This window comes from Mastigoproctus giganteus, chromosome 1 (genome assembly GCF_048544385.1).
Source record: "Mastigoproctus giganteus isolate SK-2022 chromosome 1, ASM4854438v1, whole genome shotgun sequence".
In the NCBI taxonomy this organism is placed as follows: Eukaryota; Metazoa; Arthropoda; class Arachnida; order Uropygi; family Thelyphonidae; genus Mastigoproctus; species Mastigoproctus giganteus.
Window position 1 is genome coordinate 81163769 of NC_143575.1, and position 266498 is coordinate 81430266.

A 266498-nucleotide genomic window follows, 5' to 3' on the forward strand; every position below is an offset into this window, starting at 1 on the left:
CAGGCCCCTAATGGGACCAGACGTTGTCCATACCTCGCCACGTGGAGGCTAGCCGGGTGTTACCATTGAGTCAATTGTACTCTGGCTGGTCCTGCCACTTACTTTCCTGGGATTTTAGTGGCTAGGACCTAAAATAAAATTGGAACGACCGCAGTTGATTTTAAATCACTTACATTAAAGCACTAATATGGGGTTGACGCTGAAAGCCTGTTTCTGAAGTGCCTAAAAGGTTGGGCGAAATTTTTTGGTGTATTTAAATTTGGACGTGTAGGGCTATACGCTGTGCAAGAAAAAGTGCTGGGAGGGGAGAATGAAGGCTGGTGGGTGAAATAGGAAGAAGAGTGTCGATAGGGTAGGTGACCCCCAATTTTTCAGTGAGGCATGCCCATGCCCCACCAGAGGGAAGAAATGATGTGGCAGGGAAGAGAGGCGACAGCAAGCCGTCACCTCCCACCCCTGCCGGGTGTGGGAGTAAAAGAATTGCACTGCACAAGAGAGTGCAGAGAATAGAGCCAATATGGCTCCGTTGAGGCAGCAACCTGGAGTTCTCTATCTTCGTTGGTCTTCTCTGTCATTGGTAGCCATATTTTTCCTCAGCTATGAACACTGGTCAGGTCCATTGTTGGTCTGTTAGCTATGGCTGTGGTTCTCTTCATCATGGGAAGATCCGCAGCTCCATGGGGTTATTCTTGCGATCCCTGGTTTTAGATGATTAGTAGTAAGCAGGTTCCTGGGCGAGGTTCTCCTTCCCTCTCCACGCATGTTCTGTGTTTTTTTTTTTTTTTTTTTTTTTTTACCTTCTGTAGATGGCTATCAATGTTTTACGCCTACCAAATAGTTTTTGGGCATATTCCTTTAGCTCCCTGTATTCCTCAAGTGAGTCCAATAGATGTGATTCCAAGTTCTTGGGGAGGTAGTGTATTGCAGTGATCAGTCTGCACCTGAGGTCCTCATAATGGGTGCAATCATACATAATGTGCTCCCAGCACTCAAGCTCCCCACAGGCACATCTCGGATCCACCTCAATCCCCAGCGCTGCCAGCTTGGCTGTAAAGGCCCCGTGACCAGTCAATAAATAGGTGGTGTATAAGCCAGGTTGAAACCAAGTTGGGGGACTGGGGTACATCCTGTCGATGTTCGGAATGAATTTCCTGGTGATATTTCCCTTATTTGAGTTGGCCCAGCGCTCCTGCCAAACTTGCATCAGGTGTTTTTGTAGCCTTGTCTTTTCATTTTTTTGTGGTGCATTAACGTCCACAGTATAGCCATGGTATGTACAAGGTATTCCTTTCTCTATGTGGTAGTTAATTCCCCTACGCATGATCTCTAAGTCAAGGGGAAGAAGTCCGGCTAAGACCTGCAGCGCGTGGGTACTGGTTGTCCTACAAGCACGTGTAACTGTCTGTAGGATTGTTCTCTGCGTTGCATCAAGGATGCGTCGGTTTACTACAGTTCCTGTTTTGGAAAACCATATTGCTGAGGCGTAAGTGAGGATCGGTAGGAAGGTTTTTTTATAAAACAATGACAGGGTGCCTTGGTTTAACCCCCAGTCCCGCCTGACGATCCTAGCCACCAATCCAGAGTATCTTTTGATTTTGGCTCTGATATAAGTTAGATGGTGTTTAAAAGTAAGATTACCATCCAGTATAACTCCTAAATATTTTAACTGGGTCACTAATTTTATTGTGGTAGGTCCCACCTTTATTTGTGGCGGTCTACGTATATCAAGCTTGCCTTTTAGCAGGACGGAGGACGTCTTTGTTGTTGATATCGTCAGGCAGTGTGTTCTGGTCCAGTTTTGCAATATCAGCATTGCCTGATTGGCCTTTTCCTCTAGCTGGGCCCGGCTATCTGCAGCAATGGTGAGGACCAAATCATAGCAAAGGCCTGGGAGCGCACATCACCAAGGTGCAAAGCCAAGAACCCATCCAAAACCATATTCCACAGGAGCGGCCCCAGAACAGAACCCTGGGGACAGCCCCTGTGGACATCACGATTCACTCTACCATAAGGTGCTTCCACGATGATGCGTCTCTCGGAGAGATAAGACCTAATTATGGAATATACGTTGATCGGCACATGTGCCAGCCTTAGTCTTGCCAGTACGCTCGGCCACCAAATGGTGTCGAACGCCCCAGCGAAGTCAACAGAGATGGCTAGAAGATATTTATTATTGCAGTTTGCTGCTGATTCCGATAGGCTACGCAAGGCTTCCACAGTAGACGAACCCTTCTTGAATCCGTATTGCGATGTCTCTGTGAGTTTCGCTGCCTGGTAATGCTGATTTATCCTTGTACAGAGTAGTCTTTCAAGCAGTTTGCTTGCAACCGGCAGCAGGGCTATTGGCCGATAGGAGTTTGGCAGGTGGGGTGGTTTGTTCGAATTTTTGGCGATTAATTTTACCTTTGCTGTCTTCCATTTTTTGGGGAAGATGCCCTTAGCCAAGCAGCTGTTATATAGGTGTAAGAGGAGGTCTGGAACGATCTCCACGGTCTTCTTAATAATTTCGGGTTCTAAGTAGTCCAGGCCTGGACATTTATTATTTCTTATCGTGGTTGCCATTTGTTGTAGTTCATCCCGTGTGAAGGGTGGCTCCTGAGTGTCTGCTGAGTAAACTTCATTATCTTGACAGATGATAAGTTGCTCTGGCAGTGATGGCTCTATTGGTTTCGGGAAGATGGCATCCAATATATTGCTTATAGATTGTTGCCACGTGGTGGTATAATCACCTTGTGGTGTCTGGGTGGTTGAAATGACTTCCTCCCTGGGAAGTTTATTTGTCACTATCTTGTATACCACACCCCAGGGTTCGGTGTTCCCTGTTGTGCTTACAAAGGTCTCCCAGGCCTTGCGTTTGCTCTTGACGATCGCATTTGTGTAGCTGTTTCTGGCTTCTCTATATCTTTCCCTTAAAGCTTCAACCTCATGGGCCGGCCATGTACGCCTTGCCCGTTGTAATTGTTTTCTTCTTGTAATTGTTTCCCGTCTGAGCTGTTGAATTTCCAGGGTCCACCACGGGACAGCCCCCCGGATCGGGCTTCTTCTTTTTATTGCTGCGTTGCTGGCTTCTGTTATTATCTTGGTTACTTTAGTTTGGGTTTTATTGGGTTCCTCGAGCTGATTTGTCTCAGTTAGATGTTGGGCCGTTGCTGGTATTAGAATTTCCTTATCCAACTTCATGTAGAGTGGTTGCTGCTTCGGATGCCCCTCCCAAGTCTGCGATAGTGGTATTCAATCAGGATATTGTGTTGACCGCCGTTACTGGGGAGTGTTCCGCGAACGTTGTTTGTGTTTCAGTGTCATTGATGGAATTTTTTCCTTTTGCCTGGTTTCTGCATACTGCTCTCCTGCAGAAGATTTTCAAGTTTTCATTACATCATATTGATAAAATTTGCTCGAGGTTCGCGGAGCGTGGATTGATTCTGGCTGCTGATTTGAATGCTAAATCTGGTTTTGGCACAGCGGTGTGGTAGATTCTCGGGTTTCTCTCTTGGAGGATATGATTTTTCTACATAATCTCAGTGTTCAGAATCTACCTGGTAAATCTTATACATTTTCTACATGCAATGGAGAGTCAAACATTGATGTAACTCTTGTTTCCTCTGGGTATGATGGGAGGATTCTGAGTTGGGATGTAAATCCGGACATGGTAAACAGCGATCATAACGCTATTTCGTTTTATGTTGTCCCTGAGCCGGTACGAAGGAATTTTAGTACTGGAAATTTAAAATGATTTTCTATGGACAAGATAAACTGGGAAAAATTTGGAAATTACTTGAAATCTATTTACAATGATGACAATGCAATATCTTTGAACGATTTTAACGCTGACGAATTGGTAGCTCATGTTAAATTTCATCTTTATCAGGCAGCGCTACAGACTACAATTAGAAAACAATTTAGAGTGGCCCCGGTTCCTTGGTGGTCTCCGGTTTTGAAGATCTCAGGTAAACAGAGCCAGGAGAGTGCTGCAGCGAAGTAGACATTTGTCAGTGGAGGATGTACATTTGCTCTGTGAAAATTATAAATCATTGCGTAGAGAGTACCATAGGGAAATCGTCCGTGCTAAGATTGAGAGTTGGCAGAGTCTGGTCAAAGAGGTGGGTAATTCAGATCCTTGGGGACTGATTTATAGAATATCTCGTGATAAACTTCAACAAGGAGAAATTTATAACACTGTTGTGGCCAATGGGGAGGAAACTGACAACTGGTATGATACCGTTGAGCACATCGTCAGGGAACTTTTTCCCGAGGACAGGTCAGAGTTGGACACAGAAGATCAATCTACAATCCGGCTGGATAATGCTGAGAATGTCGGTTCGTCGGAAAATTGATTTTTTTTTTCCCTCCTGGAACTTGGAGTAGCCATTGCTAAATTGAATGTTAAGAAATGCCCAGGTCTTGACTTGATAGGAAACAAAGTTTTGATAAAACGTTTTGACCTTTGTCCGCATATATTGTTAAAAATGTATAACAAATGTTTGATAGAGAGAAAGTTTCCGAGATCTTGGAAGATTGCTCTGCTTAAGATCCTGCATAAGCCTGGTAAGCCTAAGGGGGATCCTCGATCATACAGACCTATTTCTCTTTTGGCTAATCTTGGCAAGTTGTTTGAAAGGTTGCTGGCTCCTCGAATTGTTGATATGCTGAATGAAGGTCATGTTACCTCGGATTGTAAATTTGGTTTTAAACGGGGTCACTCAACTGAGGAAGCTATTTTGACATTAATCAATTACATAAAATCCTCTCCTGAGAAGTATGTCTTGGTTGTGTTTGTGGACTTTGAGGGTGCTTTTGATTCTGTGTGGTGGGAGAGTGTGTTAACATCCTTAAGAATGTCTCGATGTGACAGATACATATATGGAGTAATTCGTTCTTACTTCTGTGATAGGCAGGTGTGGGTCTGTGCAAAACATCTGAAGTTTGGAAAATATATCAGTCGAAGGTGCCTGCAGGGATCTGTTTTGGGTCCTATATTTTGGAACACAGTTTTGGATCAGTGACTGAATAGGCCTAGTGCCTCACGATGCCTGCAGGTAGCGTACGAGGATGATCTGGTTGTTGGAGTTCCTGGTGGGTCTAGATTGATGCTGGAGCAGAGAATACGAGATGTTCTGGAGGACCTTTCTGAGTGGGCCTCCTTAAACAAATTAAAAATTTCATCTAAGAAAACTAACTTCATGGTGTTTAAAAAGCATTTTGATTATAACCGTCCCGCCCAGAGTATTGTTAAATGGAAGACAAATTCCTTTTGTGTCTAGCACTAAATACCTAGGAGTTATTCTGGATGATAGGTTGGCATTCCATTTGCACGTATCACACCTCAATGATAAAATCAAGAAATTCACGTCTTCGGTGATTAGAATCTCCAAAAAAGAATGGGGACTTAACAAACGAACGATGTCACTGTATTACAAAACTATCTTCCTGCCAATTGTTGCTTATGCGGCTGGTGTGTGGTCGGGATCAGTGATTAAAGTAAAAATAAAAAAAAAAAACTCGTGTCATTACAAAGATCTATGTTGTTGGCCCTATTGCATGCTCCGAGGACGGTATCTACGGCTGCGCTACAGGTAATTGCTGGATCTATTCCTCTTGATCTTTACATTGCATATCGTGGAATGTTATATGCTATGAGAAAGGAAATCCCTGCTAATTATTTGGACATTTCCATCAACCTGGATGCCAGTGTTATGGAGGAGAAACTTAGAATCTGGAATGAACTAATAGAGATTTGGAGGAATCGGTGGATTTCGTCGGAGGTGGGAGTAATAACTAGGAATATTATTCCTGCTGCGGAATAATATTCCTAGTTACTACTTCTAAAACAGTTTCGTCATGGTTTTGTCCTTCAATGTTCACCAACTACGTGCTGACAGGACATGGGTCCTTTCGAGACAAATTATGTTCATGGGGTCTGGAGCCAGATCCGTGGTGTTCTTGTGGTGAGGCGGAAACTTGGCTGCATACACTGTTTCATTGCCCATTTTATAATGTTGAGAGGCGTCGTCTTTTCGAACTGATTCCCGATCTAGCTGAAAACAACGTGCAGGAGTTTGTGAACGGAGTGTCTAATTTTCAGGCATTGCAGGTTTTTGCTGCTGCAGTGTTCTCTAAGAGATCAATTATAAGGAACCTATCAGAAAATGAACTGGCAGTGTATGTTGGGAGTTTTGCTTGATTGCATCTGGGCTTGAGAGCCTCAGACCTGGAAGCTTTATGTCAATAGTATTGCACTTTCTCTTTTGGGTGTAGAAACAGGTTAATGTTTCTAAGTGTTATTGTTAAGTTAATGTCATTCTAACTGTATGTATTTGCTATTTACATGTAAATATTTGTATAATGTTGCTTTTGTCTCAACAAGTATACGTTGTTCTTAGTTGGAAATTTTTTTTTTCCCTGGCCTCGAAGTTTGGGCAGCCTTTGGGGCAGGATTGTTGGCACCTACCAGTATAGCACTACTTCCGGTAGGTGCGGGTTTTGTGCATTACAGCACACTCCGAGAATGGTTGATTTCAGGTGTTGGTTAATCGCTGGTGGCGAAATGGCCTGAAATAACAGTCTTTTTCAGGCCTGTTTTGCAGACGTTCTGAGATTTCACAGGAGTAAAAGGTGGAGATGGGCTTATGTCTAGGAGCCATCCTTCTTATCAGGACACACACAATCAAACGTACAGAAAGACTACAGTATATATAAGAGTATGTATATGAAATCTGTATATAAATATTGTATATAAATTGATTAATGTATATTAGAGAATGTATATACAGTTGTGTGTTAATAAAAAAAAAAAAAAAAAAAGTAAAAGTTTCCTGAGAGAACTCCGCTCCTAGTCAGTTTCACAGTTTACAGGTTTCACTGCCTCAGTGACACTATCGCTATGGAGACCACGTGGGTTTCCATATTGAAGATACAACGATATATTCACTTGCTTGTAAAATGGCCTTCCCACTCAAATAAAATGATAAAATTTTACCTGCAGGTAGAGTAAGCTATGCTGCATCCACTGAAATGGTTGTCACAGTCCAGGGAATTGATAATCCAAAGTAGAAACCGTATTTTATGGGAACACTCTAAACATCGTTGCAACACAGGGAATGAACAGTAGTGCCACTTCCCATTCGTTCCAAATGTTGTCGTCATCGACAGCATTCGAACCGGACCTTAGAGGTTGCCAGAAGTGGCATACTGTATAAGCTATCCAAGGGTTCAGCCTGGACCCTGCCGGACTTTAACGCTGATCCCAACAGTGGCTCAGCAGAGAAAAGGCATCTACAGGCTCCCTTGCTGTGCGTGTGGCAAAATAGATGGAACAACACCGCTAACGGTGACCTTACGAAGAAATTCTTTCCAAAGGGTGACAGATTTTACCCTAAACTACCAGGCTTGGTACTCACTGGGACTTTATACAACTTTCCTACTGACCGGATTAATTTTCCAAATTAATAGCACTTGGCATTATAGATGACCCTGAATACAGATGTGGCGAGCGGGAAAGCTGGCAGCATCTTATGCAAGACTGCCTGAACTGCGATCATCTTCGCTTCTAGATAATTACAAGGATCCGATTTTTTTCCCTAGAACAGTCTGCACGAGTAGCACAGTGGTATTGTCACCATCCTCCCGACTCCGGGTGGAAAAGTTCTAGGTGAATTTAAATATTCGTGTGGCCTTATATAATAGTTTGTTTGTTTTTTCCCTAGGGCAATGAGCAGTACCTCCTTGAAAGTAGAGAGGAATATGTAGCCTTCTCAAAATATGCACAGGAACTTTACTCTAGGCGATGACAATTGCATGCACAACAACCCAATAGTGTAAATTAACGTTAGAGACCTGGAAGAAACGGACTGGATATCACGAAATTGATGAAACATCAACTAAACACACCTAACCTGATTTTCAAACGCCACGATCAAGACCAAAGCCCATCAAGGAATCTGTAATGCATCACGGACTGACATATTGCCTGATCTGAACAAACTCGTAGGATATAAATTCAAATTGAGGAAAGACAGTTGTAGAATAGATGTGCGGAAATTTTCCATTAGCCAGCGAGTAGTTGAATGCCTGAACAAACTTCCATCTGTCGTTGTGGAAGTTGATAACTGAAATAAATTCAAGGAGGCACTAGACAAACTTTTAGAGGAAATGGATGTGTGAAATTACTATTTATTTATTAATTTAATATTATTATTATTTTTTTGGCCGATGCTACCTAAGCTCATATACTTGCTTTCTTGCGTCACATGCCTCTTCTACTACTACTACATGGCAACCCAAAAGAAAAATTCATACCGACATAACATGATTTGAAATTTCACCTGTTGAACAAACTACATTACCTAAAGTAACTGGACAGCGATAACCAAAGATCATCACTAGTGCACAGGTAGTAGAACCTCCTTGTCTTAGAGGACCCTTTCGGATAGGACATCTGGTCCAAAAAGTGGGCAGATACTGGACATAGAAAAACAGCAAAACTGACAAACCTCCTACCAAGGGCGGCCTGATAATGATTACGACCATGGAAGAACCTTGCTGGACAGACTGGGTCCCACCAATACGCATGGGATACGACGTGCAGCTTGGTGCTATAAGGCGGTCTGAATTGAGAATATGACCACGTATGTGGACCGGACTTGCCTCATGAATCATCTAACCACTAGGCTTGACCTTTACCTGAATTAGACCATGATAACTGAAATGGAACCATGATGACCATGATTTCATGATTACATGAAACTCTGCTGCCTACGTGCTTTTTGGAGACCTAAACTGTTACTCTAACCTGGTTCACTTTTAATCCCCTTTCCCTTGGCAGGGAGAGGATGGAGAAGGGTTCCTGTCTCTGCCCCTTCCAGTTCCCCCCTCTTTCTTCTGGTGGTGCTTGCCTCCCATTGGCTATTTTGGGGTTGCCTTCCCTTTTCTCCCCATACCCCCCTTTCTTCATCAGTCTTCAACCGTACGCTAATCTATCCCGTTTTTTTTTTTTTTTTAACAATAGGCCCTTGCCACTGAAATCTTCGAAAACTAAGTGACAGGGCCTGCCAGTGTATAAATGCTGTCCCTCTACTGCCTGACCTACCTCCTCGGAGCTAAGTGTGAGCAATGGGCTTTCCATTAGGGGCCCAATGGCTAATGGGTCAGAGGAACAACACAAACTTTACACTTTTTGAAAAAAAAATCAAATTACTATATTAGGGTTACCCGTAAATGATTACATTAACCCGTATTCGTGTCTGTAAATTGCGTGTGTTCTCTGGTCGATTTGCCTGTTTTGCTGGACGAAAAAAACCTCAGTTTCTGAGGGAAAAAACCTTGCTATCTACGCCTGAGACCGACTAACTCAGCCACGGAGTGAAAAAAGCCCACTAAAGTTCTTCGCGTCATCGACGGGATTCAAACCCGGGCCTTTTCCACCTGGTGTGGGGTGGACGGTGACGATACCACTGTGCTACCCACGGAGACACACTTTTTGAAAAGTGTAAAGTGTAAAGTGTGTTTAGGGTCAAGCGGCACCAGGGGTTTCCCCCATCTCCGCGTAGTTTACATTGTGGGTGAACCAGTTGACTGGAAAAGCCAGAGATTTAAAAGTGTATGGACTTTGTATATATTTGATGCCTTGTACCGTTGTTCATCTGGTCATTTAGCCGCCAGACCCCTACTGAGGCCCGACGTTGTCCCACTTTAGCCCCGTGGAGGCAGACCAGGTACTCACTAGTATATAGTTCACTCTGGCAGGTCCTGCCACCTAATTTCCTAAGATTTCAGTGGCTAGGACCTTAAAAAAAAAAAAAAAAAATCGCGTACGCGTCGCGGGCAGCGCTAGAAGTCCAAAATGTTGGGCAAAATTAATTTAGATTGGTGATTTTAGATTGTGTGGGACGTATTCACGTTGCTATCAGATAGAGTGGGGTGAAGGCTGAAGACTGGGGGGCAAATAGACAGAAATATGGAGCCGAAAGGGAAGGCAACTCCAGTTTACCTGTGGGGTGTAGTGTAAACTCTGGTCTTCACAGAGTTCTGTGGTACACAACGCAGAGATGGGGGAATTCTCTGGCGCCGATAGACATCGAATACTTTACGCTTTTTACACTTTATCTTAAGACAAATCTCACCACGCGTCGCCGTAGCGACAATTTATTGGAGGCGGCTGTATTTTTTGTTAGCTCACCAAGGCCACAGCTGTTCAGTTTGACTGCTGAGGGGATTCTCCCTGTGTAATTTTCGTTGTATCTTCAAGGTACTGCAGTCTGCTCGGGTAACACAGTGATATTATCACCATCCTCCCACCGGCTGGAAAACGCCCAGATTCGAATCCCGTCAATGAACTTTAAATCTTTTTTTTTTTTTTTTTTTATCACTCCGTGGCTAGTTAGCCAGTCTTAGACATAGATAGCAAGGCTTTCCTCCCCCCCCCCCCAGAAACTGGGGGTTTTCAGCAACAAGGGCAAATAGACCAGAGAACATATGCAATTTATAGACACAATACATATTAGTTGTTGAATTAACATTCTGGGTGAACCTAATAAATAGGGTTTTTTTTTTCTTCCAAGATACTGCGCTGCTTACTTTTCAACGAAGTGCTGTTCTTGAGTAATACCATTACTCAAGAACAGCACTTCGTTGAGGCGAAATACCATTACTCAAGTTTGCTTGCTTTTTTTGGTTTTTGGAGCATTAGCAACTAAGGCCATATTGCTCCGGGAAATGCGGTGGTCATTCCCTGACCTTTACGTACGGATCCTCTGTATTTGGTGGTGACAAACTCGAAGCCCTGTCTAATCAAGAAGCATGTGCTACGCACTGCTGCTCCTTCCCACCTGGCTACGGAGGCGCCTACCATTACTCAAGAACAAAGGATGGCTTCCATATTCGGTCGATTAGTGTTGCTACTGCAGTTTCACGTGGTCGAAAATAAACTGAGTGCCGCTACGACAGCAGGCCACATCGGGGGATCCTGTCCATTTCCTTTGTGGGTGCACTGTGTTCTTTTTCCCTTATGCTGCATTAAAATTTTCTTTTTTTTTTATTATTATTATTTATTCGTTGAAAATATTCAACGGTCTCCCTAAGACAGAGAATTCCATAGTGTGCATACCGTTAGGGTCAGGCGCCACCTGTGGTTTCCCACATCTACGCTGAACAGATGTACGAAACATCTGAAAAGCGAAACGTCTGCGCCGTTTTTCTTCACAGTGTACATGTGGAAAACCACGTGTAGGGCAAGCTTAAGGCACGATCAAGCGGTTCCCCCGAATAGGGTGTCAAAATTTAGGAAGGGGCGCAAAATACCCCGAAATTTCACTGATTTGCTGTAAATTTCAAGTCGGTGACAGCGCACCAAAAAATCTCGCACAGGGCGCTGATAGACCTTGGGCCACTTTTGAAATACAGTAGTAATGTAAATTCCAGGAAAGTATGATGTGTAGAATGTGTATTAAAATGTTGCGTTCTGTTATTATGTCCTAGCATTTGGCCGCAGGGCCCCAGGGGGTACCCTACGTTGCCCGCAAACACCACCAGGCAGCCTATTATTCTCTAGCGTGTCTCCCCTCTTCTATTGCCACTCAAGGCAACAAATTCAAGAAAGAGCCTCGCTGGGCTTGAAGGATCTCATTGAATGGGCAACTGCCAACAAACTTAAAATTTCTCCATCCAAATCCCAGCTCATGATTTTTAAAGGACAACTAAATATTCATCGCCCGCCTATCTTAAAAATAGCTAACAAACAAATACAATATGTCAAGTACTTTAACATCTTGGTGTGATCACTGATGACAGACTCAATTTTAACTTCCATGTAAACCACCTGATAGATAAAATCAAGAAATTTACTATGGCTATTGTTCGGATTACGAGAACTGACTGGGGGCTTTGGCGCAGAGTTCTTTTGTATTACAAGGCAGTAATCATACCTATGGTGCTCAGGTTTGGTATGACAGAATTAAAAACATCAAACTGAAATCAAATATAAGGAGGTAAAGTCCCCCTAAAAAGCTTCTTCTTTTTTTTTTTTTAATATTATATAATTGTACTGTCATGTGTTGACGCTTGTAAAGGCTACCAACGTCGAGCATACAAGCCTCCTTTCCAAAACAAAATTTGTCGGTGCACCACTAATTAACATATATTAGCAATCAGAATAATTTTCTCTATATAAAAAAAAAAAAAAAAAAAAACATTTCGTATTTCCATTGAAAATGTAAGAGTTTTCTTTTAAAAAAAATAACAGTTTATTAGCTAAATTAGAACTTCAAGAGCGTGTTTCCATTTATTTATTTTTCTCATTATATAAATATAAAACTGTGTACTTCGTCGATTAATGTATGACTTGGAAGCAAGTCGCTGAAGTTGTGGAGTAGCTGTTTAACGGGTGTGTGGTTCGGGTTTGATGGGTGTTTGTGTTAGAAACACGGCAAGGAGTGCATGATGAGTGAAGGTTCTTGGATAAAATTTCGTAAATGGTTTTGGAACGATGATGTGTGGCTACCACCAAATTTTACATGGGAGGACATGGCAAAAACAGACAAAATAAAATATGCCCAGTTTAATGACCTTTATTATGCTTTGCTGGTTGCACTTGTTTTATTAATTATTCGCGTTATATTTGAGAGGTAAGTATTTTCCAAGTATTATATATATATATATAAGGCTTAAAATTAGTTAAATTTGCAAATTTTCTCGGGATGTAAACAAGTCACATTTATTACGGAGCACACTTGGTCAAATTTTGTAATTGTGATTACCGATGATAAAAGTGAAGCGGTCACGAGTGAAAACACGCATACTTACACATATATTGTTGTAGGTAGTAATCATCCGAAAGGGATCCAACCATACTTTATTTACATTTTAAATACTCTCAGGAGTTCAGAAATGATGAATAATTTCATTTATGACCCTTGATTGTTACTGAAACAGTAGTGCCATATGCCCACCATTAAATTCAGTCTGAACCTAAACTCTTATAATTACTGACCATTGATCTAATAGCTTCGTACTTAAAAAAATAAAATAAGAATAATATCAGTTTTTATTTAATTTTTGTATTTTGTTCTGTTCTGTATTCTGGGGTACCCACTTTAAAGTAAAAAAGTAAGATCCCTTTTAATTTATTGTATTAATTGAACTGCAGTGTTACACAACATAAATATGATCATTATTTGTAAGGTGCAAAGATACACGCAGATACCCAGACTTTACAAAACCCTTCACGGTACTAAGCCAAGTGCGGATATAAAATCAAACCAAAAATGTTTGCAGCTTTATGGAAAATTTACCAAAATGTTAATGTGTGAATTTCCCCAAAACTGCAAATATTACAACAGAATTAACTAAGGAGATATAAGTTGCTTTCTTTACCTTAGGATTTGTAAATGATATTATGAGATATGGCTTTGTGTATTTAACCACAAGGACTCACATTTATGAGTACGGGCTTGGCACACCCAGGGTCCTGAGCAGGATATCATCATTCTTTTCCTTCCTGGTGATTCACTTCTGCTTCTCTCTCTCAGGGTAACTCAGAATTTTTTTTTTTTTTTTTTTTTTTTTTTGGTTGGTGCAGCAAAAGCCTCAGGTTTCCTTGCACCATATGGCTAATAATAATATATTGTCAGGTTCATCAGAATGTATGGTCAGCAATGTCGTTTTGAGATGTAATTGGTTAATTTTTAAAATATAATAATCAATGTTATCAGTGTAACACAAATATAACAAAATTAAAATGAAAAATAACAGCTTATGTGAAATTTATCCACATTTTAAAAGAAGAGAATTAATTGAAGAGAAATGTTCCTTACCTTAGGATTTGTTAATAAACGACGCTGAGATATATCTACAGATATTACTTGATGTTTTCCTTAGGATGTATTATAAGGCCAACAATGTTGTCGCTTGTAGTTATAAAATTACAAGGTGTGACAGGTTTTGTTTTTTTTACATATAATAGTCAGTGCTCAGATGATTAAATCGTTCTTCAGATTTAAATTACAAAAACTTAACAAGATTAGGTTGCTCAGGGTATGAACTACATCACAAGAATGGCTGGAATCTTGTACATTTATAATGGCCATTTATTTCTAATTATGGTGATATTAAATGGGATGCAGACTGTTAAATTTTTTTGCACCAGGTTTTCTTTTGTGCGATTAAAGAGGCTTTTATGTTGGCCATTATAAATATATTGAAGAAATAAAATAATAATAATAAAAAGTTTGCCAATAATTTTTAAGGATTAACTTATGCATAATGGAAAGTTTATTGCAGATCAAAGCAGAGTATTGATACTTATTGGACTGAATTGATATTTATTTGAGAAACAAGTTTAAATGAATAATGTCTTACACTAACTTTATTTGCAAGTACATATAGTCTATACACAATATATTAAATATATGTTTATTTAGAACCTTTGTATGTTTTTCTGGTGCTGAGTTCTGCAGCTTATTCAATGCCATAATTACTAAGAGCACCTCACATATATACAAGACTAGTGTGAATAGTAAAGTATGATTAAAAATAGTTTCCAGGTTGTTTGTTGTATAGTAACAGGTGCAGAGAAAAGCAACAAGATTAGTCAGGGAAGGAAATGGAGTACTCTTACCATAAAAGACTATTTCTATAACGTGCAGTGTCTGGAAACTAGGCACCTGTGTGTGGAGGATCTTAATATAACTCAGAATTAAAAATTTTTAATGCAGAAAACAGTTTTATTTGTGATAATGTTGGAATAATTTTGATGGATTAAAACATTTTTAGTAAGAACTGTGGTTAGATGGTTGAACAGAGCCAAAATTGAAACTGGCAAAGGTGTAAGCAAATACAACAGTAATATTATGCTGACAAGTTATATAGTAGTAATCCAGAATCAGAAAATGTCAGTTTGTGTTATATTTATAAATGAATTACCTTCTATGTATGCTACACGTGGAAGGTTATTTTGGATCTTTTTCAAGCACTTGTGAAACAAGTGTGTCACAGGTGTCAACTTATTTCATGACGAAGTAAGAGTACTTACCTGTCATGTGCAAAGTAAGAGCGGAATTTATTATCAGCCAGTATGGGTTGTTATCACAATCAGCACTAAGAGAAAACCAGTGTTAGACAGGACAAGGGTATAATACCAGTTTAAACATTGAAAAACCTAATGCTTCTAAACTGTGGCTTTTTCAATGAAAAGAAGTAAATAAATATTTTAAGAAATTTAAAAACATTGCACAGGTGTCTGCTTTTGCATTCTAGAAGTGCTTTAAAAAATTAGGAAACTAATTAAAAACAATTTCAGGCTAGCCAGAGTATACATATTTTTCAGATATGAATTATGAAAAAAAAACCATACTTGATCCTTTCACTGTAATTCTGAGCAATTAATCTAACAACCAAAAATTATGGTTCTGCTATACTTAATGGTTTCTTATAATCTGATTAATCAGTACCTTACAGTAGCACCTTACTAACTTGGCACATAGTGTGGCTCATCAGTATTTCACAGAATGCATTTTCATCTACGTTCATCTGTGAAGAAGATTTTAGAAATGGGAATACCAGAAGTAAACAAAGTTATAACTGAGAACTAAATGATTTTGTGATAACTGAGAAGAAAGTTGAAGAAAATTATTGAAGTTTAAAGTAAATGAGGCACCTGGAGCTGATGAGATCTATCTAACTATATTAAACATACCCCCAAGGACTCGCATCTTGTGAGTATGGGCTTGGCACACCCAGGGTCCTGAGCTGGATATCATCATTCTTCTCTTTCTTGATGATTGCCTTCTACTTCTGACACTCTCTCTCTAAGGGTAACTTGGAAATTTTTTTTTTTTTTGGCTGGTGCAGCATAAGCCCCGGGCTTCCTTGCACTTTTATTATTATTATTATTATTAATAATAAAAGAAGCAGCAAAAGAAATAAGCAGGCCTTTAATCACCATAATTAGTATTAGAAGTGGAAAATGATGTAAGGAAGTGAACTTATATAGCATTAACCAAAAGGGGGAGGGGATGCTAAACACCTTATTTGCCCATCCCTCATAACAAATTGTCTAATTCTTCCTTAAATATTTTCAAGCTACCAACCTCTGCAACACCAGATGCCAGTTTGTTCCAAAATTAATCTCTCTAGCTGAAAGCAGATTTTCTCACATCTGTCTTACAACCATCCGTTTTCAATTAAAATTTGTGTTCCCTTATGTGTGTTGTCTGAGCAAGAGTTAGGATCCCATCCGCATTTAATTTACTCAATTCATTTAATACTTCAATCAGGTCCCCCCCCCCACACCAGATGCCTAGTTTCCAGACACTGTACTTTATAGAAATGGTCTTTTATGGTAAAAGTGCCCTGTTTCCTTTCCTGACTAATCTTGTTGCTTTTCTTTGCACCTGTTACAACAGATCCACATCCTTCTTAAAATGAGGCTTCACTTGTGTATGCAATACTACAAATGCAGTCTAAACATTGCCTTATACAACAGGAGAATCGCCTCCTTGCCCTTGCTGGAAAAATTCTGTATATATAATTGACAGAACCCCATGAGCTGTCTTAGCAGCCTGTCTATACTGCTCAGAAAATTTTGTGCCAGACTGTATACAAGTACTCCGGGTCTTTTTCTTTCTCTACTGCCTTCAATGTGGTACCACATAATTGGTGTATTAATCTTGGGACTACTGCTGTCCACATGCAATCAGTACTTTGCAATTATTAATGTTAAATTTGAGTTGCCACTTTTTATTGGGATTTAGAAGAAAAGGAGGATGTTAATAAGTAGGCTTTATATTTAGCTGAGGAGGCAACAGAACCAGTACGTTATAACAGAGGTGGGGGTATAAATGGGCAAAAATGGTGACCAGTAATTTTGGCAATAGACTAGGATGCTTGATTACTGTTTGGTAAATGTACGTAATTTAAGAATAAATTGTCAAAATTATTTTTCTCACATAGTTCTTTTGTCATTATGTTGTTGTTGCCAATTGGATTGGATTGAATTGGTTAAATAAAATATTCCCTTAATGAATCTGTCCTGGATTACTGTGTAACTATATTCTGTCAATTTTTAAAGATTTTTTTCCTTCTCCTTGGAATCTTGCTGCAGCATCATACCAATGCCTGTCATTAACCATTGTGTTGAACTCTTGCATCATGCAAACTTGGATATTAAACTTGATGAGTATTCATAAATATCATTCATAAATATTGAAAACAAATGGTCCAGCACTGAACCCTGAGGAACTCCACTAATAACATTAGTCCAAGAAGAGCAGTACTCATTAATAACTGTTCTTTGCTTTCTGACACTCAACCATCCCTTTATCCAGACATGGAGCCATCTACCATCACTCACAGAGAGTGGTCAGAGAGAAAACTGAATACCCAGTTGTGAAAAACAGTTGGCAGTCTGTAAGATGGAGGATTATTAAGAAGACCTTTATGCAAAATATGATCAAAAGCCTTGGAAATGTCAAGAACATTTGCTTGAGTTTCACCAAACTTTTCCTTTGAATTTGTCCATGGATGGGTGACTTACCTCAATATGGCACGTACAACAGTTGCATATGTCATACGGAAGTGTTCTACCTATCATATTGAAGTAAATTTCTCTTATTCTTCTACAAATATTTCAATATTTGTAGAAGAATATTTCAATATAAATGTAGAACGTATTGAGTATTGTAGTTCTGTTTTATACTATCAAATAGATGGCTAACGTAAGCCAAAATATCACCAGTGGATTGACACTGATGGAATCTGTATTGGCAATCATTGATCAGATGGAATGTTTCAAGATAGTTTAGGAGTTGGCAGTTAATGGATTTTTTCATTACTTTGGAAAGAGTAGAGGTAAGAGCACTGGAATGATAATTGAAGAGGAGGGAAGGGGATTTGTCACCCGTTTTAGGAACTGACTGGATATGGGCAAATTTCCAAACAGAAGGAAAAACACCAATGGAATAGCAGTAGTAGAGTCATGTGATGCAAGAAAGCAAGCTTATGTAGCATCAGCCAAAAAAAAAAAACATTTAACCCATCCATTCTCTCTAAAAGTTTGTCCAGTTCCTCCTTGAATTTATTTACGCTACCAACTTCCACAACGACAGATGGAAGTTTGTACCATCTGTCATGGTTCCTAGTTAAATGTATAATACCCATGCATTTAACCAGGAATCAACTATCCACTGTCTAAAAGCAAATTTCTGCACATCTATTCTACAACTGTCTTTCCTCAATTTGAATTTATGCCCCTTCGTAATCTGAGCAAGAGGAAGAATCCCATCAGATTTGAGCCTGCTCAACTCATTTAAGCACCCCACTGGTTAATAAGAAAGTGTCAAAAGGTGACACAGAACAGGAGTCCAGGAGCACAGGTTTTGAGAACATTTGGAAAAATATCAGTAGAACCTGGAGCTTCCTTAGCATCAAGATTGCTCAAAGTTCTTCTGACATCCTTTTTGACAGAAGACCACACGAGGCATTGAGTGCAATGGAAGGAGAGGGTGTACCAAAATCATCAATGCAAGATTTAGAAGAAAAGGAGGATGTTAATAAGTAGGCTTAATATTTAGCTGAGGAGGCATCAGAACCAGTACGTTATAACAGAGGTGGGGGTATAAATGGGCAAAAATAGTGACCAGTAACTTTGGCAATAGACTAGGATGCTTGATTACTGTTTGGTACATGTACGTAATTTAAGAATAAATTGTCAAAATTATTTTTCGCACATAGTTCTTTTGTTATTATGTTGTTGTTGCCAATTGGATTGGATTGAATTGGTTAAATAAAATATTCCCTTAATGAATCTATATTCCCCCGCATAACTTTAGCATTAGTAGAGGCATATGATGCAAGGAAGCAGACTTATACAGCATCAGCCAAAAAAATAAAAATAAAAACTTCCATTTCACCCACCAATTTGCTCCAAATGTTTGTCTAGTTCTGCCTTGAATTTATTTGAGTTCTTACCTTTTACAACAACAGATGGAAGTTTGTTCCAGAAATCAATCACCTGCTGGCTAAAGGCAAACATCTGAACATCTATTCTACAACTGTCTTTCCTCAATTTGAATTTATGTCCTCCAGGCGATTAATCTGGGCAACATGAAGGATCCCATCAGCATTGAGAATGCTAAACCATTCAAGGCCTTATACACTTCAATCAGATCATGTCAAGGTGCCTAGTCTCCAGACACTGTAATTTGCAAAACTTAAGCCTTTCTTTGTAAGAGCAACCCTTTGTTCCATTCACTAATCTTGTTGCCCTTCTCTGTACTCATTCCAGCAACTCTACATCCTTCCTAAAATGTGGCCTCCAGACCTGTATATAGTTCTCAAGGTGTGGTCTGACCATTGCCTTATACAAGGGGATAATCACATCCTTTTCCCTGCTAGAAAAATTCCTGTATATCATTGACAAGACACCATGAGCTACTCGCCGACTGGGCTAGCCAGGTGGGTAAAGTGCCTGCCTGGCAACCCAAAGGTCACGGGTTCGAATCCCGCCTCAGGCTAAGATCAGAGTAAAATGCAAAAACTTTGGGAGGTGGATTATGGCCACAGAAGCCGATGCACCAACAACTAACACAAAAAAAAAAAAAAAAAATGAGCTACTCTTGCAGACCATCTGCACTGCTCAGAAAACTTCATATCTGACTGCAGTTACCACCAGGTCCTTTTCATTCTCTACCACCCTCAGTGTAGAACCACATAGTTAATGTTACTCTGGGGTTACTGCAACCCATATGCAATACTTTACATTTGTCAATGTTAAACTTCAGTTGCCACCTCTCAGCCCATCTGCTCAATTTTTCTAGATGCTTTGGACGAAATGGACCCAACACTGAACCCTGGAGGACTTCAATAATAACATTAGTCCACGAAGAGTAGTGACCATTGATTACCACTCTCTGCCTTCTCCCACTCAACCATCCTTTTATCCATAGCAGCAATTTGCCTCCAATGCCATACTGCTCCAATTTGAGCAGCAATCTTCCATGTGCAACAGAATCAGATTCCTTCCTAAGATCCAAGTATATGACATCAGAATTATTCTTTGCATCCAGTCCCTTAACAAACCCATGATGTGTCTGAATTATACCTGAAGTCTTGTGTACATGATCCTGCAGTGCTTCTTTAACCAGTACCTCCATTAATTTCCCCAGAACAGAAATTAAACTAACAGGTCTGTAATTACTTGTCACCCTTTGATCCTCCTTATTGAATTGGGGTCACATTTGGACATCTGCAGTCCATGAGTGCTTCCCCCCCAAGTCCAAGGACGCTCTGATAATTTTGACTAAAAGTTTGCTTACTTCCTTTGCTGCCTCCTTTAATATAACTGGATAGATCCCATCCACCCCAGGTGCCTTTCTTCAACAATTTTTCCTTCACATTGCTCTTAGTTATTACAAAATCATTTAGCTCACTGCCAGAGTGTCATACACTTCTGGCATCCCCCCCCTTCCCGAATAACTCCTCATGTGTAAATGTAGATGCAAAATACTCATTCAATTTGTTAGCTACCTGAGCAGGATCAACAGTCAACTTCTTTGACTAATGCCATTATTTTCTATGGAATAAATATGTGAGCATCCTTGAATTCAGGGGAGTTATAGATTGGAGATATGCAGATGTGGCCTCTATTCACAAAGGTGGATCAAAAGGTAAATGTGAATGATTACAGACCTGCAAGCTTGGTACCCAACAGTTGGAAATTGCAAAGAACAGACATTTCTTCTTTGATTTGCGGATGGGTAGATTAAAGGCTAAAGGTTTAGTGGTTTGAATAAAGAAGTTAGTAGCCTGATTTTTGTTTTTGCTTAATCTCTTTAGCCTGGCAGTGGTGGCACCTCATTTTTTTTAGCAAAAATGGTGTTAGGAACATGACAATTGCTCATGTTCTTTTTAATTTTTGAAAAATGTTTTTTTTTTTTTTTTTTTTTTAATTTTGTTTGAAAATGGCAAATATTTCATCTTTTCTTAATGGATTGCAGTGCTCATTGCATGTAACCAGGTGCTCACATCTGGTGAGTATGGGCTTGGCATACCCAGGGTCCTGAGCTAGATATCATCATTCTTCTCTTTCTTGGTGATTCTCTCTCTCTCTCTCTCTCTCTCTCTCTCTCTCTCTCTCTCTCTCTCTCTCTGTAACTCAGAAATTTATTTTTGCCTCTGCCTGGTGCAGCAAAATCCTCAGGTTTCTTTGTACCATATGGCTAATAATGATAATAATAATGAACTTTTTTAAAAAAAGTTACGTACAGTAAGTATATTTTAAAAATATATTAAAAATTTTAAAACAAGCTGCATGTTCTGTGCCATTTATTTAAAAAAAAATTAATTTTGTTAAAAGTTATAATAAAAGATATTATTATTAGCCATGTGACGCATTGAAGCCTGAGGAGTATGCTGCACCAGCCAAAAAAAAATTGAGTATGCTGAGAGAGAGAGAGAGAGAAAAGTAGGAGGGAAACACCAAAAAGAGAAGAATGATGATATTCAGCTCAGGACCCTGGGTGTGCTAAGCCCATACTCACCAGATTGTGAGCCCCTGAGGTTAAATTAGACACAAAATAAAAGCATGTCACTTAGTCTCCTCTATTTGCCAATGTAAAAAACTGTTAAGTGCCTGATTTTTCAAACTGCACACATATACATTTTAAGCTTATTATGTATATAAATAATATTAAAAAACTTATACCATTAGTTACTTCTATTTTCTGGTATATTTCAAAATTTATTTCAAATTTGCCACCACTAACAGCATGAGAAATTTGAAATTATGTATGTTGCTTCTACAAAGTAGTGGCCATTTTGAGAGAATTCTGGATTTTGTTTTATTGTATTTATGCTGTGAAAACAATAATAATCTTTCAAAACCAACTAGGGTAAGAAACAAGGAACCTGAAATTTTTAAACAAACACTGCATTGTCGCTTGTCTGGTAACACACCCAGGGTCCTGAGCTGGATATCATCATTCTTCTCTTTCTTGGTGATTCCCTTCTACTTCTGACTCTCTCTCTCTCTCTGAGTAATTCAGAATTTTTTTTTTTTTTTTTTTTTTGGCTAGTGCGGCATAAGCCTCAGGCTTCCTTGCACCATATATCTAATAATAAAAATTCTGCCATTCTTCCAGCAAAATCCAAATAATTGCAAAAATGGTGGCAAGGCATGTTGACAGGTTTTTGCTCTCAATTTCTATAAGAAAAAGTAAGTAAATCACTCCAGAATTATTGTAGTAAAAGTGGACTATATTTAGGATGGTATAAAAAATTTCAGATCATTAATCATTGATTAATGGTTATCATGGGAATGTTATTTTTGAGGGTCACCTGTGAGATGCTCCACCGCTACTGCCAGATTAATTAAATTTAATTTTGACAAAAGTTATTTTCTCTGATATTTTGGAAATTTAACAATGGTTGTTACAAGATATACATTGAATCCTTCATCTGAGTATATCAAGGCGTATATGGAAATGGCCGTACGTGAATTCTGTGTGATCATAAGTTCGTGTCTTGCATAGCCTCTGGCATGTATGCAAAGATCAGTCTAGTTGTTAATCATAGTTCAAATGATAATTGTTTTCTTTGTTCCCAATGTAAAGAGTATGCTGATCTCTAACCCCAGGGGCTCACATCTGGTGAGTATGGGCATGACAAACCCAGGGTCCTGAGCTGGATATCATCATTCTTCTCCTTCTTGGCGATTCCTTTCTATTTCTGACACACACACACACACACACACACACACACACACACACACACACACACACACACACACACACTCACTCACTCACTCACTCAGGGTAATTTGGGGAATTTTGGCTGGCTGGTGCAGCATAAGCCTCAGGCTTGCTTGCACCATATGGCTAATAATAATAAAATTTAAACTTAGTGCATTCTAAAAGAATTTGAGTCACTGAAGAAATCAGTTCTTTTCTTAGAGAGATATAACTGGGAACTCATCAGTGACCCCAGGTTTTAGTAATGCCAAGTGATGCGCTCTTGATTCAGGATCCCAGAACAGAATAGTCAAATGCACATTGGCATTGTTCCGGTCGAAAAGGATTTAGTTACGTGGGAGATTCTATTGACGGGGAACCAGATAACATTTTTTTTTTATATATAATAAGGATAAATATATCCTTATTATATATAACCTGGGTGTGTATCTCAAGAGCAACAATTAATGATGTCACCAACAAATTGTCATATTTTAAAACAGTTAAAGAAGGCATTATTATTCACCTGGAGACCCATGATATTAAGCACACATGAACTGATGATTTGTTATAGAATCATGCTGAAAAAAATGATGCAAGTTTTTTGGTAATAGTAATAGTATTCACCATATAGTGCAAGGAAGCCACAGGCTTTTGCTGCACTGGAAAAAAAAAACAAAAAAAAAAACAACCAAGTAGATAAGAAAGCACAAATTATATGCTTCCCTTCTCACACTGGTAAGTACCCAGTTGACCTTTGAATTTATTCAAACTGTCAGCCTCAACTACTTGCGAGGGCAACTTGCTAAAAGAAAACTTCCTACAATCTAATCTAAGTGTCAAGCCTTATAATTTGAATTTATGACCCCTAGTTTTGGAATTAAATAGAACATAGTGTATAGTGTTGATTGTAATGTGGCTCCAGGGGTTTCCCCCAGCTCTGTGTCAAGCAATGTGATGTAAAAGCCAGATTTATGTAGGTTAGTGAGTGCTCATGTAGTGTTAGTGTGGGGGCAAGTTGGGTCAGAATGTGTATGTGTCTGTACTTCTGCCCAGGCATGATAGTAAGGATTATATGCTACCTTGAGGGACTCTGCAGTGCTTTTGGAGGTAAATTTTTATCAGCATGACCTGCACTTGTAGGTAGAAGGAATCTATTTTGTAAAGATGGGATACACTTGAACAAAGTTAGTGCATGGTATTTGCCAGTATCATTGAGGATACCTTAAGAGTTCAGTGAAACTGCTAGTTAGGGGGGGGGAGAAGGGCAATATAGACCTGCAATAATCTGAAGATATGGGTCAAAGTAATGCTTATGCACATCTTAGAGTTCTTGTTTCTTGCTGCAACAGCTGATGTTGGCAAGGTGTTCTGAGGGTAGCAACGTTTCAAATAAGCAAGAAGCTGATACTAGGGGAAAAAATAAGCTTAAATAACATCATGGGTTGAGTGATGCGTTTGCACTAACTTCTACATTGTATAATATCATGGGGTGTGTTGAAGTAGTTAACTGTACAAGAATACAGTCTTAACTGTGTATACAGTAATATCAGAGGTGCCGTCAATAAAATTAGTAAATTCCAACTCATGGTCAGGACAACAAATGTTGACATGATAGGGATAAGAGAAACATGATTCCAGCATGTTTCCATAATATAGGAGGATGATGAGTTATATATTAGCTATTAGGAAGGATAGGGAAGATAGTGGATAGTGGAGTTAGGAAGGATAGGGAAGAAGGATAGTGGAGTTTTGCTTTATTACCGAAAGCAGCCTTGACTATGAAGGAAACTTTTCATCTGGCTTCCAGCTGGCTGAGATGCTGAGGCTTTTGCAATTACTAATGACCTTGCACAGATTGTTCATTTACCTACAAGAATACCGGACAATCCTAACTATATAGCCAACACGCTTGATCTTTTTCTCACAAACAACCCTTCTAAGTATACGGTTGAAGTGAGTGGTCCTTTAGGCACCTACGAGCACAACTTGGTGATGGTCTCTTCTCCAGTGGAGCCTTTATCTCATGGCTATTCCCAACCTCATAATTTTTGGTATTACAAGAATGCAAAATGGAATGATCTGCAAGATTTCTTTTCCTTGGTCGAATTACTGTTTCAAAACTTTTGTCAACATTTGCTCAGTTCACGTCAGTGAAATTATTCTTGCAGGAACGGAATCCTTTATCCCACACTCCACCTTAAAATCTCATCCTTTATCTAAACCTTGGTTTTCCAATAAATGTGCTAAGGCTGTTCAAGAGAAGAATGTTGCATATCGTAATTGGCTTGTTTCTAATTCTTCAGTTTCATTTTCTGCCTACACCAAAGCTTGCAACAATTGTAAAGCAGTTATTAATCAGTCCAAACTAGATTTTGAACAGGCTAAGAGTAGAAAACTTGCTTCTTGCCCTAATGGCAGCTGAGCATTCTGGTCTCTAGCCAAAGCTATTGGCCAGAACTTTTGCCCATCTCTGCTCCCACCTCTGTCAAAACCAGATGGTTCTGTTGTCACTTCAGCCAAGGATAAAGCTGACCTGCTAGCATCCCATTTTTCTTCCCAACTCATGTATTAATGATCTTGGTAAAACACCTCCCACCATTCCCAACACACTCCATTCAATGCCTCCTGTGGTCTTCCGTTAAAGGATATCAGGATTTTGATGAATCTTGATGCTAAGAAAGCTCCAGGTCCTGATGGTATTTCTCCACTTGTTCTCACAACCTGTGCTCCTGAACTTACTACTGTTCTTTGCCGCTTTTTTCACTTTCTTATTCCAAAGGTGTTTTTCCTTCTGCTTGGAAATTTGCTTATATCCAGCCAGTTCCTAAAAAGGGCGACAAATCCGTCCCATTCCAATTACTTCTACTCTTTCTAAAGTAATGGAGAAATCAATTAACCGCTAACTCTTAAACTACCTAGACAACTTCCGTCTGATCAACGATCGCCAGTATGAATTCCATCAGTGTCGATCCACTGGTGATATTTTGGCTTATGTTAACCATTTATGGACAAATTCAATGGAAAAGTTCAGTGAAACATAAACAGTTGCTCTTGACATCTCAAAGGCTTTCTATTGTGTTTGACATCAAGGTTTTTTAAACAAGCTTCCATGTTATGGTTTGCCAACTGTTTTTTGTAATTGGTTATCCAGTTTTCTCTCTGATCACTCACTGAGGGTGATGGTAGATGGCTCTCTGTCTTCTAACTTCTCCACTAATGCTGGTGTCCCTCAAGGTTCAGTTCTTTTCCTTCTGTACATTAATGACCTTCCTCCATTGACTGGAAATCCTATCCATAGTTTTGCTGATGTTAGCACATTGCATTCCACTTTCCATTTTGAGAAACCTTGCCCTGCTCAATCATCTTCAACTTTTCGAACATCTGCTACCAATTCCTTAAATGGCAATCTCCAGGTAATTCTCCAGTGGGGCAAAGACAACTTAGTTGATTTCAATCCTTCTAAAACTCAGTCTTGTCTTATATCTTGCAAAAAGGATTCTTCTGCTCCTATGATTATCTTTTGTGACACTCCGATTTCTGGCAAAATGATATATCTTTTGGGGATTACTCTGACTTCTAATCTCTCTTGGCACAAGCACATTACAAATATTGTTTCCTCTGGGTGTAAAAAACTTGGTTTTCTCTTTTGCTTTCGGCATTATTTTTCTTCCAAACAGCTGTTCACTCTGTATAAATCGCAAATCCGCCCGACCATGGAATATTGTTCGCACATCAGGGGCGGTGCCCCCAAAACCTCTCTCAGGCTTCTAGATTCCATTCAGAAGAGGACAGTTAGGTTAATTAATGACTCATCTCTAACAGAGTCTCTCCACTCGCTGTCTCATAGACGTACTGTTTCTGCTGCATGCCTTTTCTACAGATACTTCCATGGGCACTGTTCTTCTTCTGAATTGGCTTGTTTAATTCCCACTCTCTTTCAAAACAGTCCGAACACGTGCCAACACCCATTTACTGTCCAACTTCAAACTCACAGAAGAACTTTTCATCTTCCTCGTTTATTCATTCAACTGCCGTTTTCTGCAACAGCCTTCCTTCATACATATTTCCTGAAAATGTCTACAGAAGTTCAAGTCTAATGTTAACAAATATCTTCTTTCATCTTCTCAGCCTCCAACCCACGCATGGTACTAAGTTGTTGTTGTTATTGTTATTTTTGGCGCAAGGTCTGCTCAGGCCATATTGCGCCTATCAGCGATGTGGACGATACTCATGATGACTGTTTTGCAAACAGTCAGAACTGATCATATAAGTTTATCCGTTTGATAAATGAGAAAAATTCTGTGAGGGTGGCATCGTTACCTATGATATGACAGAGGTTCAAAGATTCTTTAAGATTAGGAAGAAAACTGAATGAGAGTTGCCGGGCATGTGAGTATAAGGTGCATTCAACAAGAATGTGCTTCATTGTGAGTTGAGAATTGCAGTGTGTACACTGAGGGGGATCATTGCCTGTGTGGAGAAATAGGTGGGTAATGTGACTGTGACCAATTCTTGCTCTGCCTAGGATTACTTCTTCCTTTCTGTTTTCCCGGAAGCTAAGGCCCATAATTGTGGATCTGGTTTTATTTGAAAGAGCTTATTATCTGGTTTATTTTTCCATATAAGTGTCCATTGTTCCTTACATATTCTTTGTATATTAGATTTGTAGTCAGCATATGGAATGAGAGCACATGATGAATCTGAATTAGAAGGATGTTTGGCGGCATAATCTGCACATTCATTTCCATATATCCCAGTGTGGCCTGGAATCCAGCAAAAGATAACTACAAGCTGGCGTTCCTGAGTATGTATCAACATATCTCTTATAGTTTTTATTAAAGGACTCTTTGGTGAGGAGGTGTTTTGTAGAGTTATAAGTGCACTCTGCGAGTCCGTATATATTATACTCTTTTTGATGGACAGATGGAGAATATTTTGTAGGGCAAGCTTGATGGCGAATAACTCAGCTGTATAACTACTGCATTCGGTGGGAAGTGACAGAGAAATGGTGTTGAAAGGGAAAACTGCTGCAGCACCTACTCCACTATCAGACTTTGATCCATCGGTATATATTTTTGTAAAAAGAGGATAATTCTCTGTGTGAGCAGTATGGAGTTGTATATTGATATTTGCCAGGGAATGCTTCCCCCAGTTTAGGAAGTAATTGTCGCAGGATGGTATAGTATAGGCCCATGGGGCGACTGAACAGGTTGGATCTTGGAGGACTTTTTTGAGATGGACATTCCAAGTTTCTGATAGTGCTTGTAATCTGATACCAGTAGGCTGAACTGCACTGGGTTTATTTCTATAAAAAATTTTAAACTGTGGGTCACTAAGTATAGGCCAAATTGGATGGGTAGGCATGCTTCAAATTTTAGCTGCATAATTCAGAAGTAACACCTTTCTTCTGAGACAGAGTGGAACTTCATGGGCTTCGATATAAAGGCTTTGTACTGGTGATGTCCTAAAAACTCCTGTAGTAATCCTGAGGGCAGAATGTTGAATAGGTGCAAGGCGTGTAAGTACGCTTTCCCTGGCAGAGTCATAAACTGGGGCACCATAATCAAGACGAGACCTAATTAGAGTTCTAAACAATTGAAGCAGGGTATAGCGATCTGCACCCCATGTTGTCGAAGAAAGAACTCTGAGTATATTCATTTTTTTTCTGGCAAGTAGTCCGCAGATATTTCATATGTTCTATGAAATTAAGCTTACTATCAAAAATGAGGCCCAGGAGACAAATACTTTTCATGACTAATATAGGATGATTCGTTAAGTGAAGCTCTGGTTCAGGATGCATCTTTCGTTTGTTACAAAAATGAATGACACTGGATTTCTGATGTGATAGTCGGTATCCATTCTGTATCATCCATAATTCAATATTGTTAAGAGAGATTTGTAGTTGCCTTTCGATGAAGTTCATATTCTGTGAACTGCAGGAAACAGTCAGGTCATCGGCATAGAGATATGTGTTTACAGGGACAGGTATGCATTTGGTTATTATTTATTCTTATTGCAAATAAGGTAGAACTCAGAACTGAGCCTTGTGGGACTCCTTCCTCTTGTATATAGATTTGCGAGAGGACTTGACGATAGCGGACTTGAAAAGTTCTATGCTGAAGGAAGTTTTGTATGAAATATGGTAAGTGGCCTCTGGGATCAAAGGAATGTAGATCTTTCAGGATGCCAAAACGCCAAGTGGTGTCAAAGGCCTTCTCTATGTCAAGGCATACCATAACGAGATGCTCGTTTCGGATAAACGCATTCTTAATGTTTGTTTCAGCTTTGACCATGAGATCCAGGGATGATCGATTTTTCCTGAAGCCAAATTGGCTATCAGATATTAAATGTTTGGAGTCAAGATACCAGGTCAGTCGGTGGTGTATCATGTTTTCCAGGGTTTTACCCAAACAGCTGGTAAGAGAAATAGGTCTATAGTGGTGAGGGACAGAGTGATCTTTCCCTGGTTTGGGAATTGCCAGTACATAGGAGCGATGCCAGCATGTGGGGAATGAATGTTCAGTGAAAATACGATTGTAGAAAGTTAACAGCAAGGATAATGCTTTGTTATCTAAGTGTTTAAGCATTGTATAATACACTCCGTCCGGACCAGCAGCACTGTTCTTTGAGGTATATATAGCTTCTTGAAGTTCAATCATAGTAAGGGGCCGATTTATATGATAGACACGATTTGGTTTTGAAGTTCAATCGAGATTTTTCAGCTGAAGCTTTTATCTTCTGAAATGATTGGTCGTATGCAGTCGATGCAGACAGCTGTGAGAATACAGAGCCTAAAGTATTTGCAATTTCTGCAGGAGTACACAGCTCCCTGTCCATTCCAGTTAAATTGGGGAGGATGGAGGAGGAAATTTGCCATTTAATTGTTTTATTTTTCTCCATATTATTCTAGAATCTGTATTTTTATTAACTGATTTTGCAAATCGGATCCAGGAGTCTCTTTTTGCTTTCTTCCTGATATGGCGAGCCTTGGCTCTGAGTTTTTTATAATTTATAAGATTATTGGTAGTAGGATGTTTGCGGAATAAATTCCAGGCTTGGTTGTTTTCTTTTTTGGCACTCCTACAGTCCTCATTCCACCAATAATTTATGGATCTACGGGAGCTTGACTGTAACTGTGGAATGGCAATAGACGCAGCTGCTAGGATTTGTTTAGTGATATGGCTGGTGACTATGTCAATTGGACAAGATTCAATGATCTGATTATCAAAGGTAATGTATAAGTATATGTATACTTATGTATACATATACTTATACATGATAAGTATATTTTGCCCAATTAGCCTTGGAAAATTTCCATTTCATGCAGTTTTCTGAAGTTACAGAGTGTGAAGTTTGAATTTTACAGATTAGTGGATAGTGGTCACTGTTCAGTGGATCATCCAGAGCTGTCCACTCAATACAAGGAAAAAGGATTGGAGAGCATATAGATAGATCTATTGAGGACACAGTTCCTGTTTGGAGATGGATATAAGTTGGTGAACCAGTATTTAGGATGGATAAATTCTGCCTGTCAATGAGCATTTCAATAAGTTGTCCCCGTCCATCTGCATTGGGAGAGCCCCACAATGGATGGTGTCCATTGAAGTCGCCCAATAAACAGAAAGGGGTTGGCAACTGCAGTATTAGATCTTCAAGTTCATGAATAGTGCAAGGCTGAGTGGGCGATAGATAGAAACAAGTGTTATAGTGACTCCAATTGCTATTTGCGCAGCAACCGCTTCAATAGAGGTTTGCAAAGGAATACGTCTGCAAGGGACTCGTGAATCTATGAGAATAGCAACCCCACCGTGAGCTTTATTTGTAACTGGTCTGTCTTCTCTGAAAAGAGAATAATTTTTGATTGAGAGAGATACCTTAGGAGTTAAATGTCTCCTGTAAACAGATGCCAACTGGATTATGATGTTTAATTATTTCCTGGATGTCATCAATATTGCTACGCAAGCCTCTGCAATTCCACTGGACTACGTTATTCATTGTTTAGATTTAGATGAAGGAGCTGAGTCTGTCTGTTTTTTAAAAGTCTGTTTGCCGCGGTCAATTTTAATTTTATCTCTTTTTGAGAAAACTGGTCTCCTGTCTATTTCATCTTCCGGATGGATCTCCAGAATGGTTTCTGTTTCTTCCTGACTGGGGATTTCATTGGTATCCATAAGGACGGAGTCAACTGGCTGTTTGCTAACGTGATCTGGTTTCTCTGTTTGAACAGATATTACAGGGGCTGCATGGACAGCAGGTGGTATGGTGATTGGCGTGTTGTTAGCCCTGCTTGATATACATTGCTTTGATGATTGTGGTGCAGAAGAGAGCAAGGATCGAGCCCATTCAGCAATAGAGATGTTTGGTGGAATTGATGTGTCAGTTTGGATGGATACTGAATGAAATTTTTTAGAAGCTTCGGCATATGTACGTCTAGGCATCTGTATTTGCAGTTGCTTTCGTGCTTCTGAGAATGAGACTTTCTTTTCTATTTTATATTTCTGAATTTTTTTCTCGTATTTCCACTGTTCACAATTTTTGGAGAAGGCTGGATGGTTGCCTTTACAGTTAGGACAAAGAGAAGACTGGGCATTACAATCAGTTTGGGCATGCTCTTTCGATCCACAGTTTGGGCATACTGGGTCACCTCGACAGACTGTTTGTGAGTATCCAAATTTCTGACACTTATAACATCTTATTGGGTTTGAAATATATGGCCGTATGTGACAATGAAAATACCCTGCTTTCACTGACGAAGGTAGGTTTGGTGAGCTGAATGTTAGTATGATGCTCCGAGTTGGAGTTTACTCGCCATCTTTTTTCATCATGATTCTTTTGGCTTGTGTTACTTTCTGTTCCTGCAATTCCTGAACAATTTCCTCCTCTGAACATTCATTTGGTCCCATTCTGAAATTACGCCTTTAGATGTGTTTAGTGTGGCATGTGGGGACACCTTGACTTGATTTCCACCAAATGAGTTGAGTCTAAGTAGAGACTCAGAGTGTTTAGAGCTTGTGGTCTCTACAAGCAGGTCTCCAGATTTTAGTTGCCTCGCCATTTTCGGGGAACCAGCTACGTTCTCAAGACATTTTTGAATGAGAAATGGCGATAGATTGCCTAAGGGCTGGTTTGTCAGTGAATGGAGAATCAGAGAACTCGGATGTTCAATTCGAGGAGTATCCGTTTTCAGTCTCTTTGGATTGGTAGAGTCGATATCAGGTTGATGCAAATCCGTATTATTCAGATTTGCAGTCTTAATCAGGGCGAAGTTGTCATATTCCATGTTTTGCTCCTTTTGGCCCTGGGGGTTTGCTTTACCTCCCAGGTTTCCAGCCCCGCCATGGGGAGGCAGGAGCAGTGCCACTAGGTGACCAAGCGGCTGAGTTATTTGGTTAGTACTGTTAGAAATAGAAACAGAATGGTGGCTTCCCTTTCTGGACCTTTGCCTACTTCTTGTAGTGCGAAAGTGCTGCAGTAATTTATAAATAAAGAAAACGGTAGTTGGAACGAAATATAATTTTTTCAAAGGCTCTTTGGATATAACGCTTTTTGGAACGCACAAAAATCACTTGGTCACGGAACGCTTGGCACCCGGGGCCATGGTACTAAGTACTATAGGTTCTAATACCTCTCGTGTATTGGGTTTTCATAAAAAAAAAAAAAAAAATTCAGAATTATGCATCCTAATATAGAATCTGGGTGATATGGAATAGTTGTAAGCAAAGTGAAAGTACCAGGGGCAAGAATATTTAGACTTGATTGTCTGCAGTGATCAAGTCTAGAATATTCTTGACCTGGTATTTTTATTGAACCAGAGGACATCATAGGGCTTAACAGTATAGGAACCATTAGTGGGAAATTATCACAAAGCTTGAAGTTTGACGATGAGAAGGAGACAGCAGTTGTTAAAGGCAAAGGAATGGGTTTTAATTTCAGGAAAGGAGGTTGTGACAGCCAAAGGTGCTACATGGCCTCTATCAAATGGGGAGATAGCTCTCAGAGCACAAATACATTAAAATTCTGGTATACAGTTTTAAAACTGTAGTCACAGAAAGAGAAAAACACATCAAATTGAATCCTTATGTAATGGGTCCAATGCAACAGGTCTTATGAATGCAGGAAAGCCTTACATAACTCGGTTGATGTTGCAGATGAATTGAACTGGTACTTTACATTAGTATTTACAGAAGAAAGACCCATTATGATGATGAGAAACTGTGTGATTGAAGCTAAAAGCATGAAATTTGTGATATTGTAGTTTCAGATCATTTATTAGAAAAACTTTTTGAGTCTGAAGGTGAGAAAGACTTCTAGAGTTGATGGCATATGCCCTGTAATTTTGAATGAGGTTTCATTGAACCTCATTCAAAATTTAGGTTAATTATGAGGGCATCATTCGACCCAGGAGAGAGTCTCTTGGATTGGAGAAGTGCCAGTGTATTGCTAATACATAAAGAAGGCCTCCGTAGCTGAGTGGGAGAGCAGTAGCACACACTCTTTGAGTAGACCGGGGTTCAAGCCCCTGACTGCTGAATACGGTCGATCTGCCCACACGCAGTGGACCAGCGTGGCAGATTATGGTCCATTTCCCTCAGCATGAATTGTTGAGGAGGCTTTCATCCTGCAGTGGGTTGATAATGGCTGCACTTTACCTTTTTACCGACCAGTGAGTCTAACTTCAGTGGTGCAATACAGGATCATTTAAATATGAATGGAATTTTGAAGGGATACACATGGTTTTTATAAAGGGAAAATCATATTTAACTAGCCTAGTTAGCTATTTTGACTGAGTCACTTAACAGCTGAATGCAGGAAATAATTTCAACATTCACGGGGAAAATCCTTGTACTGCAGGATGATTGCAGAGCAGGAGACAGACGGTTGTGATTAGTGGTTATTTTTCACATTGAGCTAATACTATTAGAATTCCCCAAAGATTAATACTGGCACCACTGTTGTTTTTGATCTTCTTAAATGATGCCTATGTGAGGGAGTAGGGGATTGATATAAAATATTTAGATGATGCAAAGATTGGTAGTGTGGTTAATAGTAGCACCAAGCACCTCTACTTCTGGGATGGTCAGAAAAGAAGCAACTATACTTTAATGCAGCAAAATGTAAGGGCTTACACTTGGGGAATAGCAACCTGAAAATAACCTATACATTTCATAGGGTTGAACTAAAGACATTAGAAGAAGAAAGGGATTTAGGAGTTATGATACAGTCAGACATGAAGTTCTCTGAGCAGTGTAGCCCATTGGCAAGGAAGGTCTATGTTGCCCTATTGATTATCGAACATTTGCTTGTAGAGGTAGGGAGGTCATAATCCCACTGTATAAGGTGATTGTAACAGTGCAGTTGGAATACTGTGTTCAAGTATGGATACTATACCTAAAAAAAAAAAAAAAGACATTGCACTTCTTGAAAGGTTCCAGAGATGGGCATCTTGCACAGTGAGATTGGCAAAAAGGTATACATATGAGGAAAGACTTCAAATACGGTGGGCCACAGAGAGAGCCATACTTACACTACTCGGGGCCTGAGGTGCTAAGCTCTTGCAGGGCCCCCTATAAAGAGGCCAAAAAAAAAAAAAAACTTGTATATATAAAAATATGAACAGAAAAAAAAAAAAAACAATTTCTACCAATCTGTTTAAACACAACCGTTGTAGTACTGCAAAATATAAAGAAGAGTACTAAACTAAACTCTGTGTCACAACAGCCCTTGAGGATATGATGACCAGCCACACGTCTTTAGCGGGTCATCATGTGGTCAGCAAATCGACTGCCATCGCCATGTTTTGTGACCAGTATCTGCTACTCTTTCACAAGTAGCTCCTCATTTCACATCACGATGCTGGGTGAACATCATAAATTTGGACCCCTGCCGGAATCTAACCCAGGCTGCCTGCACCGTCAGAACTGAGCTACAAGGGAACCCAGCAACAATAAAATATAATACACAAATAAGTACGACCAATTAGTGTAATTACTAATTTTATTACAAAAACAATATGAAAAATTGTGTTACAGAAATATGAAAACATTCACATCTTGCATGTCAGCAATAAATAGTACCAGGTACATTATAAAATAGCAATGCAATAGCTAAATTATGAGTTCATACAATTTATTTGCATAAATATTTTTTCCTTGGCTTTACCTTGGCAAAAATATCTATTGAATGATTGTAATTAATGCTGTTTACTAGTTTAGATTCAATAAATAACAATGACAAATTGCTCACTTTATCTTGAATTAAACTATTCCTCAAATATTTTTTTACTTGTTTGAGAACAGAAAATGACTGTTCCCCCCGCTTGCGTTATTAAAAATATTTTCAATATTGTTTCAACGCTGGGAAATGCAGATCTTAGTCCATTATTAATAATATTATACGTTTCATTCATATTGTTGCCAATATTTTGCCAATGATTTAATAAACAGTAAAAATTCATCTTTAAACAGTAAAAATTCATCTTCTGCAAGTCAATGTCATTTTTATATATACTTATTAATTTATTGATATTAGTGTTGAATTCATTTTCATCTAAATCAAGATTTATAAATATTTTAAAAGTATCTAAAATATTGGGGTATACTTCTGTTCATCTATTTATTTCAGCAATTAATCCATCACAAACAACATTGAATGTATTGATAATAAACATTTCATTCCCCTCTAAAATTACTTCATTAATTATTTCGTTGCACATAGTTTTTCCTTTATTTCAGTTCAACTCTTTTTTTTTATCTTTGTGTTGTCATTTGTCAGTTAATAATTTACCTTCCCTTTCAGTAATATTAAAATCATTTCTAATATGCAAAATATGCCCATGTAATGATTTCAAAAGATCAGAACCATGCAGTAAATTTATTGCAGGATCTTGTAACGATTTACTTGGTTTATTTAAGATATTTAATATTTTATCACAGAGGACGGTAAGTAATGCAGTTTCTTACTCAATTTTTTTTATTAATTTAGTACTTTCTAGACGTTCTGCTGCTGATCTTTCATGTTCACTTGTTGATAAATTAATTAAGGCTTCTTTTGTTAATTTATAATCATTTCAAAAAGCTCAGACATCATCAATCCTAGCAGACCATCTTGTATTGCTTAAATTTTTCAGTGTTGGCGAATTTCTTCCTAAATATCGATTTAAGTCATTCCATCTTCTTGGGGCAGCAGAAAAAAAATATATATAAATTTTGTATAAAGTTGAAAAAATGCACTGCAGTAGAACAAGATTCAGCTGCATTAGTTCTAATTAAATTTAGAAAGTGACTAGTGCATGTTAAAATGCAGTAGAACTATGTTAGCATTAGCATTAGTAGAGGCATATGATGCAAGAAAGCAAGCTTATTCAGCATCAGCCAAAAAAAAAAAAAAAAAAATCCACTCCCATTTCACCCCTCCGTTCGTTCGAAATACCTGTCCAGTTGAGCTTTAAATTTGTTTAGGCTATCAACTTCAACAACAAGTGATGGAAGTCGGTTCCACCAACCAACCACCCGCTGGCCAAAGGCAAATTTCCACACATCTATCCGACATCCGTCCTTCCTCAATTTGAATTTGTGCCCTCTGAGGTGATTATTCTGAGCAAGATGAAGAATCCCATTGGCATTGAGCATGCTCAAACCATTCAAAGCCTTATACACCTCTATCAGATCACCTCGCCGGTGCCTAGTCTCCAGACTCTGTAATTTGCAAAACTTAAGCCTTTCTTCGTAAGAGCAACCCTTTGTTCCATTCACTAATCTTGTTGCCCTTCTCTGTACCCGTTCCAGCAGCTCTACATCCTTCCTGAAATGAGGCCTCCAGACCTGTATACAGTACTCAAGATGTGGCCTAACCATTGCCTTATACAAGGGAATAATCACCTCCTTATCCCTGCTAGAAAAATTCCTGTATATCATTAACAATACTCCATGAGCTACTCTTGCAGCTCGTCTGCACAAATGTTAAAATGCAGTAGAACTATGTTGCTTCAATCTGGCTTGGACTCCTGAATAGTTTCCTGTCATATTTGAAGCATTACTGTAACTTTGTCCTCTGCAGTTTGTAATATCAATTGATAAATCTTTTAATCTTTTTAAAATAGTTTTTATATATATTCAGCATTGTGATGTTCTAAAAATTGTTCTTTGTTGACACCATTTTGTGACATGTATCTTATAATAAAAATTAATTGATCAATATGGCTAATGTCAGGGGTTAAATCAATAATAATAATAGAAAAATATTTTGCTTCTCAAATTTCAGAAACCATCACCTTTTCAATTTTTTCTGCCATAAATTCTATAAATTCATCATAGGTTTTATGTGAAAGGTAATTGGTTTTGCCTGGTCTACAATTAGCATACATCTCTATGTGATTTCTTAAAAATTTTTAAATTTACTCAAATATTCTAGGCAACTTAAATAATTGTCACTACATTCCATATAAATTGTCACTACATTTCATATAAATTTTGTCATTACTACCCCTAAATTCTAAACCAAGTTTACTCAAAAGCTGAACAGTAGCAATAATTCTTTTTAAAATATCTCTCCAATAATTTTCTTCAGACTGAATTTGTTTCATTAGTTCCATGTCAGTACAACCCAAAATTGAACGTCTCTTAAAACACACACAGCATTAATGTGATCTGATGATAAAGATCGTTCTCCACTTGCATTTGTCACAAGCATTGTGAGAAATATTTTCTGAATTGTTTCAACATTCGAAAATGTCGATCTAAATCCATCATTAATAATATTGTACATATACTCAATATTTGAAACATTTTCTTCTTTGCTATTATGCCGTTATTATGATTAATGCCTTTTTAAATATTAATATATCATTGTTTTAATTACTGCTTCATTTAATTCATTGTTTATTGACAGTTTCAGATTTTTAATTCAAATGAGATTATAGTAACGTAGCTTAAGAGTAATATAACTGATAATGATATTGATTCTATATAAAAAATTAACACTTGAATCAATTCATATTTTAAGAGCGGGGAAAAAAAAAGCTTTCAATAAGGGAAACATACCACAGTCACAATACAGGGTGGGCTAAAAGTAGGTATACACTACTGATCAGGTCATGTTTAGTCTCTTAGGTGCTCAAAATGTCCTCCATCAACATTGCAACATTCCTGAAACCTGTCCCCAATCAGTACTGTATACCTACTTTTGGCCCACCCTATAGATAACGAAACATTACATCGATATGATATTTAAATTTTCTGTTACGACAGAATCACAATTTATTAAACTACAACACTACTTTCAGAGAGATAGATATGTACTATATTTACTTCAGTATGTGCACTTCTACCTATCACATTTTAACTTGGCACATCAATAATTAAACCAAATGTTACAATTTTCATGTCTCAGCTTATATAGATTCTCAAATCCATGGGTGGTCAATTAAAATAGTTTCTGTAGAACGAATAAAATTTCTAACGAACGGATTTCGAGAGACCTGGGTACGCATTGTTTGCACCTCTGGCCTTTAGGCAATAGAGCTTGTAGAAAGCACAAATTAAGAGCTAAAAGGATTAACATTCACTATTTAGTGGTATTCATAACACATTTACAACTCTCTCCCACATACTGTACCGAGAAGTCATACTGGTCAACTGCTTTCTTGTGTTCATAGCCAGTGAAAAAGATTAAGGCATATTCCCAATGCAGATGATATGCCGTGGTCAGCCTGTTCTCCTGTTACATCCTTTTACTGAATTAGGAGAGAGTGATTTTTCTTTATTCTGCAATTAATCTGTTTTTTTCGGAGAAATGAGTCATCCACACTTTCAGTAAATTTCACCCGTCTCTGTTTACATGGTAGGTACAAGTGGGCCCTAGTTTAGATCAGAGCATTAAAAAAGAAATTGCCTTAAAAATTTGAGATGACAGAGGCTTCATGAGGCCTGACACTAGTGCCTCATGCACCTATTTATAAGTACAGCCCTGGCTACAGAATTTGGAAACTAGACACCTTAGAGGAGACTTGAAGTCTGAACTGAGAAGTGAGAATAAAATGAACTAGGAAAAATTTTCAATTTATAAATTATTCTAGAACTAGGAGCCGTAAATTTATATTACGGGAGAACAGGTTTAGAACAGGTTTTTTTTTGGTTTTTTTTGTCAGTGCAGCAAAAGCCTTTGGTTTCCCTGCATTATATGTCAAATACTCTTACTTTCTGTCTCAATAATACAGTAAAATAATCTAAATTGCATCAGGCTCTTGGCATGCATCAGGTACAAAGGCCCTCCGCCTTTTAAAATTTTAGCCTGTATGTGCGAAAATGGATGGGATACTCAGGAAATATCAGAATAAATGAAAATTTTCCCTCACACCCTTTAGAGATGTACCAAATTGACCATATGCTGGCAAAACAATTACAGATCCCACAATGTTGGGCAAATTTGCTGCCTTCTTTACCAGTTTATCTTGTATCTATCCTGGAACAAGTAAGCATTATACCCTAAAGTGCCACTTTTGCCATTAATCCTTTTCTTGAGAAAACACAATGTCTGCCCTTTCATTTGAATATTTAAAATAAAAGCTGTCAGGTGCTTAATAGCAGAATGCGAACATGTATATTAAATTTTAAAATGTAAAACTGATATGGTTAATTTGAAAAGTGCCATAATTAAGGCATAATTATTTGTAAATAACTACAATAATTAATATTTCTAAAGAAAAATAATTTTATTTTTTATTTTAGACATATCCTTAACTATAAGCAAAAATGTGCAAAGCATGTTGGCAGTATTTTAAGAATGATGAAAAAAACTGCTCAGCTTGTTGCCCGACATCCTCAGGGGCTCACATCTGGTGACTATGGGCTTGGCACACCAGGGTCCTGAGCTGGATATCATCATACTTCTCTTTCTTGGTGATTTCTTTCTTTCTTTTTTTCTCTCTCTCTCTCTCTCTCTCTCTCTCTCAGGGTAACTCGGGAATGAATGTTTTTTTGGCTGGTGCAGCATAAGCCTCAGGCTTCCTTGCACCATATTGAAAACTGATGATGAGCCATTGCCCAGTACTTCTAACAAACAGTGCACAATGTTACAGTTTGTGAAACAACATTCAGAAGAAATGATTGCTAAACTTGCAGCAGTAGATGGAATATCTATCAATGCCATCTCAAAAAGCAAATTTATTCAGGCAAGTTTCTTAAGCAAAGGCCTGCAGTTGTCAAAAAGCCCATCATCTATTATGGCAGCAGCTCCCAAACTACTGAGATCTGCAGACCCCTTCATATTTATAAAAAAACATATATTACTTGACATTTTGCAGACCCCAGTTTGGGAAACGCTGCATTATTACATAACTATTACCAGTGCTATTTTTTGTAAAAAAAAAAAAAAAAAAAAAAAAAATTAGGTGCCGGTACTCATTTTTTGCTATCAGGAAAAATTGAAAATTAAATGGATATGTAAAGTACTCAAAAATTTTTTCCCCTGATATTTTTACTCTAGTAGTAATGTTTTTGGAATAAGAACAACAAATTAAATATATTAACACAGTTTATTAAGCATAAATTTATTATTTAAGTATATAAAAAAATAATTAAAGTGTGTAAATAAAAATAAGTAAAATGTGAGTATAATAAGTAAAAAAAATGATTTCATAATAAAGTTTTTGTAGAATATTCCAAATTTTTATTAAGTTCTCATCAGACACACTATGCCAACTTTTTACTGTTTGTCTGTTGCTGAATGACGTTCCTGAAGCAGCCACGAATTGACATACAGGCACTCTTCTACTTAAGTACAAACAACTTACCTACACTTGGATATATGTACAAAGCACAAAGCTGTTTTTGGTTATAAGAATCAATTTTGAACACCGTGATATTTTTCTGAAGCAGATTTCTGGAGGTCACTACCATAAAACAATAAAAACAATTTACACTTTCCGGTTTATTGGGCTTTTCTGTTAGTGCAATGTAATTATAAACGGGTAGTAAACTCAATCTTATTGCATTTGCGATGATGCCGATAGCTAAATTTTCTGTGGAATTTTACGTTATTATGGTGAAATGTGCTTCCTTTTCACTGAAATCTTCAATCATACAAAAAACATAAATTTTCAGAATCTTCCCTTCATTCCTATTTTTTGAACTTCGTAAAGTTGTTACTCTGTACTCACTTGCTCATATTGTTAGTCACAATTTGTGCGTGCCATTTTCTTTGTTATTGATTGCTTATTTTCTTACTGTTTTAAATTTTATGCCCAAAAAAAAAAAAAAAAAAAAAAGTCAGTGAACAGAAATATCAATTAGTTACATTATTAACTAAGCTGTGTACGTAAGCATAAATTTATTTTTATTTTGGTAACCTGTGGGAAATATTCTTCCAATTTTCAATCATCATTTAATTTTGTTAATTGGAAGAAGTAGAACATAGTAATAAAATATAGCCCGTGGATAATATTTCTCCTATTTTCACTTATTAGAATAACCATTTAATACAATTAAAATTTAGTTTGCAAACATGATCACAATGACTGGCACTTACTACATATCATATAGTGAACGGTATTTTATTTTGGAGAATCCATCGTAAAGTGATTTGATCATAGATTAAATTAGTTTTGAATATATACAGGTAACCCTCATATAACACGGTAGTTAAGTTCCGATAAAATGTCATGTTGTGCTAATCCATGTTATATGGGACTAAGAAAAAGTACAAAAATGGGGGTTACGTTCCAAAAGCTAACAAAAATACTCTATTTTGTTAACAAAATGTTAACAAAAATACGCCCTTCTGGATTTCGTGTATAATCTGCTCTCTTTAAAAAATCAGTAATCTGGGTTTATTTGCCTTTGTGCTTTGTTTGCTTTTTGATAAATCTTTGTGAATTTCATCGTATTGAACTAATCATTTTTGAAGCTCCCTTTTGAACTTTGGGCCCCTTTCATTCAAAAATCTGCATCCAAAAAATAAGATTCTAATTGCTCGGTTAACTTTATGCCGTCCCACATGCTTTTTAGTGTAAAATTTGGAAGTTTAGAATTTTCACCTGCACTATCATCCTCTGAATTGATTTGGTTAGTTTACCTCGATGCATTTCCACCAAATCTGTTTGCCAGCCTCTGTTTCTATCGTAATTCTTGAACGCCTTCAGTAATCATATCTTTATTTATTTTTTTAGGAGCATCGGCGACTGAGGCCATGTTACTCTGTGTTTATTGTCTATAAATTGCCTGTGTCCTGAGGTCAATTTTCTGTTATGATGGACGAAAAACCTGAGTTTCCAGGAGGAAAAAACCATGCTACCCTCGCCTTAGCCCGACTAACTCAGCCATGTTGTGAAAAGACCCATAAAAATTCCTCCCTTCATCGACAGGATTCGAACTCAGGTCTTGAGTGAAGTAGCAGGCAATTCTATCAACTGTGCTACCCACAAGGGCTTTAGTAGTCATACCATCAAAACCTTCCACTCCTACTGACGTATCAAGTTCTACTATTGCACAGATTCCATTTTCTGCCTGTTTGACCATATTTCTTGAATGAACTGACTCTGACCATTCATTTTTTCCACACACATTTAACGTTGACAGTTTTACTTCTTTCAACGATAAAGCTATGATTCTGGTACAGTCCACAAATGAGAAATGTTTCCATGCCTCCATTACTTCAATAGATTCAGAATCATTTTTTTCCAAAATCCATTGTAAAGATTTTCTGATGTAATGAGTTTTAAAGGTGGATATAATGCCTTGATCTAATGGCTGAATGAAAGAAGTATTAATCTAGTGTAACTGTGGTGGTAGGAACATAACTTAACGTTTGGATGACTTAAATGTTTTGGATGGTCTGGTGCGTTATCCAATAGTAATAAAACTTTAAATCTAGATTTTTCTACAAGTTCAACAAGCACAAGTTCAATAGCACAGAATGTAACACGGGGACTTCCCAATAAAATAAAATAGAGGGATTTCCCAATAATTTTTGTTTTGACTAGTAAGTCAACAGCGGAAATTCAAAAAGAGTGGAAATGTTGAAAAACTACATTACATCCAACATAATAGCAGAGTTTTCCCCACACAAGCTCAAAAATAACCTGTTATGCAAGGTTTACCGAAATTCTCATGATAGCATGGTTAGAGCAAAACCGTGTTATACGAATACTGTGTTGTGCTAGGATTGTCGCATTTATCAATCGTGTTAGAGCGAAACTGTGTTGTAGAAGTACCATGGTATATGGGGGTTGTCTGTACTGTATTCTACATTATTATTCATTGTATGTTTTTTCAGCCTCATTTACTCAGTTATAAATCATAAAATGCTGTACATGATGAAGTTTTTTGGGGGTTATAATCTCGGTGCATTGTTTTGTAGGCTTGTTGTTATTTGGTTTTTAGGAGCATTAGCAACTAAGGCCATATTGCTCCGGGGTTATGTGGTGGTCATTTCCTGACCTTTCCGCATCCTCTGTATTTCATGGTCACGGGCTCAAACTCCGGTCTAATCAAGAAGCGGGTGTTGCGCACTGCTACTCCTGCCCACCTGGCTATGGAGGTGGCAGTTGTTTTGTAGGCACCTCTGTAGCCAGGTGGGCAGGAGCAGCAGTGCATAGCACATGCTTCTTGATTAGACCGGGGTTCAAGCCCGTGACCACCAAATACGGAGGATGCAGAAAGGTCAGGGAATGACCACTACATATCCCCGCAGCAATATGGCCTTAGTCGCTAATGCTCCTAAAAAAACAAACCAAAAACCATTGTTTTGTACTGTACATCTGTTTTGTATCTACAAGACCGAAGTTGGACTTATGTACACGAAAAAAACCCGGTTAAGTACATAGGTCAAGAAGTGCCTGTATTTTCTGAATAGAAGTGGGTCAGCAGTGGGTCTACAATTTTAAGAAATAGTAGTGAAGAAATTGTTTTTATCATCAGCGAAGTTCTGGTTGGGCTGACAGTCAGATTCATTTGTGAAAATCCTCATTCACATTCACTCGATGAAATTGGTATCGTACTCAGAGCGTTCATCAAATGCTTCAATTCTTCCGAAACCGTCTTATCAATTAGGTACCCTGAAATCCACAAATTGCATCTCTTTTATTTAACTGTAACCTAATTGACAATTTTCTAACTTCATTTTCACCAGATGCCAACATTTCATGTTTAGAAGGTTTAATACCTTTGTTGTCCTCATTTTCCTTCTCTCATCATCGATATTGTCACTAGTTCTTTGAACTAGTTGTTAAATTTGAATTTTTTTCTTTGTTTTTTTTTTTTTTTTTTTAACTGTCCAAAATGTCAAAGTCATTCGGATATAGTCATGGTCATCCGGACCATGTAAACAGAGATAGGGAAAATTTACGGGAAAATGACACTAATTACAGTACGCTGCTGCAACAGGATCTAGAAAAGTTGAGTAGATGGGCCGAGAGGTGGCAAATGAAGTTTAACATTGACAAATGTAAAGTACTACATATGGGAAGCAGTAACCCCAGAGTAACATATCAACTCTGTGGTACTACACTGACAGTGTTAGAGAATGAAAAGGACCTGGGTGTAATTGTGCAAGCAGATATGAAGTTTTCTGAGCAGTGCAGACGGTCTGAAAGAGTAGCTCATGGTGTCTTGTCAATGATATACAGGAATTTTTCTAGCAGGGATAAGGAGGTGATTATCCCCTTCTATAAAGCAATGGTCAGGCCACACCTTGAGTGCTGTATACAGGTCTGGAGGCCTGAAGGATGTAGAGCTCTTGTGAGTACAGAGAAGGGCAACAAGATTAGTGAATGGAATGAAGGCTTGCTCTTACGAAGAAAGGCTTAAGTTTTGCAGATTACAGTGTCTTGAGACTAGGCACCTGCGAGGTGATCTGATTGAGCTGTATAAAGCCTTGAATGGTTTGAGCATGCTTAATGCTGATGGGATTCTTCCTCTTGCTCAGAATAATCACCTGAGAGGGCATAAATTCAAATTGAGGAAAGAAAGTTGTAGGAGAGATGTACGGAAGTTTCCCTTTAGCCAACAGGTAGTTGGTTGGTGGAACAGACTTCCGTCTTTAGTTGTGGAAGTTGATAGCCTAAATAAATTTAAGCCTGCGCTGGACAGGTATTTGGAACGAAATGAGAGCGGTTTTTTTTTTTTTTTTTTGGATTATGCTGCATAAGCTTGCTTTCTTGCATCATATGCCTCTACTAATGCTAAAGTCTGGAATAGTCTGTGGTTCTGTGCATGAAGTGCATTTCTGTGCTAGTCACCCTCCTCCTATTCCCTTTGCTCATTGTCCATGCCTCAGAGCCATAAGTTAGGATAGGTCTGGTGAGGGTGTTATGTATCTGTGTCCTTGTTTTCTTATGCACCATTTAGATTTGAAAATATGATTTATAGTTTTAGTAATTCCTATATAATTATTTATTTTTTGCTCAGTGTCCTTTTCTTTTTCACAGGATAAGTGGTATCCGGTGATATCCTAGGTATTTGAAAGTGTTTAAATTGTTCGATAATATTATTGTCAATGCACATATTGCTTCTTTTTGGATCACCATGATAGCTGGCAAAATGCACTACATGAGCATTTTGCCAGCTATCGTGGCGGGTGGCCTGCAAAAATCCCATTCATCAGTTCAAGTAGTTTAATTTTAAAATTTTTTCATTTTTTCAATTGCATCATCGCCTGGACATTTTTGGTTTTTGCTATTTTTAAGCACTGTTTTCAGTTCTTCGTTAGTATTATATTATTGTTAGATGTTGTTTTAGCCGGAGGAGGATCAGCTGTGGTCCATAAGTTTTTATATTTTATAATATTTGAGCCAACCTTCTAACAGTATTGTGTTCATTTTTACTTTGAGGTTATTGTTCATTTGTCTTATTACTTTGTATAATCTAGTATGTGGCTTATCAATGTTTCTTTCAAAGTTGGTGACAGAATTGTTCCATCAATCTCTTTTTTGTGTTTCTCTTTTAGCTAAGGCTCTTTTTCGTTTATATTCCACTTCATCTTCTAGTTTTTTTGTAGTTATCCATTTTTTTATATGCATTCCTTTTCTCCTGAATAATAGTGCTGATTTCTGCATCCCACTGTCGCAACCCCATTTTTCTCTGCCATCGTTTTTTCACACTCTGTGTTGCCTCTGCTGATCCTTCCAAGATTTTGCAAAGGTGACTCCAATTATCTTCTAAATATACGCCTGTAAGATTGTTTGTTAATTTCTTATTGGTATTTCTTCCGTATTTCGGGATCATTTAGGGAGCTTACTTAATATAGACATTCTTGGGATGGTCATTCCTTTTTATGCCTCAGCCATGATGGAGGGAATCTCGAGGTAGTCACAGTTAAGAAGTGGTCTGATTCAATTTCATATATTCTAAAAACTTTTGTGTCGAGTATAAATTTTCCCTTTGCTGTTTGCCAAGGTATAATATATAATAATTTTGTTCCTCTTGCAAACCATGTATATTTGTGTGCATCTATGTTTAAATATTGTATTCATTATTTTTAAATTATTATAGATCAAGAAATCAATTAATCTTTGGCCATTTTTATTTTTAGTTGGTTCCCCAAAGTTTACTACGCGATTTTGGATTTTTATATTTCCTACTGTAGCATTCATGTCTTCCAGCAGGAGGAGCATGTCATTCTTGTTTGCTTCTTCTATTATACTTTGAAGTTGACTGTAAAATTCAGAGCTGTCTTTCTCTCTACCTTCTTCTGGTGTGTACCCTCTTTCTATTTTTAGGCATATTTGTATTATTCTTTCACTCCAATAGATATAATTATTTATTCTATGTTTAAGTGATTTGTGAATCATAATTGCTATTCCTGCTCTTGCTCGTTCTCCTTTTCTAACACCACTGTAGATATGAATGTAGTTTTTGGTTTCTCTTGTTCCATGAAGTTTCTTTTTTGTCTCTGTCAAAATGGCTATTTTAAATTTCTTTTGTATCAGAATATCATTAATTTGATCTTCCTTGTGAGTTATACTTCTTGTGTTCCAAGTAGCAAAGAATGTTTTTTCCTTTTTCCATTTATCTTTAGCCGGGCCAGGGTCATTTCCATACAAGGCAGTCCTGAACTTTTTCTTTTGAGACTTGAAAGTAAGTAAAGGAACTTGTAGATTGGATACTAGCCGAAGCACAAGGTGTCCAATGATGGGGCTGCTGTCTGAGGTTGTTGGGCCAACCCAGTTGGCATTTTCTCCAGCTAAAGATGTTATGCTTATCCTGGCAATATTCAGTCGTCAGAGCCCCGTTAGTTTAAATGGGCCACACCACGAAGGTGGGATTGACATTTGGCTGGGAGAGGCTTTGTGTTGTGCATTACTGGCCCATTAGAAATAATGTGAATGTTGATATTATGGAAAATACTGAGATGAAATCAGAACTGGATCTAAAGTCTGAATTAGCCAAAGCAATATTGATTTCGATGGGAAAAGCAAATCCTGTGCAATCAAACGAAGCATTTTCATTATTAAAAAATGAACTCAACTTGTATGAAGCAACATTTATCCTTCACTGAACTTGAAGATGCTTTTGTTCTCACTATTAACAATTCAATTAATATAAAATGAAACTTTTTTTTACATCAGAAATATTTGTCATGAAACATGCCAAGAATTTCAGACAGGGCAATTAAGGCTTTGTGCTTTAAATATTAACAGTTCTCTTTTCTTTGGAGTATTTTATTATATTTTATTTGGAATATATTTTGTGTTACTGTCAATGTTTTTGAAATTTTTTGTTTAATCAGTTATCAATATCTAGGGTAAGCTATTTTTTATGCTTTTAATAATCTCTCTCTCTCTCTCTCTCTCTCACAGAGTAACTTGGAAATTTTTTTTTAGCCAGTGCAGCATAAGCCCCAGGCTTACTTACACTATATGGCTAGTAATAATATACTTATTGTTGTAACATAATAATATAATATAGCTTTATTATCACTAGCCTTATATACAGGCCTGACATAGCCCAGGTCAGGAGCGAGAGGGCATAGCACGCATTCTTTGAGTGGACCGGGGTTCAAGTCCGTGACTACTAAATACGATAAATATTTGTATTGACGATTTATTGTAAACTCTATTGACTTGGTTGTTGTGCCGGAGTATAAACAGAAAATTTATTTATTTTTTAATATCCAATACAGTACTATATAATATCTTATCTGTGCAGAATTACATACTATTAATTATTATGACATCTTATTATAAGACTAAACAAAAAAATTCCTTATTAAGAAGATATGAAAGAGAAAAAAGTTAGAGAAGAAATAAATTTGAGTGAAACTAGGCAGGGCCACATCGAGGCATTTACACTTTTCGTCAGATGAGGTGGTGGCAAAAGGAACATAATTCTGGGGCGTATACAAGAGATTCATGTCTTGTATCTGTTTCACTGTAGAATGGGTGTCTCTGTAGCCAGGTGGGCAGGAACAGCAGTGCGTAGCACACACACTTCTTGATTAGACTGGGGTTCGAGCCAGTGATCACCAAATACGGAGGATGCGGAAAGGTCAGGGAATGACCACCGCATATCCCTGGAGCAATACAGCCTTAGTTGCCAATGCTCCTAAAAACCAAAAAACAAAACAAACTGTAGAACGGGTGGTTGTGAGGATCGGCACTATCGTGCTGCAGGTATAGCTGAGGATAGCAAACTACAAAGTTTTTGAATTTCTGCCTTTAAATGGTTCAGAACCATAATACAGTGTTTGTTACTGTTTCTTCTCTTTCCAAATAGCATTCCAGAATCACTTCTTTATGAACCAGAATACATGAGTAACACCCTAGTCTTTGGTATGGACTTTTTCCAAAGATTCATTTCTGATAATTGTATTCTGAGAAGGCATCTCCTTCAAGCTTGTACAAAACACAAATAAGTCATCATGCTTTCAGTTCTAATGTTAAACACCAAATAATTAATCAAGCACATGCTTTTCAAAAATGAAAGAAATTTCTTTCAATAGTAGCAATTGACAATTTCAATAATTAGCATGCAGAAATAGAAATTTCTACATGCTATTATTAGCATGCAGAAATTTCTTCAATAGTAGCAGGACTATTTCCTCCTATGAATTCTTCAACTGCTGCTTCTGGTATATCATAATGTGATGTGTTTGCTTTGATCAGGGAGAATCCACACTACTTTGCATGTAGTTCTTAACTTTATTCACCCATTTATAGAATTGTAATTGGCTCATGCATGCTGAAACATACCAAGCCAACATTCTGCAATAAATTTCATCAAATTTTATTCCTTCTGCATTCAGAAATCAGATTACAGATATCATCTCTACTGTGTTGAATAACTGCAGTGGTGCTGCCATCTCAAATTGAATGTTTCCAAATAATGCCAGCAGATTGTGCCACGTGCACATCAATCTTGCCAACAGACTTCAATCAATCATCTCAATCCAGATTGTCATCAAAGTTTTTGCATTAAATAAAATATGCATTTTATGTTAGTTTTGATGTTTTCATTTGAATGATCATAAATGTAGAGAAAAATTTATCACAGTCAAAAAATTCTTAAAGTTGGAGCAGTAATTTGTTTTCTTCAAAGGGCCATTAAACTTGAGTTTTAAATTATAATTATTGTAGTCTGCTCTTGGACAAGGTGCTAAAACATGTTTCTAACAAATACTGATAAGCAAGTTAATAGTTGGCTGTTGTAACCTTAAAGCAATATAATATTGTCTAAAATTTTGATACATTGTTTCCTCTTTGTAGCTGTGTTTAATTCTTTAGATACATCTAATTTATTTCTGAGTGTATTACTGTTTTGAAACTTAATTGGTATATTGTAAATACATGATGAATATGTGAATTGTTAAATTATAGGTATATCTTTACTCCAATGGGTATATATTTTGGTCTTAAAACTTCACGACCAAGGAAAGCTCCAGAGAATCCATTATTAGAAAAAGCTTTTCGTTCTAATGGAAGAATAGGATATAGACAGGTGAGAGGAAACTAGTTTGGTTACTAGCTAGATTTATCATGATATTTTTAAGATAAGCAAGGGAATTTGATTTATTCTTTATACTTTGAGCTTTTTGATAGAAAAACAGAGATACAAAATTATGTCATTAACTTTATGTATTACTGTATTAACAGCAGCAGGAGTACATCTAAGCCGACTGGGCTAGCCAGGTGGGTAAAGTATCTGCCTGGCAACCCAAAGGTGTATAGTGTGTTTAGGGTCTAACGGCACCAGGGGTTTTCTCCATCTCCGTGTAGTATACATTGTGGTGTGATACAGAACACTGTAGAGGCCAGAGGTTTAAAAGTGTATGGGTATTATGGTGTGTAATGTTTTGCACCGTTGTTCATCTGGTCTTTTAGCTGTTGGGTCTCAAATGAGACCCACCGTTGCCCACACTATACCTCGTGGAGGCAGACCAGGTACACCAGTATTTTAGAGATTTACTATTTACTCTGGCAGGTATTGCCACCTAATTTCCCGAGATTTCAGTGCTAGGACCTAAAAAAAAAAAAAAAAAAAAGTGTGGGGGGAAGGAGAAACGCTAGAAATTGTGTCAGGCCGAAAGAGATATGTTATGCAGGGTAGAGTTATTTTTTATTTATTTTTTTTTTTGTGTGTGTTTGGCTTATGTAGTTTTGACAGGGGTCAAACGTTAGTCGCAAGATAGCTAGAGAGGGAAGGGAGACCGAAGACTGGGGGGGTGAAAGACAGAAATATGGGGTCAATAGTGAAGATAACCCCAAAGTTGGTGGAGCAGGCCCATGCCTCGCCAGATGAAGATAGGGGATGGCAGGGGGGGGGTACAGAGTAACCATCCCCCTGCCAAGGGAAGGAAAGTGAACCGAATGAGGGTACCTGGTTCAGATCGCCTAATGATGTTTTGGCTACAAACTGCACAATGTCTTTGTCAGGTCTTCGTATGCCATTCCTGGGACATGTTGTCCCGTCCATGTGAATGGTCAAGTCCAGATATGACTCCAGTTTAAGCCAGTGGTCAGATCCAGGTTAAGTTAATGATTAGTTGTTCTTCAGATTGTAGCTGTTAGGTTTTTGTTTGGTTGACACATCTAAGGATCTTTATTCTGGATTGACGGTTTGTAGGAAAATTCCTGCTAAGGTTGTGGGTATGTTCTTCTTCTAGTAAAAAGATCCTGCGCAAAGTGTGTTAAGGCTTTATAATTGTCCTCGCTCTCCAAGAGATATTGCAGGTTCTTGGTTTATTGGCAAGAAACGTATTCTGGTTATTAAGAGGCAGCGGAGGTCTTCGTATAGTTGGCAGTGGTGCATGAGGTGCCCCCACGTCTCTGGCTGTCCACAGTGGCAGAGAGGGGTTTCACTCAAACTGAAACTAGAGAGTTTTGCTCTTATTGCGCCATGTCCTGTGAGTAGGTAAGATGTCAGCAGTCCCGGTGAAAACCAGTTTGGGCTTTTGGGAAACACTAGTTGATCATCCGGTATGAATCTTCGGGTGACTTCCCCTTTTGTCGAAGTCGTCCAGCAAGTTTGCCAGGCCTGCGGTAGGTGGGTGAGAAGACGTTTTTTCTCGAGTTTACAATCGTTCGCGAGATCAGTTGTGTAGTCTAGGCAGGTGATTGCTCTGCCTTTGGATAGTTGATAAAACAACCCGCAGCGGATGATCTCCAGGTCCAGGGGGAGAGCATCCAAGAGGACCTGGAGGGCGTGGGTGCTTACAGTACAGCAGGCTCTCGAGATTGTCAGTAGGACTGAACATTGAATGGTCTCTAGCTTCCTTTTGTTTACTGCTGTTACTGCCTTGTGGAACTAGACTCCTGATGCGTATGTTATTGCTGGTAAGAAGACTGCCTTATAGAAGAGGGCTAGGGTCCTCTTCTTAAGCCCCCAGTCGCAACGAGGGACTCTAGCTATTAGTGCGGAGTATTTTTTGATTTTGCTTCGGAGGTAAGTAAGATGGGGTGTGAATGACAGATTTTTATCCAGCAGAATACCAAGATATTTAAGTTCAGTGGAAAGCTTAATTGTTTCCTGAATCTTTATCTGGGGAGGCCTTCTGATATTGAGAGAACCTTTAAGTAGGATGGAGCAGGTTATTGTTGGGGATATCTTTAAGTGGTTTTGGGTGACCCAGTCTTGTAGGATATTTATAGCACAGTTTGCAGAGATCTCTAGTTGAGTTCTTGAGTCTGCCGCTAGCATCAGGATCAGGTCATCCATGTAGGCCTGTGACCTCACATCACCAAGGTCGAGGTTTAGAAAGCTGTCATGGGTTTGAATCCCGCCTCAGGCTTGGATCAGAGAGAAATGCAAAAACTTTGGGAGGTGCATTATGGCCACAGAACCCGATGCGCCAACAACTAACAAAAAAAAAAAAAAAAAAAAGTACATCTAAAAAAAAAAAAAAAAATACGACCACATTTTTTTATGACCATGATATCTTCTATGTTCTCATAAAAGCTTAAGCTCACAAATTTTAACAAATATCCCCTGAAATAAAAAAAAAAATATCTGAAATAGGATGTTATCATAGGTTTAGAATAGTATGTAATAGTGGTAGTAATAGTAGTGACAAGTGATGCAAGAAAGCAAGCTTATATAGCATCAGCCAAAAAAAACAAAAAAACCCACACATACATACTTCACCCATCCTTACCTTCCAAGAATTCATCTAGTTCTTCCTTGAATTTGTTCAAACTTGAAGTGCTAGTCAAGACATCAAAGGCAGTATTGTTGGGATATCAGAGACATGGTGTCACACAGACATAAGCAGTGCAGAACTGGAATTTGGTGAGTACAATGTGTACAGAAAGGATAGACAGGAAGGGAGGAGGGGTTATGCTGTTAGTTAAGAAACATAAAATCTAAGGAAGTTCATCCAATTGATGTTGGTGGACAAGGCAATGTTGAGTCTGTTTGGTGTGACGTAAGCACTGGGAAAGGAAAAATGAGGGTAAGTGTGTGTTATAGGCCTGATGAGTATAATGAGCAATTGTGCAGAGAAATAGAGGGGCTAGTAAATTAGTGTCTTATAATGGGGAATTTTAATTTCCTGGATATTGACTGGAATTTGGAGGTTTGGACACTCACACACTAGCAAGGCTCTTGGGGATTTATTAGATGATTGTTTTCTACAGCAGCATGTTCAGGAGGCAACTAGAGGGAGTAATACTCTTGATCTGGTTATCAGTAATGATTCTTCATGCATCAAGAATCTGCAGATAAAGGAACCACTAGGTGGTAGTGACACAGTGTGCTGAAGTGGGATTTACTCAAAGAGGTAACTACCATCCAGGGTAAAGGGAAGGGTTTGTTTTTGCTTTCGTAAAGGTGACTATGGTGGTCTGAGACAGTATTTAAATTCTATACATTGGAACCAGCTGATGATGTTACCAACAGCAAATTCAAAATGGGAAGCATTCAAAGAATTAATCTTGGAAGCTACTAGGCTTTTCATACCAACAAAGAAATATTGTTCAAGATTTAGGCCTAAATGGATGTCAGATGAACTAATTAGACATGTGACAGAGAAGAAAAATGTATGGGAAAAATTAACGTGTGACACAGAAGCCTATGAAAGATATAAGCTGGTCTATAACCAAGTTACAAAGGAGGTTAGGCAGGCGAAGGCAGATTACGAGAAATCTTTGGCAAAGGATGCAAAGAAAAACACCAAAGAGTTCTTTACTTATGTAAACTCTAGAAAGAAGGGGGTGAATCAGATTTGTTCACTTGATATTGATGGTTCAGCTGTTGATGATCCTGCTCAGGTAGCCAACAAACTAAATGAATATTTTGCATCGACATTCACACATGAGGAGTTATTCAGGGAGGGGAATGCCAGAGGTGTATTCAACTCTGGCAGTAAACTAGATAATCTTGTAATAACAGAGTAAAGTGGAGGAGAAATTATTGAAGATAAACACAAGAAAGACACCTGGGGTGGATGGAATCTATCCAGTTATATTAAAGGAGACGGCAAAGGAAGTAAACAAACCCTTAGCCATAATTATGAGAGCTTCCCTGGACTCAGGGAATGTGACCCCAATCCACAAAGGAGGATCAAAGGGAGACACAGGTAATTACAGACCTGTTAGTTTAACTTCTGTTCTAGAGAAATTAATGGAGGCACTTATTAAAGAAGCATTGCAGGATCATCTAGACAAGACTTCAGTTATAGCTCGGACACAGCATGGGTTTGTTAAGAGGAAGTCTTGTCTGACTAATTTGATTGGATACTATGATGTAGTCACAAAGGAACTGGATGCAAAAAATAACTTTGTTATCATATATTTGGATCTTAGAAAGGCCTTTTGATACTGTTGCACATGGAAGACTGCTGCACAAATTGGAGCATTGTGGCATTCGAGGCAAATTGCTGCTATGGATAAAGGGATGGTTGAATTTGAGAAGACAGTGTATGATGAGAGCCTTGTCGATCGATGTGGCCGGAGAGATTGTGCAAGGCTCAAGGGGTAGAATTTTTTTCAGCCTGGTCTGTGCTTGTTGACAGCAGAGACTGCTTCTACAGGAATGGGGGTACACTTAATTAGAAATGGGTGCAAGAAAATTTGCTGATTCTATCGAGGCAGTGATATAGGTGGGTCAGAAAACTGCTAGCTGGGGGGGATACACAGACCTAAAAAAGGTTAACAATGGCCACAGGCAGAGGCAAAAGTTATTCTTGCACTGCTTCTATTAGAATGAGCAGCAGCCAGGAAAGCAAGGCAATGGAGATTTCCAGGACTGCTGGGAGTCACAGTATAACAAGTAAATACATGGGCTGTGTTAAGTTAACTAAGAGTAGAAACAGGTGCATGTATACTTGCATGTACACCAATGCTAGGAGTATAATTAATAAATTCGATGAGCTTGAAGTGCTAGTCAAGATATCAAAGGCAGATATTGGTATATCAGAGACCTGGTGTCACACAGATATAAGCAGTGCAGAATTGCAATTTGGGGAGTAATTGGGGAGGGGTTATGCTGTTAGTTAAGAAATATTTAAAATGTAAGGAAGTGCATTCAATTGATGTTGGTGGACAATGCAATGTTGAGTCTGTGTGGTGTGACATAAGCACTGGGAAAGGAAAAATGAGAATAGGTATCTATTATTGGCCTAATGAATCTGATGAGTATAATGAGCAATTGTGCAGAGAAATAGTGGGCCAGTAAATCAGAATGTCTTATAATGGACGGTTTTTAACTTTCCAGATATTGACTGAAACTTGTGGGTTGGTCACTCGCACACCTTTGTGTGCGCGTGACCAATAAATACACAAGACGTTTATGGATTTATTGTGTAACTGTTTTCTACAGCAACATGTTTGAGAGGCAACCAGAGGGAGTAATCTTGATCTGATTATCAGCAGTGATTACTCATGCATTAAGAATTTGCAGATAAAGGAACCACTGGGTGACAGTGATCACAGTACTGTTGTGGGAATTATTAAAGATGTAACTACCATCAAGGTATCTTTAATCTTTAATAATTCTACATCTTTAATAATTCCCACGTGAAGGTGACGTGGGGATTATTAAAGATAATTTCCACGTCACTGGGAATTATCTTCACCAGATGACTTCACCAGTGCTTCAAATTCATCAGATTTATTATGCTCCTAGCATTGGTGTATATGCAAGTATACTTGAACATCTTCTTACCCTTAATTACCCTATCACAGCTGTTAGGGTAACTAAGTGCCTTGTTCATGATGGCAAGTTGTTACATATGGATGGATGGACATTGTGAAGACAATAGGCACATTATGCATATATGCTAATGCACCTAATAATACAGAGTAGCATCATATTCTCAAACTCTTTCAGTACCTGTGTCAAACTAATTCCCAGCTTTTTTTCACTATATTAGATTTTCATTACTGTTTTAAAACTTTGAAATTTTTCCATAACAACTGTTGCATTTATTGTCTTGTTGCATTTACTTTTAATATATTTGTTTAAACAGATTCAAGGGTTAGCAAAGCAACTTGATTGGACTGAGCGAAAAGTTGAACGGTGGCTTAGGCAGCGGACCCTCCAAGAGAAGCCTACAACACTGACAAAATTCACTGAGAGTTCGTAAGTAAATATAGAGAGATAAATTTAATGTTGCTGATTAATGAATAGTTAGATACTAGTTTTATATGGTGCATATTTGCCGATGGTTTTAGTTAAATATGAGTCAGGAGTATCATTGGCAGCCAAAAGAAAGGGGTTTTAGATGTCTCAGGTGCATCACTTGCAGGTTCTTGGTTAAGTAGCCTGGATATCAGTTGGCTACTACAACCACTCTTTGAGGCATACTTTCTGTATACCTCAAAGAGTGGTTGGAGTATGGTTTCTTAATGCCACACTGATGGATACTGATACTTAGCATATTGTACTAGTATTATATTGCATATTGCACTACTCCAATTTGCAGATAATTTTGAATGAATTCTAGCAATAATTTGCTTCTTTACTGAAGATGTATAGCCAAGACTGCAAGATTTCACTGTCAAAACAATTTGTTATGGGGTTGTGTGCAGTGCAAATCCTAATCTTCAATGGACCAATTGCTTTCAGTTTTGATGTGGTCAATATTCCACTCATGTATGAGTGGCTCAGTGGGTTGTGGCCTGTAAACAGTTTTTGACCTGAGTTGTGGTGATTCTATGTTTGGGTGGTGCAAAACTTGTTGCCCAAGTGGTATTATTACTTGGTTTGGTAAGTGAGAAGTAGCAAAGTGTTTTCTTGTGTGTGGTTGATCTGCTTCTCAATTCTGAGACATAAAATTTTGTGATTCATCAGGAGGTCTCTCTATTAGATATAGGATGTCTTCTGTGTGGCAGATTAGTTGGCATGTTACATTTCTGCCTGTCGCTCATTTGAAGGTCTGGATTTGATTCCCATCAATGGCTGGAAGAATTTCTAAAGTACTCTTCAACTGAGGCTAGTTTGCAAATCTCAGGTCGAGTGACTAGGGTTCCCCATCAGTTTTTCTGGGTTTTTGGCATGCATAGAACACAGATCACAAATCTGTGTTCTATGCACAAATGTACATCTGTATAGAAAAACATATATAACTTTATATTTGAGGGCTGTTGGTAATAATAAGAAATAGGGCATAGCACCCTTTTTTTTTTTTGTTCAAGATGAATGAGGCAAACTGGATATGACAGTGATGTGTTTTGAGTGTTGTCAGTTGCACCTCTGGTTTCCTTACCACAGCATTTCAAGGTTGTTCCTAACATATTTCATATTTTCTTCACTGAGGAATTGACTGAAGTGCTTGGTTATGCACTTCAAGCAGTTTAAACACAGTGAACTTTAACCTGTTAAGGGTAATGCCTAATTGCGTATTGGTTGTTCATTGATTCAGTTGTTCATTCTGAAAAAGTGGAAGTGGATTTGTGAGGAGCAGGGGAAGTGGCAAGTGCTGGATGGTTGTAGTATTTGCCTCTGCAACCTCTTTAGGGGATTGCAGTGCAGCTTGATCCTTGGTAGAACAGGTAGCAGGCACAGCTCTGACAGCTGGACTCTCATTGGCCTGGGCCTTGTTAGTAGTAAAGAAGCACATTGCAGGAAAGAATCTCATGTAAGTCGGAGTGGACTGGGAAATCTGAGGTTGAAGGGTTGTGGAGCAGGTAAGCTGTGGGGTAGTAGGCCTTGGCACTGTTCTTATCTGTAGATGATGAGTTATTCTCACAGAGGCTGCACAAAGATTGTACTCTTTAGAGCTGAAATTCTTTGGAGATTTTTTTTCTTTTTGCACAGAATTCACAAAACCTCTACGTACAGGGACCATTGCATAATAGTGTTCTGATTCACTCTTCTTTGGCATTAGTCCCACTTTATATATAGGTTACATCTTTGCCATTATTTTGTTTAAACGACTGAATGTATAACTTGGTGCTAAGAAAATGGACAGAGGCTGCCTGTCCATTTTCAATTTAATTCTGAATGCCTAGTGAGACAGTCAGGCTTTGCTCAACATCAAACTGTGTGCAGGATATATTCCCATTAGGAGCACAGGTTAAAGATCACCTTGTCAAGGAGACACATAGACAATAACAGTGGCTCTGAAGCGGTGATGAATATCAAGTCAACAGTGGCATGCTTGCAAAAAAAAAACCCTTCAAATATTATCTTTGTGCCACTAGATGTCCCAGACTGTCTTGGATGAATCAAGTTAGTTACATTCAGTTTTATTGTGCATTAAGAGTATACTTAAAATACTGACTGTTACAGGAGCTCTGACTGCATAACCCTACATTAATGCAGCCTTAGCAATAGCAAAAGTCTCGGCATTAAAGCAGCTATAGTTGTACATTATTCCTTTCAGTGTTGAGTTTGCCATACATTGAATTTTCATAGTTCATAGGGATAACTTACTCTGGAGTAAGTTATTTTGTGGAATTTTGAAATATTAGTATTCTCTTATTTTTACTTTATTTGCCTAATAATAGAGTAAAATTATTGAAAAAAAAATCAAAAAAATGGTAAAAAATCAAAAAACATTTTGTGTATATATGCCCAAATTGGACAACTGATGCTCTTCTCCACTGATTTTCAAGTTTTTTTTTTTTTTTTTTTTTGCTGCATTTGGTATAAATTGTTTACAATTACTGTAGTTGCAAACACAAATAAGAGATAGCAGTATATACTAGACAAATTTCAAGGCAAATTATGCTTTAAAAGAACATGCTTCTAAGTACCTACTGCTGAAAAGGGATAAATAAAATCACTAAAGAAAATTACTTCACTGTTAGATCCATTAAACTTTGGAAAGATGAGTTTCAAAGAAAGTCAAAAAGTTTGGAGTGATTTGTAGAGCTGAGAGAAGGACAGAGGCAACAAATTAATTGGAAAAAATGGGGAAAAGAGATTTTAAATCAGAGGAGATTCCAGGTTTTTTTGGTAGTTGTTGGCGCATAGGCTTCTGTGGCCATAATGCACCTCCCAAGGTTTTTGCAGTACTTTGATCCAAGCCCGAGGCGGGAATCGAACCCGCGACTTTTGGGTTGCCAGTCAGGCACTTTACCCACCCGGCTAGCCTGGTCGGCAGATTCCAGGTGAGGACATCTCTGCTAAGAAATATTAGCTTGGACATATGCACAAGTACTACCTTTAAAATAAATGGAATCAGAGTAAATAATTAAGACGAATGAGATCAATAGTGGTTGAGGCAAATAACCATGATCCTGCCAAAAAAAAATGGAGCTTGGCAGGATATTGATGGAAATGGATATCGTTGAAATTGGAACTGAGCAAACGGCATGTATATTGGAGAAGGGAATTCAGAAGTTTTGGGAGGTTTAATGTTTTTTGCATTGATGCAGATGAGGGAAAGGATTTGGGGGGTTGGGGGGAGGGCCACAGGAAATAATATGAATTTATGAAAATACAACATAACAAGAATATACAGGCATACCTCGATTAACAAATAGGATGCGTTCCACGAAATTACTTCGTTAAGCGAAACTTCGTTTTCAGAGGTAAAAATACTATGGCCAGAATAGGGATATGTTCCTACGTAAAGAAAATGAAAAGCTTTTTTTCGAACAAAGCAAAGTTTTATTAAATAAACAGTCAACTTGCATGCAAAGTGAAATCACATTTTAAAATATGCGTCTAAAGTTGATTGTTTATGCTTTTTTTCTCTTTCATTTAACAATTGCCTATACGGAGTTATTGCATTTAACACTGATTGCTTAACAATAACACTTCTTCCTAAATCAGGATCATTTTCACTAAAAAAATTTAAAACGTTTTCAATGTCATTTAAGCACCTTTTTAAATCTTCGGTTGTTAACACTTTTTCAGCAGGAACTTTAACTTTGTCTTCATTATCTTTGTCTTTGTTGATAACAAGGTTTTCTAAATCTTCCACTGAAAAACCATCATCTTCTGCATTCAATAAATTTCTAACATCCTCTTCATCGACATTTTCGAAACCTATTGATCGAGCCATCTGGATAACTTCATTTCTAATTTCTTGGATGTTATTTTCTTCTTCTAGTACAACTTCTGGCCATATTTTGCGCCAAGCTCCATTTAAGCATATCTTAGTGACTTCTTTCCAAGAACTATCAATGTTTTCAATTGCGTTTTTAATGGTGTAGTTTTTCCAAAAAGTTTTAACTGTCATTTCCTCTTTATCCTCTAGTTCAGTTAAATTGCTTAATGTTCGACACAGATAATAAGCTTTAAATGATGCTATTACTCCCTGATCCAATGGTTCAGGGAGTACTAGCATCAGTAATAGAATCAGGGAAGTTGTGTTTGCTGGAAGAAACACAACTTTGACAGGAATGCATGTATCCAACGTGTTAAGATCAGTAGGATGTCCCGGAGTATTGTCTAACAACAAAAGAGCTTTTTCTTCAAAGTTGTTTTTTTTTTGACAATACCATTTTACTTCAGGACAAAAGTGGTTAACAAAACCAATCAATAAATAACTCCTTGGTAACCCACGCTTTTCTATTTGCTTTCCATATTACAGGTAAATTCATTTTTATGTTACCTTTTAAATGCCCTTGGATTTTCTGAATGGTAAACTAATAACAATTTTAATTTATAATCGCCAGAGGCATTTGATCCAAAGAGTAACGTTAAATGGTCTTTGGCTGCTTTGAACCCATCAGCTGATTTTTCTTCAATAGAAATGAAGCTTTTTGTTGGTAGCGGTTTCCAGAACAAACCACTTTCGTCAACAACACCAAATTTGGTGGAAAATTTTCACGTTCAATTATTTCCTTTAGTTTTTCTGTAAACTTATTTGCAGCTTCAACATCTGCACTTGTAGCTTCTCCTGTTAATTTTACACTATGAATCCTGGCCCGTTTTTTAAATTTCTTGAACCAACCACGAGAAGCCCCAAAGGTTTCCATAATTTCTTCAGTTTGTTTAGATTTCAGGTGATTAAACAAAAATAATGCTTTTTCTTGACTCACCATTTAACTTAAAGGTACATGACGTTGTGACATATCTATCCACAAACTTAACATTTTCTCCATTTTTTTCTAAAATTGGATTCCTTAAGCGAGTTAATTTTGCCACTGTAACATCTGTACAATTCTGAGCAGACTGTTTTATTTTTTCTGATTGACTTAGTATGGTTGTTAAAGTTGATTGCGCTAATCCTAAAGAATGTGCCACATCGGATTTTCTTTCGCTGCTTTCAACACATCGTATGATATTTAGTTTAGTTTCCAAAGAAATTGCTTTTCTTTTCTTTGATTCTGACATTTTAACTAAAACAAAAATATTTCTATTAAAATTTACAAAATCTACGTTATGTAATGCTATCAAAGAATCTACGTCAATTATTGCAATGCACCACACTGAAACAACGTCAATCATATAAAGGAAATGGAGGACAGTTAAAAATCACGATCTGGCATACCAAGAAAACTGACAGATACGGATCGTTGCAATGCACCACACTGAACCACACCCTATGAAGTGTAAACAACAACTAAATTTGGTGAATGATGCGCAAAACTGTTATAACAGACATACCCGCAGCTCGGGAGTACGTAACGAGTCGCCGTCAGTCACCAATCGGATGATTGTCGGGCATTGGCCTTAAATTGGAATATTTTTTAATGTTAAATGGGGCTTGAAATTGCGGACTTCGTTATCAGAGGTAACATTAACCGAGGTATGACTGTACCCAGCTCCTTGATGCAACATGTCTTCTGCAGCATCCCCTGCTTACACACTACTTGTACCTTTTCACAGCTGGCAGAGTGGAAGCAACAAGACTATACATAGCTCAATGTTTCTCAAACTTAAAAAATTTGCTAACCCCTTCAGAACATAATCAGTGCATATTCTTCTCCCTGTTTTTTTATCAGAATCAGTTTTACGAAAATCCAAAACACGAGAGGTATCATAACCTATAGTACTTAGTACCATGCATGGGTTGGAGGTTGAGAAGATGAAAGAAGATATTTGTTGACATTAGACTTCAACTTCTGTCGACTGTAATTTTCAGGAAATATGTATGAAGGAAGGTTGTGCCAGAAAACGGCAGTTGAATGAATAAACAAGGAAGATGAAAAGTTGGTTCTGTGAGTTTGAAGTTGAACAGTAAATGAATGTTGGCTGGTGGCGGCACGTGTTCAGACTATTTTGAAAGAGCGAGTGGGAATTATAGAAGCCAATTCAGAAGTACAGTGCCCATGGAAGTATCTGTAGAAAAGGCAATGCAGCAGAAATAGTATGTCTATGAGACAAAGAGTGGAGAGGTTCTGTTAGAAATGAGTCATTAATTAACCTAACTGCCCTCTTCTGAATGGAATCTAGAAGCCTGGGCACCTCCGTAGCCAGGTGGGAAGAAGCAGCAGTGCGTAATGCACGCTTCTTGATTAGACCGGGGTTCGATCCCGTCACCACCAAATACGGGGATGCGGAAAGGTCAGGGAATGATCACCACATATTCCAGGAGCAATATGGCCTTAGTTGCTAATGCTCCTAAAAACCAAATAACAAACATCTAGAAGCCTGAGAGAGGTTTTGGGGGCACCGCCCCAGATGTGTGAACAAAATTTCATTGTAGGGTGGATTTGCGATTTGTACAGAGTGAACAGCTGTTTGGAAGAAAAGTAATACTGAGAGCTAAGGAGAAAACCAAGTTTTTTTTTTTTTTAGATGCAGAGGAAGCAATATTTGTAATATGCTTGTGCCAAGAGAGAGAGAGATTGGAAGTCAGGTAATCTCCAAAAGAGATAATATTATCTTGCCTAGAAATCGGAGTGTCACCAAAGATAAGCATAGGAGCAGAAGAATCCTTTTTGCAAGATATAAGACAGGACTGAGTTTTAGAAGGATAAAAATCAATTAAGTTGTCTTTGCCCCACTGGAGAATTACCTGGAGATTGGCATTTAAGGAATTGGTAGCAGATATTCAAGAAGTAAAAGCTGATTAAACAGGACAAAGTTTCTCAAACTACAAAGTGGAATGCAATGTGCTATCGTCGACAAAACTATGGATAGGATTTCCAGTCAATGAAAGAAGGTCATTAATATACAAAAGGAAAAGAGCGGGGAAAGAACTGAAACTTTGGGGACACCAGCATTAGTGGAGAAGTTAGAAGACAGAGCCATCTGCCATCACCCTCAGTGAGCAGTCAGAGAGAAAACTGGATAACCAATTACGAAAAACAATTGGCAAATTATAAGATGGAAGCTTGTTTAGAAGACCTTTATGACAAACATGGTCGAAGGCCTTTGAGATGTCAAGAGCAACTGCTTGTGTTTCACCAAACTTTTCCATTGAATTTGTCCATAAATGGGTAACAAAAGCCAGAATATCACCAGTGAATCGACACTGCAGAATCCATACTGGCGATCGTTAATCAGACAGAAAGTTTCTAGATAATTTAAGAGTTGCCAGTTAATCGGTTTCTCCATTACTTTAGAAAGAGTAGAAGTAATTGCAATGGGACGATAATTGGGTGGGATGGATTTGTCATCCTCTTTAGGAACTGGCTGGATATGAGCAAAGTTTTGAGAACGTGGAGAAATACCATCAGGACCTGGAGCATTCTTAGCATCAAGATTCGTCAAAATCCTTTTGATGGAAGACCACAGGAGGCATTGAATGGAGCATATTGGTAATTTTTTTTTTTTTTTTTTTGTTGTTATTGGCGCATCGGCTTCTGTGGCCATAATGCACCTCCCAAGGTTTTTGCAGTACTTTGATCCAAGCCCAAGGCGGGATTCGAACCTGCGACCTTTGGGTTGCTAGGTAGGCATTTTACCCACCTGGCTAGCCCGGTCAGCATATTGGAAATGATGGGAGGTGTTTTATCAAGATCATTAATACATGAGTTGGGAAGAAAAATGGGATGCCAGCAGATCAGCTTTATCCTTGGCTGAAGTGACAACAGAACCATCTGGTTTTGACAGGTGGGAGCAGAGATGGGCAAAAGTTATGGCCAATATCTTTGACAAGAGACCAGAATGCTCGGCTACCATTAGGGCAAGAAGCAAGTTTTCTACTCTTATCCTGTTCAAAATTTAGTTTGGACTGATTAATAACTGCTTTACAATTGTTGCAAGCTTTGCTATAGGCAGAAAATGAAACTGAAGAATTGGAAACAAGCCAATTGCGATATGCAGCATTCTTCAATTGAACAGCCTTAGCACATTTATTGGAAAACCAAAGTTTAGATAAAGGACAAGATTTTAGTGTGGAATAAATGATTCCATTCCTACAAGAATAATTTCACTGACACGATCTGAGCAAACGTTGACATCAGAAGTTTTGAAACAGTAGTCCGACCAAGGAAAAGAAGAAAAGAAATCTCGCAGGTCATCCCATTTTGCATTCTTGTAATGCCAAACAACAATAGGCTGGGAATAGCCATGAGATAAAGGCTCCATTGGAGAATAGACAATCACCAATTTGTGATCTGAGGTGCCTAAAGGACCACTCACTTCGACCATGTACTTAGAAGGGTTGTTTGTGAGAAAAAATCAAGCATTGTTGGCTGTATGATTAGGATTGTCCGAAATTCTGGTAGGTAAATGAACAATCTGTGCGAAGTCATTAGTAATTGCAAAAACCTCAGCATCTTGACCAGCTGGGTCTGTGTGACTAGAGAATGGAACCTAGCTGGAGTTGTGAACATTAAAATCACCAAGGAAAATTACCTCACTATTAGGAAAGTTGGACTGGAGAAAGTCAAGTTGCAAAGAGAAGAAGTCAGAGTTTCAAGTGATTAGTGGAGTTGGGAGAATGGTAGAGACAACAGGTGAATTTGACACAATGAGGTAGAGAGATTTTAAGCCAGAGAAGGTTGAAAAGAGGAGATTCCAAATTACCAAGTCTCTGATAGGGAATATTTGAACAGACGTTCCAATATTCCCTGTCAAGTACCACCTCTGAGACGAAAGGAATCATACAGTGAATAATTTGGGCAACTGAGATGAGCAGTGGTTGAATCAACCGATAACTGAGATTCTGTCAGAAAAAGTACTTGGAGTTTGGCAGACTGTAAGTGGAAATGGACATCATTGAAATTAGACCTGATACCACGTATATTTGTGAAATGAACTAGTAAGTTAATTCGTAAGTGAGCAAATCATGTTATGTTAAACTTTATGCAAGAAAACAGAAAAACCCATGCCATGCTAAAAATATGAGGGCTGTTCAATAAAGAATGATTATAATTTTTAATGAATAACCGTACTACTTGCTATTTCTAGTTGAGCTGCAGAATTTAAGACCAAACCAAGCTGCACCACATAGCAACTATGCAGTTGACTCATGCACACAGGGTGACCTTAGCAGCCAGTCAAGTTTATGCCTGGAGTTTTGCCTGCTTAACAATGGTTGTGACATGCAAGGAACAGCTTGCTGCTCTCAGATTTTGTTTCCTTCTCAAGAAAACATCAGCTGAAGTTTATGAAATATTAAAAGAAGCTTATGGTGAATCTATGCTTCTGTGGTGATAGCAGTAGTTAGCACTGCAAGTAGGTGGTCCTTATGCACTTTGTACATAAATGTTATGTACAAAGTATATATATATGTACACTTGAAAGAAGAGCTGTACCATCACAAGCGTGTGTCCCAGGACAATATTTCTTTAGTAATCCTCAAGGTCATTTTATTTGTTTCCTTTTGAGTCCTCCTGAGCTCAGTGCCTTAGTACAACTACACCACCTGCATCATGGGATGATATTCCACTGCTTGAAAGTAGGAATGTCTTTGGATCTGCCCAGTGAGTTCCTCATCAGCTGTGTGCTTGACCAAATTGTGAAAAGACATTTGTGATGCAGACCAAATGCCCATGTTATGGATGTATATGAAGGGTAAAAAAAAAACAAAAGTTCGTACTTATAATTTTGTGTTATTGAAATTAATGTGTGTTAATTAGAAATATGCAGTAATATTTAACTTTCGAAATATATAAGAGCAATACATCTCAATCCTTCCTACCTTGATACTATTTGAAAAATATAAGAGATTTAACTCATACCTTTTTATAGGAAGTTCTTCGGCCTGACACTCACATCAAATTAATCCAATTAATACATTATATGAGACTAAATTTATAACACGATATTATGATTTAAAATTGTTAATATATACGGGTTTCTTAAAAATAATCCTGTATTTGATTTCAATAATCTGCTCACTGCCAAAAGGAAAAGCAAAGTGAAGTCGATGTACATCAACCCTCCACAAACTAAACCACCCAGCAATAACGGTCTGAAATTTTGGACTCGTGGACCTTTATGTGCATGTGTAAATAACATTATTTATCTTGGTTAATAAAAATAATCTCGTCATGGTACACTAAATTGAATCTTTTTATTAGTATAAAAGATAGTGGAGATTGTCATTTTACTTCTTGTGAGCACGGACCATCCCGAAATAACTTTGTCCCTTATTTAAGAAGTTTAGTCTAAAATATTTTAGTAAATTTGACAATTGTCTTCAATATCCTGTCCATTGTTACTGGGTGGTTTAGTTTGTGGTGCGTTGATGTACGTCAACTTCACTTTGCTCTTCCTTTTGGCAGTGAGTAGATTGTGGAAATTGAATACAGACTATTAAGAAACCTGTATATATTAACAATTTTAAATCATAATATTGTGTCATAAATTTAGTCTCATATAATGTATTAATTGGATTAATTTTATGTGAGTGTCAGGCTGAAGAACTTCCTATAAAAAGGTATGAGTTAAATCTCTTATATTTTTCAAGTAATATTTAACAAACGGCTTGCATGATCTGCATCCAGCCAACTCCAGCACAGCACTGAAGAAGAGTCTTCATATGCACTTTCTCAAACTGGGCTGACAGCTTACAATAGAGTGTGTTTCCCCTGTCAATGTCCAAACAACCTCTCAGATTTAGAAGAATGGTTCTTAGAGCTCACTTTAGATGGCTTCTGAGAACAGCATTTCGAAAAAAAAACAATTTTGGTTGAACATTTGGGAACATTAAGTTCTGTTATAAACTTGGAAAGACATGAAATGCTCATTACAGTTTATAGAGATTCTACTATGTAAGCTCCTATGAAGAAAAATAGTTTAATTGGTTTCAAGTAATCAAGTTTTGACCCTGGCAGAGATACCCTGGTCTTTTTACAAAATATACTTCCCATTTCCATGACAGTAGAGTCCAACAATAGTTGCTATTCTTCCATGAAATGTTTCGGCGCCTCCGTAGCCAGGTGGGAAGGAGCAGCAGTGCGTAGCACACGCTTCTTGATTAGACCGGGGTTCGAGCCCGTCACCACCAAATACGGAGGATGCGGAAAGGTCAGGGAATGACCACCGCATACCCCGGAGCAATATGGCCCTAGTTGCTAATGCTCCTAAAAAAAAAACAACATAACATGAAATGTTTCATTATGTCATGTGATGCATGAGAGTGGTCTCCATCGTTGTGCTGGACATCTAAAGCTTGATAGATTCCTCTTTTTAATTTCTTTAAGGGGTGTCATCCCTGTTTCTCGAGGCCTCATATATTTTCATCAGAAAGCTTATCTCCTTACACTCTGCAACGAAAGCATATATAGACATCTCCTTGGCCATTGTTACTAGGCCATTCCTCTTTTATTAATATATATGTTAAATATTATATTTTCAAAATGATCCTTACTGAAACACTGTTTTGAAATTAAAGGTAATGAAAATTTGCTAATAATAAAGTGGACCTTGATTAAAAAATGTGCACATCATAAGCACAAGAAAATTTCTTGAGTGCATTTGTATGTATATATGTGCTTTTTATGTATACTTTACTATTATTTTGGTTTCAGGTGGAGGTTTACATTTTATTGTAGTTCATTTGCATATGGCTTATATACCCTGTCTGATGTAAGTATCATTGTTATTTTAAGCACAGTATGTTAATATTAAGCTATTAAATAAGCTTTTATTAATTGGGATATTAAATTTAGTGGAATATTTGCATTCATCTTTCACTATACCGTATTTGATAATAAAAGCAGCAATTTTATTATTACTTTTAAAATTAATCATAAATTCATTTATTCTGAGTGCTTTCTTTAACTCCTTTTGGCACTTATTCCAAATGCCATGTTTGTTGTATCCGGTAATGTGATGACTTGCAGTTCTTTTGTTTCAGTTTGCCAGAGACATTCTGGGGACAGGTAATGAGTTCCAGGAACATTTAGTCATCTGGTAACCCCACTGTTATTAATATTATCTGTATTATAACCCAAATCCCTTTCTTCCTCTACTGTTTTTAATTCATTTCCACCAAGTGTATAAGTTATTTTGAGGTTGCTGTTCCCCAATTATAAGACCTGCCACTTTTCTAGACATTCTTAAAGAATGTTCAGATTATTCTGAAGGTGTGCTGTTTGGTAACAACTCATTTATCATTTCATTGTCTAGGAACCAATCATTTATCTGTCTATTTCATTCTATCATTTCATTGATATTGTCTTGGAACCAATCATGTTACACCAATCTGAAGAATATCCATTAATTATAAGACTTAATTACAAGACTGTAAGATGGTTCACAGAGTGGCCTGTGGCCACCCTGTGAACCATCTTACAGTCTTGGCAGTGATCCCAACATGTTCCAGCTTATAAAGTGAACTATCTTATAAAGTAACCTTCCATGAGAGACTGAGTCAATTGCCTTGTTAAATCCAAATAAATTAAGATGAAATTGATTCCTGCATCCAGTTCATGAGTGTAACTGTGTCAAAATAGCTTACCAAATTACTTAAACACAATTTTCCCTTTAGAATGCTATTTCTATCTCAATATCTCTGGATTGCACTCTTAATCATTGCCTACAAAATTTTCACTACCATTATCCAAGTTAGACTAACTGGTCTGTAGTGGGTGACCAACTTCACTCTTTGAACTGTCTTTATGTATTGGCAATACATTGACACTTCTCCAATCCAAAGGAATCTCTCCTGAGTCCAGTGATGCCCTCATAATTAACCTCAGTGGCTCAATGCACTCTCTGGCTATCTCCTCAAAATTACGGTATGTGCTATCAACTCCCGGAGCCTTACTTGCCTTTTTGACTAAAATTTTTCTATACTCTTCTGAAATTGCAGTACTGCTAATTTCATACTTTCCAGCTTCACTTGCATAGCCTCTACTCACCACAAAGGGTCTTTTGCCAGTAAAGATCAATGGAAAGTACTTATTCAGTTCATCATCAACATCAGCTGAGTTATCTAAGACTTTCTTACATCTATTATGCAAACGTTCAATCTGATTCATTTTCTCCTTTGTATTCTTCTTCTTCCTGTCACCTAGCTCTCTGAGGAGCTGTTGTGGCCACCAACAAATTCCTCCAACTGCATTGATCACGTGCTCTATGAGCGGCATCAAAAAGTGTCATGCCTAAATGTTCACTGATCCCATCCTTCCACCTAGTTGCAGGTCTTGCTCTGAACCTCTTCCCCTCGATTTTGCCTTCCATTATATTCTACAACAGCAAGTTTTTCCATTCTTACTATATGACCAGAAAACCTGAGTTTTCTTTTGTTGTTGCTATGAAGAAGAATTTTAGGCCTGCCAATTTTATTCAATACCCACCCATTTTGTCTTCGATACAAGTAAGAAATATGCAATATTCTCCTGTAACACCACATTTCAAATGCTTCAATTTTCTTCCTGCCAACTCTCTCTGTTCAGATTCTATCCTTCACATCCATAAGTACCAACTGGAAAAATTAACAAATCAATGATTCTCAGTTTCGTCTTTAGGGGCAGATCTTGATCTCTCCATAACTTTGTCAGATTAGTGACCAGTGTTTTAGCAATTGCCTGTCGTCTCTTTACATCATTTGAGCAGTCACTATTTTTATTTATTCTTGACCCTAAGTAATCAAATTCATCAACTTCTTTGATATCTTGCCCATTCACTTTACTGGAACCGAGATTATCACAATCACCATAATTTTTATTTTACACACATTCATAAACAATCCTTTTTTCTTACTTGCTTCACATACTCTCCTCAGTTTCTTTAAGATGATCCTTAGAATTGAAAATTAGCACAGTATAATCTGCATTACGAAGGTTTATCTTCAGTCCTCCAATTTTTATGCCAGTCTCTAAATCTTCCAAAGCTTCATGCATGATATCTTCAGCATAAAGATTAAAAGGGTGAGGTGACAAAATACAGCCCTACCTGACACCATTATATTGTGAAAAAGTCCGTGTTTCCTATGTTGGTTCTCACAGTTCCTTCCTGTTCCTGGTACAGTAGCTTAATTAGCTGAATTATGTGGATTGGGGAACCCATATTAGTCATTGTTTCCTATAGTTTCTCATGTTGAACACAATCAAATGCTTTTGCATAATCTATAAAACACAAAACAACTGGAACATTGAATTCTTTGCATTTTTCAATAATCAGTCGTAGACTTAAGATCTGATCTCTGATTCCTCTGCCCCTTCTGAAACCTGCTTGCTCTTCTGGCATTTCTTCTTCAAGTTTTCTTGAGATTCTGTTTAATATGATTTTAAGAAGAATCTTGCTAGCGTGAGAAATTAGGCTAATAGTCCTGTAATTTGAGCAAATTTTTCAGATCTCTTTTTTTTTTTTTTTGGTAAGGGAATGAAAATTGAATTCTTCCAATCCAATGGCCATTGTCCCGTTTCCCAAATTTTTACAATCATTTTATGAAAAAACTCTGTGCCCTTCACGTCAGTTCTTTGTATTGACATACATGAAAAACTTTTTGTCCCTTTTTTGCTCACTTAGCCATTGCTTTCTCATACTCAGATTTGGCCATGCTAACTTTTTCTGTGGTACTATTACAGATCAACTTGTAGCTGTTGTGGGCTTCAGTACTTTTCATTGCTTTGTAATGCTCCCATGCTATCTTTTTTTTGCTCTGTTAGACTGGCCAGCTCTTTGTCCATCCATCTCGGTATCTTCCTCATGCTATATTTTCTTAATGATACATATATATTATATACGAGGCTTCTGTGATTATTGCTTTAAAGGTATTCCATAATTATAATATATTTGCCCCCCCCCCCTGCAATCTACTCAATTCACAGATGCTTGCAGTGTCTTAGACTATCACATTCTCAATTTTTGAAATTAAAACCTGCTTTACCTTTAACTATTGTAACATCTTCATCATCCAATTTATGACTGTGTGATCACTGCTTTCCAGTGGTTTCTAGACTAAGCTTTGTGGTGTAATCTGATTTGCAAGTAGTGATGATGTCTCTAGAATATTTATTCTTGTCCCTAGTATTTTATGTATATAGTTTATTTAAGAATTTTGTTCACCATGTTGATTTTCTCTCCCACTTATTCCAGTCATTTAGGAGCAAATTGAAATTACTCATAAGACATTCACACTTGCTTGCCCATTCCACCTGCATGAGGAGACTTTCATTATACTCTTCACAGTCTTCTGGTCTATAGATTACTCCTACTCTCTTTATACCTTTCCTTCCAACTAATTCATACCACACAGATTCTAATGCTGGCAGGTGTAACTTATGATTCAGCAAAAGCTCTTTTTGTGCTCAGGGAACTTTTGATAAGAAGCGTGATCCCACCATCTTCCCTATCCTTCCTAAACACATCATACGTGCCACTCGGCAACCCCAATTTCCAAGTGACACTGCATTTCCATTAGCCCTATTATGTCAGCATTAGTTGTCCTAACCAGGAACTCAAATTCTCTCATTTTATTGACAACACTCCTGACATTATATTAGACATAGTTAAGACTAAGCATTCTTCTATAGTTGACTGCCTTGTCATACCCCTTAAATTCGATCTTGTTTCCTTAGCTTTATCTTGCTGCCCACTTGAAATGTTGCCACCTTCAGAACATATTACCATCATCGGCTGTTGTGGAAACAAGTTTTTGAGATGCGCACAAGAAATGTGACTATTCAGACTTAGTGAGAAATGTGAATTTGATCCATATCATCAGATAAATGAGTGTCTATATTACCCCTCCCCCCTCCCAGGTTCATAGAGACAGTGTTCTTGCTTGCCTCCATATAGGATATGGTTGTTTTACACATGCTTTCCTGCTGAAGGCTGATGACTCCCCTGTGTGTCAGATTTGCCATGCCTTTTTAACCATTCAGTGTATTTTAACTGAATGTCCATGTTTTAGACATGAATGGCATATATCTTTTACTGCTTTTATCCATCCAACTGATCCCTATACACTCAGTCAGGTGCTATCTAACAATGATCATGTGTCAGCTGTTTTTAACTGCAGTGCAACCTTAATATAAGGGTGGTGTCAGGCGACAACTTTAATACCTACATTCTAAGAGAAGTGCGTTATAACCAAAAATATTTTACCATTTTTTCCCCGTGTTTTTTTTTTTTTTTTTAACATAAATACATTGTACTTAGTAAATAAATACTTTATTTACCAATCTTTTATGAGTATTCAGACTAAAAGACAGAGTATTAAAGGTTATATCATTCTGTTTACATTCTACTAATACACAATGCTGTTATGAGCTTAAATTTTACGCATCCATTCTGAAATATTCATATAGTTTTGTTTGTCAGGATTGATGACAGCATATTTTCAGTACATAATTCTTATAAGTGATCAGATAAATAAATAAAAATATTCACTATCACTCTGATGTTCCAACCATGCCATTGTCTCATTGATATTAGCATTAGCATTAGCATTAGTAGAGGCATTTGATGCAAGAAAGCAAGCTTATGCAGCATCAGCCAAAAAAAAAAAAAAAAAAAACCACTTCCACTTCACCCCTCTGTTCGTTCAAAATATCTGTCCAGCTGAGCCTTAAACTTATTTAGGCTATCAACCTCCACCACAAGGGATGGAAGTCTGTTCCACCAACCAACCACCCGCTGGCTAAAGGCAAATTTCCGCACGTCTATCCTACATCTGTCTTTCCGCAATTTGAATTTATGCCCTCTCAGGTGATTTTTCTGAGCTAGAGGAAGAATCCCATCAGCATTGAGCATGCTTAAACCATTCAAGGCTTTATACACCTCTATCAGATCACCTCGCTGGTGCCTAGTCTCCAGACACTGTAATTTGCAAAACTTAAGCCTTTCTTCGTAAGAGCACCCCTTTGTTCCATTCACTAATCTTGTTGCCCTTCTCTGTACTCGTTCCAGCAGCTCTACATCCTTCTTGAAATGAAGCCTCCAGACCTGTATACAGTACTCTAGGTGTGGCCTGACCATTGCCTTATACAATGGAATAATCACCTCCTTATCCCTGCTGGAAAAATTCCTGTATATCATTGACAATACTCCATGAGCTACTCTTGCAGCCCGTCTGCACTGCTCAGAGAACTTCATATCTGCCTGCACAACCACCCCCAAGTCCCTTTCATTCTCTACCACTGTCAGTGTTGTACCACAGAGTTGAAACGTTGCTCTGGGGTTGCTGTTTCCCATGTGTAGTACTTTACATTTGTCAATGTTAAACTTCATTTGCCACCTCTCAGCCCATCTGCTCAACCTTTCCAGATCCTGTTGCAGCAGCATAGTGTCAGTAGTGTCCTTGACAACCCTGCCAACCTTTGTATCGTCTGCAAACTTCGACATTAAGCCCGATATACCATCATCAATATCATTTATAAATACAGAAAACAATAATGGACCCAACACTGAGCCCTGAGGGACTCCACTAATAACATCAGTCCACGATGAGCAGTGTCCATTGATTACCACTCTCTGTCTTCTCCCCCTCAACCACCCCTTTATCCATAGCAGCAATTTGCCTCCAATGTCACACTGCTCCAATTTGTGTAGCAGTCTTCCATGTGCAACAGTATCAAAAGCCTTTCTAAGATCCAAGTATATAATATCAAAGTTATTCCCTGCATCCAGTTCTTTTGTGACTGCATCATAGTACCCAATCAAGTTGGTCAGGCAAGACTTCCCCTTAACAAAACCATGCTGTGTCTGAGCTATAACTGAAGTCTTGTCTAAATGATCCTGCAGTGCTTCTTTAACCAGTGCCTCCATTAATTTTCCTGGAACAGAAGTTAAGCTCACAGGTCTATAATTACTTGTGTCAGCCTTTGATCCTCCTTTGTGAATTGGGGTCACATTTGCACATTTCCAGTCTATAGGTACCTCCCCTGAGTCCAAGGAAGCTCTCATAATTATGGCTAAGGGTTTGCTTACTTCCTTTGCTGCCTCCTTTAATATAACTGGATAGATCCCATCCACCCCGGGTGCCCTTCTTGTGTTTATCTTCAACAGTTTCTCCTCCACTTTACTCCCAGTTATTTCAAGATTCTGTAGCTTACTGCTAGAGTTGAATATACCTCTGGCATTCCCCTTGCTGAATAACTCCTCATGTGTGAATGTCGATGCAAAATATTCATTTAGTTTGTTAGCTACCTGAGCAGGATCATCAACACTTGACCCATCAATATCAAGTGGACCAATCTGATTCATCCCCTTCCTTCTAGAGTTTACATAAGTAAAGAACTCTTTGCTGTTTTTCTTTGCATCCCTTGCCAAGGATTTCTCGTAATCTGCCTTCGCCTGCCCAACCTCCTTTGTAACTTGGTTGCATATCAACTTGTATCTATCATAGGCTTCTGTGTCATGTGTTAATTTGTATGTATCCCATGCATTTTTCTTCTCTGCCATATGCCTCATTAGTTCATCTGACATCCATTTTGGCCTAAACCTTGAACAATATTTCTTAGTTGGTATGTAAAGCCTAGTAGCTTCCAAGATAAGTTCTTTGAATGCTTCCCATTTTGAATTTGCTGTTGGTAACATCATCAGTTGGTCCCACTGTATAGAATTTAAATACTGTCTCAGTCCATCGTAGTCGCCTTTACGGAAGCAATAACCCTTCCCTTTACCCCTAATGGTAGTTACCTCTTTGAGTAAATCCCACTTCAGCACACTGTGATCACTGCCACCTAGTGGTTCATTTATCTGCAGATTCTTAATGCATGAAGAATCACTGCTGATAATCAAATCAAGAGTATTACTCCCTCTAGTTGCCTCCCGAACATGCTGATGTAGAAAACAATCATCCAATAAATCCACAAAAGCCCTGCTAGTGTGTGAGTAACCAGCCCCCAAAATCCAGTCAATATCTGGGAAATTAAAATCTCCCGTTATAAGACACTCTGATTTACTGGCCCACTCTATTTCCCTGTACAGTTCCTTATTATACTCATCAGAGTCATTAGGCCTATAGCACACTCCTACTCTCAATTTTGATCTCCCAATGTTTATGTCACACCAAACTGACTCCACACTGCACTGTCCAGCGATGTCGACTGGCTTCACTTCCTTGGTTTTTATGTGTTTCTTAACTAATAGCATAACACCTCCCCCCTTCCTATCCTGTCTATCCTTTCTGTAGACGTTGTACTCCCCAAATTGCAGTTCCGCATCCCTTATATCTGTGTGACACCACGTCTCTGATATCCCAACAATATCTGCCTTCGATGTTTTGAGCAATACCTCAAATTCATCAAATTTATTTACTAAACTCCTAGCATTGGTGTACACGCAAGTATACCTGCACTTGTTTCTATTCTTAGCTACCCTAACACAACCCATGTGTTTACTTGTACCGCAATGGCTCCCAGCAGTCTCTGAAATATCATGCATCTTGTTTTTCAGGCTTCTGCTCATTCTAATAGAAGCAGTGCAAGAATCCCTTTCACCTCATATTTTCAGGCACTGTTAATTTCTGGTGCTTTTTTTCCTTACACAAGTCATCCATATTATCTTCTGAGTCACTATTTATGTCACTGGCCTTCTGTTCATTGATTGTCTCTTCCCACTGTTCACAAAGACTGCGATTTCTTCCTCACTCAGGTAATGTGCAACTGGAGCTTCTGCATCCACCTCAATCTAGCAGCCAGGTCATTTGCTCCAAGACTGCCACCAAATACATTACAAGCAGCCTTCGCTTCTTGTTCTGAAAATGCTGCTCGTTCAAGATTATTATTAGTGATCTCATCTTTTCCAGTACATTTTTTTCAGTTGCTGTTGGTCTTACTTTTCCCACACTGATCCAATATTGTATGCAACATCTTTCAGTGTTAATGTTTTTAGAAATTGTAGAACTTGAATTTTTGAGTTCTCAACTCCGGCAAGTAGCTCACCACAATAATAGGCTTTGAAGGCGTGAATAATGCCCTGATCTGAATTAGTGAATTAGTGCTGAATTAGTGCAGTTGTGTTTCTTGGCAAAAATGCAACTCTGATCTTGCCATCTTTCAATTTCAGAACATCAGCTGTAAAGATGAGCTGGACAGAGATCCAACAGTAACAGAGCCTTTTCTTCAAGTTTTTTTGGAAAGCAAGTGGTGTCTCACCAATAGTACAAACTCACTTTCAAACCATGAAACAAAAAAATAGTTCCAATGCTTGCATTGTAACTATTTTGGGTCCACTTTGTTGGGTGTCTTTTTAATATCCAGTGACTTGTCAGGGAGAAGCTTATAGTACAGTGCTGTTTTGTCACAGTTGTACAGCTGTTCATCTGTGAATTCAGCAACTTGAATTACATTATTCCAGAAGAGTTTCCAGAAATTCAGGAAACTCTTCTGCCACTGTAATATCACCAAATGCAGATTTGCCAACAAGACTAACCTGGGATATCCCACGCCAAGCATTCCATCTCCAAAGTCACCCTTCAGAATCTTTAAATGTGTCATCTTCACCAAGTAGCTTATGAAATTTAAGTGCCTGTGCTTTCAGAATTACTCCATTTATCAGTACTCCTTCACTACACTTCTGTAGAAACCACTTGTATAAGCATTGGTCCACATCACTGTTTTTACGTGGTCAATTATTCATTCTTTGGAAGCCTACTTCATCTTCTATGGAATCTATGAATGAATGCAGTTTTTCTTTCTCTTTTATCCAACTGCAGATCTTTCCTTCTGGAGTTCTATGCTCGCAAAATATACTGCATTTTGTTTCACCACTCTTAACTGTCAATAATCCTTAACTCTTTCTTCAGCTGTATATATTTTTTCCTTTTAGTGGCTATTACGTCAGGCCTACTGATTTACTAATTTTGCAATGTATTTATTTCTGGTGCCCTAGAATTGACTGTGTTTTGAGAAAACTAAATCAAAATCAAACTGTCTGGCCTAAGTGAAGTCATATGATTTCTTCATAAATCACTTGTCACTTCATCTATATTTTTGTCTAGTTTAGCTGTATAAATAACTAAGCGTAACTTCTAGTAGACGAAAGGATGTCATGTGCTGTTGTTTACAAAAATTTACTTTAACTAATGTAACACACTTGACAAACGCTAGCTACTTCCCTCCAGAGGTAGATATTTGTAATTAGCATTCCACTGATGTACTCTTTTATTGCAGCTGTAACGGAGAGGAGAAACTGAATGTCTGCAGTAATTAGTCTGACAAATCCTGTTTACAAAAATTACTCTGCTAATGAATATGTCAAAGTGCAGCCAATATTTATTTGATTTCCCCTCTTTGAAATATGGTAGTAGTTTGAAATATGGTAGTAGATACTAGTATATACAGTATTTGCTTTTTATAGTTTCCAATGTGAAATTCTAGTTCTTTGAATACTCTACTTTTTTCTCATAATTCATTTGGGGAGATGCAATTATACCTGTGGTATGTCTGAAATTGCAATATGAAGAGGCACGTTATATTGAGGTTGCACTGTAATTATCTTTCAGTAAAATGCCAGAAAATATGATGTAAAATTTCTGAATAAAATCTGGAAAGTATAGATTAGCATTAGTTGAGGCATATGATGCAAGAAAGCAATCTTATACAGCATCAGCAAAAAAAAAAAAAAAAAAAAAAAACCTTCCCATTTCACCCATCCGGTCACTCCAGATGGATGAAATGTTTGTCTTGTGTACTGTATGTGGATATGATTTTTCATTTTCCAGTAGCAGGAAATGCAATGTAATCAGTCACCTGCACATAAGTATAAGAAAAACATAAGAAAGAAATGTAAAAATAAATGTAGTATTTCAGATTGTTGTCATACATGCCTATTGTATTATTTCTCATAGAACATAATCTTCCTCTAAGCTGTGCTAATCACACAGACATATTGTTCAGAAATATATTTCCCAATGGTGAAACAGCAAAAAAGTACAGTTGTGAAAGAACAAAAACAGCAAGCATCGTTAGTGAAATTGGGGGAAAAAAAGAGGTTGTGATGACTCTGAAAAATGTACCATTTTTGATTGCTATAGATTGTGGTAATCAAAGTGATTACAAGCTATTGGGGGGGGGGGGGTGATCGTTTAATTCGTGGACTGGTGCAAGATCTTATCTTGTCATCATCTGAATCTTCTGTGGATTTCTTCTCGAAATATTCTCCCTTAAACTTTACACACTTTCACCACCATTGTATCCACCCATTAAATGCTTCTTGCAAGCCATTTTTCAAAAAACTGCGAAGTACTTCCGTTGTGGCTCTGAGCATCATTATGTTGGGTGCAAAATGCTTGCCTTTCAGAGCTTTCTTCAAATGTGGAAACAGGAAGAAATCACACCCGGCTAAGTCTGGTGAATAAGGGGGATGTGGCAGAACCTTGACACCTATGGCAGTGATCACTGTCTGCACAATATTAGCTGTATGGGGCCTAGTATTCTCTTGATGGAGAAACCACTTCACAGTGGAAGGTTCAGTCACACCAGAAAGTTCTGTGTTGGCCATGGAAGTTAGATCAGCAAAATTAGATCCTGTGTTGGTTGCCAGTGGGCTGCTCATGTGTGTACCTCCAGAAGGTCACTTAAAAGGTTATGTTATTGTCAGTGGAATCGATAATTGCTGTGATGGTTGATAAACCATAAACAGAGTAAATTATAGGATAAATTCCTTAAGAATTAAAGTTGCTTTGTGTTTTTATTATTATTTATTCTGACGGGAAGTCAGAATGGTTTTTCTAGGTGGGGCGACCTACCTCCTCGTGGCGGAGGCAGAGACACCGTCTCCACCGCAGGGCCAAAGGTCGTTTCTTATGTTATTGTTGTTAGTCAAAGTTGACTATAGTTATTGCTACAAAATTAACCACATAAAGGTTAAGAGATAGTCACTCTATTATGTAAAAAGTAGCATAATGGCGGGAGCTTAGGAGGCTATATATCCGAGTTTGACAGATGACACTAGAAAGTTTGGCCACACTGGAATATGACTGTCCTTCCAAGACACTCATTACCGTATGCTTCATTCATCTCTTTAACTGTTTCTGATGCATTTAAGCCCTGTCTGACACAACAGATCATATTGCTGTTCAATCTTTATGTCCGACATACCTGTTTCAAAACAATCATCAGTGACACTCTGCTAAAAAAAACTCTGTACATAGCACTAGCTCTACAGGTACTGGCATGTGCACACAGTCTGCTCAGTAGCGATCAGGAGAGTGCCTCTAGTGGCAGTTATGGAAAGTTCACACATTGAACAAAGTCTTACACTGGTCCACGAATTAACTGATCACCCCTCGTATATCCTATTGTGGTGACCTTTCAAAATAAATATATATAACAAAACCGCTTAGTTTTGATAATACAGTAAACCCCCGCTATTCGTGGGGGTTACGTTCCTGAAAAATGCCGCGAATACTGAGTTATGGCTCCCATAGTAATAAAGAGGTTCCGTTCCAAAGTATGAAATATATAAGAAAAACTAGTCTAAAATTTTGTCTATGTATGTATTATATGTACCTTCATAATATGACTATGTACATAGACAGTACATAGTGAAATACCAGCATATGGCATCGAAATGAAAATAAGAAACAATTTAATATTAAATGTAATATTTATTAGAAATTTCAAACAAATTTTTCAAACTTTGCTAGCACCTTTGCTAGCTAAAAAAAAACTTATCCAGCCAGTGCTATCACCAGTTTCGCTAAAGTGTTGATAAAGGAGTTTTGCCTTTTCACGAATGATGAGTGAACTTAACGGAATTTTATTTTGAATTCGGTCTTCTATCCACAGATTTAAAGCTTTTTTCATTTTTTCTAATTTAACATCACGAGTTAGAGAGCAAATTTTTGAAGCAATTAGTGCGTTTTCACAGACACCACAGCGTATTTTTTCTTCCAATTTCTTGATTGATCGTACGGTTGGCTTATTGATTTTATAATGTTTTGCCACTGAGGAGACACTTTCACTATTAGAAATTTTGTCTAATAACTCAATTTTATTTGCTAATGTCATCACCTTCTTTGATCTTTTCACATTTCCCTTGTTATTCGTAGCCATATTTTTATATGGGTTAGAAAGAACTTGTCCACAATAAAGTCACTTTCTTCCGTTAACACACTCGAAAAAGTCTGTTTTCACTAACGCACTGCAAAACGGTAGATTTTTCACTTTTGTAAGCATATCAATTTATAATTTGATAAATTTATTCAATTTATAAGAATATAAATTAAAAGAAAACGGCGAAACCTTCTATGACAAGCGCATAACATGTACTGAACAAGGATTAACGAGAAACATCCACCCTCGCGATTTTGTCAACCCTCTCCCCCACCCACTGAGCACTGTTTTTACCGGGAAAGATGATTTTAGCGACCCCCATGTTTTTTTATGGCGGAAAATGTTCACAGCGATTTAAAATTCACATTTTTTTAGGTTTCATTTTATATTAAATCAGCAACCGCCAATACAGATAACCCGAATAGTGGGGGTTTACTGTACTCTTGTTATGATATGCTTGAAAACTAGATAGCAAGAGTATTAAAAGAGGAGATTGAACACTTGGTGGTAATGGGATGCCCTATCATCTTATTAATTTGCATGCTGGGAAGGTGGCTGTATGCCTTCCTATGAAAGTTGTTAAAAATATTTGGTAGACATTAATTACTATCTAGATAAAGTGCTAAAAGGAAAGTTAAATTTAAGCAATTTTAACTAATGCAAGTCACTGAAGTAAGAAAGATTTTGAAGTTTGTCCATACAATTTGGCTGTCTTTGATTAAATATTTAACTAGTACATATGGCAATTCTGTTTAAAAAAAGGAATTATAAGTGGTGAGAAAAGCCATATAAGCATTTTTCAGAATTACCAAATTGAAAAGTACTGTTATTTGTTGCTCACATCCAGTTCCTGATCCAAAAGAAATTTTGAAAGAAGTCATTAATGAACTCCTCAAGTAAAAGAACTTCAGAATTGCAGTTTCTGGTGAAAGCAGTCGTAACCAGGTTAAGCCTAACTCTCACCATGTTATCCTCAGTGATGCTGAAAATCTGGTTTCCTCCCTTCTGGCTTGAATAAAGCAGTTTGCTTGTTTTTTATAAATGTTATGCCAAAATTTGAAAATTCAAACATAGCTCTGCAATCCAGCATACCTGACATCCTTGTATTGAGATCATTATACTGAAATACATTGAAGAATTTTATGTGCAAATTTGTTTTAACCAACAATTTCTGAGTCTTCCACTTCCATTTTGGAAATTGATTGTTCATAGCCGACTAAACAAGAAGGTTGACTGTGATTTAATTATAGGTATTTCTACTGCCAGTGTCGTGGAGAGTCCAAAACAAGAGGAAAAGATTCTATTCTTTTGAGGAAGTCCTTTATTGTTGCATGTGACAAAATGGTGCACAGATTCTTATTGAAAAGTGTTCTTATAAATGCCTAGGTGGCACAAATTTCATCAACTGGCAGTGCATCATTTTCACAGTTGAAATTTTTTGTGGGCCAGTTCACAGTACTTTGTAGTATCTTTAAAGATAAAAAAAATAGATGAAATAGCAATAGATGTTTTGCATTATCAGGTCTGTCAGTTTAGCTGTGAGAACCTACTAGATGCTATTATCTTCGGTGTGAGAGAATAAGAGAATTTGACCAGGTGAAGAAAAAAACTGAGTTCATGTCTCTTTGGGTGAAGCTTTGAAAATAATCTTAACAGCCAAGCAAAGACATCTCGATCATTGTTATGAACAAAACTAACTCAACATTTCTGAAGAGGGTAAAAAATAGTCTTCAATCAAAATTAATTGATGCCTAACAGACAATCCAAATAGAAATGTACGAAGAAAAAATTCTGCGTTGGGATTTCGGAAGTAGATTGTCATAAGAGAATAAACCAAAAGAGTGATTGTGACTTAGTCATGGGCATTTTTATACCATGGTCATATACAGTCCAAGGATTGCTTACCAGTGCAGTTTGAAAGTATACTGTGCTGGTAAACAATCCTATGCCTTTATTTTAATATGAAATATCTATATTGTAAGTGAAATATAATGAAAGAAGTAAATTTTCAAAAATATTCTTTTAGTGTGGTGTGGACTTCAAAAAACTTCCTGCTTTTTTTTTTTCAAAAAAGACCTTTATTTTGCCTGTTTTGGCCAAAAAAATCTGCTTTCTTCCTCTGTATTTCCCAATTTCCAGCTTTTAAAAAGCATCTATAGTGTTAATATTAATGTGTTGATATATTATTATTATTATCAATTTATTTCTCTGTTGAGGAGACACCCCTGGGACAGCCATTGGCTAGAAGGGTGTTAGTTACATTCTATGCTGTGAAGTGGACCCCATGAGCAAAAAGTTACAAAGTCCATGGGATGTTCACCCTAAAAGGTTGAATGCAAAATTTTGAAATACATGTCTAATTATGATTTTATATTAGAATATTTCAAATGTTGACATCTTAGATTGAGAAGATATAGTTAAAAGGGAACAAAATTAGCATTAGTAGAGGCATATGATGCAAGAAAGCAAGCTTATGCAGCATCAGCCAAAAAAAAAAACACTCCCATTTCACCCCTCCATTCGTTCCAAATACCTGTCCAGCTCAGCCTTAAATTTATTTAGTCTGTCAACTTCCACAACAAAGATGGAAATCTGTTCCACCAACCAACTACCCTCTGGCTAAAGGAAAACTTCCGGGCATCTGTCTTTCCTCAATTTGAATTTATGCTCTCTCAGGTGATTATTATGACCAAGAGGAAGAATCCCATCAACATTGAGCATGCTCAAACCATTCAAGGCTTTATACACCTCAATCAGATCACCTTGCAGGTGCCTAGTCTCCAGACACTGTAATTTGCAAAACTTAAGCCTTCGTTCGTAAGAGCAACCCTTTGTTCCATTCACTAATCTTGTTGCCCTTCTCTGTACTTGTTCCAACAGCCCTGCATACTTCTTAAAATGAGGCCTCCAGACCTGCATACAGTACTCAAGGTATGACCTGACCATTGCCTTAGACAAGGGGATAATCACCTCCTTATTAGAGCTGGAAAAGGAATTAGAAAATGTTAATTGGAATATCATCGGTTTGGCTGAAACAAGAAGAAGAAATGAATCACTTATAAGTTTATCAAGTGGAAATCTGCTGTACACCAATGGAAACAGTGAAAGGAGTGAAGGTGGAGTTGGGTTTCTGGTCCATAAAGATTTTAAAAACAACATTTTGGAATTCAAAAGTATATCACCAAGGGTGTCAAGACTAATACTCAAGATTTCTAAGAGATACAAGCTAAAGATTATAATGATTTATGCACCAACATTGAGCCATGATGATGAAGAGGTTGAAGAAATGTACACCGAAATTGAGAGTCTTCTAGATGAGCAGAAAACCCACTACACTATTATTATGGGGGACTTCAATGCTAAGGTTGGAAAAAGACAAAACAGTGCAGAAAGGGGAATTATAGGAAATTTTGGAATTGGTGAAAGAAATGAAAGAGGTGAAAGACTTGTGGAATTTGCAGAATCTCAAGGACTATCAGTAATGAACACTTTTTTCAAGAAAAGGGTGAACAGAAAGTGGACATGGAAGAGTCCAAATGGATTAACTACTAATGAAATCAGTTTCATCCTCACTAACAGAAGATATATTGTGAATGATGTTACCGTCCTGAATAAGGTAAATGTTGGAAGTGATCACAGAATGGTAAGATGTACACTTGATATAGATGTAGGAAAGGAAAGGAAAAAACTGACTTGAGTAAATAATACAAAGGTCTTTGAGATAACAGAAGAGGAGAAAAAGCAGTATGTACTGGAACTTAAGAACAAGTTTGAGCTTCTGCAGACTGCTGAAGACCAAGATATCAACGAGAAATATTACAACTTTTTGAAAGTGATAAAGCCCAAGAAACCTATAGGGAAAAAGAAATCCAAAGAAGAAAAAATTAGTCAAGAAACACTTGTCATGATGAACCGAAGACGACAAACGAAAAGCAAGAAAAATACTGACAGGGAGAAAATTGAGTATACTGAGTTATGCAAAGCCATTAGAAAGAGACTCAGAGAGGACATAAGAAGATTTAACACAAGAAAAGTAGAACAAGCATTAAGGGAAAACAAAGGATTTAAATCAGCAGCCATGAGCAGTAATACAGAAAGACAAGTGATACTGAAACTGAAGAATAGCGATGGGGTACTTATAAACAGCAGAGAAGGCATAATTCAAATAGCAGAAGACTACTATAGAGAATTATACAAGGAGCGAGGGAATGATACCAGCAGTGGGGAAGATGGATTGCAAAGTAGCAACACATACGGCATACCCGATATTCTTCCTGATGAGGTAGAACATGCATTGAAGAAAATGAAGAATCGGAAAGCCCCGGGGGAAGATGAAGTTACTGTAGAGTTGTTAAAATTGGGAGGAAGAGACATAACACAAAAACTGGCAAGGCTCTTCACAAAGTGCATGAGAAAAGGTGTGATGCCTAAGCAGTGGAATAATGCAATCATAGTTTTGCTGCATAAGAAAGGAGATAAATCAGAAATTGGAAATTATAGACCAATTAGCTTGTTATCCCATATCTACAAGTTGTTCACAAGGGTCATTACTAACAGATTAGAAAGAATACTTGATGAGAATCAACCGAAAGAGCAAGCTGGCTTTAGGACAGGATTCTCAACTATGTATCACCTTCACGTAATATCACAGCTAATGGAGAAAGCAAATGAATATAAAACACCATTATGCCTGGCATTTGTGGATTATGAAAAGGCATTTGACTCCATACAGCATAAGGCAATGTTTCGGGCACTGGAAAGACAAGGCATAGATACTCCATATATTATGATTTTGAAAAAAAATATATGAGAGTGCTACATCCTTTATTAGACTAGACAAAGACAGTAGCAAATTTAAAATCGAGAAAGGAGTTCGACAAGGAGACACAATATCTCCGAAGCTGTTTACTGCTGCCCTTGAGGAAGCTTTCAGAAGTTTAGACTGGTCGCAGAAAGGAGTCAATGTGAACGGAGAGTACCTAAACCATTTACGATTTGCAGATGACATTGTGGTCATAAGCCACGATCCCAAAGAATTAGAGGAAAATCTTAATCAGTTATGCACAGTTAGTAAGGATTTTGGACTAAAGATGAATATGGCTAAAACAAAAGTAATGATGAACAAGTAAGCCACGGAAAGGGAAATAATGATTGAAGGAGCAGTAATTGAAAAGGTGGAGTCATATACTTATCTGGGACAAGTTATTAGCTGTAATAATGATAAATGGCTGGAAGTCAAGAGAAGAATAAATTTTGGATGGATAGCATTCAGGAAATATAGTCACATACTGAAGAGCAATATCCCAGTTTGTCTGAAACGTAAAATAATGAATCAATGTATACTCCCCACCATGACTTATGGAAGTGAAACTTGGGCACTCACCAAAAGAATGGAAGAGAAGCTAAGAATTACACAGCGAAGAATGGAACGAATTATATTGGGAATCAGACTGTTAGATAAGATCACATGTATTAGGCAGCAAACTCAAGTAAAGGACATTCTTATCAAAACTAAAGAACTAAAATGGTCTTGGGCAGGATACATAGCTCGAAGACATGATGACAGATGGACTAATAAAATAACAGAATGATATCCAAGAAGAAAACCTGGAAGACAAAGGCGGAGATGGATAGATGAAATTCATGAGTTTGTGGGTAGTAAATGGATGGCCAGTGCTCAAAACAGAAGGAACTGGAAAGTTGCTGGAGACGCTTTCATCCTGCAGTGGATTGAAAATGGAAATGATCCCTGCTAGAAAAATTCCTGTATATCATTGACATGACACCATGAGCTACTCTTGCAGACCTTCTGCACTACTCAGAAAACTTCATATCTGCCTGCACAAGGTCCTTTTCGTTTTCTACCACTGTCAGTGTAGTACTACAGAGTTGATACGTTACTCTGGGGTTACTGCTTCCCATATGTAGTACTTTACATTTGTCAATGTTAAACTTCATTTGCCACCTCTCATCCCATCTGCTCAACTTTTCTAGATCCTGTTGCAGCAGTGTACAGTCACTAGTGTTCTTAACAAACCTGCCAACCTTCGTATTGTCTGCAAACTTCGACATTTAGCTGGATATACCATCATCAGTATCATTTATAAATACAGAAAACAACAATGGACCCAACACTGAACCCTGAGGGACTCCACTAATAACATTTAGTCCACGATGAGCAGTGTCCATTGATTACAACTTCTGTCTTCTCCCACTCAACGATCACTTTATCTCTCATAGCAATATGTCTCCAATGCCACACTGGTCCAATTTGTTCAGCAGTCTTCCGTGTGCAACAGTATCAAAAGCCTTTCTAAGATCCAAATATATGACATCAAAGTTATTCCCTGCATCCAGTTCCTTTGTGACCACATTATAATATCCAATCAATTTGGTCAGGCAAGACTTTCCCTAGTCTTGCCTGACCAATTGCCCTTGACTTCTTGCCTTTAGACAAGAACTGAAGTCTTGTCTAGATGATCCTGCAGTGCTTCTTTAACCAGTGCCTCCATTAATTTTTCTGAAACAGAAGTTAAACTAACAGGTCTATAATTACTTGTGTTGCCTGTTGATCCTCCTTTTGTGAATTGGTGTCACATTTGCACATCTCCAGTCCATGGGTACCTCCCCTGAGTCCAAGGAAGCTCTCATAATTATGGCTAAGGATTTGTTTACTTCCTTGCTGCCTCCTTTAATATAACTGGATATATCCCATCCACCCCAGGTGCATTTTTTGTGTTTATCTTCAACAATTTCTCTTCTACTTTCTTCTCAGTTATTACAAAATCATCTAGCTCACTGCCAGAGTTTAATTCACCTCTGGCATTCCCCCTCCGTGAATTGAATCTACATTCACTCATGTGTGAATGTAGATACAAAATACTCATTTAGTTTGTTAGCCACCTGAGCAGGATCATCAACAGTTGAACCATCAATATCCAGTGGACCAATCTGATTCATCCCCTTCCTTCTAGAGTTTACATAAGTAAAGAACTCTTTGCTGTTTTTCTTTGCATCCTTTGCCAAAGATGTCTTGTAATCAGCCTTTGCCTGCCTAACCTCCTTAATGACTTGGTTACATCAACAGTTGAACCATCAATATCCAGTGAACCAATCTGATTCATCCCTTTCCTTCTAGAATTTACATAAGTAAAGAACTCTTTGCTGTTTTTCTTTGCATCCTTTGCCAAAGATGTCTCGTAATCTGCCTTTGTCTTCCTAACCTCCTTAGTGACTTGGTTACAGACCAACGTATATGTATCATAGGCTTCCATGTCACCCATTAATTTATATGTATCCCATGCATTTTCCTTCTCTGCCATATGTCTCATTAGTTCATCTGACATCCATTTAAGCCTAAACCTTGAACAATATTTCTTAGTTGGTATGTAAAGCCTAGTAGCTTCCAAGATAAATTCTTTGAATGTTTCCCATTTTGAATTTGCTGTTGGTAACATCATCAGTTGGTCCCACTGTATAGAATTTAAATACTGTCTCAGACCACTGTAGTTTGCTTTACAAAAGCAAAAACCCTTCCCTTTACCCATGATGGTAGTTACCTCTTTGAGTAAATTCCACTTCAGCACACTGTTGATCACTGCCACCTAGTGATTTCTTTATCTGCAGAGTCTTAATGCGTGAAGAATCACTACTGATAATCAGATCAAGAGTATTACTCCTTCTAGTTTCCTCCCGAACATGCTGATGTAGATAACAATCATCCAGTAAATCCACAAAAGCCTTGCTATTGTGTGAGTGACCAATCCACAAATTCCAGTCAATATCTGGGAAATTAAAATCCCCCATTAATAAGACTCTGATTTACTGGCCCACTCTATTTCCCCGTACAGTTTCTGATTATGCTCATCAGAGTCATTAGGCCTATAGCACACTCCTACTCCCAATGCTTATGTCACACCAAACTGACTCGACACTGCACTGTCCAGCAGTGTCGAATGGCTTCACTTCCTTTGATTTTATGTGTTTCTTAACTAATAGCATAACCCCTCCTCCCTTCCTATCTTGTCTATCCTTTCTGTACACATTGTACTCCCCACATTCCAGTTCTGCATTCCTTATATCTGTGTGAATCCCAACAATATCTGCCTTCGATGTTTTGAACAATACCTCAAATTCATCAACCAAACTCCTAGCATTGGTGTATATGCAAGTACAGTCGGTCCTTGTATAACACGTGTTTTCATTACACGAATTCGATCATACACGATTTATAAATAGGGGAACGTTATCTTATATAACAAGAACCGAATTCACTTATGCACGATTCGCCTTTGCGTTTACAAGAAATGGCAGTCGAACGCAGAATCACCCTAACTGAACGGAACACGATAGGAATGAAGAGAAGATTCTGAAAATGTATTTATGTGTTTTATATCAGTGAAGGGGAAACACATTTCACCATAATAACGTAAAAACCAACACAATTCCAGCTATCGATATAATCACAAATGCAATTAGATGGAGTTTACTACCAGTTTATAACAGATTCCACTAGCAGAAACGCAACTGGAAATTGTTTTTATTGTTTTATGGTAGTAACCCCCAGAAATGTGCTTTAGTAAAATGCGAGGTGTTAATAGTGTATCTCGGCCTTTACGGTGTTGTTTATTCAGTTGCTACACGCGAGCAGCTTTGTTTATGTGTATTAAGCGTGCCTCCTCGTTTTGTAATTCTGCTTTATTCCCTAAAAATCAGTAAAATACTTAAAAGGTGTGGAAAGAAAGCGTCCTGGCGAAGACACTGCAGATTCAGAGAGAGAAAAAAAAAAAGCGATATCGATAAACAGAGGCAGACTGGGTAAAAAATTCTTACCCGGGAAAATTTATAGTGGCCTCATACTACGGTTTACGGCCAAAATCACGCCGGCTTCCGGCCCACCGGGATTTCCCTGGTAAGGCTTATGGCCAGTCCGCTTCTGTCGATAGAGAAAAAATATGAAATTGTGAAATGCTTTGAGCAAAATGAAAGACCGTGTGATATTTCACGAGAATTACAAAGAATACGGAGAAAATAAAAACAACTTTCATAGCGGGAACAACTCAAAGTGTAATTAAAATCCGTTAGATTAAGACACAAGAATTGGAAGAGATGGAACGGCTGTCATCTGTTTGGATAGAAAATCAAACAAAAAACAAGTTTGCTTACGATAGAAGCAAAAGCATTAGCAATATTTTATTACGTAATAGTCGTAATAAAATACGTAAGCATTTTATTACGACTTACGTATTATAATTTATACTTACGTATTATAAAATACATAAGTATTTTATTACGACTATTTTATTTAATATAATAATTTTTTTACGAATAAAATACGTAGTTTATTCGTAAAAAATACTTTTTTAGTATTACAAAATACTAAAAATACTTTATTATAATATAATAAAAAAATAAATATTTTTTATTATTTATTATATTATAATAAAAATAAAAAAATATTATAATATTATTTTTTATTATAAAATACGTAAGTATTTTATAACGATTAAAATTACCCGATTATTTATTGTGTTTGGTAATGTTTGGTTCCAAATGTGTGTCAATCTTGGGTGGTCGGCACCTAACCCAACCCCACTTTTCCCATAGGGCCTGTTGTTTATATTGCACGATTTTGCATTGCACGAGGGTTTCTAGGAACACAACTATCGTGCTATACATGCACCTGTTCCTATTCTTAGCTACCCTAACACAATGAGGGTAGCTATTCTTAGCTACCCTCATTCCATTGGAAGCAGTCTCTCCTGTTAACAAGTACAGACCTATATGAAAAAATTGTACCCTTGAGCCTTGCACAATATTTCCAGGGCCGAATTGATTGACAAGGCTCTCATCATATACTCCCTCCTATCGTGTCTGGGCAGAATTGCAGACACTTTCAAATTCAACCGTAATTCATGGCTTTTTTTTTCAACAGTGACCTGTACTTGTTAAGTAATTCCATCGGTCTCTTACTCTTAATATCATTAGTGCCAACATGTGCAACAACATCATCTTTTGTGCCCTTAAAAGATGATATCCGCTCTACACCGTCATCAGCCTTTGCCCCTGGCAGATATACCCTGGTCCTGTTCCACCTATCCTCTTTACATACCATGTTCCCCGTTTCTCTGACAGTAATCGCCAACAATGACTAGCTCCTGTGGGACCAGCGCATTCTGCCTTGGGGGTTGCCACTGTGTTGTGTGATGATCAAGTGCAAGCTCTGGTGTTGATGTAGGCAGCTGAGAGCTTGATGGGCCTCCTCAATTTAGATCCTTCAAGCTCTCATATAGGCCCATAACAACGCTGAGTTCTCGCCTGATTTCTTCACACTCGTTACATCGCACGCGTGCACACACACTCAAAGACATCCCATTTGGCAATATCATGACCCGTACCTGATTGCTCCACAAATATCAAGCAAGCAGTGCATTTTAAAACACTGTGATTCAGAGGACCCCCCCCCCCCTCAGTTATCCCCTGAGCCACAGCACTCCTATTAGCTTGAGCCTTTTGCCTTGCTGCTCTGGTCTGAATCATGATTTCAATTCAATTTCAATAAAATTTCAATTTCAGTACAAAATTATAACCCTAAACTTGTATCCCAGCGTAGTTATAACACTATATATATTTTTTTTCAGTATTGAGTATTATCTCTGAGTTCCGTTATATGACTTCCTTAACAAGTTATGTATTAATTAATTATGTTTCTTTTGTAAAATCTAAGTCGTTATATGTATTTAGTTAAAAAGTACAATTTAATTGACAATGAAGTTTAACAAGATTAATAAATTTTACTGATTAATTGATAATATTATATACTATGCTATACTAAGCTAATGCTATCTAGTTCAGCTGTATTAAATGCAGTTTTGAGCTGAGTGGCTGTACACTAAAGTTGCACGAGACGATAGGAGTCAGCAAAGACCTGCAACCTGTAGATGTTGTCATTACTGAGCTTTTCCATTTCAATTCTTAGTTGATTGAAGAGTCTTATCGTGTTTGCTGGAAAAAAGCAATTTAGGCTGTCTAGGCTTTTTTAAGTTGCTTTGAAGAGGATGTCTTGTTTCAGCAATTTCACTTTCGATGAGAGTGAAACAAATCATCAATGCTGGGAGCATCCAACTTTCCTGTTAGCAGTTAGGCTAATGTGAAAATGTTTCTTGTGTTAATTGTCTCTTTCTAGGATGGAATACTGAAATTTGAAAGTAGGATGGCTCTAAAGATAGTAAATGGGTGGTTTGAGATCCTGTTCAGCCATTTCAAGAGCAAATATTCAATACTGTGGAAAGCTTTCAGGTTGCTTGGTGGGGCCGAGGACCATATCTGTGAAGCATACAGTGGGATGAGAAATATACATTTCAAGATATCCTTTTTAACAATATATGGGTTTCTAATGCCGATTAATTCCTGTCTGGCAGCCCAGAGCGCTGCTTATGTTTTTGCTTTGATGTAATCAAAGTGTTTGTAGTTACATGCATAAATGTGTCCTTTCTTTCTTTCTTTCTTTACAAATTTAGTAGATAATTTGTACTTGGGAAAAGGATGTGATTGCCTCTGTATAAGGCAATGGTCAGACCACGCCTTGAGTACTGCGTACAGGTCTGGAGGCCTCATTTTAGGAAGGATGTAGATTTGCTTGAGCATGTACAGAGAAGGGCAACAAGATTGGTGAGGGAAACGAAGGGATCCTCTTACCAAGAGAGGCTTAAGTTCTGCAAATTGCAGTGGCTGGAGACTAAGCACCTGCACGGTGATCTGATTGAGGTGTATAAGGCCTTGAATGGGTTGAGCATGCTGAATTCTGATGGGATCCTTCCACTTGTTCAGATTACGAACTTAAGGGGGCATAAATTCAAATTAAGAAAAGACAGATATAGAATAGATGTGCAGAAATTTGCCTTTAGCCAGCGGGTGGTTAATTGCTGGAACAAACTTCCATCTGTCGTTGTGGAAGTTGATAGGTTAAATAAATTTAAGGAGGAACTGGACAGGCATTTGGAGGGAATGGTGTGATTTTTTTTATTTTTTTTTGGCTGATGCCGCATAAGCTCATACACTTGCTTTCTTGCATCACACGCCACTACTACTATACTGAAAAGAGAGAAGTAGTTTTGAAATCAGTGAGAGCCATTATGCAGGTTCCAAAAAGTGACATGTTTGATGATGTAGATACTATAATAATTATGAATGTAAATTCCATATTTTTGAGAGCACTATTTTACCTGCTATTTATTTAAAATGTTCTTGTATGAGTGTTATGATTTTTGTTCACTATTAATATTGAGATTAATTTCTTTCATCCACCTTAGTTGTTTGTTATTATGAACTATCAAAATCCAGCTTAACTTTATATAAATTGCTATTTTTATTTATAATGAAAATTGTGGTTTATCAGCACATTTTATCAATATAAAATAGTATTATTACCTTCATAAGTTTTTATAACAGTTCATGCAGAGATGATGTCTATTGTGACTTTATTTTAATAGGTTTGAAATTTTGCTAGTGTTCAACGTAAGCTCTGGTTAGGTTTTCAGTTTGGTTAATATCTCCAAAAATATTGCAGTGCTCTTATTCAGGTTGAGTGTAACAACCTTGTGTAGTTCTAAATCTCTAAAATTAGAAACACTTGAAGCTTATTATAAACTTTTCAAGATGTCCAAAATTAGTCCTTGAATTTTTTTTTTTTTTTTTTATGTTAAATGAATAGGACATTTCATAACGTGTAGGCTGTGCTTTTGGGATTGGTTCAGGAGTCATAAACAAAGAAAAAAGTTCATATAAACATATCTGATTTCTGAATGGCTATGGAGTTTTCAATGGTAAAAAAATTATAAAGTAATAAAAGAAAAAAATACAAGAATAAGTAAACAAACAAACATTTTAACATTTAAATAAGCATTTTACTGGGTATGTGCTGCTTATTATTTTATTTTAATTTATTATTATTTTTTTTACCATTGAAAACTCCATAACCCTACAGAATCAGATAGATGTTTATATAAACTTTTTATTTTATTTTCAGGCACTGAATTGATTCTGAAAGTATAACCAACATGTTATGAAAAGCGTATTTTCATAGCCCAGGAGAATATACAGAACACGAGACATTGAAGTTGATGACTAAATTTCCTGATGTCAAAATACCATATTTCAGGTTTGATTCAGTACAGTATAGTCAGTCCTCGTATAACACGTGTTTACACTACACGAATTCGATTGTACACGATTTATAAATAGGGGAACGATATCTTATATAACAAGAACCGAATTCACTTATGCACGATTCACCTTTGTGTTTACAAGAAATGGCAGTCGAACGCAGAATCACCCCAACCGAATGCAACACGATAGGAATGAAGAGAAGATTCTGAAAATGTATTTGTTTTTTATATCAGTGGAGGGAGAACACATTTCACCATAATAACATAAAAACGAACCCAATTCCAGCTATCGGTATAATCGCAAATGCAATTAGATCGAGTTTACTACCAGTTTATAACAGATTCCACTAGCAGAAACGCAACTGGAAATTGTTTTTATTGTTTTATGGTAGTAACCCTTAGAAATGTGCTTTAGTAAAATGTGAGGTGTTAATAGTGTATCTCTGCCTTTAAGGTGTTGTTTATTCAGTTGCTACACGCACGCAGCTTTGTTTATGTGTATCAGGCATGCCTCCTCGTTTTGTAATTGTGCTTTATTCCCTAAAAATGAGTAAACTATTTAAAAGGTGTGAAAAGGAAGCGTCCTGGTGAAGACACGGCAGATTCAGAGAGAAAAAGAAAAGCAATATCGATAAACAGAGGCGGACTGTGTCAAAAATTCTTACCCGGGAAAATTTATAGTGGCCTCATACTATGGTTTATGGCCAAAATCACACCGGCCTCTGGCCCACCGGGATTTCCCCGGTAAGGCTTATGGCCAGTCTGCCTCTGTTGATAGAGAAAAAATATGAAATTGTGAAACGCTTTGAGCGAAATGAAAGCCCATGTGATATTGCACATGCCACAGACCTAAATGAGGCAACACCGAGAATTACAAAGAATTGCAGAGAAAATAAAAACAACTTTCATAGCAGGAACAACTCAAAGTGTAATTAAAAGCCATTAGATTAAGACACAAAGAATTGGAAGAGATGGAACAGCTGTCATTTGTTTGGATAGAAAATCAAACAAAAAACAAGTTTCCTTACGATAGAAGCAAAAGCATTAGCAACATTTTATTACATAATAATCGTAATAAAATAGTTATGTATTTTATTACGATTATTTAATGTGTTTGGTAATGTTTTGGTTACAAATGTGTGTTCAATCTTGGGTGGTCGGCACCTAACCCTATTTTTCCCATAGGGCCTATTGTTTATATTGCACGATTTCGCATTGCACGAGGGTTTCTAGGAACACAACTATTGTGCTATACGAGGACTGACTGACTGTACTGGATGGAATTTAATTAAAATATTTTGTAAGACCAATCTCTGTACCCATCCCTGTATTTCATTTTCTGTTCTCGGGACAGTCTGAACCCTCCAGTGATAAGGCTTTGGTTTTTGCTCACTTTAGAAACAACACCATTATCCATGAGTCAACCAAAACTGCGAGTATCATTTTAAATTGAATCATAGCATCACCAAAAAGAGGAAAATCTGCTATGCTTTTCATTTCAAACTCAGCGGCCTACCATGATAACTGTTTCAAGCTTTTGGTCTTGCTCTTCAGATGGTTGATAACCTCTGTTAGCAGTTTCGTGTTACTTTCTCCCCAGACATCTGTAATATGTTTGTCTGAGGTGCAGACTGTGTCAAACAAGGAATAATGTATTGAGTCTAAATGAACTGCCAACTGGTGTGTGGAAGAAAATTTTTTTTTGAAATACATCACATAAAACAAGTTATGTTTATTTAAAACCAACTCTTGATCTTCTCTGCACCCTTTCCAATAGGTTCCCATTCTTTGTAATATGGGTTTTCGAAACCTGTACTCACTATTCAAGATGTGACATAACCAATGCTTTGGCATTTCTCTATGAAGTTTGTTAATCACCACTTTATCCCAGCTGCCAAAGTTCATGTATATCATTGAGAGTCCAACAGCATTTTTGTTGGACCGTACAGCCTCCCTCCCTCGTTCACCCAGTTTCTTTTCTTTATCAATTGCCTTTAATTTGGCACTACCCAAATGGTATGTTATTCTGGGATTATTGTTGTAACATGCATTTATCGATGCTAAACCTCAATTTCTATTTTATAGCAGATCTGCTTGGTTGGTCAGGATCTTGAAGGGGCATACTCTGATTAATATCACTAACTTCCCTCCCCACATTTTTATCATCAGAAAACTTAGATATAAAATTTGAAATACCTATACATCAATATCATTAATAAATATTAAAAACAGTAAAGGATGTAGTACTAAACCCTACTGTACCCCACTCATAATATTAGTCTGTGAAGAGCCATGGCTATTTATAACTGTCTCTCTGTCCTATCACTTAACCATTCCATTCCTTTATCCTTAGTAATAACTTGCACCTAAAGCCATATTGTCCCAATACAATAATTATTTAGAGAGAGAGAGAGAGAGAGAGAGAGAGAGAGAATTTTATTGCAACTAAATGAATACAATGTACATGGATGTAAGTGAAGTTGCAATCGTCCCGTCACGGCACTAGGCCAGGGGCTCACATCAGAATAGATAATTAGTTATGTGCACAGTGTAAAATAAAAAATGTAAAGATGCTATTACACTTCCTCACATTATGCAGTGTTAACTCTATTTACAAGCTATATCATGCTTGTTGTTTGTTTTGTTATTTGGTTTTTAGGAGCATTAGCAACTAAGGCCATATTGCTCCGGGATATGCGGTGGTCATTCCCTGACCTTTCCGCATCCTCCGTATTTGGTGGTGACGGGCTCAAACGCCGGTCTGATCAAGAAGCGTGTGCTACCACTGCTGCTCCTTCCCACCTGGCTACGGAGGCGCCGCTATATCATGCAGTTATATTTACAATAAAAATATAAATATACATGAAAGGCACTTCACTATCAAACGAATTTTGTCGTGGCACAGGAGAGCTTAGCAGATGGTATGGAGGGCACATGAACTTGTTCTTATTGGATTCTGGGATTGGAGCGAGCTGCTAACACTTCTTTCCTGTAGGTTTTATTTTGCTGCAAAATCTATGCAAGTCAGCGTCGAGGTGCTGTACTTCCGGTAGCATTTGGTTTGGGAGGAAGCGGTCTGTGAGATATGAGGCCTCTGATGCTTCGAGCAGAGCATCGGGGTTGACCGAAGTTCTAGCTTGGGTATTCATCAGTAACACAAATCCCAAATGGACAGTGTTGAGATCTGACCCATGATCATTTTAACTGTAGCTAAGGCTGTAGTTCTGTCCTGTTGTGGGAGACAAGCTTTCCAGTTAGCCCATTTAAGTAGCCAGAATTCTGCAGCGAGGATTGGTTTCTTCATTGTAGTAGCTGCTGATGCCCACACTTTAGCAGCATAGAGGAGTGGAGAATCAATTACTGATCTGATAAATTTCTTAACTATATGAGGATTTTTAACATAAATTAGTTGTTGTTTAGCTGCCCATCGGAGAGAGGCTGCTCTGGACGTGAGCTTGTCTACATGAGCATGAAACTGAAGTTTTTGGTCAAATACTATTCCCAAATCTGCATGGGTGGGAGTGGCAGATATTACAATTCCATCGAGTGCTGGGGCTATTATTGTAGGGGTTGGTTTGAGAGAGAACACCATTAGTTTTGTTTTTTGTGGGTTGATTGAGAGTCCATACTGTTTGAGGTAAGAGGTGACATTGATGAGACTATTATTTATACATGCTGTAGCCTCAAGGTGATTGTTGAAAGCAATAGGTGTTAGAATTTTTATATCATCTGCATACATGATGATTTTCTCTTTGTTACGGCCAGAGGCACAATGACGGCTGTAAATAATAAGCCAGATAGGACTCCTTGTGTGAACACCAGCAGAGGTTGCTTTCTTGTGTGATTGTCCATAGGGATTGATCTGTAGTACCCTATCATAGAGGAGTGATGCTATGAACCAGAGAATATTACTTTGGATTAGATAGTGGTCTTCCAGTAAGTGGAGGAGCACTGACACATTAATGGCATCAAAGGCAGCATCGATATCCAGGTACGTGATTGTGAGTTCCTCGTGCTGTTCCCTGTTCAAAGGCAGACAATATATTACATATGGTTGCAAGGAGGTTCATCACTGTGGATCAGTTTCAGATGGTATAGTGGATCTGTGGTGGCTTATCTCCAAGAATTTGATTCATTAAGGTGGGCAGCATAATTTTTTCCAGCACTTTCAGGATCGTTAGGGGGTTAGATGTTGGTCGAAAGTTCTTAGGTAGAGTGGGGTTTCGAACTTTTGGATGTGGTCTGACAAGGTAGCTATTCCAGGTTTTAGGAAAATTCTTGGGTTAGAATTCTGTTGAAGATGGACCTGAGCGGTTGGAGGATGAATGCACTGAGGCATTTTACTATGAATTGTGGCCCTTTGTCAGCCTCTGCGGTTGCTGTTGCTGGAAGGGAGTTTATTGCTGCTGTCAGCTGGTGTGTAGAGATGCTTTGTTGTAATTCATTGTCTGGTCATAAAAGAGGGTTTAGTTGATCTGCGGGCATATTGAATCTGGTAATATGAGCTAGCCATTGAGCTGGGTCCAGCTGACTAGGAAAGCTATGAGATCTGAAGTGGTATAGAATTTTCCCTTTTTGAAGTTGGGCGCTCAGCTGTTATTACTCTTGATTTCTTCCTATTAAATTGCGCTCGTGCTCTTGAATAAGATATCTGGTCAGAAACCTGTCGAATACTTTTCCAGATCTGGTGTAGCTGCTGCTTTAATAGGAAGGCAGTGTGTACATTTGGATTCCACCAGGCTTTGGAGTGAGATGAGATCCTTATCTTCTTTGATGTGGAACATTGTGCAGTGGTGAATACCCAGTTTGTTAATAGTGTTACAGCAAGCGAGATGTCACACATTTCAAGGACATGCCAGGGTATAAGGGTGGCAGCTTGCAGGCATTTTTGGATGTTAAGGAGCTTGGGGCTGACGATAATGGTGGTTTGAACATTTTTTTTGGGCAGGTGGACCCAGAGTAGGAATAATTAATTTTGCGTAGATAGGTTGGTGATCCGATTTGTAGTACTTCTCAGGTGATTCTTCAATCATGTATGCTAAGGAGGAAAATAGCAATTCAAGCTAGTTTTCTCCTCTAGTAGAGCAGTGATCGATTAGGTGTATATTTGCTGACTTCAGGTAGTCGACAAGGATCTTCTTGTGTGCCGTGAGCTGTGAAGTGAGGTTGAAATCCCCGATGACGGTATGGTGAGCTGAGGGGTGAAAGTGGGTTATAGCCCAGTTGGCTGCCTCAATAATGATGTCAATAGTGGGTACAGTCGGGATATACATTAAGCAGACATCTATTGTGGATGTGTTTCTGAGCAGTATGATGACTAGGGCTTCAAAATTTAGTGAGTCACTGGAGTTAATTGTTGATCAATTTGAAGGGCCCCCGTCTTTGAAGAACATAGCAACACCACCTCTCCTTCTATTCCTCCTGGAGTTAAACTCCGCCCAATAGCCTGTTGATGTGGCTATCATTGTGCTGTTGCTCATTCACAAGCCATGTTTCGAATATAGCTAAGATATCGAATTCGCCTGATTTGTATTGGAGCGGTATAAAATGCTATTTCTTGATATCATTGAAATCTAAATATATGATGTTAAAAATGTTTTAGGTGATTATTTTATTATATTACATTATATTTTTAAAATTTATATGAATTATATTATATTTTTATCATAGGTGATCACAGAGATATAACTAGGATTTTTTTTTTTTTTTTGGCAAAATGGTCAGAAATGCACCTTTGATTTTCATTAATTTTTAATAAATTATTATTGGATAGCTAATAGGCTATAGGCTAACTTAATTATTAAATAATGGTTTAATAAATATTAATCAATATTACCATATACTTATTTAATATTGTTTTCATTAATTAATTAAATTTTCAGTATCAGTACTAACATGTGGTCCTAGAAAACCCAATTCTTCTGCCCATCCCCCTTCCCACCCCAAATTGCAATCCATGTGTTTTTATCCTTAGGTGATATCCATGTGTTTTTATCCTTAGGTAGGAACTAATCCAGGCTACTTTCTCAAATTCTTTTCCATCATATGCTCATGGAGGCAACTTATTCCAGTTGCAAAAACAAAACTTCCTGCTATCCATTCTGCACCTTTTATCCCTTAGTGGCCTTGATTCGAGCATTATTAATACATTAAAATCTGGCACCTCCGTAGCCAGGTGGGCAGGAGTAGCAGTGCGCGCAGCACACGCTTCTTGATTAGACCGGGGTTCGAGCCTGTGACCACCAAATACGGAGGATGCGGAAAGGTCGGGGAATGACCACCGCATAACCCCGGAGCAATATGGCCTTAGTTGCTAATGCTCCTAAAAACCAAATAACAAACATCTTGCCTGCATTTGCTTTACTGTCCTGTCTGAGGTATGTGGTTGCCAAACTTTGAAGTCCACATAAAGTCAAAATATCACCTTGTATGGGCACCCTTTTGCCAATCTCACCAGTTATGTTTGCTGTCTTTGGAACTTTCCACAAACTCAACTTTTTTTCATGTTTGGCTTTAATACCTTGATATAATGTTCCATTTCTTGGTTTCATAATTGTCTTACATAGAGGAATTATAACTTCTCTGTCTCTTCAAGCAATTATTTTACAATTCATTGACACGACACCATGAGCCACTTTGTCTCCTGTTTGCAGTGCAAAAAACTTCTGCTGTATCATAATAATAAAATCCTTTTCTTCTGTGCTATTTTTAATCCAACAACTCCAGGTGTTTAAATTATTCTGGAATTGTTAAATCCTTACATTTTTCAGAATTAAAACAGTTTCCACTTATGTGACCATTCCTGAAATCTTTTCAAGCCATCTGAAGGAGTGTCACTCAACAATTGTCAGTACCACTCTCCAGATCTTGCTTGAACTGCAAATTTTGTCACCATGCTTGGTAACCCTTTTCAGTGTCATGATTTGTGCAAAGTACCCATTTAGTTTATCACCTGGGTTATCACTGGCTTCCCCACACTATTAAGTAAGGGTCCAATCTGATTTGCTCTTTCTTTTTATTTGCATACATGTAAAACTCCTTGTCCCCTTTCTTTGCTCTCTTAGCTGGTGAGTTTTCATAGTCATCCTCTACCAACCTCACCATTTCTGGGGTACTATTACAGATCAAAGTATAATTGATCTATAATAGTACCCCAGAAATGTTATGTTTGAAATGTTATTATAATAACATTATAACATTGAAATGTTATAATGTTATTATAATAACATTTCAAAGCCTTTTGTCACTCTTAAAATGCCCAATGCTTTCTTTGTTTTGCACAGTTAAACTATCCAATTCTTTATTCACCTACTTCATCATCCTACTTGTGCCATATTATCTTAATATGCATATTATATGCCTGTGTGGCTTCCTGACAGCAGCTTTCAAGTTGTTTAGTAATTATCCTTGTTTGCTCTCTGAATGTTGTCTTCCTAGTTCAGTGGTGTCCAGAGGTGTATTGCTAAAACAAATAGTACCGGAACTCTTGTTGTAAAAAAAAAATAGTACCGGAATGCTCGTTCTCCAGAAGACTATATGATAACACCACATTGCCTGTACAGTAACTGAATCAGACTTCAGACTCACGGTTCATAGAACAACCAGTTCTAGCGTTCAGCTCATGGCGAATCAAAATGCAGCATTAGCACACATCACAGTATATCTCATTTGTTGGATCTCTTTATTTCTGGATAAGTAAACAAAAGATTGCTCTAAAAGACAAAAATAACTTCGAACACAAATACAGTACAATCCAGACTTGACAGGGCCGCACTCAGTCCAGATTAACGGAAGCTATCTTTAACGTAGCCGAGTGGACAGGAGCGGGAGTGCAGTAGCGCACGCTCTTTGAGTAGACCGGGGTTCAAGCCCCTGACTGCAGAATATGGTCGATCTGCCAACCCGCACTGGACCAGCGTGGCAGATTATGGTCCATTTCCCTCAGCATGAATTGTTGAGGAGGCTTCCATCCTGCAGTGGGTTGATAATGGCTGCACTTTACTTTTTTTTTTTAATTGTGTTAAATAAAGAAACATTCAAGTTTCTTTATTTATTTATGCTAAGAAACATTCAAGTTTCATTGCGAAATTTATATTTTTGTTTTTAAATAAATTTTTAAAGAAATATTAATATTAAAGATTACTATTAATATATATTTTTAGTAGCAAGGGTAAAATAGATATTTCTCCTTCCCCTTTGATTATGCCATTGTTTCATAATATTATGTGTATAAATTTAATGATTTATACACTTTATATTATGAAATCATATTATCAGGTTGTATTTTCTAAATTTATGACATTTAGAAAAAAGTACCAGAACGTTGTTCCGGTGCATTCTGGCCTTTGGGCTGGATATGGCCCACAAATTATTTTTATACAGCCCGCATGGAAAGTGAACTAAAACAGCATTTTAAATTTTGTTAATTATCAAAAAAATTTTCTCGTTAAATGCTTTGTTCAGTAAATGTAATCATCTATCTCTCTATACATTAAAAAAGTATTCCTCCTGGTGATTCCAGCCAATGGGAGAAGGATGTGGGTGATGTGGTACAAGTAGGCAGGCAATTATGTTGCTACATATGCGCAGGTAAATAATTACATAGCTCATTTGCTGATTAGGTTTCGATCAGTGCATTATATTGTTAGTATATTAGAATAATTACAAGAGGGGTGTAGAAGATTTGACTTACTCCATCATACCTTTACATTTTATGTGGGACAAAACGGGAAATAAATGGCATTGACATAAAAATATGTGTAAAGTGGTTGCTCGGTTGAATAGCATCTCACCACAAGATGTCGAGAGGTTTCATTTGAAATTATTGTTATGCGAAGCAAAATGTCTAGGGTATTTCAAAGATACGAGAACTGTGAACGGAGTAGCATACGAGAATTTTCAAGAAGCAGCTCGAGTGGCAGGTGTAAGCAAATTGGTTGATCATGTGAAGGAAACTCTTTTCGAAGCAAGGCGCCTCCGTAGCCAGGTGGGAAGGAGCAGCAGTGTGTAGCACACGCTTCTTGATTAGACCGGGGTTTGAGCCCGTCACGACCAAATACGGAGGATGCGGAAAGGTCAGGCAATGACCATCGCATATCCCCGAGCAATATGGCCTTAGTTGCTAATGCTCCTAAAAAAAAAACCAAATAACAAATAACAATAACTTTCCGAAGCAGCTTCAATAGTGATGCTGAGCTGGTTAAGAAATTTTTTTGTATACAGTAATACCCCGACTTACACGAACTCGGAGTTACGCGGTTCTTGATTTTTTCGTTTGGCAACGCTGCTGCCCACTATCTTCAAGGTCGTTTTTCATATGTTATCGATATACGGTGCGACGGCCGAGAATGAGAGCGAAAGATGAACAAAATTCAACTTTGCTGCTTTTATGTTGTTTATATCAGTGAAGGGGAAACACATTTCACCATAATAACGTAAAAACCAACACAATTCCAGCTATCGGTATAATCGCAAATGCAATTAGATCGAGTTTACTACCAGTTTATAACAGATTTCACTAGCAGAAACGCAACTGGATTTTTATTGTTTTATGGTAGTAACCCCTAGAAATGTGAGGTGTTAATAGTGTATCTCTGCCTTTATGGTGTTGTTTATTCAGTTGCTACATGCGCGCAGCTTTGTTTATGCGTATCAAGCGTGCCTCCTCGTTTTGTAATTGTGCTTTATTCCCTAAAAATGAGTAAAATACTTAAAAGGTGTGAAAAGGAAGCGTCCTGGTGAGACACTGCAGATTCAGAGAGAAAAAGAAAAGCAATTATCGATAAACAGAGGCGGACTGGGTCAAAAATTCTTACCCGGGAAAATTTATAGTGGCCTCATACTATGGTTTATGGCCAAAATCACACTGGCCCACTGGGGTTTCCCCGGTAAGGCTTATGGCCAGTCCGCCTCTGTCGATAGAGAAAAAATATAAAATTGTGAAACGTTTTGAGCGAAATGAAAGACCATGTGATATTGCACGTGCTACAGGCCTAAACGAAGCAACGGCGAAAAGCACATGACAACTGCAAACTTGACAGGTTGAAAATTGAAAAGGGCTCAATTGTAAAGGGCTTAAAAATTTTAGAAAACATAGACTCCAACTAAGAAAGCGTTATAGCTACAAAGCAAGGAATAAAAAAATTATTAGCTTGCTACGAAGAAATTCTGCGTGAAAAAAAGAACGCGCTGTGTCGTCAGACGAATTTGCTAGATTTTATGAAGCCATCGACATCAAAATAACTTTTTAACGTAAGTCATTTGTTTTTTAATACATATTTTGTATTAATATGTATAAAGAACTGCAATTTTATTAATATTTTTCTTCTAAACTAGTGTTTTTGTTAGTCCTTGGTCCCAATTAAGCAAAATTTATATGTATTTATATGCAAAGTTGTACCCCGACTTATGCGATTTTCGTCAGACCCACCTATCGCGTAACTTCGGGGTATTACTGTATTTGATATTGGCTAGGGGTTGGCACGTGAAAAGCGAGTGGGGGCAGAGCCCCCTAGTTATACTTAATAAAATTTTCGAATATTTTCAATTTTAGATGCATCATTATACAGTAAACCCTCGATTTAACAGACTAATAGGGGAGAAAGTGTCCATTAATGCTGAAAGTCCATTAAATTGAATGTAACTTGGGGGGGGGGGGCATTTTTTATTATTCTTAATGTTAAAAAAAAAAGCTTTAATACAATATACAGTACTGTACAATATAAAATTATGTTGCAATTTGACCTTTGATTTACGGATATCAGAAACAGTTTGTTTTTTACGCCATAAATTTCACAAACACATGCTACTGAGACATCTTGTTCTAATTTCTCAATTAGCTCTAATTTCTGTGCCACATTTAAATTCACACGCTTTCTTTTAACTCCTCTATCACTTGATGCCCTTTTAAATTATAAGGATTGCAAAATTAATTAATAAATAAAGTCACAATTCAGAAATCACAGAAACACTCTGTATACAACCTGACTGCATGATAAGTTGAGGCAGACTGAGACCGAAAGAAAGCGAGTCAGTAGACCTGCAATTTAGTGTCCCGAGTCACCTTCAGCTCACAAGTTACCGCTGACCAGGCTAGCCGGGTGGGTAAAGTGCCTGCCTGGCAACCCAAAGGTCGTGGGTTCGATTCCCGCCTCGGGCTTGGATCAAAGTACTGCAAAAAAACCTTGGGAGGTGCATTATGGCCACAGAAGCCTATGCGCCGAAAACTACCAAAAAAAAAAAAAAAACACATAAGTTACCGCCTGCTCTTATCTGTAATCTGGGAAAACAGCTATTTGAACATGTTTTCAGAAAGAATAAAAAACTATTTCCTGACTGCAATTTCCTAAATTTGATTATAAAAATAAAAGTAGGTAATTATCAAAACAATAATGGAAATAGGTAATTATTATTAATTTTTAATTAATAATAACACTGAAGTTTTGTATAATCTAAAAAAAATTAATATGGTTGAGATTAATATGTACATTACTGTATTATTATTTGTCCGGTCCGTTAAATCTGAAATCTGTTATATCGGGGTGTGTTAAATCGAGGGTTTACACATTAATATTGAAAAGCAGCGATCCTTTTCAGGTTGTAAATTTTCTGAAGTGAGCAATTAAAACTTCCTTTTACATGTAACAAGATATGGAAATTGTAACAAATTAATTTTTCTCAAATCACACAGTGTGGACGCAAAAGAAATATAACTTTGAATATGGCCCCTGTATGGGAAAAGATTGGACACCACTGTCCTAGTTGAAGTGGGCCATATATCATCTTCTGCTGTCATAATATCTTTTCCTGATATTGAAATCCCTGCCATTAATTTTAATTACCAAGGTCTTATTGTCGTCATCCACCTTAGCTTCCCTACTAAGGGTTTTTGCACTGTCAACCCTATGATACTATTTAGATAATGGCTGATGATCAGGTCCAGATTATTCTTGTCCCTGGTACTTCCCTTATATGATAATATAGATAACCATCTGTCTGAAAAAAAAATAGATTAAACATGTTGTGGTCAATTAATGATGGATAAATTAAATTAATTTATTAAATTAAATTAATTTATCAATTCATCCACATAGAATATAATTAATTCTTATAGCAAGTAGCAGTAAGTACCTAAGCTATTTCTTACTGCATTTAGTAGCAATCTCACACATGATATGAGTGATTTCATTTAGACATCATTAATCATCTAGCTGATTTAAAAAATCTTGTCTCCTATGGAGAGTTTCCCTTCTGTTGCTCTAGTCTTAAGTTTTCCATTACAAGGCATTCACACTCCTCTCTCAATTTAGAAGGCAATAAATATTAACGAAGGATCTTAAAGTTTATGAAAAACTAATATAATTAAAGATTTATTTTTGAAGAAAATGAATTATGCATTTTCAACTACTAACTATTGATAGTCTAGAAATACAATCAAAACTCTGCTCTCTCTCCTCTCAATAAATTAATGAAGGCAGCCTTCCTCATCAATCACAAATACAAAAGACCAATGAGAAACAAATCATTGACAGGACACTGTGAGCCAGTATGCCACGAATGGTCAAAACAAGAATTGAGTGTGGTTAAACTTTAACCTAAGCTATATTATACATACAGTCAGTAAAAAGGGGAGTGAGGCATTACTACAAGTTTACACACACCATCGAGGTGATTTGTATGCTGATACAATCCAGTGAAGTGTTCCCAGCTTCAAATATTTTGTAAATGGAAGACTTAGTTTGGTGACCAGCTTAACTTTCTGTGGTGAATTCTGAAGATCACAGCATGTATTTTCTTACAGAAATCAAAAGTCTTCCAGTTCCAAATAGAATTCTTAGATAGCAAGTTGACCATCTGGGTTATTAGAAGTACTAAGTTAAATATAACCTATAGCATTAAGTTAAATAAAATTAAATATAAATTAATTATGGTAAAATTATATTTGGAAAACCAATTCGTCATCCAGTAATGCTATTCAGAGAATGGGTTTGTTGAATAAAATAAAAAAGTTTCCACTATTTCTTGATATTGAAAATAAAGAAATATTTTGCAGATCAATTCTGTCAATTTCAATGTGATTCCCTACCAGACTTTTCTTAAGAGTAGTTCCACATTCTCATGGGATTCTTTCACATGCACAGCATGACACTGATCGGTATAAATGGGTGTATATTTCCACTGTGGAGTGGCACAACTTTTAGACTTAATTTCAGAGTCAATGAAAAGCCTCTGTTATTTTGGTTCTATTCGAAGGGCATCAAGCAATCTATCAATGCTGCTACAGTAGTACAAGTAAAGTGAATCTTTTTAGCAAAACATGAAGAAAGCTCTTCATATTTTGCTAAGCTGGCATCTTAAACAGATTTAAATCATGCAAGATCATTTAACTCACTTTGATATATAAGATGAGGCTTGTCTGGGCATTCATATTCTGATTCAGAGCTCATATAGACTGTTTCCACTTGGTCATCTGTATTTTCCTCTTCTAATGATCAGGTTTCTGAAGTAACAGGAACAGCCAGTTTCACTACTGATTAATTGATATAATGGCTGATGGGATATTCAGATTCTTTTCTTTTTTTTTTTTTTTTCTATCTTTCCCTACCACCCTTCATTTTGAGTTATCAAAAATAGCAATTGTTGACGTGATTAGTTTGGCTGCCTCTATACCAAGGGAACAGAAAATAGCAGTGATACTGTACATTTATTTTTTAACCAGGGGCTGAAACATGAAGCATAATTAGTGCAGCACATGTGAGGTGCCCAATTCTCATCACCTAATTTGAAGCTAAAATAAAATTCGTATGAGTTCGTTAATAGTACATATAGACTGTGAGATTTAATTGTGTAATCTCTGAACACATAACAGAAGCTATTTGGTTAATTAATGCACTGATTTTACATTTTAAAAGCATTTAACTGCAATTAACACTAAAAACTATAAACAGAGCATAAGTTTACTGCTATGTAACAAACTTATGAAACTTTAATTGAGTGACTTGTGGAGGTTTGCTTTATATATCCTTCTGATATGCAGGGAGTGGTTGGGGGGGGGGGGTAGAATAATATAGAAATTGCTGGAAACTGACTGCTGTAGCAAGATCTAGAAAAGCAGGATTCAAGAACCTCTTAATTAGCAGTCCAACTAATATGAACAAATAGACTAAAATCTAAGTATGTGAGAATGAAAATAGGAACTATCTTGAAAATTGAGGGAGGGTGCTATAAAAAAAAAAAAAAAGTGCTGCACAGTTAATCTTCATTAAAAAATACACAAAATCTATCATATTTCTATTAATTTTTTTTCTTTGTTAGCATTAGCATTAGTAAGACATATGATGCAAGAAAGCAGGCTTACATAGAATTAGCCAAAAAAAAAAAAAAAACACTCTTCCCATTTCATCATTCCATTCAATACAAATGTTTGTCTAGTTCTGCCTTGAACTTATTTAAGCTGTTGACCTCCACTACAACAGATGGAAGTTTGTTCCAACTATCAACCACCTGCTGGCTAAAGGCAAATTTCTGCACATCTATTCTACAATTGTCTTTCCTCAATTTGAATTTGTCCCCTCAGGTGAGTAATCTGAGCAAGAGGAAGAATCCCATTAGCATTGACCTTACTCAATCCATTCAAGGCCTTATACACCTCGATTAGATCACCTAGCAGGTGCCTAGTCTCCAGAAGCTGCAATTTATATAACTTAAGCCTTTCTTGGTAACACCAACCCTTTGTTCCACTCACCAATCTCATTGCCATTCTCTGTACTCATTCCAGAAGCTCTACATCATTTCCTAAAATGAAGCCTCCAGACCTGTATACGGTACTCAAGGTGTTGCTTGACCATTGCCTTATACAAGGGGACAATCACTCCCCTTATCCCTGGAAACTGGTTGCCTGTTTGGCAACCAGTTTCCAGGTTGCCTCTCAAACATGTTGCTGTAGAAAACAGTCATCCAATAAATCCACAAAAGTCTTGCGAGTGACCAACCCACAAATTACAGTCAATATCTGGAAAGTTAATATCCCCTATTATAAGACATTCTGATTTACTGGCCCACTCTATTTCTCTGTACAACTGCTCATTATACTCATCAGATTCATTAGGCCTATAACACACACACGTACTCTCATTTTCCCTTTCCCAGTGCTTATGTCACACCATACTGACTCAACATTGCATTGTCCACCAATGTCAATTGGATGCATTTTTTAGATTTTGTTTCTTAATTAATGGCACAACTCCTCCTCCCTTCCTGTCCTGTGTATCCTTTCTGTACACATTGTACTCCCCAAATTCCAATTCTGCACTGCTTATAGCCATATGGCACCACGTCTCTGATATCCCAACAATATCCACTTTTGATGTCTTGATCAGCACTTCAAATTCATCAAATTTATTTACTATACTCCTAGCATTGGTGTTCATGCAAGTATACATACACCTAATACTCTTAATACACCTAATACCCTAACACAACCTATGTATTTACTTGTTCCATGATGACCCCCAGCAGCCATTGAAATTCCTCTACCTCACTTTGCAGGCTGCTACTCATTTGAACAGAAGCAGTGCAAGAATCACTTTCACCTCTGCATGTGGCTAACGTTAATCTATTAGTCTGTGAATCTCCCCAGACTATCAGTTTTTCTACCCACTTAACACTGCCTCGATAGCATCAGCAAATATTCTTGCGCCCTTTCTATTTAAGTGTATCCCATCCCTGTAGAAACAGTCTCTCCTGTTAACAAGCACAGACCATGCTGAGAAAAATTCTACCCTATGGGCCTTGCACAATCTCTCCAGGGCTGAATTGATTGATAAGGTTCTCATTATATACTCCCTCCTATAATGTCTGGGCAGAATTGCAGACACTTTCAAATTTAACCCTGACCTGTACTTGTTAAGTAAGTCTGCAAATCTCCTACTCTTAATGTCATTAGTGCCAACGTGTATAACAATATCACCTTTTGTGCCCTTAAAAGATATATACTCTGCTATGTTATCAACTTTTTGCCCCTGGCAGACATACCCTGGTCCTCTTCCACCTATCCTTTTTGCATAATATAATTCCCGTCTCCCTGACAATAGAGTCACCAACAATAATTAGTTCCTGTGGGACCAGCTAATTCTGCTCTGTAGGTTGCTGCTGTGTTGCCGGATGATCAAGTGCAAGCTCTGGCATTGAGCTGGGAGCTTGTGGGTTCCCCAATTTAAGTCCTTCGAGGGCATCTACCCTATCCTTCAAGCTCTCATAAAGGCCCATAACAACGCTGAGTTGGTGCCTAACTTCTTCAAACCACTTACATCTAGCATATACAAAGACATCCCCTTGGCAACATGTCCTGTCCCAGAAAGTCTGCAAACATTTCACAAGTTGCACATTTCTTTAGGCTGTGAAGTATTGGAGAATCGCCCCCTTTGGTTCTCCCCTGAGCCATAGCACTCCCGCTACTTTGTGCACGTTGCTTTGCTGCTCTAGTCTGGGGAATGATTTCCGTTTAAATACGATTTAATTAATTAACAATGAAAATTAATAAGGTTAATAAATTTAATTAATTTACTATACTATACTTGACTATACAATACTATATTAAGCTAATGCAGTAATACATATTCTGCTATGTAGTTTTACTTTATACCTTAGCTATCAAATTCCAGATATACGTTATCAAGTTACGCTATACCTTAACAATCACAATGCTAAATTAGTTATATCCTTAGCTAAATATAAAAGATATATATACCCAAAAGGTAATTAAAACCTTCAAAATACTTATTTATTACAATTAAAACCCTACTACAGGCAACCCCCATATAACACGATACAAGACTGTTTCGCTCTAGCATGATTGATAAATTGCAGCAATCCTCCCACAACACGGTACTTATATAACACAGTTTTGCTCTAACACGGTTAGAGAATTTCCGGTAAACCTCACATAACGGTATTTTTAAGCTTTTGTGCCAGAGGAATTCTGCTATTATGTTGGATTTAATTTTCAACATTTCCACTCTTTTTGAATCCCTGCTGTTGACTCGCTAGTCAAAAAAAAATTATTGAGAAATCCCTGTATTTTATTTTGTTGGGAAATCCCCTCCCTGTGTTACGTTCTGTGCTATTCAACTTGTGGAAAAATCTAGATTTAAAAGTTTTATTACAATTGGATAGCACACCAGGTCAACCAAACATTGAAGTTATGTTCCTACCACCACAGTTGTACTAGGTTAATAAAACTTCTTTCATTCAGCCATTGGATCAAGGCATTATATCCACCTTTAAAACTCATTACTTCAGAAAATCATTACAATGGATTTTGGAAAAAATTGATTCTGAATCTATTGAAGTAATGGAAACATTTCTCAGTTGTGGACTGTATCAGAATCATAGCTTTATCGCTGAAAGAACTAAAACCATGAACATTAAATGTGTGTGGAAAAATGTATGGCCATAGTTAGTTAATTCGGGAAATATGGTTCAACCAACAGAAAATGGAATCGGTGCGATAGTAGAACTTGCTATGTCGGTAGGAGGGGAAGGTTTTGATGATATAACAATTGAAGTCCTTCTGGGTAGCACAATCGCCCTCTCCCCACACTGGGTGGAAAAGACCTGAGTTCGAATCCCATTGATGATGGGAGGAATTTTTATGGGTCTTTTTCACAACGTGGCTTAGTTAGGTGGGCTCAGATGAGGGTAGCATGATTCCCCCCCCCCCCAGAATCTTGGGTTTTTCATCCAGTAAAACAGAAAATCGACCTCAGGACACACGCAATTTATAAACAATATACACAAAGTAACATGGCCTAAGTTGCCTATGCTCCTAAAAAAATTTAAAAAAAAAAAAAAGATATGATTACTGAAGACATTTGAGAATTACTGGTAGAAAAAGAGGCTGGCAAAGCAGATTTCGTGGAAATGGCATCAGAAGTAAAACCAAATCAATTCAGAGTAGATATAGCAGATGAAAATTCTAAACTTCCAAATTTTACTCTAAAAAAGCATATGGGAAGGCATAAAGTTAACCGAGCAATTAGAATCTTATTTTTTGAATGCAGATTCTTGAATGAAAGGAACCCAAAGTTCAAAAGGGAGCTTCAAAAATGCTTAGTTCCATACAATGAATTCACAAAAATTAATCAAGCAAAAGTTCGATAGTAGAACGATAGCAGTAAACAAACAGATTACTGATTTTTTTAAAGAGAGTAGAAGATACATGAAATCTAGAATGGTGTATTTTTGTTAATGAAATAGTGCATTTTTGTTAGCTTTTGGAACATAACCCCCCTTTTTGTACTTTTTCTTAGTCCATTATAACCCGGTTTCACACAACATGACATTTTATAGGAACCTAACTGCCATGTTATTCGAGGATTACCTGTATTCTCCTACGCTACTGATTACGCTACAATATTGCAGCCAAAACACCACTACGATGGTGGTAAGTGTAGTGAGTTGTAACTAGCTAAATTTTAAAAAAATACGCTAACGAATGTGATTAAGCCTATGTAATCTTTTTGTAAAACACAAATTAATACATTAACTAATCAAAAAATACAAGATATATGCTCAAAGATGATTAAACCCTTTAAAATACTTATTTATTGCAATTTAAACCTTACTATTCTTCTGAGCTACTGGTTATACTACAATATTCCTGCCAAAAAACACCGCTACGATAGCGATATAGGAGTAGAGTTGTAACTTACAAGATCACTAGCTAAATTTAAAAAATAAGCTAACGAATGCCACTATGCCTATTTAATCTATTTGTAAAACATAAATTAATATGCTGACTAATCAAAAATATGATTAATTTTCAATGAAAACCTATCGGCTTGCAGCAACTACAGAAGTCTACGTCTTCACCAAGCGACACCTGGCATTATTCAGAGTGTAATCAAATCAAAAATATTGCTTTCTGTTGTCCGTTCAACATGTTTGCATAGAAAGCTGTCATCCAAAAAATTCAAAAATGTTTTGCTACTGATTGAGTTGTCAACCTAAAATTTCCAATCAATAACTAGAAAGTTAAAATCCCTCATTATAACACATTCTGATTTTCCTGTTCACTCTGTTTGTCTGTATAGTTTTTCATTATACTATCCTCCACTGATGTCTGTCCTTTCTATACACACAGTTCCCATATTAAAATTTTGCATTCCCCCATAACATAGTGACACACCATATTTCTGATATTCATAAAATGTTAACAAGACAAAATGATGCAAGGAAGCAGACTTTTTCAGCATCTGTAAAAAAAAAAGTTAAACATAAGAAAGGCACCTGGGATGGATGGGATCTATCCAGTTATATTAAAGGAGGCAGCAAAGGAAGTAAGCAAATCCTCAGCCGTAATTATGAGAGCATTCTTGTACTCGGGGGAAGTCTCCACGGACTGGAGATGTGCAAATGTGTCTCCAATTCACAAAGGGGGATCAAAGGGTGACACAAGTAATTACAGACCTGTTAGTTTGACTTCTGTTCCAGGAAAAATAATGGAGTCACTGGTTAAAAAAGCATTGCAGGATCATTTAGACAAGACTGTAGCAATAATTCAGACACAGCATGTGTTTTCTTAAAGGGGAAGTCTTGTCTGACCAATTTGTTTGGATACTATGATGTGGTCACAAAGGAGCTGGATGCAAAAAATAATTTTGATATTATATACTTGGATTTCAGGAACAGTTTTTGATACTGTTGCGAGGCGCCTCCGTAGCCAGGTGGGAAGGAGCAGCAGTGAGTAGCACACGCTTCTTGATTAGACCGGGGTTCGAGCCCGTCACCACCAAATACGGAGGATGCGGAAAGGTCAGGAATGACCACCGCATGTTCACGGAGCAATATGGCCTTAGTTGCTAATGCTCCTAAAAAACAAACAACATCGAATTGATACTGTTGCACATGAAAGACTACTGTACAAATTGGAGCAGTGTGGCATTAAGGGAGAGTTGCTAGAATGGATAAAAGAATGGTTGAGTGGGAGAAGACAGAGTGGTGGTCAATGGATACTGCTCTACATGGACTAATGTTATTAGTGGTGTCCCTCAGGGTTCAGTGTTGGGCCCATTGTTGTTTTGTATATTTATCAATGATATTGATGAAAGTATATCAAGCTTAATGTCAAAGTGTGCAGATGATACAAAGGTTAGCAGAGTTGTTAATAACAGTGATGACAGTATGTTGCTGCAACAGGATCTGAAAAAGTTGGGCAGATGGGCTGAGAAGAGGTAAGTGAAGTTTAACATTGACAAATGCAAAGTACTGCATATGGGTAGCAATAACTCCAGAGAAATACACCAACTATGTGGGGTTACACTTGGGGGAGGGAAGAATGAAAGAGACCTTGGGGTAATTGTGCATTCAAATATGAAGTTTTCTGAGCAATGCAGACAGGCTGCCAGAGTACGTCATGGGGGTCTTGTCAGTGATATACAGGAATATGGAGGTGATTATCCCCTTGTATAAGGCAATGGTCAGGCCACACCTTGAGTGCTGTGTACAGGTCTGGAAGCTTCAATTTAGGAAGGATTAGAGTTGCTAGAATGAGTACAGAGAAGGGCAACAAGACTGGTGAAGGAAACGAAGGGGTGCTCTTATGAAGAAAGGCTTAAGTTCTGCAAACTAGTCACCTGCGAGGTGATCTGATTGAGGTGTATAAGGCCTTGAATTGATTGAGCAGGCTTAATGCTGAGGCGATTCTTCCTCTTATTCAGATTACAAACCTGGGGTGCATAGATTCTGATTGAGGAAAGACAGATGTAAAATAGATGGGTGGAAGTTTGCCTTTAGCCAGCGGGTAGTTGATTGGTTGGACAGACTTCCATCTTTTGTTGTGGAAGTTGATAGCTTAAATAAATTCAAGGCAGAACTAGACAAACATTTGGAATGAATGGATCAGTGAAATGGGAAGGGGGTTTTTTTTTTTTTTTTGGCTCATGCTGTAAAGCTTGCTTTCTTGCATCATGTGCCTCTACTAATGCTAATGTCATTAAGGAAGATAAGAAACAGAAGCAGCCTCGTCACTGATCTCTGAGGGGCTATTTGCTACACAGATTTATCCTGAGGTATATCCACTTATGAATACTAACTGTTTCCTATCTTTTTGCAAGCCCTTAATGTGACACACAGGCCCTTTCCATTAATTCCAATTTGTTACAGTTTATATAATATCCTTTCAAGGTAAATCATATAAAAATCTTTATTGAAATCAAAGTAAATAATGTTAAAGTTGCTTCTTTCATTCACCTGTTTATAACAACCTCAATAATTAATCAAGTTGGTCAGGCAGGACTTCCCCTTCACAAACTCTTACTGTAGTCCATTAAGGATACCATACTTATCAAGGTAGTCTTGTGTTGTATTTTTAATCCTTCAATCGTGAGGAAGATTCCATGATCTTCTCCACCACTGAAGTCAAACTTGCTAGCTGATCTATAGTTGCCCATCACATTTTCTGCACCTCTTTGTGGTCTGGAGAGATGTTAGTGCTTTTTCAGTTAAGTGGGATAATCCTAGAGTCTAATGATGATTTCATTAACATCTCCAAAGGGATGATGCACTCGCATGCAGCTTTTATTTTTTTTTTGTATAACAGGATATATATAGTATCCATTCCAGAACCTTACTTTCACTCAGCTTCAGTAGTTTCCCTTATCAGTCTTCTCTGAGATTGATATATTACTTAATTTAGAGCATTCTGACTCCTTGTCACCAATTTTTCATGGTTTGAATGGTCTTTCAACTGTAAAGATCATTGCAAAATATATATTCTTGCCTGTCACTTTTACTGGGTTTTCTGTGACTTTTCCACTTGATCAAGTATGGAGCCTGTCTGACTCATTCTCTTCTTTTTTGTATTCATGTACAAAAAGGACTCTTTGTTAGTAGTTTCTCTTGCTTGGCTTTTGCCTGCCTTACCCCATAAGTGGCTTTACTATGTATATATCCTTATAATATTCATATAAGTATCAGTATCTTGCAGTAGTCCATAACTATCCCATGCTTTTTTTTCTCTTTTGCTCAGTTAAATCCTTAACCTCACTTGTCATCTTTCATTTGCAGAATTTTTCCCTGCAACAAATGCATTTATATTTGTAGCTTCCTTTATATTTATAACCTATTTGTAGCTTCCAGGATTTCAATCCCATGTATACTTCCCATAATGAATTCGTATCCAACCAGTTAATAGAGCCGAAGAAATAAAATACCCCAGTCTCCTATAGTTCTCTCTTTTGAAAATTGAAGCACTCCCCTTTTTGACTAAGAAATCGCTTTGGTCACTGCTCATGTTATGACATTGTGTTCTCTTTCTGCTATTGGTTCCTGCACTGTCAAATTTTGGATGCAGTTTGGATCCTTGGTGAGAACCAATTTTAAGATATTAGAGTTCCTTGTACTTTCTCTGTCATATTGGAATAAATAATAATTATGGCTCAAAAATCTCTTCTCATGGTGCATTGTCTATCAACAGTTTCCAACAAATTCCTTCTTGGCTATACTGTACCCACCATAAATAAGATTCAGTTTAAAAGATTCATCTAGAATCTTTAGTTTTCTTGGTCAGTATACAGTGGGCAGATAAAAAAAACTACATCACCTTAAAAAAAGTAACATTTGTAGTGAAATCTATAAGATATTGTATGATTACAGTCATTTTGTTTGTCACAAAGCAAAGGTCAGATAGTGCTTCAATTGCATCAGGCAGTAATTGCAAGGTATTGCATCAGCCATTTCAATAAATATGTCGTTGGAAAGGTATACATGCTCATCACTAGTCTGTTTTGTGGAGGCGTAAGCATGCCTCCATATGTTCAGTTGACACCAAGAAAAAAAAGCTGTTGCTCTGTCCCAGGAAGCGCTTTCTACGCGTGCTATCGTTGATAAAATAGGTTGCCATCAGTCAACAATATATTGACTGGAATTTGTGAGTTGGTCACTCACACTAGCAAGGCATTTGTGGATTTATTGGATGATTATTTGTTTCATCAGCATGTTCGGGAGGCAACTAGAGGGAGTACCTGATTTGATTATCAGTAGTGATTCTTCGTGCATTAAGAATCTGCAGATAAAGGAACCACTTAGGTGGCAGTGATCACAGTGTGCTGAAGTGGGATTTACACAAAGAGGTAACTACCATCAGGGGTAAAGGGAAGGGTTTTTGCTTTGGTAAAGGCGACTATGATGGTCTGAGACAGTATTTAAATTCTATACAGTGGGACCAACTGATGATGTTACCAACAGCAAATTCAAAATGGGAAGCATTCAAAGAACTTATCTTGGAAGCTACTAAGCTTTACATACCAACTAAGAAATATTATTCGAGGTTTAGGCCTAAATGGATGTCATGTGAACTAATGAGTCATATGGCAGAGAAGAAAAATGCATGGGATACATATAAATTAACATGTGACACAGAAGCCTATGATAGATATGAGTTGATCTGTAACCAAGTTGCAAAGGAGGTTAGGCAGGCGAAGGCAGATTACGAGAAATCTTTGGCAAAGGATGCAAATAAAAACAGCAAAGAGTTCTTTACTTATGTAAACTCTAGAAGGAAGGGGATAAATCAGATTCGTCCACTTGATATCTATGGTTCAACTGTTGATGATCCTGCTCAGGTAGCTAACAAACTAAATGAATATTTTTCATCGACATGCACACATGAGGAGTTATTCAGCAAGGGGAATGCCAGAGGTGTATTGAACTCTGGCAGTAAGCTAGATAATCTTGTAATAACTGAGAGTAAAGTGGAGGAGAAATTATTGAAGATAAACACAAGAAAGGCAGCAAAGCAAGCAACCAAACCCTTAGCCATAATTATCAGAGCTTTATTGGACTCAGGGGAGGTACCCATAGACTGGAGATGTGCAAATGTGACCCCAATTCATGAATGAAGATCAAAGGCTGAAACAAGTAATTATAGATGAGTTTAACTTCTGTTCCAGGAAAATTAATGGAGGCACTGGTTAAAGAAGCACTGCAGGATCATCTAGACAAGACTTCGGTTATAGCTTGGACACAGCATGGTTTTGTTAAGTGAAAGTCTTGCCTGACCAATTTGATTGGATACTATGATGCCGTCACAAAAGAACTGGATGCTGGGAATAACTTTGATGTTATATACTTGGATCTTAGAAAGGCTTTTGATACTGTTGCACATGGAAGACTGCTGCACAAATTGGAGCAGTGTGGCATTGGAGGAAAATTGCTGCAATAGGATCTGGAAAGGTTGAGCAGATGGGCTGAGAGGTGGCAAATGAAGTTTAACATTGACAAATGTAAAGTACTACATATGGGAAACAGCAACCCCAGTGCAACGTATCAACTCTGTGGTACTACATGACAGTGGTAGAGAATGAAAAGGACCTAGGGATAATTGTGCAGGCAGATATGAAGTTCCCTGAGCAGTGCAGATGGGTGAAAGAGTAGCTCATGGTGTCTTGTCAATGATATACAGGAATTTTTCTAGCAGGGATAAGGAGGTGATTATTCCCTTGTACAAGGCAATGGTCAGGTCACACCTTGAGTACTGTATACAGGTCTGGAAGCTTCATTTCAAGAAGGATGTAGAGCTGCTGGAACGAGTACAGAGAAAGGCAACAAGATTAGTGAATGGAACGAAGGGTGCTCTTACGAAGAAAGGCTTAAGTTTTGCAAATTACAGTGTCTAGAGATTAGACACCAGCGAGGTGATCTGGTAGAATTATATAAAGCCTTGAATGGTTTGAGCATGCTCAGTGCTGATGGGATTCTTCCTCTTGCTCAGAATAATCACCTGAGAGGGCATAAATTCAAATTGAGGAAAGACAGATGTAGGATAGATGTGCGGAAATTTGCATTTAGCCAGTGGGTAGTTGGTTGGTGGAACAGACTTCCATCCCTTGTCGTGGAAGTTTATAGCCTAAATAAATTTAAGGCTCAGCTGGACAGGTATTTTGAACGAATGGAGGGGTGAAGTGGAAGTGTTTTTTTTTTTTTTTTTGACTGATGTTGCGTAAGCTTGCTTTCTTACATCATATGCCTCTACTAATGCTAATGCTAACAGTATTCCGTGTGCTGGAATTAAAGCATGAAACCAGTGATGTGAAGAGACGACTTGGATCAGGCCGTAAGAGAGTGACTACACCCTCCCAAGATCGATATTTGAAATGGCTATGCCTTCGTAATTGCCATGCTGGTGCTCGTGATCTAAAACTGGACTTTGAGATGGCCTCTGGCGTAGAAACAAGTGCACGAACTATCAAAGACAGCTTTCGGAATATGGTCTGCGTGCCTATCGGCCCAAGAAGAAGCCCTTGTTGACCCAATGAATGAGGAAGAAGCAACTTGCTTGGGCTAAAACACGTTTCATGGACAAAAGAGCAATGGGACACAGTTATTTTTTCTGACTAATCAAAATTCCACCTCCATGGCTCGTTTGGGAAGCAATATGTCAGAAGATGAAAATCGGAGGCATACCATCCTGACTGCATAACACCGATTGTAAAGTTCCCCACTGGTCAGATTGTCTGGGGATTCATAACAAGCAAAGGTGGAGTGAATTAAGTTTATTAACGGAACAGTGAATGCAGAAACCTACACTGCCATCTTGGAGGAGTGCCTGAAACCTGTTATTAGGGATCGCCACACACAAGTCCAAAAACTGCATTTTTCAACAGGACTTGGCATCTTGCCACACAGCAAAATTGATAAGTTTTATGCTATTCAGATTTAATGATGAGTTTGTCTTCTTGTCTCACAAGGCTTAAAACATACTTACACCAATGTTTTCCCTCGTTTTACTCCCTTAAGGTGCAGTCATACCTCAAATGCTGGCATTACAGTGTTGGGCTGATCCGGCAACATGGTCTAGATTTGAACTCTATTGAAAATTGCCTGGAACATAATGTCATGTAAGATTCAGCTTCAGGAGAGCATTGTAAGGGTGTGGTACCCCGAAATTGGGCAACCGTATATCCAGAAGCTGATTAACTCTTATACTCAGATTAACTCAGATCATTGCAAGGCTGTAATTGCAGCTCGAGGAGGAACAACAAAATATCGAGAACTTATTTTGCTGATTTACAGTACATAATACTATTACGTTATCGTTTCATTTCAGTTTGTACACATAAATGCAATAAAATGTATGTTTAGTTGTCATGGTTGCCATTTGCATGAATTCTCATCTTTCCATTAATTACGCATTTTTCCCTTTGGGAAGATATTTATAGTAATTAGGTATATCAGGTGGAGTCTTTAATGGATTTCATTCACAGAGATATATATTCCATCTAAAAAATGCATTTCTAACATTTCTGCAACCCACAATGCAGTGCAAAACACATTATTTGCAAAATTCACAGGTGATGCAGTTTTTTTTGTCTGTCACTGTAGAATCGCATACTTGGATCTCTGTTGAGACCCATTTGAATTTTCTGTAGGGCATCAACTCGTGTTCTTAGAGGCTTAATCTTACCTGACAATACACAGTTGTAATTTAAGGTTTTCACTCCTACATCTGGGTTATAGAAAAGACTTGCCATCAGCTAGAGAAAGTTCTGCGACAGTGAGTACAAAGAAAAAAAAAAAGGCCATACTTCACCGATGAATTTTCAGTGATAATCCCCCCCCCCACAACAGTCTTGGCATCCTGTGAATGTTATGCATACCTTTTCCAATTGAAATAATAATTATTTAAGTAAAGATTTTAATAATAAAAATATCAAAACAAGTACTGTTGAATTACCTTTAAAAATGTCCTCCTTAAAAATTTAATTAAAAATTACAAAAGTTGTCACACTACATTGGATAAATTTAAATTTAGATCCAGTAACTTCTGTTGTTGGTCTACATGAACATCAACAAGTATTTTTATTTCCACCCTGCTTTTCTGGCTACTGCTTTTCCCAATAGAACCAGTACAAGAAAGAATAATTTTCATCTCTGCTTATGGGTGGCATTAAACTCTTAGTACGTTTAAATCTCCCCCCCCTACCCCAAAGCAGCATTTTTTAAACCATCTAATATTGCTGCTGCAGCATTTGCAAATATTCTTATAACCCTTTTACTCAAGAACAGTCCCTTCTGTTAAACAAGAACATGTCATGCTGAGAAAATTTGACCCCATGAGCACTGCACATTCCTCCAGAATTGAATTGATTGACAAGTGTCTCATCATGAACTCTTTCCTGTCGTGTCTTTGCAAAATTCCAGATACTTTCAAATTCTGCCCTAATTTTCAGCTTTTTTCTCAATGCCACCTCATATCTGTTGAATAAAGCCTCACCAACATGTACAAAAACAACACCTTTTGTGCCCTTAAAAAGTAACTACAGTCAGCCCTCTATATAACGAATTCGATCATTCCCTTGAAAAAATTTGTTATACAGAAATTTCATTATAAAGAAATAGGACCTTTTTCAACAACGAAAAATACTGCAAATTCAGAAATATAGTAAAAGATGGGAAAGAAGTGGGAATAAATAAATTTTAAAACAATTTATTAATAGATACATATTAAGAAATTACTACTTACATGATGCCCATATTTTATTAGTACACTTTTAAGAATTATGTCGTAAAATATTTGGTTATTTTTTGTTGTACGCTGGATTCTACTGTACACCATTCATAAAAATGTTCACATTTGTTTAAACTTTAAACACTCAGATATATTTTCTGTTACATTTTCTTCCCACTGAAAGCCTCGATGCAAAGTTTCAAATGCTGCCAACATTTGTTTGAAAGGTTTGATATTGCCCTCATTTTCATCCAACTCATCATTGATATTGTCACTCAGATATTCAGCTACTATGACATCGTTATCAACTCCTAAAAATTCGTCGAGAACAATTTCTCCACTGATCAAACCTTGATTGAAACTCTTCCCAAGATTGCTTAATGCCTTCTAGTAGTTAATCCCTCTCATCTCTGTTAATTAGCATTTTAGCAAAACCTGCTTTTGCAAAACAATTCTTAATCTTTGTTTCCATCACATCTTGACTCCACACTTTCACCAACTCTTGATATGCACATACACAAATCTATAATATAATCAATAGGTTGGTTGGTTTCTATTCTCAGTATAATTTTTTTCAGTATGCGCCTTTGGTAATGCATTTCAATAATGCCTTGGTCCATTGGCTGCAGTTAAGACAAATTATTGAGAAGGAAGAAAACAAGCTTCACACTTGTAAGTTTCAAAATTACCGAGTGAAGGTGGGCAGGGCAGTTATTATTATTAGCCATATAGTGCAAGGAAGCCTGAGGCTTATGCTGCACCAGCCAAAAAAAAAAAAAAAAAATTTCCAAATTGCCTTGAGAGAGAGAGAGAGAGAGAGAGAGAGAGAGAGAGAAGAATGATGATATCCAGCTCAGGACCCGTGGTGTGCCAAGCCCATACACACCAGATGTAAGCCCCTGGGGTTGTTCACAATCAATGTGACTTTTCTGTTTTCTTTCGTTATCTTTCTATCGAAATTTAAAATCCACTGCTCAAAAATTTCTCTTTTCATTCAAGGTTTTTTTGTTGTAGTTGTAGTCCAACTCTAAAGACTTTATTCCTTTGAAACATTGGGGTTATTTACTTTTGTCTGTTACCAAAAGCTTCAATTTTTCATTACCAGCCATATTTGCAACCAAGAGTGTAATTCTCTCCTTAGCCGACCGGGCTAGCCGAGTGGGTAAAGTACCTGCCCGGCAACCCAAAGGTCGCGGGTTAGATTCCCGCCTCGAGCTTGGATCAAAGTACTGCAAAAACCTTGGAAGGTGCAATATGGCCACAAAAGCCGATGCGCCAACAACTTCCAAATCAAAAAAAAAAAAAAAAAATTCTCTCCTTACTATTTTTACCACCTAAACATCACTTTTAAAAGTCGGTGTCTTGTTCAGCAAACATTTAAAAAATAGACATGTTTCATCAATGTTGAATATGTCTTTGGACTTGTAGTCCTCCATAATTTTTTTTTCAAAACTGTATCTTTCCGATGGGTATAGGTTTCTTCGATTGCAACTCCACTTTCATCAGAAATAACAGTAAGCCATGACGCTCTTTAAATTTGTCCAGCCTACCAGAACTGGCTTGGAATGTTTTGTGCCTCGGAAAAGATGCGTACTCCATAGCCTTTTCTTTTGTTAATAGCCCTGATATCGGCATGTTTTGGTCTCAAATCAACTTCATACACTTAAAAATTGCTTCATCTACATTTTCCCAAAGGCATAATTTCGCACACTTCCGACTGGGTCCCATTTCCTCAAACAGTTTGAGAATTGAAACAGGATTTTTCAGAATGGTTGACACACTACTGGCAGGGATATCAAATTTTAAAGCGTTTTCTTTTTTTTAACGCTGCGATCTACACTGTTAAGCACTTCCACTTTTTCACACTACACTCAAGGATTTCCTCTCAGACACTGTAAGGTTACTTGCACAGCAGTTAAAACAAAGCTGAAATTAGGGACCACTTATAGCTACCATGTAAACAGAGACAGGTGAAATTTAGTGAAAGTGTGGACGACTCATTTCTTCGAAACAACAGATGAATTTCTGAGATAAAGGGAAATCACTCTCCTAATTCTCTAATAGGATACTTATGGTAGAAAATAGGTTGACCAGAGCAAATGCCCGCATTGGGAATATACCTTAATCTTTACCAATGGCTGTGAACAGCTGACCAGCGGGACTTCTTGGCATAGTAGTGTATAAGTTGTATAGGTTTTACTTCTTTTTAGCCATTGCTGGGCAAGGGCCTCTCCCAAACTGGCATCTTTTTCTATCCCATGCCATAGTTGGCCAGTTTCCTCCTGCAGGGTTTTACAGGTAAAATGTTTTAGCTTTTAATTTGTGGAATTAAAGCCTTTAGCTATTAAAAGCTAAAGGGATTAATGTTTGATCCTTTTAGCTCTTAATTCATGCTTTCTATGGCATCAGCTTTATTGCCTAAAGGCCAGAGGTGTGAACAATGTGTACCCAGTTCTCTCAAAATCAGTTCATTATATGGAAATTTTTTTTCGTTATACAGAAACTATTTTCAATGTAATGACCAAGGAAAAATCAAAAAAGTTCACTACATATAGCGAACTTTTTTGATTATAATCATAAAAAGTTGGGATTGGGAGTCTATTGTATCCCCAAGCCAGAAAATAAAATGCTGAGATATGTGTGCTACTGTTAAATTATTTCAACTCGGGCAGTGAAATATAACTCTGCAATCTTTACTACAAAGTGCAAAATAATTGCAACTGCATGTGAAAATTTCCCACAATATTTGGTCATCACAGTCACCAGATCTAGATCAATCTGATTTTTATCCTTGAGTAACAATGAAAAGAGTGTACACCAACAATATTCATCTTCTTCTTGAACTTAAAGGAATCATCACGGTTCGTCAAAAACACTTCTCTGATTGAGTTATCGTGTCTTTGTAAACAGGATGTGTGGATGCTTGTCTACAAGCGTTATCACCCCCTATGATGTGTGGATGCTTTTCTACAAGCATCCACACATCATAGGGAAGTGATTTCCAGCATTTGCTATAACTTAGTTAAGTATAAAATATATTTTAAAATTATCACAATTGAAATATCTGCACATTTCTGGACTTTACCTTCATCCTGTGTGATTTGTTGTTTTTCCCCTACTCGGACTTAAACTTTCAATTACTTTGCAATATGTCCTTCAGTTATGAATTTGTAAGTTCTAATGAATATTTTTTAATTGTTTTTTATTTATTTTATTATTATTTATTTTATTATTATTTATTTATTATTATTATTTTTTTTTTTTTTCCAGAAACCTTGGCTGTGGGATACTAAACACTGCTGGTATAATTATCCACATCATGTATGTATTATTCATATTACATTTTAATATTACAAAAATTAAGCATCACTACAGGTGCATTGAAACAATGTTTGACATCGAACATAAATGCCATTGCACTGTTGTATGAACTTATATCACCCATAAAATATTTATCATTAAAGTTTAAAAGATAAATTTATCATTTATCTTTTAAATCAACATTTTGTCCAGGTTCTGACAATTGCTCTAGTCCATTAGGGTTAACAATTAGTAAAATGTCTCCCAGTACACTTGCCTTTAAAATGAATTGTGGTTACAGTGAGATTCTTCACTTAATAGCACTGCATTGAAATAAACAATACTCCAGGTCCAATTTTATTATTTAAAATAATCTTTCCGGAATACTACTTACTCAAGTAGTATTTTGGAAAGATATATTCAGATTTTATCTGAATATCTGCATAAGTACGACAACTAGAAACTTTCTGAATTGGTAGTGCTTCAGCCCATAGATGAGCAAAAGTAGTTCATCGTGTGTAAATCATGGCTGCAGCTAGGAAATTTCAAATGCTTCATAACCTCATCCAGTTTTTGCAATCAAGAACTTGGCGAGTGGAGAGCGTTGAGAGAGTTGCAATTCTGCTTCATTTTTCTTGCCATGAAACTAGCAAGTCTAGTGCCGACAGCCACACATTGCTTGCACATCATCTGTAATGAATCCTCTTAGTTTTTTCCAGGAAATCTAAGAACCTTCCAAATATTTGGAAAGTTCTTAACTTTCACATCTTTCCCCAAGGTTATGTTATTCAAGCTCCTTAGTTGCAACACAATTTGCTCCCACTTAAATAAAATTTGACAGCTATCCCAGTATCTTGATGTTTTCACTTTTTGTTGCATGCATTCAAATAGAATATCAAATTTTAAGCCTTTTTAAGTACATCTTGTGGTGCAGGTCTTAATAGCCTCGCCTTCCTAAAATGATTTTTCCTACTTAACAATCAAGAGAGCTACCTCATGGTAGGTGCCTCCGTAGCCAGGTGGGAAGGAGCAGTAGTGCATATCACATGCTTCTAGATTAGACCAGGGTTCGAGCCCGTCACCACCAAATACAGAAGATGCGGAAAGGTCAGGGAATGACCACCGCATATCCCGGAGCAATATGGCCTTAGTTGCTAATGTTCCTAAAAACCAAAACAACAACAACCTACCTCATGGTTTACATAAGTAATCTATTCTTGAGAAGTAGTGAAATGAATATTGAGTGTTGCTACATCTTAAATTTTTCTAACATGACAGCTAGAGTTAACCAAAATGCACTAGTGTACACTTTACAAGATGCTGCTCACTCTTTGACTTATAATCCTTGAGAATGGCAATTGTCTCCTGATAAATTAAATATTCATGTTACAAAAATGTAAAAAAAAAAAAAAAAATACACACATACACACAGTAAGACCCCCGTATCCTCGGGGGATACATTCCAAGACTGGACAAATGTGGTTGGCTGAAACCGCGGATATAAGTGAACACCTGCTGACCCTCATATATAACGTGATTTTCTTGTACATACATGCCTATAATGAAGTTTAATTGATAAATTAAACACACAGTAAGACATTATCAACATTGAATACGGTAATCATAAAGTACAGCAGACTCTTGATTTACCGGGATTGGATTAACTGGGACACTTCAAGACTCCAACTTAAATCAACCAGAAATCATAAAATTCAAGTAATAACTAGAATAGGTATAAACAGATATTTTGCAATTTGTAAATAAGTGACAAGAACTGGTGTTATAAGTCGTCAATGGGAGATTATTGTACCTATTATCTTGCAACCCCCACTGTCTTCACACCTACCACTCAAAACAAAAAAAAAAAAAAAAAAAAAAGAGAGAGAGAGAGAGAGAAAACAAATGTTTAGTTTGATTTAGTGCTTCCTATAGATTGTTGTGTTCCATCACACCACAAAAGGACAAATTTTGTTTTGTTATTTATGTTAGGGATGTTGGATTTTTTTATTTTTTATTTTTTTTATTTATTTTTTTTGTTTAGAAATCACAAAAATGATGGACAAACGCAAGAGTTGTGCTTTCAAATTAAACAAAAACTTGAAATTATTCAAGTTTGAAAACTGTGCATCTGTTAAATCTCTCAAGAACCATTATAATGTTGGTGACCAAACCATATGTGACATTGTGAAAAATAAATAGAAGCTATTCGACTTAACACCAACATCATAAAAAATAAAGGGAAGCATCGTATTGGACACGCAAGTAGTGCATGTTAAGGTTTTTTTTTTTTTTTTTCGTGGTTAACCGCGGGTAACTGAATCAGCGGATGGGGGGGGGCACAACTGTGTGTGCGTGTGTATGTATATATATATATATGTATATATATATTGTTAATTTTATTATATGGTATCTATCTATAGGGAATTAGGTGTATAAGAACCAAACTAATAAGTTAGTAAAAGAAAACTAGCTTTATTTTGGATGGCCTATATTCTAAAGGTGAAAGCTAATAATAGAATGTAAAGGAAAATAGAATTTAGAATAGTGAATATAACATTCTTTCACTTGGTCATCGGTCTGCTACTTCATTGGGGGCTTTGAGCAGACCGATAGCCAGACTAAAAGAATGTCTCATACATACCTGTTTCTGTTGCCCCCATACCAGTTTTGCCCGAGTTTAACCCTTAGGTAATTGTAAAGAAATGGTAATATTATTATTATTAGCTATATGGTGCAAGGGAGCCTGAGGCTTATGCTGCGCCAGGCAAAAATTTCCTGAGTTACCCAGAGAGAGAGAGAGAGAGAGAGAGAGTGTCAGAGTCAAAAGTAGAAGGGGAATCACCAAGAAAGAGAAGAATGATGATATCCAGCTCAGGACCCTGGGTGTGCCAAGCCCATACTCACCAGATGTGAGCCCTTATGTATTAAGTTTAAATTTTGTAAAATTGTCAGAATCAGCAAACTGGAATAGGCGACACAAAGCCCAACGGGTATTTATCAGCTTAAATCCGAATAGGTTCCTACCTCCTGCTTATTCTGTTGGGGGAGGGGGTCAGACTGAAAAAGAGATCACATTCCCGCCTTCAGGTTGTTTTATGTGTGCTAACTAAATTTTGGTGTGCAGCTGAATTGTGATGTGATGGTGAAATTGCTGTATGCAGTATGCCCTATGTTAATGCAAATGTTCTGATGGCCTTAAGAGGGTTTTTGGATGTTATTCTGAGTTGGTGGAGGGGTGCCTATGAACGCGGTAGGAACCTATATGAATGAAAAGATGTGTTAGTGAAAAAAATAATAAATAAATAAAAAAGGAAAATGCTATCCTCTGGACAAAGGCCAGTATAGCTTTTCTAAGGCATAACAACCCATGTATGTCCGTGGGGATAACTATATTTACAGTCTTCAATGTGAATTTCCACCCTGTATTTCTTAGTTTTAAACTGTGTTTGTAATTTGCTGATATGAATGGTTAATACATGGTTAAAATAATACCACAGGTGGGATTAATCTGTTGTTGGGAGGAATTGATGCAAGTCATTAAATTGCCAGTTAATAGATTGTTTATTTGGGGAGGGAATTTTTGGTCAACTGGGTTTTAGTACAGTCAGATGACGAGCCTCCTCTGAGGTTTCGTGGGGGATTGGATAGGTCTGTGGTAGGGTTAGGGCTTTCGAATGTGATCCCGGTGTGTCTGATCATTCATGGACTAAGAGAATTGAACACATGTAATAGTATTTTAATGAATTTTATGTAATTTTAAAATCGTGTCAAAAAATCGGGTTTGCAGAGTTATGCAAAGAAGACACCCTATGAAGAAATAGAGGTAACTCTTTTGTGATTTTAAAATTTGATTAAAACGCTGGGTATATTGAGCCTTTGTTCTCTTAGTTTTATAATAATCTCTTTTAATATCATTAGTACCAACATTATATCTCAATATCACCTTTTCTGCTCTTAAAAGACAACTGTTGTACAATATCATTAACTTTTGTCCCTTGCACACATACGCCGGTCCTGTTCCACCTAACCTTTTTTGCACCTTATTAATTTCCGATTTCCGTGACAAACAAAGTCACCAACAGTAGCTACTTCCTGTGAGACAAGTGTCTTCTACCTTTTTTAGAAGGCAGAATGAGTGCTTTTTCACTTTCAGCTGAAGGTAACAATCCTGCTGTGTTTCTGATGCATGAGTTTATATACCTTGTATCCAATTAAATCATATTTTAAAATTGATTTAAATAAAATCTTGATTGTTACTGTGGCTGTATCTATGTAGACTTCATATATTTAATAATTATATGCTAGAATCTTGTTAACACAAAGTTCAAGGGATCTAAATTTTCATGGTTAGTACAAGGTCTGTCACAAGTGTCATGCTATCTTTTTTTGGTGGGTGGGGGTGGTACATATATCTAACAAGAATAAGAAATGAATAAAGTAGTAAAAAATAATAAAATAAAACAGTAAAAACAAAAACAATAACAAAAGCTTTGTCTAACAATAATAAGAATAATACATACTATTATTTTTATTTATAAGATAAACTAAAATAGAAGAAAGAACATAATAAAAATATAGTATTTAATTTAATTCCGTATATTTCATATATACAGAAAAGCACTAAATCAGTAATTTAAAGTGAGAATCTAATTTCATTTGCATAGTTTTTGTTTTAAATGCATTGTTATCAAATGCAATAAGTTGTTTCTTTATACATTATTCCAGACATGATATGTTCTCTATTATGCTCAACACATTTTGGACTTTTTTTTTTTTTTTAGAAGGCATAGTGAGGGCTTTTTCACTTTCAGCAGCTCTTCTGGCATTAATGTGGTAACACCTTCATCATTAACCTTAAAAACTGCTCACATTTGCCAACTAATTCCATATGCTTCTTCAAAGTACCCCATTCCTCAAAACTGCTATATATTTGTTTTCTGGACTTGGGTTTTGGAGGAAATATCAAAAAAAAAAAAAAAATTCTCTCTTAAGCAAATTATTATTATTATACTTGATGCAACAGAGAGAGAGAGAGAGAAGACAGTTACAACTGATATTTTACATGAGTTGCTATTGTTCTCTCTCTCTGTTGCACTCTGAAAAACATTGATTGTCCTACACTCTATGTTCTTATGTTCTTCAGAATGTATTTATTTTGAAGCTACTATAAACTGTCTTTATGTAAAAGTGAATTAACGTCAGTGAAGTCTTTTGGGAAATTCAGAACCATGTGGTCACACACACATGCTGGTGGTCAGGCAATAATAGGACAACTGTACTGAGCTTTGTATTAACCATACAGAATGACATTATTTCTCACAAAGTAAAAACAAACTTTGTAATATATATTAACTGAATTTTGTAATAAACCAGTATGTTTACGTTATTTCCCTTTTCAGGGAACAATATGTACTTTGTACAAATGAGAATTTTGTATAAACCAAGTTTGTATTGAGATACATTCTTTTACTATTTTTGAACTGATAACCTGACATTATATTCGTCTGACAAGAGGAATTATTGTTGGAAAACCAAATAATTTATTTAGGAAAATAAAGAAATAATAAAGTTATTTATTTTTCCTCTTAATTTCATATTTAATTAATCTCTCTTAAATTAGTTATGTTTATTAAAACCAGAAATGGTGTTATATTTGTTTGCTTGGCAGCTTCTTGTGAATTCCATATACGCTTGTTTGATAAAATATCAGTTTTATTTCTGATTACAGACTGTAACACAAGATGTATGGTGGTACTATATGGTAGAGCTTGGATTCTACTGGTCTCTTACTTTCTCACAATTTCTTGATATTAAGAGAAAGGTAAGCAAAAAATAAAAATTCGCATTGTATAGAAATTGCATTTTAAGTTAGAGAAGTGCTTGAGCTTTTGTGTAAAGAATGGTATGTGTAACATAAAGGTGAAAAGCTTGGTAGAACATACATTTTCAAAAATCTTTTATTTTATTGTTTTTTTTTTAATATTTGAATAATAAGTGCAATCTTTTTTATATGGCCATTATGGAGCATTCCCTGGCTTTCCATAAAATTTTTGATTCATTTCCAAAGTCTATATTCTTATTTTTTATGAGTTGTTATTTGTGTAATATATTCTATGCAGAATATGTTATTAAAGGTACACTGTTAACAGACCATTTAGTTTACCGCTGTGACCAGGTAACATCTCCTTTGATTGCACTGCATTGAATTAGAAGGAATATTTTAAAAAATCATGAGAGTACGGTGCTTTCCAAAATATTCCCTTAATTCACCTCAGTGCAGTATAAAATGTGTAAAGTTGTAATTCCAGTGTACGGATCATCCATCACATGTATATTTTGCATTTTATGAAATTGAAGGCAGATTTCATTATTTTGTTTTTAACAACTTTTATGTTATATCTTTGAATTTACATAAAAGAGAAAAGATTTAGTTATTTGGATTCAATCCCAACTAAGTGCAAGTAGTTTCGGTTATCAGTGGGTAGCATTAACTAATTAGTGAAACTGCAGTTATAGGGAACCAATGAAATGTTGCATAGGATGTAAGTAGTGTTAGAAGCCATTTGTGAATGATGTATGTACAGTCGATGTATGTGTTCTCAATCTTTGTTTCCTGAACCTGTATTAGCTGTGCTATTGAATGAGCACAGCTAATACAGGTTATAAATTAATTGAATTTAATAGACTGGAATTACACACTTTGTGTGATTCCAGGCTATTAAAATAAAAATATTTAGAAAATATAAAATAAAATAAACACTAAGTAGCTATGGTTGCGCTATCACTTTGAAGGCATTTAGATGGAAAATGGCTTGAACAGTATTGGTTCTGAATTGTTCTGCATAAGCTGCTTTAAGTATACTAAGTTTGATACTGAATTATTCTATATTCAGCTTATTCTATGTTCCATTGCTTAAATAGATCTGAAAGGGTGTTCGGTTTAAAATAACATCTGGCATCTATGAATTTTGTGTACTTTAATTTTATTTTAAATTTACCTAGGTTTTTTTTGGATTTTTGAAACAATAGTTTGTGATTACTTTTGGATGGGAACTGGCCTGACGCACTCAAATTTTCCTTTTTATTTCTTAGGGGTTTTTTTTTTTTGTTAATTCTCTTTAAAAAAGCTATTTTTAATAAAAATTAAGTTTCTGATTTATAAAATAATGATTTGTTACATAACGTCCCTTATAGTACCGGCTTTTTTGTCAGATACAGAATGTAATATGCACCATCAAATACATTACTACGGCTTGAAGAATGATTATTTTGTCACACATTGCCTACAGCTTTTTTTTTGTTTCGTAGATGTCAGGCCAGATGGACTGTACAAAGGGGCTGATAACAAAACCGTTCGTACCAAATATTATCTTTCTAAATAAGTGTACAAAAAAATGGTTGGTCCTAAGTCTTTTCATAAATTATATAATCAATGCAGAAATTAATTTTTTTCCTCTCTCTCTCTCTCTCTCGCTCTCTTTCTCTCTCTCTCTCTCTCTCTCTCTCTCTCTCTCTCTCTCTCTCTCTCTCTCTCTCTCTCTCTCTCTCTCTCTCTCTCGGGCTGTTGCTTGGGGATCTAAATGTTTAGAAGCACGTGATGTATTAGTGTCCGATTTGTGGAAATCTCTCAGTCAGCAGTTGACTTCTATCACATAACTTTTTGATCCTTGTGGGATGCATAAATTCATTGATAATTATAATCTACTACATTGCAGTACTTACAAGAATATGCCAAAGCTTTGTTTACTCCGTGGAAGGTACTCCTTAGTACCTATAACAACTAATGCAAACTTAAATGTGATTATTATTGTCTACGATAACTGCTGAACTTAATGTTAGAATACCAAAACATAATTGACAGGTAGCTATTGTTACATAAACTGTCAATGTGTGATTCTCTTTTCAAATATGACAGGTGTGTTGATATTCTGAATGAAAGTTATTACAGTGGAATTTCATTAATATAGAGTTCACAGCACCCGAATTTTCACATTTTGTAATAATGAGGTTAGCAATAACAAGGTCTGTCAAAACTGGACTTTTTTTTTGGTACATATGAACAATATATAACAATAAATGAAATAATAATAGCAAAAATAAATGAACTAATAATGATAAAAATAAAGAAAATACTAAAATGAAATAAAACAAAATAGTAAAAACAATAACCTTAACAAAAGCATTGTCTAACAATACTAAGAATAATACACATTTTTTTTAGATTTTCTTTTTTATATAAGATGACGCCCCGGTGCAGTGAACCCCTTTCACCCTCAGGATGGCCCGCCCGTCAACAAGGGACACTGCTCTTTGTTAGCATTAGTACAGGCATATGATACAAGAAAGCAAGCTTATGCAGCATCAGCAAAAAAAAAAAAAAAAAAAAAAACACTTCCAATTCACCCCTCTGTTCGTTCGAAATACCTGTCCAGCTGAGCCTTAAATTTATTTAGGCTATCAACTTCCACAACAAGGGATGGAACTGTTCCACCAACCAACTACCCGCTGGCTAAAGGCAAATTTTTGCACATCTATCCTACATCTGTCTTTCCTCAATTTGAATTTATGCCCTCTCAGGTGATTATTCTGAGCTAGAGGAAGAATCCCATCAGCATTGAGCATGCTCAAACGTGTGGACTAATGTTATTAGTGGTATCCTCCAGAGTTCACTGTTGAGCCCATTGTTGTTTTGTATATTTATCAATGATGTTGATGAAGGTATATCAAGCTTAATATCAAAGTTTTCAGATGATACAAAGATTGGCAGGGTTGTTAATAACAGTAATGACAGCATGCTGCTGCAACAGGATCTGGAAATGTTGGGCAGATAGGCTGAGAAGTGGCAACTGAAGTTTAACATTGACAAACACAAAGTACTGCATATGGATAGCAGTAACCCCAGAGAAATGTACCAAATGGGTAATGTTACACTCGGAGTAGTGGAGAATAAAAGAGATGGGGGGCTAATTGTGGAGTCAGATATGAAGTTTTCTGAGCAGTACGGACTGCTGCAAGAGTAGCTCATGGTGTCTTGTCAATGATATACAGGAATATTTCTAGCAGGGATAAGGAGGCGATTATCCCCTTGTATAAGGCAATGGTCAGGCCACATCTTGAGTACTGCGTACAGGTCTGGAGGCCTCATTTTAGGAAGGATGTTTAGTTGCTAGAACGAATACAGAGAAGGGTAAAAAGACAGCGAAACAAAGGGGTGCTCTTACAAAAAAAAAAAGCCTTAATTTCTGCACATTGTAGCTTCTGGAGACTAGGCACCTGCAAAATGATCTGATTAAGTGTATAAGACCTTTAATGGATTGATCAGGCTCAATGCTGATGGGATTCTTCATCTTGCTCAGATTACAAACCTGAGGGGGCATAAACTGAAATTGAGGAAAGACAGTTGTCGAACAGATGTGCGAAAATTTGCCTTTAGCCAGCAGGTATTGATTGCTGAAACAAAACTTCCATCTGTCGCTGTGAAAGTTGATAGCTGAAATAAATTTAAGGAAATTGACAAACATTTGGAACAGTGGATGGGTAAAATGGGAATATTTTTTTTTTTTTTTTTTTTTTTTGGCTGATGCTAATTCTAAAAATCTATTCTTACATTATGATGAAAAAAAAAAAAAATACATTAAAAAGAGCAGCAACCAAATAAAATCATAGATGAATGATTTCTTTCAACAGTAACCTAGAAGAGATTACACAGGATATCTACCTACCAATGATCTCATATTAATAAAAACGAACATAGACAATACAGAAGTAGCATTTCTAGACCTTAAAATAAAAATTAATGAAAATAATCAAGTAGAAACCGGAGTATACGACAAAAGAGCAGACTATAACTTTGAAATTATATACCTAAGCAATTGGAGCTCCAATATATCAGTCAAGATACAGAGAAATATAATCACTTCACAAGCAATAAGAATAATAAGAATATGCAACAATACAGTATTAAAAACAAATGAGGCACTGAAGATATTGAAAGATAAACTCTTTAAGAACAAAATGTCCAACAGATTCATAAATTTTACTTAAATAATGTAATACATAATAGAATTACAGATTAATAACCAAACTGCAAATATCAAGATAGTACCATTATGTAAAATTTGTAAATATTAATTCATCTTTCATGGGCTAGTCTGTAGCATGTAAAGAGAATATCTTCTGGGGGTGGGGGGGGACAGTTTTGTGAAGGAAATAGGTTAGTCTAGTTTAATAATAGCTTATTTAGTTTAATTCAATTTAAAGTAGTTAGACATAAGATGTATATAGAATTAGTTAACCTTATGTATATAAGGAAGTATATATATTCAATGCATATATATCTTTTACTTTTTTTTTTTTTTTTTGCATGCATACTGCATTATTTTTATTATTATTAGTATGTTTGGTTTTTTTTTAATTTTTTTATTTATTTATTCATTTATTTTTTTGTTGTGCATTACTGCATATTTTCCTAAATTATATCATGTTAATTCTGGACTGTGAGAGGTCACCACTTAAGCCCACAGCAGAGGGCGGCAAACTTGAAATTTAACTCAACAAAGTAGCTCAATAATTTTTTTGTTTCAACCAGCAATGTTCGGCATGGTAAGTCCTTGCTATGGCTCGCTCTCTCTTCTTTTTTTTTTTTTTTTTTTGTTGTTTTAATAACTTTTAATTTACAATTGGTAAACTGTTACCCTTCAGTAAATCTCAATTTTTTCTCTCCTCAGGGGAATGAATTATAGATTTTACTTATATAAAATGAAGGTAACATAACGTAGATTCCACAAGTTATCTGTACATATTTAAATAAACCCACAAAAATTAATCTCGTTTAAAATTAAATTGTTTTTTGGCTACAAGGGATACATAAAGGAACTATAGGCTGTATATATGGACTATTTCAGCATATTTTTCTGAAATAAAGAAATGGTATGGCATCATGAAGAGATCCCATTTGACATATATCAGGCAGTTACCTATTTTAAAATTATAACAGCAAAAGTTTAAAAATAAGACAATATAGTTAAGTAGAAGATTAATTACAATTGTAATATTGTTTCATATTAGCATACATACAACTACCTATGGATATACATTGAGTGATCACTGAATTATGGCAACGACCCATTGACCATGTGAGGTACGAGAGTGCGGAGTTAGTCCACCTACGTAGCATACATAAGATGTCAGTGGTTCAGTAGGTAGTAAAATTCCGAGCGTGACGTAAAAGGAAGGGTTTATCAGACTTTGATAAAGGACAGATTGTGGGTGCTCGACAAGCTGGTGCCTCGATTTCCCAAACGGCTGAACTGGTGGGGGTGTTCGAGAGCCGCTGTTGTTAAAGTGTACCAGGACTGGCATCAAAATGGTCAAACAATGACCTGCTGGCATAACTGCAAAGGTCAGCGAGAAGTTGATGTTGGAGGTGAGCACTGGATCTAACAACTTGTACTGGCAAACGGGCCCAGCACTAATGAAGAGTTTGACTACCCAATACAACATGGGCCAACCTGGAACAATATCTGGCATGACCATGCATCACATGCTCGCACATATGGGCTATACCAGCAGACAATCCCTATGGCATCCCCTCCTAACCAATGTTCATCGACGTAAAAGACTCGTCTGGTGCAAAGAGCATGCAAGTTAGAAGAAGACTGAAAGAAGGTGTGCTGGTTGGATGAGTCACGTTATTTACTCTACACTGTGAATGGTCATGTAAGGATTTGGCGTCAACAACATGAGCCTCTTCATCCATCATGCATGGTATCAAAAGTGCAGGCCGGTGGAGGCAGTTGTATGGTGTGGGGCATGTTTTACTGGCAGGAACTTGAATCCCTGGTGCATGTGGAACAACTTATCACTGGTCTCCTCTATTGTCAACTGCTTGCTGACTGTGTACACCCTGCTATGTTACACTTTTCCCCCGAATGGCGATGGTGTCTTCCAAGATGATAATGCACCGAGCCATCGGGCACTTGTTGTGCAGGAATGGTTTGAGGAACACAGTTCTGACTTCAAGCATATCAATTGGCCTCCGAACTTCCCTGATATCAGTCCCATAGAGCACTTGTGGGACACTATGGAAAGGCATATCAGGCATCTGGATACACCAATCAACTCCATACCTGCATTTCTGACCGCATTAGACATAGCTTGGTTGGCCCTACCTCCTGAATGCTTCCGACATCTTGTTGAATCAATGCCACGTCGGATAGCTGCTGTACTGAGAGCAAAATGAAGACCAACCAAGTATTAAGTGGGTGGTCATAATTCAGTGATCACTCAGTGTATATGTCTACCATGTCCAGGGTCGTTACTAACACAGATGGGAAATTGTGCTCCCGAATAACTTGAGCACCAGCTTTATATTCTTCAATCATATACTTTACTTTCCTACAACTAAATATTTTCCACATTCTGGGCTATTAGTGCAGTACAAGGGCAGGAGTGTCTATTTCTATCCTAATTTCGCCTCCTGTTAGCTAAACAGCTATAATTGCCTATAATCATAATACACAACGTGTACACAAAAAATATAAAATAAGTATCACAAAGTAGTAAAAGAAGAATTACAGTCTTAATATCAAAGGAAACATACAAACCAATTAACTCTTTAATCTAAATCAATCTAATTAAAAGTAAGAATCTAATTTTGCTTGAACAGTATTGATGACCTTAATGATGTTTTTTTATGCATTCTTAATTAGAGCAGAGATTTTATCAATTGCAATAATTGTTTATTTATCAACATTACTGCAGGCCAATGCATTCTCTGTTATGTTCAATGCATTTTTGGGAATCTTTTTTAGAAGGCATTACATGTGCTTCTTCACTTTCATCTCTAGTAACAAGAACTTCATTTTGTTTTGTGCTCAGCAGCTCTCCTTGCTATGGTAGTACCTTCATCATTCATCTTAAACTTCACAAATCCACAAACTAACAAAATCCACGGCCCCGAGTGCCAAGCGAGTGATCAAAGCGATATACAAAGCGATTTGAAAGCGTCTTTTTTCCAAGCGACTGATTAGAGAGTTTGTTAAAACCTTTTCTTTTATAAAGTTATTTATTTTGGCTCTTCCTAAATAAAGGAGTAAGCTTCCTGACAAGAAAGGAAAGACACCTTTCTATTATATATATAAGTAACTTCTCTAACACACTAACCACTAACCACTTTTCGCTTGGTCACTGGTGGCACCGCTCCTGCCTCCACGTGGCGGGGCCGGTAACCTGGGAGAAGAAAGTCCCTCTCCCGGGGCTAAAAGGAGCAAACATGGAATTTGATAATTTTCCTCCAATTGAGCCTCGACGCTCATCAGGTCCAAAAGTCAATGACACAGATCATGACACATCACAGTCGAAAAGACTGCGAACTGACAAAGAGCAACAGGAATTCCCATCTTTCCTAATTTTCCACTCCTTGACAAACATATGCATGAATACGCTCTCCCCATTTCTGATACAGAAATGCTTGGAAAGCTCATCAGGTTCGCCTAAAATGGTGAAAAGGCTTAGATCCGGAGATTTGCTAATAGAAAGTGCGAGTCGTAAGCAATCAGAGACTCTGCTGAACCTCTCAACCTTTGGTGGTATTCCAGTACAAGTTACACCCCATGCAACACTAAATACCTCCAGAGGGGTAATTGCTGAGTGGGATTTGATGAATGTCACAGATGAAGAACTGGTCCAAGAATTAAAAGAACAGAAAGTCTCAGAAGCTAAGCGGATTATGATCAGAAAAGATGGTCAGCTTGTTCCCACACGGAACATCATCCTAACGTTTGGCACACCAAATTTACCATTGAATGTTAAAGCCGGCTATCTAAACTGCCGTGTAAGACCATACGTTCCTAATCCCATCAGGTGTTATAAGTGCCAAAAGTTTGGGCACTCTCAGACCGTCTGTCGAGGGGATGCAGTGTGCCCAAACTGTGGTTCAAAATCTCACACACAAACGGAATGTGATGCTGAAACGCCACATTGTCCGAACTGTCAAGGCCAACATCCCGCTTATTCAAGGACCTGTGAACTATGGAAAACAGGAAAAAAGATACAAAAATACAGAGTAGAACGGAAAGTGACGTACCAGGAGGCGAAGAAACAAATTATGCTTACGACACCAAAATATACCTATGCAACAGCAGCAAAGAAATTCCAGTCAGCCACCACTCAAACAGACGTTTCAATACCCCCAACCATATCTATTTCAGATTGGGCCCGAAAAATACTCTCAGCCTCACAGCAATCCACTAAACAACAACATGCAACAGATCGTGCATGTAATACACCAATTACAGTACCATCAAATGTATCGCAGTCCTCCTCAGAAATCATAAAAACTAAGATAGTAGCTCCAATGCAAAAAACTCAGCCAAATTTAACAAATATGGATACAGATGAAACCATTAACCAGGATGAGCCAATCTTAGATCTACACGCAGAAGATGAAATGGACACCGGACGACCTATTTTCTCGAAAAAAGAAAGAATAAAATTGGAGAGACAGAAACAGACTGGACCTAAAAGGCAGACTGAACCAAACCCAACTACTAAAAACAAATAATGGATCACATCATACAGTGGAACTGTAGAGGCCTACGTAGCAACATTGATGATATCTATGACCTAATCCAACAGTACAGTCCGGTAAGCATTTGTTTACAAGAAACTAATCTACCACCAAACGTAATCCCAAAAATCAAGAATTATACTATATATCAGCATAACAGAAATAACAATAACACTGTGCATGGAGGTGTGGCCATTCTTGTAAACTCAAGAATTCCTACTAACCATATTCCACTGCAGACCCCCTTAGAAGCAGTAGCAGTACGTGTCTCCCTAGGAATCCTGTTAACAATAGTGTCTATCTACCTATCACCAAACAAAGTATATACTTATAATGATCTAGAAGAACTTCTGCTGCAGATCCCACCCCCCTTTTGTTTATTGGGGGATTTTAATGCCCACCATCCACTCTGGGGCTCCCCGCATACAGACAGACGAGGAAAAATTCTGGAATCGCTACTTGACAAATGTAATCTAACACTGCTAAACACTGGTGCAGATACTTACATTCATTTCGCTACTAGAACAACTACAGCTATAGATTTAACAATCTGCTCTCCAACATTGTATCCCCTCATTCGCTGGTCAACAATGGATAATCCCCTAAACAGTGACCATTATCCGATAATTTGTGAAATCCAAACATCTAGAATACCTCAGGCTAATAATATGCACTTAAAATGGAAATTTTGCAAAGCAGATTGGAAGTTGTTTGCTTCTAATATCTCATTCGACAATGAAATTATCAGAAATAAATCCATCGATGATGCTACACAACACATCACAGTTGAGATCCTAAATGCCGCAACCAAGGCTATACCCAAAATCCGTACTGGTTCTTCTAAACATGCAAATTTGTGGTGGAGTGATGCGTGCCAGCTTGCCAAAAAAGAGAAAAATCGGGCATGGAACCTATTTCGAAAACACCCAACAACGGAGAACCTTATAAATTTCAAAAAACTTAAAGCAAAAGCACGATTTGTAAGAAAAAAGGCTAAAAAAGATTCTTGGATTCAGTTTGCCTCTACTATAACGAAAGATACCAATAGCAGAATAATCTGGAATAAAATAAAAAAACTGAATGGACGATTCTTACCAACGTCCAATACAATACTGAAATGGAACGGACAAGACTTATCTTCTCCAAATGATATAGCCAATGCTCTTGCAGAAAACTTTGCCAAAATATCAGATATTGCTGCATATCAATCATCCTTTCAGCAACATAAAAGAAGGGTTGAGAAATGCAAATTAAATTTCAGCACAAAACTAACACATCCATATAATCAGTCGTTTACGTTTTTGGAACTACAAGACGCTCTAAAAAAATCAACGAATGGGGCATCAGGTCCTGATGGGATTTATTATCTCATGCTGCAACATCTAGACAAAAAGGCGTTAAACTCCCTATTGCTGTTTCTGAATCGGCTCTTCTCCGAAAGCCACTATCCTCACTCATGGTGTCATTCAACAGTGCTAGCGTTTCCTAAAGCTGGAAAAGATCAGACGAATCCATGCAACTATAGACCAATATCCCTTACCAGCTGCTTGGGCAAGACATTAGAAAAGATGATACACAATAGGCTTATATGGTACATAGAATCTCATTCAGTCATTAACTGTAATCAATATGGCTTCCGCAAAAACCGATCCACATTAGACTTGATGGTGAAAGCAGAGTGTAGTATACGAAACGCCTTTATCCGAAAAGAACATTTTGTCATGGTGTGCCTAGACATTGAAAAAGCATTTGACACCACCTGGCGCTATGGCATTCTACAAGACCTCTATGCCATAGGACTCAGAGGTCGGCTCCCAATGATCATAGAGAGTTACCTTAAAAATAGAACTTTCCAAGTGAGATACCGTAATGCTCTTTCACAATCTTTTGTCCAAAGAGAAGGTGTACCACAGGGATCGGTACTCAGTGCTACACTCTTTGCTCTCAGGATAAACAATTTAGTGCCCAACATTTTGGGTAACGTAGACACCTATCTGTATGCTGATGATCTTGCAATATCCTGCCATTCACAGAATATGCGTTCCATTGAACGACAACTGCAACTTTCCATAAACAAAATAGTGTCATGGACTTCACATAATGGTTATCGTCTATCCGCAACCAAAACTGTAGCCATTCACTTTTGTAAAAAACGTCAGTTACATCCAGAACCTGAATTAACATTGGGAAATAAACCGATACCAATCACTAACAATATCCGATTCTTGGGCATGACTTTTGACACCAAACTGACATTCCAGAAGCATATACTACAAACACGAACTATCTGTATGAAAAAGCTGAATATACTTAAAGTTATCTCATCCATGACATGGGGAGCTGATCGCTATACTCTGCTCCATCTATACAGAGCTTTAATAAGATCGCGATTAGATTATGGCGCTCCAGTTTATGATTCCGCTCGAAAGACTCTGTTGGCCTGTCTTGACACAGTACAACACAGTGCGCTCAGGATTGCTCTTGGGGCATTCAGGACGTCGCCAATCCAAAGCCTATATATAGAAGCCAATGAACCTCCACTCCATCTACGGAGAAAGATGCTGCTCCTAAACTATGCAGTTAAAATAAATAGTTTTCCATATCATCCTATCTGGTCACACCTCTATGATCCCCAATGGGTAAACCTTTTTAGAAATAAACCGCATGAAAACAAACCTACAGGAATCCGTCTACAAGAACTAATTCAGCAGTGGAATATGCATTTGACCAATATTCATCAAGATAGAGAAATTGTACAACCTCCATGGAAAGCATGCATACCTTCATGTGATTATTACTTTCAACGTTGGGGGAAACAATCCCTGAACAATGAAACTTTTCAGAAAATACATGCAGCCCACTCCTTGGCAAATGCACAAACTCTGCAAATCTATACTGATGGCTCCAAAAGTGACACAGCTGTGGGAGCTGCTGTGGTTCTACCAACATCAACAGTCTCTGTCTCGTTGCCTCAGGAATGCAGTGTTTTCACTGCAGAACTCTATGCCATTAAGATGGGTTTGACTTTCATTGCTACTAACTCCACACCGAAGACTATAATATATACAGATTCTTTGAGTGCAGTGACAGCGCTCCACGGCAATTCTCGCTCTCCACATCCATTGATAACTCTAATAAGAACTCAAATATTGGATCTCCATAAAAATAAGCAGAGTGTTACTTTTTGTTGGATCCCAGGGCACACAGGAATACCAGGTAATGAGCATGCAGATAAAGCAGCAAGAAATCCCACTGACAATGACAATATCCAGATTCCTTTCACAGACTATAAATTAATCATTCATCGAATATGCAATGAAAAATGGAGAGAAATTTGGCACAATCAGTTAAATAACAAGTTACGAAATATAAAACAGAATCCGCAGGTATGGAAATCTAGTTTCCGCTCAAACAGGCACGAAGAGGTTGTACTTGCCAGAGCACGTATTGGACATACCCACCTTACGCATCTCTATTTATTGCAAGGAAATAACCCCCCACTATGCTTGCATTGTGATTCACCACTAACTATAAAACATATTCTTGTAGAGTGCGACCATTATCAGTCTATCAGATTAACATCATTTAGATCCCTCCGTAACTTGAATGAATCTCTTCAACTAAGACATATACTTGGAGACAACTCTAATCTATCTGAATTTTTTCACTTTCTGAAACAGATTAATATATATATGCTCTTATAAACGCCCTTTACTGACCTGTACAGTGTCTCTCCACAGAAATAGGCGCAATTTGGTCATAGTAGCCCTTGCGCCAAAAAACAACAACAACAACAACAACAAAATCCACATACTCCTTCAAAATCTCCTCATTCCTCAACATTACTATCACATTTTTTGTTGAACCATATTTTTCACTGTTATTCTCTCCAAAACCACTCTTTCTGCAGTGTTTGATTATTACACTTGATGTATGTATGATAATCAAATGCTTCAAAAATTAATAATAATCATAATAATCAGTCCCAAGCAATAACAGTATTTGGATAACATTCAACACATTCCACTTTTGCTGCAAATTGTTCCCTTCTGTTTTGCAGATCAAATACCTTATCAGGCAGGCTATATGTGCTCTTTCTCAAGGTAGTGCCTCGATTCACTGCCTTAATAATACATTGATCCATTGGCTGCATAAAACTGGTGGAGGTAAAAACAACAACTGCATGTTTGCCAACTTAAGTGCCTCAACAAAATGTGCTATGCAACAATCTAGAATCATTGGTGTTCTTTTTTTCTGAAGCCATACTTCTAGCCACCCTCACTAACCAAGACTGATAAATTTTGACCATAAGCCAAGCACTTTGACTGACCTCATATTGCATGGACAACGGTTAACTCTTTTAAAACATCTTGGCTGTGGAAAATTATGAACACAGTTTTGTAATGGAATCTGCATTCCAGCATAAAAGAATAGTGGTTCTTTATTTTATTTTTTGCAATTACAAGACTCTCCTCGAACAGCAAATTATAAAATGCACCTATCTCATCAAGATTAAAAATATCCTTTGCCTCATATTTTTCAAGAATGGACTGTAACATAACCAGTCTCTAGTCTTTTCTATGCCACAGACATTTTGTGAAACTAAGTTATACCTGTCCTTAAATCTTTGGAGCCGTCCACTTCTGTATTTGAAGCTGCATTCATGTTTTTGAATCAGCCTTTTCTTGCAGAATTGGACTTTAACCCAATACTGGTAAATTAAACGTACACATTTTTTGGTACCACTCAAAGTTTTGTTTCAAGCTCCTTATATTTTTCACCACAAATTTGTTTCTAATTTTTTATCACTGTTTCAGTGTCACACAATTAAAGGTTTTCTTTTTTTGGTTTGGCAGTATTGTTTACAGAATAGGTAAATGGATGTTGAATTCCTTTGATGTCCATTTTACTTCAATCCATCCTGTCAACCTGTTGTATAATTTTCAGGCTTAATTCTTTCCATTTACACTTTGTTACAATAACTGCTAGATGAAGTTTAATATAAGCAAACTTTGAATTAATATAAAGAAGATACAAGCTCCAAAAAGATATCTGCTCAGATCCATTTTAAAATGGCACAAAAACAGATTATAACAAAAGACTGTTTGACCACAGTGTAGCAATTGCAACTGACCTTGATGTTTTTGAAGCCATACTTCTAGCCACCCTCACTAACCAAGACTGATAAATTTTGACCTCTAAACATAAACTGACTTTGTTCCCATAAAAGTAAATTTTAACAAGCCAGCACTATCTTTCAAGAAACACAACTGAGTGGTCACACTCATGCTGCTGGTGGGGCAATAATGAGCCTTGTGTTAACCGTACAAATGACATTATTTCTCGAGAGATAAAAACACTTGTAATACTTATTAACTGAATTTTGTAATAAACAAATATGTTTACATAGAAAAGCCCATCCTTTTGCAGGAGAAGGACCAACGTAGCTGACTTGTCAGGCACAAGGGTGCAGAAGCAAAGATGCTTTGAGTGGACTGTAATTCAAGCCCACATTACTGCTAAATATAATTAATGATTCATTGTCAAAATAATTAATGTAATAAAACAGGCCTACGTGCTCTGGATTCATAATGCGAAAATTTATTTTTATTTTGTTACACAGAGCATTAAAAACTACGATAAATGAATTAGCTTTCGGCTGGGTGGCAGCCTTCATCAGATTAAAATACTTTGAATGGCAGTTGGAATAGAGATGCACTGCCAGGATGGTGCGTGAGGCACGTGGTTAATTGTTTGTTGATGTTTGTGGCTGTGACGTATGGTGGTGACGTGGCCAGCGTTTGTCTATGGACACAATTACTGCTTCTGTGATGGGGTTAAGTTGACAACCACTGTTCCTGTTCAACGAGGTATCCGAGCATTTTATATTTAACGATTCCAACCAGGTGCACCTTAGGTAATGGTGGGACTTGTCCACAACCACGACATCGCGGTGTGGGTCGATGTCGTGGTGGGTTGTCCAGACATGCTCGGCAAAAGCTGAGTGTTCTACATCCGCCAAACGGATCGCCCTTTTATGTTCTGAGAGCCGTTTCTCGAGTCGACGTCCAGTCTCTCCAAAGTAGCAGCTCGTGCAGTCACGGCAAGAGATGCGATAGACCAAACCACTCTGTAGAAGGGTGGGGACAGGTGTTTTTATGTTGGAAAGGAGAGAACGCAGTTTCTTGCCTGGGAGTTGGATGCACTTTATCCCATGCGATCTTAGGATTCTACCGATCTGCTGTGACAGGTTGGGGTAGTATGGGATGAATGCCCTCGTGGATGACTCGTCACTGTTGGCGTTGCTGTTGGTCGTCACGTTGTCGCGTGCTTGTAGATCACACCTGTTAAGGATGTCGATGGGGTAGCCACACCTCGTAAGGTCTACTTTGACTCTGGTGATCTCTTTGCGCCTTTCATCTGCAGAGCTGGAGTGTGTCCAGGCGCGAGTTAGCAAGGTTCGGGTGGTTGAGAGGAGGTGGCCCCGTGCTGACTGGAAGTTGGTAAATTGGCCAGCACACATAGGCCGCACCGAACCGGACCGAACAGATAGTGTATAATCTTGCTACCTCTACTCTGCCAGATAGTGACTGGAGGGAGTCTGAGTACTGTGTATGTGGAGAGCATTGTCGAGGCCACGTTATGTCCAGGATCTGGGTATATTCTTACCATGTGTATGCCATATCCAAAAATTTCATTACTTCATACAGAATGTCCCACCCACTTTTTCTTACGATTGAATACACCATGAATTGTCAAACTAATAGAGCAAGCTTATCTGCGAAAAGATGTAAACCTCCCAAGCACTTCCTAATTCATTTCACAAATATACGTGGTCTCAATTCTAATCTCAACGATGTCCATTTCCACTTGCAGTCTACCAAACCCTATGTACTTTTTCAGTTATCGGTTGATTCAACTACTGCTCATCTCAGATGCCCAAATTATTCACTGTATGATTCCTTTCACCTCAAAGGTGGTACTTGTGCATATGTCCGTTCTGATATTCCCTGTCAGAGACTTGGCAATTTGGAATCCCCTCTCTTTGATCTTCTCTGGCTTAAAATCTCTCTACCTCATTGTGTCAAATTCATCTGTTGTCTCTACCGTTCTCCCAACTCCACTAATCACTTGGAGCTCTTTGACTTCCTCTCTTTGCAACTTGACTTTCTCCAGTCCAACTTTCCTAACAGTGAGGTAATTTTCCTTGGTGATTTTAATGTTCATAACTCCAACTGGCTTCCGTTTTCTAGTCACACCGACTCAGCAGGTCGAGATGCTGAGGCTTTTGCAATTACTAATGACCTAGAACATATTGTTCATTTACCTACAAGAATACCGGACAATCCTAATCATACAGCCAATACGCTTGATCTTTTTCTCACAAATAACCCTTCTAAGTACACAGTCGAAGTGAGAGGTCCTTTAGGCACTTCAGATCACAACTTGGTGATTGTCTCTTCTCCAATGGAACCTTTATCTCATGGCTATTCCCAACCTTGTGTTGTTTGGCATTACAAGAATGCAAAATGGGATGGCCTGCGAGACTTCTTTTCCTTGGTTGGATTACTGTTTCAAAACTTCTGATGTCAATGTTTGCTCAGATCGTGTGAGCAAAATTATTCTTGCAGGAATGGAATCCTTTATCCCACACTCCACTTTAAAATCTCGTCCTTTATCTAAACCTTGGTTTTCCAATAAGTGTGCTAAGACTGTTCAAGAGAAGAATGTTGCATATCGTAATTGGCTTGTTTCTAATTTTTCAATTTCATTTTCTGCTTACACCGAAGCTCGCAACAATTGTAAAGCAGTTATTAATCAGTCCAAACTAGAGTTTGAACAGGCTAAGAGTAGAAAACTTGCTTCTTGTCCTAATGGTAGCCGAGCATTCTAGTCTCTTGCCAAAGCTATTGGCCGCAACTTTTGCCCATCTCTGCTCCCACCTCTGTCCAAACCAGATGGTTCTGTTGTCACTTCAGCCAAGGATAAAGCTGACCTGCTAGCATCCCATTTTTCTTCCAACTCATGTATTAATGATCTTGGTAAAACACCTCCCACCATTCCCAACACACTCCATTCAATGCCTCCTGTGGTCTTCCGTCAAAAGGATGTCAGAAGGATTTTGACGAATCTTGATGCTATGAAAGCTCAAGGTCCCGATGGTATTTCTCCACTTATTCTCAAAACCTGTGCTCCTGAACTTACTCCTATTCTTTGCCACCTTTTTTCACTTTCTTATTCCAAAGGTGTTTTTTCCTTTTGCTTGGAAATTTGCTCATATCCAGCAAGTTCCTAATAAGGGTGACAAATCCCTCCCATCCAATTATCGTTCCATTGCAATTACTTCTACTCTTTCTAAAGTAATGGAGAAATTAATTAACCGTCAACTCTTAAACTACCTAGAAACCTTCCATCTGATCAACGATCGCCAGTATGGATTCCGTCAGTGTCAATCCACTGGTGATATTCACGCTTATGTTACCCATTTATGGACTAATTCAATGGAAAAGTTTGGTGAAACACAAGTAGTTGCTCTTGACATCTCAAAGGCTTTCGATCGTGTTTGGTATAAAGGTCTTCTAAACAAGCTTCCATCTTATGGTTTGCCAACTGTTTTTAGTAATTGGTTATCCAGTTTTCTCTCTGATCGCTCACTGAAGGTGATGGTAGATGGCTCTCTGTCTTCTAACTTCTCCACTAATGCCGGTGTCTCCCAAGGTTCATTTCTTTACCCACTCTTTTCCTCTTGTATATTAATGACCTTCTTCCATTGACTGGAAATCCTATCCATAGTTTTGCCGATGATAGCACATTGCATTCCACTTTCCATTTTGAGAAAGCTTATCCTGCTCAATCAGCTTCAACTTCTCGAAATTCTGCTACCAATTCCTTAAATGCCGATCTTCAGGTAATTCTCCAGTGGGGCAAAGACAATTTAGTTGATTTCAACCCTTCTAAAACTCAGTCTTGTCTTATATCTCGCAAAAAGGATTCTTCTGCTCCTATGCTCCTCCTTAGTGACACTCCGATTTCTAGGCAAAGTGATATATCTCTTTTGGGGATTACCCTGACTTCTAATCTTTCTTGGCACAAGCACATTACAAATATTGCTTCCTCTGCATCTAAAAAACTTGGTTTTTTTCTTTTGCTCTTGCCATTACTTTTCTTCCAAACAGCTGCTCACTCTGTATAAATTGCAAATCCGCCCTGCCATGGAATATTGTTCCCACATCTGGGATGGTGCCCCCAAAACCTCTCTCAGGCTTCTTGATTCCATTCAGAAGAGGGCAGTTAGGTTAATTAATGATTCATCTTTAACAAAATCTCTCCACTCGCTTTCTCATAGACGTACTGTTTCTGCTGCATGCTTCTTCTACAGATACTTCCATGGGCACTGTTCTTCTGAATTGGCTTCTATAATTCCCGCTCTCTCTCTCTCTTTCAAAACAGTCCGAACACGTGCTGCCACCAGCCAACATTCATTTACTGTCCAACTTCAAACTCACAGAACCAACTTTTCATCTTTCTTGTTTATTCATTCAACTTCCATTTTCTGGAACAACCTTGCTTCATACATATTTCCTGAAAATTACAGTCTACAGAAGTTCAAGTCCAATGTCAACAAATATCTTCTTTCATCTTCTCAACCTCCAACCCAAGCACGGTACTAAGTACTATAGGTTCTAATGCCTCTCTTGTTTGGGGTTTACATAAAAAAAAAAAACTATGAACACCTGGAAACTGTATGTCTGTTGACAAACTTGGATTGCCAACAGACATGCAGTTTCCAGGTGTACCCCCCCCCCCTTTTTTTTTTTTAAATGCTGGCTCCATTTTGGGGCAGAACCTATCTGGCCTTAGTTTTTCAGGACAGGATTTCCTTGCCACTACCATTAGATTGAGCTACTAGTGGTATGGAATTACTGCATCCACAGGTCATTGGCTTCTGCCTTCTGATGGACAGGATATACAGATTAATAAGTAATGTTATCAACTGGTTAAAGTTGATGACATTGTAGAGCAGCTGCCATCGTTTAATGCACAAAAGGTACACATTGGTATTAATGATATTCAGATAAGACACCGAAGATTAACAAGTAAATCCTAGGTGTCCAAATACAGGGCAATGTTGAGAAAAGGTCACAGGTTAGGATTGAATTTGAAAGTATCTGCAATTCTACCCAGACAATAGGAAAAAGGAGGATGTCATGAGAACCTTGTTAATCAATTTAGCCCAAGAAAGACTGTGCAAGGCCCATGTGGTAGAATTTTTCTAAGTGCAGTCTGTGCCTTTTAACAGGAGAGGCTAATTTTATGGAGATGGATACATTTAAATGGAAGGGGTGTGAGGAATATTTGCTGATGTTATCGAGGCAGCATTAGGTGGGTCGGAAAACCCTTAGCTAGGGTAGATACACAGCCTAATAGATTAACTACAGCTGCAGCTAGAAGTGAAAGTGATTCTTGAACTACTACTTCTATTAGAACATGCAGCAGCCTGGGAGGCAAAGTATCAGGGATTTCAATACCTGCTGGGGATCTTCATAGAACAAGCACTTCAAATTCATCAAATAAATTTGAATTTGAAGTGCTAGTCAAGTCATCATATGCAGACATTATGAGGATAACAGAGATATATAAAATCATTTATTGCCATACAATAAAGTAAGGGAAATATCCCTTACTTTATCCTAGTAGATCTCAGTCAACTCCAGTTCAGTGTTGGTCCAGTCTATAATCCTGAAGGAGTATGTCTGTACTGGGACTGTGTAGGTGTTTATGATGCTGACCATGTTCCCACCATTCAGTTTTGTTTTTAGTAGGCTCCTCAGTCTCTTATGATATTTCCCCATGAGGTGGACCTTGATCTCCTTGTGTTCTAACTGTTGAGCCTGCATCATCCCCAGATATTTGTAGGTCTCTCCCTCTGTCATGGCTTCAATATATTTGTCAGTCTTCAGTTAATAGTTTCAGCCGACTGGATTTCCATGATGCATTTTATGGGTCTTGCATTTGTCTAGGCCAAATAGCATCGTGATGTCAGTGCTGAATTCTTCAGTGATCCAGAGTGTCTGTTAGAGTTAATTCTCAGTTACCTCATAGAGTTTGATGACATCCACGTACACAGGTGAGAGAAGGTGTTCAGGTTCTCCCTCCCTTTTTTAATGGTATATCCATACTTGATGTTGTTGAGCATGGTGGACAATGGGTTGAGTGCTAGGCAGAATCACTGCGGACTCAAGATTTCTCTTCTAATGGGAATCAGTCTGGCCTTGATGGTGGTCCTCAACCTTCACCATAGTTGCTTTTGGGAAGTATGTAAGTACTGTATGATGCAAGAAAGCAAGCTTATGCAGCATAATCCAAAAAAAAAAAAAAAAACTCTCTCATTTCACCCCTCCATTCGTTCCAAATACCTGTCCAGCTCAGCCTTAAATTTATTTAGGCTATCAACTTCGACAACAAAAGATGGAAGTCTGTTCCACCAATCACCTGCCCACTGGCTAAAGGCAAAAGCTTCATTCTCCAGTTACTATAACAATATAACTTACTGTTGGAGCATAAATTTGTTTTATATTTTACCACCGTTATCCTTTCTGAGATAGCCTGCATATCTACTACAGATTTTGCAATTTCTTTCTTCATTATTAAACAAGCTCCATTTTTGTATTCTGTTTTATGGAAAACATAATTTTGAATCGTTCCTTTCAAATATTGCTTATTCTGTCCTCTTCTTTCTATTATTCCAAGTATATCAAGATGCATGTTTCTCATTTCTTTTATTAAGTTGCTTATTTTTCTAGTATATATAGTGTTATGACATTCCATGGCCCTACTTTTAAACATCTGTTCCTAGTGTTTAGCCTGCCATCACATGAACAACCGTTTTAACATACTGACGAAGAATATGGATAGGAATGCCCACATTCCAGTTAAAAGTGAAGTCTCCTAAATGTATTTAAAATGCCTCTTACTCACTCAGAGTACACCCATTTTACAAAAGAAGAGTAGCTAGTTTTTTTACACATGGATCCAGTGGTGAGCTATAGTGGGCTCGCGAGAGCCCATTGTTATTTTTTTGAAAAGTTATGAGCCCATTGTTGAAATGATTATTTATTTTACAAATGAAATCCTGAATTTAATTATTGAGTATCCAGAGCCAGACCACAATGGGTCCTATACCCAGCATTTTAATGGCACAATCGACTAGTTATGTATTTTAAAATTGCTTCTTTGAATTAATTACAGTCGGACCTCTGTTTAATGAACTTCTTCATAGCGAATTGTTTTGAATTCCCCTTGGTTTCTACGGAAGCATTTAAAATAATTTCTGTAGAATGATGGATTACGAGAGACAACTTTGTATGCATTGTTCTCACCTCTGGACTTTAGGCAATTAGAAAGAGCGAATTAAGGGTGAAGGGGATTACCGTTCCACGTTACTGGTGTCTGTAAAACCAATGGAGCCACATTCCGAGAAGTTGCACTAGTTAATGCTTTCCATATCCAGTCAAAGGATTAAAAAATATTCCCGACACGGATAATAACCTCTGATCAACTTGTGTTGTGGTTTCTCCTTTACTCCAACAAAAAGTCATATGTTTTTCAGAGAAATGAGTGATCCGCGCCTTCCAGTATATTTCTCCTGTCTATGTTTACATGGTCACAGTAGCTGAATATCCGAGAGATTCCGATATTTTGCATGGTATTCAAAGAACTAGTGACGGTAGCGACGTCGAGGGGAGGAATGAGGCAACTTTGAGGTAAACTTTCCGAAGATGAAATGTTGGCAGATTTGGAAACCACATCCAAGGCTTTCACTGTAAAGAAAATGTTCCGAAATATAATGGCATACAGACAATAATTCAAAAAAAAAAAAACTGTATGCATTATATCACCAACCTCCAAAAAACCAGTGCGAATTAAGGATTGTATAAAGATCAGTCATGTGTTCGGGCCACGATGGGCAGCTTGTAGCTTGCGGATGGCAATATGAGAAAACAAAAGGAAATATTTATTTTTTAATGCTAAATTAATGACAGTATACAATTATTTCACAAAACCACATTACTGACAGCAATCGCAGTTTAATTATATCAAAATCACAAATTAAAATTTGCAAAAAATCACACAAATTATGAAACATTTAAGTATTATAATAAATTTAATATACTGAAATAATCATAATGATAATGCTAAGGCTAAATCTATTATTTGGTTAACTTGTCTCTGTGCAGTGTGCGCTGTTGTAGAACGGATTGATTATACGGTCGAATTTTGTGATTCGGTGAAGGCGTTTTCTTTCTGATTGATTTGTGTCATTGAGGGGGGTCTTACTGAGGTAAGGTGTTTCCCCCATCCAGCTGTTTTAAAATCAGTAAACGAGTTCAATTTAAAAACATCGTTAAGTGGGGGACACCCTAGGTATATCAACGTAGGAGGACAGAGAGTGGCACCTGTCAATCACTGATCTGGAGTTTTACCTACTTAAATAATCTTATTATAATAATAACAAGAAAATGGAACATTTTTTCCAGGGATATTTTTTCTGTAATTTATTCGAGGCACGATGCGCAGCTTGTAGTTTGCAGACGGCAATTGAGGGTTGGAGGGATTATCCCCCTTTGTGGGCAAACATTTTGAATCAGAAAGTTAAATATTTTGGATTATTAAACCGACTTATCAATCTGGAATTTAACAATTTAGCACTAATGATAGACCTTAGCTTTCAGAAGCTTTACAAAGTTGCAGCATCACTACAGTAAAAGCTGATAAATTAATTATTCTAACTATCAATGCTATCACTAATTTGAATAATTCTGAAGGAAATTATGAAGCTAAAATTGAGAGCATGTTGAAGTTGAAAGAATTTGAAGGAATCGAAAGTAAAAACACATTTAAAAATTACCTCGTGACACGTTATTAAGGATAAGTTATTAATGCAACTGACTAATTTTAAATTAAATAAAGAAAATAATGTTACTATTGACAATGAGGAATTGAAAGAAATTTTAAACATATGCTACCTGGAATCGTGGAATACGAAAGAACTTTTTGTCTTCATGGCAAGACGGTGAAAAACAAATAAGAAATTTAAGTTTTCTGATAAAAAAAGGAAAAAAAATGAATGATTTTAGAGATTTTGTGGAAGACAGTTTATCTTTAAAATCAAGTGAAATTCCCTTTTCAATTAAGAAAGCCAGAAATATCTTTAAAACCATTGCAATTAGCAGTGCTGAAGCTGAATGAGCTTTCAGTGTAATGAATAATATTGTGACAGTTGAACATGTTGTAGATTATGAAGACCATACATCTAAATGGAAAACCATTGCATTCAATTTGATCTGGATCGTTATGTCAAATAATTCCACTGTAATCATCGCTCAGCTATGATTACAGTGGAATTATAGCTGAGCGATGATTACAGTGGAATTATAATCATCGCTTAGCTATTAAGCAAAGCAGAAGATCAACAACAAATATTAATAAAAAAGTAAATTGTATATGGCAATGTTTAGAATAAATTTTTCTTGAATATTTGTATAATATTTTTTTCACGTAATCTGATTTTTGTGTATGTTTTCTAGAAGAGTTTGTTTTTTATGTAATATTTGTTTTTATATCGTAGAATGTTTTGTGATAGTTTTTGTTATTTGTGATATGGGAAATATTTTGTGTTATTTTTTTATTTGAAATATTAAAATTTTATCATGAAAAAAATGTATCCATTATATTTCCCTAGTTGTTAAAAAAAGAGAGATGAATAAAAAAAAAGTGGCACGTGTGCTGAGCACGCACGATAGATGGTATTATGTGAATCCCTTGCATTTCTTTTAGGTATTTTGATTTGTATATTGATTACGAAATAAAAGTGCTTTTGTATTATAATTATTTTATTGAACATTCACAAATTTTCATAATTTCTGGAAGAAAAGATACATTGGATTTATGATAACTAAAGTCAGAGACGTATACTTCCAATTGAAATACTAATCTTGTATTGGAAACGACATATGTAGCTGTTCAGGGCACTTAACAATGGAATGTTACGAAAATGCGAGATGAAAAAATAAATTGTTGTCAAATATTTATATTGTTGCAGTCATATGACAAGCATTAGCATTACTAGAGGCATATGATGCAAGAAAGCAAGCTTATGCAGCATCAGCCAAAAAAAAAAAAAAAAAACACTTCCACTTCACCCCACCGTTCGTTCGAAATACCTGTCCAGCTGAGCCTTAAATTTATTTAGGCTATCAACTTCCACGACAAGGAATGGAAGTCTGTTCCACCAACCAACTACCCGCTGGCTAAAGGCAAATTTCCGCACGTCTATCCTACATCTGTCTTTCCTCAATTTGAATTTATGCCCTCTCAGGTGATTATTCTGAGCAAGAGGAAGAATCCCATCAGCATTGAGCATGCTCAAACCATTCAAGGCTTTATACACCTCTATCAGATCACCTCGCTGGTGCCTAGTCCCAAGACACTGTAATTTGCAAAACTTAAGCCTTTCTTCATAAGAGTACCCCTTTGTTCCATTCACTAATCTTGTTGCCCTTCTCTGTACTCTTTCCAGCAGCTCCACATCCTTCTTGAAACGAGGCCTCCAGACCTGTATACAGTACTCAAGGTGTGGCCTGACCATTGCCTTATACAAGGGAATAATCACCTCCTTATCCCTGCTAGAAAAATTCCTGTATATCATTGACAAGACACCATGAGCTACTCTTGCAGCCCGTCTGCACTGCTCAGAGAACTTCATATCTGCCTGCACAATTACCTCCAGGTCCTTTTCATTCTCTACCACTGTCAGTGTAGTACCACAGAGTTGATACGTTGCTCTGGATTGCTGTTTACCATATGTAGTACTTTACATTTGTCAATGTTAAACTTCATTTGCCACCTCTCAGCCCATCTGCTCAACCTTTCCAGATCCTGTTGGAACATATTCTGTTTCCAGATATGTTGCAGCAGCATAGTATCAGTAGTGTCCTTAACAACCATGAAACCTTTGTATCGTCTGCAAACTTGGACATTAAAGGCGCCTCCGTAGCCAGGTGGGAAGGAGCAGCAGTGTGTAGCACACGCTTCTTGATTAGACCGGGGTTCGAGCCCGTCACCACCAAATATGGAGAATGCGGAAAGGTCATGGAATGACCACCGTATATCCCGGAGCAATATGGCCTTAGTTGCTAATGCTCCAAATAACAAATAACAGCGTTCTGGATAGTTTTCTCAGTTGTTGCAAACTTGGACATTAAGCTTGATATACCATCATCAATAGCATTTATAAATACCGAAAACAATAATGGACCCAACACTGAACCCTGTGGGACTCCACTAATAACATTGGTCCACGATGAGCAGTGTCCATTGATTACCACTCTCTGTCTTCTCCCCCTCAACCATCCCTTTATCCATAGCAGCAATTTTCCTCCAATGCCACACTGCTCCAATTTGTGCAGCAGTCTTCCATGTGCAACAGTACCAAAAGTCTTTCTAAGATCCAAGTATATAATATCAAAGTTATTCCCTGCATCCAGTTCTTTTGTGACTGCATCATAGTATCCAATCAAATTGGTCAGGCAAGACTTCCCCTTAACAAAACCATGCTGTGTCCGAGCTATAACTGAAGTCTTGTCTAGATGATCCTGCAGTGCTTCTTTAACCAGTGCCTCCATTAATTTTCCTAGAACAGAAGTTAAACTCACAGGTCTATAATTACTTGTCGGCCTTTGATCCTCCTTTGTGAATTGGGGTCACATTTGCACATCTCCAGTCTGTGGGTACCTCCCCTGAGTCCAAGGAAGCTCTCATAATTATGGCTAAGGGTTTGCTTACTTCCTTTGCTGTCTCCTTTAATATAACTGGATAGATCCCATCCACCCCAGGTGCCTTTCTTGTGTTTATCTTCAACAATTTCTCCTCCACTTTACTCTCAGTTATTACAAGATTCTCTAGCTTACTGCCAGAGTTGAATACACCCCTGATATTCCCCTCGCTGAATAACTCCTCATGTGTGAATGTCGATGCAAAATATTCATTCAGTTTGTTAGCTACCTGAGCAGGATCATCAACAGTTGACCCATCGATATCGTGACCAAGCTGATTCATCCCTTTCCTTCTAGAGTTTACCTAAGTAAAGAACTCTTTGCTGTTTTTCTTTGCATCCCTTGCCAAAGATTTCTCGTAATCTGCCTTTACCTGCCTAACCTCCTTTGTAACTTGGTTACAGATCAACCTGTATCTATCATAGGCTTCTGTGTCATGTGTTAATTTATATGTATCTCATGCATTTTTCTTCTCTGTCATATGTCTCAGTTCATTTGACATCCATTTATCCCTAAACTGTGAACAATATTTTTTAGTTGGTATGTAAAGCCTAGTAGCTTCCAAGATAAGTTCTTTGAATGCTTCCCATTTTGAATTTGCTGTTAGTAACATCTTCAGTTGGTCCCACTGTATAGAATTTAAATACTATCTCAGACCATCGTAGTCACCTTTACAAAAGCAATAACCCTTCCCTTTACCCCTGATGGTAGTTAACTCTTTGAGTAAATCCCACTTCAGCACACTGTGATCACTGCCACCTAGTGGTTCCTTTATCTGCAGATTCTTAATGCATGAAGAATCACTACTGATAATCAAATCAAGAGTATTACTCCTTCTAGTTTCCTCCCGAACATGCTGATGTAGAAAACAATCATCCAATAAATTCACAAAAGCCTTGCTATTGTGTGAGTGACCAACCCACAAATTCCAGTCAGTATCTGGGAAATTAAAATCCCCCATTATAACACTCTCTGATTTACTGGCCCACTCTATTTCCCTGTACAGTTTCTGATTATACTCATCAGAGTCATTAGGCCTATAGCACACTCCTACTCTCAATTTTGATCTCCCAATGCTTATGTCACACCAAACTGACTCGACACTGCACTTTTCAGCGATGTCGACTGGCTTCACTTCCTTGGATTTTATGTGTTTCTTAACTAATAGCATAAATCCTCCTCCCTTCCTATCTTATCTATCCTTTCTGTAGATGTACACCCCAAATTCCAGTACAGTCGGTCCTCGTATAACACGTGTTTACATTACACGAATTCGATCATACACGATTTATAAATAGGGAACGATATCTTATATAACACGAACCGAATTCGCTTATGCACGATTCGCCTTTGTGTTTACAAGAAATGGCAATCACCCCAACCGAACGCAACACGATAGAAATGAAGAGAAGATTCTGAAAATGTATTTATTTTTTATATCAGTGAAGGGGAAACACATTTCACCATAATAACGTAAAAACCAACACAATTCCAGCTATCGGTATAATCGCAAATGCAATTAGATCGAGTTTACTACCAGTTTATAACAGATTCCACTAGCAGAAACGCAACTGGAAATTGTTTTATGGTAGTAACCCCCAGAAATGTGCTTTAGTAAAATGTGAGGTGTTAATAGTGTATCTCTGCCTTTACGGTGTTGTTTATTCAGTTGCTACACGGGCACAGCTTTGTTTATGTGTATCAAGCGTGCCTCCTCGTTTTGTAATTGTGCTTTATTCCCTAAAAACAGTAAAATACTTAAAAGGTGTGAAAAGGAAGCGTCCTGGTGAAGACACTGCAGATTCAGAGAGAAAAAAAAAAAAAAAGCAATATCGATAAACAGAGGTGGACTGGATAAAAAATTCTTACCAGGGAAAATTTATAGTGACCTCATATTACGGTTTATGGCCAATATCACACCGGCCTCCGGCCCGCCGGGATTTCCCGGGTAAGGCTTATGGCCAGTCCGCCTCTGTCGATAGAGAAAAAAATATGAAATTGTGAAACGCTTTGAGCAAAATGAAAGACCATGTGATATTGCACGTGCTACAGACCGAAATGAGGCAACGCCTAGAATTAGAAAGAATGCAGAGAAAATAAAAAACAACTTTCATAGCAGGAACAGCTCAAAGTGTAATTAAAATCCATTAGATTAAGACACAAAGAATTGGAAGAGATGGAACGGCTGTCATCTGTTTGGATAGAAAATCAAACAAAAAACAAGTTTGCTTACGATAGAAGCAAAAGCATTAGCAATATTTTATTACGTAATAGTCGTAATTAAATACGTAAGCATTTTATTACGACTTACGTATTATAAAATACGTATTTTATTTTATTTAATATAATAAATTTTTTACTATTTTATTAATAAATCTTTATTTATTATATTATAATAAAAAATATTATAATATTATTTTTTATTACGTATTTTAATCGTTATAAAATACTTACGTATTTTATAACGATTAAAATTACCCGATTATTTATTGTGTTTGGTAATGTTTTGGTTCCAAATGTGTGTTCAACCTTGGGTGGTCGGCACCTAACCCCACTTTTCGCATAGGGCCTGTTGTTTATATTGCACGATTTTGCATTGCACGAGGGTTTCTAGGAACACAACTATTGTGCTATACGAGGACAGACTGTACTGCATTCCTTATATCTGTGTGAGACCACGTCTCTGATATCCCAACAATATCCGCCTTTGATGCTTTGAGCACCTCAAATTCATCAAATTTATTTACCAAACTCCTAGCATTGGTGTACACGCAAGTATATATGCACCTGTTTCTATTCCTAACACAACCCATGTGTTTACTTGTACCGCAATGACTCCCAGCAGTCTCTGAAATATCCTGCATCTTGTTTTTCAGGCTTCTGCTCATTCCAATAGAAGCAGTGCAAGAATCACTTTCACCTCTGCTAGTGGCTACTGTTAATCTATTAGTCTTTGTATCCCCCAAGCTAGCAGTTTTCCGATCCACCTAACACTGCCTCGATAGCAACAGCAAATATCACCCTTTCTATTTAAGTGTATCCCATCCTTGTAGAAGCAGTCTTTCCTGTTAACAAGTACAGTGCAGGCTGAAAAAATTCTACCCCTTGAGCCTTGCACAATCTTTCCAGGGCCGAATTGATCGACAAGGCTCTCATCATATACCCCCTCCTATCGTGTCTGGGCAGAATTGCAGACACTTTCAAATTCAACCCTAATTCACGGCTTTTTTCCAACAGTGACCTGTACTTTTTTTTTTTTTATGTGAATCCCAAACACGAGAGGTATTAGAACCTATAGTACTTAATACCGTGCTTGGGTTAATTTTGTTAAGTAATTCTGCCAATCTCCTACTCTTGATATCATTAGTGCCCATGTGTACAACTATATCACCTTTTGTGCCCTCAAAAGATGATATACAAATACTTGTATTGTTGCAATCATACTTACTTCAGGAAGTATGATTGTGACATCATACTATTAAAAATTTCTAAAAAGTTAGAACTCGAAATACTATCGTATCCAAGTATTATTGTAAAGTGGAGGGGGGGCCCATGATGACCAGGCTGACTCAATATCATACTGGTCACGAAAAATTTTCATGCACTCTAATCACACTACTAGTGAGTGTTCGGCGCAGACTAGTAGTGTGAACGTGAGAAGCGCCCCCTGGCTGAAGCCTGCAGCGGAAGACGTCACTTCCATGACGTAATCCGTGGCAGGAATCCCCAAGGATGTTTCGCATCAAAAAGTCAGCGAAACTGCGAGCCCATTGTTAAAATATTCGCAGCTCACCACTGCACAGATCCACAGAAATTTTCCACTAGCACCAGATACTTCACCTATGAATGAACAAAGCACTCCTACACCAAAGTGAACTTAGCATATCACTCCTGAAAGATTGCTGGTTTGTGGCTCCCGTCGTATAAGATGGGTAAAATATAAACTTGTATTTTCTTCTAGTAAATACATAATAAATATGACAAAGTATTTGTCCAGAATATTATTTTATACACATCCTCACAAGGGTAGACAGAAAAGCACACTATTACTGAGCTTATATGTAGAGTGCAGAGAATATGTAGATTATGTGGAGTACAGAGAATGCGTATAACGTATAATTTCTAATGAAAAAATAGATGAAAATTTGTCTTCTGAAAGCTGCTTTTTCTGCTGATAGAAAGTAGTTACATAATATTTCATTATCCATTACTACTTTAATTTTGCTATATTCTTTACCTATACATTATTTAATGTGATAAATTGTTCCAATATTAGGATTTCCTCCAGATGTTTGTCCACCACATTGTCACTATTCTTTTAATGGGTTTCTCATGGGCTTGCAATTTGACACGTATTGGCTCAATTGTACTAATTGTCCATGATTTTGCTGATTGCCCACTGGAGGTAAGTTGTTAATTGTAGTTTTAATAAGGTGTAATCAGATGTTTTTGATATTAAGTAAAGCTTTTATGGAGAGGGATCAAAAAGGTTGCTTAACCCAGTAACAGCACATGACATGGTCCAAATAAAATATATCTTTAATTAAAATAGCTGTCAGAGTCATGTAAATATGAATTTTAATGTAATATGAATTTTAATGTTTCTTTAGTACTTTTTTACTTTTGATCCAAACCCATGATTTTGTTGGTTAAAATAGAAGTATGTCCATTAAAAAATCGAATCTTAAGTATCAGGCTATAATTACAATTAAAAAACACTGTTACCCTGAAGTATTTACTTGTGTAAAGAACATCATTCTGGGACCTGTACCTTGATCACATGCACAGTTCCTCTTGGTTGTCAGGATGTCAAGGCAAGTAAGAAAAGGGAGAATGCTTAATAATATAGAGAAACAAAAAAAGTGAACCCCAACATTTTTTACAATATAAATTTATATTCTGTTACTGAAAAGTTGCATCCAAAATGCATCAATAGCAAAAAAAAAAAACAAATCTACCATTCTAACTTATCAGTGCTTTCTTATGAAATAAAATTAACCAATCCTTAAAAAGCAGAAGACAATGTGTGTGTTTAGTGATTGTTAAGGAACTCTTAAAGCTTCTCAGAAATAAAGCATCGTGAACTACATGCAGTTTTTTAGTGAAACACACCTTCATATAAACAGAAAGCTCATTTGTCACCTTTGCAAAATCCACATACCAATATTAACAATCCCCTGTATATCCTGAACTAGTTATAATGTTGTAACCAGTTCAGAACTCTTTCATATTGGCATGATCAAATTGTGAAGGCACTCAGTTCTGAAGCATACTTTTAAGATATATTGGAATAACTTTATATATTTTCTCATGAGTTATATGTTGATAACACTCGGTTCAGAAAGACCACGAACTATAAATCTTATAGACTTGCCCTAGAGTTTCCTTAGGCAAATTTCAAAGGATTTATAGTGGAGGTTTTGCTTGGACATATTAGTTACTCAGTTTTTAACATGGGTAATGTAATCATTTTGAATGGGGAATATCTTGAAGGTAGCAGTTACTACCATTCCAACACAATCAATGATTGAAAGTGATAAGAGACTTAGAAATATGCTCAATCTCTCAATATGCACAGAAACTCTTTAAGCCATGCTCAGAACATCACAATCTTTTACTATCCATTGCGCCAAAAGGATAATATGCTGAACGTGTTACATTAAACTGTGTTTTCCATAGCTATCAATTTTTTTTTTCATTTATTATGTAAATAAAATGGTCCCGTGAACAATAAAAAATCACTTATTGAGATACTAATGGTCGCTTCTGCACTACACTGATCTTTTAGAACTAACACAATTTCTTGTTGTTGCTGTGAATAGCACTGCCCAAGGTAAAGGTGTTTTATTACATTATAACCCCTCAAGAAATAGCAAGTATGTAGATTATTAGAATTAGTAGTGGAAAATGATGCAAAAAGGCAAGCTTATACAGCATCAGCAAAAAAAATAAAATAAAACCACTTCCCGTTTCACCTTTCCATTCCCTACAATAGTTTGTCTAGTGCTTGAATTTATTTATTTAAGCTATCCCCTCCCACAACAACAGATGGAAGTTTGTTTCACCAATCAACCACTCACTGGCTAAAGATAAACTACTGCATGTCTATTCTGCAACCATCCTTCCTCAATTTGAATTTATGCCCCCTCATGTGCACAGTCAGAGCAAGGAGAAGAATCTCACCAGCACTCAGCTTGCTTAAACCATTCCAAACCTTAAACACAACATTCAGATCATTAACAGGTGCCTAGTCTCCAGACACTGCAGTTTGCAGGGCTGAAGCCTTGATAACTTGGTAAGAACACCGCTTTGTTCCACTCACCAGTCTTGTTACCCTTTGTATTCATTCTAGCAGCTTAACATTCTTCCTAAAATGAGGCCTCCAGACCTGTATGCAGTGCTCGAGATGTAGCCTTATACGACGGGATAATCACCTCCTTTTCCTTGCTAGCAAAATTCCTGTATATCATTTACGAAACCCAGTGAGCTGTCCTGGCAGCTTGTCTGTACTGCCCAGAGAACTTCATATCTGACTGCTCAATAACCCCCAGTTCTTTTTCATTTCCCACTACCCTGAGTGTTTTATTTTATTTAATTTTATTATTATTATACAGTACTATGCATTTGGTATGTTACCTAAATAAAGACGTTGAGATTCTTGAAAGGGTCCAAGAACAGGTAACTCATCTGGTGAGATTGACAAAAAGGCATCCATATGAGGAAAGACTTCAAATATGTGGTTCGTACCACTTGGAAACTAGGCTCCTTAGAGGAGACTTGACTGAGGAGTTTAAGGCTCTGAGAGACATAAGTAAAATGAATGAAAGTGAAATTTTCAGGGTTATTAGTAATTCTAGAACTAGAGGCCATAAATTCAAGTTACGGGGAGATGTTTAGACTGGATTGCAGGAAGTTGTATTTTAGCCAATGAGTTAGAAATTACTGGAATAAGTTACCTACATGGGTGTTAGAGGCTGACAGTTTGGGGAAATTCAAAGTTCAGCTGGATAGTTACCTGTGGGAGGAGGGGAATGCATAGATTGTCTATTTTTTCATTTATTATTTAAATTATTTAATTTTATTGTTATTTTTTATTTTATTTATTATTATTATTTTATTTAATTTTTTTTTTTGTTATATTTTTGGCTGGTGCACTATAAGCCTTAGGCTTCCTTGTACCACGTGGCCATTACCAATACTCTGGAGTTACCACTACCTATGTGCAGTATTTTGCAATTATCAATGTTAAACTTCAATTGCCATTTCTCAGCCCATCTGCCTAACTTATTTTCTCTAACTTAGAATCCTCTATCTGAAGGAGAAAAAAAAAGTATGTGCTAGTAAAGTAAATAATGAAGTATATTATTTTTATTTCAAGTTGAGAAAATGTCCTGCACACAAATTAATATTTTTCTGATTAACTACATTAGCTATTTTTTAACTGTATCACCCCCTTGATGTAGTACCTGAACATGGTGAGATCTCCTGGTGATGCAGCTACTCCTCCAGATTAGAATCACAGACCTACTAGCCTTAGCTAGGTCTGTGATTCTAACTTAGCTATGGCATTAGCTAGTAACTTAGACTGTGAGGATTCAATCCTCACAGTTTAGGTTACAGGCTAATGCCATGGGAGTCTGGTGTGTTTGCCATCCACTGCAACTCGTGGAAGCTTTGAAAGGGGATACTTGTGGTTGAGGGGTCTAGTTCCAACACTCCACTTTGGTACCTGCTTTGACAAGATGGAAGTTCAAGGATAGCTTTCCCCTGTTCAAATAGCTAGTGGATTCACCTGCAAGGGTTGAGCATGTCAATGCCACACCTCTACCCTCATAGTTTTAGGAACAGCATTCAGGCTGATGGAAGTGTTGATGTGATGCCTGGATAGTGGGCACCCCTTTGGGCTCCATGGTGGATGGGGAACCTAGACACTGAAACAATAAACAAATCAAGAATCTTGAGCATCCAAATTTTTCTTCTGTGACCCCAACACAGTCCCTGTCAGATATATTTTGAGAGAGACACCTTAATATAATTAAGGAAAAATGAGACTTCTATAATACCACTTCATCCAGCAAAACAGCACAGAATGGAAGAAATATCAGGACATATACTACCTTTCCTGCTAATGTATTCCACATTGAAAAGCCCATAGGGAAAATGTCACCCTTCTTTATTCAGAAAGGTCAGGGAATGACCACCGCATATCCCAGAGCAATATGGCCTTAGTTGCTAATGCTCCTAAAAACCAAATAACAAACAAACATCTTTATGTCATTGAAAATGACAAACACTCAGAACAACTCATTTGAGCTGCCACAGCTGGGAATTCCAATTATGATTGTACCCTACAAGATACAAGACACAAAATTCATCCCCAGGCATGGGGATGAATTTCGTTTTCGTGTCTTGGGATCTTCTTTAACTGTCTGTACATGAAGTCTGTTCAGGTCGCTGAAGTAACCTGCCTTTCTCATCGTACTCATTTTATTACTCCACTAAGGCACTTCAGCTTATTTTATAGGTGTGTTGTAACATGTAACCTACCAGGTCACAAACTATTTCATTTGTCTACAACAGGAGACATGCAGATACTGGAATGCTGGATTTTCTAATAAAATGATAGGGTATGTTATATAATAATTTATTAGTTGTATGTAGAGAAGTTAGATTGGCTGTCCATAATTTAGTGTTAGATTTATATAGGAAGAGTTTCCTTACTCTTAGTAGGAGTTTTTGTGATGACCCCAAACATGAAAGACCTAAGAATCCACAGTACTTGAGTGCAGTGCATAGGTTAAAGATTGAGAAGACAGAAGATACTTTTTCACACTGGCTTGAATTTCTGTAGATTGTAATTTTCAAGAAATACGTGTGAAGGGAGATTGTTCCAAAGAACAAGAGAAAGGATAAATAAAGAAGAGGAAAAGTTAGTTTTGTGTTAGTTAGAGGTGATAACCAGCAAATGGATGTTGACTAGTTGAAGCAATTCAGACTGGTTTGAAAGAGAGAGGAGGAATTATAGATTTCAGTTCAGAAAAACAATGCTCACAAAAGTATTTGTATAAAAGGCATGCTACAGAAACTGGACATCTGTGGGATAAAGATTAATCTTTATCCCACAGATAAATGTGGGATAAAGATTAAAAATAAATGTGGGATAAAGATTAAAAATAAATGTGGGATAAAGATTAAAAATAAATGTGGGATAAATCATGGGTCATTGATTAATCTGACTGTCCTCTTTTGGATAGAGTCTAAGAACTTAAGAAAGATATATTGGGGACACCGATCCAGATGCAGGAACAATATTCCACAATAAGGTGAGTTTGTGATTCAAACAAAGTAAGCAGCTGTTTAGAAGAAAAGTAACAGTGAGAGCAAAAGAGAATTTTTTTAATCTGAATGTTACTGAAGAATTTTATTAGATATTCTATAATTTTCAAATTTTAGAAAATATGTATAATTAATATGTATACTAAAATATGTATACTTAAGTGTTATCTGAATGGTTAAGTAGAGATATACAGTGTCCACAAACCTCCATAACAAAACTAAAATGTTTTTATGTGATTAGAGTATATGATACAAACTTGAAACCACTCCCAGGTGATAAAGGATATCTTCAATTTTTTATTTACCATCTGGAAAATGCATGCACTGTGGTGGTGGATGGCATTATAATCACAAAACTGTAGTCATGGTGGAATTTACCAACAAAATTCTGTCCTCTTGGTTTTGTTGTTGATCAACAGATGCTGTCAATCAACAACTGTATGTACAAGCAGTAACTTGTGTAGTTTCATCCTTAGATGGTGACTTAACACATTACACACTGTTATCCTTGTCATAATAAACTCATGACGCATGCCATACAGATTTCCAAGGTTTTGCATAAAACTTCCTTGAACCATATCCACTGTGCCCTCACAAACTTTTGTTTGGCCAACAGCTCAGCCCTGATGATTATACAGACAGGTATGCTTTATAGATTTTCCATATCAGTGCAGAACTGTAAGTCTACTCTGTTTTGTGTTTGAAATTTACACAATAACAGTAGTGGCAGGCTATAGCTTGTTGAATCAGAGTATGCACTGCACCTTCTTCCAGGGTTGATAAATTTCACTATGATTAAAGTTTTGTGACTATGCTGCCATTTATTTCGGTGCACAGATTTTCTAGATAGTGAATAAAAACTTGAAGATATCCTCTATCACTTAGAAATATGGAGTGGTTTCAAGTTTGTACCATGTATGCTCTTTGCACAATAACTTTCTAGTTTTGTAAAAACTAAGATGTTATTTTAAAATTCTGAGGCACTGTAGAATGCAGGGTGTTCACAAACCTTGTTTTGTGGACACCTTGTATTCTACAATGAAATATAATCTTGGCATCCTAATATGATGTATGTCAGTTATCATAGGAAGTTGGAAGATTTCTTTACAGTTTGTCAGTGTGTGAAGTGTAAATCATCTGGGCAGAACCCTATATGCCTATTTTCTGTTTTGAGAAAAACAAATTTAAGATTCAGGAAAATGTCAGTGTTGTTAATTAAAATATGTAAGTGGCATTTATCTGAAGTCTGAGAAGTGTATTCAGGCTTTAAAATGTACTTTTCTGCTATAGAAAATAGTCTTATAAACAAAACTTAATAGTTATCTTCATGATTGTGTTGTAAAAATGTGGATAGCTGCAAGAAAATGGATAGAAACAGTTTATTTAGATTGCTAGAATTATTCCCAGTGATACAGGAAATCTCTAAAATTTGTGCAGTAAATTGATTTAAGTATAATTTTTATTGGATTGTTTATTTGCATAATTTCAAAAATTTGAACTGAACTTACCATTGTAGATGGATAAATGGGTTCTTATAAAAAGACAACCTTTTGCCTTGCCTTTAAGATCACAGTTCAGTTTTAAAAATTTTTGATATGTTGAGTTGGACTAACTTTGTTATGTGCAGCATGGAATATTGGAATGAGTTCTGTAAAGCTTACCAGCTTGGCCCAAATTTAGTGAAACAATAGCTTGTGTTTGTGAATAAGAATAGTTTTAAGGTTTGTATAGGTGTGTAACAGTGTCACAAAACTACTACAATTAAACAATATGTAACACATCACTAAGTACAATATGTCAAAGAAATGTGATGTAATGTTTAAGAAGACATATGCATCAGATTTTCCACATATTAATTTTTTCTGTGTAATCTGGAAAGGTAATGTTTGCATTATGCACTGTATACATATATGTGATTTTGAGTTTTCAGTTTGAATTGCAAGAAATGCAATTTAATCAAACATTAGTAAATGAATTTGAAGGGTCAAGATATCAAAAGGTGAATATTGTTGGGACATCAGAGATGTGATGTCACACAGATATAAGGAATGCAGAATTGGAATTTGAGAAGTACAATGTGTACAGAAAGGATAGACAAAATAGGAAGGGAAAGGGGGTTATGCTGTTAGTTGAGAAACACATAAAATCGAAGGAAGCGTATCCAGTTGACATGGGTGGACAGTGCAATGTTGATTCAGTTTGGTATGACATAAGCACTGGGAAAGCAAAATGAGGGTAGGAGTGAGTTTATAGGCCTAATGACTCTGTGAGTACAATGAATAAGAGTGGGCCAGTAAATAAAAATGTCTTATAATAGCAGATTTTAACTTCCTAGATATTGGCTGGAACTTGTCGATTGGTCACTCGCACACTAGCAAGACTTTTGTGGATTTATTGGATGATTGTTTTCTACAGCAGCATGTTTGAAAGGCAACCAAAGGGAGTGATACTCTTGATATGATTATCAGCAATAATTCTTCATGCATGAAGAATCTGAAAATAAAGGAACCACTAGGTGGCACTGACCACAGTGGCTGATGTGGGATTTACTTAAGATTTAACTACCATCAGGTATGAAGGGAAGGGTTTTTGCTTTCTTAAAGGTAACTACCATGGTCTCAGACAGCTTTTAAATTCTATACAATGGGATCAACTGATGATTTTACCAACAGCAAATTCTAAATGGGAAGCATTCAAGGAAGTAATCTTGGAAGCTACTAGGGTTTTTGGCCCAACTAAGAAATACTGTTCAAAGTTTAGGCCTAAATGGATGGCAGATGAACTAATCAGACTTGTAGCAGAGAAGGAAAATGCATGGGATGCATATAAATTATATCTACCATAGTCACAGAAGACTATGGTAGATGTAAGCTAGTCTGTAATCAAGTTACAAAGAAGTTTAGACGAGCAAAGGCAGAATACGAGAAATCTTTGGCAAAGTATGCAAAGAGTTCTTTACTTATGTAAACTCCGGAAGGAAGGGATAAATTAGATTGGTCCACTTTATATCAGTTGTTTGACTGTTGATGATCCTGCTCAGGTAGTTGACAAACGGAATGAGAATTTTGCATCTGTATTCACACATGAGGAATTCTGTGGGGAAGTGGAGGCCAGAAGCTTATCAAACTGTAACAGGGAGATAAATGATTTTGTAATAACTGAGAGGAAAGTGGAGAAGAAATTGTTATAGTTAAACAAGAAATGCACTTGAAGTGGACTGGATCTATCTTATACTAAAGAAAGCAGCAAAGTAAGTAAGCAAACCTTTGGTCATGATTATGAGAGCATCCTTGGACTCAGGAGAGGTCCCAACGGACTAGAAGTGTACAAATGTATCGCAATTCACAAAGGGGGAATCAAAGGGTGGCACTAGTAATTACAGACCTGTTAGTTTAACTTCTGTTCTTCACCGAGTGTCAAGCCTTTACCAAGTGATCAAGTGGTTCTATAGTGCACTTCTCAATGATATTTAGTTTATTACATTTAAAGCAATCTTTATTTTCAGTACTTAATAAGTAGGTTTAGCTAAAAGGACCTAGAAAACTATCAGAAAGGAAAGTCACTTTTCTTTTTTTCTTCTTCTCAAATTAACCACCAATCCTACTAATTTATAACCACTGCCTGGTCACTTGGTGGCACCAATCTTCCCTCCTCAAGGCGGGGCCAGAAACCTGGGAGTTGGAAGCTACACTCCCAGGGCTAAAAAGAGCAAAACATGAGTAGTAAAGTCACTACTTCCCAAGGGACTTCAGAGAAGATCCCACTAAATCGAACTGCTGAAGAACCTGAAAATACTGCCAAAAGGCAAAGAACAGACAGTTCAAAACCATCACCAACACCCTTATTCCTAATTATTCACTCCACTGGAGAGGAGACATTAGAAAAATCCCTATTTTTTATCCAAAAAGTCTTGGAAGGACTAGCCGGAACACCAAAAACGGTCAGGCGACTCCGATCTGGGGATTTATTAGTTGAAACATCCAGTACCAGACATACAGAAAAGTTACTGAATGTATCGAACTTTCGAGGTATACCAGTAGTGGTCATCCCCCCTTCCTTCCCCATAACACCTTAAACTCTTCGCGGGGAGTAATCTCCAAATGGGATCTCTTGCATGTTACTGAAGAGGAAATCAGCAACGAACTCCAAAATCAGGGAGTGACGAATGTAAGACGGATTTCTATTTGGAGAGATGGAAATATAATACCTGCCAAAACGGCGCCTCCGTAGCCAGGTGGGAAGGAGCAGCAGTGCGTAGCACACACTTCTTGATTAGACCGGGGTTCGAGCCCGTCGCCACCAAATACAGAGGATGCGGAAAGGTCAGGGAATGACCACCGCATATTCTCGGAGCAATATGGCCTTAGTTGCTAATGTCAATCCTTCTAAAACTCAGTCTTGTCTTATATCTCGCAAAAAGGATTCTTCTGCTCCTATGCTTATCTTTGGTGACCCTCCGATTTCTAGGCAAAATGATATATCTCTTTTGGGGATTACCCTGACTTCTAATCTCTCTTGCCACAAGCACATTACAAATATTGCTTCCTCTGCATCTAAAAAACTTGGTTTTCTCTTTTGCTCTTGCCGTTACTTTTCTTCCAATCAGCTGTTCACATTGTACAAATCGCAAATCCACCCTACCATGAAATACTGTTCCCACATCTGGGGTGGTGCCCCCAAAACCTCTCTCAGGCGTCTAAATTCCATTCAGAAGAGGGCAGTTAGGTTAATTAATGACTCCTCTCTAACAGAGTCTCTCCACTTGCTGCTCATAGATGTACTGTTTTTGCTGCATGCCTTTTCTAGAGATACTTCCCTGAGCACTGTTCTTCTGAATTGGCTTCTATAATTCCTGCTCTCTCTTTCAAAGCCATCCCAACGTGTGCCCCCACCAGCCAACGTCCATTTACTGTCCAACTTCAAACTCACAGAACCAACTTTTCGTCTTCCTTGTTTATTCATTCAACTGCTGTTTTCTGGAACAACCTTCCTTCATACGTATTTCCTTAAAATTTCTGTCTACAGAAGTTCAAATCTAATGTCAACAAATATCTTCTTTCTTCTTCTCAACCTCCAAACCAAACATGGTACTAAGTGCTATAGGTTCTAATACCTCTCGTGTTTGGGGTTTTCATAAAAAAAAAAAATTAACAATAAAATTTTTAACAACAAAAATAAATATTAATTGAAGATAAATTAACAACAAAGATTAATAATATTTTTGATTAATTGATAATACTACAATAAGCTAACAGATTCCTAACAGAGTGCTTCTTATTACACTATCTAGTTTTTCTTTATACCTTACGCTATTGGTTTGAGATATATATATATGTTACGCTATTTCTTATTGACTACAATATGGCGGCTAGTTCAACAATATTGGTCCCAACACCGGGAGTCATAACTTTCAAAAATCGCTAGTTATATTCAAAATAAGAAGCTAACGAACTCTACTAAATCATTTAATATCTGTAAAACATAATGTAGTATGTTAATTAACGAAGAATATGGTAAATTCAAAATACTTATCCCTTTACAGCAGCCAAAAATCCACCAACTGTTCTCTTCCGCGACTAGAGCACCTTTGATTTGTCTCCGGAAGTCATCAATGAAGTGGGATCGTGGTTTCAGGCAAAAAAGTGTGGAATTCTATGATCATGGCATTAAACAACTGACCCATAGATGAGAGAAATGTGTTACTATACATGGAGAGTATAGTAACACATTTCTCCTGTTTCTTGGCGCCTCCGTAGCCAGGTGGGAAGGAGCAGCAGTGCGTAGCACATGCTTCTTGATTAGACCGTGGTTCGAGCCCGTCACCACCAAATACGGAGGATGCGGAAAGGTCAGGGAATGACCACCGCATTTCCCGGAGCAATATGGCCTTAGCTGCTAATGCTCCTAAAAACCAAAATAACAAATAACAATCTCCTGTTTCACCTTTCTAGGGCTATTAGTTCTTGGTAAGGGTACGAACTTTTTGGTACCCCCTCATATGCGCAAGTTCCATCTTTAAAGCAAAAAGAGTCATAGGGCGAATAATTAGGGATGAGTGATTGTTCTTACATGTGATAAGTAGAATTCTCTCAGAAATTGTAAGTGGGGCTTGTTGTTATTGTTTTTCTATTTTGTTTTTAGGAGCATTAGCAACTAAAGCCATATTGCTCCGGGAATATGCAGTAGTCATTCCCTGACCTTTCCGCATCCTCCGTATTTGGTGGTGATGGGCTCGAACCCCGGTCTAATCAAGAAACATGTTTTACACATTGCTGCTTCTTCCCACCTGGCTACGGAGGCCTCAGTAATAAGTGGGGCTTGGCAGATTGTAGGTGGAAATAGAGATTGGAACGATAGACTGTATATTTGTGAAATGATTGAGAAAGTTATTGGGAGGTTTAGATATTTTCACAGATAAGTTTGTTCTGTTACTTTGACTTGTAGTGCATCAAGTAGATAAAGTAAAATTGGATGGGGAAATGTTGTATGAATTGACAAAATTTCTGAATAGCATACACGCAGCAAGAATATACCCAGCTCCTTGATATAATGTGGCCTCAACACTGCCTCCTGCATATACACTACTCAAACTCTCTCTAGTTGGTAGAGTAGAGGCAGCAAGATCACTAGATGATCTACATGCCTCCTAGACAGTTATCAATAGATTCAATCCAGTGGATTATCTAGTGACCAGCCTGAGAAAACCCATAAATGCAATTTTATAATATAAAATTGCATTTATGGGTTTTCTCATTTTATATTTTATAATATAAAATTGCATTGCCATTTTTGCTCCCTAGATGTGAACTCTGGCTGTATACTTGGTTTGATGAACAAATTGTTTCTTCTTAGTTAACATAATAAGAAGTTTTGTTTATCAGGAAGTTGCATGAGTTTGAAGACAGTTTCCTAATTGAATATGAAGAATAGTATTTAAAAATTCTGTTGGGGGGGGGGGATCGTAGTACAGTGCATCTTCAATATACCTGCACTTGGTTATGTCACATTTCAGATATAATGCAAGTGTGATCATGTCCCCCAAGAGGATCATTAAAAAAAAAAAAAAATTCAGTTTATGGCAAAACACTAATTTCATAATAAACACTAGCAGAAGCAAATTCTATACCTCACAGATAAGAACCAGCTATATTGTAATAGTTTCCAAAGTGTGGACTACTGAGATTTGTATTCTCTTCTGGTATATTCCCTTAATTAGACAAATTTTTATGAACAACAGTAGCTATCTAAGAGAAATTACTGTAAATGTTTAATCAGTTTCTCACTTGTCTCACTTCAGTTAGATATGCAATAAAAAAATATCAATTAAACATTAATTGCACATGGGATGTTCACAAAACTAAATATTTAGCTCTGAGAGAGAGAGAGGGGAACCAGCTACTGTATTTGTTGGTTTCAATATATTATAAATTTTGTATGAACAGCAGCATGTGGCATTCTTTTCAAGTATGAAATCACACTTAGAATGGGAGGGGGAAAAAAAACTGCTAAGGGCAGGATGAAAAGCATGCATGAATTGACAAAAGGTTTGTATATTTTTATAAGTTGCTGCTAGTGTTGCTGATATATGGAAGATATCCCATAGTGCGATCTAGAATATAACCAGCTGTATTACATATTTTCTGTGGAACATGATTTATGATATGTTGGCCTTCACCTGTGAAATGATTTCTAGGAATACCTCAATTGTAACAAACCAACTTTTTCATATATATAAAACAAAACCTTTTTTTTTATATATATATTTTTTTTATTTATTTATTTATTTTTAATCTTCACATTTGACCGCACAGCTATGGTGGCTGTTAGATTATGTAGCCAATGATTATGTGGCTGATTTGTTCCTTCTTTCATATTTATGTATTATACTGTAAATTGTATTGCATGTAAACATGTCTCATTTGGAAGTGTGAGATTATTATTAGAAACTGACAACTTTTAAATTTTATTTTTGTAAATATATGAAGCATTGCTGTTTTTATATTTTTAAAGTATGGCATTATTAAAATACTTAAAAAAACATTAAAAAAACTATTAATTTGTAATTTAAAATATTTAACCCATTTTGTCCACTGACAACAAAATAGAAAAAAAAAAAATGTGCAAAATGAAATTTGCTTGTATACAAATGCTTGCTTAATAGGTCTTCTTTTGGTCATCATGTACTCTTGTTTAAAAAATTGGAAAAACTGTAAAAGTTTAGTTTTAGCTATATATATATCTGGGCTGGGAGATTCCACCTGCCCAACTCAGAGCCACCCCAACACTTATGCCTCCACTTATCAGATAATTTCCCACCCTACCAGATGCTTTGACAAATCCAGAACATCAAAGCCGACCTTAAGAAATTTGCTGTCAACCGACACTATAGGTGTGGGATACTTGGCCCCACACATCCCATAAACCACGAACTTCCAGCTTTATCTGCCAATCACCTATCTGCCACATTCCCTAACACAGGGAATGGTGATCCCCGGAGATGCAGCACCACCATCTCAAGACAAAGCATTAAAAGCTATCACAACCGTCTAGACACAAGCAAAATTGTCCCCAGTTGCTCCCATTAAAGAATACTCTACATTGGTCCAGATAGTATGCCCAAGGAAAAGAAGTCTGTTTATCACATCCAAGGCAGCATACCCTTCAGTCACCACTTGGAGACTGAAGAGTATGCTGTGAATTAACTAATGGGCATAATGGGGAATGAGTCTGGTACTGTGACTGCTGCTCTCTCCCATGAACTGTGAAGACAGTAGTCGGTACTGTAAATCGTATATGTATCAGTTGTCATTTTGTTTATCCTGTAAACCCCTGGTCTTTTGGCCGTGAAAGGACATTGCAACAATATTTAATCTTGTAACTAGTTAAAATCAAATGTTGTGCAATAAAGATTCTCTCTCTAAGGCACTTCACTTACAATGAGGTGTTAAAGCTGTCACCTCGACACTTGCATTGTATCAATGTTCCACTATATTTTGCTTATGAACTCCTTTAATATGGTTACCTTAAGATTTATCCATACAGGCTTCTCCAAGAAGTCTGTATATGTTTATTAACCATTTTTATGGTTACTCATACAATATTATACATTTGAGATCCTCTAGTATGGGTAACTTTGAGATATAAACTGTACCAAGTCGAGGAATTTTCTGGACCGTGGTAACCAGCTTCTGCCATAGATTGGATTTGGCTTTTAGTCATATTTTTTTTTACTAACCTTAACTTAATTTTATGTTTAAAAAAGTAACCAGATAGTGGATTGTATTTAAACTATTCATTTTTTATTATGTATATGTATAACACAAAAATTAAGAAAATAACAGAACAGCAATTAATGAACATTTTACTGAAAATGCTGAGCATTTCATACGGTATACAGGTGACCCCCGCTTAACGCTGATCATTCGTTCCGGAAAAACAGAGCGCTAAGTGAATCCGCGCTAAGCGAGCGCCGCTTTCCCATAAGGTAACATATGTATTTGTGAGCTGCGGTCAGTGCCATAGGATATTTCCTAATCAATAATAAACGGTAATGAAAAGATGCACAAATGTCGGTCAAAATATTTAATATTCAAATATTTGCACATATAAAATATTCTGCATTACATACGTATAATTATGTGGTAACTACTTGCGTATCAAAAGTAAACTTAAAATTCCAATTAAAATAATGAATTTAATTGATTTAATTTAATGGATGAATTTAATCATGAAAAATGTGTGGATTTTGAGTTGAACTTTGGCCCTCTTCCAAATAAACTAAAAGGGGTATTAATTTTAAATGGCCCGCAGCGTTACCACCCAGCAATAACGTCAACTGATCCTTCGCCGCTTTGAAACTTGGCATGTTTTTTTCTTCTTTCAATATGAAACTTCTTTTAGGCCGTTTCCACAAAAGTCCTGCTTCATCTATGTTAAAAACTTGTTGAGAAGTATAACACACAATACCCCTCTTCAATAATTTTAACAAGTTCTTTTTTGAAAGTTTCGGCTCCTTAATCTGCACTCCCTGGATTCTAAATCTATTCTACCAGCCCTTACCAGTTTTAAATGGTTCCACATTTTTTTTTTTTTTTTAGGCAAGTTTTCTTCAGATCATCATATTGGCTAATCTCTCTCTCTCTTTTTTGTTAATATTTAACTTAACTGAATTCTGCATTGGACATTATCTTCAATAAAATTAAAGTCTTTCCATTTCAATCCTAATAGCTGGCCTAGTCCTAGTTGCTTGCAGTGGAACAGCTACCTTTCCCGCTGCAAAAATTAATTCTTTATTTTTTTATAATTGTTCTTACAGTTAAAGTTGCAAGTCCTAAATTATGGCACACATCCGCTTGTCAACGGATGGAATCGATTTGCTTCAAAACGTCTAATTTTCAAATTCAGTCTTTTTCTTACATTTATAGTCTTCGTACTGTGCTCAGACGTTGTTGATTTTTCATTCTTTTTTCATTCTTCGAAAATGTAACTGCATTGGTTGCATTAATTATGGTACAATGTTCAAGTAAACTGTCCGTTTCGCACGTTGTCTAATACGGTACTGGGTGATGAGTAGACTTCGGATAAATGCATATAACGCAAATATTACAAGCAATATACTTCGTCATTTTTTAAAATATTGATCTAGGAACTACGTAACAAGTCACTGTACTGCAATTAAATTAGCGTGCGAGAAAATTTCACTGAGCGTGGGAAAATTTCTCAAGTCGGCGTGGGAAACGTTTTAATGCTGTTTTGCTATTCATTTTCAAGCTATCGACTTCATCAAATGAAACGATTTCGTTAAATATGTCAAAAATGTAATCTGTAAAAGAGCGTTATAGTGATCTGTGACAGCGTTATAGTCAGACACGGGTTATAATAACAGCGTTATAGCGAATCAGCGTATAGCGAACCGCGTTATAACGGGGGCCTGCTGTAATTGAAACAGCTGTGAGTACACAATCCAGATTGTTTCTTTCTTCAGTTTTCCATCACTTTGCTTGTGCTACTATCAGTGTAGAACTTGAACAGATTTTCCATCTGTTTTTTTTTTTCTGTTGTCATATATTGTTAAGGATCCAACTTCACAAGTATTACATAAATACTTCATTTTTATATCTGCACATCAAGCTTCTTTAACAATTCCACTTTATCTGAATTGATATGGTATCGTGTTTGCTGCTGTTGATTCACTATCTCTAGAGCTGTTTGTTATTCTTTTATTTGACACCGATAAGGATAAATAAACTTTGATTATTGCATAAAAACTTGCCACCTACTAAATTTTTTTAAGTATGCATTGACTCACTTGGAGATCTTGCTAGAAGTGAGAGCCCAGACAGACACTAGCAAACTAGAATGCCTATTTAGCAGCAGAAGCAAGTTATAAAAGTTTTCTGAGATTGGCCGTTTTCAAAATTTTTGCCAAAAATTTTTATATTTTTCATGTTTTCATGATTCGCCGAATGTACCATACTCACTGAAACTGGGGTAACTTTCATACTAAAATCAAATAAGTGGGATATGTGTGTAAGTACTATTCATTTTCATTTTTAAACAAAGCAGCTTTATAAGTTGTTCCAGATCCACCCTTTGAATATTGTTTTATCTTAGAATTAAATCTTTTGATCGTATTATTGCTATTGGCGTACTGTAAATTTCCTTCTTTTTCTGCTTAGTAAATGTGTTGTTCTTATTACAGTTGCCTGTCTCCCCTCTCTGAAATAAGGTTTTTCCATTTCTGCAGCATGTTGTAAAAGCCCGTGAGGCATCATTTCCCAATCTTTGGAATAAATTTGTGACAGGCAAGCATTCTAAATTTTGTTACTGCAAAGGTGCATATTCTTCCAACACAAGGTGTATTGAACCCTTCAACTAGTAATCTAGTAATAATCATATTTTTTTATATGAAATTAGTATTTTATGTATGAATATTATTGTTAACTTCTACTTCAAATTCCTGGTTGCCCTCCAAGTTATTTCCTTTTGTTCTGTTCTGCAGGTATATTGTTTGTTAGTTCCCTTCTCTCTGGCAACTTCTTTTCCTTGATTATTTGTTATTTACATTTGCATTCTTCATTTCTGCCTTGATTTATCAACCAGAAAATACATCACAACTTGACACACATGCTAAAAGTGTTGTGTTTCCAAGCACTCAGAAAGAACTCTTCCTAAACGCACGGAACTCTGAAAGTTATATAAATTGTGTTATTTTTATTTATTAATTAGTTTTAAAAATGAAAATTAAATTAATTAATTTTTATTAGACATTAACTAAATGTTTCCTCTTCCAGGCAGCAAAAATGGCCAAATATCTTCGTAAACAGCGTCTAGCTGACTTGTCATTTGTAGTATTTACTTTGGCTTGGATAATTTCAAGACTTGGACTCTATCCATACAGGTTGTTTTCATATCATATCATATTGTATTGTTAATAAAAAAAACTGGTATCCAACATTTTAGTAAACTACTAGTTTGTGCACAAGGAAATACACTGGGTCTATGTCAAATTTTAAGGAGTTTCGTGAAATAGCAAGTACAGATCTCACCACTTATCAATAAAATAATTCTAAAATTGGCTTTCTGGCTTATGTACAGAATATCACATTTTATTTCATATTAAGGAAAAGTGTAACAGAAACCTTCAAAGTAATAAAAACAGCTTTTGGAGAAAATTCTGTGTGTTGTTTGAAGACTTAAGCTGATTTTTAAATTTTAGTAGGATCTGTACTTTATGAAACAAACTAAAATTTGAATTTGACTATCACATGGACTTTGTGTTTAGCTAGATTCCGAGTAATATACTTTCCTCACATTAAACTGAAAGTTACTTAAATAAGAGCTTTTTATATAAAAGGTGTGATCAAAAAGGTTAGAGCCTGACTTCGTATTTGTGAAGTTGTGGTATCATAGGTGTTTGCAAGATGTTTGGTGGCTCATCTAGACATATAACATATGAATCGCCCATTTATCTACAATTGGTCTGAATTAGCTTGCATTGAATAGAAGGTACAGTCGAACTTGGTTATAATGAGCACGGAAATAACAAGATCCTGGCTTTAATGAGAAAAAAAGCCATAATGATTTTAATCAATGCGTATTCCCATACAATCGCTCACTGTTATAATGAGTGTACTACATGGATATACTATACAAATTTTGGTAACGATGTAAACATTCTTAAAAACCTAATTCTTAGAATAGACAAAAATGACAGTTCAAGCCCGTGCCCACCAAATACAGAGGATGCGGAAAGGTCAGTGAATGACCACCGCATATCCCCAGAGTGATATGGTCTTAGTTTCTAATGCTCCTAAAAACCAAATAACAAACAAAATGACAGGGGTGACTTAGCTTTTATGACCACCTGCATTGAATTAGGGGCCGGTTTATGGCCTAGCCTTGTTCTTTGTAGTATATTGACATTCCACTTGTAATTTATACAGTCACATTATGTTTACAGATTGTCTTGTATTCACTGAACCATAAATTTATTTCGGGACTTTTAAGAATTTTAGAAATGATAATTGTTTGTATGTAGGTCACTTTACTGTAATTTTAAAGTAAAATTAGTTAGAAACGAACCCTTCCTTCGGAAATGTCTACTAACAAAAGAAAGTGCCTTTCAATTCACGAAAAAAAGTCGAAATTATTCATGAGTTAGAACGTGGTGCAAAAAATGTTGAAGTGTGTAAAAAGTTTTCTATATCCTCTTCAACAGTATTGACAATGTGGAAGAATAAACATGTTTACATATTGTCACTGGAACAACATAACCGGGGGGGGGGGGTTAGAAAGTATTAGGTTAAAACGTCATTCACTGAAAAAAGTTTTTTTTTTTTTTTTTTCAGTGAACCACTGAACATGCTATGTTCAGTACACAAATAAGTGCTGGATTTTCAATAGGCGGTCTGATATTGAAGACTCAAGCAGAAAAATTCGCTAAACAATATGGACGTGACAATTTTACAAATGGTTGGCTGGATCGATTTAAAAACCAACATAGCATTGTTTATGCAAAAATTACTGGAGAGTCTCGATCTGCAGATCCAATAATGGCAAATGAATGGATTGACCATGTTTGGGCAGAAATCAGGAAAGATTTCAACGATGAAGACATCTACAATGCCGACAAAACGAGACTTTTTTTATAATTTGACACTTGACAATACAATTAAATTCAAAGGGGAAAAATGTGTTGCTGAAAAAAAATCAGACTCTCTTGGTGTGCTCGTATATGCAAATATGAGAGGAACTGTTTTTGTGTAATCAATTATATAATCGCTAATAGAGATAGAAGGATGTTAAAGCAATACCATCAGTAGATATATTAGAAGCGATCATAAATTAGTAGTGGAAATGTATAGATTTAGAGAATCTCTTAAGAAAAATAAAGAAACATAATTCAAAATTGAATTATTACAAGAAAAAAGTATTAAAAATCTATACAGAAATAGATGGAGAGAATATTTAGAATTAAAAGAAATGGAATATGAAAATCAGTCAATAGAAAAAATATGTAAAATGATAAAAATTTTTCATATGCTTTTATAAATAAAGCAGAACATGAAACATTAGGAGGATGGAATATCCTATATTCCATTAGGAGAATGGAATATAAAAAAAGAATAAAAAAATGGACACCATGGTATACAGAAATAAAAGACTTGGCTAAGATCAAAGCAAAAGCATTTTAGAAACATTTATCAAATAAAACAAAGGCATAAGGTATACCAAGAATATAAGATTTGAAATAAAATCAATGAGGGGATTTCTGGTTTCTTACTAACTTTTAAAGATGCCACCTTGCCCTATTACTAAATGTATACATCCAGATACAGTTAAGATGAAGAGGGGGGGAAAAGGTAACATAACTAAAAAAGCAAAGATTTAATGTTTATTTTCCTATCTAAAAATAACATATTAAGCTTGATGGGTTATGGTAGAGCTCACATTCTATAGCAAAAGTATATTAATAATAATAGGTGTTATGGTATCATATTTAGTTTTTAATGAGTCACCCCAGAATTATTTATCTGTTGCTCTTACCATCATAGCTGGGATGTAAGGATGATTACTGTTTCTATTCCAAACAGTTTCTGGATGAAAACTACTAAGTTCATGTTTTTCAAGCAGCAATTGTCCACTGTATGAAATCTCCTGCTGTTCTATAATACTCAAATAATTTTAGTAATTATGTGTTATGTCTCCTTTTTTTGCCCAGTGGATATTATTACTAGTGGCAACATATGAGGCAAGAAAACAAGCATGCAAAGCATCAACAAAAAACCTTCCCACATTACCTGCCCATCCCCTCCAATACTTTGTCTAGTTCTTCCTTGAATTTATTCAAACTATACACTTCGAAACAAAATGGAGGTTTGTTCCAAAATCAACTCCTGCTTGCTGGCTGAAAGCAAACCTCCATTCATATATCTTGTAACTATCCTTCCTCAATTTGAATTTATGATCCCTCATATGTGTAGCCTGAGCAAGAAGAAGAATGGCATCTGCATTGAGCTTGCTCAATACATTCAAAGCCTTTAAACATTTCAATCAGATCACCCTGCAGGTGCCTAGTCTCCAGACACTACAATTAACAGATTTGAAGCTTTTCTTGTTAAAGTCAACCTTTCATTCCCTTCACCAATCTCGTTGCATTTCTCTGCATCCATTTTCCAGCAGATCTACATCCTTCCTAAAATGAAGCCTCCAGACCTGTATGCAGTGTTCAAGGTGCAACCTAACTATTGCCAGGCACAATATGGCCTTAGCAGCCCTTGTGCCATTAAACAACATATCAACCAACCAACCTAACTATTGCCTTGTACAATGGGATAATTAGCTCCTTGTCCCTGCTATCAAAATTCCTCTATATCAGTTGTTCCCAAACTAGGGTTCACGAACCCCTGGAATTCCGTAGACCAGGTCCAGGGCAGTCTGTGAAATGACCCTCTGGAACTGGTCAAATTATTCATTCTATGTATAGCAAACTGAAGATAAATAAGTTATTATTATATATTCATGAAAAAATAAGAATAAAGTTGAGTTGTTTTAAACATAAAACTTTGAATTTTCTTTTCAGAAAATCTAGTGTACACACACACACACACACACACACACACACACACACACACACACACACACACACACACACACACACACACACACACACACATATAGGGAGTCTGCAAACTTTTTTTTTTTGTTTTTTTTTTGCCATTTTTTTTTTTTGAAGGGATCTGTACATCTCAGTAGTTTGGGAAACACTGCTCTATATCATTGACAAAGCCCATGAGCTGACCTGGCTGCCCAATAACCCCCAGGTCTTTTTATTTTTCACTGCTCTGAGTGTAGTACTACACAGTTGGTATATTAATCTGGGATTACTGCTGATTGTTAAGCTTCAACTGCCATTCCTCAGCCCATCTGCCTAATTTTTTTAGATCTTTTTGCATTAGCTTACTGTGATTACTGTCATTAACCACTCTGCCAACCTTTGTGCCATCTGCTTAGACATTAAACCTAATATACCTTCATCAGTTTTCATTAATAAATATAGAAAATAACAACAATGGGCCTGGCACTGAACCCTGGAGGATTCCACAAAAAATATTAGTCCATGAAGAGCAACATCTGTTAATAACCACTCTATCTTCTCACACTCAACAGTCCCTTTATCAAAAGCAGTAACTTGCCCTTAATGCTGCACTGCTCCAATTTGTATAGCAGTCTTTTATGTGCAAAAAGTATCAAAAGATTTCCTGAAATCCAATTACAGTGCACTCTCGATTTTCTGGGATAGATAGTAAAAATAAAATCCGAATAATCGATTTCCCGGTTAATCTAATCCAAAAATATCAAAAAATGTTCAGAAACGTACCTAAAGAATGAAAAAACTTACCACATGCTATTTGTGTGTCCAATACGATGCTTGCGTCGGGTGCCAGAATCTGCCAGTGGTGGTGCACAATAATTTTCAATATTTTTCACAAGTTTTGTTTTAACTTAAAAAGTCTATTGATATCTTTAAAACATGTTCTGTTTTTAACATTATATTTTAATTTTGCGAAAAATAGTATTAGTAATGGCCACATGGTGCAAGGAAGTCTATGGCTTATGCTGCACCAGCCAAAAAAAAAAAAAAACAATAAATAAATAATAATAATAATAAGAAGAAATTTTTTAAAAATAATAATAATAATTAATAAGAGAAAAGGAAATGGACAACCTATGCATTTCCCTCCTCCCTTAGACAAAATATTTAAGGGCAAAGGCCTCATGCTGTGAGGTAGAATGACTAACATATAATTAGTGCAAAAGCATCACATTTCATGAGGCCTTTGCCCTTAAATATTTGATAATCTATATCACTGCACACCATCAGGCATCTCTCATATTGTGAAGTTATACTTCATAACTGGGATGTCACTATTGCAACACCAGGGTACCTGCCCACCCACCGAGGAGAAGCCAACAAGCTTTGAAACAGTGCAGTCTGGATGGTGGTATCCACTGAGAATAAGTAACTGTAGTCTTCTCCACTTGTGAGGTGTTACTTATTCAAGATAGTACAGTACCATGGCAACTCATTGTGAAGGTATTCACAATATGAGATACAACCAAAAAGATGCCAATTTAATTAATTAACTACTTTGGTAGATGGCTACATTAAAATGATGCTTTTGCACTAACCTATATGTTACTCCTCCCTTAGATAATTATCCAGCTGACCTTTGAATTTCCCCAGACTGTCAGCCTCATTTGGTAACTTATTCCAGTAATTTATAACTCGTTGGTTAAATAAAACTTCCTGCTATCCAGTCTAAACAACTCCCCCCCCTTATAATTTGAAATTGTGGCCCCTATTCTAGAATCATTTATAACTATGAAAATTTCATCCTTATTCATTTTGCTTATGCCTTTCAGAGTCTTAAACAACTCAATCAAGTCTCCTCTAAGGTTCCTAGTTTCCAAGCTCTGCTACCCACATATTCGAAGTCTTTCCTCATATGGATGCCCTTTTGCCGACCTCACCAGACGAGTTACCCGTCTTTGGACCTTTCAAGAAGAACAATGTCTTTCTTTTGGTGCGATCTCCATACTTGAACACAATATTCCAAGTGTGGTCATAATCCCTTATATAATGGGATTATGACATCCTTATCTCTACTAGCGATTGTTCAATAAATCATTGATAGGACACCAAGGGCCCTCCTTGCAACCAGTCTACAATGCTCGGAGAATTTCATATCTGACCGTATCGTAATACCCAAGTCCCTTTCCTCCACTACCGGCTTTAGTTCAACTCTACCACCACCTTGTGGCGCCTCCGTAGCCAGGTGGGAAGGAGTAGCAGTGCATAGCACACGCTTCTTGATTAGACCGGGGTTCAAGCCCATCACCACCAAATACGGAGGATGCGGAAAGGTCAGGGAATGACCACCGCATATCCCGGAGCAATATGGCCTTAGTTGCTAATGCTCCTAAAAACCAAATAACAACAACATCAACTCCACCAAGTGTATAAGTATTTTGAGGTTACTGTTCCCCAGATGCACTTTGCTGGATTAAAGCACAGCTGCCATTTTTCTGACCATCTGTGAAGTCTGTCTAGGTCATTCTGAAGAAGCTCTGCTTGGCAGCAATCATTAACTACTCTACCAATCTTTACATCATCTGCAAAGTTGGACATCCACCCTCTATCCCTTCATCGATATCATATATGAAAATCAAAAACAATAGTGGTCCTAATACTGATCCTTGGGGAACCCCACTTCTTACATCAACCCAACCTGAGGAATATCCATTTATCACAACCCTCTGCCTCCTGCCCTGAAGCCACCCTGCTATCCATCTAAGGATTTCCCCTGTGATTCCAACCTGTTCCAGCTTATAAAGTAACCGCTCATGTGGGACCGAATCAAATGCTTTGCTGAAATCCAAATAAATGTCAAAAGTATTCCCCAAGTCCAGCTCTTGAGTGACCCTGTTAAAATAGCTAACCAGATTAGTTAAACATGATTTTCCCTTTACAAAACCATGCTGAGTATCCTTGAGAATTTCAATTTGATCCAAATGATCCTGAATTTGAATTCCACCCTTGATCATAATCTTCATGATTTTCACCACTACTGAAGTTAGACTAACTGGCCGGTAATTTCCCCACTTCACTCTTAGAACTGCACTTTTGTATTGGAGATACATTGGCACTTTTCCAATCCAACAGAATCACTCCTGAGTCCAATGATACTCTCATAATTAGCCTCAATGGTTCGATGCACTTAAAGCCACCTCCCTTAAGATTATAGGGTAAATTCTGTCAACCCCAGGAGTCTTACTGGCCTGTAGGCTTAAAAGTTTTTTCATTAAATAAACGTGAGAAATTTCAACATCATTAATTACATTTTTTTCAACTTCACTCCCAGAATTTCTCATTGAAGCTGGGGCATCTAATACTATCCCATGTCCATTACATACGGGTCCGATCTGGTTTGTCTTTCTCTTCTTTGCATTTATATATGTGAAGAATTGCTTATCCCCCCCCCCCCCCCCCGCTCTCTTGGTCAGCGATTTCTCATAATCTGCCTTTGCCAGCCTAATCTTTTCATTGGCATTATTACAGATCAATTTGTAGCTGTTATAGGCTTCATTACTTTCTATTGCTCTGTAACTTTTCTGTGCCGTCTTTTTCTGCTCAAGTAATTTGACAACTTCATTATTCATCCAATTTGGAATCTTCCTCGTGAAGTATTTTTTTAATGCTATATAAGCATTCAAGGCTTCTGTGATTAATGTTTTAAACGTATACCATAATTCAATTGTATTCGCTCTCTGTGACATATCTATCCAGTTAAGAGGCCATGTAGCACCTTAAAGCATTGTAATTCCTGAAATTATAACTCTTTCCTTTGCCTTTAACTACTGCTACCTCTCTTTTCCTGTCCACTGTAGAACTCCGTGATCACTTCCTGCTACTGGTTCCTGTACTGTCAGCCCTATTATGTCATCTGGTTCATGGGCGATGATGAGGTCTAGAATATTCTTTTCCCTAGCACTTTCCCTGACATGTTGATACAAATAACAATCATCTAGCTGATTTTAAAATTTTGACCCCCATATGGACTTTCCTTCCCATTTACTCCAATCAATTAGAGGCAAATTGAAATCACCCATAATATAAGACATTCACGATTACTTGCCCATTCCATTTGCATGTAGAGGCTCTCATCATAATCTTCACAATCACCTGGCCTGTATATTACTCCCACTCTCATTATACCTTTGCTTCCAACTATCTCACCATACAGATTCTATACTAGCATGCAAAACGTCTGAGTCCGGGAAAGCTTTTGTCGCGCTCAGGCTAGTTTTGATACGAAGCATGACCCCACCACCCCTTCTATCCTCCCTGTCCTTCCTAAATACATTATACAGTCAGTCCTCGTATAGCACGATAGTTGTGTTCCTAAAAACCCTCGTGCAATGCAAAATCGTGCAACATAAACAACAGGCCCTATGGGAAAAATAGGGTTAGGTGCCGACCACCCAAGATTGAACACACATTTGTAACCAAAACATTACCAAACACAAAAAATAATCGTAATAAAATACATAAGTATTTTATTACAAATATTACATAATAAAATATTGCTAATGCTTTTGCTTCTATCATAAGCAAACTTGTTTTTATTTATTTTCTATCCAAACAGATTACAGCCGTTCCATCTCTTCCAATTCTTTGTGTCTTAATCTAATGGATTTTAATTACACTTTGAGTTGTTCCTGCTATGAAAGTTTTTTTTATTTTCTCTGCATTCTTTGTAATTCCCGGCGTTGCCTCATTTAGGTCTGTAGCACGTGCAATATCACATGGTCTTTCATTTCGCTCAAAGCGTTTCACAATTTCATATTTTTCCCTATCGACAGAGGCGGACTGGCCATAAGCCTTACCGGGGAAACCCCGGTGGGCCGGAGGCCGGTGTGATTTTGGCCATAAGCCATAGTATGAGGCCACTACAAATTTTCCCGGGTAAGAATTTTTGGCCCAGTCCTCCTCTGTTTATCGATATTGCTTTTCTTTTTCTCTCTGAATCTGCAGTGTTGTCACCAGGACGCTTCCTTTTCACACCTTTTAGTATTTTACTCATTTTTAGGGAATAAAGCACAATTACAAAACGAGGAGGCACCCTTGATACACATAAACAAAGCTGTGCCCGTGTAGCAACTGAATAAACAACACCGTAAAGGCAGAGATACACTATTAACACCTCACATTTTACTAAAGCACATTTCTAGGGGTTACTACCATAAAACAATAAAAACAATTTCCAGTTGCCTTTCTGCTAATGGAATCTGTTATAAACTAGTAGTAAACTTGATCTAATTGTATTTGCGATTATACTGATAGCTGGAATTGTGTTGGTTTTTACGTTATTATGGTGAAATGTGTTTCTTCTTCACTGATATAAAAAACATAAATACATTTTCAGAATCTTCTCTTAATTCCAATTATTTTGCGTTCGACTGCCATTTCTTGTAAACACAAAGGCGAATCGTGCATAAGCGAATTCGGTCGTGTTATATAAGATATCGTTCCCCTATTTATAAATCGTGTATGATCGAATTCGTGTAATGTAAACACGTGTTGTACGAGGACTGACTGTACATACCGTACTGAAACCCATCATCCCTGATCTCCGGGTGGCACCACGTTTCTGTAAGCCCTATTATGTCAGCATTACTTGTCCTAATTAGCAGTTCGAATTCACTCATTTTATTGACGACACTTCTGACATTACTGTATAAACAATTAAGACTTAGTGTTCTTGTTTAGTTAACTACCCTGACACACCCCTTAAAGTTATTTAAGCTCGCTTCCCTGGCATTTGCTACCTGCTCATTTGTAACGTTTTTGACCTCAGAACACCTTGCTACTATGTTCTGTTGTGGTAACAAACAAATACTCTTGAGGTATGTGCAAGAGTTAATTTGACCAATACTGTCACATAAATGCATATCTATATTACCCTTGTCCCACCTAAACTAGCAGTTTCCCTTAACCTTTAAAGTATCCTCAATAATACTGGCAAAAACTTTTGCATCACCTTTGTTTAAATGTATCCCATCAAATCTCTACAAAACAGATTCCTTCTACCTACAAGTGCGGGCCAAGCTAATAGAAATTTCCCCCCTAAAGCCTTGCAGAGTCCTTCAAATCTTGAGTTAATCCACAAGGCTTTTAACATATAATCCCTCATATCGTGCCTGGGCAGAATTGCAGACACATAAACATTGTGACCTAACTCACATCATTTCTTCAGCATGGTCTATATTTAACAAATCGTCTGATCATGTATGCTTAATGTCATTAGTCCCCACATGAATAATACTATACTCTTTTCCCCCCTTAAAATCTGATAGTCTGTTGGTGACATCATTAATAGTTGCTCCCAGCAGACGTACCCTGGTTCTAGTCCACCTATCCTTATTACAAAAAATATTTCCCATTTCCCTGACAATGGAGTCTCCTAATAGAACTAAGTCCTTTTGAACCAGAGTAGTTTGCACTTGGTTATTCTGTTCTGGGGCCTGAATCAGGAGTGCTTCACTTGGTAGGTTGCTAGAGTCTTGAGTCCCTGATGAGCTCCCAGTTACATTATTCTCGAAGGCAAGCATCCGTTTTTTTTCAGTGACTCAAATTGTTCTAGCAATGTGCCAAATTGTAACTTAAGATTGGTGCACTCCTTACAACGGTGACAAAGAAAAGAATCTCCAAGTGAGCTAGGGTTATCCACTAGGTTGACCTTGGAATACATGCCATTTATAATATACAAAAATAAATCAAACTATTACGGGGAAAAAACTTATTAAAATAAACTTAACAATATACTAATAAAACTTTGAAATTGTGCTCTACTTGACTAATCCTGCTTTAATCCCCTCTTATCTATGCTTTAATGTCACTATGAAGAGCTGTAATAGGCACGTCTGTTTGCCACGAATGCCAACAGTAGAAATAGGAGAAATAAGCGAAATTCTGTGTGGCTTAAAATACTATGGCTAATTTTTTGTGACAATATTAACTCTTCTTCACATTCTCCATCTTTATTTAGTATTGGTGAGTAGTCGTTAGAACATGCATTTAAGAATCAGAAAGCCCCTGGGCTTTCTGATTCTTCAACGCATGGTCACAGAACTTAGTCAATGTGAATGGAGAGTACCTAAACCATTTACAATTTGCAGATGACATTGTGGTCATAAGCCACGATCCCAAAGAATTAGAGGAAAATCTTAATCATTTATGCAGAGTTAGTAAGGATTTTGAACTAAAGATGAATATGGTTAAAACAAAAGTAATGATGAACAAACAAGTATGCCATAGAAAAGGATATAATGATTGAAGGATCCAATATCTTTATTTCAGAAGATTAAGGAGAAGTCCGGTTGGCCTGCCTCCCTAAAATCCACTCATTCACACCTCGATGGTAAGCCCTGTTATGTTACTTAGGTGGAAATGAACGTGTAGAGTGGTTCTCTTCAAGACGCCTGGTCAGTGTGAAGAGGAAAAGACCAAACCGTCCAGCACACAACAGTATGATGTCATGTGCTGGAACAGTAATTGAAAAGGTGGGGTCATATACTTATCTGGGACAAGTCATTAGCTGTAATAACGATAAATGGCTGGAAGTCAAGAGAAGAATAAATTTTGGATGGATAGCATTCAGTAAATATAGTCACATACTAAGGAGTGATATCCCAATTTGTCTGAAACGTAAAATAATGAACCAATGTATACTCCCCACTATGACTTATGGAAGTGAAACTTGGGCACTCACCAAAAAAATGGAAGAGAAGCTGAAAACTACACAGCGAAAAATGGAACGCATTATACTGGGAATCAGACTGTTAGATAAGAAGAGAAACACATGGATTAGGCAGCAAACTCATTGTAAAGTAAAGGACATTCTTATCAAAACTAAAGAACTAAAATGGTCTTGGGCAGGACACATAGCTCGAAGACATGATGACAGATGGACTAAGAAAATAACAGAATGGTACCCAAGAGGAGCTAGAAGAAAACGTGGAAGACAAAGGCGGAGATGGATAGATGAAATTCATGAGTTTTTGGGTAGTAAATGGATGGCCAGTGCTCAAAACAGAAGGAACTGGAAAGTTGCTGGAGAGGCCTTCATCCTGCAGTGGATTGAAAATGGCTGATGATGATGGCAGAGTTTCACTGACATTCTAGGGCTACTTTACCTTAGACATACATAAATGCCCATAACATATTCTAAATTTGTAGCATTAAATGCTTAATCACATTATGCTTGCTCTTACAAGAATTTTTTTTTTTTTGTAACAGAAGGAGAAAATAAAGTTCATGTTAATTAAACAAATTTAAATACTAATTTTCAATACCATTCAGAAATTCACATCCACTGAGATATCAATAAATAACACACACACAATTTTCATGGAGATATAAATCTTCATACCTTGTTCATGAAGATCTTTTAGGGCAACCAATCTGTCAACAACCTGTGGTAAACTAACACTCATCACTTCTGCTTTTTTCATTAAATCATATAATTCTGAAATCTTTGTCTGTTTATCGACATCATCTACGGTGATGGACAGATGAAATTCATGAGTTTGTGAGTAGTAAATGGATGGCCATTGCATGAAACAGAAGGAACTGGAAAATCACTGGAGAGGCCTTCATCCTGCAGTGGATTGAAAATGGCTGATGATGATGATGTAGTTGTTATATGATGTTAAATTTCTTCATCATTTAGTACTTCATAGCCAGCTAAATCTTTGTCAGAATTAAGACATGAATTGCTTGCTCATCGATATCCCACACCCATCAATTTGTTGCATATTCCGTAAAGTTTCTGGTACCATATCTTTGCGATTTTCTTCAAATCCTAAGAATCCTTCATCGTTTCCCATTAAAATTTTATGCCAAGACATTACCATTAGTATCAGTGGAGGCATATGACACAAGAAAGCAAGCTTATACAGCATAAGCCAAAATAAATAATAAAAAAAAAACCCTTCCCATTTCACCCATCCATTTGTTCCAAATGTTTGTCTAGTTCTGCCTTGAATTTATTTAAGCTATCAACTTCCACTACAGATGAAAATTTGTTCCAACAATCAACTACTCGCTGCCTAAAGGCAAATTTCTACACATCTATTCGACAACTGTCTTTCCTCAATTTCAGTTTATGCCCCCTTCAGGTTTGTAATCTGAGAATGAGAAAGAATCGCATCAGCATTGAGCTTGCTCAATCCATTCAAGGCCTTATACAACTCAATCAGATTGCCTTGCAGGTGCCTAGTCTCCAGACGCTGCAATTTGCAGAACTTCAGCCTTTCTTGGTAAGACCAGCCCTTGGTTCTCCTCACCAGTCTTGCTGCCCTTCTCTGTACTTGTTCTAGCAACTCTACATTCTTCCTAAAATGAGGTTTCCAAACCTGTATGCAGCACCCACAAGGTGTGGCCTGATCATTGCCTTATACAAGGGGATAATCACATCCTCATCCCTGATCGCAAAATTCCTGTATATCATTGACAAGACCCCATGACCTACTCTTGCAGCCTGTTAAACTTCATTGTTAAAATGAAGTTTAACAATGAAAATTGCAAAGTACTGCATATGGGTAGCAGTAACCCCAGAGAACTTCATATCTAACTATTACCACCAGATCTCTCTCATTCTCCACTACCCTGAGTGTAACACCACCCAGTTGGTACATTTCTCTGGGGTTACTGCTACCCATATGCAGTACTTTGCATTTGTGATTGTTAAACTTCATTTGCCACTTCTCAGCCCATCTCCCCAACTTTTTCAGATCCTGTTGCAGCAGCATACTCCCATTACTGTTATTAACAAACCCTGCCAACCTTTGTATCATCTGCAAACTCTAACATTAAGCTTGATGTACCTTCATCAATACCATTGATAAATATACAAAACAACAATAGGCCCAAAATCGAACCCTGGGAAGACTCCACTAATAACATTAGTCCATAAACAGCAGTGTCCATTGATTACCACTCTCTGTCTTCTCCCACCCAAGCATGCTTTTATCCATTGTAGCAACTTGCCCTTAATACCATACTGCTCCAATTTGTACAGTAGTCTTCCATGTGCAACAGCATGAAAAGCTTTCCTGAAATCCAAGTATATGATATCAAAATTATTTTTGACATTCAGTTCCATTGTGACCACATCATAGTATCCAATCAAATTGGTCAGACAAGATCTCCCTTTAACCAACCCATGCTGTGTCTGAAGTATTACTGCAGTCTTGTGTACATGATCCTACAATGCTTCTTTAACCAGTGACTCCATTGTTTTTCCTGAAACAGAAGTTAGACTAGAAGGTCTGTAATTATTCATGTCACCCTTTGATTCCCCCCATTGTGAATTGGAGATACATTTACACATCTCCAGTCTGCGGGGACTTCCCCTGTGTCCAAAGATCAGTACCGGATTAAGGCACAGGCTAGCAGGGCCCTTGCCTGGGGTGCATTTTTAAGGGGGGGGCCAAATTTTATAAATATATATATCCTAAGTAAAGGGGGTGCCGAAAAATTTTTCTGCCCAGGGCACGAAAATCCCTTGGTCCAGCATGCCAAAGATGCTCTCATAATTATGGCTAAGGGACTGTTTACTTCCTTTTCTGCATCCTTTAATATAACTGGATAGACCCCATCCACTCCAGGTGCCTTTCTTATGTTTAACTTCAACAATTTCTCCTCCACTTTGCTCTCAGTTATTACAAAATCATTTAAATCTCTGTTAGTTTGATAAACATCTGGCCCTCTTCTCCTTGAATAACTCCTGAATGTAGATGCAAAATACTCATTTAGTTTGGCAGCCATCTAAGAATGATCATGTACTTTCAAACCATTTATATCAAGTGGGCCAGTCTGATTCATCCCTTTCCTTGCAGACTTTACATAAGTAAAGAAGCCTTTGCTGTTTTTCTCTGCATCCTTTGCCAAAGATGTCTCATAATCTGCCTTCACTTGCCTAATCTCCCTTGTAACTTGTTTTCACGCTGCCTTATATCTACCATAGGCTTCTGTGTCGCCTGATAATTTATATGCATCCCATGCATTTTTCATCTCTGCCACGAGTCTCATTATTTCATCTGACATCCATTTGTCCTAAACCTAGAACAGTATTTCTTAGTTGGAACAAAATGCCTAGTAGCTTCCAAGATTACTTTCTTGAATGCTTCCCATTTAGAATTTGCTGTTGGTAACATCATCAGTTGGTTCCACTGTATAGAATTTATGAACTGTGTCAGAAGACCACCATAGTCACCTTTTCGAAAGTAAAAACCATTCCCTTTACCCGATGGTAGGTACATCTTTAAGTAAATCCAACATCAGTACACTGTGATCACTGCCACCTAGTGGAACCTTCATCTGAAAATTCTTAATGTGTGAATAATCACTGCTGATAATCAGATCAAGAGTGTTACTCCCACTGTTTGCCTCTAACATGCTGCTGTAGAAAACAGTCATCCAATAAATCCACAAAAGCCTTGCTGGTGTACGGGTGACCAATCCACAAGTCCGAGTCAATATCTGGGAAGTTAAAATCCCCAGTTATAAGACACTCTGATTTACTGGTCAATTCTATTTCTCTGTATAACTGTTCATTGTACTCATCAGAGTCATTTAGCCTAGAACCAACTCCTACCCTCATTTTTGCTTTCCCAGTCACTAAACTGATACAGCATTGCACTGTCCATCTGTGTTAACTAGATGCACTTCCTTAGATTTTATGTGTTTCTTAACTAACAGCATAACTACGGTTTCATCAAAGTTGAAAATTTTGTCCAGTGTATAGCTCTCTTCCTCAATTAGGCTTTTCAGTATCGGCGGAAATGCCTTTGCTGCTGCTTCATCTGCACTCGCAGCTTCACCGATAATTTCACATTATGGAAAGCATGACATTTCCTGAAATTATTGAACCAGCCACTACTGGCAGGAAAGGGAGGCACTTCTTGAGGGTTTCAGCTTTATTTCTGAGGTCTTCAAATATTGCCAGTGCCTTTGCTTTTATCGTAAGCAAACTTGTTCCTGATCTCTTCTTTGTTTGATTTTCTATCCAAACAGATAAAAGACGTTCCAGCTCTTCCAATTCTTTGTGTCTTGATCTAACTGATTTTTTTTACACTTTGTGTTGTTCCTGCTATGAAAGTTGCTTTTATTTTTTCTGCATTCTTTGTAATTGTTCTCAGCTTTCCCTCATTTAGGCCTGTAGCACACACAATATCACATGTTCTTTCATTCTGCTCAAAGCGTTTCACAATTTCATATTTTTCTTCTATCGATATTGCTTTTCTTTTTCTCTCTGAAGTATTCTCACCAGAACGCTTCCTTTTCACACATTTTTCAAGTATTTTACTCATTTTTTTGAGAACAGAGCAAGTATAAAAAGAACAAAAATGAGGAGGTAAGCTTGACATACATAAGCACACAGCGAACAAATAGCAACTGAATAAATGACGCAGCGCCCATGCAGAAACTGAATAAACAGTGCAGTAAAGGCACCCACTATTCTCACATATTACATGCTTACATTTTACTAAAGCACATTTCTGGAAGTCACTACCATAAAACAATAAAAAAACAATTAGCAGTTTCCGGTTTATTGGTGGTTCCTGCTAGTGGAATCTGTTATAAACAGGTAGTAAAAGTCGATCTAATTACATTTGTGATGATACTGATAGCTGGAATTCTGTGGGTTTTTACGTTATTATGTTAAATGTGTTTCCCCTTCCACGAAATCATAAAAACAAATAAATTTTCAGAACCTTCTCTTCATTCCTGCTGTGCTGTGTTGTGTTGTGTTCAGTTGGGGTGATTCCGCCACGTTCAACTACCATTTCTTGTTAACACAAAGGTGACTCGTGCATAAGCGAATTACATTCGTGTTATATGTGACATCGTTCCCCTATTTATAAATCGTGTATGATCGAATTTGTGTAGTGTAAACACGTATGACTGACTGTATTGCCTTTGCTGCCTTCTTTAATATAATTGGATAGATCCCATCCATCCCAGGTGCCTTTTTTAATGTTAAGCTTCAACAATTTCTCTTCCACTTTCCTCTAAGTTTCACAAAATCATTTAGTTCTCTGTTAGATTTTTTGTGAACATCTGGCATTCCCCTCCCTAAAGAAATCCTCATGCGTGAATGTAAATGCAAAATACCTGTTCAGTTTTCAACAACCTGAGCAAGATCATCAACAGTTAAACCATCATCATCGAATGTACCAATGTGATTGAACTCCTTCTGTCTACTGTTAATATAAGTAAAGAAATATTTGCTGCTTTTCTCGGCATTCTTTGCCAGAGACTTTTCATAACCTGCCTTAGCTTGCTTAACTGTCTTTGTGACTTCATTGCAGACTAGTTTATATCTACCATAGTCTCCGTGTCAGCTGATAATTTATATGCATCCAATGCATTTTCCTTCTCTGACACAAGTCTCAGAACACTGACATCCATTTAGGTCTAGCCCTGGAATGGTATTTCTTTGTTGGTATGAAAAGCCTATTCTCTTCTACGGTTACTTTCCTGAATGCTTCCTATTTAGAATTTTCTGTTGGTAATATCATCAGAAGGTCCCACTGTATAGATATTTTATATTATTTTGGATATTTATTAAAAATTTATTTAGCTGCACTGTATCTAGTCCAAATCTGTTCTCAGATTGCATTTATGAATTTTGTCAAACTGAAATTTTACAGTTTCGAGGATTATGGATCTTGCTGCATAAATAAATATACTGCTTAGAATAATCACAAATGTATGTTGCTAAAGTATACATTGTACTCTATATATGAAACTTCACTCGTGGAGCAGCCTATGACTGTTATGACTATGACAGCCTATGACTATGCCATCACCACTATAAATCATATATAGACACTATTGTTATCTTTTCTTTCCCATTATATTTAAAATAAAGTATGAGGGTTATCACAAAAGTAATACACACTGCACATGTGCTCCTCACTCCCTATGCCTGCACAACTAACATTTATCAAGATAATAATGTCAGATAAATTTGAAGTTTTATCTCAACATTAGAGTTCAATAAAATAGAGTTCCTGCAGTGAATGCTTATGCAGGGGCTTTTAAAAAATGGCATTGATATTGCTTCAAGTGCAGTGACAGTTTCATATCAAAGATCTTTTATCAAAATTGAAACTTTACATAGTCAAACACTAATAACAAATTTATGAATTGTTGCAGGAAGTGTGTGAGGAATCAATAGTAGATCATAGTACGATTTCACTTTGGTCTCAACTGTTTCATCAAGAACATACCAGTGTTGAAGACAAGCAATGCTCAGATAGATCAAGAACAACTAAGGACAATTCAGTGGCATTATTACCACCATTTTGGAGTATGACCTGTGAAGAAATAGTCAGCAAATCTGGAATACCGAAATTACCCTTTTACTGAATTTTAACTGAGATATTACAAAACCCGCCTAGTCAAAACCCAGTGAGTCCCACATTTGCTGTCAGATAAACGATGAGCAAAAGTGAAACAGTTAACACACAACATTACTTACAAGAAAGTATTGTCACCATTGATGAGACATGGACATATGACTTAAGCTGAAGTCACAATCAACTTTGTGGAAGCATCTGTCTTTGCCACATCCTTCTAAATGTCAGCAACAATCACAGGAGAAACAATGGTCATTATGGCCTGATTATGAGGGCATTATTGCTGCTGATCATGTGCCACTTGGAAGATCAGTAACTGGAGACTATGCAACATTTCTTTGTCAGAAATTATGCTCGAAAATTTGTTAGAAGCAGCCCCAGATATTGGAAGCTGATGTGCTTGTTCTCCATGACAACACAGGGCCTCATATTACAGTCTGTACAGTTTGTTTTCACCAATTAAAAGAGAAAGCACTACCTCACCCCCTTAATTCTGATATGAGTCCTGGCAATTATGATATATTCCCAAAGTCCAAGGAACATATGAGGACATACCTTTGCTTGGAAAAAGATTTCTGTCTTTAAAAGCAGTGAGTGTAGCCGTGACCCAATGCAGCAGACCATTAAATGGTATATTCAAAAATTATCCAAATGTTGAGAAGCAGGCATAATGCATGAAGGAGATTACATTGGAGGTTTTTAATGTAAATTATGTTATAAAATAAATTCACTTTAAATTAGCCGCTTTTGTGCATTACTTTTGGGATAACCCTTCTACCATAGGTCATGTGCATCTTAGTTGTAGTTTAATGCAGTATAAGATAATTAATGCAGTATAACATAATTTTTACTTAGGGTTATCTATAGTACAATGTTTGAGGCAGTTACCATTGTTGATATGTTTGCGGCATACTATATCTTCAATAGTTTGCTATGTGCCCTCCAGATACTACATATAGTATGGACATGGATGATTGTCCGTATAGCATTACAGGCCATATCCTCAAAAGAGGTAAGTGAAGTTTTTGTATTATGTTAATGACAATTTTAATTAAAATATATACATTGTCTCTGTTAAGACATTTGTAAGGAACGAACTTATAAAAACTTCTTAGAGAAGAAAAATCTTAAAAATATAAAAATAAAATGTTTCCACATATATAATTTTGGGAAAGGCTGTCCACATAACCTGCCATGTAGATCAAACAGTACTTATTTTACAGATTTCACCAATTTTTAATGAGTCATAAATATCATAGATAGAAACACAAAATCATGCTTATGCAGCATCAGCCAAAAAACTACCAACTTCATCTATCCATTTCCTCTAATAATTTGTATAATGATTCATTAAATTTATTTCAACTACTTACTTCCACAACACCAGATAAAAGTTTACTCCAGCAATCAATCACTCACCCTCTGACTAAAAGCAAGTGTTTTCACACATCTGTCCCATATTCATCCTTTTTCATATATAAGTTTGTCATTTATCACTAATCTGTAATCAAGTGACAAAGAAGGTTAGGCAAGCAAAGGCAGATTACGAGAAATCTTTGGCAAAGGATGCAAAGAGAAACAGTAACGACTTCTTTACTTATGTAAACTCTAGAAGGAAAGGGATGAATCAGATGGTTTTACTTGATATCGATGGTTCGATTGTTGATGATCTGTAGCTGACAAACTGAATGACTATTTTGCATCTACATTTACACATGAGGAGTTATTCAGGGAGGGGAATACTAGAAGTTTATCAAATTCTGGCAGGGAGCTAAATGATTTTGTAATAACTGAGAGCTAAGTGGAGGAGAAATTGTCGACGTTAAACATAAAGAAGGCACGTCGGGTGGATGGGATCTATCCAGTTACATTAAAGGGGACAGCAAAGGAAGTAAGCAAGCCCTTAGCAGTGATTTTGAGGACGTCCTTGAGCTCAGGGGAAGTCCCCACAGACTGGAGCTATGCAAATGTTTCCCCAATTCACAAAGGGGGATCGAAAGGTGATGCGAGTAATTACAGCCCTGTTAGTTTAAACTCTGTTTGGAGAAATTAATGGAGGCACTGGTTAAAGAAGCACTTCAGGATTATCTAGATGAGACCGCAGTTATAGCCCAAGATGCAGCATGGGTTCCAATTTCATTGGATATTATGATGTGGTCGCAAAGGAACTGGATGCAAAAAATAATTTTGATATCATATACTTTGATTTCGGGAAAGCTTTTGATACTGTTGCACATGGAAGACTACTGTGCAAGTTGGAGCAATAATATGGCATTAAGGGCAAGTTGCTACAATGGATAAAATGGATAAAAGAATGCTTGAGTGGAAGAAGACAAAGAATGGTAATCAATGCACACTGCTGTTCATGGACTAATGTTATTAGTGGAGTTCCCCAGAGGTCCGTGTTGGGTCCATTGTTTTCTGTATTTATCAGTGATATTGATAAAGGTATATCATGCTTAATGTCTACGTTTGCAGACGAAACGGATGTTCGTAGGGTTGTTAATGACATTAAGGATGGTATGCTACTGCAACAGGATCTAGAAAAGTTGAACAGATTTGCTGAGAGATGGCAACTGAAGTTTAACATTGACAAGTACAAAGCACTGCATATGGGTAGCAGTAACACTAGAGCAGCGTTTCCCAAACTGTGTTCTGCGAGATGTGAAGTGTTCTGTGAAAAATTGTAATTAATAATTTTTTAAAAAATTCTATACCAGGTACATAATGTGTCCTGCCGCTAGCATATTTAATGTGTTTCACATTTAAGAGTCATTGGCAGGTGTTAAAAACGTTTTAATTTTCAGATATTAATAAAATTCATGGATAATAATATAACAATGTTTTTATTTTATTAATAATAATTACATATTGGTTACTGAAAGTATTGGTCTGTGATGACTAAAGCAGGATATATAATTTTTTACATTGAAGAGATTTTAGTTCACGACTAAATACACCATCTATAATTGTTCCATTGCGTGTAGTATTGAAAGATCTGATGACATGTCCAAGTTGAAGAATGTTTTCATAAGTGTGTAGAACTCTTTTCCAGCCTCAGAGTTTAATTGTAAAGAAAAAAATTATATTCAATCCGAAACCACCAGGTGACTTGAAACCAGATGCGTTTTCGAATTAATGCACTTCCCAGTTTCCGAAAGTTTTTTTTTGTATCATAAAACCTTAATGTTTCTGTTTCTAAATTTCTTAGCTTCCCAACGATATGCCATAAGTCCACATTATCCCATTTATTTTACATGAGAAAATTTAATTGATCACATGTTCATATTTTCCACTATCCTGGAAAAACTACTGCAATTTTTAAAGGTTTGAAAGTTTTTCCTTTAGTATAGAGAGCTAAGATGAAGCTCTGTGCAAAATTTCAGTAAATTTGGTCCAGTAGAAGATAAATTAAACAGGAATAAATTTTCATAGCGCTTTTTGCATGACAGTTTTTCATTACAAAATTTTTGGAATAACTCCAGTAAAAATGGTTTTAACGTCAAAATGAAATAAATAAATTTTTCATATTTGTAGCATACACCACTTTTGTATCATAATTTTTAACTTTTTTTTTTTTTTTTTTTTTTTTTTTTTCGATTAATAATATACTGACATAGACTAATAATCGAATAGACCGGCGGAACACTTTATTTTGGTGGGCTTTTGCATAGAGAAGTATATGTAGAGATAATAACATCTTCGAAGAAGTAGCAATGTAGTGATCTAATATGCCATTCGTATGCAATTTAGCCTGAGTGCATGGATTGAAGGAGAGGAGGGAAGCGAACCGATATGAAGGAAACCGAACTAAACTCACTTCCTTGTATAAATTTTTTTTGATAAGTATCAGTATTTCGATATATTATTATTAAAATAAATGACAATTGATTTGTGGTTGAAATAAGCAACTTTAAAATGAGAAGCAAGTACTTCTAGCAGTGCAACTGTGGTCAATGAAAACAAACACAATATTGTCACACTTCAAAGTGAGATTGAACATTAGCAGACTTTTGTTCCCCAAAAATCCGAAGTGAAAAAACGGGAACCGTTTTTTCACTTCGGATTTTTGGGGAACAAAAAACTAATAAAAGACCAAAACAAAAGTATGATGACAGTTATTTGGATTTTAGCTTTACTTGTATTGGAAATGAAGATGCTCCTGATGCACAGTGCATTATGTTTAATAAAATATTAACAAACAGTTATTTGGCTCCCGCTAAACTTGTGTTTCGTGACTAAAAAAGTTTGGGAAACGCTGCTCTAGAATAACATATCAATTGTATGGTACTACACTCAGGGTAGTGGAGAATGAAAAAGACTTGGGGGTAATTGTATAGTCAGATATGAAGTTTTCTGAGAAGTACAGACAAGCTGCAAGAGTAGCTCATATGGTCTTGTTAATGATATATAGGAATTTTGCTAGCAGGAATAAGGGGGTGATTATCCTCTTGTATAAGGCAATGGTCAGGCCACACCTGAGTACTGCATACAGGTCTGGAGGTCTCATTTTAGGAAAGATGTTGAACTACTAGAATGAGTACAGAGAAGAGCAACAAGATAAGTGAGTGGAACAAAAGGTTGCTCTTACCAAGAAAGATTTAAGCTCTGCAAATTGCAGTGTCTGGAGACTAGGCACCTGTGAGGTAATCTGATAGAAGTGTATAAGGCCTTGAATGGTTTGAGCAAAATCAATGCTGAGGATTCTTCCTCTTGCTCAGATTCCACACTGAGGGAGCATAAATTCAAATTTTGGAAAGACAGTTGTAGAATAGTTGTGCGGAAATTTGCCTTTAGCCAGCGGGTGGTTGATTGCTGGAACAAATTCCATCTGTTGTTGTGGAAGTTGACAGCTTAAATAAATTGAAGGCTGAACTAGATAAACCTCTGGAGTGAATGGGTGGTGAAACGGGAAGGGTTTTTTTTTTTTGTTGTTTTTTTCTTCTTTGGCTGATGCTAAATAAGCTTGCTCTCTCGCATCTTATGCCTCTGATAATGCTAATCATTTATGGACTGAAATCTTCATAATTTATTGTTCTAAACATCTGCAGAAACTTTTGAACACATGCCAACTTTTTCAGTTTTAATATAGGAAAAACATTAAGTTAGTGAAAATTTGGAATTCATTGAAGGACTGATCTGGTGATACAGTGTGCTCTTTACTTGTAAATTAAACCGATTGTATTTTTGTATCTAAATGTAATATAATGATGAAGTATATTTTATCAATAACACTAGTTCTACTGTAGTAAACTAAATTTTATGTAACTTGCATGTGGACTCTTTTTTTATTTTTTTTTTTTTATTTATTATTATTATTATTATATCTGCATGTTTGTTATATTTTATATATCAGTGTGGAATTCAAAACTGCTGCTAGGCGACTGCTCATATTTGGTGCAGAGAATATTGATAAAGAGCTCAATATATGCTTTGTCTTCTCTCTCTCTCTCTCTCTCTCTCTCTCAAACAATGTTGTCAGTAGGTTTTCTGTCGTATGTTCACTATTAAATGGTTAATTCTTCTTCTGATTTAAAAATATGTTAAGAAACTTGCAGCTTGCTCAGGGATTGATTTCTTTTCTATGGATATTGTTTTCTCGTAACGTATTGGGTGTCAGGTATTACTGCAGAGAGGCAGAGGAATTGCTTCAGTATTTTTATAGTTGGAGAACGTGTTGCTTTTTCTAAGCATTCTTTGTCACTTTATGCCCTACAAATTGTTCACAAAAAGTAGGATCAGAATTGATCCCACTCAATGATTTTGGTTGTTTACTTTGAAATTTTTCCTAATTTGTTACTTTCAATGTCACTTTCAATGTTCGATGTATGCACTTATATTTTTTTATCAAAAATAACTTTAATTTATCAATTATAAATTTAAAGATTCAAATGCAAAAATAAAATTTTTTTTTGAAAAATTTAAAGTACATGTGTTCGTTTTTTAGAATTGTTTTTATAAATCATTTGTGCCATCATTTACTTAGAATTATATTCATAGTACAATATTCAGTGAGGAACTTGATTCCAGATTTATTTATTTAGATGAGCTTTCACATGTGAAAATTAGTGATGAGTATAGGAAACCTGGTTAAGCACGAGTTTGCAAAACATGCTGTTCATTTCTATTATCCTTCTCTATCAGAAAAATAGAGAAGTATATATTTGAAGCTTTTGTGGAATGTGTTTTATTAACATGTTTGTAAAAGTATGGAAAATTAATTCATGTTTGTGTAAAAAACAGATCTCAATAACTATGGAAAATAACTAGTTTCCCAGAAAAAGGAATCAGAAAATTCAAAGAATTGTGATGGATGCTCAAAAATATACAGTACTTGCAAAGCACACTTCTGAATTAAAATATTTTATAAAAATGCAACTGATAAAAAATAATTTTATTATTTTTATTATTTTATTATTTTATCAGTTTCTGTTTTTATTAAATTGTTACAAGTACATAGCTGCCATCCCTCTAGATTTTCAATGGAGAATGTCTTTTACTTGATTGAACCCTTTGTCTCACTATCTTAACATAATTGATGACAGAGTTTCTCTGACTTCAAACAAAAAAGGATTTTTTTTTTTTTTTTCACAAAAATTTGTGAAAAAAAATTGGACAGCTAAAGACTATATTTCTTTAGTTTGCAAATTTATTCTTATTTGCATTAATGAACTGGCTATCAGGTGTGCTGGCCTACATAGAAAAATAGAAATTCAGGATAAATAGTTGTTCTCTGTTCTCATAGTACTTATGTAGTGCAAAGCTAATTAATGATGCCTTTCAGTAAGATGCCAAAGCAATATGACATAATTTCAGAAGAAATAAACAGAATTTTCCTCTGTTGTAAAATATGAAAAAAGATAACATGTTTGCCTTGTGTACTGTGTGGATATGATTTTTCAATTTCAGGCAATGGGAAATATGATGTAATTTGAAATTTCCAGAGAAATAAGCATAACCACAGTGCACAATGCATAGAAAGAAATGCAAAACTAGATGCAGAATTTCATAGTGACGATGATGTCACAAATGCTGAATGTTTATTTGCATCTTTTGTCATAGAATGTAATCTTCCTCTGAGTTGTGCTGATCACATAGGTGCATTGTTCAAGAAATGTTTCCTGATAGTGAAATAACAAAAAAAATAGTTGTGGAAAAACAAAAACAGTAGGTGTTGTTAGTGAAATTGCATGGATAGGGAAAAAAGAGGTGGTGGATGGCTCTGAAAATGGGCCATTTTCAGTTGCTAAAGATGGCAATAATCAAAGTGATTTTCCAAGCTACACTTGTGAGCTAAAACATTATGGCCACCTACCTAATAATGTGTTGGGCTGCCTTTTGCCATGATGACTAACATAGTGTGGCACTGGCTTCACAAGACTGTGGAAAGTGCCATCAGGTATCTTGGACCAACTGGACAGAAAGGTGTCCCAGAATTAAACAGCAGACCGAAGCACTGGAATTGACTAGTGAATGCTGCATTCCACCACATCTCACAAATGTTCCATGGGATTGATATTGAGAGAAATTGGCAGCCAGGGAAGCATACCAAATGTGTGGGCATGATCCTTGAGCCAAATTCTCCCAACATCAGAATTAAACAGTGGACAAGGACTGGTGAATTCTGCATTCCACCACATCTCATAGTACTTCAATATTCTTTCACTGTCTGGGATATGGGCACACCACTGTCGGTTGTTCCTACAAGCTGGTTCCTTGTAGCCCGGCAACCCAAAGGTCGCGGGTTCGATTCCCGCCTCGGGCTTGGATCAAAGTACTGCAAAAAAAAAAAAAAAAAAAAAACCTTGGGAGGTGCAATATGGCCACAGAAGCCGATGCGCCAACAACTACCAAATCAAAAAAAAAAAAAAAAAAAAGGTTCCTTGTAGGAACAACAGATAGTGGTGTACCTATATCTCAGATAGTGAAAGAATAATTTCACTGACTCAATCCAAGCAACCATTGACATCAGAAGATTTAAAACAGTAATCCTGCCAAGGAAAAGAAGAATTCAAAAATCGCAGATTATTCCATTTTGCATTCTTTACAAGAATGCAAAATGGGATGAAAGTAGGGCTCACAATACCGGTCAAAACCTTAATACCAATATTCCAAAAAAACATTTTTTGCAATAAATTTTGATGACAATTAGGAACAATAAAGTAAGAAAAAACAAGTAATTACTTGAATTCACGTTTTAAATCAAACTTTTATTACAATAATAAATATTCTAGCAAAAATTATTAAGCATACAGTTATTCTAAAAACAAAAAAATAAGCATCAGCACTACCTGTCTGAATGAAGTGAGCTCTAAAACTCAATAAGTTATCGTTTAAACTGGATCTAATTTTGGTACATATTTAATTAGCATTTGTAAAATAATAAGAGAAGTTTACCTCTATATAATACATAGAACACTTCAATTTTTGTTCCTGTGATCACTGCATATGATCTAAAAGAATTGTCAGCTTCAGGAAGGAAAATCGTTTTTCATTTTTTTTTTAATTTCTTTTAATTAACTTATTTAATTGTTAATTGCGTTACATTGAATTTTAATTGTGCTCAGTTGATTTTTAATTATTTCTTACTGTAATCTAAGATTTTCGATGTTTTCGTTTTAATTGCTGGGGAATATCATACGGAAATGTTCTACGTATAATATTGCGGTAAACTTCTCTGATTATTTTACAAATATTGATATCAATGTAGAACGTATTGAGCATTATAGCTCTGGTTCATACTATCATATTTAATTAGCGGCAGAAGACATCCTTTTGGATTCTGTGCTGGTTGGTGCTTTGTACTGAGATAGTTGTAGACGAGTTGCAGTTTAATCCCCCCCCCCCTTATTCCCTCATCTTCAAAAAATCTTATTTCCTTTTTATCAAAAATAAAAATTATTTCCTTTCTGACTTTTTATGGCATTATATCCGTATTAACGAAAGAAAGGGACTGACGGTTAAGCTTGGTGAGGAAACCAGATCTAAGTTGGGGGGGGGTATTTATCTATTTATTAATTTGTATTTCCCTGTACGTTAGTGTGGTTATTGTTATATTTTCGTACAGCAGCTCCCCTCAAGCACTAAGCCCCACAAGCTACCTGACTGCGTTAAAAAATTAGAATTTCCAGGAGCTGAGGGATTTCCCCCACACACACACAAGTATATATATTATATATCGTATATGTGACACAAATATAAAACAAAAGTTGATCATAACAAATCCACTTACAATACAAAACTGTTGTTCATTTACATCTAATCTCTTTGTTTTTCTCATTTAATCTGTTAATACATGCTATCGTTTCCATAAAATTTCTCTCAATTAACAATCTCAACTCTATCTATAGCTTCAAATGCTAAACTAATTCAATCTTAATCACTTCCTCATATTCCTCTGAATCACCAATATCAATTCTCTTCACAACAGCAATCCATAAGTCACTAACTTAATGCTAACAATTCCAAGTAATCTCTCTTAATTTAGTAATATCAATTTTCTTTGCAACCTCAACCAATAAACCAACTCAATACTAAACATTTCCTTATTTCTCATGGTTCTTCATCTTCAGCCAAGTGCCTCCGTAGCCAGGTGGGAAGGAGCAGCAGTGTGTAGCACACGCTTCTTGATTATACCAGGGTTCGAGCCCGTCACCACCAAATACGGAGGATGCGGAAAGGTCAGGGAGTGACCACCGCATATCCCGGAGCCATATGGCCTTAGTTGCTAATGCTCCTAAAAGAAAAACCAAAAATAACAAATAACAATCATCTTCAACCTTACTATAAAATAATCTCCCACTTTATCTGAGTTCCATTTCCAAAACAACAGAATTCAGAGGACTTGCCTTCCTTCTCTTTCACTATGGGATTCCTTTGTGTGTGTTCCTTCCACAGTGTGGTGATATCTCTCTCTCTCTCTCTCTGCTGTATAGCTCTTCCAGTACTGTCATATTTTGAGAACAGTTCTCTGTTAATACTGAAAGAAATTGCTACAGCAGTAGTAGAAGCCAGAGCACTATCTGACCTGGCTTGTTATTCAACTTCTGGATTAACTTCTAGCACAGGAACATGCCCGGCAGAACCCTTCACTATATAACTGGACACTCCCAAAACTACCACTGGAAGTCTGCAACCCCTCTTTTGGTGCGAGCACCTTATTTATTTCCTTCCCATTTATTTATTTATTGAATTTATTGCAAGTTACAATCGTCCCTTGTACTACTTTTTTATACACAAGCTTATGAGCAAATCCCTCTGGGGTTTGCACTACTTATCTCCTCCTATCTAATTTAAACCTGACCCAATCACTTGGGTCAGATTTAAATTAGATAGGAGGAGATACGGTGTTATTCTTTAAACTCACTCTTCTTCCTTTGGCGGGAAAAACAAAATATTTTTCCCACACAACGAAACGCTTTCATCTTTTACCTCTACATCACCTGTTCACAATACCTTTGAACTGATCCATACCGACACCCTTTCCCAAAATGCACTAAGTGTCACATCCTCAAGTAATGATGTAATAGAAAGATTAAACTATTGTTCTGAAGCTTTTAATTTTAACCCTGCCATACCGTCGTTCACCATATTCCTTAATTCCACTACCAGGCCTACTGCCACTGATGGATATATTTCCGTAATGATGTTTTTGTTATTCCTTAAGTGCTTTACTTCCACACACACTATACTTACAAAGAGAAATATATTTGTAAGATTTTATATCTTACAGTTTCATGACATTTTCAGGTTTCCATTGCATTTTTACTATGTATAACAATCCCTCATTTGCAAATTCAGCAGTATTAATGATTTATTGTTGTCGATTTTATAACCTTTATATGAATAAATCATAAACAATTATTTTTTAAATTAGTACTGAAAAACCGGTATCTTTGTCTCAATACTGGGAAAAAAATGACTGGGATCCCGGTATTCAGGATCCCATAATCTCAGTATTGTAAGCCCTAGATGAAAGGCCACAAGTGAAAGGCTCCATTAGAGAAGAGGCTGTTACTAAGTGGTAATCTGAGGTGCCTCAGATCACAACTACACACACAGACAACCCTTCCAAGTACACAGTCAAGGTGACCACTCACCTTGACTGTTACTTGGAAGCAGTGTTGAATCCAGAGCGTTTGCACCGGGAGGGAAAATGTAAACTTCTGGGGTACATACACGGGGGAAGGGGTACACACACATGCACTATGGCCATAGTTGCTGATGCGCCTAATAAATCCCTAAACAAACAAACAGGGGGGTGTAAACTTTGGAGGGTACATATAGTATATTTTTTATTATTATTTAATATTTGCAACATATGTATTCGTTACAAACAAATCTGCATATTTATATATATGCAGATTCCTTTTGTTTCCTCATATAATAAGAGAATATGAGGAAACAAAAGGAAATATTTATTATTTAACATCTAAATACTAATAGTCAGTTCACAAAAACCACATTACTGACAATAATCACAGTTTAATAATATGAAAATCACCAATTAAAATTTGCAAAAAAAAAAAAAAAAATTATACAAATTATAATCAAACATGCAAGTACTGTATTGGAATAATCTTATTCTTCTTTGCTTTTTTCTTTGCATGTGTATCAATTAATTCATTTATTAATTTTTCCGATAACTCATTTTGAGCCCTCTAAGCAGGGCTCATTTTGAGCTCTGGTTCATAAACAAGAGAGGGCTCATTTTGAGCTCTCTTCATGCAATCTTTTAATATTACAGTACAGATGCATATATAATAAAATGGATATAGAATGTATTGTTTATAGGCTGAGACCAAAACCGTCTTGTTTGCAGTATACAAAGGAAGAATTAGTCACAAGTAGACCCTTGATGTGAAGAAAACAAATAAAGGGAATGTGAAAACCATAAAGCAAAACTGCTGACAAATTAGTGGCTTCAGTAGACTCCCCTAACAGCCACGAGACACTCCAATTACAATTAGTATCTGTCATGAACCAATTCAGGCAAACCTATTCGCAGCCTTGAAATCTTGTTTGCAATATACAAACAAAGAATTTGTCGCAAGTAGACTGTTTGTGTGAAACACTATCAATAGATGGTTCGTATGAAAATAAAAGGAACCTGAAAGCCATAAAATGAAAATGCAGACACTTGAAATAGTGGCCTTTAGTTGCAATTTGTGCAGCCAGAAATATTGCCCATTTAATTATTTTGAAAATTTCATGTCTTTTGAATTTTAGTGATTTATTTTAGCTGTGTACCACCTAACAAGTACCTTATTAGTTGATGTGTTTTTTGTGTTGTGTTTATTTGACATATATTTATTGAATTCATGTTTTATAAAATAAAAATTATTTTTCACAGGGGGGGTTTATTCCACCAGGGATAAAAGTCACCCCCCCTGGATTCAACACTGCTTGGAAGGGTTGTCTGTGAGAGAAATATCGAGTGTTGGCTATGTTGGTAGAATCATCTGGTATTCTGGTAGGTAAATGAACAATCTGTGCAAGTTATTAGTAATTGCAAAAGCCTCAGCATCTCAACCAACTGAAGTTGTAAACATTAAAATCACCAAGGAAAATTACCTCACTGTGTTAGGCAAGTTGGACTGGAGAAAGTTCTGGAGAAACTTTTTTTGAAAGTCCCATTATAAAAAGGATATGGATCTCTTGAAATGGGTGCAGAGAAGTGCAACCAGATACTCTTATCATGAAAGACTTCACTTCAAATATTGTTTACTGGACACCTGCTAGCAGACCTAACTGAGGTGTCTAAGGCTTTAAATAGATGGAGTAAAGTAAATAAGTAAATGCTGAATACATCCATACTCTTTCTCAGATAACACACGCAAGGGGATATAAATTTGAATTGAAAAAGGATGTGCAGGATAGATGTTTAAAAATTTCCTTTCAGCCAGAGGGAGTAACAGATTGTTGGAACAACCTTCTAATATTATAAAGATAGATAATACAAATGCTGAGAGTGAGAGGATATTCAATACAACCAGGTGAGAAAAACAAAAATTGAATTCACATCTCTGTTTGGTGAACCTTTTGGAATCGTTTTGACAAGCCAAGAGAGGAGGACCATTGTTTTGAACACAGCTTTGACTCATTTCTGAAGAGGGCAAAGTCTGCAACAATAACTTTTTTGAATAATCATAATCATTTGGGTATGTAACAAATATGCAAACAGAAATTCACAGAAAATAAAATCCTATGTAATTTGATGTTTGAATGGCAAAGAATTCTGTCTGTAGCTTAATATAAAATGTGTAGGTTTTCAGTGAAATTTAATTTCTATTGCAATGTTGGACTCTAAAAAAAATCTGTTTTCATCCTGCTTACAGTTACCTGATCTCCAACTTGTCAAAAGTTGGCAGATAAGTAGATTATTTTTCCTAGTATTTTTTATACATTTAAATTGTACAGATATTCATATTTCCATTTTCTTACTATTTAAACTTTATGTATTTTTCCACATTTGCATATACAGGTAATCCTCATATAACATGGTGGTTTGGTTCCTACAAAATCTTGGGTAATGCGAAACCGCGTTATACGGGACTAAGAACCAGTACAAAAGGTGGGGTTATGTTCCAAAAGCTAACAAAAATACTCCATTTTTTTTTATAACTATCGGAAACTTAATTTTTGTAGTAGTAATAACTTAATATTTTAACTTTATTTTTATAATAGTAGTAAATTAAATAACTGAACAAACGAAACATCTCACCTTAGAAACAGTGATACGTATATGTGAGATAATGTACATTCATTTAATTTTCTTCCTTTTCATTGCCGCTAAGCGCAATCTTTTCTGCAGTATCTAGATTTCGTGTACCTTCTGCTCTCTTTAAAAGTCATGAACTGCACTCTTCGAAGTCGCAATTATTTTTTATGGTCTCAAACAAGTTCAATAGCACAGAACCTAACCGAGGGATCTCCCAACAAAATACAGTGACCCCCACTTTAAATGATACATGAAAATCAGAATATTTTCCAGTTAGCAAAATAAAAATAAATTTATGTTTGCATACATTTATTACTTACATACTTAATTAATACATATTGTTATATGTACATACTAATTGCTATTTCTGTTCACTGACTTTTCTTCTTTTTTTTTTTGTTGTTGTAAAATTTAAAACAGTAAAAATGATAGGCAATCAATAAACAAGAACACGGCATGCACAAGTTGCAACAAACACTATACAGAGTAATGAGTTTCTGAAAATTTGTTTTTTATATAATTGAATATTTCGTGGAAGGGAAAACACATTTCACCATAATAATGTGAAAACCCACAGAACTGAGCTATTGGTACTATATCAAATGCAAGAAGATAGAATTTACTACCCGTTTATAATTTATTACACTAACAGAAAAGCCAAATAAACCGGAAAGTGCAAATTGTTTTTATTGTTTTAGGGTAATGACCTCTAGAAATGTGCTTTAGAAAAATATCACAAAGGCGATAACAACTAGTGAATCAACAGCAGGGATTCACAAAAAGGAATGGAAATGTTGAAAATTACTTCTAACATAATAACAGGGTTTTCCCAGCACAAAAGCTAAAAAATACCATTTTATGTAAGATTTCCAGCAATTCTCAAAATGTGTTAGAACGAAACCCTGTTGTAGAAGTACTGTGTTGTGCGAGGATTGCTGTAATTTATCAATCGTGTTAGAGCGAAACCATGTTGTAGAAGTACCGTGCTATACGGGGTTGCCTGTACTCTCATAAATAATAGTAGAGATGAGGATATTATAATCCCATTATATAAGGCTATTGTTAGACCACACTTGGAATACTGTGTTCAAATATGGAGACTGCAACTAAAGAAAGACATTAAGCTTCTTGAAAGGGCCCAAAGATGGGTAACTTGCCTGGTTGAGATTGGCAAAAAAGTGCCTGTATAAGGAAAGACTTCAAATATGTGGGTTGCAGAGCTTGGAAACTAGGCACCTTACAGGAGACTTGATTGAGATGTTTAAAGCTCTGAGAGGCATAAGTAAAATGAATGAGGATGAAATTTTAGTGGTTATAAATGATTCTAGAACTAGGAGCCCTAAATTCAAGTTACATTAGGAGATGTTTAGACTGGATTGCAGGAAGTTTTATTTTAGCCAGAGAGTTATAAATTACTGGAATAAGTTACCAGGTAGAGGTAGAGGCTGACAGTTTGGAGAAATTCAAAGGTCAGCTGGATAGTTACCTGTGGGAGGGAAATGCATAGGTTGTCTATTTCCTTTTCTTTCTTATTTTTTAAATTTCCTTATTATTATTTTATTTTTATTTATTTATTTATTTTTGGCTGGTGCAGCATAAGCCATAGGCTTCCTTGCACCATGTGGCTATTGCTAATACTAAATAACCTCTCTATAAATGGAAGCTCATCAATTTTTTTACCTACTCTTCCAAATTGTTTTCCCATTTCTTTAATATATAGGATTAGAATGGATTAAACAGTATAGCATATTTTTTCCCTCAATATACGGTATATATCTCCTGAATTCTGTACGGACATGAATTCCGTACATGTCCTCCATTTTGAGGGCAAAGAGAAAATACCTTAAAAAATTTTTTTCATTGCTGAAAAAGCCATTGATGCCTGTGTAGGTATTTCTGAAGAGACAGTAATTGCTAGCAACCAGGTCTGACTAGGGTAGATGGTTTAACTTCTGGAATCTTCAGTCTCTTGGGACTTGTGTGCAAGAGCATTGTCATGACACCTTAATGCCAATTGCCAATTTCCCTTTTCTTTGTTCCTTTATGACCCCTACTTAATTTTTTTTAGAAAAGTAACATGGGCATCTCCTGTGATTGTTTTCTTATGTGGTGTGTACTCTATCAAAAGAATTTCTTGCAAAGTGATGATCCATGGTTTTTCAGTTGCACAGACTTACTTTTTGTGTTGCACAGACTGCTTTGCTTCCCAATCTCAGTGATAAATCCACATTTCATCACCAGTTACAATTCTTGAAAGAAAACCCCTATGGATCTGCATCATGTGTGTGTCTAAACTTTCCTTACAAATTTGAGCCTTGCACTGTTTCTGAATATGCTCAGCATTCTTGGCACCCAGCAAGAACTGACCTTTGATGTGGCCAAGTGTTCATGGGAGGTAGTACCAACCCCTCAGAAATACTTAGGGCTTACAATACCGGTATTTCGGTATTTTTAATTTATGAAACCGTGATACCAGTACCCAAAAAATCATTTTTCGCAATAAATTTTGATAATTACGGAAAAATAAAGTAAGGAAAAAACCAGTAATTACTTGAATTCACGTTTTAAATCAAACTTTTATTACAATAATAAATATTCTAGCAAAAATTATTAAACATAGTTATTCTAAAAACAAAAAAAAATAAGCATCCACACTGCCTGTCCGAATGAAGTGAGCTTTTAAGAAACTCAATAGTGTAATCGTTTAAACTGGATCTAATTTTGATACATATTTAATTAGCAGCAGAAAATGTCCTTTTGGATTCCGTGCTGGTTGGTGCTTTGTACTGAGATAGTCGTAGAGGAGTTGCAGTTTAACCCCCCCTTATTCCCTCATTTTCAAAAAATCTTATTTCCTTTTTATCAAAAATAAAAAAATATTCCCTTTTTGACTTTTTATGGCACTATATCCATATTAATGAAAGAAAGGGACTAATGATTAAGCTTGGTGAGGAAACCAAATCTATGTTGGGGCGTTATTTATTTATTTATTAATTTTTATTTCCCTGTACAGTCAGTCCTCGTATAACACGTGTTTGCACTACACGAATTCGATCATACACGATTTATAAATAGGGGAACGACATCTTATATAACACGAACCGAATTCGCTTATGCACGATTCGCCTTTGTGTTTACAAGAAATGGCAGTCGAACGCAGAATCACCCCAACCAAACGCAACACAATAGGAATGAAGAGAAGATTCTGAAAATGTATTTATGTTTTTATATCAGTGAAGGGGAAACACATTTCACCATAATAACGTAAAAACCAACACAATTCCAGAAATCGGTATAATCGCAAATGCAATTAGATCGAGTGTACTACCAGTTTATAACAGATTCCACTAGCAGAAATGCAACTGGAAATTGTTTTTACTGTTTTATGGTAGTAACCCCTAGAAATGTGCTGTAGAAAAATGTGAGGTGTTAATAGTGTATCTCTGCCTTTACGGTGTTGTTTATTCAGTTGCTACACGCACGCAGCTTTGTTTATGTGGATCAGGCGTGCCTCCTCGTTTTGTAATTGTGCTTTATTCCATAAAAATGAGTAAAATATTTAAAAGGTGTGAAAAGGAAGCATCCTGGTGAAGACACTGCCGATTCAGAGAGAAAAAGAAAAGCAATATCGATAAACAGAGGCGGACTGGGTCAAAATTCTTATCCGGGAAAATTTATAGTGGCCTCTTACTATGGTTTATGGCCAAAATCACACTGGCCTCCGGCCCACCGGGGTTTCCCCAGTAAGGCTTATAGCCAGTCCGTCTCTGTCGATAGAGAAACACAGGCTACAGACCTAAATGAGGCAACACCGAGAATTACAAAGAATGTAGAGAAAATAAAAACTTTCATAGCAGGAACAACTCAAAATGTAATTAAAATCCATTAGATTAGGACACAAATAATTGGAAGCGATGGAACGGCTGTCATCTATTTGGATAGAAAATCAAACAAAAAACAAGTTTGCTTTCGATAGAAGCAAAAGCATTAGCAATATTTTATTATGTAATAGTCGTAATAAAATACGTATTTTATTATGATTATTTATTATGTGTGTTAATGTTTTGGTTACAAATGTGGGTTCAATCTTGGGTGGTCGGCACCTAACCGTATTTTTCCCATAGAGCCTGTTGCACACGTTTATATTGCACAATTTTGCATTGCACGAGGGTTTCTAGGAACACAACTATCGTGCTATACAAGTACTGGCTGTACCTTAATATCACCATCAGTGGCCATTGTTACAATTTTCGTTGTTGTTGTTATTATTTGGTTTTTAGGAGCGTTAGCAACTAAGGCCATATTGCTCCGGGGATATGCGGTGGTCATCCCTGATCTTTCCACATCCTCCATATTTGGGGTCATGGGCTCGAACCCCAGTCTAATCAAGAAGCGTGTGCTACGCACTGCTGCTCCTGCCCACCTGGCTATGGAGGTGCCCGATTTTCATACAGCAGCTCCCCTCAAGTACTAAGTCCCACAAGCTACCAGACTGCGTTAAAAAAATTAGAATTTCCAGGAGCTGAGGGATTCTCCCCCCCATACACACACGAGTATATATATATATATATTATATATCATATATATGACACAAATATAAAACAAAAGTTTATCATAATAAATCTACTTACAATACAAAACAGATGTTCATTTACATCTAATCTATTTGTTTTTCTAATTTAATCTGTTAATACATGCTATCATTTCCATAAAATTTTTCTCAACTAACAATCTCAACTCTGTCTATAGCTTCAAACACTAAACTAATTCAATCTTAATCACTTCCTTATATTTCCCTTAATCACCAATATCAATTCTCTTTACAACAGCAATCCATAAGTTGCTGACATAATGCTAACAATTCCATGTAATCTCTCTTAATTTAGCGATATCAATTTTCTTTACGTCAACCAATAAACCAACTCAATACTAAACGTTTCCTTATTTCTTGTGTTTCTTAAACTTCAACCTTACTCTAAAATAACCTCCGACTTTATCTAAGTACCCTTTCCAAAACAACACTCAGAGGCCTTACCTTCCTTCTCTTTCATGGTGGGATTCCTTTGTGCGGTTTTCTTACACAGAATATGGTGATGTGTCTCTTTCTCTCTTCTTGGTTGAACTCTGCATCTCTGCTGTATAGCTCTTCCAGTACTGTCTTATTTCAGGATTTCGAGAACATTTCTCTGTTAATAATGAAGGAAATTACCACAGCAGTAGTGGAAGCCAGGGCACTATCTGAATGAGAACGGCTGACCGGGCTAGCCGGGTGGGTAAAGTGCCTGCCTAGCAACCCAAAGGTCGCGGGTTCGAATCCCGCCTTGGGCTTGAATCAAAGTACTGCAAAAACCTTGGGAGGTGCATTATGGCCACAGAAGCCGATGCGCCAACAACTACCAAAAAAAAAAAAAAAAGAATGCAGAACTACCACTGGACGTCTGTAACCCCTCTGAACAACCACAAACCCCTCTTTTGGTGTGAGCACCTTATTTCCTGTGCATTTATTGAATTGATTGCAGGTTACAATTGCCACTTGTACTACTTTTTTATACACAAGCTTATGTGCAAACCCCAGAGGGATTTTCACGCATTGACATATCTCCCCCCTATCTAATTTAAACCTGACTCAAGCACAGTGTTATCCTTTAAACTCCCTCTTCTTCCTTTGGTGGGAAAAACAGAATATTTTGCCCAAACAACGAAACGCTTTCATCTTTTACCTCTAGATCACTTGTTCACAATACCTTTGAACTGCTTCATATCGGCACCCTTTCTCAAAATGCACTAAATGTCGCATCCTCGCGTAGCAGTGTAATAGAGGGATTAAACTATTGTTCAGAAGCTTTTAATTTTAACCCTTCTGTACCTGCCATACCATTGTTCACCATATTCCTTTATTGCCCTACTAGGCCTACTCCCACTAATGGAAATATTTCTGTAATGATGTTTTCGTTATTCCTTACTTATTCCTTGCTTTACTTCCGCACACTCTACTTACTAAGAGAAATATATTTGTAAGATTTGGTCTTAGAGTTTCATGATGTTTTCAGATTTCCACTGCATTTGTACTGTGGTATAACAATCCCTCATTTGCAAATTCAGCAGTATTATTGATTTATTGTTTCGATTTTATAACCTTTATGAGAATAAATCATGGATAATTATTTTTTAAATTAGTACCGAAAAACCGGTATTTTTGTATCAATACCAGGATATATTGTAAGCCCTAGAAATACTACACTCTCTGGCAGTCATAGATTCAAGGATAGTTACCTATGGAAATGGGGAAATGCTTAGGTTGTCTGTTTCCTTTTCTTTTACTAATTATTTATTTTTTTAAATTTTCTATTACATGTCTGTCCTGCATAACCAGCTCTTCCAATTTTTTTGGCACATTTCTTGCTTTGTTCATCCCGAGCAGAGGTCATCTGTGGATTCCCAACCCCATTTAAACTGAGAAATTTTATCTGGTTTTCAGAAGGAGCAGTATCACCATACACTCATTAATAACTTTTGGTCCATTCCCTTTTTGTTAAAAATTTGATGATGGTCCAGTGCTCCAATTTTATGACATTTGTGTTTTCCTTTGATTTGGTTACTTTAAATCATTTGTTTTTCTTTACTTCACTGTATTAAGTTGGACCTATATAAATCAGATACAGACATTTATTAGAGTATGATAAAATCACAATTTATATGTATATCAAGCATATTTATAAACAATCAGGGTAGATAACTGATTGAATGCCCCTCGTAAGTTTGGGGGCTGTGCATTATCTCTTTCTTTTCCAATTCTTATAGTCAGGCTTCTTTATCTTGACTTTTTTTTTTTTTTTTTTGCTTCTTTACTGAATTTGACTGAGTATTCATTTCATTATATTGCTGATATTTCTTGATTCATAATTAATGTACTGTATCTGTAATTTTTTTTTTTTTTTTTTTTTTGTCAATAAACTTCTCGTTGCTTATATTGGCAGGTTTTATTAATTCAACATCCAAAAATGGAAGTGTGCTATTAATTTTTTTTTTTTTTCCCAGAGTAATTTACATATTTCTGTTTGTCATTCATGAATGCATTAAACATGTCCAATTCCATCTCTTCATATTCTCAAACTAGGAAAATATCATTATAGTAGACTGTATTGATAGTTACAAGGAAGAGGCCTTTAAGTGCTTTTCCCTTAATCCTTTATTAATAGAGCCACCGTATGAAGTGAAAGAATGTTGTCCATGCTTAAGCATGATTTTTCTGTGTTTTATTTTTTAAATAGTTCAGGTAGATTTTCAGTGAAATCTTAGTGAAATTAAATTCATTCTCAATGAAAAACTACTTGTTCGTTTTATGTTTTAAGTTTTCAAAATATGTTCCTTTTATTTGTGAGACTGTTTCCTGCTATAATAAAACTATGTACAGTTTTCAGTATAAAGTAGTAATCAATAGTTACTTTGATAAATTGTTATTCTGTTACATATTGGTATTTTTTTACCTATAAATGGTTTACATATATATAATTTAGGTGAAAGACCTTCGCAGCGATGATAGTAGTGATGCAAGCAGTAGCAGCAGTAGTAGTGGAGGAAATAAGAGGAATTCTCATAAAGCATCTTGAGGATCATTAATCTTACAGATTGATGTTTCATTCCATACTATGTCATAAGTTTTGGTCCATGTATCAGTTTACTGGAACTGATTGCACTATTTTTATATATATATATATATATGTGTGTGTGTGTGTGTGTGTGTGTGTGGTATATATATATATATATACATATACACATACACACACACACACACAGTATGTGTGTATATATATATATATATATATAAAATAAAGCATTTCATTGACTTCCCATATTCTGACATCAGGTGAATGGGACCTAAAATCTTCAGTGATGGGATCAGTTTAAAAGTGAATTATTGTATGACTCTGATAAGATTGTATAGTTGAAGATGAAAATATTTTACTGGCCTGCTGAAATGCTTAGGTGTCACATTGAATAGTTGAAGGAGCAATTTATAATGATTTTACAGATGTTAATCCTGTTTGTTTTTTCAAAATTCTCAGACCTTCCTGATACATCAGTGTATGGTTGGAATTACTCTAGAATCCTGGTGAAAAGCCTGTTGTGAAAGTACATTAAAGGTTCACATTCATGAAAGACATGTTCAAGGATGTGCATATATTCAGTATTCATACTCTTTGTAGTCACAGTGAGCGTTAATCTTACCATTTCATGTGTGTCTCAGAGTCACCTGAAGTTGGAAGGTGTAACTGATTTATTAAAGAGAATGTTGTATTGTACATAAAGAATGTAAAAATATTTTATTCTATATGAAAGTTGTGTTTCTGCTTCACAGAAATACTGCTTCTTTCTTGTTGTGCTTCAGTCCTTTATCTATTAGTCTTAACAGCTATACTTTGAACAAAAATACAAGTTTCATCTGCCCACTGTTTATATTATTTAGACTTTTGGGTGGCATTTAAATTGTCTTGACAGTTTATTTTAATTAAAAAATTAAATTCTGTATGAAATATTAAAAACAAAAGTGCTGATATATGCTTTTGTTTTATGCTGGATTTCTCTACTAGATGTTGGAAAAAAATTTTAAGGAAGTGTGTGTGTGTGTGTGTGTATATATATATATATATGTGTGTATATATATATATATATATACACACACACATAATTATATATATATATATATATATATATATAATGACTGTGATACTTTATGGCTAAAACCTACATTCTACAACTCTCACCATAACTTAATAAATATAGTATTTGTATATTTTTGGAAGAGTACAAATGTTATATAGAAAACTTTGAATATGTTCGGACTTTTACCATTATAAATTTATTGAGTACATTCTTAAAATCTTACTATTTATATTCTCTATCCAGAATGCTGCAGAATTATCAGAATTCTTTTGTGCATATAAAGAGTTCAGTTGTTTAGTATGTGAAAATTATAATTGCAAGTACTTCTTGGAATAATTTTGTTACTGAGTGCAGATACTACTTTTTTTTAAAATTCCTAATGAAATAGAACACATTGTAGGCATATCTTACCCATATATGTATATTAATATGAAATGCTTCTTCTTATAGTGAATAGTCAAACAACTTGATTATTCATTAAAATCTTTAAAGAATTTTATATCTGTTTTGTGCTTCTAAAAAAAAGTGCAATCTCTGATATATAAAAATGAGCTATGTCACAAAATTTTAAAATACCACTGTGCTACTGATGTTTGATATGTGCAAGATTCAGTTGCTTCATTAATCTTGTGAGCATTTGTCATAAATACAAATTTACAGTTTGTGGTACTAAATCTACAGTAATTTACAATCAGTCCTGTACAATATATTTCATTGCATATACAATTCTCTTATAATTTAAGGCATTCAAATACTTGTGTGGTCATGGAAGTTAACCCTATAATTTCTCCTCTCCTTTACCAGTTTATAAGGTTAGTAATTATGCTAGAAATGATCATAAGGCAATAAGTCTTTGATAATTTAATATCAAATATTTGATATTAATATTTGAGGAAACCATTCACAGTTCCTGGTCTTTATACCAGTATCAACTTTTATATTGTATACTGGCTATTGCACAAGCATTTTTAATAAAAAGATTGCTTACTTTGTAATTAATTGCTTATACAATTTCAATTGTGGATACCGATCAAAGAGCATTATATTTACCATAAAATGATTGATTAAATATCTACGAAGGTGGTAGAGTAATAAAAAATAAAAATAAATTCTAATGATAGAATAGTATTCAGTAACTTATTTTTCCCCCAGTGTCTCTAATATAAATCATGTATATAACTTGAATAAACAAACATATATTATAGAAGCAGATGGGATAACCATGTCAGCTACATTACTTAGGCCATAGTGATGAAGGGTGTATTCTTGGTACACTTTTCATTATAAATAAACTAGCCAAATACAAAGGAGAAAACAGAATGAATTGTCTGAGAAGAATAATTAAGCAAGGTAGCTCTTCCTTGCTTGCTTGCTTCATTCCATTTCTTTTTTTTAATGCTGAAGCTGTACTATATAAAAATATTGAATAATTGTCTCTTGGTAGTATTATGTGGTGAGTTACATTGCTCCCTCCTCCCAGTTTATCCTTTAAGGATTATGTACATTCAGTTCATGCTTATGTAAATTTTGAATTATATTTTGTGTGCAACAGGGCTTCGCAAAAAAGTCTATAATGTGGTAATAATTTTCTACAAATAAAGCTCTATTTCAAAGTAGTTGTGAAAATGTTCTCTAACTGTCCTTTTTCCTACTCTTGTCAAATTCATTAAATAACAGTTGTCAAATTTTCATTTTTAGCATTTCATTTATTTAAAAAGAAAAATGCTGTGATGTACTTGTTTACTCTCTTTTCTTAATAGTAGGATTTTGATGTGGAAGAAAATATTTTGCAATTACATATGGAAAAATCTAGTAATAATGGCAATCCAGGTTTATCAGCTGAGCTTATATTGTGTACATGTGCATCATGCACAACTTAATATATTTACAAAAAAAATTCTTTATACACTTCACTTAAAATGGAGAACAGTTATTATTAACAACAGAATAGATGTGTTTAATTATTTAATCAGTTGGTCAGTACTGGCTGTTACAAAAATATACAATGTACACCAAAAGATATTTGATGAACATTTTATATTCTATGCTGACAAGATAAAAAATAATAATGATGATGAAAGCATTTTAAAATTATTGCAGTATGACACAGTTTAGTAGCATATTATCAGGTAACTGCAAAAGATTAATATTAAATAAAGCCATTTATGCATTTAATTATTCTTCATGTTTATAAAATATCTAATTTCTTAAGTTACAGCTTTTGGAATGCTGAAATTTTCGTACAAAAGATCACTTCATATTTTGGTGTGCATAATTTCCAGTGAAGTAGACTTGGCCATGTCTGGCTATACCGAAATCTATCAAAATGCATGTACACTGTTTTTCTCCAGGGAAATAAACATCATTCATGCACAGTCCTAGTTAACTTCATTCTTATGTGCTGCTGCCGATTAGAGAAATAAGTGTGCCTTACCCACAGTTGCCCTTATGCACCTCCTTTTGGCATGAGAAGTGAAAATTTTACCTTAGCTTCTTTTAATAGCTGCAAGCTTTTAGAGAAGTGGCCATACTCTTTACTAATTTCTAAAAGTATTTATTTATTTTCTAGATATACTAGAAGGTGCATTAGAGCAAAAATTGCAACAGTGTTTACTGGCAGCTTTCTTGAAAGTGTAGAACTTAAGCACTTATTGCTAATAATGTGAAATAATATATTTTTGTTATTTAAATTTATCAATATTTAAATTTTTGAAATGTATAAACCAAAGTTTGTAACCTTAAATTTCTAAAATTGAGTCATGTATGCATCAGATTGAATAACCATCCAATATTATTGCATAAATTTCTATAGTTTGTAATTCCATACCGATAATAGGATAGTTTACTAGCAGTAATATTTGTCTTTAATATTTATGTTACTCCAGGAAATATTCTGCTGATTTAACTTGATAATATTATTTTATATTCTTTAAATTACATATGAAATATCTATAAACCATTTTTATGTGAATATTAATTTTCTTTTGCATAAGAATTAGCTTATTACTCTTCTTAATTTTATTAGACAAGTTATAAAGTGCAGCATTTGAATGTCATGAAAGTAAAGAATAAATGAGCTGAATTGTATAATATGGTTTAGAAAACTCAGTTGGCTGCAGAATGTCTAATTATTATTTTTTTTTTCTTTTGCAAAACTTTATTTAGTTTTTATTTTTCAAATGGAGTAAATAAGAAGCATTTTAACTACAGGCATTATAATATTTTAGCCTGTTGTTACACACAAAAGTAAGGTTTAATCTTCTTCAAGAAAATTGGCTCTGAATAAAATTAGATCCTGTTTAATGCCCTTTTTGGAATGAAAAAATCTCCTAAAATGCTTGTGTTAAACATTTTTCCTCGTTTTGCAAACACAAAATTGGGTGCTTCTTCCCATTAGTGTATATTCTTTTTTTTTTTTTTTAATTTTTTTTTACATATAATTTAAATCTATTGCTTTTAGATTTTATTAAAAAATTTCATGAACCTGTTTTTATCGTACCATAATTATATTTTATTCTGATATTTTGTGTATAAATTTTTATTGTAATAAATTATAATATATCATTTTCTCCAAACAGATTTTTTTGTTTGTTTCTGTCTTATACAAAGAAATGAGCAGAAACAAAGCAAAAAAAAAAAAAAAAAGGTCACAGGAAACCCATCAGCCACACTAACTTGGACCAATACTTTTATATCCAAAACAAGCTTTTGCATACAACTACTTACTTACAGCTTACCTTAATTACTAATAGTTGTAATTTAATTAAGGTACTGAAAGATTTTACTTATGCGAAAAATGTATTGCATGTCTTGACAAACGTATATATATACAACTGTAGTCATTTGATACTCTTGACATTGCATCTCATCTGAAATATAGCTCACAATCTGGATGACTGTGAGTACTCTATTCTTAAAACAGAATTAAAGGAAAAACCTTCCATTAAATGACAAGACAAAGGATTTTCAGCAACTAATAATGTAACATACTTTAGGCTAATTTACCCACTGTGTATAATTACAGGCTTAATTTTTATTAATTGTTGATAGTTAAAGTAATCTGGTCAATTTCTAAATGTTCTGATTGAAGGAAATACAAAAAAGGAATTTGGTTTTGATGAAAATCCTAAAGTGCAAATTAAAATAATGGAAAGGCATAGTTTAAATACGCCTTCTTTAAGGAAGTGAGAAGGAGAGAAATGTTTTATTTTCCAATATTTGGGACTATATAGGGGCAAAAGAATGCTCTGCTGTGATCTAAGTGTCTTAATGCATATACCAACAAATGAAATTAAAGAAGCAAAATTACAATATCACTTTTAATAAGTATACTTTTATACTTTATACCCATCTACACTGTGAATGGAAGTACACTTTGTAATTTTAGTTGAGGATCTGACAGAAATAAATGCTGTCCATAAACTGAGCTATGGATTCTGAAATTTTAATTTCTTTAATAGAAATAATTTTTATTATAAGTAAAGTAAAGCATGTTTTATAATACTGAGTGGTATATTATATCAGAAGTTTAGGATTTCAGACGTTCTGGTAAAACTGTCTCCAGGAAAAAAAAAAAAAAAAAAAATTGCGATTCTTCTAATATCCCAGGTCAATTTTTTGAGAGAATAAAATAATAAATAAAAGTAAAAATAAAAAGGTATGGAAAACAGTTCTTAAATCTTATTCCATACCACTGTAATTGTTTGCACAAAATTAAGATATGTAATTAATAAAAAAAATTAGTATTGTTGACTGACAGAATTTATATTATTGTTATTTTACATTGAGGTTATTTATTGCCTTGTGCTTGGTATAGTGAGAGTGAGAGAACTGTTAGATAAATCATGATTCCATTTCGTCTTAGTTGTACTTAACTAAGAGAAAATGGAAATGTTTCTGTTTACATTCTTATTTTTATTCCTTTCCATCAACAGATTGTAGATGTGCAAATAGAATCCCCACTAATTTGCCATTTGCATTACTGAAGAAAGCAAACCTTTTTAATCTTAGTGTCTGAATGTGATAATCTTCATTCCTCTGGTTTTTTGATATTGCTATAACAGTTATAAGCTGTTGTGCTCATGAACTTGCAACCAGTGTGATTCTTATGTAAGACTTTATTCAGGAATAGCAGAAATTGTTGCTGTTAAAATAAGACTATTTTTCTTAGAAGATATAAATATTGTAAAGACATGATTTATATAAAAAAAATAAAGATTTAAAAAAATGGCTTTACATCCTTAGACCACCCTTAGCTTTATGACATCTTCATGTGCATTACAGAGCAGTACTTCCATTCATGGTTAGTTATATTATGTTTAATAGCGCTATATGTCTCTTTTTTTTTTTTTTTTTTTTCAGGTACACTTTATTTTTAATCTCCATACATCACCTAATATTAATTTAAAATAAGTAAAAATTTGTAATAAAAGTTATGTTCAAAGAAATTTAATTACTTGAGGATGGGCAAGAAACATTGGCACACACTTCTAGAAATTAATTCCATATCATATGGCATCAAGCTTTATACATAAAAATTTTGTAATTAATTGATATTAAATGTTTTCTTGTAGTAGATATTTACATTAAAGGAGGAGAAAGAACACTAACATAGTCCATTTCTTGCATGAAACGTAATGGTTTGCACTGTTTCCTGTATAACACATGGTATAAACATTCAGACAATAAGGCCATGGATACATCAATGCAAGCCACAAACATGTATCACATTCCAGATAATACTATACTAGCTGCTTAATTAACAAAAGCATGGCACTGCAAATGAGCATCAGTGGCATTCATGATAAAATTGTGTACATATTCCAGACTGAATTTAATTGAAAGTTATGTCTTTTAGATGACACTTAGAAAATAAATGTGAGCTCCAAAATGTCATCCTACTCTAGAAATTTGTAAGCATAAAATTTTTATCTTTAAAGAAAAATTGTCTTATAGCCACACTTGCATTCTCATTAAAAGCTTCGGAATTGGTATCATATGAATTCCAATTAAGGTTCATATTAAAGGTATTGTCATTTGTGAGATTTATTGTTGAAGTATGAACTATTTTCAGGCATATCTCAGTCTTTTATACATTCATTGAATGTTACATTTTATAGGGAAACAATTCAACACTGCCAAAAAAACAAAAAAAAAAAAATTTAACTTTTTTTTTTTCACAATGTATAAAGCATAAATAGATACAAATGTGTTAATGAAGGTATTGTTGAATTTAGTTATGTGCATGCTTGTTTAGTACAGAATTAAATACTGTATTTCATGGTGTATGGGACACACCTGAATTCAAAACTCATACTTAGGGGAATATTTTAAATTAAATCTGACTTAAAATAAATAGCTCTTTGAATACAGGCATAAACGAATATGGTTGTATAATTTCACTCTTATTACAGAATCATATAGAATGATATGCCCTATTATTATTATTGTTGTTGTAATCTAGATTTGATTTCAAATACTCATAGATAGAGCAGAATATCTGATTCATATTCTGTCGATAAAACTTTCATTGTTTATAATTATTTCCTCATTCTAAAAATACTTAGTGAATATAAATCTTTTAATATTTCTTTGACCTTAAATATAATTTTATTTAACAAACATTATATCCAATAAGAAGAAAAATTTTCTCAACATTTTCTTTTGCAGAATAAACACAATGTTTATTTTAATATATATTTACTATAATTTAAAACATAATATACAATAAAAGTTAAAGCTTTAAATCTGAATAATTAAAAGAAATTATTAAAAGAAGGGTAAAGTAAATAGCTTATACATAATTATAATATAGGAATAATATATATAATATAGGAAGCTAGCAATGTTCTTAAAAAACTCAAGATTAGTCAAATATCTAATAAAATTAACTGAATATAATTAAAATTATAAAAATTGATAACTGATGATATATTAAGGAAATCGATAACAAATTAGATCTAAGCATGATCTTTTGGTTTAACCATTATACTAAGAATAATATGCCTGTTAGTGTCATTACTGACACTAACAGGCACATATAAATTATTTTTTATGCTTTTATTTTATACATGTGATTGCTCATCTTTATTTTTCTGTTTTACCACATACAATTCTGTACAACCGACCAAGCTCCAGGCTAGCCGGGCGGGTAAAGTGCCTGCCTGGCAACCCAAAGGTCGCGGCTTCAAATCCCGCCTCGGGCTTGGATCAGAGTAGTGCAAAAACCTTGGGAGGTGCATTATGGCCACAGAAGCCGATGTGCCAACAACTAAAAAAAAAAAAAAACACAACTCTGTACAGAACAGAACAAATCCTTTAAAATATGTAACAGATTAACCTGTAATTTATTTACAGAATCATTATAATAAGATTCATTATTGTTAAGACAGTGTGGCACCTGAATTGAAATAATTTCTCTAAGAATTCAAATAATTATGCAGAATTATTCTCTCACACATCTCAAATCATATTCCAGATTGGTCAAAACTAGAAAAATAAATAAAATAATATAAATTTTCCGACATCAATGAGAAACTAAGGGTAATGTGGTTAAATAATGTCACTAATTCTTCATTGACATGAAGTGTAGCAGTATACTACATAGTTATTTATACCTTACAGATATGCCAAAAATGTAAAGGTGTATTCTTTTTCCTTATGCCAGTTGTAAAAAAATTTTACAGACTCTATAAATGTATTCCAATTTACCAGTCATAAACTATCTTTTTGGGTAATCCAGCACTATATGTATGTACCTATCACAACTGTACCTGTAAGAGTTGGCAGACTTTAAATGAAATAAAAATTAAAACATGAGCCCTTATACAGTTACTTTTTAATCTCATAAATAAACATAGCAAATGATAAAGAGGATTTCTCTTGTTATTTTCCTTGTATAAATTAGCTGTGCATAAGTTTTCTTTCACTATATGAGGTCCTATAAGTCCATTTAAAAAATTGGAACACTGGTTCAGGGGACCAAAACATAAAATAATAATAAAATAAACTTTGAGAACATGGGTCCGGAATTGCATTTTTCCCAAGATATTGATGCTATTAATGTAGTACAGCCACATTAATCAAATTATCTGAAGTGTAATACTTGCAGCAATGGAATGAACAAGTAATCCCAGTGGAGTGGCCACCATGTTCTCCTGGCCCTTGACCCTTTGAGCTTTTATGGTGGGCCATTTGAAAGGCATGATTTATACAGTGCCAGTTAACACAGAACAAGAGCTATGCCATCATGTGCAGAATGCATGTCAAATGGTTCAAATAAACTCTGATGATTTGCATGCATCTGTCAGTATGTCGTGCTCAGCCATGTATAGAAGTGAAAGGTTGAAGTTTTAAACACTTTTTGTAAAACTACTGTGTTACATACTTGGTATACAAAAAAATATTTCTTTTAACAGTGATATCTTGGGAAGAAAGTAGTCTGGATCCATGATCACAAGAACTTATTGTTTTGGATTCCTTAACCAGCCCACCACTTTTGTAAAAAAAACTTATGGGGCACCCTGTATTGTCTGAATGTGTAATACAGTATTAGTTAATGCAAGATAAGACCTATATGCACCAAATCAGTAAAATATAATTACTAAATGCTTACAGAAGATATTGTCACTGACAATGCTTTTGATTGCTAATTTATATGCATACTGTATTTGTGTGATAGCTTTGTTTCCATCCTACCTTAATTTATTAGTTCAAATTTTTTGTGTTATATGTTTCTAAATATACTAAACCATAATGTAAATATATTTGATTTTGACAATTGCCAGCCATTTCACTAACACTTCTCTTTCCAGCAGTTTTATTTTATCAAATTCTAGGTACATCTTAAAGAAACTGCATACTTTTTTTTTATATTTGTCATTTGCAGTTATGTAGTTTGATGAAATATTATCTGCATTTTTACACAACCATAAAATCTTCACCACCACCACCACACACAAAGGTTTAGTATATTATTTATTTATTTATTGGTAAGAGAATAAAGTATCAGAATTATTTTGTAAAGGATAAGGGATGCAGAGTTTTTATTGTGTGTGTGTGTGTGTGTGTTTCTTAGAAAATACAAGCTGTGTCCATTATTAGGTTTAAAGATATGAATTGTCTTTTAGTGTGTATTAAAATATCAGTTGTATTAAAAGTATCTTATTATGAGTAATGTATTTCCCTCCTAAGCAATTAAGCTGTACAGGAATAATTTTGGTTGGTAATAAACAGATAATGTCTTATTTTCATTTTAATATTAGGATATAAAAGTAACTTTTTTCCTGATTGGTTTTTAAGCCTTACTTGTGTTTATTAATGATTTATTTTTTCATCGTGAATAACATGTTACAATTGCAGGTCAGTAAAAGAAAAATTTGATACCAAATATAATGAACACAAAGAATTGCATTTTGTTATGTTGAACTAAACTAGGAAATAGCATCATTTGAAAAAAGAAATGTGTCCGTACATTGTAAAATACAGTAATTGGTACTCCTGTTGTTATTATTATTAATATCACTGATTATTATGGTATTATACAGCTAATAGCATTACCAGTTAACAATTTATTAATAGATCAATGCTAACTGTTTAGTTTCTGACAGATTATCTTTGTATATCATTCTTACCCTCTACAACAGTAGAATTCCAAGAGAAAACTATGCACTTCTTTACTATAGCTGTATTTACTTAATGCTTTTGAATTGTTTCTCTTTAGCTTTTTTCTAATTTTTTACTGTAAAATAAAATTGCCTTGTATGAAAAGGTAAATAAACAAAACTAAAATAAAATGGCTTGCCTTATTTGAAAAATAATTCACAATTTATAATTTAAAGACATTATATAATTTTTGTAAAATGTTCTGTAACCAGTGCAGAATCTGGTTACAGAATATTTTAATGGGGGGACTTAGGCTATAAATAGATATTCATGAGACAACAAACATTCTTCAGCAGAAACATCTATTACACCTGAAAGCTCTGTTTGGTTTATTATATCAGTAAGCCTCAAACTTTTTTGACTCACTGTCCACTTTTGCTATATTTTCTCATTTGAAATAAGTTCACAGTCCACCTTCAATTCAACAATAAAATATTTGTTAAAATGTTTAAAAAGACAATTATGTTCATTAATTCCAAAACAAAGATTAAAATAAACATTTGATAGACATTTTAATGTGCTAAGTGCCTGCTAACGAGAGAATCGGTGTTAGGCTTCAAGTTTGTAAGGGCCATTCAATGTTTTTTTTTTTTTTTTTCTGTTACTTTTAAGCTTTTTTTTTTTTTTTTTTTTGAAAAGAAACTGACTGCATTGAATCCCTTCTTGACTGGATATGAAGTATAGAAGGCTAACAGGAGTAATATTTTCTTCTACATACTTCAACAGAAAGAAGGAATTTTCTTGTTCTGTCAAAGTTGTCCTTGTTCCACCTTTATTGAAATTGTTTATACACTCCTCATCACGAAGTAATTCTGTGATGCTGAGTACACGCATATGAGGGGCATGTGTATGAGGGTGATGCTGTACTCTGCATCACCCTCATACACACTTGTGATGAATGGAGCTGGTATCCATGTGTACACTTTCAAATCTATTACATCACAAAAATTGAGTCATAATCAGTTCTAAGGGCATAAAAATGATCTGCAAATTTGTCTATCTTCAACTGTGAAATCAGTTAATTTTTATGCACAGTTTCAGAAACTGAAACTGTGCATAAAAAATGTTTTGGGTCAAAGAATTAATTTCTTACTTTCGCCAGTGGAAAGCAGCAGCATTGTTGATCAACTGAATTTATGTTTAATGATAGAGAGGAGAGTGTGATGTGAAATACAACTTGCGAATATACTGATTTTTTTGCTACTTATTTACTTTTATTCGTGAAAGAGGGTAGATGCCCTCGAAGGATTACAAGTGAGGGGCCCATCAAGCTCTCAGCTGCCCACACCAATGCCAGAGTTTGCACTTGGTCATCACGCAACACAGCGGCAACCCCCAAGGCAGAATGTGCTGGTCCCAAAGGAACTAGTAGTTGTTGGTGACTCTATTGTCAGGGAAACGGAAAACATGCTTTGTAAAAAGGATAGGTGGAACAGGACCAGGGTATGTCTGCCAGGGGCAAAGGTTGATGATTTTTCATCAAGGAATTGAGAGTAGAGCGGATATCATCTTTTAAGGGCACAAAAGGTGATATAGTTGTACACGTTGGCACTAATGATATTAAGAGTAGGAGACCAGCAGAATTACTTAACAAGTACAGGTCACTGATGAAAAAAAGCCGTGAATTAGGGTTGAATTTGAAAGTGCAATTCTGCAATTCTGCCCAGACACGATAGGAGGGAGTATATGATGAGAGCCCTGTCGATCAATTCGGCCCTGGAAAGATTGTGCAGGGCTCAAGGGGTAGAATTTTTTTCAGCCTGGTCTGTACTTGTTAACAGGAGAGACTGCTTCTACAGGGATGGGATACACTTAAATAGAAAGGGTGCAAGAATGTTTGCTGATGCTATCGAGGCAGTGTTAGGTGGGTCGGAAAACTGCTAGATTGGGGGGATACAAGGACTAATAGATTAACAGTAGCCACTGGCAGAGGAGAAAGTGATTCTTGCACTGCTTCTATTGGAATGAGCAGCAGGTTGGAAAATAAGATGCAGGATATTTCAGAGACTGCTGGGACTCATGGGGGAACGAGTAAACACATGGGTTGTGTTAGGGTGGCTAAGAGGAAGAACAGAATGCGCATGTGTACTTGCGTGTACACAAATGCTAGGAGTTTAGTAAATAAATTTGATGAATTTGGGTTATTGCTCAAAACATCAAAGGCAGATATTGTTGGGATTTCAGAGACGTGGTGTCACACAGATATAAGGAATGCAGAACTGGAATTTGGGGAGTACAATGTCTACAGAAAGGATAGACAGGATAGGAAGGGAGGAGGGGTTATACTATTAGTTAAGAAACACATAAAATCCAAGGAAGTGAAGCCAGTTGACATCACTGGACAGTGCAGTGTCGAGTCAGTTTGGTGTGACATAAGCATTGGGAGATCAAAATTGAGAGTAGGAGTGTGCTATAGGCCTAATGACTCTGTTCAGTATAATAAGAAACTATACAGGGAAATAGAGTGGGCCAGTAAATCAGAGAGTCTTATAATGGGGGATTTTAATTTCCCAGATATTGACTGGAATTTGTGGGTTGGTCACTCACACACTAGCAAGGCTTTTGTGGATTTATTGGATGATTGTTTTCTACATCAGCATGTTCGGGAGGCAACTAGAGGGAGTAATACTCTTGATTTGATTATCAGTAGTGATTCTTCATGCATTAAGAATCTGCATATAAATGAACCACTAGGTGGCAGTGATCACAGTGTTCTGAAGTGGGAGTTACTCAAAGAGGTAACTACCATTAGGGGTAAAGGGAAGGGGTATTGCTTTCGTAAAGGCAACTACGATGGACTGAGACAGCATTTAAATTCTATACAGTGGGATTAACTGATAATGTTACCAACAGCAAATTCAAAATGGGAAGCATTCAAAGAACTTATCTTGCAAGCTACTAGGCTTTACATACCAACTAAGAAATATTGTTCAAGGTTTAGGCCTAAATGGATGTCAGATGAACTAATGAGGCATATGGTAGAGAAGAAAAATGCATGGGATACATACAAATTAACACGTGACACAGAAGCCTATGATATTTGATCTGTAACCAAGTTACAAAGGAGGTTAGGCAGGCGAAGGCAGATTACGAGAGATCCTTGGCATGGGATGCGAAGAAAAACAGCAAAGAGTTCTATACTTATGTAAACTCTAGAAGGAAAGGATTGCATCAGATTGGTCCACTTGATATCGATGGGTCAACTGTTGATGACCCTGCTCAGGTAGCTAACAAACTAAATGAATATTTTGCATCGACATTCACACATGAGGAGTTATTCAGCAAGGGGAATGCCAGAGGTGTATTCAACTCTAGCAGTAAGCTAGAGAATCTTGTAATAACTGAGAGTAAAGTGGAGGAGAAATTGTTGAAGATAAACACAAGAAAGGCACCTGGGGTGGATGGGATCTATCCAGTTATATTAAAGGAGGCAGCGAAGGAAGTAAGCAAACCCTTAGCCATAATTATGAGAGCTTCCTTGGACTCAGGGGAGGTACCCATGGACTGGAGATGTGCAAATGTGACCCCAATTCACAAGGGAGGATCAAAGGCTGACACAAGTAATTATAGACCTGTGAGTTTAACTTCTATTACCGGAAAATTAATGGAGGCACTGGTTAAAGAAGCACTGCGGGATCATCTAGACAAGACTTCAGTTATAGCTCGGACACAGCATGGTTTTGTTATGGGGAAGTCTTGCCTGACCAATTTGATTGGATACTATGATGCAGTCACAAAAGAACTGGATGCAGGGAATAACTTTGATATTATATACTTGGATCTTAGAAAGGCTTTTGATACTGTTGCACATGGAAGACTGCTGCACAAATTGGAACAGTATGGCATTGGAGGCAAATTGCTGCTATGGATAAAGGGATGGTTGAGGGGGGAGAAGACAGAGAGTGGTAATCAATGGACACTGCTCATCGTGGACTAATGTTATTAGTGGAGTCCCTCAGGGTTCAGTATTGGGTCCTTTATTGTTCTCTGTATTTATAAATGATATTGATGATGGTATATCAAGCTTAATGTCCAAGTTTGCAGACGATACGAAGGTTGGCAGTGTTGTCAAGGACACTACTGACACTATGCTGCTGCAACAGGATCTGGAAAGGTTGAGCAGATGGGCTGAGAGGTGGAAAATGAAGTTTAACATTGACAAATGTAAAGTACTACCTATGGGAAACAGCAACCCCAGAGCAACGTATCAACTCTGTGGTACTACACTGACAGTGGTAGAGAATGAAAGGGACCTGGGGGTGGTTGTGCAGGCAGATATGAAGTTCTCTGAGCAGTGCAGACGGGCTGCAAGAGTAGCTCATGGTGTATTGTCAATGATATATAGGAATTTTTCTAGCAGGGATAAGGAGGTGATTATTCCCTTGTATAAGGCAATGGTCAGGCCACACCTAGAGTACTGTATACAGGCCTGGAGGCCTCATTTCAAGAAGGATGTAGAGCTGCTGGAACGAGTACAGAGAAGAGCAACAAGATTAGTGAATGGAACAAAGGGGTGCTCTTACGAAGAAAGGCTTAAGTTTTGTGAATTACAGTGTCTGGAGACTAGGCACCAGCGAGGTGATCTGATAGAGGTGTACAAAGCCTTGAATGGTTTGAGCATGCTCAGTGCTGATGGGATTCTTCCTCTTGCTCAGAATAATTACCTGAGAGGGCATAAGTTCAAATTGAGGAAAGACAGATGTAGGATAGATGTGCGGAAATTTGCCTTTAGCCAGCGGGTGGTTGGTAGGTGGAACAGACTTCCATCCCTTGTCGTGGAAGTTGATAGCCTAAATAAGTTTAAGGCTCATCTGGACAGGTATTTCGAACGAACAGAGGGGTGAAGTGGAAGTGGTTATTTTTTATTTATTTATTTTTTTTTTTTGGCTGATGCTGCATAAGCTTGCTTTCTTGCATCAAATGCCTCTACTAATGCTAACTAAGAATATAAAGCTACTCTAGAAAATAAGTTAATATGGCAATTTAAGTTAATAAAACAGAAAAAAACTACTCTATTTTTTGGAGCCGTAAAAAGTTAGCCTGCACAAGGCTACTCTTGTTCCCGATCTGCCTTCGCCTAACCTCCTATATAAAGAGTCTAAACTTAATATTCTAATGACTAAACAGCAACAAATATTAATTTGTTGCTGTTTAGACATATTAGACTGGGATTTTAAGACGAGTGTTTATGACAACTTTTGTTTCATGGAAAATGCGGTTTTTATCTGGGTGATTCCCGAGTTTAGTTTGTAGTTCTATTATACAATTTTCTATACGGTAGTGTCTATTTTAACTACGAAAATGAAACCATACTCAAGGCCAGAGAGAGCTTGGACTAAATGCCTATTTCTCGCCCAGGTAATTATGAAGAGGATAGAGCATTGTACAGATGGCAGTTTCCATTCGTTGCAGTCAATGGTGGCTCTGGCGAACCAAATGCCAGCACCATAAGTATAAATATTGCCAGTACCATAAGTTTAAATACTGCCTGGTATAGAAGAGCTGGTGAGCACTGGTTTAGCCCCAGTCAGTCCTGCTGATGCGGGTGATTAAGGCAGCAAATTCCTAATTTTTTTACGGAGGTAGTTCAAATCATATTTTTTTCTGAGTGAGTGCCCAGAATGCAGTGTACATTTTGCAATATTCTGAGAATATCCAATGTATTTAGTGTGGACAACATTTCTTGTTATTCAAAGTATAGTCACTGTTGCTTTTTCCTTGTATGCTGTGCTATGCAATGTAGGTGGTAGATGGCTCTCATCAACCAGCACAGTATCACCACTTTGCTTATTGGATCCTTGGAAGTGATGAAACCCATATTTAGTTTCCAGAGCAGAGTTTCAGCATCCCCTTCCCCCATCTCCTTCAACCCATGCATGGTACTACTACTAATAATAATATAATACAACGCTAATATAATACTATAGTATATACTGCTCGACAAAATTAACAGAACAAAATGTTTTTCATGAATATTTTATTGTGAACAGTGTCACAGAAGGAGAATATTTGATATAATAGGCATCCTGGCATAAATCAATCTACCACCTTACAGAGCTGCACATTATGTAAATTATTTGTGCCTATTAAAACATGGGTTGAGACCACATCACTTTATTCCATTTCTTGGTTTGCTCAGTGGGACAGCTACATCTCTAGTACTCACAATTGCAGGTTATTGTCATTTAGATGATTCTTTGAGATGGTGGGCCATTGGATGACTTGAAGCCAAGCAGTCATAGGTAGAAATGGCACATTGGTTTAATGTGTCACATTTCCAATATTCAATTCAAGTGGACTTTACACAAGGAACAATTCTGTTCTCTGATAAGTCCCAGTTTAGCCTATAAACAGATTCTAGATGTTATTTCATCTGGAGACAACAAGGAATGCAATATCATTCCTCATTGTCTCCAGTTTTCCATCCCCACACAAGGCGATTTGCTTGTGTGGGGCGGAATAATGATCAATGGCCACATTCCTCTTCATGTTTTCAATAGAAGTACTGTAACTGCACACAGGTACCAAAAATGGATCCTCAAACCCGATATCTGACTTTTTAGTGCCAGATGCCTTGGGTATCACATTGCACACCAACAGTCAACTCCTCGGTCACTTGTTGGTGGAAGAATGGGATTAGTTACCACAGAATCTTATAGACACCCTTATATTATATCAAGCATGGTCCGCTGCTGTCACGCCTGTTTAGCCATTGTATGGAATCATACGCTGTACTGATGTGACCATATTTTCGAGCATCTTGTCGACTTCTGTAATGTGACTTTTTTGGTAATCCTTATACAACCAGTATAAATTCCCCTTATACCTTACCAGTTTCTCTTTGTGTTGTCATTTCATCGTTGTTCTATGGTACACCACCATACCAAATTTTGTCGTGCTCCATGAGATACACCATATTTTCTACATGTTCTGTTAATTTTGTCAAGCACTCAGTGTATTAGTAATTTCATACTAATATTTACTAATACTAACAGCAGGTAGTATTGATGACTACATGACTTTGATGACAGGTAGTAATGAGGCACTCTGATGACTTATCAAAAATAAAAAAAATTTCTTCACAAGATTTTATCACTGCCTCACACAGACATGGCATTCTGGCAATTAATTTTATAATAGCATAAAAATAGCCTAATAATAATTTTGAATAACATTATTTCAAATGATTTGCAAGGTTACCCACAAATTTTGTGAAGATGAGCAGACGTCACTTGCCAATCTAGATCAGTGGTTCCCAAACTACTGAGATCTACGGACGCTTTCAAAAATCAAAAAAAGTTTACGGACCCCTTCAAAAATGAAAAAAGTTAAAAGACCAAAACTTTCATTTTGATCTTTTATTAACTGGTTCTTGTTTTTTCACTTTGGATTTTTGGGGAACAAAAGGCTATGATTGTTCATCCTCACGTTGAAGTGTGACAATATTGTGTTTGTTTTCATTGACCATAGCTGCACTATTAGAAGTTTATGGATCCCTATATATATATATATATATATATATATATATATATATATATAAATAAAAATATATATATTTGAATAACATTTAAAATACTTGGAAACTGAATCTTTCATAATAAAAAAAAAAAGGTACAGCAAACATCAGAGGCAGCAAAAAGCATATTCCTCTACATGATGCTTGAAATATAACCATAGAAATAAATTAGAATAGGAATTAAAAATAATGACAGCAGCATGGCAAGAGGGAAAATAACCAAAATTAAACATAACGATAAGCAGTGCAGACGGGCTGCAACAGTAGCTCATGGTGTCTTGTCGGTGATATACAGGAATATTTCTAGCAGGGATAAGGAGGTGATTATTCCCTTGCATAAGACAATGATCAGGCCCCACCTTGAGTACTGTATGCAGGTCTGGAGGCCTCATTTCAAGAAGGATGTAGAGCTGCTGGAACGAGTACAGAGAAGGGCAACAAGATTAGTGAATGGAACAAAGGGTTGCTCTTACGAAGAAAGGCTTAAGTTTTGCAAATTACAGTGTCTGGAGGCTAGGCACCGGCGAGGTGATCTGATAGAGGTGTATAAAGCCTTGAATGGTTTGAGCATGCTCAATGCCGATGGGATTCTTCCTCTTGCTCAGAATAATCACCTGAGAGGACATAAATTCAAATTGAGGAAAGATATAGGATAGATGTGCGGAAGTTTGCCTTTAGCCAGCGGGTAGTTCGTTGGTGGAACAGACTTCCATCCCTTGTTGTGGAAGTTGATAGCCTAAATAAATTTAAGGCTCAGCTGGACAGGTATTTCGAACGAACAGAGGGGTGAAGTGGAAGTGTTTTTTTTTGTTTTGGCTGATGCTGCATAAGTTTGCTTTCTTGCATCATGTGCCTCTACTAATGCTAATAAACCAACAAGGAGGAAAGAGAGGGGTAACATGAGTAAATATTGCAGCAGAAACTCTAAGCTAATTTAGAACATCTAAATGTAAGGATAATAAAATAGATTAAATTTCGAAAGCCAATTAAACAGGAATTTAACGGCGCCCCCTCTGATGGGCACCAGGTCCAAATTTATGTGAAATATCACTAACAGAGATGTAAACCACTACAATAAAATAAAACAAAAATAAACCAAAAATAGATTGACCATTACGCCCCATCTCAACAGAGGACCACAATGCCAATAATGGTCAGGGAATCACTGCATTTCAATCGCTAGACAAATCATCACAAAGGCAAGTCGACTGAGAGATCAGTCCGCCACCCGATCCCCAGATCGAACCGCCAATGCAGAGGACTTGAACGGCGGTGGTCCTGATGCAGCAAAAATTAAAAAATAGAACAGATACAAGCACTCCAGTGCAAAGCCACACTACTGACAAAAGTAATCTTAACCAAATTATATAGACAAGTAATGAACTATGGATAGCAGCACAGGTGCAGCGTTAGCTCTTCCCTCCCTGTTGGTTTATTGTTAAGTTTAAGTTTGGTTATTTTCACTCTTGCCATGCTGCTGGCATTATTTTTAATTCCTATTCTAATTTATTTCTATGGTTATATATATATATATATATATATATATGTATTATATTCAAATGTATTATATTCAAAATATAATACATTTTTAGACTACATAAATGTTTTATTAATGTTTTAGCCAGAAACAGGTATAAATACATAAAAACTTGGCTTTCAGTCTTTTTAAACCATGTTAAAAAAAAAAAAGTTAAACCATGAAGAATGTTCAATTCCTCTCACCATCTTGTTCTTCTACTTCATCATCATCGTCATCTGGTATTGCTTCTTCTTGTCGTACACCAGCAGTAGCGTCATTAGCAGTAACCAAATTGCGGAAAACACTGTGGTGGATTGGTGGGATGTACCGAAGTAGACTCAGCATATCCGGTTTCTTTGCAACTGATACAGGAATTGGTTCCATGTATGATATTGGCTGTTCCACTTCTCCCAAGCTTCTCTCACTTTTTGGGGGTCTACCTCTATGATATTGAAGAGATAGTTCAATGTTGATAGTTTTGAATCCTTCAGTTTCATTTAAAGTTTCTTTATTCTGGGTAACATAAGGAGTGTTTTTTGTAGGCCTGATCCATTGAAATTTTAAGCAACTGACATTGTTGTTTTGGGTGCTAATTTTCTTTTTGACTACATGGTTTAATAATGGCTCAGTGGATAGAAAATCTGTCCTATCCATTTTATGTACATGAAATGGATGTTTCTTCTTGCCACCTTTTATTGTTTCATACCAATCTGCTGCAGTGAAAATCATCTTGGGCTTTGATGAGGATTCAATAGCAAAATCATGATCATTCGGCAAAAAAGAATGGCCACTTACCATAAATAGGTGGTCTAGAGTCTTGATGGAGTTATCTGTACTGTGTAGTAGCTTCAGAAGGCTAAATCGCATATGAATGGCACATTATATCACTACATTACTACTTTTTCGTAGATGTCATTACTTCTAAGCATACATCTCTATGCAAAAGCCTGCCAAAATAAAGTGTTCTGCGGTCTATCTGTTAGTTTCCAGTTCCGATTTTGTCCTGTTTCCAGTTCCGATTTTGTCCTGTACACGAGTAACATGATGCAGTGATCTTTTCCATTGCCAAATTGTTTTATGTTCTTCACAAGACAGGCTGCAATTTCTTGGCTTCCTTTTTTGCCTTCAGTCTCATCCCATACATACATGTGGCCCTCCCCATTATGTAAATTGTGACAACCAAGATTATATGCATACATATTTCTCTTGTAATAGGCAAATGAAGTGGATAACTTAGGAAAGGCCAGTGCCTTTTCAAGATCAAATGTAAAAGCTAAGATATTGTTATCATTCTTGCAATCATTGGTAACCATCTTCAGCATTTCACGTGCTTTGTCTGCTTTACATAAATGCAATTCATGATGTGCTTGAAGTTGCCTTTTTTCTTCATCATTTTCAGATGCATCAATCTTTATTTTCGTGGCATCACACGTTTGACATATATCCTTCTTAGGAGCAATAAAAGATAAAGTAAACTCATAGTTGAATATATGCCCATAAACATGTTCTTTTACTGCTACTTGTTGCCTGTCTTTACTCTCTAAAACAAGCAGTTTGTACTTTTTTTTTTTTAAATCTGCACTTAAATATTTTCTTTTTGGGTTCTGCCTAGTGTAGTGGCTAACATAAGTTGGAAATTTTATTAGAAGGTGGTCCTTTGCCCCTTAAATCTTCACCAGGTTCCTTACCCTCTTCCTCTTTTTTTAACAAACGAGCCAAACGTCCATAGGATATTTGAAATGTGTCTAAGAAGAATGACTTACAAACTTGTATGGTCTTGTTTTTAATATTCAAATTATATTTGTAAGAAACTTGCTTAGGCCCCTTCCCTCCGAATCTAGAACAATGACTTCTAACTTACATTCGCTGGACTAGTCCACTTAAGTAAGTGTTCTGTCTAGAATAATTGCCAGTCCACCAAAAGTTATTAAAACTTAGTTGCCTATCATCAAATGTTATTTTTTGGAGGCATTTTTGTTGACAACCACAGCCTTTGTTGGTAAAAACCTTACCTTTTACAGTTCTGTTATTTCTGGTGACATACTCTTCACCTTGTACATGTAATATTTCTTCTTCACCAGCCATAATTCTTCAAGAAATGTCAATAAAAGACATTCAAACAAAGTTTGTTCATGGAACACAATCTGTAATCACACATGTGTCTTGACAGCTAACACTGACTTATACCACTGTACCTGTGACGACGCTCTGTGATTCTGATCAGGCTCTTTGACAAGTGTTGCTGTCACGCGGTCAATGTAAAAGTTAGATTTGTACCACTTTGCCTGTGAACACATTTCACCTAGTAGTATCAAAATATGGTATAAGTCAAAAATCGATTTTTCTTGACTTATACCACTTTACCTCTGAACAGCTCATATATAGGGGTCCATAAACTGAAAAGGATTTTCTGAAAAGAAAATTCAAAGTTTTATGTTTAAAACTACTCAACTTTATTCTTATTTTTACATAAATACTGCATACAATAATAACCTTATTTATCATCAATTTGCTAATACATAGAACGAATAATTTGACCAGTTCCAGAGGGTCCGTTTTGCAAGGCACATTATAGCCTTAGTTGCTAATGCGCCAATAAAACTCAACAACCAACCAACTTTTTTGCAGACCCCCCCCCCCCTGGAACTGGTCTACGGACCCCCCAGTTTGGGAAACACTTGTCTAGATCAGCATTTCACATAACTTTTTTAGTCACAGAACACTTTTCATCTCACAACATATTCACGGAACACTTACGAAACACAAGTTTAGAGGGAGCCAAAGAACTATTTGCTAATATTTTATTACATACGACACACTGTGCATCAGGAGCATATTTCCAACACATGTAAAACCGAAATTCAAATAACTGTCATTATACTTTCGTTTTGATCTTTATTAGTTGGTTCCTGTTTTGGGGAACAAAAGGCTATGATTGTTCATCCTCACTTTGAAGTGTGACAATATTGTGTTCGTTTTCATCAACCACAGTTGCACTACTAGAAGTAGTTTGCTTCTCATTTTAAAGTTCCTTTTTTCAACCACCAATCCACGGTCACATATTTTAATAATATTTCGAAATACTAATAATTATCAAAAAAAAATATACAAGGAAGTGAGTTTAGTTATGATATCGGTGTTCACTTCCTCCACTCCTTCAGCCCGTGTACTCCAGCCTAAATCGCATACGAATGGCACATTAGATCACTACTTTACTACTTTTTCGTAGATGTCATTACTTCTAAGCATACATCTCTATGCAAAAGCTCGCCAAAATAAATTGTTCTGCGGTCTATCTGATTATTAGTCTATGCCATATTTTTCAGTATATTAATAACCGAAAAAAAATGTTAAAAATTATAATGATACAAAAGTGGTGTCTGCTACAAATTTGCAAAATTTATTTATTTTTTTAATTATTAACCAGGGGGTTCTGAACCCTGCTCGCTTTGCTCACCAACCCCATGCACACTTTTTTACATAATATGTAGAGTTATGACGGAGTAAGTCAAATCTTTTCTACGTAAAAGACACCTGTCAAAATGCACTAATCGATATCTAATCTAATATATAAAAGAAAATAGAAAGTGTAAGAAAAAACTATAAAAAGTAAAATTGTGTAAATGTTGAGTGAATGAGAGTTATTAATAATTGCATGTTCTATCTTAGCCTCTTGTCAGGACAGACTGATGGCTAAGTAGGGGCCTCATGGTTATCCAAGCTGACACCATGCTGTAGCTTCCTAGCTAGCATAGTGTGGGATGCTGACACTGGCCATTTCAGTAACCCCCAGGCCATTGTGGGACAGAGCCGCAAAAAGCACGCTCCACCATAGGGATCTCTTTCCCTATGTTCTTTTATTCCTACCACCTGGGGTGGTTGAGTCTCCTTCCTCCAATCCCCTTCCCCACCCTTCACGGCCCCTACTCCCCTTTCACCTGGTGGCTCACCCTACCACCCATTTTCAACTCCCACCCTCTGTACCAAGATGGGCATCCTGTACCAGGCAGGTCCCCTTACTGTCTCCCCTTTCAAATCAGGTGGGTGCCTCAACTACTACCCCCCTGTTCTCTACCACTTTTTTCTCACCCTCTTCCTCTCTCCCCATTATTTCTTTTCCAGTAAAAATTTTTTTTTTTTTTTTTTTTTGGGCTCTCCTTGAATGCCTAGGCTACCCCCAGGGTAGCCTAGGCTACCCCCAGGGTTTGCCCCACCAGAGCTTTCTTCTCTCCTGTGTCCTGGGGCAGTGACGGAAACTGGGAGTGTTAGTAGCTCTCCACAGGCCCGTAGCCTAAGTGGCCAGAAGAACAACACAATCCACACTAATACTTCACAAAACACACCTCATGCAGAGTATTGTATTGATCAATATCTAATCAGGAAATGACCTATGTAATTATTTACCTGTGCATTTGTAGTGCAAGACATTCTCAAGGTCGAATAAATATCACTGTAATTATTTACATAGATCACTTGGAAAAGGCTTTTTTGCTTCAGGTTCCATAATGCACGAGGAATATTGTTGCATCCAAAAGAGAAGGATTAAAATATTTAACTGAAATATACACTGAGTGATCACTGAATTATGACCACCTACCTAATACTTCGTAGGTCCTCCTTTTGCCCTCAGTACAGCAGCTATCCAACTTGGCATTGGTTCAACAAGATGTTGGAAGCGTTCGGGAAGTATGGCCAACCAAGCTGTGTGTGTAATGCGGTCAGCAATGCAAGTATGAAGGTGATTGATGTATCCAGATGCCTGATATGCCTTTCAATAGTGTCCCACAAGTGCTCTATGGGATTGATATCAGCGGAATTCGGAGGCCAATCGATATGCTGGAAGTCAGAACTGTGTTCCTCAAACCATTCCTGCACATCAAGTGCCCAATGGCTCAGTGCATTGTCATCTTGGAAGACACCATCGCCATTTGGGAAAAAGTGCAACATAGTGGGGTGTACACAATCAGCAAGCAGTTGATGGTAGCGGAGACCAGTGATACGTTGTTCCACATGCACCAGGGGTCCAAGTTCCTGCCAGTGAAACATGCCCCACACCATACAACTACCTGCACTTTTGATACCATGTATGATGGATCAAGAGCTTCATGTTGTTGATGCCAAACCCTTACATGACAATCCACGGTGTGGAGTAAATAACGTGACTCATCCGACCAAGCACACCTTCCAGTCTTCTAACATCCAACCTGCATGCTCTTTGCACCAGGCGAATCTTTACTCCAATGAACCTCGGCTAGGAGAGGATGCCTTAGGGGTCATCTGCTGGTATAGCCCTAGCCCATACGTGCGAGCATGCAACGCATGGCATAATATCATGCCAGCTATTGTTCTGGGTTGGCCCATGTTGTATTGAGTAGTCAACTCTTCAACAGTGCTGCACCTGTATGAGTTGTCGGACCCAGCGCTCACCTCTAACATCAACTTCACACTGACCTCTGTAGTTTTGCTGTCGGGTCATTGACCATTTTGATGCCAGTCCTGGTACACTTTAACAACGGCGGCTCTCGAACACCCCACCATTTCAGCCGTTTGGGAAATCGAGGCACCAGGTCGTTGAGCTCCCACAATCTGTCCTTTATCAAAGTCCAATAAATCCTTCCTTTTACCCATCACACTCGGAGTTTTACTACCTACTGAACCACTGACACCTTATCTATTCTGCGTAGGTCGACTAACTGCGCACTCTTGTACCTCACACGATCAACTGGTCACTCACTTTTAGTTTTCATAGGAGTGGTCATAATTTAGTGATCACTCAGTGTATACAAATATTTAAAATATTTATAAAATACTAACTATTTTACAAATATACAATATTCATTAATGTACCAAAAACGTTACAATGGAACATCAAATGATGCACGTGCACGAGGTGATGAATGAACATTATGGATGCAGCTGTCAATAATCAATTGCATTTGTAATGACGTAATTGCCTCGCCCTCTTCTCCCATTGGCTCGAACAAATATCACTAGGAGGAAAACTTTTTTTATGTATAGAGATTTTTCGTGGAACACGTTCACATCTCACGGGACACTAGTATTCTGCGGAACACAGTTCGGGAAACGCTGATCTAGATGATCCCATAAAGGCTCTTTTGGGTTTAAGTCATGGGGGGGGGTGAAAGGCCGCACCATAATTTGAATTACTCACTTAGATGCACAACTTAGAGCTGGCTTTCAGGTCACTGTCATGTAATATAAAATTTTTTCTGCAAAGTTGAAGTCCACAGAATATTGCAGTGTTCAAGAATATTTTTATAGCCTTTTCTTAAAATTCCTTCAATTCTGACTGTCACCCACTCCGGAAAAACAAACAATCCCAGATAGTGATGGAACCACCACTGTGCTTGACTATAGGGACTAAACAATGTGGCACCAAGTTTTCTTCAGTTGATCATCTCACAAACTACACTTGGATCCTAAAATTTCAAATTTGGATTCATCTGTCCACAGTACATTTTGGCTTGGGGCTTGGAGCCAATGTTAATGGCTCATAGACTCAAGCCAACCGTTTCTTTCGAATTTCCGGTTTTAATAAGGTTTTTCGGACCGCTATGCCACCATGAAGTCCTGCTTGTTTTAGGAGAAATTTTACAGTGGATGTAGTAAACATGGGAATTTGTTCATATTAGACTCTGCTCAGATTTCAGGTGCAATAAGTCGTCAACTGCATTTAAAAATCAGTGTTATGGTCTATCTTTTGCTTCCGCTGTTACGCACGGTCGTCCTGATTGTACAATCGAAGCTTTATATAACGACCCCCTAATGAATGAGAAAAACGGCAGTTATATTGAAAGGACATCATATCAATCGTTCATAAAATCAACAGCAAAACAAGTAAAAGCATGAACATTTAATGTAATTCTACTAATACAATATAGTAAATCTTATTTATGTGTACTACAGTACTGTATTAAATTCTTCAATATCCATTCGATACGCAAACGATTCAGATTCAGCCTTAGCTTTTAAAACAGTGTATTACCATCTACCCCAGTGGTTTTCAACCGGGGTTCCGCAATAACATTCCAGGGGTGCCACGTAATTTGGGCTTAAGTCACTTAAAATTATTATTTTTTAATTTATATGTTTATTTCATTATAAAAAGGTGTACAGTATCTTTTTAATTTTGTGGTGATCTATAATTATTGTTTACTTAGTACCTCTATATAAAGAATAACATTATTATACAGGGTGTCTCAAAAATATTGGTACAAACGTTTAGGGGAGGTAGGTAACATCTAAAGGAATGTGAATCACATAGGAACCCATAACCAGAAATGTCACGGGAAAGTAGTAGCAGAGGCACAAGAAGCAGAAATGACACAAGACAGTAATTAGTGGCAAACGTTTATTTGACATATTAACAATGGAGTATGAGATGGATGCATTTCATGATGTTACAACAGATGCTCGAAGGTTCCACCATGAGACGCGATGCATGCGTGACACCGACTCAGCATGGATTGGCGGACATGGTGAACACACCTGGAGTTTCTTTGACAGCAGCAGCAGTGCAGACGAGTCTCGCCACGAGATCCACTTCCATCTCCACAGGCGATTCATACACGATGGACCGAGGGCCCCACAGAAAGAAATCAAGGCTCGATAAATCAGGTGAGCGTCGGGGCCAGGCAATGGATCCACCACGGCCAATCCATCGACGCCCAAAATGCCTGTTCAGATGGTCACGAACACACCTTCCATAATGGCAGGCGGCCCATCATGTTGAAACCAAATGTTGTGTCTCTCATTTGCTGGAACATCGTAAAGTAACCCTGGTAGAACTTGTTCAAGAAAGATTCGATATTTAGCGGAGTTCATGCGGGATGGTAACAGGTATGGGCCGACTAAGCAGTCACCAACCATACCTGCCAACACATTTATTGCGAAGCAATGTTGTGCCGCATGGTGGCGCACACCATGTGGGCCCTCTGCTAATCCATACACTAGGTGCATGTCTGCCAGCTCACAGTTCGTATATGCATGCATGCATGCTCTTTGTGTGGCGACTACTGCTTGAATGAGTAAACCAGAAATTTTCCCTCTCGCGAACTGATGAACAGCGCCGTGTACCGACTTACGGTGACGTTTCCGGTTATGGGTTCCCTTGCGATTCACATTCCTTTAGATGTTACCTACCTCCCCTAAACGTTTGTACCAATATTTTTGGGACGCCCTGTATGTATTATGAAAAGTAATTTTTATAATTATATTATTGTAATAACTATATAACATATTGTAATATTATAATTATATAACATATATATTTTTTAATATTATATATATATATATACGGAGGAATCGGATCTAACAGGCAGAAAATTGAGGGGGTGCCGTTATTATAAAAATGTTGAAAAACACTGATTTACGCGAACGTTTTTTGCACGCATTATCATTAGCCCTTCCAAAAGTGCCTTTTCGAGATTCTGATACTTCGCCTTTCGTGTTCGAATCCTACACGGTGCAGCAGATTTCTCTAAACTTTCAATCTTTTACCGATCTTTCAACAGAGTGAACTCGTAGGAATACCGAACTGTTTAGCGATATCGATCTTAGAATGCACACCATTACCTTAGACTTTCGAAATAACGCACCTTCAAGGATTCAAGGCGCCGTTATTTCGATTTTTCCGTTTTCTGGAAAGTTTTATTTATGTATTTAATGCAGAAATAATGAGGACAATTAAGAAATAGCCAGATTAAGAATGCAATTTTATTAATTGCATTCCTAAGCTGGCTTCATAACTGCACATAAAACATGTTGACGATCCAATTATGTTTTATATTCTGCCATTAATACACTCCTTACTATTTTCTTTGATTACTTTATCAGTTTAGCCTGCGCAGGTACAGTGGTATCATCACAGGGTGGAAAAGGCCCGGGTTCGAATCCTGTCAATGACGCGAGGAACTTTTATAGACTTTTTTCACTCCGTGGATGAGTTAGTGGCTCTCAAGCGTAGACAGCAAGATTTTGTCCTCAGAAACTAGGGTTTTCCGTCCAGCAAAACAGGCAAATCGAGCAGAGAACACACGCAATTTACAGACACACTATACATGGGTATATTAATTAACATTCCGGGTGACCCTAATGTAATAGTTTAGATTATATCAAGTTTGTCACTAAACTTTAAGATCTTCTTGCTTGCTTTTCTTCACTGTATGAGGTTTATTAGCCTTAGGAGCTGCGGTGAGGGGTTTTTAATTTAACATAAATGTAAAACAGCGGGATAATTCGTGATAGCAGTACAGAATTCACTTTGAATATGGCGAACGTAAACAAAAACAGTAAACTTGCCGTTTTCTTTTTTTCGGTGCTGTATGTATACATCCGATCTCAATGTGCCGTTTTTTGGGGTGCCGCTATTTCGACAGTCTACTGTATTTATAACTTGCAAAATTCTAATTTTTTTGTGTGATTGGCAAAGCTATTCCCTTTCTTAAAGCCATACCATAAACATACATTCTAATGAAATGAACTTCTAACCCATGTTCATTTCATCCCAGCACTGCGAAAAAAAAAGAGGGTGGGAAACCTTAATATTCGATCAACTGGATTTTCAGTATAACGAAAAATAATTGAAAATAAAAGGATTTATCTATAACGACCAAACATTTACTACCTCTTAATTTGAATTTTTACTTTTTTTTTATTACAATGTTCGAATTTAAAAATGATAGAACGCTTCAAATATATAGTGAAGTAATTGGTAATTGAAGAGTTTCAGCCTGACCGTGAGAAATTATTTGTTAAACTGCGCACTTACATTTTGTTCTGAAATAAGTCGACGGCCTCCTTTTTTATGATACTGTATATGTATAGGCGCTTTCGCATATATCTTTGCATATGTGCCTATTGCCCTTCACCATGTCCGTCCTTCCGCATGTAACAGGGGGCTCCCACTGGACAGATTTTCATTAATTTTTTTTATTTGGATTTGTTCAAAATATTTGTGCACCCAGACAAACGGGTACACAAATTTCATTAATAGAACTGAAAAGTAAATATAAATTTAGTTGTCTTCTTATCAGTTAATTATACTACGATTATAACTTTATATAACACTTAATAAAAATCTGTAAATTTACGTTCTTTAATTAGCTATTTAGTTTAATTTACAACTGTATAATAAATATTTATTACTCTTTTTTTTTTTTTCTTTTTTTTTTAAAGTTTCTTTTCTCGTTGACGAGTCTGGCATTACAATACACGCGAAGCGTGCACGGATTGTCTAAATCTAACAACAATACTGCATTAAACTACATTTAATCTATAAATTTCTTTTTTCCATACAAATTCTATGGAAAAACGAAATAATAATTGCCGGATTTCTATTTGTCCAATTTTAATCACAGCAAACAGAAAAAACATTTAATTTAAGAAAAAAAAATTCGAACGCACCTGAAATGTAACTTGTACATTAACTTACTAGTTGAATTTTAAAATGTAAAATGAGCCTCCAATTTGTGCCCACGTTCAAAACTCTCCAAAATTTCTTTAGTTAGAAGTAAAAGCATTCCTTCAACATGCAGTTAACATAAAACCGAATGTTTTGAAATAAAAACAATCTACGTAACATATACCATTATAAATTTATTCATAGCAGATGTAGCGTCTGAAAATATTTACAAAAAACGCCTACTACTGGCACAACACCAAATGCTGGACAGTATCCAGCTTGACATAGAAATACAGTATACGGAAATGAAAAGCAGACATTCTTCTCCATATTGACACTGATAAGGTTGGGAAAAGAGGGGGGAAGGCTCCATGTTGAACCACAACCAATTGTCAGCTTCCTCTCGCTGCCGGTATCTCGGACCCCAAAATTTCCATAAGCAACTTTGTAAGAAGTCCGAGCTAAAGTAGTTTATAAACCAATCAGTTGTCAGTCTGCCATCACTGTCATAAGTTTGCCCATGTATGGAGGTGGCTGTACTGAGTACAAAATGAAATTTATTTTTATTATCCGAATGAAAATTCGGATAATAAACAGGAGTACCCGGCCCATTCAATCCTGAATATGCCACAGTGCTCCAGGAATGTCGAGAAAATTAAAAGCTGCATAAGTTTGTTGACTTATGCTGGCGAAGCCAGCATAAGTATCTCAAGTTGTGTATCTCAAGTATCTCTAACTTGTGTATCTCAAGATACACAAGTTAGTTAATGTGTACAGTTGCGTTAGCAAATAGTAATAATTCATGGTTTATAATAAATAACAAATGTTAATAATAATAAAAAAAATAAACTATTATGCGTGTACATTTCATTTCTGTGCATTCGCTATACTGCCCATTCATTCCTCCAATCAGCGCACGCAACAAACAATCTAGTGCTTCAGCTATTAATATACTGTACACTATACGATATATAGCTATGCGATATATCTTTGGGTTTTTTGTTTGTTATTTGGTTTTTAGGAGCATTAGCAACTATGGCCATATTGCTCCGGGATGTGCGGTGATCATTCCCTGACCTTTCCGCATCCTCCAAATTTGGTGGTGACGGGCTCGAACCCCGGTCTAATCAAGAAGCGTGTGCTATGCACTGCTGCTCCTTCCCACCTGGCTATGGAGGCGCCATATCTTGGGGAAAAGAAAATAAATAATAATAAGATAATTATCGGATTTCTGCTGTTCAATTTTAATGAAATTTGAGAAATTTCTTCAAATCGTTCTATAAAAGAGCAGTATAAAAACTCATGAAAAGCTATTATTATATTAGCCATAAGGTGCAAGGAAGCCCGAGGCTTATGCTGCACCAGCCAAAAAACAATTTCTGGGTTACCCTGAGAGAGAGAGAGAGAGCAGTAGAAGGAAATCACCAAGAAAGAGAAGAATGATATCCTTTTTTCCAGCTCAGAACCCTGGTTGTGCCAAGCCCATACTCACCAGATGTGAACCCCTGGGGTTGCCATCCACTAGAAGTCGCGTTATTACAAGCTGAGGGACGGATATAGTGAAGATAATAAGTGCTTTACACTACTGGCGTAACTAGGGTGAGGCGTAAGGTGTATTTAGTGTCAGACGGCACCAGAGGTTTCCCCCATCTCTGCGTAGTTTTCATTGTGGGTGTACCAGTTCACTGGAAATGCCAGAGATTTAAAAGTGTATGGATATTGTATATGTGTAGTGCCGTGTACCGTTGTTCATCTGGTCGTTTATCCGCTGTACCCCTGCTGAGGCCCAACGTTGCCTCACCTTCGCCCCGTGGAGGCAGACCAGGAACCCAGTAGACTTAAGTTACTCTGGCAGGTCCTGCCACCTAATTTCCTGAGATTTCAGTGGCTAGGACCTAAAAAAAAAAAAAAAAAAAAGTAAATAAATAAAATAATAATAATAAAAAAAATCTTATATTGTATTTATATTGCATGTATATATATGTGTACATATATACACACACGCACATAAGTACACACAAACGTGCATACACATACCAGTGTCAATCGTGGGGTTGACGTCGCTTGAATTGGGCCGGGACGTGGGCGAAGATATTTTGGATATGTTTAAATTTAGGTGTGTGGGGCTTCGCTAGCATTAAGATAGAGGGGGGGAGCTGAAGACTGGGGGAAAAGACAGAAGTATGGGGCCAATAGGGAAGACAGCCCCAAGTTTCAGTGTGGCATGCCCATGCCCCACCAGAGTAGAAATGAGGGTGGGGGACGAGAGAATCGTCTCCCCGGGGGAGTAGGGTTTAAAGGTGAAGGGGCTAGAGTGTCCTCTTCAGGCTGCCGTAAGGCTTTGGGAGCTAGGCTGCAGTTTGTTGTCTCTATTCTTGTCCACTTGATTCAGGTTGGGATACTCATGGGGCAATCCCTATCCTTTTTTTTTTTCCCCTTCTTCTTTTCTTTATTCCTTTCTTTCCCGTTCATTTTCTTTTCTTCCACAGTTTTCTTTTCCAGGAGTTGTCTCTGTCTTATGCGATTTGTTTATGTTACTGTACTATCAGTGTCTCGATGTATGGCAATTAACACCCTTCTCAGGCGCCTCCGTAGCCAGGTGGGAAGGAGCAGCAGTGCGTAGCACACGCTTCTTGATTAGGCCGGGGTTCGAGCCCGTCACGACCAAATACGGAGGATGCGGAAAGGTCAGGGAATGACCACCGCATATCCCGGAGCAACATGGCCTTAGTTGCTAATGCTCCTAAAAACCAAATAACAACAACACCACCCTTCTCCTTGTGAACAGTTCCTGTGCATACTGGGAAAGCGCTCGGTACTCCTCTTCTGTATCAATGAAGTGATGTTCAAGTCCTTTGGGGAGGTAATGGATTTTCGTGATGAGGGTGCATCTGAGATCTTCGTATTGTGGGCAGTCGTAAAGCAGGTGGTCCCAGCTTTCAACCTCTCCGCACGTGTAATTTGGGTCATCGGCGAGGCCGAAGCCGAACAGTTTCTGGTTGAAGGGTCCATGTCCTGTAAGTAACGAGGTTGGGTGTAAGCCCAGGAAGAACCAGCCTGGTTGCCTTGGGTATATTTTGTTCAGTTCTGGAAATAATTTACGAGTGATCTCGCCCTTTGTCGTCTCTGTCCATCTTTGCTGCCACTCCTAAAGGAGGTAGGTCTGAAGTCGTGCTCTTTCCGTTTTTTGACTGCTTGATGGGTTGATTGTTAAGTCCTGATGATTTGCGGCCACTCCCTTTGAGTGCAGGTAGAGCAGTCCTGCTTTCACAGCTTCTAAATCCAGGGGTAGCGCTCCAGCAAGCACCTGCAGTGCAGGTGTGCTTACCGTGCGGCAAGCTCGTGTGGTTGTCAATAGGACGGTCCTATGTGTCATGTCCAGGATTTTCTTGTTGGTTACCAGTGATGTTTTGGTGTACCATATTGCAGCTGCGTAGGTTATTGCTGGGATGAAGGTTGACTTATAATATAGCATTAGGGTTCGTTTTTTCAGTCCCCAATCCTTCCTTGTATTCCTAGCCACTAGGTCAGGTTAAGTTTACCCATAACAATAACGCGCTCAAAAAGGTGTAACGGTTGTCAATTCTAAGTTTTGATAAAACTTAGAAGTGAAGAGATCTAAGAAATCCGCTTTTGTTACTTTATAGTCCAGTTGAGATTAAAGGAAAAAGAAAATTGTACAGGGAGACTTTGGAAATTAGCATTACGGTCAAAACTGTTCTCGCGCGCCCGTGCTTTCTACTGACAGTTACTGTCTCTTGCAGTTACTGTACGTCAGAATTGTGACGTTATTGGCACTATACAAAGTGTATCATAATTTGAAGGAAGACATTGCACGCATGCCTTCCTTCACAATAATTTCGACAAAAGAACACCGATTCCGACATTTGACTGCTAACTAGAGCGTGTGATATTGTCAAGATCAGACATACCACCAGCTTTAATTTTTTTTTTTTAGCTTATTTTTTCTTTCCTAAGACGTTGACGTGTGCGCACACACACTTCGCTTTAAAAAATAAGAATGCTAATAATTAACAGCCACTGTTTATACACTGATGTTCAAAGAAAGTGCACCTCCTAGAAATTTCACAAATCTTACCCTTTTTCGCAATGGTATGTTACATTAATGACTAGAATCACAAATCGAAATATACATAAAAGATATTTGTTAATAGTTAAGGCAAAGCTAAGTAATATTTGACAGGCGCTCTCAAAATATTCCAAAATAAGCATTTGCAACCTTTACACAACAGTTTTGGTAAACACGACAATTATGGCTGAAATGTTATCAGAAGCCTTCAATTTGCTTCAGTTTATCACTTTAAATGGAACACAAAATGAAAAGTTCACTTTTCAACTAAATATTAGTTTGCACTTTTCACAATGAAAAGTGCAAACTAATATTTAGTTGAACCACTTCTGGCCCTGATCACAGCAGCACAGCATCGAGGCATTGACAAGATCAATTTCTGAAAATAATCAACTGATAGTTCGTGGTTCCAAACACGAATTATGGCTTCCTGAAGTTCACGAAGGGTCTTTGGTTTCTTTCTGGCAACAGTAGATTCCACACGATGCCAACAGTTCTCTATAGGATTCAGGTCCGGGCTGTTTCCTGGCCAGCTAAGAGTTGTAATGGACTGTTCTTCCAACCATTTTTTCACCTGTAACAAATGTAAACTCCTTACTGTCAAACCTTTAATGCAGAAATGAAGCTAAAGTAACTACAGTAGTGCCTACTTACACTTTTCGCCCGATGACAAGGAGCAGAGTCGTCCTGAAAGATGCAATTACTTGGCAGGTTGAAATGGTCTCTAATGGTTGGCAGCAATTTTCCTTCCAATATAGCCAGGTATCCATTGGTATTTACGGAACCTTTTATAAACTGCAGATGACCTACTCCGCGATACGAAATGCACCCCCATATCATTTGGCTGGTAAGGAATTTCACTGTAGACACCATACAGTCTGGATGGTATTCTTCACCACCTGTACGGCGAATCGTTTGTCATCAGAGCCATGCAGGTTGAATTTCTTCTCATCCGAGAAAATAACTGATTTCTACTGCTCGGGGGTCCATTTGACATGCCCCTTACATCAAATTAATCGGGCCTTTTTCATTTTTTGTGGGAGGAGGGCTACTTCTTAGGATGACGGGCTACAGGTCCATTTTTGAAGAGGCGTCTTCTGACTGTTACTGCACTTGCACTTTGCGAAGAAGCTTTAAGGTCTTTAAGGCATAAGCCCTTCAAACGCGGTCGGTCCTGTTTTTGCGTAGCGATTCGTTTGTGTCCGGTTCCTTTTTTCCTATCAGCAGAACAGAGGTGTATTGTTAAAAAAAAAAAATAGTACCGGAACGTTCGTCGATCAACTACAAATAGTTACCTACGCTTTTTTCATTTGCAAAAATAAATAAGTCAAAGATTAGAATATTTGTTCAGTATTTATTTATAACTATTAAATAAAAATTTCAAAAGTAATAAACAAAAGCAAATAATTAAAACTTCAGAAAAGAAAAAAACGAAAACGAAAACAAAAGCTCCAAAATAATATAAAAAATACTGTTCAGAAGAATCATAGAAATTCCCATACAGGATCGATTACGTATTCTTGTGTGACTGCCCGTTTTGTTTGTTGGTCAACAGCAGAACGATGAGACCTCAAAAAGTTCGGACATAAAAATTTAGATTACATAATTATAATGGTGGACCGTGTAGTTTAATAAACAAACTTGCCACATGTTTAGATTACTATTAATATATATTTTTTTAGTAGCAATGGGTAAAATAGATATTATTTCTCGCTCCCCTTTGATTATGCCATTGTTTCATAATAACAGGTGTATAAATTTATTGATTTTCTATTATGCCATTTAGAAAAAAGTACCGGAACGTCGTTCCGGTACGGTCCGGCCCGAATACACCACTACAGCAGAACCAGTATTCTTGAGTTTGGAAAGAAATCTACTAACTATCGACTGATTACAAGACGCTCTATAAGCAATATGACGGGAAGAACATCCTTCCTCACGTAAAGCAACAATAGCACTCTTTCTTCGTGGCGTCAACTGCACGTAACTCGCTATCCTGACATAAGCAAGTCATTCCTTGCTTGTGTCAAGACTGCAACTCTTGCACAGCGTGCTTATATAGCTGAAAGTAACAGCTGATGCAATATTACGTCATCACCTATGCGTGTCAATCTTCTCCGATGCAATCTGTAAGAAATATTGCCATATACTTACGTCATTCGGACAACAATTACAATTTTAAGGGGTGATACACTTTCTTTGAACACCAGTGTATATATATATATATAAACTTAAGTGAGAATAATGATTAAAAAATAAAAATGCCAGCAGGATGGCAAGACAGAAGAGCGAAAATTGTGAAATTATACGTAACGATCAAACCTACAGGGAGGGAAGAGAATAAAATTATTGCAGCAGAAACTCTCGAAGATAATTTGGAAAGTCTAAATACAAAGATAATAAAATATAATCAATTAAATTTTGAATAGCCAATTAAATAAATTTAACGGCGCTCCCTCTGACGGGCACCAGGTCCAAATTTATGTGAAATATCATGAGCAGAGATGTGAACAACTACAATAAAATAAAAAAAAACAGAAATAGACTAACCATTATGCCCCATCTCAACAGAAGACCACAAGGCCAATAATTGTCAGGGAATCGCTGCATTTCGATCGCTAGACAAATCGCCGCAAAGGCGAATCGATCGAAAGATCAGCCCACCATCCGATCCCCAGATCGAACCGCCAATGCAGAGAACTTGAATAGTGGTGGTGCTGATGCAGCGAAAATTAAAAATAGGACAGATACAAGCACTCAAATGCAAAGCCACACCACTGACAAAAGTAATCTTAACCAGATTATATTGGCAAAACATGAACTATGCATGTCAGCACAGGTGCATAATTTAAATAATTGAAAACTGAATCTTACATAAAAAAGGGGTAAAGCATACATCAGAGGCAGCAAAAGGGGTTTTGTTGCCTCTGCCTCTTGTTAGAAACATCGTCAGTTGATCCCACTGTACAGAATTTTAAAAACTGTCTGAGACCACTGTACTCACTTTTACGGAAGCAAAAACCCTTTCCTTTACCCCTGATGGTAATTATATCTTTAAGTAAATCCCACCTCAGTACACTGTGATCACTGTCACCTAGTGGTTCCTTTATCTGCAAATTCTTAATACACGAATGATCACTGCTGATAACCAGATCAAGGGTATTACCCTCTCTGGTTGCCTCTCGAACATGCTGCTGCAGAAAACAATCATCCAATAAATCCACAAAAGTCTTACTAGTGTGTGGATGACCAACCCACAAATTCCAGTCTATATCTGGGAAGTTAAAATCCCCCATTATAAGACTTTCTGATTTACTAGCCCACTCTATTTCTCTGTACAATTGTTCATTGTACTCATTCGAATCATTAGGCCTATAACACACTCCAACTCTTATTTTTGCTTTCGCAGTGCTTACGTCACACCAAACTGACTTAACAGTGCACTGTTCATCTATATCAACTGGATGCACTTCTTTTGATTTTGTTTTTCTTATTTAACAGTATGACACCCCCTCCCTTCCCATCCTGTCTATCCTTTCTGTGCACATTGTACTCCCAAAATTTCAATTCTGCATTCCTGATTTCAGTGTGACACCACGTCTCTGATATCCCAACAATATCCGCCTTTGATGTCTTGACCAACACTTCAAATTCATCAAATTTATTTACTATACTTCTAGAATTGGTATATATGCACCTATTCCTATTCTTAGTTACCCTGACACATCCCATATACCCACTTCTTTGACGATGACTGCCATCAGTCCCTGAAACCCCCCAGCACCCCTCGCTCCAGGCCGCTACTTATTCTAATAAAAGTTGTGCAAGAATCACCTTCACCTCTGCCTGCGGCTACTTTTAACCGTTTAGTCTGTGGATCCCCCCCCATCCGACCCACCTAACACTGCCTCGATAGCATCAGCAAATATTCTTGCACCCTTTCTATTTAAGTGTATCCCATTCCTGTAGAAGCAGTCTCTCCTGTTAACAAGTACAGTCCAGGCTGAAAAAAATTCTACCCCTTGAGCCTTGCACATTCCCTCCATGGCCGAATTCACTCACCAAGGCTTTCATCACGTACTCCCTCCTATCGTGTCTGGGCAGAATTGCAGACACTTTCAAATTTAACCCTAACTCACGACTTTTTTGCAACATGGACCTGTACTTGTTAAGTAAATCTGCAGATCTCCTACTCTTAACGTCATTAGTGCCAACGCGTACAACAATATCACCTTTTGTGCCTTTAAAAGATGATATAGGCTTTACAACGTCAACTTTTGCCCCTGGCATACATACCCTGGACCTGTTCCATCTATCCTTTTTACACAATAATGACAATCTCCCTGACAATAGACTCACCAACAATAACTAATTCTGCCTTGCAGATTGCCGCTCTTTTGCCTGATGCCCAAGAGTGAGCTCTGGCGTTGAGTTGGGCAGCTGAGAGCATTAGCATTAGCATTAGTAGAGGCGTATGATGCAAGAAAGCAAGCTTATGCAGCGTCAGCCAAAAAAAAAAAAAAACCACTTCCATTTCACCCCACCGTTCGTTCGAAATACCTGTCCAGCTGAGCCTTAAATTTATTTAGGCTATCAACTTCCACAACAAGGGATGGAAGTCTGTTCCACCAACCAACTACCCGCTGGCTAAAGGCAAATTTCCGCACATCTATCCTACATCTGTCTTTCCTCAATCTGCATTTATGCCCTATCAGGTGATTATTCTGAGCAAGAAAAAGAATCCCATCGGCATTGAGCATGCTCAAACCATTCAAGACTTTATACACCTCTATCAGATCACTTCGCTGATGCCTAGTCTCCAGACACTTTAATTTGCAAAATTTAAGCCTTTCTTCGTAAGAGCAACCCTTTGTTCCATTCACTAATCTTGTTGCCCTTCTCTGTACTCGTTCCAGCAACTCTACATCCTTCTTGAAATGAGGCCTCCAGACCTGCATACAGTACTCAAGGTGTGGCCTGACCATTGCCTTATACAAGGAATAATCACCTCCATATCCCTGCTAGAAAAATTACTGCATATCATTAACAAGACACCATGAGCTACTCTTGCAGCCCGTCTGCACTGCTCAGAGAACTTCATTTCTGCCTGCACAATTACCCTCAGGTCCTTTTCATTCTCTACCACTGTCAGTGTAATACCACAGAGTTGATACGTTGCTCTGGGGTTGCTGTTTCCCATATGTAGTACTTTACATTTGTCAATGTTAAACTTCATTTTCCACCTCTCAACCCATCTGTTCAACCTTTCCAGATCCTGTTGCAGCAGCATGGCTTCAGTAGTGTCTTTAACAACCCTGCCAATCTTTGTATCGTCTGCAAACTTGGACATTAAGCTTGATATACCACCATCAATATTATTTATAAATACAGAAAACAATAATGGACCCAACATTGAACCCTGAGGGACTCCACTAATAACATTAGTCCACGATGAGCAGTGTCCATTGATTACCACTCTGTCTTCTCCCCCTCAACCATCCCTTTATCCATAGCAGCAATTTGCCTCCAATGCCACACTGCTCCAATTTGTGCAGCAGTCTTCCATATGCATCAGTATCAAAAGCCTTTCTAAGATCCAAATATATAATATCAAAGTTATTCCCTGCATCCAGTTCTTTTGTGACTGCATCATAGTATCCAATCAAATTGGTCAGGCCAGACTTTCCCTTACCAAAACCATGCTGTGTCCGCGCTATAACTGAAGTCTTGTCTAGATGATCCTGCAGTTCTTCTTTAACCAGTGCCTCCATTCATTTTCCTGGAACACAAGTGAAACTCACAGGTCTGTAATTACTTGTCTCAGCCTTTGATCTTCCTTTGTGAATTGGGGTCACATTTGCAGATCTCCAGTCTATGGGTACCTCCCCTGAGTCCAAAGAAGCTCTCATAATTAAGGTTAAGGGCTTGCTTACTTCCTTTGCTGCCTCCTTTAATATAACTGGATAGATCCCATCCACCCCGGGTGCCTTTTTTATGTTTATCCTCAACAATTTCTCCTCCACTTTCCTCTCAGTTATTACAAAATCATCTAGCTCACTGCCAGAGTTTACCTCACCTCTGGCATTCCCCTTCCTGAATAACTCCTCATGTGTGAATGTAGATGTAGAATACTCGTTTAGTTTGTTGGCCACCTGAGCAGGATCCTCAACTGTTTAACCATCAATATCCAGTGGACCAATCTGATTCATCCCTTTCCTTCTAGAGTTTATAGGTAAAGACCTCTTTTCTGTTTTTCTTTGCACCCTTTGCCACGGATTTTTCATAATCTGTCTTTGACTGCCTAATCTCCTTTGTAACTTTATTACAGGCCAGCTTATATCTGTCATAGGCTTCCATGTTACCCATTAATTTATATGTATCCCATGCATTTTTCTTCTCTGTCATATGTCTCATTTGTTCATCTGACATCCATTAAGCCTAAACCTTGAACAATATTTCTTAGTTGGTATGTAAAGCCATTTTGAATTTGCTCTTGGTAACATCATCAGTTGGTCCCACTGTATAGAATTTAAATAAATAATGTCTCAGACCATCGTAGTCGCCTTTATAGCTGAGTTGAAGGGTTTTTGAAAGCAAAAACCCTTCCCTTTACCCTTGATGGTAGTTACCTCTTTGAGTAAATCCCACTTCAGCACACTGTGATCACTGTCACCTAGTGGTTCTTTTATCTGCAGATTCTAAATGCATGAAGAATCATTACTGATAATCAGATCAAGAGTATTACTCCTTCTAGTTGCCTCCCGAACATGCTGATGAAACAAATAATCATCCAATAAATCCACAAAAGCCTTGCTAGTGTGTGAGTGACCAACCCACAAATTCCAGTCAATATCTAGGAAATTAAAATCCCCCATTATAAGACTCTCTGATTTACTGGCCCACTCTATTTCCCTGTACAGTTTCTTATTATACTGATCAGAGTCATTAGGCCTATAGCACACTCCTATTCTCAATTTTGATCTCCCAATGCTTATGTCACACCAAACTGACTCGACACTGCACTGTCTAGCGATGTCGACTGGCTTCACTTCCCTGGATATTTTTTTCTAAACTAAAAGCATAACCCCTCCTCCCTTCCTATCCTTTCTGTACACATTGTACTCCCCAAATTCCAGTTCTGCGTTCCTTATATCTGTGTGACACCACGGCTCTGATATCCCAACAATATCTGCCTTTGATGGTTTGAGCAATACCTCAAATTCATCAAATTTATTTACCAAACTCCTAGCATTGGTGTACACGCAAGTATATATGCACCTGTTCCTATTCTTAGCTATCCTAACACAATCCATGTGTTTACTTGTACCGCAATGGCTCCCAGCAGTTTCTGAAATATCCTGCATCTTGTTTTCCAAGCTGCTGCTCATTCCAATAGAACAGTGCAATAATCACTTTCATCTCTGCCTGTGGCTGCTGTTAATGTATTATTCCTTGTATCCCCCCAATCTAGCAGTTTTCCGCCCCACCTAACACTGCCTCGAGCTTGACGGGCCCCTCATATTAATTTCTTCGAGGGCATCTACCCTACACTTCAAGCTCTCATAGATGCCCAGTAGAACGCTGAGGTGATGCCTAATTTCTAGACACTCTCTGCACCTGGCACACACAAAGGCATCCTCGTTGGCTAGATCATGTTCTGTTTCAGAGAATCGGCAAACATTTTCCAAGTTGCACATTTTTTTAGGCTGTGATGCGTTGGAGAATCGGCTCCCTCAGTTCTCCCCAGAGTCACAGCACTCCTACCACTTTGTGCCCGTTGCTTTGCTGCTCTAGTCTGGGGCATGATATTTTAAATTAATAAGATGAATAAATTTAATTAATTAATTGTCAATACTACGCTATCTAATAGAATCCTAAATGCAGTGATGCGTATTACGCTATATAATTATATGTTAAAACTACCTAGTTAACACAATAAAAAACTTGAATTCCCTACTACGCTATAAAAAACAATGGCTGCAAGATTCAATGAAATATCAGTTTTACGTATATTTAGTAGTAATCTACAAAAACTCTTTATCTAAATTAAAAATAAAAATAACCAGCGTAACTATAACTATAAGACTACGTATAAAGTACAGTATAAAATAACAATTATGTAAATAAAAAGGCAAACACATCGCTTTTTCGGAGCCTGTAATTCACAGCTGTAATTTCTAAAGAGAGTCAGCGCCCTAATGATGAACAAGTATGCCACAGAAAGGGACATAATGATTGAAGGAGCAGTAATTGAAAAGGTTGGGTCATATACTTCTCTGGGACAAGTTATTAGCTGAAATAATGATAAATGGCTGGAAGTCAAGAGAATAATAAATTTTGGATGGATAGCATTCAGGAAATGTAGTCACATACTGAAGAGCAATATCCCAGTTTGTCTGAAACGTAAAATAATGAACCAATGTATACTCCCCACCATGACTTATGGAAGTGAAACTTGGGCACTCACCAAAAAAATGGAAGAGAAGCTGAAAACTACACAGCGAAAAATGGAACGCATTATACTGGGAATCAGACTGTTAGATAAAAAGAGAAACACATGGATTAGGCAGCGAACTCAAGTAAAGGACATTCTTATCAAAACTAAAGAACTGAAATGGCAGGACACATAGCTAGAAGACATGATGACAGATGGACTAAGAAAATAACAGAATGGTATCCAAGAGGAGCTAGAAGGAAACCTGGAAGACAACGGCGGAGATAGATAGATGAAATTCATGAGTTTGTGGGTAGTAAATGGATAACCATTGCACAAAAGAGAAGGAACTGGAAAGTTGCTGGAGAGGCCTTCATCCTGCAGTGGATTGAAAATGGCTGATGATGATGATGAACAACAACATTTAATGATAAATTTTTAAATATAATTTTTTGGTTGGTATTTTGTTACTTATAACCGCACACGAATTAAAATGTTAGGCTACGGGTTAACCAAATCATGCTGGCTGGTCACCTTCTGACCCGCAGGTCATGAGTTGACGACCACTCGACTAGATATTATTATTATTATTAGCCATATGGTGCAAGGAAGCCTGAGGCTTTGGTAAATAAAAAACACCAGGCAAAAAAAAAAAAAAAAAATTCTGCATTACCCTGAGAGAGAGAGAGAGAGAGAGAGAGAGAGAGAGAGAGAGAGAGAGAGAGAGAGAGAGAGAGAGAAGTAGAAGGTAATCATCAAGAAAGAGAAGAATGATGATATCCAGCTCAGAACCCTGGGTGTGCCAAGCCCATACTCACCAGATGTGAGCCCCTGCACTACTTTTATAAATTAGATCACAGAAAGTCTGCCATTTACTTGTCGGAACATTTATGGTTAAGGACCACCACATCTTGAAACCAGCTGCCATGTTAAATAACGGTGTTAATAGCCTTTCGGTGATGCCGATTGTTTGAAAGTAGTGCAATACCGAGGCAACTCGTTGTATAGGGTATTGCTGTATTGTGAGTACTAAGACGAAAAAATATTCGCTGCAGTTTAATACTGGCAGAAACAAGTGAACAAAAATATGCCAAATTCTTTTACATATATAAAAAATATATATGTACATATATAAAAAAACATTTTCCCTTCCAGAACACAGTATAGAGTTATATAGAGTTATTATTGCTCTTATATTATTTCTCCCTTATTGGGGGTTCCACCTAGTGACGGGTATTGCTTACCAAGTACACAGGGTAGTTTTTGTTGTTATGTCTGGTGTTACTGTTGGTCGAGGAACTCTCTGATTATCCTACAGGTGTTCAGGATTGCTACTTTCTGGAGTTCCTTGTAGGTGTTCGCTGGGAGACCTATTGATGCTAGGCTGTTATGTAGCTAGGCTGGATATCTTTGGCACCATACCTGTGGTTGACACGATCATCTCTTTGATCTCCTGTCTTAGGTTCGTGTACTTCCTGATTTTTTCCACATGGGCTTTCTGCAGGTTGCCAGTGTTCGGTACCGCTATGCCAATCAGATAGGTAGCCTTTTCCTTCTTGTCCACAAGGGTTATGTCCGGTCTGTTGTGCGGGATTGTCCTATCCGTTATTATGGCGCGGTCCCAGTACAGCTTGTGGGACACTCCGGGTTCCTTGGCGATGTACTTCCTATAGTTCCTAGTGTTGATTACCTGGTCTTGGATGGCGAGCATGAATCCTTCAGTCTCGGGGAAGAGCGTCTCGCTCGTGTGCCATGCATTGGAAGCAATTTCATCTGTATCTTGGTGGAGATAATTGTAGTGTCTGCTATGGAGTGCCTTCCCTGCCCATCTTTCTATCTTCGTTTGCACCTCCTGGTTGCAGCAGGTTGCAGGGGGGCTCCTCACTTAGGTTGAGTGGGGTATATCGCTTGTCTATCTTCCTTATGGCCTGATGGAGTGCTGCTGTGTGTTTCTGGAAGTAATCCTTCAGGTTATCCATCGCTCTCTTCTGTTACTCAACGAGGTCTATCAGGCTCCTTCTTCGCGGGCAATTGTTATTCTCTTCACTGCTGACTTCGGGTGGTGTTGGCGGCTTTTGGTCATCATTGTCCTTGTCCTTCTCATGATATCCTCCAGCTCGGTGTTAGTGCAATCTATTACTCCGAAGGAGTATGTTAGCACTGGGACTGCATAGGTGTTTATGGCTTTAACTGTGTTCCCTCCATTCCGCTTTGCTTTCAGCAGGCTTCTGAGTCTCTGGTGATACTTTTCGATCAGGCAGGCCTTAATTTCCTTGTGCTGTAACTGCTGAGCCTGCATCATCCCCAAATATTTGTAGGCGTCTCCCTCGCCATGGCTTCGATCTCTTTACCACTCTTCAGCTGGTAGTTTCTGTTGACTAATTTTCCCTGGCGCAATCCGTGGGTCTTGCACTTGTCTAGACCAAATTCCATCCTAATATCATTGCTGAATTCTTCGGTGATCTGGAGTAGTTGCTGAAGTAGTTTCTCTGTTCCCGCGTAGAGCGATGTCATCCATGTACATCAGGTGGGTGAGGGTGGACAGGTGCTTCCTTCCTTCTTTGAGAATATATGGTACTGTTAAGCATGGTGGATAGCGGGTTAAGTGCTAGGCAGAACCACAATGGGCTCAGGGCATCTCCCTGAAAGATTCCTCTCCTGATGGGGATTGGCCTGGTTGTGATGTTTTCGACCTTAATGGTGGTACTCCATTTCGCCATCGTTTCTCCTAGGAAGTTTGTCACTATCGGATTGACTTTGTAGATGTTCAGCGCCTCTATTAGCCAGCTAAGAGGCACGGAGTCGAAAGCCTTGCGGTAATCGTGTAGGCTGTGTACATGTGCTTGTAAACTTGCTCCATAACCGCAGCATCTATGGTTAATTTCTCCTTGCATCCTTTGCTCAGCCGCTTGCATCCTTTCTGCTGTTCAGCCATTATGTTCTGGCTCTCCATGGTCTGATATCTTCCTGGTTATGCAGCTGGTCAGGATCTTGTACATTGTTGGGAGGCAGGTGATTGGCCTATATTTCGCCGGGTTTCTTGTATCTTCGTCTTTAGGCTTCAGATATGTGATTCCTTAAGTGAGAAACTTCGGGATTGTCTCTGGATGCCTTATCATTCGGGTGAACTGCTCTGCCAGGTGCTTGTGTGTGCAAGTGAGCTTCTTGTACCAGTAGTTGTGGACGTTATCTATTTCTGGAGTTCGCTGGTTGTGAGAGTTTTTGATCGTCTGTTTTACTTCTTCTTCCCGAATCTCCTACCTTATTTCTTGTATGTCCTTGGTTTTCTTGCGTTCTAATTCTATCCAGGTGGCTCGGCTGTTATGTCTTACTTCCCTGCTCCATATGTTTCACCAGAACTCCTGAATCGTCTTCTTCTCGGGTGGCAGGTTCCCTTCTTTCCCGTCTTCTCTGAGATTCCTGTAGAAGCCTCTTTTGGTCCTCATCGAAGATTCTGATGTTTATTTTCCTCTGGGAGCTCTCTTTATTATTATTATTATTATTATTATTAGCTATATGATGCAAGGAAGCCTGAGGCTTATGCTGAACCAGCCAAAAAAAAAATTCTGAATTACTCTGAGAGAGAGAGAGAGAGAGAGAGAGAGAGAGAGAGAGAGAGAGAGAGAGAGAGAGAGAGAGAGAGAGAGAAGTAGAAGGGAATCATCAAGAAAGAGAAGAATAATGATATCCAGCTCAGGACCCTGGGTGTGCCAAGCCCATACTCACCAAATGTGAGCACCTGGGGTTGATAAACAAGCCAGAAGTTTCACACAATTGCTTCACCAACTGTTGAGGTTGTTCTTTAAATATTCAAAAATTTAAAACTAATAAAACGTTTTACTAAACGTGATATTTCTCCTACAGTTCAAATTAGCCTTTTTAGCTTTGAAACTATGATATTATACTGAAAATACAATTACTAACCGTGTAAATGAATACTGTTGGAGATAGAGATATGCAACCGCCTCTGAATTGAACACTAAAGAAATGGGCATTTGTGCCCAATGGCGTTCGTGTCGCCGCAAATACTTTGTAGAAGTCGACTTTGTAGAAATATTTGTTAAATGAAATATATATATATATATATAAAAAAATCAAATTAAAGGCATTTGTAAAAGAAACTCTTATTGTGCCAGCACTCAAGATCACACAATTTAAGATCTTATTAAAAACTACTTCTAAAAAAAGCGGTTTTAGTACGTTTGTAAAATTTTTCTTATTTGTAAATTAGAATTTTTTAAAATGAAATTCTTATAAACAACTAATTTATGTGAAACAAGAACAACTGTGGTCACATGTGTTTATTCAATATTTGTTATCTAGCACAGTGATGATAGGTAAAATTTATGAGCATTCGCACTCCTAGAATCAACACACGAATCAGAGTTAAATAACAAAAGTATCTTATTTACATCTTTTTAAAAACACAGAATTAACTTTCTTCTATATTTCATACCGATATATCAAAATTAAACAGTTTGAGTTGCTTTCTGGAACAGCAGTAGGAACGTGCTATGAGCACGCCTGAGTAGCAGATGAAGCCATAAAAGCAAAAATAAATAAATAAAATATGAGTTTAGTGTTATTTTTGAACCATCAACAAATGCTGGCTGTTTAGTGTCTTCCGATTTGTTGGCATGAAAAGTGCAATTTCAAATGCCACCTCACAAGTCCATGGACATACCAGTAGAAAAGGCATGCCAAAACACAAACTAAAAGTTGGCATGACAGGGAGGGAGATGACTGGTGTGAGAAATTTCTAATTACTCTATTCGATGAAGCCAAGGATTTTTTGAGAAATTTTGGAGAATTTAGGAGTTGCAAAACGTTAACACTGTTCAGAAGAATTTTCAAGTTCTCTGGATGCAAAAAAATCTATACGTTATACACCAAAAAAAAAAAAAAAAAGTCTGAAATGAATCCACGCAAAAAAAATATTCGTGTCTTTAAAATATGGGTATAATTGAAAATTATCATAGGTAAAGTGACCAGACGGCCAGGATTATGCGGGACAGTCCCGGATTTCAGTCGTTTGCCCCGCATTGAAACTGTCCCGGATTGGACATGTAGCCTCCATACTTAATGGCAAACATAATGCAAATCATCTGCATTATGGAACTAATGGTACAACGGAAAGATTTTTTCGGTAGTAAATAAGTTGTGGACGTCAACAAAAAAACAACTGACCGTAGAAACGCTGAAAGCAATACTACAAGTTAAGTGCAATTTTGCTAATTCTTGTGAAGAATTTTACGAAGAAATAGCAAATAATGAAAAATTATTAAGAAAAATTCTCTCACCAGAAAATTACATTTAATTATATTATTTAATTCTCCTGTTTTATTGTTAAAAGAAGTATGTATTTTTTATTATTTGTATTATTTCACTAAACGAAAATGAAAGTCGATTAAAAACATGACCCCTCTAATAACTTTTTTTTTTTCCTTCTAATAACTATTTTTCTCAGTTCATGTCCTCTATACTGTTCGTCATGTAGTGTAACACGTGGGGTACCTTTCCTGACTTAAACTATAATATTTCAAAAATTTTAATATTTCTTAATATCCTATACATTATATTTATTATCCTATTTTTATTTGGTCTAAATTCAAAACATCGTTTTATATTCAAAATGATGACAGATTCTCTACAAGAGAAAATCACAATAAGTTAGCATTTGTTCGACTTTACGAATATCAGCGGGTCTCGATCACACAAGTTGTCTGTCCAACATGAGGGGTACGGTGTACCTATACAGAATTTCAGCCATTCTGTGGGAAAAAAAAAAAAAAATATATATATATATATATATATATATATGTCTGCTCAAAGCCCCTGAGGAGTGGCAGAGATATGGCTACGAGGAAGAATGTTAATTTTCACTAACTTTTTGTCAATTTCTCCATCCTTCTTTAAAATTTCATTAATTTTGTTGTTTTTATATGTATCTTATATTTTATATGTAAGGCTATCCATACCAGTTTAAATATAACTGGGTTGGTTGGGGTCACTACAAACCTGATGCTCCCAAGTAGTACAATTTAAAAACAGAAATGTATAAATAAGTTAAGTATATATATATATATATATATATTTGTTTTTTTTTAAGAAGTGTGATATTTTATTTTATAACTTTAGTTAAAAGAAGTATATGTATTTAATTTATATTTTGTATGTGAATATTTTTTTATAAATAAAAAAATATGTGTATATTGTTTCTAGGGGGTTGTAAAATCCCCCCCCCAGATGTCCCGCATTGGAATACTAAGGATCTGGTCACTTTAATCATAGATAAAGATTTTTTTTTATGGAGTAAGGACTGTAAAGTAATTAAAATTCTATGCATCGTTCTCGTGGTTTTCGTCCTAGTAACCCAGAGAATAGTGTCACAGCTATGTAGGTTAAGGTATCGTATGCTGAAATATTAAATTCGAAGAGGAGATTATGCCTAAATACGAAGAAAAATATATCGATTTCAGCTTTGAACTTCCAAGCCAAGCGTTGCGTAAAGTTTTAGTTCCTAGATATATTAGTTTAACTTAATTTTGCTACTCAGACTTTCTCAATTGTGATTGTGTTACTGAAGTTGAAGGTTAAAAAATTATAGATCACTGAAAATCTTTACAGGAGAGCGAGTTTTTCTGTAAAATAATTAAATTTAGCCAGGCTTAAGCAAAGAGCATTTTACTTTCTGAGGTATAAAGGATAAAAGAAGAAAAATATCACTTCAGTTTTCGTCTTATTCGCACATAGATGCTTGTTATCTATGCCGAGTCAGTTCATAAGATTTTCTGTATTGTACCGGAATATCTTTTCTAGGCTTATGAGTCGATTAAAATTGTAGCGTGGGAGGGGTGGGGGGGCAGGCTCAGTTCTGTTCCATGTTCAATCCTTTAGCAACAAGGAAAAGAGATAATTCAAGTTTATTTATGGTCACAGGAGTTTACAAAAAATCATGAATACAATCGTTAATCGTATTTATCACGGTCCACTCAAAGAGCATTGCTACTACACTCGCGCTCTTGACCACTGGGCTAAATCAGGCCTTTTCGGAATGGTTCGTGCATCTATTCTTATTGTAATTTCACTAAGGTAATTGTTAGCCCAGATTATCATTAATTTCTAATTTCTAAGAGTTTTAAAATCATTTGTCAAATATGGTAGTACTATTTTTATTTCATCACCTGGGTCCGTTTGTGATCTCTGGTCAGGATCGATTGTTTTCCTGGAACAAGGGGAAAAAAAAAACCCTCCCTCTCAGATTTGAATCTCCAAGCCAAGATTTCATTGACCTGTTAAAAAATATAATAATAATAATAATAATAAATACATAAATAAGACAATAAAATCACCCAAATACTGTACTGTATATTTGATACGTTTTAATAGTAAGGTCAACATTTAACTGGTATATTTGGATATACATG

General features: G+C 36.9%; 1 protein-coding gene across 1 annotated transcript; it reads left to right on the plus strand.

Annotated features, from left to right (window-relative positions):
- Positions 1-12382: 12382 nt before the first annotated feature.
- schlank (ceramide synthase schlank) lies at positions 12383-216420 on the plus strand. Its single transcript, XM_090380709.1, has 10 exons — positions 12383-12617; positions 49525-49645; positions 55611-55723; positions 67411-67468; positions 123778-123828; positions 129536-129628; positions 159488-159616; positions 176841-176947; positions 195898-196054; positions 216280-216420. Exons 1-10 carry the CDS (start codon positions 12430-12432, stop codon positions 216370-216372), a joined length of 1110 nt encoding a protein of 369 aa, XP_090236835.1. The 5' UTR covers positions 12383-12429; the 3' UTR covers positions 216373-216420.
- Positions 216421-266498: the final 50078 nt, after the last annotated feature.

Coding starts and splice junctions, on each gene's coding strand:
- schlank (XM_090380709.1), top strand. CDS start 12,430: ATGATGAGTGAAGGTTCTTGGATAAAATTTCGTAAATGGTTTTGGAAC. Junction 67,469..123,777: donor GCTTATATACCCTGTCTGAT/GTAAGTATCATT, acceptor TTTTTTTTCCAG/AAACCTTGGCTGTGGGATAC. Junction 159,617..176,840: donor TTGCTGATTGCCCACTGGAG/GTAAGTTGTTAA, acceptor TTCCTCTTCCAG/GCAGCAAAAATGGCCAAATA.